General features: G+C 45.1%; 5 protein-coding genes and 1 pseudogene across 8 annotated transcripts; 3 read left to right on the top strand and 3 right to left on the bottom strand.

Moving 5' to 3' along the window:
- Window positions 1–34,639: 34,639 nt before the first annotated feature.
- On the top strand, window positions 34,640–76,400 carry Tsen2 (tRNA splicing endonuclease subunit 2). The gene is made up of 12 exons (XM_045133832.1): window positions 34,640–34,686; window positions 41,086–41,389; window positions 44,325–44,406; window positions 46,589–46,625; window positions 53,221–53,746; window positions 55,077–55,154; window positions 63,038–63,088; window positions 66,006–66,144; window positions 72,723–72,759; window positions 73,312–73,423; window positions 74,327–74,416; window positions 75,585–76,400. Exons 2-12 carry the CDS (start codon window positions 41,201–41,203, stop codon window positions 75,642–75,644), a joined length of 1,401 nt encoding a protein of 466 aa, XP_044989767.1. The 5' UTR covers window positions 34,640–34,686; window positions 41,086–41,200; the 3' UTR covers window positions 75,645–76,400.
- A 7,900-nt stretch (window positions 76,401–84,300) lies between these two features.
- Window positions 84,301–98,184, bottom strand: Mkrn2os (MKRN2 opposite strand). The gene is made up of 4 exons (XM_004651420.2): window positions 97,925–98,184; window positions 89,172–89,221; window positions 86,811–86,973; window positions 84,301–85,009 (listed from the first exon to the last, which is right to left on the bottom strand). The coding sequence occupies exons 1-4, from the start codon at window positions 98,140–98,142 to the stop codon at window positions 84,787–84,789; spliced, it is 654 nt and encodes a 217-aa protein (XP_004651477.1). The 5' UTR covers window positions 98,143–98,184; the 3' UTR covers window positions 84,301–84,786.
- LOC123454779 lies at window positions 93,493–93,962 on the top strand (annotated as a pseudogene).
- Window positions 98,185–101,703: 3,519 nt separating the features above from the next.
- Window positions 101,704–130,660, top strand: Mkrn2 (makorin ring finger protein 2). The gene is made up of 8 exons (XM_004651588.2): window positions 101,704–101,801; window positions 115,117–115,245; window positions 116,497–116,675; window positions 118,302–118,606; window positions 120,144–120,358; window positions 123,906–124,016; window positions 127,996–128,140; window positions 128,332–130,660. The coding sequence occupies exons 1-8, from the start codon at window positions 101,776–101,778 to the stop codon at window positions 128,467–128,469; spliced, it is 1,248 nt and encodes a 415-aa protein (XP_004651645.2). The 5' UTR covers window positions 101,704–101,775; the 3' UTR covers window positions 128,470–130,660.
- On the bottom strand, window positions 129,677–177,505 carry Raf1 (Raf-1 proto-oncogene, serine/threonine kinase). 4 transcript variants are annotated; one of them, XM_045133650.1, is made up of 18 exons: window positions 177,156–177,505; window positions 152,492–152,720; window positions 147,894–148,006; window positions 147,122–147,224; window positions 146,701–146,858; window positions 144,809–144,907; window positions 141,637–141,790; window positions 141,005–141,064; window positions 138,829–138,856; window positions 138,591–138,718; window positions 138,138–138,255; window positions 134,588–134,672; window positions 133,831–134,007; window positions 132,514–132,560; window positions 131,370–131,488; window positions 130,918–131,049; window positions 130,691–130,825; window positions 129,677–130,515 (listed from the first exon to the last, which is right to left on the bottom strand). In XM_045133650.1, exons 2-18 carry the CDS (start codon window positions 152,696–152,698, stop codon window positions 130,372–130,374), a joined length of 2,007 nt encoding a protein of 668 aa, XP_044989585.1. In that variant the 5' UTR covers window positions 152,699–152,720; window positions 177,156–177,505; the 3' UTR covers window positions 129,677–130,371. The 4 variants fall into 4 exon arrangements, with proteins under 4 accessions (XP_044989585.1, XP_004651643.1, XP_044989586.1 ...); XM_004651586.2 differs by lacking the exon at window positions 141,005–141,064 and having other exon boundaries at window positions 177,156–177,502; XM_045133651.1 differs by lacking the exons at window positions 147,894–148,006; window positions 177,156–177,505 and having other exon boundaries at window positions 152,492–152,568.
- A 72,757-nt stretch (window positions 177,506–250,262) lies between these two features.
- On the bottom strand, window positions 250,263–275,134 carry Tmem40 (transmembrane protein 40). Its single transcript, XM_045134334.1, has 12 exons — window positions 275,052–275,134; window positions 266,869–266,949; window positions 266,158–266,283; window positions 262,575–262,664; window positions 259,881–259,934; window positions 258,676–258,711; window positions 257,963–258,001; window positions 257,548–257,595; window positions 253,805–253,876; window positions 253,639–253,713; window positions 252,163–252,225; window positions 250,263–250,865 (listed from the first exon to the last, which is right to left on the bottom strand). The coding sequence occupies exons 1-12, from the start codon at window positions 275,068–275,070 to the stop codon at window positions 250,834–250,836; spliced, it is 735 nt and encodes a 244-aa protein (XP_044990269.1). The 5' UTR covers window positions 275,071–275,134; the 3' UTR covers window positions 250,263–250,833.
- Window positions 275,135–277,710: the final 2,576 nt, after the last annotated feature.

Here is a 277,710-nt window from a genome sequence, read left to right as displayed (position 1 = left end):
ACTTGCCCAGCATGCAGGAAGCTCTGGGTTTGATCCCCAGCACCACAAGATAAATAAATGATAAAAGTAAGGCAGGATCAACGGTGGCTTTTACAACTTAGGCTTGGAAATTAGATTTCGCCACTTTCACAAGATCTTCTTGGTCACACAAGCCAACTCTATTCACTGTGAGGGGTCTGTGCAGGGCCATAAAAAACAGGGTCCACCTTGATATGGATGCCCAACTGGTGTCTGATGACTGTGGACTAGGCCCCAGCCCCAAGAGCTTGAGTCATTTTTTAATATTTTTTTTCTTTGACTCCAAGCAGAGATAGACAGACAGAAAGAGAGAGAGAGAGAATGGGCACACCAGGGCCTCTAGCCACTGCAAACATACTCCAGATATATGCACTCCTTTTGTAGATCTGGCTTATGTGGGTACTAGAGAATCAAACCCAGGTTGTTAGGCTTTGAAGGCAAGTGCCTTAACCTCTGAGCCATCTCTCCACCTCTTGAACTATTGTTTTGAAGGTTGATATAGAGACTAAAGGAGAGGTGAGTAACGAGGTGGTAGTCAAGAGCATCATACAATGGACAGAAAGGCTCCAGTAACATGATGTGTCTGTCAGTCAAAGGCAGGGACCCAGCTTCACCCTATTGGGACCCTGCAGAGGAGATTCCTTACTGCTTGAAATTGGGGTAGGAAACCCCAGGACCCTCTGCCACGTGCCCAGAGTCTCCAGCCATGTGACCAAAGAACATTTTACTGATTCTGTACCCCTATTTGCTACCCAATGGCTGCCCAAGACTGTCCCAGTTTGAGACAGCCCAGAGACTCTGAGAGCTGGATGGCCTCAAGAGGCAATCGGGTCCCGTGTTTGAAGTGAAGAAACCAAACTCCAGAGAGAGAACACAATGGTCCAGAGTCACTCGATAGCCACATATACTCAGCACCTGCTCTGAGCAGCGTCTGGATCAAACCCTTTCCCCACGTGTCCTTGAATCTTCCCCGCAGCCATGGTCTGCAGGAATGATGCACGCAGTTCCAGCGACTAGCACCAGAGCACAGAGAAGGGAGACGTACCATCCACAGGTTCAGGGCTAAGACTTGAACTCAGGTCTCCCTAAGAAAGAAGGAGAACAAATTAAAGAGGTCACAGGTCGGACATCTGCGCCCCATCCATGAGGCGCTGAGGAATGGATATATCCCCCCACTCTGTTGAGAGCTCTCTGAATGGTGCCAGGGACACAGGCTGTGTTTAGCAATCCCCAAGCACATGGAGGTGACACTGGGCTCTTGGCTGTCTCCATACTCCCATTGCAAGAAGAGTGGCCGCCATGTGAAGCAATGATTGCCACACGCATGCAAGCCCAGCGTCTTAGGATAAGGCCATGGGGACTCAGGGGACCTAAGCTCTGGCGCAAAGGCTCATATGATCAGGACCAGCGTTGTGCAATGGTTTGGGTCAAGGGTTTGCCAGTCAGAGGCTGCGATAAACAACCCCAAGCTCCTTGGATACAAACACAACAAGGCACGTTGGGTATCCATCAACTGACAAACACAGGACAAGGCTGGACATACGGTATGTCCAGCATGCCCAGGACACACGGGGACAACGTCACTCCCTCTTACAGATGAGGAAACTGAGGCCAAGTGGAGGACATGACACTCCAGGACCCCAGGATTACAGAATTCTCAGAATCCCAGCCCTTCTCCACGGTGGCTCCCCCAGTCTAAAGACCCCGGTTGTGGGGGCATTGGGATGCCCTACTGCAGGAAATCCAGATAAGCAATACAGTCCATGGATTAAACATCAGGCAGGATTGAATATGAGATGCCGAGTAGACCTGTACTTAAGTCCTGGCCGGCCATTTGGTAGCTCTGTGGCTTTGGGCACATCCATTGACCTACCCTTGACCTGAATGAGTCTGTTTCTTCATACCTGGCAGAGAGATGAGACCCACAGGCGCAGGATTCTGAGGAATGCACCAAGCCCAACGCTGCCTCTGGGGAGCATGTTGGATGCCTCATAAGCTGCCGCTTACCTGAGGGTTGGATTTTAAACACTTTTTTTAATTCACAAATAAAACTGCATATTTATTACATACAACATGATGTTTTGGAGTATAGATATATATGCTGTGAGATCATTATCATAATGGTGATTTTACTCAACTTGGGCTTCTGTCCTGAAAACCAAGGGATCAGGGTGTCTGTATGTAGAACCTTGAGCTTCACATGAGTCTGGAACCCTTCTAGCAGTCAGCTTTCTGTCACTGTGATGAAATACCTGAGCTGATCATCATATAAGTAGCCATCACTTTGACTCTTGGTTTCAGAAGGTTTAGCCCATGTTTTGTTGTCCAATTGCCTTTGGGCCAATAGCAAGGCAGAACATCGTGGTGGGGAGTAAATACTTACCTCAAGGCAGCCAGAAAGCAGAGAGAGAAGGAAGAAAGTGCTGGGATCCCACCATCCCTTCCAAAAGCATACCCTAATGACCTAACTTCCTCTCGCTAGCCCTGCCTCTTAGACGTTCCACCATTTTCCCAACAGCAGCAACCTAGAGAGCAAGCTTTGAACCACATGGGCCTTTGAGAGGCATTCACATTCCACACTCCATCATCGGTCACTGTCCTGAAAATCCATACATCAGTTTCACATGGGGCCCAGAAAACTCCACAGATGGCCCCAGGCCCAGTGCATATGTCAGCACCTCAGAGAATCCACCCTTGATTTCGCTAGCTTCCATCACCATATTCTCACATCTGTGTCCCCCTAGACACACCTGTATCAGAATTGATCAGACTGGAGAAGAATACAGTTTCACAGCCATGTCCCCACTCTGCCAGTAACATTCTAGCCCTGTGAACTTACTCTTTGATGGTCCACATCCTTTGCTATAAGTAGCCAGGCAGGGTGATGTGGAAGTAGAATATATCTCAGCTCTGAGCTCTGGACCCAACACCCATAAACCCTTAGTGGGCCACAGCATCATCCTTCTCATGACCATGTTGTGATGACTATTACTTGAATTTTCCTTTTGGGGTTCTGCCTCTGAAGAGAGGGGACTTGTAGGAAGCCCAAGGGAGAACACAGGACTGATGTCTACTGGAAATCCATTGTGTGCCATCAGTCTCCATGCTGAGGGGCTCCACCAAAACCTTTAACACATTCACACCTAGCGACTGCTCCCTGCAGAGCCACGTTTTCATCATTCTTCCAGAGGAATAAGCTCAGACAGGTGAGGTCATTTGCTAAAGGCCACACAGCCAGGATCAGGTAGAATTGGGACACACTTGTGCCCTGTCCACCAATGCTATCACATTCTTCCCTGCATCCCATATAGCATAGCAGGGACTCAATAATGCCTGTCGAATGAAGGTTCCTGTACAGTGAACCCTGAGATGGCCCCAGCCAGTGACCAGGGGCTATGCCCCTTGCGGGTAGATAAGGGTGCTTTCTCTAAAGCTTGATGCAGGTACTCATGTCGGAGTATATGAGGGATGATGGACAAGCTTTGGAATCGAGCCCCTCTCCCTGCCAAGCCAAATGTATTGCTCAATGCAGGTACGTACGAGGACTGGCCTCAGCTCCACCCGAGACCCTGTCACCTCAAGGCCTTTGCTTAGCCTCATGTCCTTTTTTCTTCTTGCCATCCCTAGAGCTGGCTGGAAAAAGATACTCCCTACCTCTCCTTTTGAAAACATTTCATTCATCTTTTATCACTCATTTTATTACAGAAAAAAGTTATAGTCAGTAGAGAATAAGTGAATTAATTGCAACTATTCATTCCAAAAATGAGGGGGAAAAAAAAAGAAACTAGAAATGAGAGATGAGACCCACCTGCAGCTTGATCACACAGGGACAAGTGTTGTTAAAATCTCCCCAATATGAAACCAGGTATGGTGGTGCACATCTTTAGTCCCAGCATTCAGGAGGTAGGGGTAGGAGGATCACCATGAGTTCAAGGCCATCCTGAATTCCAGGTCAGCCTGGGCTAGAGTGAGACTCTACCTCGGGAAAAAAAAAAAAAAAAAAGATCTCCCCAGTGTGGGGCAAACCAACTGCTCTCCAACTGGACTGGAGGCCTGCTCCACGGGAGGGAATACATGCCTGGTACTGAAAACCCACGATGGGGGAGGTCATGAGCTCTAGGTGTATAATGCCTGCTGGTGTCTAGCTAAATGCATATATTATGCCCACCAAAATGCCCAGTAAGCCCTTTCTTAATGTTCATGCCCATATGTTAATGCTACTCCCACTTTTGGTTAGAGAAGCTTCTCTTTTCAGGTGGCAGTGACCTCTGGGATGACTCAAAAGGCAACAAAGTGTGGTGGCGCACGCCTTTAATCCCAGCACTCAGGAGGCAGATGAAGGAGGATCACTGTGAGTTTGAGGCCACCCTGAGACTACATAGTGAATCCCAGGTCAGCCTGGGCTAGAGGGAGACCCTACCTCAAAAAAAACAAAAGCAAAAAGAAAAGGCATTATAATACTGAGAAGTGACAGTGGAGTGCTCAGCACTGAGACATCTCTATCACACCTTCCAAGGCTCGGGGTCCATTGCAGAAGAGGTGGTAGAAAGAATGTAAGAGCCGAGGGAAGGGTAGGACTGCTTACAGTGCACTCTTCCAGACACAAAATGGCCTGGATACCCATGAACTTGCAGTATCTGGCACTACCTACGCAAGACCAGTACAATAGGAGGAAAAGATGATGACATCAAAATAAAAGAAAGACTGATTGAGAAGGGGAGGGGAAATGAAGGAGAATGGAGCTGTGAAGGGGAAAATGAGGGAGGCGGGGATTATCATGTTTTATTGTCTATAATTATGAAAGTTGTCAATAAAAATATTTTTTAATCTCCCTAGTTGTCTGCATAGCAGATACATACGATGACATGAGCTTTAACCAGATGTTCTTTGGAAATCTAGTTAATCCTCTGAAATTATTTTGGTTTTTGAGACTGGGTCTCACATAGTCCAGACTGGCCTCAAACTAACTATGTAGCAGAGGATGGCCTTGATATAAGACTCCTGCCTCCACCTCCCAAGTAGTGGGATTAAATGCATATACCACTACACGTGGTTTAGAAATTTTTGTGATAAAAAATAATTCCAGGGTTGGAGAGGTAGCTTAATGGGCAAGGCACTTTCCAGCAAAGCCAAAGGACTCAGATTCTATGCCCCAGTACCCACTTAAAGCCAAATGCACAACGTGACACATGCATCTAGAGTTCGTTTGCAGTGGCTGGAGGCCCTGGCATGTCCATTCTCTCTGCATGTGTCTCTTCTTTCCCTCTCTCTCTCTCTCTCTCAAATAAACAAAATATTTTGAAATTTAAATAATAATTCCAGCCAGGAATAGTGGTGTATGCCTGTTGCCCAGAACTGGGGAGGGAAAAGCAGAGAAATCACCAAAAGTTCAAACTAATAATAATAATAGTGATATTAATTATAATAATTCTTACTTATCTTAAATACAATACAGACTTGGAGAGCACAAGGCAATCACAGCTGAGAGTTGGTGAAAAAGAAAAAGAAAATATGCTACATTGTCCTGCCAAGTGCATCTGCCTATGCTGAACAAGATGCACGCGCTCTGTTTTATGGCCTGCCTTCTCCTCTCTGCACGGTATTCTCTCCACCTTAAGCTTCTCTCTCCTTTCTTCTACTTCACCTCCATGACCACACTCTCACTCACGCTGGCCTCACCCTCTTTTGAGACCTTAGACTGAAGACTTAGGCTGAAGGATCTAAGGATCCCCAGAGGTGACTCAAGCCACCACTGCCTGAGCTTGGCTTAGACAGCGCTAGGGGGTGAACGTGTCCCTGTGTTGGAAACTCCATCGCTATGCAGCAGTGTTGAGGGCCTTTAAAGAGTGGGTAAGTTGGGCTGGAGAGATGGCCTAGCAGCTAAGGCGCTTGCCTGCAAAGCCAATGGACCTGGGTTTGATTCCCCAGGACCCACATGAGCCAGCTGCACAAGGTAGCACATACATCTAGAGTTCATTTGCAGTGACTGGAAGCCCTAGCGTGTCCATTCTCTCTCTCTCTCTCTCTCTCTCTCTCTCTCTCTCTCTCTCTCTCTCTCTCTCTCTCTCTTTCTCTCTCTCATAAATATTTTTTAAAAAGTAAGTCATGAAGGCTCTCCCCTTAAATGGACTGAGGTGGATACCATGGGAATGACTTCCTAGTGTGAGGATGAGGTTAGCCCCTCCACCCCCTTCCTTCTCCATCATCATCTTTTTCTTCTCTCCACTCCCCTTTCTCCTTCTCCTCTTCCTCTTGCTCCTTCTCTGTCTCTCTTTATGTCTCTCTCCTGTCTTGTCTCTTTTTCTCTTTTCCACTCAGTGACCCAGACTGCATCGCCCTCCTTTTGTGTCCAGTGACTATGGGCCTCACTCATTTGATCGAGCACAGGAGGACGGTTACAGGGAGGGCAGACAGCGTCTGCCCCTCATGTGTATTCATCATTCATTCACTCAAGGACAAAAAAACAAAATAAAATGAGGGCTAGGTTTTGAGAATTCTGCCATTCTCCACGTTATCATTTGCCCAGTATTAGCCAGGCAGTCACCTATGAAAGCAGAACGGGGCTCTCAATTCATGTTGGCTCTCATCTTTCACTGAAGCCTAAGGAGGGGGCATATGGGAAGGTCACTGCCATTTTCCTCGTTGACCCAAGCATAACTGCTATCAGACCAGCCTCCTTAAATGGCCTTGCTCAAAAGCCTTCAGTGGCTCCCCACGCCCGCCTGGTAAAGTTAAGACACCCTACCCTTCAAGATCCTCGTGCTCTGACTTCAGCTGCCTCGCCCTTCCCACCCCTGAGCTCCAGCTCCACAAAGCCCAGCCTAGCTGTCCATACCCCATTCATTCTCCAAAGCCATAGCCCTCTGGGGCTCCTTCCTTAGTCCCTCTGTCACTGTCATGCTAATCCTCATCAAAATTGAGCCTCAGTTACTATAGAATTATGTCCCTCTGTCAACTAGAGAAGGAATGTCTTGAGGTCTAGAGTGACATGATCTCTGTATTCTCTCCCCATCCAAGTACTGAACAGGCTTAACTCTGCAGAGCTTCCAAGCTCAGATGAGATCCAGAGGATGTGGCGGCAGACTAGCTGTGCATTCATGGCCCGAGCTCCTAAGCAGCTGAGGAAGCCGGTCCCTAATCGCCATGACAACCTAGCAAACTCGCAACACTTCGGACCAAACAATTAGTAACTTACTTGCCCCAAATCAAGTGTACTGAGCTTCAATGCCAGCATGCTGGTGACATGAATACCTTCTTTGGTCAAAATGACAAAGATAGCACACACAAGGCAGGTGGCATCATGATAAGTTCCTTCCTTCCTTCCTTCCTGTGTGTGGCCTCCCTCATCAGGCAAGTCTATGATGGCTGAGAAACCCCGCCAGCCAGCCGGGAGGGCCAGCCTGCATTGCACGAGGCCCCTCTTGGCTGGGCAGGAGGGTAGGCAGTTCCCTGGGACAGTTACTGAGGAGATGTGCCTGTTGTGGCCTCTTGGGAAACCCTGCAACTGGGGAGGAGGGAGCAGCCAGCCATCAGAGGCGCCTTAAGCAAGTCTCCGGCAGTTGCTCCATCCACCAAACCTGTGACGAGGCCCCAGGGTGGGGTATTGCACCACATTCTTAGAAAGCTGCCTCTGTACCCACATTTCCATCTGGAGCCTGGGCTGGGTTTGTTTAATCACCATCTTTTTTCACTTCCAAGTTTCTGAGGGCAAATTGGGAGACAGATGTGGTAAAAATGACAGTTATTAGCCAACTCTCCCCAAGCCCTTACTCAGAACTACAATGCTGTCTCTCCTACACGTGATCTTGGGGGGCAGGGATCCACACAGCACCCTCTGCAGTAGGTACTTTGCCTCTCAACACTTGCCCACAATGAAACTGAAGATCAGAGAGGTTAAGCAACTTGCCCGTGGCCACCCAGCTTAGGCACAGTAGAGCCATAATTTGAACCCACATTTCATGAGTCCAAGACTGTTAACTGCTTCTTGGCACTGCCTCCCACAAAAAAAAAAAAAAAAAAAAGGAATCAGATTAGTATGGCATTGAATCTCAGCAATGCTATGGATTCCTGCCAGCAAGGGCTACCTTCTCCCTCTCTCCCTCTCCCTCTCCCTCTCCCTCTGTCTCTCTGTCTCTCTCTCTCTCTCTCTCTCTCTCTCGGATTTATTGACCCCCATCTGTAGAATAAGTGACTTAGAATACATAGCTGGTTTTTAAATTTTGCTTTTGTAATGTGGGCTTTTTTTTGGAGGGGGGATCTTCCCCAGGGCCTTGCTCATGCAGAGCGCATCCTCTGCACATAGCTGCAGCCTCAGACCTGCTTTGCTTTTTGAACACAAGAATGTTTCAAGCAAAAACTGTGGACATGCAGAAAGGAAGCGTGACAGGGAAGTGGGAACCTTCCAGGATGGATTATGGTAAGGGTTGCACAACTAACTCTATGTATTTTCAAGTGTATTGTATATTTACAATGGGTAAATTTTATGGTCTGTAAGTTATACCTCAATAAGGCTATAAAGAATTTTTTTAAGTGTTTTATGAAACACCAGTATTGAAACCCCGGAGCTCTAGAGGATTGTTGGAAAACCAGCGGGCCGTGTGGCTCTGGCTGGCCTCAGGCTGCCCTTCTGAAATGCTGAATTCAAGTTTAACATCCACTCTGTATACATTGCTGGGTCTCCACATAGGCGCGGCTTTCTCTCTCTTCCACGCTGCCCCCCCCCCCCACAGCCCCTGGCCTGTGGTGGGTGCTCCTGAGCACTGTGGAGAGAGGCAGTGACCCAGGACTCAAGCGGTGGCTCAGCAGCTAAAGGCACTTGCTCACAAAAGCCTGATGGTCCCAGGTTCAATTCTCCAGTACCCAAGTAAAGCCAGGTGCACAGAGTGATGCATGTGTCTGCAATTTGTTTGCAGGAGGCCCTGGTGGACCCATTCTCTCTCTCACTTTCTGTCTCCTTATCTCTTAGATAAATAAATAAGCCAGGTGTGGTGGCACATGCCTTTAATCCCAGCACTCAGCACTGGAGAGGCAGAGGTAGGAGGATGTCTGTGATAAGAAGTCAACCTGGGACTACAGAGTGAATTCCAGGTCAGCCTGGGCTACAGTGAAACCCTATCTCAGGAAACCAAAAAAAAAAAAAAAAAAAAAAAGGAGAATAAATAAATAGAGTAGATAGATGATTATAGATAGGTAATGCATAGATAGATAGATATAAGATACATGATAGGAAAAAGACAATTGTTGAAGAAGGAGCTCCTTGGGCCCTTTGTACAGGCTGTGCTAGACTGGAAACTTTGTGGCAGTCAAGTGTTTTCACGATTCACACTCCTCTCCATCCCTCGCAGAATAGACCTGACACTCAGCAGGTGTTTGACAATGGCTTGTTGAATCTATGAAGCAGCGAATGAATGAACACCTCAGTCCCTCTCCTGAGGCAAGTTGAGGACACAAGGTGCCCACATGAACCCAAACACAGTGTGAGCTCTCAGGATGCTTGGGTGGCAAGCAGCAGCCAGCTGTGAAGGGCACGGGAAGGTGACAAGAGGAGAGGACAGCCTCTTCTCCACCAGGTCATGCCCTGGGAGAGGAATGTCAAGGGCAAAGTGCAGCCCCAGGGTCTAATAGAGACCTGGCTGGGTGTGGAACCCAGGACTTTGAGCGTGTTAGGAAAGCGCTGAGCCACATCCCGAGCCCTCTCTGGCCAGTTTCATTAAGTAGCCTCCACAGGGTTACGCCGTTCTAACATTTTAGGTCTTGTGCTATCCCCTTGAGATCCATATTCCAGAAGGGCATATGACAGGCTTGGCTTGGGCCAAAACTCACTGGGCAGTGTCTCTACTGACAATCCTGTGAGGGTGGATCTAAGAACAAAACCTGGGTTCTGATTTTGGAAGAAAGAGAACACTGGACAAATCAATAGAAGCCATGTTCTCTGCCCACCAGGAAGTTCCACAGTGGCAAATGATGTTTAAAAAAAAAAAAAAAAAAGATGTGAACCAGGCGTGGTGGTGCACGTCTTTAATCCCAGCACTTGGAAGGCAGAGGTAGGAGGATCACTGTGAGTTCGAGGCCAGCTTGAGAATACATAGTGAATTCCAGGTCAACCTGGGCTAGAGTGAGGCCCTACCTCAAAAGAAAAAAAAAAAATAGGGCTGGAGGGATGGATTAGCGGTTAATGCATTTGCCTGCAAAGCCAAAGGACCCAGGTTCAATTCCCCAGGACCCACATTAGCCAGATGCACAAGGGGGTGCATGCATCTGGAGTTTGTCTGCAGTGGCTGGAGTCTCTCTCTCTCTCTCTCTCTCTCTCTCTCTCTCTTTCTCTGTCAAATAAATAAATAAATAAATAAATAAAATATTTTTAATTTTTTTAATTTATATATATGAGTAAAGATGCAGAGAGATACAAAACCAGGTAAGCACAGAGCCTGAGCCTGGGGCACCCTGGGGGCCACATTGTGGGCAGGAGGCAGACAAGGAAGTGAGCAGCAGTCAGAGGCTGAGGAGAACTGGGCAACTGTGTTTCTTCTTTCTTCCTTTAAAGCTCTTGGCTAGGCTATTGGCTACCACTAATAGGCATCTCTTAAGCACCAAGGCCATTTCCCCTTTGCTCTGGAAGCTGTAGGAGCCCAGTGGTTTTGATAAAAGATCCCCAAGGGGAGGATCTACACAAGATTACGATGATAGTTCTACAGGCAGATGGGAGACACATTTATCACATAACATCTGTCTAGAAGCCCAGTTTCCACTCCAACTAAAGAGAAAGTGGGGACGCATAAAGTCCTCAAACACCTCTGTGTGCATGCTGTGTTTGTTACAGTCTGATGAGGCTGGATTATGAGGGGAGAATTACTGACCTGCTTGGGGGTTGAAACAATCGAGGCTGAAAAGGTGACTTGCCCAGTGGTCAGTGGCACAGTCAGGATTGAACCCAAGCCTGGCTAACTCCAAAGACCCCCCCCCCCTGCCTTCCTTAGCCTCCCCACAAGTTGCCTCAGCTCAGACAGCTGTGTAGCCTATCTCTGGGCTTCCTTAACTGCAAATGACCAGATGTCGAAAGGGACAGTCCTCTACGACTCTAGGGACACTGAACAGGAACATCATGGGTGGGGCAGACAGTGTGGCCTGGGAGCACCCCCCCCACACACACACACACACACCAATGTGGCCTTCCCTTCTGGAGGTGACTGACTTAAGTGGCTTCAACAAGAAAATGGCCAGAGTCTGTGAGCTACCCTCCCTCTGCCACCAGAAGGAATGTGGGACAACCCTTGTCTGGCCTCTGGAGACCTCGCTTTCCACCCCAGGAGTGTCCTATCCACCAGGGTCCAGCAAGCTCCACGGCGACCTGGAGTACGTGCTCAGACCCATGCAGACTCGACAAACAATGCAGGGAAATAAAGTTCTCACAGGAAATATTATCATATTGACTCACGACAGACCCATCCATAAAAACAAACCCCGGGTACCTGGAGCTGGCTCAGGGTGCAGCACAGTTCTCCCACCCACCAGGAATACCACAGCCAGGCCTCTCTTCTGGGCTAAGAGGAAGCAGGTACTGCCATGGAGGGGAAGGTAAAAAGCAGCTTCCCCTGAATGCCCAGAGGCTGGCCAGGATCTGCATTATTTATCAAAACTAGAGGGGGAAAAAAATGAATACTTTTTGAAGAATGAGTCCCCAAATATTGTGGTCTCATTTCCTTGTCTCAATAGCTCTAATGCCAAAAAAAAAAAAAAAAAAAAAATCCACCCTCTTCAGACCATAGTGTTTTGTAAGTCATTTGCCGTGTCAAGGAGAGAAACATGGCCCTCTCCAGGGGCCTGTGTCTTCATCCATCGTCCTTGGCAAAGCAGACCCAGCTGTTGCCAGGGTAGAAAGAGATTTTGATCCAAGCCCCTTCTCAACAGGGGAGTCAGTGTGGCACAGCGGTGAGGCACCCAGTGGACAGTCGTGAAAGGCAGGGATCCAGTTGTTTGGGAGCGGTTATGAATAGGGAGCTAGGACACTTGTGTAAAAAGCACGTGGCCTGACACTGCTCTGGCCCTCTGTGAAAGGCATCTGGGGATGATGACTTGGGAAAGCAGACACTATCCTGTCTTAGTCCCAGGAACTTGGGCAAACCCTCCTGTCTGCCTCAGCTTCCTCTATCAGCCCTGTGCTGTCAGCCTGGAGTTTTTGTAGGGTGCCCGTAGGGAAGCAGGGCTATCCATTGGACCTAGAATACTGGCCTGGTAAGGATGGGTGCCAAGGAGATGGGCACTGCTGGAGCCATGGCACCTGCAGTTGAGGTGGTCATTTTTCTGTCCTGGAGTTAGGATGCTGCATTGTGTCTCCAGTCTTTCCTGAGAGTTAGGGAGATCGGTGTCCTGAGCCACTGGCACTGAGCAGGGGGCATTGGTAGTACAAGAGGCAGATTGACATTTCTAAAAGTGCTATCAGGTGCCTTCTAGACCCAGGTCCCTGGCACACTGCTGGCATGCCACATGCCCATAGACTACGTCCATGGTTGAGACCTTGAGTGACCATACCCAGCCTTGCCCTCTCATCCACGCCCCTTACTGAGCCTGCATCGGTCAGTTGCACCCCTTTCTAGCCTTAACCCAAACTCCTTTGCTCAGCACTCAAGGATCCTGTGGGCTGGGGGATGGGGTAGAGCATGGCCTCTACTGAGTTCATCAGCTTCCTTTCTACCATTTCTCTCATCCTCCCATCCTCTCATCCTCCAGACTCTTGTAAGCACCCCTGAAATTTCTGGAACCTACCATGGCTTCTTGTCTTGGGACCTCATGCTCTTCTCCCTGGTAGGCTGTTTCTTCTGTTCATAATCCAATTAACTTCCCCTCCTCCTCCACTGAGCTTTGTCTTTTTATTATTATTATTATCTTTGCCTTGTTGAGAATTGAACTTGGGGGCCTTGAACATGGTAGGCAAGGGCTCTACCAACTGAGCTACATCCCCATTCCCCCAAAAGTTCTTGTTCATCCCTCAAAGCCCAACATAGAGGTTCCCTTTTCTACGAAGACAGCTCTGTGCCGTCATCCGAAAAATTGTCCTCTCCTCGGTGCATCCACATACCCTGTTCATCTTCTTATCATAGGAGTCTTCGTTCCATATGTCCTGTCTCCTGCCTTAGACCGGGAGCTTCCTAGGGTAGGAATGTTAGCATAGGGAGCTGAGCAATATGCTCATTGTTGGGGTAAAGCACAGGAGGTTGTGTTTGCTGACCTTCTTCTGACCTGTCTTCACCTACAGGATGTGGCAATGACAAATGCTCTCTGGTTTCTTCTTCAAAATCTTCTTGAGCTGTTTTGTGGCTGGAATTTCCCTCAAAGCCCTGAGCAAGGCATGTGGAGCTGGGGAAAGAGCTGTACGTGCGGGTCAGGCAGTGGGCTCTGCATTACACCGCGCAGCACCCTGGATTGCCCTGAACACCAGCCCCTGGGGCCTCTGCTCCCCGTCTGTAGAGCAGGGCCAGATATTAACCTTCGAGGGTAAAACTGTGCAGGCCAAAGGGCTGTGCACACCCCGGTGTTCATTTCAATCCACTTCAAGCATTTTGCTTCCGACTTTTAAAACGTCCCCACCACCGGGCATGGTGGCACATGCCTTTAATGCCAGCACTAGGGAGGCAGAGGTAGGAGGATCGCCGTGAGTTTGATGCCACCCTGAGACTCCATAGTGAATTCCAGGTCAGCCTGGGCTAGAGTGAGACCCTACCTTAGAAAAAAAAAAAATGTCCCTGGCACCTCGAGGAAGCTGTGTCCTTTTCCTCAAGGGTGAGTGTGTGCACTTTCACTGTCAGGATCCTCGGATGGTGGCCAGGATTGTCACAGCCCAGTGTCCTGCAAGAGAGCCAGCCTTGCCTGGAAGCATCACTAACTAACTTATTTGTCCACACGGGTCTGTGGTGGCCCCTGCCCAGTGCATGCCTGCATTTTAAAAGGTTTTAATGTGTCACTGTTTAATTCTTTCCAGGGAGATGTTTTCTAGGCGATAGTGATATTTTGTAAATAATATACTCATTTAGTGTGGAGGGATAGTGGGGGATGGGGGGCGGAGTGGGGGGGCAGAGCAAGGTAAAACAGCCACAGGGAGATTTCTCTGCAGCCCCCCCCCCCCCGGGGGTCAGGCTGGGATGGAACGAGGTGTGCACCTGAGGCCTGAGCAGTGGGCTCTGTGGAATGTCAGACGAGGAGGCAGAGTGTCTGAGGCACTTCCTAAGGATCATGACCTATAGAGGCAAGCAGGGAAGAGTAATTAAAGGAAGCCAACTATGAGTAGCTAGGAGATTGTAACATGCTGACAAAACAACCTGCAGAATGCGAAGTAAGCTCACTGTCTGCCAGTCCGTTCTCCGCCCCCCCCGCACTGAGCTTTATTGATTTTATTTTCATTATAATGCTGTGCTGAGAATTGAACTCAGGGCCTTGTACATGGTAGGCAATGGCTCTACCCACTGAGCTACATCGCCAGCCCCCCAGAGCTCTTTTCTTTGCACTTCCTGATTTTCCACTATGGACACATGGAATCTGCAGAGACAGCCTTTGAAATGGAAGCAAAAGCAGAAGGCAAGGCCCCCAGACCCCAACAGAGAGAGGGTCTGTCCATGGCTGGCACTGCCCCTTCCTCATTGTGCATCCAATGCCATACTTACTGGGGTGTGATGGCTCACCGGGTGGACAGGTAAGCACAACGTGGACATGCAGATAAAAACTACTAGACGGGGCTGGAGAGATGGCTTCGCGGTTAAGGGGCTTGCCTTCAAGCCAAAGGACCCGGGTCCAATTCCCCAGGACCCATGTAAGGCAGATGCCCAAAGTGGCACATGCATCTGGAGTTTATTTGCAGTGGCTGGAGGTCTTGGCACTTGCCTGCAAAGCCAAAGGACCTTGGTTTGATTCCCCAGGACTCATGTAAGCCAGATGCACAAGGTGGTGCATGCATCTGGAGTTCGTTTGCAGTGGCTGTAGGCCCTGGCGCACCCATTCTCTCTCTGCCTCTCTCTCTCTCATAAATAAATAAATAACTTTAAAAAATAAAACCTACTAGACAACATGACATCTCCATCAGAACTAGAACAGTAAATAACACCGACCATAACAAGTGCTAAGGAGCAGCAGGTCCTCTGCTGCTGAACACAGAATGGGACAGCAGCTCAAGGAAACACTCTGGTAGTTTAATTATAAGGCTACAGATACACTTTACCATATGACCCAGCACATCACCATGGCACTTTCAAAAGCACAGTGAAAACATATATACCCACACAAAGACTTGAACATTAAATGTTTAATATCAGAGCAAAAAAAAAAAAGTAGGGCCAACCCAAATGTCCATAAGTGATGAATGAATGAGCAAAGTGAGATCTAGCTGTACAGTGGAATATTATTTAGCCACACAAAGGAGGGTTGCATGGATGGATATTGGAAATATAGTACTATGTGAAAGGACCCCTCACCAAAGACTGCGTGTTAAAGAGTCCATTTATAGGAGAGCTCTAGAATGGGCAAATCCATAGACAGAAAGTAGATTAGGGCTCCTTAAGACTGGAGGGTCAAGAACCAAGGGGTACAGATATATTTTTGTGGGGTGCTAAAATGTTCCACAGTTGATTGTGATGATGATGGTTGTAAAACTCTGAATATACAAAAAAATCCTCCTGGGCACTTTAGTCATGTGAAAAGGGTGAGGTGGTACAACAATCTCAACATTCATCAACGAATTCATCAATGAATACAGGCTGACATCCCCATAGCCACGGGAGTCCCTTGTCCCCGGCAACCATCAAACCCAGTGAATCACCTGCAGGATCCAGCTTGGATGTGGAAGTGGGGGACATCAGGTCTGTGTCTTCAGCTGGGCCTGTTTCTCCAATCTTCTCCCAGGGCATGCAGCATTTACGGATTCACACACCCCATCTGCCTTGGCATGCCTACCCTTGTGCACGGGGATAGAGGTCGAATGCCTGCCCTGGGGTGAGCTCTGGAAGCTGCTGTGGTGGGCACTTCCAGGAGTTGTGGTGAGAGAGGTGATGGTGCTGACCTCCCTGCACACCCTGGGACAGGGCCGCAGCCTGGGAGATGCCTGAAGTGCCCTGGGGCCTTTGTCACCATGGAAAGTGGAGGAGATGGCCAGAACCCTGCTGCTCAGCCCCGTATAACTCACATGAGCGGAGCAGCCTGTCTGCTGGAGATCAGACACCTGTGCCCATGCTCCAGGCAGACAGCAGCTTCTGAGGCGCAGCCAACATGCAGAAAGGAAGGAGTGAATATTAAGATGATGAGTGGTGGTACTTCTTGATGGTTGGTTGGTTGGTTGGTTTGGGGTCCATTACTATAGGTTCTGCTGCACATGTGAAATAGTTCCTGAACTTGCTTACTTAAGAGAAAATTCTGGCAGGGGATGGAGTGTGGCTCAGTGGTAGAGCACTAACCTACCATGTTAGAAGATTCTGGGTTCCACCCTCCAGCACTACATAGAAAAATAGGGAGAAGAGGAAGAGAGAGGAGTTTCCTGAACCCTTGCCTAGCCTCATTCTTCTCTGCACCCCCCACCCCCCATCTTTCTCCCACATACATAGAAAGACTTGAAATCTTGATTTTGATTTCAAATTTTTAAAATACTTTTATTTATTTATTTGAGAGTAACAGACAGAGAGAGAGAGAGAGAATGGGCGCACCAGGGCTTCCAGTCACTGCAAATGAACTCCAGATGTGTGAGCCCCCTTGTGCATCTGGCTAACGTGGGTCCTGGGGAATCAAGCCTCGAACCGGGGTCCTTAGGCTTCACAGGCAAGCGCTTAACCGCTAAGCCATCTCTCCAGCCCTTGGTTTTGATTTTAAAACAATTATCCATTTCAAAGAAACTGAGTTGTGCTCCCTCTTAGAGCTATACACAGGTCATTTGATGTTGTAAACTCCTTGTTAAAGTTCATGTCATTTGTCCACAAAAGAACTTCACACTATTGCCAAGATCACAGAGCACCTGCTGCCTGCCAGGGCCTGTGCACACTTCACACATGTGCACACAAGCTCACATACACTCATACACACTACACACACACACTCCACTTGAAGGGGACTCAGCTCTCCCCCACCTCATCATAAGCAGGCTGTGTGCCAAGGGAGGTCAGGGCCCTCGAGGGCATGTATCTCAGGCTCCTGAGGTCTCTGGGCTCCAAGAGTGTTTGCTGGTCGCAATCTGGTTCAGCCTTTGCTGATGGCTGGTGATAGGGTTCCACCATGGACTCCCCTACCTTGCTCTTCAACAAACATTCCAGGGGGCGGTTATCACCCTGTGGTTAATGGAAGGTCGTCATTCATTTAATCTGTATTTGCAGGCTAAAAACAAAACAAACAGGAAGCTGTGTTCATTTTTTTAAAAAGTGAATGGAATCATATTTAGAGGAGCTGGTTGAATTTATAAACATGCAACTGCAGATTCCCTTGTCCCATGTATTTCTTGGATGCCTGTGACATAGACATACTCTTTTCTGGTAGCGAGGCCCAGAAAACTCCCAACCAGAGGTCATATGATGCCCACACTCCTCTGGGGTCAAAAGCTCCGCAGAAGAAAGAAGCCCAGTGGGCACAGAAGTATACAGGTCCCAAGTCTGTCCTGCGGATTCCAAGGCCACCAGAGCCAGAAGACATTCTCTGTGAACAGCAGTGTGTGTGCTGGCCTGGTGTGACAGGAGCCATGGGGACTCAGGTTACACATCCTGAGAGGGTCTGGAAGGGACAGCCTTTCCACCCAGGGCAGCTCTGAGCTGAGGAATGCTAAGAACTGACTGTGAGCGGCCAGGCTGGAAGGCCTCATGTCTTCTGTCACCGCACGGTGTGCGCAGCCAGGAGCCCGGTGCTGAACTGAGCTCTGCCTCCATTCTGTCCTTTCCTTCTCAGAGCAAGTTGCCCAGGCATTCCCTCAAGTGGGCCTCCTCCTCGGCAGATTCCTCCATCCAATCACAACTCAGAAATATGCAGGGGGGAGAGCTGGGCGGCGGTGGCGCACACTTTTTTTTTAAATTTTTTATTTATTTGAGAGCGACAGAGAGAGAGAGAATGAGGCAGAGAGAAAGAGAGAGAGAGAATGGGCGCACCAGGGCCTCCAGCCACTGCAAACGAACTCCAGACGCGTGCGCCCCCTTGTGCATCTGGCTAACGTGGGTTCTGGGGAATTGAGCCTCGAACCGGGATCCTTAGTCTTCACAGGCAAGTATTTAACCGCTAAGCCATCTCTCCAGCCCCACTTTTAATCCCAGCACTTGGGAAGCAGAAGTAGGAGGATCGCCATGAGTTCGAGGCCACTCTGAGACTCCATAGTGAATTCCAGGTCAGCTTGAGCTAGAGTGAGACCCTACCTCAAAAAAAGAAAGAAAGAAAGATTCAGACAGAAATGTGGTCCAGGGGAGTAGGGACATTTTGTCTGTACTGAACACATGCAGACTTTTTCCTTCATCTCCATTCATTTAATTATTTATTAATGAGAGAGAGAGAGAGAGAGAATGGGCACACCAGGGCCTGCCTTCAGCCACTGCAAATGAATTGCAGACGCACGCACCACCTTGTGCATCTGGTGTATATGGGCCCCAGGGACCTGAACGTTTTTCCTGGGGAATTGAACATGGGTCTTTTGGCTTTGCGGGCAAGCACCTTACTTACTAAGCCATTTCTCCAGCCCTGCTTCATCTCTAAACAGCACAGTAGAATGACTATTTCCATAGCATAGGCCCCATACTGGGTATTCTACATACTCTAGAGGGATTTGAAGCACTCAAGGGAGGGTGCAGGTTCTATGCAGATACTGGGCCGCATCACCTAAAGGGGCAGAACCCATCCTCAAGATATCCAGGAACACCATGCTATCCCCATCTCTCAGATGAGCAAAATGAAGCTCCTGCTGGCTGGCCCCTTACCCAGGGTCACGGCAGGTTCTCAGCCCCACTGGTGGCAGCAGGGGGCCCAGCTCCAGTTTTCAAAGAACATCCAGCCCGTTACCCTACTTCATCTTCCTGTATGGGGGTTTCTCTATGTCTCACCAGCCTGCTGGTACAGATGAGTCACCCCGCCAACCAGTAATCATGTGAATTTTACAGGCCGTGCCCCCACCTCCACCTCTCACTCGCCCTAGTCCTTCAAGCCATCTGCACAGCCTCCACCATCTCTAGCAGGAGTCCCCAGGGTGTCCGTGTACTCTCCTCCCCCATAGCCCCACAGCTCCAACCAGTAAAAGTTCACTACCAATAAGGCCACGGGAAGCTACGCACCTTTACTCCCAGGTGGGCCCCTGGGAAACCTCTCCTGGGTTAGAGCAAAGTGGCCCCCTAGGAGTGGGGACCAAGGCTCTAGTCCCCTCAAGTGCACAACTGCACAACAGCCTTACCAACAGAGAGCTTTGGTCTTATCTCTGGCAGGACAGGGGTCAGGATGACTCTGTGTGTATCTCCCAAAGCAGCCTCAGAGTGTGACATGATGCAGTGAGTGTCCCCTCCTCCCCTGCCCGTCCCCAGGAAACAGAGAAGCAGCTCAGGACCTCCACAGGACACATAGAGGAATGACAGCCTGCATCCCCGTGTGTGGTGGGTTAAGTGCCAGAAGGAAATCAGACTGTTGTGGGAAGGGCCTTTCCTGGCTAGGAAGAGGCCCATATGGTGACCAGTCATGGAGGCCCCAACATCTGCTAGATTCTGCACTGGGGGTCTTCTCAAAGCCAGGTGGGGTAGGGACCCATTTTATTTCCCCCATGAGTGTCAGGGAAACCAATGAGGCTTAGAGAGGCAAGGTCAATAGCCAGAGGTCACATAGCTAGTAAGCAGTGGGATCCTATAAAATTAGGTTGGAGCCCCTCTCCACCCTCCACTAATCTGTGTTCTTAAACGCTGTCTGCACAGAAGGGAGGGGGGGCTGTGGTTTGTGAATCCTCACACTGAAAAATCAGCTCGGCTCTACAGTTGTTGGGATCTCACGTCCCCATCTGCACCATCAGCTAGACAAGCATTTCTGATGTTCATGGGCCACAGAAAACAATATGCTGGGGCTGGAGCTATAGTTTAGTGGCTAGGTTACTTGCCTGGCATGCATGGTGCCCTGGGTTTAGACTCCAGCACCACATAAACCAGGAATAGCCCATGCCTATAATCCCAGAACTTGGGAGGTAAAGGCAAGAGCATCATAAATTCAAGACCAACCTCAGTTACATAGGCAAGCTGAAGGGCAGCCTGGGACACATGAGACCCTGTATCAAAAAACAAAAAAAAAGGCAGGCAGATATGGTGGCCCATACCTTTAATACCAGCACCCTGGAGATAAGGTAAGAAGATGGCTGGGAGTTCAAGGTCACCCTAGACTAGTGAGAGAGACCCTTCCTCAAAAAGATAAAAATAAAACCAGGGGCAAGAGAGATGGCTTAGCAGTTAAGGCACTTGACTGCAAAGCCAAAGGACCCAGATTCAATTCCCCAGGACCCATGTTAGCCAGAAGCACAAGGGGGCACATGCATCTGGAGTTCATTTGCAGCTACTGGAGACCTGGCATGCCCATTCCCTTTCTCTCTCTCTCTCTCTCTCTCTCTCTCTCTCTCTCTCTCTCTCTGTGTGTGTGTGTGTGTGTGTGTGTGTGTGTGTGTGTGTGTGTGTGTGTGTATAAAACATTCAATAAAATAACCCCCCCAAAAAAATCTACACTGATGGTCATGGATATCTCCACTGAGCTTTCCTCCTTCATAGATTTTTGAACCCAGCACCTTTGCTCCTTCCAGATCTCATGTGTGATGTACCTGGCTGGCCAGTAATAGTTATGACAGTCTCCCAGGACAGCTGAGCACTTTTTATGTATTTCCCTTTTCTAACCCTCGCTGTGAAAACCTGTAGCAGACATTTGATCCTTAGTTTACAGAGAAAGAACCAAGGTACATTGTTAAATATGAAGGGAGCTGAAGGAGAACACTTACCTAGCATGCACAGGAGCCTGCACAAGCAAAATAAAATGTAAAATACAATGAAAATGCAACCTGCACAAGTGAAATAAAATGTAAAATACAATGAAAATGCAAAGTCCTCATCACAAAGAAAAAATAATGATGGAGAGTTCACCTTGGACCAAAACACTCCCCTTCACCCCATAAGTGCATATAAGCATTTTCTGTCCACGTAAACATTAGTAAGTTCAGGCTAGGGAGATGGATCAGTTGGTAAAAGCGCTTGTCGTGCAAGTACAAGGATGTGACTCAGACCCCCAGCAACCACATAAGAGCCAGGCATGGGGGCTGGAGAGATGGCTTGGTGGTTAAAGTGCTTGCCTGCAAAGCCTAATGACCCAAGTTCAATTCCCCAGCACCCACATAAAGCCAGATGCACAACATGGCACCCATGTATTTGGAGTTCATTTGTAGGGGCTGGAGGCCCTGGTGTGCCCATTCTCTCTCTCTCTCTCTCCCTCCCTCTCTCTTTCTCTTTCTCTCTCTCTCTCTCTCTCTCTCTCCTTGCAAATAAATAAATAAAAACTAAAAATATTTTTTAAAAGAGCCAGGCATGGAGGCACACACCTGTAACCCCACCATTATAGTGGATGAAGACAGGAAGAATCCCTGGCACTTGTTGGCTAGCTAGTCTACCCAAATCTGGTGAGCTTTAGGTTCATAAGCGACCCTGTCTCAAAAAATAAGGTGGGGGGCTGGAGAGATGGCTTAGCGGTTAAGCGCTTGCCTGTGAAGCCTAAGGACCCCAGTTCGAGGCTTGATTCCCCAGGACCCACATTAGCCAGATGCACAAGGGGGCACACGCGTCTGCAGTTCGTTTGCAGCTGCTGGAGGCCCTGGCGCGCCCATCCTCTCTCTCTCTCTCACCCTCTTTCTATCTATCTATCTATCTATCTATCTATCTATCTATCTATCTATCTATATATATATATATGCCTCTTTCTCTCTGTCTGTCTCTCAAATAAATAAATAAAAATAAGCAAAAATCTTTAATAAAAAAATAATAAGGTGGAACACAATTGAGGAAGAGACCTGCCATTGATCTTGCCTACACAGAGAGAGAGAGAGAGAGAGATGATCACATATATACACAAATTAATTTAAACAATTTTCTCAAAATGAAGGCTCAATAAGGAGGCATGTGTAGCTGAAGGAGCACAGGAAGGGAACAGGCCCCTCACTTCAGCTCTTAGGCCAGCCACGTGTGACCCTACATCCTGTCTCACCTACTGCCTTGTCTTGAGTGTCTCAATTTTCTGTTTTCTTGGTGGTCCTCCATCCAGGATGCAGTTGAAACATTGGGGTGCATTTTGAGTGCTATACGTAGACCCAAACCCCCATAACATGGGTCTTTCTATGTTGGGTCCACACTGAAGACCTTAACCCCAGGATGCTCATAGGGTTTCACCTGAGCCTCAGCTTGCCCAAGCAGAACAAGCCAGGGAACCACGCAGGGCTGGGAGAGGAGGTGACTTGTGCCAAGTTGAAGCCTTCTCCTCTCACCTTCCCTTCCATCTCTTTTCCTTCTCTGCCCCACCAGGAAATGGCCTCCAGCCTCCCTCATGGACCCAGACCGCTGATTTGAGATAAAGCTTTCTAATGTGGCCTCTTCTGCAGAATGTGTCTTGTAAGCCTGGCACACAGTAAGCAGGTGCTCAGCAAACAATGGGAACACGTCCAGAGCCATTCTTTCAGACAGAAGACACTGCATCTGCTGATTCTACACAAATTAAAAAAAACCTACATGTGGGCTGGAGAGATGGCCTGTGGTTAAGCACTTGCCTGCGAAGCCTAAGGACCGGGGTTCAAGGCTCAATTTCCCAGGACCCACGTTAGCCAGATGCATCAGCAAGCACATTACCCATTGACCCAGCTCCCTAGTCCAACAATGTGTACTAACTTCAAAAAAGACATCCTTTCCGGTTGACTAGGCGGGAAACAATCTTGCTTTGGGCTGGATTTACATTTCCTTGAACGCTGGCGAGGGTGAATCTTATGTTCCTATGCACATTAGTCATTTGTAATGCTTCTTCTGTGGATCATCTGTTCCCAATTTACTAATTTACAAGGAGAAATGTAACTGCCAGAGGGACGGGATCCACGTGTCCTGCAGCCAACACTTCAGCTCCCTGTAGGCCTGGTCCTCAGAAAGCCAAATTCACATCAGAACGATGCATGGAGAGCACAATGCATGAAAGGAGGGGACTGGTCTAGGGGACTGAAGCGTCTGAGGACATCAAGGCAAAGAGACCTACCTCTGGCTACACTTGAGCCTCGGTCATGGGCGGTCTCTCCTCTCTCTGTGTCCTCTGCCTTGCTGGATGCCTGATCTTCCTTCAGATGGACATAGTCTTTCTTTAGAAATATTACAATAGGGCTGGGGAAATAGCTTAGTGGTTAAGGCATTTGCCTGCCAAGCCTAAGGACCTCGGTTCGATTCCCCAGGACCATGTAAGCCAGATGCACAAGGGGGTGCATGCATCTGGAGTTTGTTTGCAGTGGCTGGAGGCCCTAGTGCACCCATTCTCTCTTCCTCTCTCTCTCTCTCTCTCAGTCAAATAAATAAATAAAATACTTTTTTTTAAAAAAAAAAAAAGGAATATTACAATAGCCAGACACAGTGGCACATGCCTGTAATCCCAATGCTCAGGAGGTGGAGGTAGGAGGATCAAGAGTTCAAGGCCAACCTCAGCTATATAGTTAGTTCCACAGCTACATAGTTAGTTCAAGGTCAGCTTGGGCTACCTGAGACCCTGACCAAAAATTAAGGAAGAGAAAAAGAAAAGAGAACAAAGGAAAGAGGAGAAGGAGAAAAAGAAGAAAAGTTACTGCTCCATTCAGATCTGGTCCAGTAACACTCCACTGTAGTCCTAGTTGCTTAAGAGCTGGAGCAAGAGGATTGCTGTTCGAGCCCAGGAGTTTAAGACCTGCCTGGGCAGAAAAGCAAGATCAAGAAAGGCAGGGGCTGGTGGAGGGCAGAGGGAAAAAGAAGGGAGGGATGAAAAGAATGACTAATACAATCATAGAAGGCCATCTGGCCTAGAATCACTTCTCTTCTTACTATTGTCATTTTGAGACAGAGTCACACTCTGTGGTCCAAGCCAGCCTAGTACACACTCTGTAGCCCAGGCTGGCCAGGAGCTCATGTTAGGATCCCTTCTGAACTATGCACTTGACCTCTAGAAGGGCAAACTTAGCTCCCAGTGTCTTTGCCTCCTTGGGTTCTCCACTCATTCCTCTGATATTGTTTGTATACTTGCCTTCCTGGTTGTCTGGGAATTGACTCAGTCCACAAACAAAAGCCATCTTGGGGGTCTATGAAGTTCCACATGGCTTTCTGTGCTTGGAGCATTTATATGCAGTACTTGTATATTTCCCTTTCTTTTCCCTAGGTCTCTGACCTCCAAGAGGTTAGGGAGGTGCAAAGAAAGAGGAATATGAAAGAGGGCCCCAGGGAGGGATGACCTGGGAAGGTTCCTGAGACAGAAGGCGGAGCTTGGAGGACATGACATACATCATTAAGGGAAGTAGGAAGAAACCAGATGTTAGGTGGGCAAGGCCTTGGGCTCTCCTGCCTGCAGCAGGGACAGCCTCCTCCCATAGCCCTGTGCCTCATGCTTATCCTCCACCCCAGGCCTCCACGGTGCTTTTCTTGCTGTAAACATGATTGAGTCATGACCTCCCTCGAGTCTTCCCAGTGTCTCTACCACCCTTGGAATAAAGATCCAAATTCCTGAGGAAAGCAGGCAAAGCCCACCACAGCTTGGCCCAACTTTTCTTTCGAGGCTTACATCTCTTCCATAGTAGAATGCCTTATGGTTCTAATTTTTCTTTCTTTTTTTTTTTTCTTGACCCCTGCCCACCTAGTTCTAAGGAGGATTACTACTATTGAGCTGCACCCTAGTCTGTTTAAAATTTTTACTTGGAAACAAGATCTTAGGGGCTGGGGAGATGGCTCAGTAGCTAAAGGCATGGGCTTGAAATACAATCTTGCTAAGTTGCCCATACTGGCCTTGAACTCACTTTGTAAACAGGCTGACCTAGAACTTGCAATCTTCCTGCCTCGACCTCCCAAGTGGCTGGAATTACAGGTATATGCCAGCATCCCAGCCTTTCTTTTTTTTCTTTTCTTTCTTTTCTGTTTCTCTCCTTTTCTATTTATTTACTTATTTATTTATTTGTTTGTTTATTTATTTATTTAACAGAGAGAATGAGGTAGAGAGAGAGAGAGAATGAGTGCTCCAGGGCCTCCAGCTGCTGTAAACAAACTCCAGATGTCTGAGCCACCTTGTGCATCTGGCTTACATGGGTCCTGGGAATCAAACCTGGGTCCTTTGGCTTTGCAGGCAAGCACCTTAATCACTAAGCCATCCCTCCTCCAGCCCTCTCCTTTTCTTCATTCCTTTTAGATGGGTTCTTGCTATGATGTCTAGGTTGGTCTTAAGCTTCTATGCTGAAGTGGTCCTCCTGTCTCAGCCTCTCAAGTAGCTGAAACCATGGGCATATGCCACCATGCCTGGCTTCTGCTTTATGGTTCTGTGGACTATTCCATGTGTGTTCACACCTCCAGGCCTTGGCTCAGGTAGCTGTTTCAGTCTGGAATGCCTCCCCCCAGCTGGGCCAGTACCCTCTTACTCTTTAATCCCCAGCTCAAATGCCCCTTCCTCCTTCCTGGAGTCTTTCCTGAGATTTGGAGCTTTTAGTGCACTGTGTGAGAGCTTAGACTTTCCAAAGCATTCTCTGCCACTGGGCCATGAGAACCCTGATGTCAAATACTGTGGGTGTGTGGTTTATGTAGGTCTTTAACCTCCAGCCCAGTGCTGACAGGTGGGACCTGAATGGACAGGTCACTGTGGGTGGTATGCTCACGGACAAGTGCTGTGCAGAGAGAATCTGGAAGCCTTGGATAGGTAGATTCTTGGCCTGTCTGGACTTTTGTCACCTTGTCTGTAGAAGAGGCACATCGGCTCTCCAGGTTGTTCCCTCTGTATGGGACCCAATGCTACTAGTGAGGACTTCCTCTATAAAGTAAAGGCCTATTCTAGAAATAGGCATCTATTATAATAACATACTGTGTAATGACAGTTCTTATATATTTCTGTAACATTGAAAATATAAAAGCTGGGCTGGAGAGATGGCTTAGCAGCTAAGGAGCTTGCCTGCAAAGCCTAAGGACCCAGGTCCAATTCCCCAGAACCCATGTAAGCCAGATATCTGCACATGGTGGCGCATGCGTCTGGAGTTCATTTGCAGTGGCTAGAGGCCACTGTCCTTCCCAGGCGCTAGCTCTCTCTCTCTCGATCTCTCTCTCTCTCTTTTCTATTATTTTCCTCCATTTCTAATAAATAAATAAAAATAAAATATTGAAAAAGAAGAAAATATAAAAACTGTTTGGTGACATGCAATAAGTGCAATAGCTGACGTTTAACAGGTTGCTTTGCCTTTCTGAGCCCTGAAAATTAAGGATCGTCCACCTGTCCCTGAGAGTTGCTGTGAGGACACAGTTGGGTGGAGAACTGTGAATACACAAGACTATTCCTATTAGCCCCAAGGAAACCAACCTTCATGGAAAGGGAGATTGGGCAAGGGGTGTCACCCCTCTGAGCCTCACTTTCCTCATCTGCCAAATGCCCTCACAAAAGGGGAAACTGAGGCCCCATGCAACAAACAAACCACAAGTGCCCGCATCCCTCTCAGCCTGGCAGGGCCATTGTCCCTAGCTCCATCTGTGGGCACCCAGAGGCCCTCTAGAAAGAGCTGCCTGAAACAGTCAGAGGAAGACTGGATCACGTGACTGCTTGCTTCTCCCATCAGAACAGCTCTTAAACAAACAGCACATTTCCTCCATTAATGAGTCCTGTGGAATGCACTGCAGAATTTTTTTCCCTCCTCCTTTTTTTTGCTGATTAAGTTCCCCCAAAACCCCCTTATAAAGAATTTTAATAAGAAATGCAAAAATCAACAGAAGTCCAGCAAACCCTTTCCTGTTATTAAATAAAGGGAAAGTCAATACTGCAAATTGGACATGTTTCATAAGAGGATGTTTTGTTTGGGTGAAAAAATGAGAAAGAAAAGAAAAAGCTATTTTCTTTCTGGCACAAATGCAAGTCTTTGCTGAAATCTGGTTTCAAATTTGATGACTGGGACATTATTACTGGTTTGCCTGGAATTTAGGCCTTTGACATCTGAGGTGGACACACCCAAGGTGGCAGGAAAGTTAGGCTTTGCCCTGTTGCATCTTTCCCCCTCTGTCCTGTGAGCAGAGTAGACAAGGGTTCTACTACCACCCAGGAAATTGTGATCCTCAGCTCAGAGGTAGGAACCTGCAGCGTTGAGAGACAGAGAATAAGACAGAACAGATTCTCTTTGTCACCTTTTTTTTAGGACAAGATAGATGTAAGATCTTAAAACATAGAATGGTGGAGCCGGGCATGGTGGCACACACCTTTAATCCCAGCACTTGGGAGGCAGAGGTAGGAGGATCCCCAGCCACCCTGAGACTACATCGTGAATTCCACGTAGGCCTGGGCTAGAAGTGAAACCCTACCTTGAAAAACAAACAAACACAACAACAAGAAAAATAAAACAGTGATATAGTATAAATTCAGGGAAAGGGGCTCTGCAGTTGAATGATGTGGGTTTGAATCCTGTATCTGCTACTTCTTGTCTGTGTTACCTTTAGTATAATACATAACTTCTCCAACTCTCCCTTGTGTCTTCTTTAAAATGGAGAAAATGGGGCTGGAGAGATGGCTTAGCGGTTAAGCGCTTGCCTGTGAAGCCTAAGGACCCCGGTTCGAGGCTCGGTTCCCCAGGTCCCACATTAGCCAGATGCACAAGGGGGCGCATGCGTCTGGAGTTCGTTTACAGAGGCTGGAAGCCCTGGCGCGCCCATTCTCTCTCTCCCTCTATCTGTCTTTCTCTCTGTGTCTGTCGCTCTCAAATAAATAAATAAAAAATTTTAAAAAAATAAATAAAATAAAATAAAATGGAGAAAATGAATAGTATTTACCAAGAGAGATGGCAAGAGCATGTCAGTTACTTCTCTTGCTGCTGTGACAGAAGACCTGACAGAGTAACTTAAGGGAGGAAGGATGTCTTTTGGTTCACAGTTTCGGTAAAGACAGTCCACCATGAAGGGGCCAACATGACATTTGCGGTTCAGTCTGTAGAAGTCCGAGCTGTGGCTGCCATTTCTTACGTAAGCAGAGAATTTGGGCTGGAACCAGAAGGTTCCACCCCTGCCCTCCCCTGCCACCCGCCTCCCCAGCGACTCACTTCTGCTAGTTAGGCCACAGTCCCAAAGGTTCCACATGCTACTAAAACAGCCATGAGCTGGAGATCAACTGCACAAATACCTCAGGCCGTAGGGAACGTTTCACATTCAAACCCTAATGGCAAGGAATGGAAACAGGAGCCCTTGAAAGTAATGTGCTCAGCTTGATGTGTATCCTGTACAATTTGATGTAATACAACACATAGACAGGAAAAGTGATAAAAGATCACACAGTTGTGCACCACTGAACAGTGGAATGTGTTCTGAGGACTGAGTCACTGTGCAAACATCATGTGTACACACACACACACACACACACACACACGAAGTCTAGCCTGCTGCACACTTAGGTTGTGTAGTATAGCCTGTTGCCTCTGTTGCATTTGTGGTCTGCCTTAACCAAAATATCACTATGCACTACATGATATCACTTGATTTCATATTTCTGGGGAGGGAGTGATCAATAGAACATTAGCACTTAGGCTTTTACATTATGGTCACCATAGCCCTGGAAAACAAAAAATAAAAGTGAGAGCTGGGCGTGGTGGGGCACGCCTTTAATCCCAGCACTTAGAAGGTAGAGGTAGGAGGATCGCCGTGAGTTCGAGGCCACCCTGAGACTTCTTCCTGAAATTTCTCGCGTGCTATTTTTTTGCATCTGTGTGTATGCATGTTCATGTGTGTGTGGACACATATGTATGTGCAGGTGCACGTAACCTCCTTTGAAATAGGTTCTCTCATTGGCTAATTAGGCTAGACTGTCAGACCAGCAAGCTCCAGGGATACACCCGTGCATGCCACCACACCTGTCAACTTCACATGGGTACTGGAGATAAAATCCAGATCCTCGTGAAAGACAAGCACTTTTCTCCAGCCCACAACCTGTTATTTTTAATTTATAATTTTTTATTTATTAGAGAGAGGGGGGAGAGAAATTGAGAGAGAGAGAGAGAGAGGATGGACACTCCAGGGCCTCTAACCACTGCAAATGAACTCCAGACACATGCATCACCATGTGCATCTGGCTTATATCAGTACTGGGGAATCAAACCTGGGTCCTTAGGCTTCATAGGTAACCTTAACTACTAAGCCATCTCTCCATCCCCATCCTGTTAATTTAAAATAATTTAACATGACTATGTCTGTATTCAATATGTAATCATGTTTTATGTGTGCTTTAATTTTCATAAATAGAATTAATAGTTAAACATCTTGCCTTTACCACTTTACCACTATGTGCATGGAATTGTCTAGTGGTACACGTACGTATATGTTGCTACATAGCACTCCACTACATGAATGTTTTATACCCCATTGTAGGTATGCATTCCTCTAGGGAGGAATGTGGATTTCTTTCTCTCTCAAAAAATAATTTTTTTTTTAAATGGAGCTAGAGAGATCGCTCAGACCTTAAGGCGCTGACCCTAACAACCAGAGTTCAATTCCCCAGTACCCAAGTAAAGCCAGATGCAAAAAGTGGCACATGCCTCTGGAGTTCGTTAGCAGCAGCTGGAGGCCCTGGTGTGCCCATTCTCTCCCTCTCTTTCCCTCTCTCTCTCTCTCTCTCTCTCTCTCTCTCTCTCTCTCTCTCTCTCTCTCTCTCTCTCTCCCCCTGTCTCTCCCAGGTGTGGTGGTGCATACCTTTAATCCTAGCCCTCAGGAGGCAGAGATAGGAGGATTGCTGTGAGTTCAAAGCTACCCTGAGACTACATTGTGAATCCCGGGTCAGCCTGCACTACAGCAAGACCCTACCTGGAAAAATAAATTACTATGCTTTGATAAAAAATTACTGTATCTCTTTGGGTACAGATGCCCAAGTTTTTCTAGGAAATTGATCCCAGAGAAGGATATGTGTGATTGCTAACTGGCAAGAGTGGCATTCCTAAGCTCCGTCCATGGTGCTTCTTCCCGTGTGACCTTGGACAAGTCATTTACCTCTCCGCCTCTGTTTTCTTTCCTGTAAAATGGATAGGATGGTCCTTTACCCATGGGGTTGGAGATTAAGGGAGTGTCTAAAGTTTACTTGGAACAGCTGCTATCCGCTCCTCTACTATCCTATGGATGTCAACCCCCCCCCAAGGCCTCAGCCTTGCCCAGCTTCGAGGTCCCCCCCACCCCTCATGTGGCACCCCTGTAATGTCCCCACAGGGGGTTGTGACAGCCTTCATAAAAGACAGCTGGAGGCTCCAATGCCGGGCGCTCATGACACAACTTCTGTCCTGGCCTGCAATCTGAACAGTATCTCCTTCAAAGCTGTGCACAATCTAAGGCTGGACGTTGGCCCTGAATTGACTTTTGTTTGACAGCGTTGGCATTTCAAATCTGTTGGATTTTCTGGGATGAGCATCCCGAGGCTTCCTGGGGTCAGGTTTGTTTCCTAGCGCAGACGAGGTTTAAATCCGCTGAAATACCGCCATCTGGTGGATACGCGTAAGTACCGCAGGGCCCGGCCCCTTCTCGGGGAAAACAATGGGGCGGCACTAGAGCTGCCCAGCCCTGTTCAGAAATGCCCGTGGCTCCCCATTGTCTGTGGGGCAAAGTCCAAAAGCCAAGCCTGGAATTCAAGCGCCTCCACAGTCAGCCCTGCCTTACCTATCCAGCCCTATGACCTCTTGCGGTGGCCAGGCCTAGCTCCTCCCTGGCTCCAGAACCCCAAAGCCAGGTCCAGCTTCACACGTGGGCCAGCCCTGTGCTAGCCCAGACAGCTATCTGCACCATCCCAACACTGCCAGCCACGTTGCCCTAAATGAAACCTGCCAGATCCAGCAACTCTTCCACAGGAAGCCTCCTGCACCCCCAGGCTGATAACCTTCCAAAGTCTTCCTGCCTTCCCAGCGATTCTTACTGCGGATCATGTTTCGGTTACCACTTAGAATGCTGTGTTGGGGGTGGTGGATTCAAACGAATCCAAGCCCAGCCGTCCCATGGGGTGAGGTTCTTATCTAACTTGCTCTACATGGGCAAAGGAGGTTCACCTTGGAGACAGAGGAAATGACAGCGACCTCACAGGCCTGTTAGGGCAATCACATCATGGACACAATGTGGCTGGGTCATGGTAAACGGAGCTGGGGAGGTGAGATAAAATACAGGACACCCTGGAGAACTTGAACTTCATATAAACAACTTTTTTTCTAAGCCAGGTGGGTGAAGGCCTGTATTAACACTTGGGAGGATCAGGAGTTCAAGGTCATCCTTGAGTACCGTGAGTTTGAGACCAGCCTGGGCTACCTGAGACCCTATGTCAAAATAAACACCTTTTTTAGTATATCGCCTGGCAATTCAGTTCACATGTCCCAGATAATGGTTACTATCCATTTTCAGATGTACTAAACGGTGTTGGGTCCCTATTGATATAAACAATATTTCCTAATCCCAGATTCTGTATTTGCAAATTCACCTAATCACTAGTAATTTTTGTGAATTCAAAACGTAGACCTTTTTTTTTGTTGCAACCCCTTGCAGACGTGTGCCAACATGGATGTGCCCACGAGCTTGCCCAGCTAACATGGAACAGGAATCTTCTCTGCTCTTGTACATATCTCACAAAAAAGCATGCTTCCTGGGCTCTGGTGAGGACCACAGTTTTCACTTATTTGTGCTTTTTTATTAAACTGAGGGTTCCAAATAGCTCCTAAGCAGAGCGCTAAGGCACTGTGCAGGGCTGCTGAACCAGGAAACGTGCCTGACTGAAGGAAACACGTGCTGAGAGGAGCTCTGGGCAGGCAGCAGAGTTCAATGTTAATGAATCAACAATTGATATGATAGAAGGTGACTTTAAATAGAACGGCATGTAAAACAAGGCTATGTGTTGGTCACGTGACCCAGCCCTGTGTTTCCCCTGAGAACACTCCGTCAGTGCCTTGGAGCACTAAATAGTAAGAAAAATCAAGTGCACAGTTGATTCTTGCAGGTGCATATAGACATGTGTTACATGTACGTAATAAATCGAGTCCTTGTCTATCAGAAATGAAATCTTACATGATATTTGAGTGGGGTTTTTTGTAGGGGTTCAAAGCAGGGTGTCACTCTGGCCCAGGCTAACATGGAACTCACCCTGTAGCCCCAGGCTGGCCTCAAACTCATGGTGAAAACCACCTCAGCCTCCCAAGTGCTGGGACTAAAGACATGCACCGCTGTGCTCTGCTGTTTTTGTTTGTTTGTTTGGTTGGTTGGTTGGTTTTTTTGGCCAAAGAGATGTTTTGGTTTTAGATTTTTATTTTTATCCACTTATTAGTGACGAGAGAGAGAGAATGGGTGTGCCAGGGCCTCTAGCCAGTGCAAACTAACTCCAGACACGTGTGCCACCATGTGCATCTGGCTTACATGGAGACTCAAACCTGGGTCCTTTGGCTTTGCAGGCAAGTGCCTTAACTGCTAAGCCATCTCTGCAGCCCTCAGCTAGTTTTTTGTTTTGTTTTTGTTTTTAAGAGAGAGGATCTTGCTATATTGCCCAGGCTGACCTTGAACTCTTGGGCTCAAGTCATTTTAGGGCCCTGGCCTTCACAGTAGCTGTGACTATTCTTGTGCACCACTATTCTTGGGTAGGGGTTATTTTAAAATACTCAAGCAAGGGCTGGAGAGATGGCGTAGCGGTTAAGCGCTTGCCTGTGAAGCCTAAGGACCCCGGTTCGAGGCTCGGTTCCCCAGGTCCCACGTTAGCCAGATGCACAAGGGGGCGCACGAGTCTGGAGTTCGTTTGCAGAGGCTGGAGGTCCTGGCGCGCCCATTCTCTCTCTCTCTCTACCTGTCTTTCTCTCTGTGTCTGTCGCTCTCAAATAAATAAAAAAAAAAATTTAAAAAAAAATAAATAAATAAAAATAAAATACTCAAGCAAGGAGCTGGAGAGATGATTTAGTGATTAAGACGCTTGCCTGTGAAGCCTAAGGATCCAAGTTCAATTCCTCAGTACCCATGTAAGCCTGATGCACAAGGTGGCACATGTATCTGGAGTTTGTTTGCAAGGGGCTGGAGGCCCTGGAGTGCCCATTTTCTCATCTCTCAAATAAGTAAATAAACAAATGAAATTTAAAGAAAAAATGAATAGGCATTCTATAAATATTTAGCCATGCATGGTAGCACCTGCCTTTAATTCCAAGCACTTCTGAGGCCAAAGTAGGAAGATTGCTGTGAGTTCAAGGCCACCCTGAGACTACACAGTGAATTCCAGGTCAGCCTCAAGAAAACTGCAGCAAGGAACCAAAGTTTAGGTGTTAACAGTATGAAAGAAACAAGATACCAAAGGTTGAAAGTTTGAGAATTTATTTATTTTGATTTTTTGGTGCTAAAGATGGAACTCAGGGCATCTACATTGCTAGGCAAGCATTCCACGTTTGAGCGACACCCCAGCCTGAGAAGTGATTAAACTATTTCATTGTCTCTTTCTAACTTTCCTTCATTTTCTTTTTGTTTTTTCTTCCTTTCCTTCCCTCCATCCTTTCTTTCAAGTCTTAATATGTATTCCAGGCTTACCTTGAACTTGAGATATCCTGACTTCCACCTCTAGTGCTAAAATCACAGGCATGCTCACCACACCTGGATTATTGTATTTTGTATTTTAAAAAATGACAAAAGGCTTCAGTGCACACTTGAATGAAAAGTCTTGGAGGGCTTGAGAGATGGCTTAACAGTTAAGGCGCTTGCCTGCAAAACCGAAGGACCCAGGTTCAATTCCCCAGGACCCACGTAAGCCAGATGCACAAGATGGTCAAGGTGGTGCAGGCATGTGGAGTTCATTTTCAGTGGCTGGATGCCCTGGCACGCCCATTCTCTCTCTCTCTCTTTCTCTCTCAAATAAATAAATATATTAAAGAAAAAAAGAAATTGTCATTCAGACTTTTTCTCTAGACTCTCTGAGGATAAGGGTCTGGATAAAGTCTCCTGAGGTTCCACTTTCAGTGACTCTGAGGCCTGTAATGCATTGTGCCAAGTTGGGGTTTATTAGATCCAAAACACCCCAAATTATCGCTACATTGACGTACAAAAAAAAATGACCGTATCACCAGCACGCTGCAATTTCTGTGCACCTATAACCCCACGTCACACTGAGGCCACTGAATTAGCCTGTAGGCGTCTTTCCCGAGGCATGGAATTCTTTAGATGCCCACTTCCCAAGTGAATACGTGACCCTGGACAAGAAACTTGATTATCTCATCCGTAAAACGCGATCTTGTGAGATTGCTGGGAGGACTGGGGAGACCCGCATAGAGAAAAGAAAAGGATTCCTCCTCGCACCCCCTGAAGCTGAAACACCGCTTCAGACCACGCGCAGGCGCACTGCGCTCACATGCGATGTGCGGCTGCGCATTCAGATGGACTTTTTTTTTTTTTTTTTTTGCGGCCGCGCTGCTTGACGGCAGCGGTGCCGCCCCCTCCCAGGCCGGCGTTGCTGGGTAACGGCGAGCGCGTGGCGCCGTGGAAGGTAAGGCCAGGCTAGTACGGGGAGCCGGAAGGGTCCAGAGGCGTTGTTGCGCGGCCCGGGACCGGGGACAGGATGAGGAGGCAGACTTTCTAATCCTCCTCGTCGCTGTGAGCCTCGGCTCGACGGGGAGAACTGCCACAGCGTCCACCGACGTGGTCGGTGCGCGGAGCTAATGCATGGAGGCCGCAGCTGCGCCCTCGTGAGCGCTGTCCACGCGGGCCGTCACCACGTGCTCCTCCTGCCCCGAACTCGGGTGAAAGACCCCTACCCCGCATGGTGGTTGCTCACCTGAGCTCAGGAATGACAAACATACTTTTAAATTAAGAGACTGGGGCCTGGAGAGATGGCTCGGCGGTTAAGGCGTTTGCCTGTGAAGCCTTAAGGACCCAAGTTCGATTCCCCAGTACTCACGTAATACCAAACTGTGCGAGGTGTCGCACGTGTCTGTGGTTGGTTTACAGTGGCTGGAGGCCCTGGCGCACCCTTTCTCTCCCGCGCTCTCTCTCTCTCTCTCTTTCTCTCTCAAATAATTAAATTTAAAAAAAAGAGACCCACATGTGAGCTTTGCCCCGAGAGGCTTTTTGACACTGGGTTCCAAGAGAACTAAAAAAATTAAGTGGAACCTCCTCCCTCCATTGTTTATTATTGGGTTGACATAGATTGAACATCTAACAGGTGTCAGGTTGACCAGCATGTGGGAGACTGAGGCAGGAGGATCACAAGTTTGATGCCAGCCTGAACTACATAGCAAGATTCTGTCCCAAAAGTAAATAAAGCAAAAAGATGTTAGGTGGGGCTGGAGAGATGGCTTAGCAATTAAGGCACTTGCCTACAAAGCCAAAGGACCCAAGTTTGATTCCCCAGGACCCACATAAGCCAGATGCACATGGTAGCACATACATCTGGAGTTTGTTTGCAGTGGCTGGAGGCCCTGATGTGTCCATTCAATCTGCCTCTCCTCCCCCCCCCCCACTTTCTCTTAAATAAATAAACAAAACTAGAAAGGGAAAAAAAGATACTAGTCTGATAGGTCAAGGGAAAAATAAGGACTAGGCCTTGCTTTTGGTAGAAAGTAAATACACTTTACTGGTGCTTTGGTGTCAGCTGAGCCCAGGTTTCAGAAATAAAAAGGAAAAGTCCTGCCAGTATTTCAGTCCTCTGACTCACTTTTCTCACCTGTACAGTGGAAATAAGACTAATTCTTGGGCTGAAGGTATGGAGTGGAAATAAGACTAATTCTTGGGCTGAAGGTATGGAGTGGAAATAAGACTAATTCTTGGGCTGAAGGTATGGATAGGTAGTCAGTTGCCTCACAAGGGCAAGGCCCTGGGTTCCATCTCCTGCACCAAGATAAAGCAAATGACAGTCTTCACATCCATTCTGAAGACTACTGACTCAGTCTTTCCTACACATCCTTATGTGCTTTACACAGGTGTCTCATTGGGTCAGTGTACTTTCCGCACCCTTCCTTCCTGTCTTGTATGTGTTCATTCATTCATTGGTGTTTTCTTAATATTTTTGTTTGAGACAGAGAATGGTTGTAACCAGGACTTCTTGCAAACAAGCTCCAGATGCATATGCCACTTTGTGCTTTACATGGGTCCTGGAGAATTGAGCCTTGACCAGTAGGCTTTGCAAGCACCTTTAACCACTAAGCCATCTTCCAGTCCACGTTTTCTTCTTTTTTTGTTGTTTATTTTTATTTATTTATTTGAGAGAGAAAGAGGTAGATAGAGAAAGAGTGAAAGAGAGAGAATGAGCACGCCAGGGCTTCCAGCCACTGCAAGCTGCATGCGCCACCTTGTGTATCTGGCTTGCATGGGTCCTGGGGAATGGAGCCTCAAACCAGGGTCCTTAGGCTTCATAGGCAAGTGTTTAACCGCTAAGCCATCTCTCCAGCCCCCTCTTGTTTTCTTCTTTTTTGAGACAGGGTCTTACTCTGTAACCCAGGCTGACCTAGCTGAGGCTGGCCTTGAACTTATAGTAGCCCTCCTGCTTTGGGCTCCTGAGTGTTGAGATTATAAGCATTGGCCTTACCTCTTATGTTCCCTAGTAGTGGAATTTTCAATAAATGACTGGTCCCCTCCAGGCCTCAGTTTCCTTTTTATTTTTTGTTTATTTTTTATTTTTAGTTATTTATTTGAGAGCGACAGACAGAGAGAAAAAGAGGCAAATAGATAGAGAATGGGCACACCAGGGTGTACAGCCACTGCAAACGAACTCCAGATGCATGTGCCCCCTTGTGCATCTGGTTTATGTGGGACCTGGGGAATTGAGCCTTGAACCAGGGTCCTTAGGCTTCACAGGCAAGCACTTAACCACTAAGCCATCTTTCCAGCCCAAGGCCTCAGTTTCTTTATGAAATGAGGGTAACGGTACTCACGTGTCACACATGTGCCCATGGCTTAGTCAGTGGAACCCAGGACCTACCTATGATAGCATAGTTTTATTCACATTACCCTCTCCTGTCATGCTGTTCTGCTACCATGGCATTACAGAAACATTTCTTTAAAATAATAATAAATAAAATAAAAACTATTTATTTTACAGAAAGTAAGAAAGAGGCAGAGAGAGAGAGAATGGGCATGCCAGGACCTCCAGCCACTGCAAACAAACTCCAGATACATGGGCCCCCTTGTACATCTGGCTTATGTGGGTACTAGGGAATTGAACCAGAGCCCATAGGTTTCACAGGCAAATGCCTTAACCACTAAGCCGTCTCTCCAGCCCCAGAAACATCTTGAATGCTTCTGCTGTCCTTTCTCTCCAAGTTTGCCTTCTAACTTCAGCCCAAGAGAACGCTCCTTGAAAAGTAGAGGTCACCTGGTCTATATTATTCAATTCGTTCCTCTGGGAAGTGAACTCTGTCTTGTGAGAGAATTCCTTCAGTCTTTCCAGAAGCCTCACACTGACATCTGTGAAGTCATTCTTTCCATATCTCAGTCAGATAAATAATCATTTTATTGAGCTACATAATAGATAATAAAATTTACCCTTTTAAAGACAGGTAGCCAGGCGTGGTGGTACATGCCTTTAATCTCAGCACTTGGGAGGCAGAGGTAGGAGGCTCATCATGAGTTCAAGGCCACCCTGAGACAACATAGTGAATTCCAGGTCAGCCTGAGCCACAGTGAGACCCTACCTCGAAAAAAAAAAATTACCCTTTTAAAATGTACACTAAGGGCTGGAGGGATGTCTTAGTGGTTAAGGCATTTGCCTGCAAAGCCAAAGGACCCAGGTTTGATTCCCCAGGACCCATGTTAGCCAGATGCACAAGGGGGCACACACGTCTGTAGTTCATTTGCAGTGGCTAGAGAGGCCCTGGTGTATCCATTCTCTCTCCCTGCCCCTTTCTCTGTCAAATAAATAAATAAATATAAAAGTATTTTAAAATGTACAGTAAGTAGACTTATTCACAGAATTCACAGCTTCATGTAATCTAATTTTAGAATATTTCCATCACACACACTCCTGAATAAGCCCCCTATGAGCAATCACTGCTCCTTCCGGCTGGTCCCTGGCATCTACTAATCTACTTGTCTCTAGATTTGTATATTCTGGACTTCATGCATTAATAGTGTCATACATGATCTTTTGTGTGTCTTCTTTCCAGGACAATGTGTTCAAGGTTCACCATGTTATAAAATATATTGGAATTTATTTTATGACCAAATAACATTCCATTGTATAGATCACATTTTTTTGATGGAAATATTGTCACATGGGCAGGAACGACACTAGCTTCTGGAGTATGACGGGACTGCTTTGTGAGAAGAGCCCTTGTGTTGTACACACTTTGGGTAGAGGACAGTTGTCCCTTGGTATCTGTGGGAACTGGGTGGATACCAGAATCAGATGCCGAAAGCTCTTGTATAAAATGGCATAGTGTTTGCATCTGGCCTACACCTGTCCTCCTTTAGGCTTTCAGCTGTTTCTAGACTGCGTATGACACCCAGCACAATGTGAGCGCTTCGAAAGTTGTAGCCACTGTTTTATTTGGCGAATAATGACAAGTGCATATTTAGACACGGACTTTTTGCTCCTTTTCTTTTTTCTTTTTTTTTTTTTTTTCCTGTGATTGGTTGAATCCTTGGATGTAGAACCAGCAAATATAAAGGGCCTGAGTCCTGTTGGTTCTGTTTCTAAAGAACCCTGACTGATAAGAGTTTTATTAGGAAATGAATAATCTTTGCAAAGAAAGAGTTTTGTCAAGAAATGGAAAGCTGGGCAGTGCGTGTGTTATGGCAAGGTGACTGCAAAGTACTATATGCTGGCCTGTGTTATCTCAGCTTGCTTCTAGATATATGCCTGTTTTGTTCCCTTGGGACAAGGTGAGGCTCAGAAGAAAGGTCCTGACATCAACCTCCCTTTCTCCCTGAAGGTACTATGTGCCCAGTCCATAAATCCAGAGCTGCTTGGTAACCCTGGAGCTCTGCCAGTAGTACTACAGAGTGCAGTGGACAGAGGGTACCTGAGCCTGAGCAGGCCCCACCAGAGCGCCTGGGCTTTGGAGTTCCACAGGCCCGTGGTCATGCCGTGCCACTGCTCACGGGGCCAACATCATTTCTTACCTATAAGATGGCACTGCAAATACTTCCTTCATCATAATGGTCACCAGTACCTGGGAAGGGCTCACCATGTGCCATGTACTGCCCTAGGCACTTGGAGCCTGAACTATAATCTGGTTTTATCCTTCTTTTGCAGATAAGAAAGCCTAGTAACTTCTGCCCAGAATCTCAAAGCAAAGACTCAGCAGTTTTGTTTTGTTTTATTTATTTGACAGAGAAAGAGGGAGAGAGAGTGAGAGAGAACGGGCATGCCAGGGCCTCTAGCCACTGCAAATAAACTCTAGAAGCATGTGCCCCTTGTGCATCTGGCTAATGTGGGTTCTGGGGAATCGAACCTGGGTCCTTTGGCTTTGCAAGCAAACAGTGCCTTAACTGTTAAGCCATACCTACAGCTCCTGGTCCAGTTTTAACGTATGTGTCAGCAGCAAAGATGACTCCAGCAATTCCGATCAGTCAGGCTTTAGGGTCCCTGTTCATGGCCACTAGCATTTAGTAATATGTAATAGATCCTTAAATGGCACTAAGCCTTGTCAAAATTATATTTTATTGATTTACTTTTTTTTTTTTTTTTTTCTGAACTAGGGTCTCACTCTAGCTCAGGCTGACCTGGAATTCACTGTGTAGTCTCAGGGTGGCCTTGAATGCATGGTAATCCTCCTGTCTGCCTCCCAAGTGCTAGGATTAAAGGTATGCGCCACCACGCCCAGCTTGATTTACTTTTAAAGCCAGGAATCATGTTGGGCATGGTTTCGCACACCTTTGATCCCAGCACTCAGGAGGCAGAGGTAGGAAGATTGCCTAGAGTGTGAGGCCACCCTGAGTCTACACAGTGAATTCCAGGTCAGCTCGGGTTAGAGCAAAACCCTACCTTGAAAAACCAAAGAAGAGTGGTAGTACACACATATAATCCCAGCACTCGGGAGACAGAGGTAGGAGGACAGCTGTGAGTTCAAAGCCAAACTGTAAGTACATAGTGAATTCCAAGTCAGCCTGGGTCAGAGAGCAAGACCCTACCTTGGGGGGGGGGGGGATGGATAAAAAAGCCAGAAATCAAGCATAGTAGTTCATATTTATAATTCCATCCTGGAAGGTAGAGGCTGGAGATGAGGAGTTCAAGGTCATCCTTGGCTCCTAGCAAATTCAAGTCCAACCTGGGCTATATGAGACTCTGTCTGAAAAAGTAAGAAGAAAAGAAAAGAACCCTAAGGATCTGACTAGCCAGTGTTTAGGATGTATCTTAAGGTGTTTTGGAATATTTTTTTTCTTGGTTTTTTTCGAGGTAGGGTCTTGCTCTAGCCCAGGCTGACCTGGAATTCATTCTGTAGTCTAAGGTGGCCTCAAACTCACGGTGATCCTCTACTTCAGTCTCCCAAGTGCAGGGATTAAAGGCATATGCCACCATAGCTGGCTTTTTGTTTTTATGTGTTGGTGTTTTTCTTTCTTTCTTTTTTTTGAAAATGAAGTTTTTACTAGATATAATTTGTTGAATACAATGTTTCACTTGGTTTTATCCTGATTCTAGCCTCTGTGACTAGTAGCAGTCCCTGGAGGTCCTCTGTTGGCATAGGGAAAGAAGAGAAGTCATCCTCGAAGGCAGAAACATAGTAGTGCTGTTTCTCAGGAGACCTCGTGTTGTGACTTTGGCCCCAGCATGGGCAGCATTAGCTAGATGTGACGCCACTGGCTGCTCGGGAGTTTCAGTGGCTCATATAGTCCTGATGACCCATTTGTGCTGCTCCTACATGTTCTTGCTACTTGGCCTCTTCTAGTTAAATTGTTTTATAAATAGTCTGTTCTTTGTGGTTTTTTGTTTTGTTTTTTGTCCCAACAGGTCTCGAAGTTTTCTGACCGTAGATAGAAAGGTGTGCACACTGTTGGTCAGTATAGTTATCGATTGCCTGGTTCTTTCTCCTGGTCTGTTCCCTCAAGACTGTTACCCTTCAAGAATGGCAGAGGCCGTTTTCCATGCCCCAAAGAGGAAAAGAAGAGTGTACGAAAGTTACGAGTCTCCACTGCCAATCTCATTTGGTCAGGACCCAGGTCCGAGGAAGGAACTCAGACTCTTCCGAGCTGAAATGATTAACAATAGCGTGGTGGTGAGGAGAGCGGAGGACATGGAGCAGCTTTACGGGAAGGTAAGTGCCAGCCGCCTGGAGCAGCTACTTCCAGACAGCCCTGAAGCAAGGCCCTGGCTTTTGCCTCTCCCGCTTCCCACTCCCAGCAAGACGTGAGCAGTGCACGTTCTTGCAATGTGCTCCTGTACAGTTTTAGTCACTGCCCCCCAAACCATCCCCCTATGAAGGTAATGAACACATAGACGGAGTGGCCCACCCTCAAACGCAGACAATAAAGAAAGATTAAGGGCTGGAGAGGTGACCCAGGTTCAATTCCCCAGTACCCACATAAGCCAGATAACATGGTGGCACATCTGGATTGCAGTGGCTATAGACTGGCCGTGGTGTACTTGATCTCACTCTCTATCTCTATCTCTCTCTCTCAAATAAATAAATAAAATAAAAAAATTTTAAAAGGAAGATTAAGGCTGGAGGGATGGCTTAGCAGTTAAGGCATTTGTTTGCAAAGCTGAAGGACCCAGGTTCAATTCCCCAGAACCCATGTAAGCCAGATGCACAAGGGGGCACATGCGTGTGGAATTTGTTTGCAGTGACTGGAGCCCTGGCGCACCCATTCTCTCTCTTTCTCTATGTCAAATAAATAAATAAAAATAAAATATTTTAAAAATAAAAAAGGAAGATTAAGGAATTGACCATTGTTGATTTTTTTCAGTTATAAAATCAGTGTGCATTCATTGTAAAACCAAATAGAAAACTCAGGCAATTTATGGAAATGTAATAGATAAAAAGTGAAAATTACCCCACTCCAGTTCCCTTCCCAGCAGTCTGGGCTCCTTATCTGCTCTCTCCTGGCTGAGGACAAGTTCTAGTATTACTGTTGGCTAGCTGTAATGGGCTTGGGTTAAGACTAATGAGACAAATCAGGTCGCTTTGTTATGTAGTTCAGGGTGTCTAGGCCCCTGAAAGTAAGAAGCATGTCTTTGAGCCTGCCCTTGCAGTCTCCACTTTGCTAAAGAGCAAAGGATGATCTGACTCCTTTAAGCCCAGCTCTCGGGAGGCAGAGGTGGGAGGATTGTTGTGAGTTCGAAGCCACTCTGAGACTACATAGTGAATTCCAGGTCAGCCTGAGCTAGAGCGAGACCCTACCTCCAAAAAATAGCAAACAAACAAAAAGACAACCTGGGCTCCTCCTGGGAGGGAGGTCTTTCTTAGGATTTAATCCTAACATTGTACGTGGTCAAGTTCAGCCCCCAGAACTTGGCATCATGGCTAGCCTCTTCCTGAGACAGTCTCTAGCCCAGACCATTCAGCTGTCTCTCTGGCTCACCTGAACCAGAAGGTAGAGCCCACCACCATAAGGTTATAAGTATGTTTGCAAGGAGAAGGGCTGCCTGACCGCTCACAAACCTCTAGCTGCTGGTGAGTTTCCGCTAGCCCTCTAACCCGTTTTCCACACAGCCTCTTTACCCCTCCTGCCCTCCACATGGCAGGAGCTCTTTGTACTTCGTGTCTTTTCTGACAGTTTTTTCCACATGGGTGGGCCACATGGGTAAGTTCTGTACTTCCTTAAATAAATGTAATAATTTAATAATTATCCTCAGTTTGGTTAGCCCATTTCTTTGGTTACATATAAACACAAACCCAGGGTTTGGGGTTTAAGGACTTTCCTGAACCCCTAACACCATATTTCACTAGTAGCTAGCTTACTTGCATCCTTCCTTAGTTCCTTTGTAGACTTTTCATTGCTGGAGGCATTTTAAAAAACAGCCTGGCTAGGTATAGTTTGAGTTCACCCTGGGCTAGAGTAAGACCCTACCTGGAACCCCCCCCCCCACCAAAGAAAAATAGGGTTAATTAAGGTAGAACTTATAAAGTTCACCCATCGTAGGTGTATACTTAATTCAGTGATTGTAGTGACTTCATAAACTGTTGCAGCCATCACCACAAACTTGTTTTTTTTAATATTTTATTTATTGTTTGTTTGTTTGCAAGCAGAGAAAGACAGAGAAGAGAGACAGACACTCAGAGAGAGAATGAGCATACCAGGACCTCTAGCCACTACAAATGAACTCCAGACGCATAAGCCACTTTGTGTATCTGGCTTTATATGAATACTGGGGAATCAAACTCCAGTTGTCAGGTTTTTCAGGCAGATGCCTTTGTTGCTGAGCCATCTCTCCATCCCCATACAATCCTTTTTTTTAATTAATTAATTAATTCTGGTGCTTGGGATTGGGCCTTGAACTCTGCCACCGAGCTATACCACCACCCCACAATCAAGTTTCAGAATGTTCCCATCAACACTGAAAGTTTCCTGCTTCCACTCCCAGCCCAAGGCAACTTTCCATGGGCTTCCTGCCCTGCTCTGTGCCTTCTCAAGAGATTTTACGGTAAAGTTGGCAGCCTTGACCCTGGGGCAGTAAGAATAGGCCCCACAAGGCCCTGTGTCTTCATAGCTCACTGCTGAGGCACTCACACTCATTGTGTAAAGATAAGCAAGAGGCTTTGTGAGTACCACACACATTCTTTATTGTTAGATCTATGTTGGAAAGTAAGGGCATTCATTTTATTATTATTTGATTTTTTTTTTTCCTGTGTAATGACACAGAAATCAAAAGCATGTGTTGTTTTGGGAATCTGCAGGAAGGAAAGGAACACTTTCATTGTGTAGTACAAAAGAATGCAAGAAGTACTTTGTCCCCAGTGGGCATGACTCCTGCTCCTTGGGTGCACTGATTCCAGAGACACATGTGAGAAGATACGGCCCCTGCCTGCCCTGTCCCCTCCAGTGTGCCAGGCCCTGGGTGAGATATTTATGCTGAGGTGTACTAAAAGCTTAATGTCCTCTTCAAAAGAGGGGAATGTGTGGTCACTGCAGAATCAGAGGAACCGTGTACAGTTGTGAAACGTGGATGGCCTGTGTGTTGATTCAGTTATGTTCTGCCACAGCTGAGACTGAAAACTAAGAATTGACTGTTTTCTCTCTTCCTGGAAGGGTTATTTTGGGAAAGGTATTCTTTCAAGAAGCCATCCGAACTTCACGATTTCCGATCCCAAACTGGTTGCTAAATGGAAAGGTAAACCTATGCAGCATTCACTTCTTTTGGCAAATTGTTATTTTCTTTCATTTGTGACCTTAGCTTTCATGTTAGATGGTAAACTTCCTGAGAAGTAAGAGGCACACTGGCAATACCACTGCCTTGAAGAGCAATCAAGAGAATTTTCATCAAAGTAGAGGGTTCTTTTTTTAAAATTTATTTAATTTATTTATTAGAGACAAAGGAGAGAAAGAGAATTGGCATGCCAGGGCCTCTAGCCATGCAAACAAACTCCAGATGCATATGCCATGATGTGCATCTGGGTAACATGGGATCTGGAGAATCAAATCTGGGTCCTTAGGCTTTGCAGGCAAGTGCCTTAACCACTAAGCCATCTTTCCAGCCCATTTTGTTTTAATTTTTGAGATTGGTTGACTATTGTAGCCCTGGCTGGCCTAAAATTCATGATACTCCCACTTTAGCCTCCCAAATACTGGGATTACAGGTATGGACAAAAGGATCCTTATGATTGCTAGAAATATGTCTTATACTTCTGGAATTATCAGATGCATTATCCGTGTGTACAAGACCCTGGTTTCTGTCCCTAACGCTGGATTGAGAGGGAGTGGGGAGAAAGGTGGGAAGAAGAAGAGGAGGAGGAAGAATTATTTACAGTTTTTTTTTTTCATTGTTTAGCAGAGTGCTATATGCATGTGGTAGGTTCTGGTAATTAAGTACCTGCTCAGTGTGCTATGGTCAAAATAAGTTTTGTGTTTTATTTGCAGAATTAGGACTTAGAACAATAAATAAAATGAATCTACTAGACAAGTATACCTAGTCAGTTTTATAACTTGAGAGGGAGGAGCTGTAGGGAATTGTAAAGCACACTGATTTAACTGTTCAGTCCCTAGGGAACCAGCTTGGTGTCTGTTTCTCTTACCATAATGGTGCTGCTTAATAAACCAGCCCAGAATTACACATTGCTGCCTCATCCGTGAGAGGGCTGCCAATCATGGCTTAAAGCTTAGCAGCCTGTCTTTGAACCCTCTGATGGCTGTGGACAAGGCAGAATTTGGGAAAGGAGACAAAACTTAGCCAAAAGCAGAATGCAAGGGACAAAGAGGAAAAGTGAGACCATGGATGGAGCAACCTGATAAGTACTGTAGGTAGAAAGACTCGTCTTGTTATATGCAGAGGCAGAGCTAGAGCCCCCAACTCCAGTCCCTACACCACACTATCACCAAGGTACTTCCCCTGTCTGGACAAGAGGAGCATTCAGTGCAGAGAGAGAGTGGTGAAGGGTCCAAGCCTTCACATGTCATGGAGAGCTATCTCCTCATGTGACTGTACTGTCACATGGAAAATCTGAGATCCCAGCCCAGCAGGAGGGGCCTGTGTGATGACAAACCTGGCAGGCTATGCAGGTGCAGAGAAGGGTGGCAGGCAAACCGTCGTGATTTGAGTAGCAGTCATCTTCCAGCTGTATGGCTTTGTCAGCCTTGAAATTGTGTCACTTGTATATGTATGTGTTCATGTATACAGGTGCTCACGCACGTGTAAAGGCTAGAGAACAACCTCATGTATCCTTCCTCATGCACGTGTGTGTGAATGCTTGTGTTGGGCACACAGGTATGTGTGTTTACATGTGTGGAAGCCAGAGGTTAGCATTAGGAATCTTTCTTAAGTGCTGTCTATTTTGTTTACGCAGACACAGAACAGCTGGACTAGCAGGTTTGTCCCAGGGGCCTGTCTCCTGTCTGTGTTTCAGGAGCGCTGGGATTTACAGGCAGGCTGCCATGGCCACCCAGCATTTTCATGGGTTCTGGGGTTCCAGCTTCCAGCCCGGCAAGCGCTTTATCCACTGAGCTATCTCTTCCTCGACCCACGCCGGTCCTTTTTGTTTTTTTAACATGGGTTCTGGGGATTTAGCCCAGGTCCTCATGCTTGCAAAGCAAACAGTTTGCCAACTAAGCCATCTCCCCAGCCCCTGAAGTTATCTTACTAGGTCTTTTTTTTTTTTTAGAGTCTCGCTATAGCCCAGGCAACCCTGGAATTCACTGTGGAGTCTCAGGGTGGCCTCGAACTCATGGCAATCCTCCTACCTGTGCCTCCTGAGTGCTGGGATTAAAGGCATGCACCACCACACCTGGCAATCTTGCTAGGTTTTTAGTGTGGTTTGTTTCATCTGTATGAAACTAATAGAACGTCTTTGTTATTACAGATATGAAGACAGACATGCCTATAATTACATCGGAGAAGTAAGTGACAAAAATGACCTTTGTCTTTGGTATAATTTTGACTAAGTCAGTTGGGTTCTAGTAGCCTGTCCCTGTTCTAGTGTGGCAACATTACACCCTTTTTTTGTTTGTTTTTCTGGAAATAGAAAATTCTTGAAAATGGACTCTGAATTTAATGTTGAGCAAATCATTTTTGAAATATGTTGTTTTGTGTAAGAAACCTAAGCTGAATGCTTTGCCAGTTGAATTCCTCCCAAAATATGAATAACTGCCATGTAATAGACATGTTATGAAGTCCTGAGATGCTCAGATTTGGGTTCCAATCTGGCCTCTCACCCTATGGGCAGACAGTTCTGCCTTCTTCCTTGCTGTACACATAGGGTCAGAAAACAGCTTTCACCAAGTTCCCTGTTGTCCCCCCTAGACCTTCTCAGAACACTTCTCCCTGATCCCACAGATACCACCTGCATGCACACCCACGCTGCTCACGAGTCACCTCTCTTGGAATGTCTGTGCTTGCTACGTTCCCCTCTTCAGCCCTGGCCGCTGTGCGTGTAGCCTTGCACTCTGTGTTGTCCTTGAATCCCTTGAGTTCAGACATTTTCTGAGAGAGCAGGGACCAAACATTGCTCTTCCCTGGGGCCCCATACTCACTGTTCATTAAGACTGGGGAATGGGCTGGGAGATGGCTCAGTGGTTAAAGATGTTTGCTTGCAAAGCCTGCTGGCCCAGGTTCAATTCCCCAGTACCCATGTAAGGACAGATGCACAAAGTGACACATATGTCTAGAGTTTGTTTGCAGTGGTAGGAGGCCCTGGTGTGCCCATTCTCTCCCTCCATGCCCTCCACTCTCTTCCTTCTGTCTCCATTTTGCTTTCTCTCTCAAATAAATAAAAAAAAAAAATTTAATTAATTAAAAAAAAGGCTGTGTGTTAAGTGTCCATCCAAATCCAGGCATGATGACCCACACCTGTAAGCTGAGCATTCAGGAAGCTGAGGTAGAAATATTATTGCAAGTTGGAGACCAGCTTGGGCTACATAGTGTGTTACCAGCCAATCTGGACTACACAATGAGTCCCTATCTCAGCAACAAAAGCAGCTGGACATGGTGGTGCAAACCTTTAGTCCCAACACTCAGGAAGCTGAAGAAGGCTCACCGTGAGTTCGAGGCCAGCCTGGGATAGAGTCAGTGAAACCCTGCCTTGGAAGAAAAAATAACTATCTATCATGGTACAGTTCCAACCCTAGCTCTTCTACAAAGCCCTGTAACACGATTCAAATCCACAGTGATATTTTCATTTTGCTTCTATCCCTTACTGGCAGGATCTGACAGCCTAGTAACTCCCTTTTCAGTGGAGTGGCAGAGAGACTGTGGTCCCAGGCTTGGATAACAGTAGGTTTCTGATCTTGGGAGAGGTCTTCTTACAACCTCACGGAGCCTGATGCTGAGGTTGCAGTCCAGGTGATCTGCAGTGCAGGTGGCCATAGCACCAAAACCTAGGATTCAGAAATAAGACAGGGATTCTTGTTGGGACAACTTCCCTATCATGCTTGCAGTATGGATGATATGAGAGGTTTGATTGGAGAGAGTGCCAGCTTCTGAAAGAGTGTACTCTTGTGAGCATTACAGTGTGACATTCCAGGAATAGTTCCTTGTCCTTATGTTAGTCTCCTTTACTAAAAACCCAGTGGCTTTAAAAAAAAAAAATGTATCCTGTCTGAGTTCTGAAAGCCAGAAGTGCAAAAAACAGGTGTGGTAGGGCTGGCTCCCTTGGAAGGGTGTAAATGAGGACCCTTTCCTGCCTTTCTCAGCTTCCAGTGGTGGCTGCACTCCTTAGTGTTCCTTAGCCAGACTCTGCCCCCAACTTCTCATGTTGTTCTCCCACGTGTGTGTGTGTGTGTGTGTCCATCCCTATGACCATATTTCCCTCTTCTGTGAAGGACACCAGAGTGACCTCATCTTGAATTGAAAGTCACATTGGTGAAATTGCTTTCCCATGACCAAGTGGGCTCAGCTCCAGAGTGAGAGGAATTGACATCCAGGAGAACAATAGAACAGCTGTTTGCATTGGCACTGTGTGAGTGTATTCATGTGTAAGGTACTGTGCACACAACAGGTTTATTAAGTCTTTGCACTGCCCCATGAGGACCCCTAGACCCTCTTAGTAAGTATATCCTACAGGTGGGAAAGTCAAGCTCCTCACTCAAGGTCAGTGCTTGTATCTGAGGTCTGGCTCCCAAGCATTTGCTATGAGTTTTCATACCGAATGGATATCTTTTAGTCATATAGTGAAGGATGGCCTGGCCAGGTAGGAGAGGCATGTTCAGGGCCTGAAAACCTGAGGGCATGGGTTCTCACAGCCCTGATTCTGTCCGCTTTTATCTCTGAAACCAGTACTGCTTCTAATCCTAGCTATTGCCTCTTGTTTCTGCCTCTTTCCTGTCTTTGCTTCTTGCCTCCTACTTTCTACTTTTCCCTCTGCTTCTCCAGCCACATTTGGGGCTGATAACAGCAGGATTTGGCTTTTTAAGGAATTACTAACCAACTCACACTCCATGACCCACATGCCACACATCTTGTTCATCTCCTGTCCATCTTTTTTTTTAATCCCTTGTTTTACTCAAGATTTCTTCTACACACTCCTGAACCTCTCTTGGAGGTTTCTGTCCTCTGAGATATGATGAGGCGGGGTGGAGTTGGGGGGATGACTCTGGCATGTGGCAGAGAATTGGTACAGCAGATGTGCTGAATGGCTTAGCTCAGAATCACACAGAAGTCAGGTCTAGAGTCAGACCTCCTGGTCCCAGCCTCATCTCTGGAGATTTAGGCCAGCTTAGGCTGTGTAGTGAGACCCTGCCTCCAAAAAAGGGCAAAAGAGAGCTGCCTCTCTCTCCATTATAATATTATGTGTATAATTTTGTGAGCAGTGTGTACCGAGGTAATGGATTTGTATGTCACACTACCCCTAAAGCCCTCAAAACAACACAGTAGTGAATGTGTAATTGATGGAGTGTGCTACAGACTCCATGAGTCTTGTCTCAGTTTGTTCTGGCCACAACCCCCTGAGGTTGTACCTGTGGGTTAGAGGTGAGGCCTTGAGTCTGTGAGAGGGTGAGTCAGACAGCAAATGAGAGGATTGTGGAGCAAGACTCTGACCCCACATCTGCCTCGTCAGCACCACTGTTGCTGAGTAGATTAGAGCCCTGGGAGTGCTTACTTCAGGCCTGCCCAGAGGAATGGCTGAACCTTCCACTCAGTGCTTCCTTCAGTGTGCTGTTTATTTTTGACTTTTTTCTGGGATAGGATTTCACTGTGTAGCCCAAGCTGGCCTAGAACTTGCTTTATAGCCCCAGCTGGCCTTAAGCACACAGTCTTGCAGCTTCAGCCTCCAGAATGCTAGGATTACGTGTGTGCACCACCGTGCCAGACTCTCATTTTTTTGAGTTGAGGAATTTGATGGAAGCTGTGAATCCTTGCCCAGAGTACACTTAGACCAAAAAGCCTCTAGAACTAAGGCTGTGGTTGCTAGTAGAAAGACTAGATTTCTCATGTGGAAGTTCTTTAACTACATGCACCAGTGTCCAGGTAACCATAATTAGAAAAATAATACATAGCAATGGCCCTTTCAGGCAGTAGTACTAGTAACCCCAAGTCCGTGGGTGAGGAGACTGAAAAAGGAAGTGATTTGCTCTGTCACACACCTTTAAGTGACCAAGTGAGGTCTGAACTAAAAGCCTGTACAGTCTAGTCACTGCAGCATACAATGCCACAGGTCACAGTGGCTTTGCCTTGTTTCAGTTTTTACGTCTAAGATTGAGCTGGGCCTGGGAACACAGGTAGGTAATCTCACCTAGTGGGGAGGCTGAGGCAGTAGGATTGCAAGTTCAAGGACAGCCTAGGCAACTTAGAGAGACCCTATCTCCAAAAAATGGCATGGAGGCTGGAGCTAAGGCCCAGTGGTAGAGCACTGCCTAGCTGCATGAGGCCCTAGATTCATTCCCTAGTACCACAATGAATGAATGGGTGAATGAATCCATCCATCTTGCTGAGATTTGGTTCCCAATATAGTGGTGCATGCTCACTTGCATGTAGGAAAATGAAGTGTGGACAGCTTGGGGATTCTGATGTGTCAAAATTAAGGAGCCACCAGTCTTTTTAAGTGCAACAGAAGCCAGATTTCTGTTTGACTCTGTGAGATATCATGCACCATTATATTGGAGCATTTGTACACAGGTAATATAAGGCAAGGAATGAAATTGTATCTGCCCTCTCATGGGCCAGGTGACATCCTGGATGTTTTTCCTACTGGGCCTTCTGTTGGTCTTTGGATTTGCAGTGTGTAATACCCTTTGATTTTTATTTACTTTATTTATTTTTTAAGGCAGGGTTCTCACTCGAACACAGCTGACCTGGAACTCACTTTGAAACCAAGGCCAACCTTGAACTCATAGTGGTCCTCTTACCTTAGCCTCCTGAGTGCTGGGATGAAAGACATGAGCCACCACACCCAGAATGCACTGGTTTTTGAGTCCCAGAAGCACATTCCAGTAGCGTCGTTACACACGGTTAGCTCTTTACCAGGGCCCAGTCCTATTGTCTTGCCTGGCAAATGTTCAGGTGTTAACATCGAGTTTTAAAACATGAATCTTCTCATTAAAATATATGCTGAGGGGGTTGAAGGGATTGCTCAGCAGTTAAGGCACTTGTCTGCAAAGCCTGACTACCTGAGTTCAGTTCCTCAATACCCATGTAAATCCAGATGGTCAAAGTGGCACATGCATCTAGAGTTTATTTGCAGCAGCTGGAGGCCCTGGCTTGCCCATCCTCTTTGTCTTTCCCCTCTCTCTCCCTCTCTCTCTCTCTCTCTCTCTCTCTCTCTCTCTCTTTGCTGCAAATAAATAAAAATATTAAATAGCAAGGCCCAATATAAGAAGAAAATCTTTCTTTTGAAACAAATATAAGGCTGGAGAGATGGCTTACAGTTAAGGCATTTGCCTGCAAAGCCTAAGGACCCAGGTTCAATTCTCCAGGTCTCAAATCAGCCAGATGCACAAGGTGGTGCATGTGTGCAAAGTCACACATGTGCAGAAGATGATACATGTTTCTGGAGTTCAGTTGCAGTGGCTAGAGGCCCTGCAAAGTGAAGGATCTTTATATCATGAATGGCATATCTATATCTATCAGAAAATACCAGCATGCCCAAACTGAAAATAATACAAAATCAATCCTAGTAAAAGATGGCTATTTTCTCTGTGTATTTACCTGTATCTCCCGTTGGTTTTAGTCCATGTATGTGTGTGTGTGTGTGTGTGTGTGTGTGTGTGTGTGTGTGTGTGTATGGTTTGTTCGTTTTTCTAGGTAGGGTCTCACTCTAGCTTAGGCTGACCTGGAATTCACTATGTAGTCTCGGGGTAGCCTCAAACTCACAGCGATCCTCCTACCTCTGCCTCCTGAGTGCTGGGGTTAAAGGCATGCGCCACCATGTCTGGCCAAATTTTATATTTTCATGCGTTGTTAAAAGGGGAATTTTTTCTTTCAAACTAAGAAAAAAGATAAAATTGTGCTAATAAAAACAAATGAGGGGGGCTGGAGAGATGGCTTAGCAGTTAAGTGTTTGCCTGTGAAGCCTAAGGACCCCTGTTCAAGGCTCGATTCCCCAGGACCCACATTAGCCAGATGCACAAGGGGGCGCACGCATCTGGAGTTTGTCTGCACTGGCTGGAGGCCCGGGCGCACCCATTCTCTCTCTCTATCTGCCTTTCTCTCTCTGTCTGTCACTCTCAAATAAATAAATAAAAATAATAAACAAAAAAATTTAAAAAACAAATGAGGGGCTGGAGAGATGGCTTAGTGGTTAAGGCATTTGCCTATGAAGCCAAAGGATCCAGGTTCAGTTCCCCAGGACCCACATATGCACAAGGGGCACATGTGCTGGAGTTCGTTTGCAGTGGCTCAAGGCCCGGGCTCACCTATTCTCTCTGTGTCTGTCACTCTTCTCTCTGCTTGCAAATAAATAAAATTTATTTTAAAAAGAAAGAAAGAAAAGCTGGGTGTGGTGGCACATGTCTTTAATCCCAGCACTTGGGAGGCAGAGGTAGGAGGATTGCCATGAGTTTGAGGTCACCCTGAGACTCCATAGTGAATTCCAGGTAAGCCTGGGCTAAGGTGAGACCCTACCTCGAAAAACCAAAAAAAAAAAAAAAAAAGAAAAAAAGAAAGGATGCTTTAAAAAAAAAAAAGAAAGAAAAGTGCTTATTGGGGTGGAAAGATGGCTCAGCAATTAAGTCGCCTGCCTGCAAATCCTAAGGATGCAGGTTCAATTCCCCAGTACCTACGTAAGCCAGATGCACAAGGTGACACATGCATCTGGAGTTCATTTGCAACAACTAGAGGTTCTGGTGTGTCTATTCTTTCCACTCCCCCCTCCCCCATCTGCCTCTCAATAATTTTTTTTTAACGTGCTTGTTACAGAACACTTGGAAAAATGCAGAAAAATGTGGACAAGAACAGGAAAACTATAAACCTCTTGTAGAGCACCTTGTAAGCTTTTTCTGTGTGCATTGTTGTCTTAAAGTTGAAATCCAAGTGCTATTATTAACAGTGTTTCATTGGCAGGTATCAGCGTCGCATGGAATGGGCTGCAGCTCTCATGCAAAGACAGGGACAGGAGAAGAGCACAGTGTGCAAGATCCTCAAGGACTACACAAAACCAATTGTACATTCTTGTAGAAAAGAGAAGGCAGAGGCTGAATGGCATGACATGCTTAACTCTGAGGTGGTTTCCACCCTGGATAGAACAATGGAAACTGGGGAACCTTCTGCAACCAATGGAGGCTGTGGCAAGTCAGGCGACCTACAGGATCCCAGCACATGCCCAGACTGCCAGGAGGAGTGCCCCGGGCTTGGAACACTCACTGCAGCTCACCTTGATGGACACATTGTAGAAGACATTGCAGCTGTGCCCCAGGACCATTGCCACCAACAGGACGCCCTCATGCCCCAGGGTGACCTTCAGCCTGAGGACAGCAACCACCTAGCAAGTCTCCCCTGTTCAGGAGAGAGAGAGGCTGGCCATGAGTATGTGCTCGTAGAGGAAGAGCTCTGTGATACACATGACAGGGAGAATGCCCTAGATGAGGAGGTATGTAGAAGAAAATCCCCAGATCCTCCGTATGTGTGGTTTCATGCGTGTTTCAGTTACCCACAGCCTGCAAATACTGCTATTCATCTAGACTCTTAGAGAGAGAAAGAGACAACGTTCATATCACTTTTATTGTAGCATATTGTCAGAATTGTTCTTCTTTATTAATGATTGTTTTCAATTTCTTACTGATTAGTCAACTTCATCATAGTTGTATGTGGCTAGGAAAAACCTAGTATGTATAGGGGTCAGCACAACAGAAAGTTTCAGTCATCTACCGGGATTCTTAGGATGTGTCCCATAGATATAAGGAGGAGCACAGTGAGTCACTTCTCCAAAGCCATCTGTTCCTGGCCACAGGAGGTGTTGATTCACCTGGATGTCCTTTACTTGCAGGGAATAGCAGGCCTGTTGTCCGTGCCAGGCAAGGTGAAACTCTTGAGGCCCACTTTGAGGTCTAGCTCAAGTCACACAGCAGTTGTGAGGGCTATCCTGGACTTAATGAAAAACAAAGTTAAAACAAGACAAACAATTTTCTTTCCTTTGTTTGGGAGAAAAAGAAATGCACTGGTAATTACACATGACATCAGGTATAGCTAACATGAAAGAGTGAAGTTTACAGAGACTTGTTATGAACATACACTAAATCCAAAATGATCAGTCACAGCACAGGTAAAAAGGGACAAAGAAATCAAAATATTAATGAGTAGAAAAATCAAATTTCCCCTTTCCACATAAGTTATTTCAAAATCAATTTTGAGGCTAGAAAGATGGCTTAGTGGTTAAGGTGCTTGCCTGCAAAGCGTAAGGACCCAAGTTCAATTCTCCAGTACCCACATAAGCCAGATACACATAGTAGCATGTGTCTGAGGTTCATTTGCAGTGGCTAGAGGCCCTGGCATATCCATTCTATCTACCTCCCTCTCTCTCTCAAGTAAATAAAAATAACTTTTTTTAATTTTTTTTGTTCTTTTTTTTATTTATTTATTTGAGAGCAACAGACACAGAGAGAAAGACAGATAGAGGGAGAGAGAGAGAGAATGGGCATGCCAGGGCTTCCAGCCACTGCAAACAAACTCCAGACGCGTGTGCCCCCTTGTGCATCTGGCTAACGTGGGACCTGGGGAACTGAGCCTCGAACCGGGGTCCTTAGGCTTCACAGGCGAGCGCTTAACCGCTAAGCCATCTCTCCAGGCCATAAAAATAATTTTTAGTCAGTTTTTTTCAGTGTTGAGTTTATCAGAAAATGCTCACTTTGAAATGTAGTCTGTTTTTTATAACAGGTAGTACTTATGTTTGATATGTGTTAATTATTTTTCTTTCTCTTTAGTCAGCGCATGGAAAGAGATTAGTATGCAGAAGAAATCCATATAGAATCTTTGAGTATTTGCAACTCAGCCTAGAAGAGGTATGTTTTCATCTTCCTTTCTTCCCTTCCTCATTCCCTTACTTCACTTTGTTTTTTTGAGACAGGGTCTGGCTAGCCTGGAACATAGTCCTCCTGCTTCAGCCTCCCAAGTACTGACGTTACAATCATGTACTAACACACCTATCTTTAGCACTTCTTTCCTCATGAAGATGTCATATTGGCTATTATGTCACTAATTTTCACCAGCTTTTTTAAAAGTATAATTTTATTAAGATATAATTAATATACCATACAGTTCACCAATTTAAAGTATACAACCTGGGGCTAGGGAGGTAGCTCATTGGTAGATCACTTGCTTAGTATTCACAAAGCCCTGAATTCAATCCCCAGCACTTCAAAAAAATTATAATAGCTTGTGTATGTACCTGTAGTCCCAGCCACTTGGAAGGCTGAGGCAGGAAGAACATTTGAACATAGGAATTAGAGGCCAGCTTGGGTAGCATGGCCCAATCCTGTTTCAAAAATATATACATGTTAAGCCGGCTGTGGTGGCACACAGCTTTGATCCCAGCACTCGGGAGGCAGAGGAAGGAGGATCGCCATGAGTTTGAGGCCACTCTGAAACTACATAGTGAATTCCAGGTCAGCCTGGGCTAGAGTGAGACCCTACCTCAAAAGCAAATATATATGTGTGTGTGTGTGTGTGTGTGTGTGTGTGTGTGTGTGTGTGTGTGTACACACACACGTTTTTTTAATTACAGAGCTCACTGCTTTTTAGTCTATATGTGGCATTTTGCCAGCTTTGAGTTAAGTTATAATGTAATCATATAGTGACTGCTGGTCAAGAAAGTGCACACCCTAGATATTTCCTTCTGCACAGTCACTTAGCTTATTTTACTCAGCACATCAGCTGCATTCTTACATTGGCCAGCAGTGTCCTTCCATGAGCTCTACTGTGTTGTCCCTCTAACATGGAGTTCCTCTAGCCCATGACTATACTTTGTTGAGTCCCTCCCTTGCTCCCGCTGCATCCAGAACAGCTCCTGGCACACGGGCAGGTCTCAGGAGGAGCCTGTTGGGTGTGTTTATGTTCATCTCACAGCTGTGTCCACAGGAAAATACTGTGTCTCTGTATCCCTCTGCCCAATCCACTTGTCCCTCCTTGCACAGAGGCCAGTGATACAAAGCTCAGCTCTCCCAGCAGAAAAGAGTAGTACCTTGTCTCCTTTTTTGTTGTTGTTTGGTTGGTTGGGTTTTGGTTTTTTGGAGGTAGGGTCTTGCTGTAGCCCAGGCTAGCCTGGAATTCACTATGTAGTCTCAGAGTGGCCTTAAATTCATGGCAATCCTCCTACCTCTGCCTCCCAAGTGCTGGGATTAAAGGCATGAGCCACCACACCCAGCAACCTTGTCTCTTCATTGTACATATGATCAGTCTACCATGAAATTCAGTAGCCACTAGCCATATGTGACTGTTTTAATGTAAACTAAAATTTAATAAAATCTGCAGTTTCATCATCCAGTTGCCCAAGTCACATGTCAAATACTGACCAGCACAAGTGGCCCCCAACTATTCTGTCAGACACACGCAGAAAGCAGTCCTGTCATTATAAACAGTGTTATTGGATAGTGCCATGGATACCTATTTCAGCCTCCCGTAAATTAAGTTTCAAGCTAGCATGCACAGTAAGGGTTTTAATTTTGACATTTTCATACATGTAGGTCAACTTGCTTTGCTCTGACTCTCTCCCTCCCCCACTTGCCCAGCCTCCTGTCCCTTTCTCGCTGCTCCCCTCCCACTCCCAGACTGTCCCCTTCGCTTTCACATCATTACCTTCTCCTCTTGCCCTCCCTCCTCCTCAGTATCTCTTCTTCCCGTCACGATCCCCTTTCTACTTCTGTGACCTACACATAGAGTCACACGTACATTTAAATCTAGATGTCACAGTTGAGAGAAGACATGTAGAATTTATCCTTCTGGATCTGCCTTATTTCACTTAACAAAATGATGCCAGGTTTCACCCATTTTCCTACAAATCTTATAATTTATGTTTCTTTTTTGTTTTAATTTATCATATTTGCAAGCAGAGAGAGAGAGAGAAGAGACAGAGTGTGAGAGAGAGAGAGTGGGCACACCAGGGCTTCTAGCCACTGCAAACGAACTCCAGACACATGTGCCCCTTGTGCATCCAGCTTACATGGGTCCTGGGGAATCCAACCTGAGTCCTTTGGCTTTGCAGGCAAGCGCCTTAACCACCAAACCATTTCTCCAGCCCTAATTTATGTTTCTTTACAGCTGAATAGAATTCCACATTTTTGTTACCCTGCACCAGACAGTAATTGTCCTTGGGTGATAAGAACTTCCCTGTTACCCACTCTGCAGATCAATGTCAAGGACCCCTAGTGGTACCTGTTAGGGCAGGGGAGGGATGACACATGCAGGAGTGTGTCCCTTGTCATTGTGGTCTTTTATTCAGCTGACGTTTCCTAAGGGCCTCGTGTGTGTCCTGCCTGTGTGGGTAGGCACCGGAGATGTGAGCAGGAGAAAGACCTGTTCTTGTTCTTGAGGGATTTGTCGTCAGGAGCAGAGCAGAGGAGGTACGGTTGTGTACTCTAAGACCCACTGCGTCATCATCACAGCCAGCAGGCACCCACAGCCCCAGCACAAAGTGTGACTGTGCGTCATTTCATAAACTCCAGACTCCTTGGACATGCTGCTGTAGTGGTGTTGTTTTTATTTTGTAGATGGGGGAACTGTGAGGGGTGTGTCCTTCATTGTCCCTTGATTATATGGGCTCAGCTCCACAGCCTGAGAGGAAGTGACACATAATGAGAACAATAGAATGGTTGTGTGCGTGGCCATTACGCCCTGTGCACAAGGGACTAGCTGTGACAGATTTGTGTATTATCTCCCTAAGTCCTCACATCACCCCATGAGGACCTTTAGATACTGTTGTGATCTCTCTGGCAGGTGAAGAAACGCAACCTAAGGCTGGTTGAGGTCCTTGCTCTAGGGCAGTGCTTGGACCTAAGAAATCTGATCAGAACCTGTATTCTAAAGCATTTGCAGTAAACTTCCAATGGCAAATGGGCATTGATAAGATGGTAAGCCAGGCATGGTGGCATACACCTTTAATCCCAGCACTCGAGAGGCAGAGATACGAGGATTGCCATGAGTTCAGGGCCACCCTGAGACTACTTTCTTATTTGATAATAATATAATATTCTAATCAAGTTCACAGTTCAGTATTGGTTAATATTGGATGGATAGTTAATGTATATATCATGCCCAGCACAGTTCCTGGCATATACCATAGACAACCAGTCAGTTATGCCTTTATTCCCTTCTTGGTAGCAAGATGTCCTCTGTCTGTGAACACTCATGAAGATCAAGGTGCATTAACAGTGACTAGATCATGTAAGCATTCTATTTCTTCCCTGGTAGGGCATGGAGGGTTGTGTTCAGGCATGCCAGATAGCACCTTACGTATCCACCTTCCTCCTTGTCCTGCTCCCAGACCTGTGTCCACCCACGTGGGTGACTGTGCTCTCCATTGGGGCCTTCATTTGGTGTATCATTTCATCACTGAGCCAGAGAGCCAATTTGTTCCATCATTTGGAGGCCTGACCTGGAGGTCTGTTTTCCTATGACCGCTAGTGAGCACCAACACCATTAAGCTGTAGGATTCTAGATTCATCCCTCCATTTCGGTGCTACAGAAGGGAAACTTGGTGATGTACGCCAGCTTCACAGACCTCCCTGGGCTCCAAAGGGTTTTATTCTAAATAAAACCAACTAAGTTAAGATTTGAACTTGTCTGTCAGAACGCATTTAATCTCTACTATGACACCTTGAAGCCAATGAGTTCTTCATGTTGCATCATTCTGAATCAAGAAATGCAGTTGGACAGAATGAAAGGGATTCAGCCATCTGAGGAGATAGCTTGGTCTCTCCATGATACTTTGTGGCCACTCTGTGCTGTATCTGAAAACAGCAGTATTCTGTGTTAGTAAGTAGTGAGTGGTAGGAAGAGAAAAGGCCAAGGGAAGACTAGGATGTCTGTCGGGGCTGTGGGAAGCCACTGAAAGAAGCAAGGACGTGCATGTGAGCCCCAAGGATAATGGAGCTGAGGCAGCTGCTGGTTGCTTGGGCCATAACTAAGGGCAGGGCCTGGGCTTCCTCCCTTTCATTCATTTATTCTTTCAACATAAGCATTGAGGCCTTTTTGGCTGAGAGTAGCATCAGTTTTACTCTGCCTGGGTTGACTTTCTAGTTAGAGATGAATGTGGGGGAGATCTTTCCAAGTGAAAGTAAATGCTGTGAAAAAGACAGAAGAGGAATCCCTGCATTGGGAGGCAGGCAAAGGTGGGAGGCTCACCATGCGTTCAAGGTACACTGAGACTATATAGTGAATTCTAGGTTAGCCTGGGCTAGAGTGAGACCCTACTGTGGAAAAAAGAAGAAGAAGAGGAAAGGCCTTTCTGGCAAGGGCCTTTGTGTCTGGGCCAGACTATGGCAAATTGTGGGAGGAACTATTGCAAAGGCAAGGAAAGTTGGAGCATGTTCAGAGGACAGAAGTACCCACCAGTGTGAATAACAGCAAGAATAACAGTGGAGTGAGGACCTGGAGCCAAACTGGAAGAAGCCGTTTGGACTTTACTGAAATGACTAAAGCCCCTTCAGAGTTCCAGTCAGGGTAGCACTGTGATTTCCCCTAGCTGAGGTGTGTGTGGGCGCTGCAGAGACTGGGTGGTAGAGGGCTGGGAACAGGTAGGGATGGAATGACAGTGGCCATCTCATCTCCACAGATTCACTTGGTTTGTGTTTAGGTAGAACTGAAGTGGAGGTTCACCAAGCCACTTATCACCTCCACATTACTGAGGAACATGTATGTAGTTTCTGTCACATTCAGTAGATTACCAAGTTAAATTGAAAAGTTTTGAATATTTGATTAACTCAGTAAAGACAATAATAAACTCATAATACCTTAACATAAGTAGGAATTCTTTAAAGAATTAGAGACTCTGGGCTGGGGAAATTGCTCATCGGTTAAAGGCACCTTCTTGCACAGCCTGATGGGCTGAGTTCCAGTCCCTAGTACTAAAGCCAGGTGTTCAAAGTGGCACATGTATCTAGAGTTTATACAGGCACTGTGCCCTGGCATGCCCATTTTAGTCCCCTCACCTCTGTGCTTGCAAATGAATAAAATAAATATATTTTTAAGCTTTGAAAAAATTAATAAAGGTATTTTTTAAGAATAAAAAGGGCTGGAGAGATGGCTTAGTGGTTAGGGCCTTTGCCTGTGAAGTCAAAGGACCCAGGTTTGATTCTCCAGATCCCATGTAAGCTAGATGCACATGGTGGCGCATGCATCTGTCTGGAGTTCGTTTGCAGTGGCTAAAGGCCCTGGTGTACCCATTTTCTCTCTCTTTCTCTCCCTCTGTCTGTCATAAATAAACTTTTCAAAAATATTTTTGAAAACAGAATAAAAAACTTGAGAGATGACTTAGCAGTTAATATGCATGTTTGTGAAACCTAAAGACCCAGGTTTGATTCTCCAGGTCCCACATAAGCCAGATGCACATGGCGGCACATGCATCTGAAGTTCCTTTCCAAGGGCTAGAGACCCTGTTGTGCCCATCCCCCCATCTCTAATAAATAAATAAAATAAATCTTTAAAAGAATATATTTACCAAACCAAGCCAGGCATGGTGGCGCATGCCTTAAATCCCAGCACTCGGAAGGCAGAGGTAGGAGGATCTCTGTGAATTTGAGGCCACCCTGAGGCTACATAATGAATTCCAGGTCATTAGAGTGAGACCCACTTTGACATACCAAAAAGAAAAAGAAAAAGAAAAAGAAAAAGAAAAGTCACGAATGTAAAAGCCAAAGGAAGGACAAGACTCCTTACAACATGTTCCTCCAGACACAAAATGGCCTGGATATCCATGACCTCACAGTGCCTAACACTACCTACACAAGACCATCATAATAGGTGGAAAAGATGATGACATCAAAATAGAGACTGACTGAGAAGGGAAAGAGGCATGATGGAGAATGGAATTGCAAAGGGGAAAGTGGGAGGGGGGAAAGGAGGGAATACCATGGGTTATTGTCTACAATTATGGAAGTTGTCAATAAAAAATAATTTTTTTGTCAGGCTGAGTAACTTAGGCATGCATGAGGCTCCGGGTTTAATTCTCAGCACAAAAATAAATGAGTAGAAAGAAAAATAGCCCAGTGTTGCTATGAGCTACAGCTTAACCACTACCTATCAACACCTCTTCTGAGAGCCTCTACCATGCTCAGTGTACATGTACTGTTTCTTATCCATAGACCCTGATCACCCTGCACAGGAAAAGCCTGCAACATGTGACTTTGGATGGTATCAGTGTTTGCCAGCATACATACAGCAAAATCTACACTGCCTAATACTATTCTATTTTTTTCTATATGTACGTTTCTCAGTTTAACATGGCATTTTATTTTACAGAGCACAATTAATTAAGCAAAGGGTTTATTTTACATGTGCATGTGTAGCTATGTGTGGGGTATTTGTATGCACATATGTGTACAGATATGTATGTACCAGAGAGCATCCAGTGTCCTCGTCTATCACTAACCCCCATATTTCCTTGAGACAGTCTCTCTCTGAACCTGGAGCTGGGGTTACAGGCATATCTGGCTGCTCCTAGCTGTTCACTGAGGAATGATGGTCTCAGACCCTCATGCCTGTGTGGCAAGTGCTCTTATCTGCTGGGCCATCTCCCCACCCCATAAGCAAAGGTTTCATCGGTCTAGCTATTAACATCCATCTTCATCTAAGTGTAAGTTCTTCAAGAAAAAATTACATTCTAAAAGAATTCATATAAGTAAATGTAACATTCATATTTTCTTGAAATTTGTTAAATATATTTATTTATTTGACAGAGAGAGAGGGAGAGAATGAGCACGCCAGGGCCTCCAGCCACTGCAAACGAACTCCAGACGTGTGTGCCCCCTTGTGCATCCAGCTAACGTGGGTCCTGGGGAATGAAACCTGGGTCCTTTGGCTTTGCAGGCAAATGCCTTAAATGGCTAAGCCATCCCTCCAGCCCTTTCTTGAAAGTTTTAAAAAATTATTTATTTGAGAGAGAAAGAGGTAGATAGAGACAGAGTGGGCATACCAGGGCCTCTAGCTACTGCAAACAAACTCCAGAGGATTCATTACCTTGTGCATCTGGCTTACGTCAGTATAGGAGATTCGAACCTGGGTCCTTAGGCTTCATAGGCAAGTGACTTAACCACTAAGCCATCTCTCCAGCCTTTTTTTAAAATTTTTTAAATGCTTCAAATGTGAATAAATGGCTTATGTTTAAAAGTATATCTAAGCATGGTGACACTCGTCTTGAGAGTAAACACAGAAGAATCAAATGTCGAGGTGGGCCAGCCTAGGATAAACATCAAGATTCTTATCAAAAAATTATAATAATAATGCCAGGCATGGTGTCATATGCCTTTAATCCCAGCACTTGAGAGGCAGAGGTAGGAAGATCATTGCCATGAGTTCAAGGCCACCCTGAGAATATATCGTGAATTCCAGGTCAGCCTGGGCTAGAGTGAGATCCTACCTCAAAAAACCAAAAATAAATAAATAGGAAGTCGGGTGTGGTGGTGCACACCTATTCCGGTGGGCATAATATATCCATTTAGCTAAACAACAGCAGTAGTTTCCCCATCTAGGGCTTATGACCTCCTCCACCATAGGCATTTGATTAGGTTTTCAGTACCAAGAATGAATCCCCTCCAATGGAGCAGGCCTCAGGTCCAGTAAGAGAAGTTGATTTCTCTCATAACAGACATGCCACCACTTGTCATATTTGGCCTAGCTGGCCAGAGAATATGGCAGTATTTCTAATGAGTGTTTTCTCTTGTTTTGTTTGTAGGCCTTCTTCCTAGTGTATGCTCTGGGATGTCTAAGTATTTACTATGACAAGGTAAGAGGTTCATGTGGACACAGTCTCCTTAAGGCTTCCCAGTGTCAGCTGCAGCTTGTACTGATCCCCACAGAGCTCTGATGACAACATGCTGGCTTCACTTCTCACTTCTCAGTTGGGATTATTCAGGCAAAAGCCAGCTTTGACTCTTTTAGATTGAATTTCTCAGCCTCTGGGAGAAGTGTTATTTCTTACAAAATGATTAAGAAAACTATGTCCAAGTAATGCTAAAAATCAACAAAAATAAAAGCTACAGGCAGGGAGTAGGGAGCAGTAGCTCAGGAAGAGAGCACATTCTTAAACATGGGATCCCTAAATGCCATCCCCAGCAGTGCACAAAATGAATAAAAGTTACCAGTGTTGAGTTCCTGCCATGACACAGGCTGGCCTGGAACTTACCATGTAGCCCAATCTGGCCTTGACCATAAGGCAGTCCTCCCGACTCGACCTCCCAAGTGCTGGGATTTTAGATTTTAGCTTACAGGAGCTATTTGTTGTCCTTACCTCCTCCTGGTAGGAACTGCACCAGTATAACTGAGGTTCAGGGAAAGTAGGTAACTTGGCCAAAGTCACCCAGCGAGCCTGGCTAGAATGAGATGTCTGGTAACTGCAATGCCCACAGTTCTGTACCAGTGCACAGAGGATGACCTGTGCTAGCGCCACACAGATGATGAGTGGGACACCCAGGAGGGGGAGACTTCACTGGACACTTTTTAAAAAATATTTATATTTATTTGTTAGCAGACGGAAACAGAGAGAAGCGAGAGACATACACAGAGAGAGAGAGAGAGAGAGAGAGAGAGAGAGAATGGGACTCATTATTCACCAGTACATTCCCCAAGCTAGCTAGCACACAAGCTTCCAGGCAGTTCTCCTGTCTCCACCTCTCTTATCACCCTAGGCACTCAGGCATTACAGATGCTTAGCACTGCAGCCTTTAGCTTTCCATAGGTTCTGGGGATCTGAACACAGGGATTCACACTTGCACAGCAAGCATTTTACCCAGAGACAGTTCCCCGGTACTGGGACGTTTGACACACTGCCTTTCAGCTGTGGCAGGCTTGTTTCTCTTGCACACACAGCAGTGCTGGTCTCCTCTAGAGTGTCGGCCCCCAGCTCCTCTCCTCCTTCCACAGACTCCAGCCCCTTGCCCTTGGGTACTTGCAACTCCCAAATATTAGTTTTTTCTTTTTTTTCTCTTTTTGTGCATGCTAAGCATGTGCTCTATTACTAAGCCACATCCCCAGCCTCAGACATTTCCTCTTCTGAGTCCTCCAGAGCCCTGCTGTCTAATAGAAACAGAATAAAGTCTCAGGTAGAGCCACAGAGATCATTTTAGAAGTTTCTGGTAGCTACACTAAAATATTCCAGCTGGGCATGGTGGTGCACACCTGTAATCCTAGCACATAGGAGGTAGAGGCAGGAAGGTTGACAGTTCAAGACCAGAAAACCGAAAGAAAGAAAGAAAGAAAGAAAGAAAGAAAGAAAGAAAGAAAGGAGGGAGGGAGGGAGGGAGGGAGGGAGGGAGGGAGGGAGGGAGGGAGGGAGGGAGGGAGGGAGGGAGGGAGGGAGGGAAGAAAGAGAGAAAGACAGAGAGACAGAGAGAGAGAGAGAGAGAAAGAAAGAGAGAAAGAAAAGAAAAGAAAAAAGAAAAGAAAAGAAAAGAAAAGAAAAGAAAAGAAAAGAAAAGAAAAGAAAAGAAAAGAAAAGAAAAGAAAAGAAAAGAAAGTATATATGTCCAGGGCTGGGCAGATAGTCAGTGAAGTACTTTCCTCAAAAGCGTATGGATCTGTGTTTGGTCCCCTACACCATATAACACTGCCCAACATTTAACAGTGTGAGGATGTGCACCTGTGGTCTCAGCCCCAGGGCGGTGTAGACAGGTGGCTCCCAGGGGCTCTTGAGTATATCCTAATTGATGAGCTCCAGGCCAGTGCAAGTTCCTGTCTCAAAAATGCATGCAGACCACACACGTGCACACAGAAGTTTTAAAAGGTGTGGCAGCTCATGCCAGTAATCCCAGCACTCAAGAAATGGAAGCAGGAGGGTCAGAAGTTCTAGATCATCCTCAGCTACAAAGCAGGTTCTGTGCCAGCTTAGGTTACATGAAACTCTGGCTCAACACATACATCCTTGACTAAAAGCAAAAAAGAAGATAAACTAACTTTTTTGTTTGGTTGGGTTTTTTTGTTTTGTTTTGATTTTTCGAGGTAGGGTCTCACTCTGGTCCAGGCTGACCTGGAATTAACTCTGTCATCTCAGGGTGGCCTTGAACTTATGGCAATCCTCCTACCTCTGCCTCCTGAGTGCTGGGATTAAAGGCGTGTGCCACCATGCCCAGCTGGTTTGGTTTTTCAAGGTAGGGTCTCACTCTAGTCCAGGCTGACCTGGAATTCACTGTGTAGTCTCAGGGTGGCCTCAAACTCATGGTGTTCCACCTACCTCTGCCTCCCTAAAGGCATGCACCACCACGCCCAGCAGGTAAAACCAATTTTACTAGTATGTAGCTTACTTAACCTAATATATTCAAGGCCAGAGATTAGTTCATGATAAAGCACTGGCCACAGCATACGTAGGCCCTGGACTCCTCAGAACTGCAAAGGAAAAACATACGATTAACTCAGCATTACCCAAAATCACTGAGATTTGTTTCCTTTACCCCCTCCCCCCCCCAAAATTAATTTGTATGTTAACACAGACTCAGCACCTGTGTTGGAAGGAGCCTCGCATGGCAGGCAGCTGCCACACTGACAGTGCAGTCAAGTCTCCTGGCTGAATCCCTCTGGCAGGGGTGCCCCACTTATTTCACTTGATACCCCAGCCCCACACTGGTACAGATGTGAATTTCTTGCTGAGTGATGACCAAAAATGTGATCAATAATGCTTCCTTTTTTTTTTTTTTTTTAAACAACCTTAGGAGCCTTTAACAATAGTGAAACTCTGGCAGGCCTTCACATCAATCCAGCCCACCTTCAGGACTACCTACATGGCCTACCACTACTTCCGAAGCAAGGGCTGGGTGCCCAAAGTGGGGCTCAAGTACGGCACAGATCTGTGTGAGTAACTCTTGGCCTGGCAGATATGAGGCCAGGCTTTGCCTCAGGTTTACACAGCAGGGGGCTTCAAGGAATAGCACAGAGGCAAGGGTCCAGAATGTGGAGGCCCCACAGGAGAGTCAGGCTGGGACAGAGCAGGTGGAGCCTGACAAAGGTCACAAATATTTTTGGATCAGAAATTTTGAGATTTTGTACAGATAAGTGACTTGAGTCTAATGGCACTATGTGTATGCTATCTTAACAATGACAGGGGGAGACTGGTTAGGGCAGTTGGGCATAAAAGACCCACTAAAGGAATGTGTTACAATCAGGTTCGTATTGCTGGTAGAAATCACCTGACCAAGAGCAGCTTGTGGGAAAAAAAGTTTATTTTGGAAAGATGGATTAGAGGTTAAGGCATTTGCCTCAAAGCCAAAGGACCCAGGTTTGATTCCCCAGGACCCATGTTAGCCAGATGCACAAGGGGGCACATGCATCTGGAGTTCATTTGCAGTGGCTGGAGGCCATTGCATGCCCATTCTCATTCTCTCTCTCTCTCTCTCTCTCTCTCTCTCTCTCTCTCTGTCAAATAAATAAATAAAAATTTTGTTTTAAAAAGGTTTATTTTGGCTTACAAGCTTGAGGGGAAGCTCCATGATGGCAGGGAAAATGATAAAATGATAGCATGAGCAAAGCGTGGACATCACCCCCTGGCCAACATAAGGTGGCCAATAGCAACAGGAGAGTGTGCCAAACACTGGCAAGGGGACACTTGGCTATAACACCCAAAAGCCTGCCCCCAACAATACACTCTCTCCAGGAGGCTTTAATTTCTAATTGCCATAAGCTGGGGAGACTAGCATTCAGAATACCTAAGTTTATGGGGGACACTTGAATCAAACCATCACAGAATAGATGTAGCATTTGTGGGTAGGTAGGAGTCAGGGGTGACTTCTAGCCACTGGCCCATAATTTGGGTGTGTTAAACACATCCAGTTGGGGCACAGATTGAACGTCCTTATTTGAAATACTTGGACACAGAAGCATTTCAGACTTTCGAATATTGGTACATATGTAATGGGAAGGGGAGCCAGGTCTAAACACAAAATTCATAGTGGTTCTTATACATATAGACTGAAGGTAATTTTATGTAAGTTTAATGATTTTATGAACAAAGCAAAGCTTCATGTGGAATTTTCTACTTGTGACATCATGTCAGCACTCAAAAGTTTCAGCTTGCTGGGACTGGTGGAGATGCAGCTTGATGAAAAAGCTTTGGCCTAGCATGCATGAAGCCCTGAGTGTGCTCCCCATCACCAAAGGGCACCGCGGCACCTACCCAGGGCCTGGGTACGTTGGCATTCACTAAGCTCTTGAAGAGGATCATCAGTCCAGAATGGAGGGCAGGGTGTGCCCATCCCTCAGCAATGAAAGGCTTCTTTTTGTTTCTTCCATGTTGGTTATCAGGCACGGAGAAACCAGTGGGGTGACATATGAGAGTCACTGGAGATGAACCTGCCCCGTTTCAAGATAGTTGTGCTGGCTGCAAATCATTTTAAACAAGTGATGGGCCAGCCCTTCTACTGTCTTCACTTCCCACCCCATTCTCCTTTTCACAATCCTGTGAGTATAGCCACTCAGCCTAAATGCCTGGCAGGTCTCCAGCATTCTTACTTGATGGGTGAAAGGTAGCAGTAAGAACTCAGGGGTTCACGGCCAGCTCTTCCTCTCACTACCTGTGAGACCTCAGTCCTACTGAGCATCAGCTCACACATCCTGTGATGTGGATAGCACCACCTTTACCGAACGCTTGAGAGGAAGGCAGGCGATGAGGTGGGCTGACAAGGCACTCAGCAAAAGCCCTTTCCCTGCAACTTTCTATCTTCCATGGGCAAGCCATTTTTGTACATGATGCATTGAGAGAGCACTCCTGATTTATACTTCTTTATGTGTTTGTTTGTTTTGATTTGGGTTTTGGTTCTTTTGAGGTAGGGTCTCACTAGCCCAGGCTGACCTGGAACTCACAGCCATCCCCCTACCTAGGCCTCCTAAATGCTGGAATTAAAGGCACTACCACACCTGGCAACATTCCTGATTTAAAAAGAAACTGCCTTGGGCTAGGGATATAGTTCATTGGTAGAGCACTTGTACAGAATGTACGTGGCTAGGGTTCTGTCCTCATGCATAATAAATAAGCAAATTAAAAATGAACTACTTTGTAAGGATAATTAGAAGGAAATGATGGATTTTTAAAAAAGAAAAGAGCCGGGCGTGGTGGCGCACGCCTTTAATCCCAGCACTCGGGAGGCAGAGGTAGGAGGGAGGCAGAGGTAGGAGGATCGCAGTGAGTTCAAGGCCACCCTGAGACTACAGAGGTAATTCCAGGTCAGCCTGGACCAGAGTGAGACCCTACCTCACAAAACGAAACGAAACGAAACGAAAAGAAAAGAAAAGAAAAGACAGGAAAAGAAAAGAAAAGAAAAGAAAAGAAAAGAAAAGAAAAGAAAAGAAAAGAAAAGAAAAGAAAAGAAAAGAAAGAAAACTAGGTGTGATGGTACATACATACCTTTACTCCAAGCACCTGGGAGATGGAAGCAGAACTGAGAGTTCCAGGCTCAAAAATATGAAATGAGGGCTGGAGAGATGGCTTAGCAGTTAAGCGCTCGCCTGTGAAGCCTAAGGACCCCGGTTCGAGGCTTGGTTCCCCAGGTCCCACGTTAGCCAGATGCACAAAGGGGCGCACGCATCTGGAGTTCGTTTGCAGAGGCTGGAAGCCCTGGTGCGCCCATTCTCTCTCTCTCTCCCTCTATCTGTCTTTCTCTCTGTGTCTGTCGCTCTCAAAAAAAAATTTTTTAAAAAAATATGAAATGAAGTTCGAGGTCACCCTGAGACTACATAGTGAATTCCAGGTCAGCCTGGGCTACAGTGAGACCCTACCCCAAAAGAAAAAAAAAAAAAATGAGGGCTGGAGAGATGGCATTCATCTGTAAAATAGAGCTTTCCTAGGCCTCAGACATGCCAAGCATGTGGCTCTGTCACTCAGCTACATTCCAAGGCCCATTTTTTCAGACCTTATTTTCATTATTGTCATTATTATTAATTATTGATTTTGCTTTAAACTGAGGTTTGACCCCAGTGCCTCATCCATGTTAATCACATGCTCTACCTCCAAACTATAGTTCCTCCCTTTCCCTCCCCTTTTTCTCAGTACTGAGGATTGATTAAACCTAGTCTCACACCTGCTAGGCAAGTGCTGCACTGCTCAGCTACATCTCCATCCTTTGGACTTTATTTTCAAGCCAGCATTTCTCAGACTTCTGAAACTTTTTTTTTTTTTTTGAGGTAGGGTCTTGCTCTAGCCCAGGCTGACCTGGAATTCACTCTATAGTCTCAGGGTGGCCTTGAACTCACAATGATCCTCCTACCTGTGCCTCCCAAGTGCTAGGATTAAAGGTGTGCGCCACCACACCTGGCTGACTTTTGTCTTTTTATTTGTGAAGCATTTTTTTTAAATAGTTTTAGTTTTCCTTCTGAATATACTGCTAACTGTTGTCCTCATAACCAGTTTTTTGTGCCCTTACAAAATGCCAGGTGCTATACTAATATTTCTGCCTCATTAAGCCCATTTTCCACACAAAAATTGATATTCCAAACGTCATGTGGTCTTGGCACTGCTGAGGCTTGATCTTGGATCTGTCAGATTGCACTGCTCATGTCCTTACCTTTCTAATTAGTCCTCCACCAGTCGTCAGTCATTGGAAATGGCCTGCGTGGGAACACCTTTAAAGCTACCTTTAAAGTGTCATGGATTAAGCTGGGTGTGGTGTCACATGTGTTTAATCCCAGCACTCAGGAGGCAGAGGTAGGAGGATTGCCATGAATTCAAGGCTACCCTGAGACTGCATAGTGAACTTCAGGTCAGCCTGGGTTAGAGAGAGAAAGAGAGACCCTACCTCGAAGAAGAAAAAAAAAAAGTGGGACTGGAGGATTAATGTTCAACTCTCTAGATCCCGCATAAACCAGGCCCACAAGGTGATGCAAGCATGCAAGGTCACACATGTACACAAGGTGGTACATGTGTCTTGAGTTTGATTGCAGTAACTGGAGGCCCTGGCATGCCAGTTCTCTCTCTTTCTCTCTCGCTTGCTCACTCTCACTTTCTCATTTAAAAAAAAAAAGTCATGGGTTAGAGACTAGCATGGATCTCAGGTAATGACTTCAAGTGTTAGAGAAGACCTTAATTTCCCTTGATGCTTCATTTTTTTAAGTTTTTATTTATTTATTTATTTATTGCTGGCTAGAATGCACCCTGCTTTTTGAAAATTTATTTGAGACAGAGAGAGTGAGAGAGAGAAAGAAAGAAAAAAGTGGCCTCCAGCCACTACAAACAAACTCCAGACATATGCGTCACCTTGTGTGTCTGGTTTACATGGGTACTAGGGAATTGAACCTGGATCCTTAGGCAAGCACCTTAACTGCTAAGCCATCTCTCCAGTCCCATGCTTCATTTTTGGTTTTGTTACTTGAGATGGGATCTCACTATATGCCCAGCTTGAGCAGTCAGGCCTTGTCAGCCTCGAGCACCTGGAATGATTGTGTGTGCGTGTGTGTGTGTGTGTGTGTGTGTGTGTGTGTGTGTGTGCGCGCGCGCGCGCGCACGTGCACGCATGCGCATGCATGCTGCTGTGCCCTGTGATGATGTTGTTTGAGAATTTTGGAATTAGATTCAGAGAAGTTAATAACTTGTCTGAGGTCACAGAACTTGGGGTGGCAGAGATTTAAAGTTCACATTTATCCCAGCATGAGGTTTCCTTCCACTACACCGTCTCCAAATGTGCAGAACCTTTTTGAATGTACTTGGCTATTTACTTGTATTTGAGCTGAATTGCTGAATATTTTAAATACAATTTAAGTAGGAAATTCAAATAATAAAATAGCTACATTACAGCAGGACATACAGACTAGCAAACCCAAACCAGGGTGAAAGGTTCCTACCATGTCCCTGGGAGTCCTACAGTTTGTCTCAGAGCTTCCTGAGCTAGCTACAGGATTGCTGTCCAAAAAGGAAGATTGCACTAGTTCCTCAAGGGAAACAAAACTTTTCCTTGAACTTCCCTCCATTGGGTAGCAGGAGGATAGCCAAAAGCTCAGAGGTGTTCTTGCAGTAATTCCCATGGCTGTAGTTACTTAGAAACATCAGCTCTTGGGCTCGGTCATGAATCATTCTGTGTTCGTGTGAGAGCCAACATGATCATGTCTGATTGGTGGGCAAGTGAACTCCAGAAGGGGCTTCAGGACCTCAAAGTCACTGTCACAAAGGACTGAGCCCAGGCTGTGGACCCAGGAGGGGGCTATGGGCTGACCTGCGAGTGTCAACCCAGCTTGATGTCTGGGAGACTGAGAGCTGTGATCTGGCCACTTATTAAGAGGAAGACAAAAATAGATTTTGTGGGACTGGAGAGGTGGCTTAGCAGTTAGGTGCTTGCCTATGAAGTCTAAGGACCTCGGTTTGAGGCTCGATTCCCCAGGACCCACATAAGCCAGGTGCACAAGGTGGCACATGCATCTAGAGTTTGTTTGCAGTGGCTGGAGGTCCTGCCACACCCATTCTCTCTATATCTGCCTCTTTCTCTCTTAGTCTGTCACTCTCAAATAACTAAAAATAAACAAAAAAAATTTTAATAGATTTTGTAAGCAGCTAGCCAGTTTCTGCCACAGGCTGTGGCCTCCAAAGGGTCCCCTGAAGAGTCCCATAGTGTCTGGGCCCAGGCTCTTCACTGAGCAGCTTTCTTGACCCCCAAGAGAAGGGCAAGCAGAGTGTGTAGTTATAGAGATATAGATAGAGTATGTAGTAATAACTTGTTTTGGCCTCTTGACTTGGAATTTCTTAAAAATAGGCTTGAGTCTCATTTGTTTTCAGCTGCAGCATCCATCACAGTACGGGCCAGACTGGGCACCCAGGCACTTAGAATTTGATTGATTTGGAACAAATAGCAAAATGTTGTTCTACATTACATCAACTTAACCTCTTAGTGCAATTTTACACGATTGTCTTGGACAGTGTAAAATAAAAGAAAGACAAGAGTCACTTGTGGCCGTGACAGTGTGTTTTAGACAGTGTGAGTCCCTGGGCTCAATCCCCAACAGCAGGGAAAAAATAAAATAAAGTGACTCGCACTTGATGTCAGGAGTTGCTGGTGGGAGTGAGCAGGGCAGACAAGGGCATCAGATTTCTTGGCAGCGTACTCAGCTCACTGACTGTACGGTTTTAGGGTAGAAAGAATTTGGGTTTTGTTTCTGTTTTTGTTTGTTTGGTTTTGGTTTTGGTTTTGGTTTTTTGGGGGGCAGGGTCTCACTCTGGCCCAGGCTGACCTGGAATTCACTGTGTAGTCTCAGGGCAGCCTCGAACTCGTGGCAATCCTCCTACCTCTGCCTCCCTCTGTACCACCACACCCAGCCGAGTTTGGGTTTTTAAAGCAGACAGTAGTATCCACATGCAGATAGCTGGATGTCCTACTCCCTTTGGAAAAGAAAAACATGAATAATAAAATACACTTTTGACCTTGAGTGGTTATATGCTTTCTTTCTCTTCTTTGCAGTGCTATATCGGAAAGGCCCTCCATTTTACCACGCAAGGTTTGGAAGAATTTTTAAATAAATCAATGGCTTAAAGAACACAAGGAGATTTCTAGCTTCCAGTTCAATTTTCAGAGCCATGGGGTGACTTTGTTTGGGGTTGATAAAGTCAATGGCCACTGGGTTGAGACAGCAGCTTGGTGCAAAGCCCTGGGTTCCATTCCCCACACCACGGGACAAGAACAAATCCATGCCTTCCACACTGACATCAACACAGTAAGATGGAAGAACCCCTGGGTCATGATCTTGTGTTTTTGTGTTAAGCCCCGAGTTAACCTGTGCACATTGTTGTCACAACAGTGTTGGGACAACTGTGTGAGCTTAGCTCTCCGATTTGGAAGCATATTTCCATTCCTTAAGTAGGCAAGCATTGAAATGACCCTAGAAACTTTACCTTCCCTTTTGACCTGTCATTAGTGTATTTTCAGTAGCTGTCTAGGCAGTTAAAGGCAGGCAATGAAAATTTTTTTCTGTATCTCCATTCTCGGTAAGATAAGCTGTTCTTTTTTGCTCAGGTAAGTGTCATGCTTTTGATTTTTATTTGTCTTCCAGCTATTCTGTCATCATCGAGCTGGTGGATGACCACTTTGAAGGTTCCCTCCGCAGACCATTCAGCTGGAGGTCCCTGGCCGCCTTGAGCAGAGTTTCAGTGAATGTCTCTAAGGTAACAGCACCAGCTTTGCCTGGCTGAAGCTTGAAAGATTTTCCTCCCCACCCCCACCCCCATCCCTTTTGTTTCTTCTTAAATACAGTAGAATTAAAAAAAAAAAAAATCATGGGCTGGAGAGATGGCTTAGCGGTTAAGCGCTTGCCTCTGAAGCCTAAGGACCCCAGTTCAAGGCTTGATTCCCCAGGACCCATGTTAGCCAGATGTACAAGGGGGCGCATGCGTCTGGAGTTCGTTTCCAGTGGTCTATCCCTCTCTCTCTCTCTCTCTCTCTGCCTCTCTCTGTCTGTCGCTCTCAAATAAATAAATAAAAATAAAAAATTTTTTAAAAAAAATCATGTGTATAGCCAGGTGTGGTAGCCCACATTTGCAATCTCAGTGCTCAGAAAGTAGAAGTAGAAGGATCATGAGTTTGAGGCCAGCCAGGGCTTAGTGTGGCCCACAGGAAAATAGAGCCTATACTGTAGCCAGTGTTCTTAGGCCTGACTGAGATTTAAAAAAAAAAAAAAAATTATTTGCTGAAATTTTAAAATGTTCCTGCCACTGAAGTTCAGGCATCTTTGGGGTCTCTGTGCCCCTTGCTTGTTGGTCTGCAAGTTGCCCTCTTCTGCCATCGTAGTTGGTGTCCCTTCCCCACCTGGGACAAAGCCTGATGTCTCTATGATGATGTGACTTAGATGCTGCTTTCCTTCTCGGGTGCTATTGTTCTGGGAGTGTGGCATGGCTCTAGGAGCAGGGTTGCTTTGGGAACAAGATGCGCCCTGTGAATTTGCACATCATGGTGTGTTCACGCGCACACAGAGAGGGAGTGGAGACCACCTGTATCACTGTTCTGTTCACCTGCCCTCACTGACACTGTCATCTTGTGAAATATGGAAATTGCTTTTCTCCTCTCAATAGGAGCTTATGCTGTGCTATTTGATTAAGCCCTCTACCATGACTGACAAAGAAATGGAGACCCCAGAATGTATGAAGAGAATTAAAGTTCAGGTGTGTAAGCACAGAGACAGATCTGTGCCATCCAAAGATTTGTGTGTGCCAAACTGTATTCTCTAGTCCCTAGACTGCAAATGGAAATGGCCTTGCCTCGGTGACAAAACCCATCTTTGAGTGCTGTAAACCTGCCTGTTCCCCTGTCTCCCCTGAGCTCCTTGTTCTCCCACCTTCCCGGCTGCTGTGTTCTGTGCCTCTCCATTGCCCACTGTCGATCCATACTGTCAGCCAGGCCAAGACCTGCCAGAGGCCAGAAGCCTCCCTGCCTCCTTAACTTCTCATCAGAATTCTCCCCCGTCCCCTTCAGTGCTGGGGCTGGAACCCAGGGCCTCCCACCAAGCACGCCTCTGCCACTGAGCTTCCCCCCCACCTCTCTCATCTGACTTATGCTTCTATTTGGACTAAGCCTCCTCCTGTCTTGACTGATTTTCCTCTGCCAGGGCCACCAAGTTCATTATCAACTCATGAGTGTCTGCTAATGTTTTGGTGCCCATCCCCGCTGCCTGCAGGACTTGAACAGTGTCTTCAGTGTGCCATTGTTTTCCTTCTCTCTGCATGTGGTACCCTCCTTGCTTACACTACTGTCCCACGCAGACCTTCTGGTTGGTCCCCAGAGCCACCTTCCTCCACTTTTCCTACTGTTCTCCACTAAGGTCATGTAATGCTGACTTGGAAATCAACTCCTCCTGTGTCAGTGGCTGATGCAGGGGAGCCAGTGGCATACATGTTAGACACCATCCTTCGTCACTGACATATGTCGGCAGAGCAGCACATTAAGGTCTTCTTAGTGGTGATAGTCATGAGTCACTTGTAAGGGTTGTATTCTTTTTTAAATATTTTATTTATTTACTTGAAAGAAAGAGAATGGGTATGCCAGAGCCTCTAGCAACTGCAAACAAACTCCAGACGCATGCACCACCTTGTGCATCTGGCTTATGTGGGTCCTCAAGCTTCACAGGCAAGAGCCTTAACCACTAAGCCATCTCTCCAGCCCAGGGTTGTTTGTATTCTTCACATTGAGCTTTCTCCATGTCTTCCTGTTTCAGGAGCAGAAAGGGAACCCTTGCATAGACAGTGCATTGTGAGTGTAACTATGATAGCAGTGCTTGGTGTACACTTTCATTTTGCTTTGGAAATTCAATTCTCTCCTTTTGCTCGATTGCAGGAGGTGATTGTCAGCCGATGGGTCTCTTCACGAGAGAGGAGTGAACCAGATGAGCTTTAGCCATCAACCTCGATTCCTCCACTCACTAACAACCACTACTGAGTCTCCTACCATAGCCAAGTTCAGGGCTAGGTTAAAAAAAAAAAAAGTCCTGATAAGCTGAACTTACCTAATAAAAAATTACAATCACACACACAAAAAAAGAAAAGTCCTGAGACAGGCGTGGTGGCGCACACCTTTAATCCCAGCACTCGGGAGGCCAAGGAAGGAGAATCACTGTGAGTTTGAAGCCACCCTGAGACTACATGGTAAATTCCAAGTCAGCCTGGGCTAGAGTGAGACCCTACCTCAAAAAAAAAAGTCCTTTTATTGTAATTACTCATTAATTTGACAGTTGTAATCCTAGCATGATGGTGCATGCCTTTAATCCCAGCACTTGGAGGCAGAGGTAGGAGGATCACTGTGAGTTCGAAGCCACCCTGAGATTACATAGTGAATTCCAGGTCAGCCTGGGCTAGAGTGAGACCCTACCTCGAAAAAACAAAAAAGAAAATCCATTGAACATCTGCCAAGAATTTTCTGTATCATAGAAAGTCTTTAAAGCATCAATTGCTGAATCACCTAATTCTCAGTGAACTCATCATTTGGCAACTTTGAATATAGAACTCAATATTGTACAGTATTAGCTAAAAAACTACATCATTTTATAAAATAAAAACAAGCAATGAAATAATGTTTGGAGAAACAATGATTAATTTACATTTTTCAAAATACAACAAGGAGAGCTGGGCGTAGTGGTGCACGCCTTTAATCCCAGCACTTGGGAGGCAGAAGTAGGAGTATCACCATGAGTTCGAGGCCACCCTGAGATTACATAATGAATTCCAGGTCAGCCTGGGCTACAGTGAGACCCTTCCTCGAAAAACCAAAAAAAAAAAATAATATATATATATATATACACACACACACACACACACACACACACACAACAAGGAGGACTGGAAAGATGGCTTAGTGGTTAGGGTGCTTGCCTGAAAAGCCTAAGGACCCATGTTCAACTGTCCAGGTCCCATAAGCCAAATACACAAAGTAATACAAGTACACAAGGTTGCACATGTGCACAGGGGGTGCACACGTGTGGAGTTTGATTGAGGTGGATGGAGGCCCTGGTGTGCCAATTCTCCCATGCACACATATGTTTAAAAAAAAAAAAAAAAAAAAGGCCAGTCAATTAGTTGAACTTGCCTCAAAAAAAAAAAAAAAATATATATATATATAGCCAGGCATGGGGACACACACCTTTAATCCCAGCATTCAGGAGGCAGAGGTAGGAGGATCATCATGAATCCAAGTCCACCCTGAGACTAAATAGTGAATTCGAGGTCAGCTTGGGCTAGAGTGAGAACCCTACCTTGAAAAATAAATAAATCCAAGAAAGAAAAAAAAAACTTTTTTCTTCATTGATGCAGAGCAGCAAAATATTTGCAGCAGCTGAAGGTCCTGGTATGCCCATTCTCACCCTCTCCCACTTTCTCTCTCTCAAATAAATGAATAAATAATATATAGCCATGGGCTGGAGAGATGGCCTAGCAGTTAAGGCGCTTAAGCCAAAGGACCTAGGTTCAACTCCCAAGGATCCATGTAAGCCAGATGCACAAGGGGGCGCACTCATCTGGAGTTCATTTGCAGTGGCTGGAGGCCCTGACACGCCTTTTCTCTCTCTACCTACCTACCTATTTCTGTATTTTTCTCTCCAATAAGTAAAATATTCTTTTAAAAATTTATAAAATAAAAATATATAGCCAGGCATGGTGGCACACGCTTTTAATCCCAGCACTCAGGAGGCAAAGGTAGGGGAATCGCCATGAGTTCAAGGCCACCTAAGAGTACCTAATGAATTCCAGATAGCCTGGGCTAGAGTGAGGCTACCTTGAAAAACATTTTTTTATTGACAACTTCCATAATTGTAAATAATATCCCATGGTAATTCCCTCCCTCCTCCCCTCTTTCTACTTTGAAACTCCACTCTCCATTACATCCCCTCCCCCTCTCAATCAGTATCTTTTATTTTGATGTTATGATCTTTTCCTCCTATTATGATGGTCTTGTGTAAGTAGTGTCAGGCACTGCGAGGTCATGGATATCCAGGCCATTTTGTGTCTAAAGGAGCATGTTGTATGGAGTCCTACCTTTCCTTTGGCTCTTACATTCTTTCTTTCACCTCTTCCGCAGTGGACCCTGAGCCTTGGAAGGTGTGATATAGATATTTCAGTGATAAGCACTCTTGTCACTTCTCAGCACCATGGTGCCTTCTGATTCATCCCAAGGTCACTGCCATCTGAAAAGAGAAGCTTCTCCAACCAAAAGTGAGAGTAGCATTAACATATGGGTATGAACATTAAGAGAAGTGCTTACTGGGCAGTTTGGTGAGCATAGTATATACATTAGCCAGACACCAGCAGATGTTACACCCCTAGGGCTCATGACTACCCCTGTTGTAGGTTTTCAGTGTCAGGGATGTATTCCCTCCCATGGAGTGGGCCTCCAGTCCAATTAGAGAGTGGTTGGTTTCCCTATAATAGGCATGCCACTGGTTCATTTGGCTTGGCTGGCCAAATTTAAGGCTTGTAGTGTCCACTGTTGAGTATCTTCACTGGTGATTTCTCTCTCTCCCTTTGAGCTGCATGTAGCATAGCTTTTTCCAGTTTTCTGTCAGCTGGTCTACATAGAGGAGGTTATCAGCTCAGCTCCAGCAGGATTTTTCATTGGCCTTGCAGCCCAAGTATCTGGAGTCTTCAGCAACAGGGTCTTCCCATCTATTCCTGGTGGGAAACCAAGGGCCTTGGCAATGGCCTGCAATGTTTTGGGGTTATCAGGGACCTCCCTGGCCAACAACTCACTCAAAAGTATCCCATCCCTGGCACTGAAAATTTTCTAGTAACAATGTATGGCTTCTGGAAATACTTTAAAAAAAAAAACAGTGAAACTTTCTGGAAACAATAGTGTGCACAAGCTTTATTTTGTTATCTATGGCAAAATGATATATATACAAAAGGGCCAAGATTTATGTTTTGCCCTTGAAAAATATGTATTTATAATTTTTATAATATGCCAAATTATTTCTTATGCATATAAGGCAAAGCACAGGACCATATTCAATAAGCTCCCATAGCTGTTAAGAATATAAAGAGAATGCTATCAAACTGCCCAGTAAGCACTTCTCTTAATATTTATACCCTTATATTAATGCTACTCTCACTTTGGGTGGAGAATCTTCTCTTTTCAGATGGCAGTGACCTTGGGATGACTCAGAAGGTACTGCTGGAAAGAAGTGACTGGAGTACTGAGTAACATCTTGATCACCTTCCAAGGCTCAGGGTCTAATGCAGAAGAGGTGGTGGAAAGAATGTAAGAGCCAAAGGAAGGGTAGGACTTCTTACAACATGCTCCCTCCAGACATAAAATGGCCTGGATATCCATGACCTCATAGTGCCTGACACTACCTACACAAGACCATCGTAAGAGGAGGAAAAGATCATGTCATCAAAATAAAAGAGAGACTGATTGAGATGGGGAAGGGGATATGATGGAGAATGGAATTTCAAAGGGGAAAGTGGGGGCTGGAGAGATGGCTTAGTGGTTAAGCGCTTGCCTATGAAGCCTAAGGACCCTGGTTTAAGGCTCGATTCCCCAGGGCCCATGTTAGCTAGATGCACAAGGGGGCGCACGCGTCTGGAGTTCGTTTGCAGTGGCTGGAAGCCCTGGCACGCCCATTCTCTCTCTATCTGCCTCTTTCTCTCTCTGTCTGTCATTCTCAAATAAAGAAATAAAAATGAACAAAAAAATTTTTAATAAAAAATAAATGGGAACGTGAGGGGAGGGTATTACCATGGGATATTTTTTATAATCATAGAAAATATTAATAAAAATTGAGAAAGAAAAAAAAAAGAATATAGAGAGAAAGACTATAAAGAAAGAAACTGGCCAGGCATGGTGGCACAGGCCTTTAATCCCAGCACTCAGGGGGATCACTGTGAGTTTGAGGCCAGCTTGAGACTCCATAGTAAATTCCAAGTTAGCTTGGGCTGGAGCAAGACCCTACCTCGGAAAAAAAGAAAAAGAGAAGGAAACTGGCACACAGTTATCTCTGCTTCTAATGACCTACTGGACTTTGCACACAATCTGCAGTGAGCTTCCTTAGAAACACCATGTACTTTGTTTTTGATTCAGTACAGTAGACACTTTCAAGATTCTTCCACAGTCAATTCCTGAGCAGCCAAAAACACCAAACTGTGAATTTAAAACTAAATTTTAATTACAGATTACATTTTCCCCAACCTAGGGGCATATATTTTTTTTAATTTTTTTTTATTTTTATTAGCATTTTCCATGATTATAAAAAAAAATCCCATGGTAATTCCCTCCCTCCCCAACCCCCACACTTTCCCCTTTGAAATTCCATTCTCCATCATATTACCTCCCCATCACAATCATTGAACTTACATAAATACAATATCAACCTATTAAGTACCCTCCTCCCTTCCTTTCTCTTCCTAGGGACATATATTTTAAGAAAACAATTCAAGTGACCCTTGGCTGATATTTCATCTTCATGCTTTTTTCCCAGTACGCTTGATCACATCTGACCTTTTTTCCTAATGGCTCTTGTAGGCCTCCAAAACTTACCTACATACATACTTTCCCGCATCCTTACGGGAGTGTGGTGATCCACAGCCCGTGTCAGAAGGGCTCAGGCATCAGGTAGTCAGGGAGGCTGCAGCCCCAGTACCCTCGGTTGGATCAAGCACTACTGGAATGATCTTGCTGGCAGCACTGACACACTTCCTAGCTTTGACGTGGACCGCCACTCCGCAACACTTCTCTCCAGTCACCACAGCAAATCTTCAGAGTGGGAGCTGAGATGGGTAGACACCCGCATCATCTATGCCCCCAGCAGCCCTGTGAGCACGAGGTACTGGGCAAGTCAGGAGCAGTAGTTGAGGTTCCAAGATGGTGGCTTTTGTGTGTCTCTACTAGTCAGGCAAGCACAGGCCTTGGAGGCCCTGGTCTTCTGTCAGAAACCACAAGGTCAACATGGCTGAAGTGACATTATCCTAGAAAACCATGTGAGGTCAAATGTGGAGCCAGGCATGGTGGTGTACATCTTTAATCCCAGCACTCAGGAGGCAGAGGTAGGAGGACTGCCATGAGTTCGATGCCGCCCTGAGACTACAGAGTGAATTCTAGGTCAGTCGAGCTAAAGTGATAAGACTGTACCTCAAAAAAAAAAAAACTAAAATGTATTGTGTTTGGGCTGGAGGAGTAGCTTAGCAGTCAAGGCACTTGCCTGCAAAGCCAAAAGACCCAGGTAAGATTCCCCAGGACCCATGTAAGCCAGATGCACAAGGTGACGACGCATGCATCTGGAATTGGTTTGCAATGGCTGAAGGCCCTGGCATGCCCATTATTTTTCTCTATCTGCCTCCCTCTCTCTCAAAAAAAAAAAAAAAAGGTCAGAGCCGGGCATGGTGGTGCACACCTTTAATCCCAGCACTCAGGAGGCAGAGGAGGATTGCCATGAGTTCGATGCCACCCTGAGACCACATAGTGAATTTCAGGTCAGTCTGGGCCAAGTGAGACCCTACCTCGAAAAACCAAAATAAAAAACAAAAACGTGCACCCTATTAGGTAGAGGTTCAGCCATCAAAAGAAATTGGCAGGTGTGTTGGCACACATCTATAATGCCAGCATTTGTGAGGGGGAGGCAGGAGGATCAAGAGTACACGGATATCTTTGACTAGTTAAGAAGTTCAAGGCATTGACATGAAACCCTGTGTATATAAAACATATATAAAATAAGGGGCTGGTGAGATGGCTTAGCCATGAAGGCGCATGCCTGCAAAGTCTTAAGGATGCATGCTCAACTCCAGGTCACACATAAGCCTCAAAGGTGAGACTGGCACAGGTTGCACATGCCCACTAGGTGGCGCAATCGTCTGACGTTTGATTGCAGTGGTGGTTGAGGCCCTGCTGTGCCAATTCTCTCTCGCTCACTCTGACTCACTCTAAAATAAAGACTAGCCCCGTGTGGCAGCGCACACCTTTAATCCCAGCACTTGGGAGGCAGAGATAGGAGTATTGCTGAGAGTTCAAGGCCACCCTGAGACTACATAGTGAATTCCAGGTGAGCCTGGACTAGAGTGAGACCCTACCTCAAAAAACCAAAATAATAATAATAATAAAATAAGGATTTAAAATATAGTAATGTTTTTTTTAATTTTTATTTTTTATTAAAAACATAAATAATAAACAATATCCCATGGTAATGCCCTCCCTTCCCCCACTTTCCCCTTTGAAACTCCACTCTCCATCATATCTCCTGCCCCTCTCAATCAGTCTCTTTTATTTTGATGTTATGCTCTTTTCCTCCTATTATGATGGTCTTGTGTAGGTAGTGTCAGGCACTGCGAGGGCATGGAAATCCAAACCATTTTGTGTCTGGAGGAGCACGTTGTAAGGAGTTGTACCCTTCCTTTGGTTCTTACATTCTTTCTGCCACCTCTTCCACAATGGACCCTGAGGCTTGGAAGGTATAATAGAGATATTGCAGTGCTGAGTACTCTTCTGTAACTTCTCAGCACCATGGTGCCTTCTGAGTCATCCCAAGGTCACTGCCATCTGAAAAGAGAAGCTTCTCCAACCAAAAGTGAGAGTAGCAATATATAGGTATGAACATTAAGATAAGTGCTTACTGGGCAGTTTGGTGAGCATAGTATACACATTAGCCAGACAACAGCAGATTTGACACCCCTAGTGCTCATGACTACCCCTGTTGTAGGTTGTAGGTTTTTAGTATCAGAGATGTATTCCCTCCCATGGAGTAGGCCTCCAGTTCAATTAGAGAGTGATTGGTTTCCCCATAACAGACATGCCACTATTGCATCCATTGGCTCATTTGGCCTCGGTGGACAAATTTAAGGCTTGCATTGTCCACTGTTGAGTCTCTGTAGTTCTGCTCTTAGAAGTGACCATAGTGTGGTGGCACATGCCTTTAAGCCCAGCACTTGGAAGGCAGAGGTAGGAGGATCACCATGAGTTCAGGGCCAACCTGAGCTAGAGTGAGACCCTACCTCGAAAAGAAAAAAAAAAATTATTTGGGCTAGAGAGATGACTTAGCAGTTAAGAAGCTTGCCTGCGAAGCCTAAGGACCCAGGTTCAATTTCCCAGGACCCACATAAGGTAGATGTACAATGTGGCACATATATCTGGAGTTTGTTTGCAGTGGTTAGAGGCCCTGGCATGCCTATTCTCTATCTCCCTCAAATAAATAAATAAAAAGTGCTGGGATTAAAGGTGTGCACCACCATGCCTAGTTTGCTTTTATTTATTTGGTTTTGGTTTTGGGGGGTAGTGTCTTGCTAGTCCAGGCCAACCTGGAATTCACTGTGTAGTCTGAGGGTGGCCTCGAACTCCTGGCAATCCTCCTACCTCTGCTTCCCAAGTACTGGGATTAAAGTTGTGCGCCACCACACCTGGCTTTTTTTTTTTTTAACACCTAGTTATTTTTTTATTTATTTGTATTTTTTTATTTATTTTGTTTTTTTTTTGTTGTTGTTTTGTTTTGTTTTTCGAGGTAGGGTCTCACTCTAGCCCAGGCTGACCTGGAATTCACTATGGAGTCTCAGGGTGGCCTCGACCTCCTCCTACCTCGGCCTCCTGAGTGCTGGGATTAAAGGCGCGTGCCACCACGCCCAGCGCTATTTCGGTTTTTCTGAAGTAGGGTCTCACTCTAATCCAGGCGGACCTAGAACTCTGTAGCTCTAGGCTAGCCTCAAACTCACAGCCGTACTCCTACGCAGTCTGCCTCCCAAGTGCTGGGATTAAAGGCATGCACCACCTTGCCCAGCCTTGCTTTTTATTTTTATTTTTATTTTTATTTGCAAGCAGAGAGGGAGTGGGAGGGAAGAAGGGAGAGAGAGAGAGAAAATGAGCACACCAGGACCTCTTGTCACTGCAAATGCGCTCCAGATGCATGTGCTACTTTCTTCATCTGGTTTCAGCTGAGTCATCTCTCCAGCCCTGTATCTGCTTTTTATTGTATTTTATTTGAGAGAGAGAGAGAAAAAGGGCATGCCAGGGCCTTCCAGCCACTGCAAACAAACTCCAGATGCATATGACCCCTTGTGCACCTGGCTTACGTGGGTCCTGGAGAATCGAACAGGGATCCTTTGGCTTTGCAGGCAAACGCCTTAACAACTAAGCCATCCCTCCAGCCCTCTGTATCTGCTTTTTAAATGCAAATAGTAAAAAGGTGCTCATTCCTTCATAATTTGTCTCCCTTACCTTCAATTCCTCTCGAGTCACATCAAAAGGGAAATGTGGGACTGGAGAGATGGCTTAGCAGTTAAGCGCTTGCCTGTGAAGCCTAAGGACCCCTGTTCAAGGCTTGATTCCCCAGGACCCACATAAGCCGGATGCACAAAGTAGCCCATGCATCTGGAGTTCATTTGCAGTGGCTGGAGGCCCTGATGCGCCCATTCTCTATCTTTCTGCCTCTTTCTCTCTCTGTCTGTTGCTCTCAAATAAATAAACAGAATGTCCTTTAAAAAAAAAAAGGTAAATGTGTTCATCACAAATTAATTGCTAGGAATAGTTTCCTTTGATTGATGAATAAAGGGTAACAGGTTCTCAATTAAAAACACAGCTGCTACAAAAATAATTTAGTGGTAGTGCATGTAATCTTTAAAATACAAAGCAAAGCCAGGCATGGTGGCACAGGCCTTTAATCTCAGCATTTAGAGGCAAGGGTAGGGGGATCGCCGTGAGTTCAAGGCCACTTCAGACTTCATAGTGAATTCCAGGTCAGTCAGTCTGGGCTAGAGTGAGACCTTATCCAGCAAACAGCAAACAAACAAACAAAAGTGAAAACAAAGCAATTTGTTCTTTTTGAAGTGCAGGGCACTGACAGTAGGATGTCTTGCATGCTAGGAAAGTGCTCTATCATTGAGCTATACTCTTAGCTTGCCAGTTTTATTAATTTTATTAATTTTTATACTATTCTCAAAGGAAAACCATGCACTTTTTTTTATTATTAACCACAGTTAAATGTATCTAGAAATCTGCAATACTTTTTAAGGGTGCTGACACCTGAGTGTCCAGTCCCCTCTGCCCTTACACAAAGCACTCAGCATACACTGCTTCCTTAAGAAAGACTTGTCCCTGGGTCAGAATGGTCAGTCACATGGAAGCCCCTCTCCTCAATGGAACGGTAGAGTGTGATGTACTTGGAGGCCAGCCTTGTCCTTGGGATCACGTACTTCTCTGTGAACTCCGTCTTGTCCAGCTGCTCTTTGCCCTCGGTGGCAAGGACACAGTTAATGAAGGTGAGGGTGTAGCTGTAACAGTTATGGTGGTTTTCTTCATACCTTTGGAAGAAGGATGTGGGAAAGAAAAGGATGAGCTTGTTTTTTGGTTAAAAAAAAAAGATAGGGTGTCTGTTGTCCAGGTTGGCTTTGAACCCCTGGACTCAAGTAGTCCACCTGTCTTAGTCTCCTAAATCCTCTGAGAACAGGTGTGGCCACCATGCAAGCTCCTGAGAAGGCTGAGGCAGGAGGATCATGAGTTCCAATCGAGCTTAGGCAATGGAGAAGGTATAAAAGGACTTTCAGGGCTGGAGAGATGGTTTAGCACTTAAGGCATTTGTCTGTGAAGCTGAAGGAAATGTGTTCAGCTCTCCAGATCCCATGTAAGCCAGATGCACAAGGTGATGAAAGTGCAAGCTCACACATGCCCACTAGGTGGCACAAGCATCTGGAGTTCAATTGCAGTGGCTGGAGGCCCTTACATGCCAATTCTATCTCTCTCTCTCTCTCCCAGATGCGCTTTCTCTCTCTCTCTCTCCCTCTCTCTCTCTCCCAGATACACTCTCCCTCTCTCTCATAAGGGAAATTACAAAAAGGGCTGGAGAGATAGCTTAGTAGTTAAGGCACTTGTCTGCAAAGCCAAAGGACCCAGGTTCGACCCAGGACCCACATAAAGCCAGATACACAAGCTTATACATGTATATGGAGTTCCTTTGCAGTGTCTGGAGACCCTGGTGTGCCCATTCTCTCTCTAGTTGCCTCTTTTTCCCTCTCTCCCTTTCTCAAATAAGTAAAATATTTTTTAAAATAGAAAAATTACAAAAAGAAAGGACTTTCATTGTGAAATAGGTTTCCTCAGCAAGTTGGGCCCCCTCATGTGCTGGCTCACTTGGCCATGCAGTGTCATTCTGGGGGATATCTCTTGGCTACTTCTGTATGCCCCTGAAGGAGTACAGGACTCACTCCAAACATTCAAATAAATAAATAAATAAATACTATTAGAGTATATAATATGTTGGATTTTGTTGTCTATTTGCAAAACTACCTTGTCACCGCCAGGCTTTTATCCCAGCACTTGGGAAGCTAAGGCAGGAAGATGGTGAACCTGTGGCCAGCTACATGGTGAGACCCTGTCTCAAGAAACAAAAACAAAGCACCTAGTCGTATCCCTGAAATACTAGAGCTCATGGCTCTGTTCCTTGCAGCTCTCCAAGTGGTGTGATTCTGGGGCTGACTGTGCACTCAGTGGGGAAGCATGTCCCTGGGTCAGAGCCCAGCACCAACCAAACAAAACAAAAACCTGTGGCTTTGCTGCATCAGTGTGGGCCGCTCTGCAGAAAACTTAGACTAACGCAACTTTTGAATTAGCTACTTTTCTGGTCACTGTGACCAAATATCTGGCAAGAAGCAACTTAAGGGAGGAAGGATTCACTTTGGCACATGGTGTAAGGGTACAGTCAGTCCATAGGAGGGAAAGGCATGGTGGCAGGAACAGCTCATAGAAGTGTGCAGCTGCTGCTCACAGCGCCACAGAGCAGGAAGCACAGATGGGTCGGGAAGTAGGGGAAGACCATACATCTCAAGGTCCACCCCAACAGATCCACTTTCCCCAACTAGGCTTCACCTCCCAAGGATTCCACAAACTTCCAAAACAGCACCACCAGTCAGGGAACCAAATGTTCAAAAGCACACTCTGTGGAGGGACATTTCACATCTAAACCATAAACGTCCCGACTGAACTTTCCTCACAGGTGGGCCTATCCAAATGTGGGCTCAGCTGAAACTAAACCCAGCAGTGACCACACAGGGCTGTCACTGTGTGACAAGTGAGTGGCAGTGACGCAAGGTCTTCTCAGCCACCTACCTGTGAGGCAGCCAGGCTGCCGTGGCAGAGAAGTCTTCCAGGTACTTATCCCACTGGTCCACCAGTCCAAACATGCTGGGCTGCACTAGCGGGACGCTTAGACACTGCTCCCAACCTACCTCGTCTCGCTGGACCCCGTGCATGTTGTAATTATACACGACCCCTGCAAACCAAAGCAAAGTCACACCTCTGTGAAAGGCACTTCACCGTGGGTGGTCATAGACACTGTAAATGGGGGTCACACTTTCCCATACTGTCAGAGATAGACAATGAGGAAGAGATTCTGGACTTACTCGCAGGAAGTAGCCAACCATCAAGTGAGTCAGAGAAGTTTTTGTTTATTTATTTATTTGCTAGATTCAGAGAAAGAGCATGGACACACCTGGGCCTCTGGCCATGCAAGTGAACTCCCGATGCCACACTTTTGTGTCTGGCTTTATGTGGATACTGGGGAATCCACCACAGACCTGGAGGCTATGCAAGCAAGTACTTTTAACCTCTGAGCCATCTCTCCAACAGCCTTCCCTTTTTTAAAAATATTTTTTCTGTTCTAGGGATCGAATCCAGGGCCTCATACTTGCTAGACAAACACTCTGCCATTGTACTACATCCTCAGATAAAGCTTTGTATAAAGGTAGAGAAGGTTTACATAGCTTCAGCCCTACAAAGCTAATTATACCCTACCTGCTTTGACATCTCCCAAGAAACAGGAGACAATACTAGGCCATTGGGAGTGTGGCTCAGTGAGAGTGCACTCTTTTTTTTTTTTTTTTTTTTTGGTTTTCTTGAGGTAGGGTCTCACTAGCCCAGGCTGACCTGGACCTTACTCTAGTCCTAGGCTGGCCTTGAACTCATAGCGATTCTCCTACCTCTGCCTCCTGAGTGCTGGAATTAAAGGAATATACCACCACACCTGGCTGATTTTTTTTTTTTTCCTAGGTGCTAGGAATGGAACTCAGGGTCTGGTGCAGCTAGGCAAGCTGCTCTACCATTGAGCCACACACCCCCAGTCCTTTAAAATAAAATAAAGCATGGCTGAGCATGGTGGTGCATGCCTTTAATCCCAGCACTCGGGAGGCAGAGGTAGGAGGATTGCCATGAGTTCAAGGCCACCCTGAGATTACATAGTGAATTCCAGGTCAACTTGGACTAAAATGAAACTCTACCTCAAAAAAAATAAAATAAAATAATAAAGCATGGCTGGACAGATGGCTTATTGGTTAAGGTGCTTGCCTGCAAAGCCTAAGGACCCAGGTTCTATTCCCCAGAACACATGTAAGCCAGATGCACAGGGTGGCATATGTGTCTGGAGTTCGTTTGCAGTGGCTAGAGGTCCTGACATGCCCAATTCTTTCTTTTTTTCTCTCTGTCTTGCAAATAGATAAAGGAATATGATATATATATATTAAAAGAACACAATAAGAGAACAAGGAAGGAGCTGGAAATAGCTGTCAACAGGAAGACTCTCACTGGGCATGGTGGCACATGCCTTTAATCCCAGTATTCAGGAGGCAGAGGTAGAAGGATCACTGTGAGTTTGAGGCCACCCTGAGACTATGTGGTGAATTCTAGGTCAGCCTGTGCCAGAGTGAGACTATACCTCAAAAAACCAAAATAATAATTAGGGCTGAAGAGATGGCTTAGTGGTTAAGGTGCTTGTCTGCGAAGGCTAAGGACCCCGGTTCGATTCCCCAGGACCCACATATGACAGATGCACAAGGGGCACATTTGTCTACAGTTTGTTTGCAGTGGCTAGAGGCCCTGGCATGCCCATTCTCTCTCTCTCTCGTGCTCTCACTCTCTTCTATGTCTCTGTTTGCAAATAAATAAAAATTTTAAAAATAATAATTATTAATAAAGCAAATCACCACTGCAGGTACCACCATGTCCTGTTCCTAAAGCCCCTGGAATGTTGGGACCTTGTAGCAGTAGGGTGCGTGTGAGATAAGGACTCAGAGCCCAGAGATCCCCAAATCAAATTCAGACACAAGAACTAAAGTCTTACACAATTCATCTCCTCTAGCCCCATCTGTGTCTCCTAAAATCCAACAGAAGTAAGTAGACTCATGAGGCAAGTTCCTAAGAAAACACTTAAGCCCTTTCAAGGGTTAGGGCCTGTCTCCGGGGTAGCCCTGGGTTCTGTCCCCAGCACCATTAAAATAAACAGTTGTCCAAATATGTAGAATGTGAGTAGTAATAACTTGCCATAAGGTCAAGAAATTCTGCTTCAGATAAGAGGTACAGCAGGAGAAGCGGGAGGATTCAGTGAACAACATCATGTCTTGTCTAGAAATACACTGCTCTTTTTACTGGTGTTGAGGGCTTTTCCTAAGTTAGAAAAATGTATGAAAGTGCACTTACCATTTGTGTTAGTGATCCCAACGTGAAGGTCAGACCTTCCGTCATACTCCCTGAAAGAAACAGATATTTTTTTGTTATGTATATTTCCCTCTCTCCCTCTCCCTCTCCCTCTCCCTCTCCCCCCCCCCTCCCTCTCTCGTGTGTGTGAATGAGGTATGTGTGCGTGTGCCTGTTCAGATGAGTGTGGGCACACATGTGGAAGTCACTGGGCAACCGCTAGCGTAGGTCCGAGCTTTCCCCCTTGTTGAGAAGGCGGATCTCTCGTTTGCTAGCTGGTCCACGAGCTTCTTTCTGGGCATTCTCCGCTCTCCGCCTCTCAGCCTTACTAGTGCTAGGATTGCAGACAGGCGCTACTTCATCCAGCCTCACCAGGTTCTGGGGGTCTGAACCCAACTCCCCATGCTCGCACAGCGCATGCTGTGCCCACTGAGCCATCCCCCCAGCTGCTACCGCTATTTCAGTAGGATGTCTCGCCGTGTAGCCTAGTGTGTCCTGGATCTCGCAGTCTTCCCCACCACCGCCTCCAGAAAAATCTGGGACTGCAGGTATGCCACCTTGCCAGCTAACAAGTGCTGCTTTTTTCTAATTGCACAAGTACTTCAACAAGGAGGAGGACGGTGGCCCTTCCCTGGTGGCGCACACCAGTCCTTGCCATTGGCCACAGGCTGGCTGAGTGAAGAGCACAACTGGGAGCCCATCTCACCACCCCAAACTTGGGTTTTCTTGGAACCCCACAGTCTAGCCTTTCAGAGTATGACCAGTATACCACCTGGCTCCCAGGAACCCAACTGGGAGTCATTTGGTGAAGGAAATCCTTTCATTATTCTGCTCCCCTTTGTGGAAAGTGACACTCTATCCCACGGGCTGATGTGGGTGGAAGGGTCCTGGGGGTGCCTCTGAGGCCGTCAGCTTTAAACTGCAGCAGCCCAGGACAGCCTGTGGCATTCATCTCTCCTGGGCAGCCTGTGTCTTTTTTGGTTTGGTTGGTTGGTTTTTGTTTTTTTGAGATAGGGTCTCCCTCTAGCTCAGACTGACCTGGAATTCAATATGCCGTCTCAGGGTGGCCTTGAACTCACGGCGATCCTCCTTACCTCTGCCTCCCAAGTGTTGGGATTAAAGGCGTGCGCCACCATGCCCAGCTTGGCCTGTGTCTTGAAATTGCTTTCTTTTTAAAATTTATTTATTTATTGGACAGAGAAAGATGGAGGAGGGAGGGAAGGAGAAAGAGAGAATGGGTGCACCAGGGCCTCCAGCCACTGCAGACGAACTCCAGACGTGTGTGCCCCCTTGTGCATCTGGCATACGTGGGTCCTGGGGAATAAAACCTGGGTCCTTTGGCTTTGCAGGCAAACACCTTAACTACTAAGCCATCCCCCCAGCCCTGAAATTACTTTTTAAAATAATATTTTTATTTATTTATTTGAGAGAGAAAGAGGGATGGACTGAGATAGGGAGAGAGAGAATGGGTGCCCCAGAGCCTCCAGCCACTACAAACAAACTCCAGATGTATATGCCACCTTGCACATCTGGCTTACGTGGGTCCTGGGAAATCAAACCTGGGTCCTTGGGTTTTGTAGGCAAGTGCCTCAACCACTAAACCATCTCTCTATCCCTGAAATTAATCCTTGTTTGTTTGTTTTTTGAGGTAGGGTCTTGCTATAGCCCAGGCTGACCTGGAATTCACTATGTACTCTCAGAGTAACCTTGAACTCAGAGCGATCCTCCTACCTCTGCCTCCTGAGTGCTGCTGAAGTTACTTTTTGTTGGTTGCTTGCTTGATTCGGTGAGTCAAACCCTCATTCATGCATGCTAAGTATGTGGTCTGCCACTAGTTCACACCTCTAGCCCCTAAAATCAGTCCTTTTTTTTTTTTTGGTTATTCAAGGTAGGGTCTTACTCTCGAGTCCAGGCTGATCAGTATATAGTCTCAGGGTTCCTCCTACCTCTGCCTCCTGAGTGCTGGGATTATAGGCGTGCCCAACATTCACTCCATTTTTATATATGTTTGAGACCAGGATGGACTCAGACCTGTGATCCTCCTGTCTCAGCCTCCTGAGTAGTATCATCACAGGTATGCCTCACCACCTGACTTAAAAGGTAGTTTTATACTTTCTTAACTTATAAATTTTTGTTAGTGTGTATTAGCGATACAATATAACAGGCTTCAATGTGACTTTTTTTTTTTTTTTTTTTTTTGAGGTAGAGTCTCACTCCAGCTCACTGACCTGGAATTCACTATGTAGTCTCAGGGTGGCCTCAAACTCACAGCAATCCTCCTACCTCTGCCTCCGGAGTGCTGGGATTAAAGGAATATGCTACCACACTCGGCAGAATGACGTTTTTGTACATGTATATGATAGTCTTTGATTATGTTCACCCCACTCCTCATTCAATAGGTAATTTGTTTTGTTTTGTTTTGGTTTTTTTGAGGTAGAGTTTCACTCTGTCCCAGGCTGACCTGGAATTCACTATGTAGTCTTTGAGTGGTCTTGAACTCCTGGCGATCCTCCTACCTCTGCCTCCCAAGTGCTGGAATTAAAGGCATGCTCCACCACACTCAGCTTCAATGGGTGATTTTTTTGAAAATATTTTATTTATTTGGAGGAGGCAGATAGAAAGAGAGAGAGAGAATGGGTGTAACAGGGCTTCTAGCCACTGCAAACAAACTCCAGACACAGGCACCACCTCGTGCATCTGGCTTAACCTGTTTATTGGGGAAACCAACTTGGGTCCTTAGGCTTTGCAGGCAAGTGCCTTTACTGCTGAGTCATCTCTCCAGCCCTCAATGGATAATTTTCTAATGGAATTTTGTTGTTGTTGTTTGTTTTTTATATTTGATTTTTATTTATCTATTTGAGAGAGGGAAAGAGGCAGAGAGAGAGACAGAGAGGAAGAGAAAGAGAGGGGGGCACCCCAGGGCTTCTAGCCACTGCAAATGAACTCCAGACACATGAGCCACCTTGTACATCTGGCTTATTTGGGTCCTGGAGAATCGAACTGAGGTCCTTTGGCTTTGCAAGCAAATGCATTAGCTACTAAGCTGTCTCTCCAGCCCCTCCATGGATAAATTTTTTCTTCAAATTTTTTTACTAACAACTTCCATGTTTATAGAAAATATCCCATGGTAATACCCCCCACACACACTTTCCCCTTTGAAACTCCATTCTCTATCATATCCCCTCCCCATCTCAGTCTCTCTTATTTTGATGTCATCATCTTTTCCTCCTATTATGATGGTCTTATATACGTAGTGTCAGGCACTGTGAGGTCATGGATATCCAGGCCATTTTGTGTCTGGGGGGAGCACGTTGTAAGGAGACCTATCCTTCCTTTGGCTCTTACATTCTTTCTGCCACCTCTTCTGCAATAGACCCTGAGCTTTGGAAGGTGTTACAGAGATATTGCAGTGTTGAGCACTTCTGTCACTTCTTCCCAGCACCATGATGCTTTCTGAGTCATCCCAAGGTCACTGCTATCTGAAAAAAGAATATTCTCTACCAAAAGTGAGAGTAGCATTAATATAAGGGTATGAACATTAAGAGAAGTGCTTACTGGGCAGTTTGATAAGCATAGTATATACATTTCGCCAGATAGCAGCAGACGTTACATTCCTAGGGCTCATGACTACCCCTGTTTTAAGTTTTCAGTATCAGGGATGTATTTCCTTCCAGGAGTGGACCTCCAGTCCAATTACAGGGCAGTTGGTTTCCACCATGACGGATGTGCCACTATTGACTCATTTGGCCTGGCTGGCCAAATATAAGGCTTGCAGTGTCCACTGTTGAGTATCTTCACTGGTGATTTCTCTTTCTCCTATTGAACTGCCTGCAGAATGGCTTCTTCCAGCTTTCTGTCAGCTGGTCTACATGGAGGAGGTTATCAGCTCAGTTCCAGCAGGATTTCTCAGTGGCCTTGCAGCCCAAGTATGTGGAGTCTTCAGCAATAGGGTCTTATCAATGGATAATTTTTTAAATGGTCAAAATCGTGTGTCAGAGCACAGATCCAGACACTTGGTTCCTCAATAGAGCAAATACTCCTGGGTGTAAAATGGCAAAGGGCAGAAAAAGGGCCAAACATTCCCCTTTATCAGGAAACTACACATGCAGAACAACACCAATTCATTCTGAGGGCGTGCGCCAAGAGGAAACTCAATCATTAGAAAGTTAAAGGAAGCAAGTGCGCTACCACTGCATCCAGAACTTGAGAAGTAGAGACAGAAGGACTAGGAATTCCCATCCATCCTTTGCCATATAACAAGTTTGAGGCCAGCCTGGGCTACCTGAGACCCTGTATCAAGAAAAACCAGATGTTTCTGTGCCGCATGGACATCCGCCAGGCAGAAATAGGAATAGCTCAGCCGCCCTTCGTCTCTTTTGTTGGGCTGCGGCTCCTTTAGGATCCCTCGCAGTGCTTGTGGAAGGGGAGGGTAGGCGTTGGCCTCTTTGCTCTAGCCCATGCAGCCTTTTCTGCTGCGCAGCATCGTTCTTATATGCAATCAACAGAAAAGGAAAATGAATCACTGCCAATCGATTTCTTCAGACACTTCTGGCCTTTGCAGTTACCTGTTATGGGATAGTTCACATTGCAGGGGGATTTAAAGACATGGATGCCACTTCAGAACTAAAGAATAAGACATCTGACACCTTAAGGAATCACCCATCCTTTTATGTATTTAACCACCATGGTCGAGTACTGTTCCAGCGTTCAGATGCTGCAAATTCTTCAAACCTAGATGCATTGTCCTCTAATGCATCGTTGAAGCTACGAACACTTGAATCACTATGCCGTTAAGGTTTTTACAAATTGAATAACAGGACAGAGAAGAATGAAGTACTGGAGATTGGGGTGTAAAAGACTCCCCCTCCCAACATCAGTACTTATATTATTCTTTCAGACCTAATTATAAAATTCTATGGCCCCTGTTTGTACATTGTTAATCCAATCATAAATGGTGATTAAGTTATATGTGAATGAGTCTTTGATCTTTTATATGGAGAATTTTTTTTTCATTTGAAACTAATCAGATCTTTTGCAAAACTCACTTTTTTGAACACATTTCCTTGAAAAAAAAAAAGTTACTATTTTTGTGATTATTTATTTTCTTAGATTTCTTTGGCACTACAATTTTTAGGGGTCCTTTTGGAAATGTTGTATGACTCTTGCATTTTGCAACGTGAGTTAGAGTAAGATGGTCTTCAGTTCTTATCAGACAAACTCGCCTAATGAGACCATAATGGTGACTTCTTGGCTTATTTTGGGTTCCCTAAGAAGTGGCTCTGCTCTGGCAGGTCCTTACCAGTTTTTAATTTCTCACGCCACCCCGCTCCCATACACCTTCTAACTAACATCAGCTGTCTTGCTTCATCACTTCTGCGATTCTGCACACAGTGAACAATTTTTGTCTGAAGTTCTGTCATGACAAATATTTAGCAAATTCAACTTGCTATAAAGCTACTTGTGTTCTCTTCCTTTTACTGTAAAATTTGACTGGTCATGTAATGCAAGAATAGTTGAAGATAGACCAAAATGACTATTTGTGATCTCTTTAAAGTCTTGCCTATGTAAAAGAATAGTATTCATTTAGGAAAACTGATTGTCACTAGCAGATTTCACTGATTCTAAATCTATGAATTTATTTCATACTAAACTAAGGGACTGATGAAATTAAAGGAAGCCTCTTTTAATCTAAAGGCAGATGTAGAGAAATTGGGCCAAATATGTTCTAAATATTTGGAATTAATATACTTAAATATTCTTTGAAAATAAAGGTCATTTAAGAAACTTTTGTAGCTTCTGATTTTAGCTGGCTTAGCATTTCCCATCTTCACTGTATATGATCTGATGGTGAGGATAAGGTTACAGTTGATTTTTTAAAGAAACATTTATTTTACATTTAGAAAAAGATTGGCTAGCTATTTTTCAGCTAGGAAATTGTATGGAAGTCAGCATTTTTTATAGAATTTTTGTTGAATTGTATAGGCCTAGAGGGAATAACTACACAGCTTTCAGTAGCAAGCACTTCAGGCAAGAGTTATAAGATACCCTTACAACCGGGTGTGGTGACGCACACCTTTAATCCCAGCACTCGGGAGGTAGAAGTAGGAGGATTGCTGAGAGTTCAAGGCCACCCTGAGACTACATAGTTAATTCCAGGTCAGCTTGGACCAGCATGAGACCCTACCTTGAAAAACAACAACAACAAAAAAAAGATACCCGATACCCTTATACATTTTTATTTGTTTGTTTGAGATGGATCTCACTATGATGATGCCCTTATACTTGATAGCATCTTCCCATTAGAAATGAACTGCTCCAATATTCTGCCTGGTAATGTTTAGCCCCAGAGAACAAAACCATTTTTCTCTTTGGAGTTTTTTGTTCTTTTTTTAGACAGACTGGCCTCTAACTTACTATGTAAATGAGAATGACTTTGAGTTTCTAATCCTCATGCTTCTACCTTCAGACTGCTGGGATTATGGGTATATGCTGCCACACCCAGTTTATGCAGTGCTGGTGATTGAACACAGGGCTTCATGAATTCTAGGTAAGCACTCTACCAACTGAGCTACATCCCTAGTCTCTTGTCATTAGATTTTTATTCTTTTGTCAGCTCAGTTTGTGGAACATTGACTCTGTTCTGCTTATCACCTAAAATAAATTTTAAATATGTTTAAAATATCCAAATGTGGTGAAATATGCCTATAATCTTGGCATTTAGGGCCTGGGCCACGAGGATCATGGGAGGGACTTTTGTTTTATTCCCTTTGAGGGCTATCTTCCTTTCTTAATGTTTTAAGCAATGTTACTGAGAAATAATTCACATACCTCATAATTCACTCCATTAAAGGATATTTCCAGGCATGGTGGTTCATACCTATAATCCCAAAACTTTGGGAGGAAGATCATTGTAAGATTGAGGCCAGCCTGGACTACATAGTTAGATACATGCCAGAGATACACAGTAAGACCTTGTCTCAAAAAAATTAAAAAGGGTACAATCAAGTGATTTTAATATATTGATAAAATTGTAGACACACATCACAAATTTAGGACATCTCATTACCCCCAAGGAAACCTTGTGCCCTTTAGTAGTCACCCACTTTATTTCCTTCCTGTGTGTCCCCCATCTCAGTCAACCACTAATTTACTTCCTATATGCTTATTATTAATATAACGGATTTATTAAATATCTAGTCTTGTGACCAGCTTCGTGAATATGGCTTCCTATGTAGAGTGAGCAACTCATCTTGCAAAATCTGTGCAGTTAAAGGAAGTGGTTGTAGGGGTCAAGGTGTAGCTCAGTGGTAGAGCATTGGACTACCAGGTACAAGGCTCCAGGTTCATCTGCAGCACCACAGCAGAAAGGAAAGGGTTGATTGATCAATAAATTTAAGAAGTTAATCTTTATATTTCTTTAAAACATGATAACTTTTTTGTTACTTGTTTTGGGTTTTTATTTATTTTGGTTTTCTGAGTTAGGATTTCACTCTAGCTCAGGCTGACCTGGAATTAACTATGTTATTAACTCACAGGATCCTCTTACCTCTGCCTTCTGAGTGCTGGGATTAAAGGCGTGCGCCACCAAGCCCAGCAAAAGATAGTAATTTAAACCAGGTGTGGTGGCGCACGCCTTTAATCCCAGCACTTGATAAGCAGAGGTAGGAGGATCACCATGAGTTCTAGGCCAGCCTGAGACTACATGGTGAATTCCAGGTCAGCTTGGGCTAGAGCGAGACCCTACCTCAAAAAACCAAAAAGAGAAAGGAAGAAAGAAAGAAAGAAAGAAAGAAAGAAAGAAAGAAAGAAAGAAAGAAAGAAAGACCTAGTTGTCAATTTAATTCACCTCCATATAAAACAGTCTGTAAGGGCTTATTCTCCAGGCTCACTACATTGCGCCTACTTATATAAACTACAAACTGTCAGTAGCAGGGTTTTCGGTTTTTTTGTTTGTTTGTTTGTTTTTTGTTTTTTTTTTTTTTCCGAGGTAGTGTTTCACTCTAGTTCAGGTTGACTTGGAATTCACTATGGAGTCTCAGGGTGGCCTCGAACTCACAGTGATCCTCCTACCTCTGCCTCCCGAGTGCTGGGATTAAAGGCATGTACCACCATACCTGGCACAGTATTTCTTTTTAATAATGTTAGCTACTGGGTCATTTTCCTGTTAGCCTCTTATAAAATCATCTGAGGGCTGGAGAGATGGCTTAACGGTTAAGGCACTTGCCTGCAAAGCCAAAGGACCTGGGTTCAATTCCCCAGTACCCACATAAACCAGATGTACAAGGTGGCACATGCATCTGGAGTTCATTTGCAGTGGCTGGAAGCCCTGGCACACCCATTCTCTTTCTCTCACTCTGTTTCTTTCCCTTTCTCAAATAAATGAATACAAATTAAAATAAAATTTAAAAAATAACATCACCTGAGCAAATTTGCTCTTCACACTCATGCGTACATTCTTGCCTTTCTTGTTGCAGGAGTGTGTACACACCATCCTTTTGATTTCTTTTCTGTTTGTCCTCTCTATGCCAGAGATGGACCCAAGGCCTCATATATGGTAGGCAAACTGACCACTGAACTGCATCACAGCCCACCATGATTCTGATGAACAAACAGGCTGTGTATCAGGATGTGGGACCAAGAAGACACTCCAAAAAAAACCTCACAGTGCAGAGCACATATTATTCAAAGAAAGTTTCCCGAATCAAACACAGAAGGAGCACATACACAATTCAGAGTGACCTGAAGAACCACTGTACCTGAGAAATGTCCCCTGGGTGGGCTTGAGGAGGAAGGAGCATCTTTCATGATGCCCATTGCAAAGTGGGTTTGAGATGCTGACAGGTGCGTCTTCCAGCTTGGCAGAGCCCATGTCCTGCTGGCAGAGGGGGCAGCATCGGGGTACCCTGAAGGTGTAGATGGATTTCTTACAGTGGTTGAATTTAATCAAAGGCTTCCCAACCTCTTCGAAGTGCATAACTTTCACTTCCTGGACTACCTGGGCAGGTTTCTGGAGGCTTCCTTTTCTTCCTTACACAGCTGAGTAACCTGATCAACAGTGACGTCATCCTGAACGGTGGCTTCAGAAGCCAAGCCAGGTAGATTAACCAGTAACCAGACTGCCCCCTTGGCTGGGCTCCTCAGGAGCTAGTTATCATTTGGGCTGCCTTTTCAAGTTTCACGTAAACTCTGCACACCTTTAGTTGGTGATGGCCAGATCCTATTCTAACCCTTTAAAGCCTCACTTTCCCAATATAGCCTGTCAGACACAGCCTATCATATCTTCTTCCAGCCTTTTCTTTACTTTTTTCTTTTTTGGTTTCTCAAGGTAGGGTCTCTCTTGCTCTAGCCCAGGTTGACCTGGAATTCACTATGTAGTCTCAGAGTGGCCTCGAACTCATGGCGATCCACCTACCTCTGCCTCTCAAGTACTGGGATTAAAGGCATGTGCCACCATGCCTGGGGTAATTTGTATTTTGCTTTTATTTTACTTTTTGGTTTTTCGAGGTTGGGTCTCACTCTAGCCCAGTATGATCTAGATCTCACTCTGTAGTCCAGGCTGTCTTTGAACTCATGGCAATCCTTCTACCTCTTGCCTCCCGAGTGCAAGGATTAAAGGCATGTGCCGTAAATTATATTTTTAAAGAATGAGTAGTTTATTATCTCATGGTTGCTTTTCATCCTGTGGTCAGGTAACATATCATGGCAAGAATATGTGGCACAGGAAGCTTCTAATTTTACAGTCACCAGCAAGCAAGAAGAGAGAGGAGGCCACCCTGAGACTACATAGTGAATTCCAGGTCAGCCTGGGAAAAAAAAAAAAGAAGCCAGGCATGGTGGCACATGCCTTTAAGCCCAGCACTCAGGAGGCAGAGGTAGGAGGATTGCCGTGAGTTCAAGGCCACCCTGAGACTACAGAGAGTGAATTCCAGGTGAGCCTGAGCTAGAGTGAGACCCTACCTCAAAAAAAAAAAAAGAAAGAAAGAAAGAAAGAATAGAAAAAAGAAGAGGACAAGAGGGGCTGGGATCCTAATAGCTTCTTCCAGGACATGTCCCCACCAGTGACCTAACTTCTTCCCAATACCCCACCTCTTACGCATTTCACCAACAGTGCCATAACCTGGCAACCAAGCCTTTAACCAAGGGGCTTTAGAGAATACCTATCGGGGGCTGGACAGAGATGATGCCAGCTCAGCTTTAATTTTATTATTATTATTATTCAGCTTCAATTTTTAAACTTTTTTGGGGGGTTTTCTGAGGTAGGGTCTCACTCTAGCCCAGGCTAAAATATTCTTTTAATATTTTATTTATTTATTTGCTAGCAGAGAGAGATATAAAGGATGGGTATCCCAGGGCCTCCAGCCACTCCAGATGTATGTGCCACTTTGTGCATCTGGCTTTACATAGGTATTGAAGAATAGTACTTGGGTTGTTAGGCTCTGTAGGCAAGTGCCTTAACTGTTGAGCCATCTCTCCAGCCCTTAAAAATATTTTTTAATGTATTTATTTTTGTGAGATATGGATACACCAGGGCCTCTTGCCACTGCAAACAAGCTCCAGATGCATGTTTTCACTTTGTGATTCTGGCTTTAGGTGGTTCTTGAGGTGTGGAACCCTAGCCATAAGGCTTTGCAAACTAATACCTTTTTGTGGTGGTTGTTCTTGGTCTCTAGCCCAGGCTGAGCTGGAATTCACTATGGAGTCTCAGGGTGGCCTTGAACTCATGGCAATCCTCCTACCTCTGCTTCCAAGTGCTGGGATTAAAGGCGTGTGCCACCACATCTGGCACAAACTAATACTTTAAGCACTGAGCTATGCCCCTAGCCCAGCTTCAATGTTATTTGGTTTTGTTTTTCGAGGTAGAGTGCAGGCTGACCTGGAATTCACTATGTAGTCTCTGGGTGTCCTCAAACTTACAGCGATCCTCCTACTTCTGCCTCTTGAATTCTGGGACTAAAAGCATGTGCCACCAGACCCAGCGAGCTTCAATTAAAAAAAAATACTTTTAAGCTGGGAGTGGTGGTACATGCCTTTAACCCCAGCAATCAGGAGGCAGAGGTAGGAAGGAGGATTGCTGTGAGTTCAAGGCCAGCCTGGGACTATATAGTGAATTCCAGGTCAGCCTGGCTAGAGTGAGAGTCTACCTTAAAAAAAAAAAAAATAGGGCTGGAGGGATGGCTTAGCAGTTAAAGCATTTGCCTGCAAAGCCAAAGGACCCAGGTTCATTTCCCCAGGACCCACATTAGCCAGAGCACAAGGGGGCGCACATGTCTGGAGTTCTTTTGCAGTGGCTGTAGGCCATGGCACACCCATTCTCTCTCTTTCTCTGTCAAATAAATAAATAAAAATACTTGTAAAATTTATTTATGTGTATGTATGGGTGTGCATGCCATGCATGCTTGTAAACAACATATAAATAGCTGAGTGCGGCCAAGTCTTAAACTTTAACCACAGCCCTGTGTGGAGAATCCCTTTAGCCTGCAAAAATCTGGCTAGCTTCCTGATCAGTTGGAGACATCAGTCCAAATAAGAACCAGTATAAGAGCAGGGCAATGGATGTTCTGATACTGCCGTAGGAGGCGAATGCATCCCACGGCTGGCAAGCACACCGGGTGCCACACTGGGTACATGCATGCACTGCACAAAAAGTAGATTGGCCTGGAGAAATGGCTCTGCTATTAAGGATGCTTGCTTACAAAGCCCAACAACCCAGGTTCAATTCCCCAGTACCCATGTAAAGCCAGATGCACAAAGTGGTGTATGCATTTCATTTGCAGCAGCAAAAGGCCTTGGTGTGCCTATATTCTCCCCCAACTCAAGTAAATAAATAAAACTTTTAAAAAGAGGGGCGGGGCTGGAGAGATAACTTAGCAGTTAAGGCACCTGCCTGTGAAGCCTAAGGACCCAGGTTCCATTTCCCAGTACATAGGTAAGCTAGGTGCACAAGGTTGGTACATGCGTCTGGAGTTCCTTTACAGTGGCCGGAGGCCCTGGCACGCCCATCCTCCCTCCCCCTCTCTCTCACTCTCCCTCTCTCTCTCTCTCTCTCTCTCTCTCTCTGCCAATTCCTCTCTCAAATAAATAAGTTTTTTTTTTTTTTTTTTTTTTTTTTTAATATCCCGGCATGGTGGCACACACGCCTTTAATCTCAGCACCCAGGAGGCAGAGGTAAGAGGATCTCTTGTGAGTTCGAGGCCATCCTGGGACATAGTGAGTTCCAGGCTAGCCTAAGCTAGAGTGACACCCTACCTCGAAAAACCGAAAGAAAAAAGAAAAAGAAATTGCGTTTGGAGATGAGAGCCAAATCGTAGGAACCAGCCGCCCCAGGGATAAGTCTAGGATGCTGCGCACGCTTTGCCAGGGAGGCCTAGCTGGGAGGATCCTGGAGAGCAGGAACCAGCAGCCAGTCCCACGCCCGGACGGAACCAATTGTGACGGCGGCTAAGTTTCTGGCCGGTGCTAGAGAGGTGAGGCACTGGAGGGGCGGTGCGCGCAGGCGTGACGCGGCTGCGCGAGGGGGGGGGGTTGGGCGGGGCCGGCCGAGTCTGAGGCGGCGCTGGCGGCGGAGAGGCTGAGGCGCGACGACTAAGGGCCCCGCAGCCCCGTCGCAATGAGCACCAAGCAGGTCACTTGCAGGTGAGAGTCCTGGAGCGTTAAGCCACTTCCGGCAGGGCTCCGGGCCCGCGGGTGCATTCCGGTCTTACTGGCAGGGAAACTGAGGCGGAAGTCGAGGAAAGTTACTCAGCTGTTGGTGGTGGGGTTTTTTTTTCCCCGGCGGAGCTGGCGCCGCGGCCGGGTGCGGGGCTGCCGTGCATGCTGGAGGCGGGGGTCTCCATGGGGCTGCGGGGACGCTCTGGCCGGCTGGGGGACCGACCGGACCCTGGTTACTGGGTGGCAGGCAAGACACCAGGAGGCGGGTACCACGCGGGAGGGTCCCGAGGGCCTCCGAAAGCGAGTTGGCAGAGCGCAGCCTAAACTTGCAGGGAGTTAGCAAGATTGTTGGGGACGGGGGGTGGGAGGGGGGGGCTAGGGACAGGTCGCGTTTCTGCATGTGCCGGTTTGTTTTGAGAGAGAAACTCCAGACGCGTGCGTCTGTCTTACGTGGGTCCTGGGGAGTCGAACCTGGGTCCTTTGGCTCCGCAGGCAAGCGCCTTAATCTCTAAGCCATCTTTCAAGTTCTTCATACTCCTTAGCTCTAGCCTCACAACGCTACTAAGCAGATTTTCCGTGTTAAAGTGCAGAAAACTGACAGAAAAGAGGCTGAGTTTCTTTATCTTGCGGAGATCCATTTAGAGAAATAGGGCGGCAATGGATCTGTGCTTTGCTACTTTGAAGCAGCATTAGTAGGGTTGTGTCACACCTTCACTCCTTGCTTCGTGGTATTGGGAATCTAGGCCTGTTGATGCTTGGGAAGTACACAGTGATCATCCCCAATGTGGAAATCCAAAATTGGAAATGCTTCAAAATCTAGAACTTTATTTTTTTTAAAAACCGGGCGGGGGAAGCCGGGCGTGGTGGCGCACGCCTTTAATCCCAGCACTCGGGAGGCAGAGGTAGGAGGATCACCATGAGTTCGAGGCTACCCTGAGACTACATAGTGAATTCCAGGTCAGCCTGGGCTAGAGTGAGCCCCTGCCTAAAAAAAAAAAAAAAAAAAAAAAAAAAAAAAAACCGGGCGGGGAGCACCTGCACACCTTCAATCCCAGCTATCTGGGAGGCAGGGAAGATTGCAGTGAGTTCAAGGCCAAACCTCAGACTACATAGTGAATTCCAGATCAGCCTGGGCCAGAGCGAGACCCAACCTCGAAAAAGCAAAAAAATATAAATAAAATAAACCCAGAGCTTTTTGAGCGCGGACATGATGCTAAAAGTGGAAAATGTCCTGCTAGAGAAATGGCTTAGTAGTTAAGGTGCTTGCCTGCAAAGCCTAAGGACCCAGATTCGATTCCTCAGTACCCACATAAGCCACAAGTATATATGGTGGCACATGTGTCTGAAGTTCATTTGCAGTGGCTAGAGGCCCTGGTGTGCCCATTCTATTTCGCTCTCCCCCACCGCAAATAAGTAAAAATAATTTTTTTTAAGGTGAAAAACTCCACACCATGAAATTGTGTTTCATAAAAATATTTTGTATACAGTTGTTTTCAGGGTGTGTGTAAAGGGTGTATATGAAACAGAGAGTTTCATGTGTAAACTTAGGTCCCATTCCCCAAGATATCTCATTACGTACATGTAAATATAACAAAACCTGAAAACATTCTAAAATTCAAAACTCTTCAGTTCCCAAGCCTTTTGGGCATAATACTCAGCCTATACAAATTTTAACTGGTTCCAGTAAAACCTGTGCTGGAAACATTTCTAAGAATGTTTGGTTGTGTAATTATTTGTATTATTTCTTTTCATTAGTGTGAATATTTGAAAAGTAACTGTATGAAGAGTTGCGTTAGCTTTACCTATTAAGGGTTGAGTCAGTTTACTGAAGGCCCAGGTGGGTTAAGCAGCTGTTAGAAATGGGCACTTAGCCAGGTGTGGTGGCGCATGCTTTAATCCCAGCACTTGGGAGGCAGAGGTAGGTGGATCACTGTGAGTTTGAGGCCACCCTGAGACTACATAGTGAGTTCCAGGTTAGCCTGGGCTAGAGAGCAAGAGACCCTACTTTGAACACCTCCCCCCCTCAAAAAAGTATTCTAGGTTATTTATACTAGGTCTATTGTGAAAATATGTGAGTATGTGAGTTTACTTGTTTTTCTTTGCATAAAGTTTACCCTTTTGGAGGAAGTGTGATTATACCATTTTGCACTGATCTACCTGCCGGAAAAATCATTTCCATATCTGCTACCAGGACGTGTCCACAAAACAGTGCTCATTAAACATAATGTTATATATATGACTTTTAACCAAACAGACATCTAGTTTTACAGATTAAAAAAAATGCTGAAAAAGCATTGGTAATTTCCCAGAATTTCACTTCTTGGTGCAGGAACAAGAACTCAAGTCAGGACCATCAATGTTTTTTAATTTGCCTATGAAGATGGCCTGACCCGAAAGTTTTGTTTCCCAAATCAAAGAATCCTGCAAAAGGTCGCTACATAGAAACTAGGAGTGAGTTGGAATGTTGGGAAAGGATCACTTCTCAGTTAAACATCAGAGTTCATGTTATCATAGACATTTACTCTCCAAATAAGTTGGAGAATATGGAATGAAAGATATTTTTTGTTTTTCTTGTGTGTGTTCTTGTTATTGCACATGCATCTCACTAGTATGCAAATTTGTTTTCATCTTGAATAATTGACAATGATATGTATACCAAAGACTTGTTTTTAAATAAATTTTTCATAACTTATCAGTAAATGTTTGATTTGTACACCTATGTGTAACATTATTTTCAGATAAGCTGGGGATGTAGTTCAGTAGTAAGAGTGCTTGTCTAGCACACTTAAGGCCCTTGGTTTGATCACAAGTACTGGAAAAAGAAGTGTCCCCCTCCCCTTGGATGAAAAGCAGTCATGAATAGAAAATGTTTTTTTTTTCTTTTAGTTAAAGTATCTTATTTTTATTTACTTGAGGGAGAGATACAGAAATAGGCAGGTAGAGAGAGAGTGAGAGAATGGGTGTGCCAGAGCCTGTAGCCACTGCAAACGAACTCCAGATGCTTGTGCTCCCTTGTGCATCTGCTTACGTGGGTCCTGGGGACTTGAACCTTGGTCCTTTGGCTTTGCAGGCAAGTGCTTTAACCGCTAAGCCATCCCTCCAGCCCATGAATAAAAAATGTTTAAGAAGCCTGGTTTAGTAAGAAGCCAGGTGCTCAGCTTTTTTGTCGTGGGTGATTGTTCTCAGTTTGCAAAATCTTGAGTTTGGTTGATGTTGACTGTAAGATATGGTGTGCTTGCTTATTCTGGTGGTACATAACAGAATATTCATTTTGCTTCCATTCTAATATGCATTATGTGTTTTCAAGAATGGTTGTCAAATACCAGGATGTGTAGCCCTACTGCTGACAAAGACAGTACTTGTGCACATTGCAAAAACAGCAAGAATAGCTGCTCCTGTAGACATGCTCTCAGTCAGTGCTGGTTCCTCCACATGCTACTCTGTCCAGAGTCTCAGACTCAGATTTACCCCTGTGTGAAAGTGAGTTGCTAAAGTAGTTTGCTGAAGAGAGGCACCATTGAAGGGTCTGCAAAAAACCAGACTGATGCTGTTTGGTCCAGTTTTCACTTGCATCTATAGCTGTTGCCATTTTGTGGTCCATAATGAACCTGGTATCTTCTGCATGCTGTAATAGCCATACTGTCTGAAAGCCATTTGGGGTTACCAAGAGTAACAGATTCCTTTGGAGTGTTATCCAGAAGGAATCTCCCTACTCTGAGGCTCCAGCCTCTTCAAGTCATTGTCATCCTACCTCCCCGGTCTTTTCCTTGGGTGAACTGAAGGATGGTTGCTCATCAGGAAGGCTTAGCACCTGGAATCATCACAAAGAGCAGCAGGGGTTCAGGAGGGCTCCCCAGAATTTATGAGCTCTAAATTTGGGGTTCTGTCTGACCTTTATAAAGAATACATAAAGACACTCAAGGAAAAATAATTATGAATTATTAAGTTTATTTAGGGGGAAATCACGTATTGTGGGGTTTAAAGGAGACTTGAGTAAATCACCACATGGAGTCAGGAAGTTGGCATTATTTTTGTGCATCAAAGCTACTTGTAGAAAATGGCATTTGTGTTGGGCTTCTAGGCGGAGCCAGCTGAAATTTTCTCCTCAATGCCTGGGTCATTACAGGAGTCAGGCTCATTTCTGTTTGCATATTTCCTTTATTGGTAAACGGGGTTCTATCTGGGCTTTTCTCTACATTGACTTTCCTAAGTAGTGTTTACAGATCAATCAGATTGTTACCTGGAGTCATTAAGATATTTGTCACTCGTGTTGGTAACGCTTTGGAGTTTGTTTCAGAGTAATATGCTGTAGTTCAGAGACAGTAACTAGTGGATTTAATTCATTTGGTGATAGTACAAGCATTTTTTCACTGTTTTTCTTTGTTTTTGTTTTTTGAGGTAGGGTCTTGCTGTAGCCCAGGATGACCTGGAATTCACTGAACAGTCTCAGGGTGGCCTCAAACTCACAATTATCCTCCACTCTGTCTCCTGAGTGCTAGAATTCCATGCCCAGTTTGGATCCATCTTTTTTTTTTTTTTTTTTAAGTGGTCCAGCCTGAAGTGCATTGGTGGGATTGGATTTTTCTGATCAGCAAAGGTGCTGGTGGTATAGTTGAAGAGGGAGGAAGAACAGGTGGTGGTAGGGGTAGATGTTGTAGTCTTGAGTCATATAGCTGAAAAAGAATTATCAAGCCTACTGTGATGGTAGCCCTGTAGTCTCAGCCTCCTAGGAGTCTGAGGCAAGGGGGTAAGTAGGATTGATAAGCCCAGGAGTTCGAGCCTGTCTCAAAAAAAAAAAGAAACAAAAGAATCTAACAGTTTAGATGTATTTTTTTTTTTTGTCTGATAGGTTCCCAAGACTACCCCTATGCTCACAGATTGGCTAGAAAGATTTCTGCAATTATTTGGTTGCATTCAAAGTCAGGGTTGTTATACATCTTAACAAGGAGACCAGCTAGGTAGGGAAGGAGGAGACACAGTGCCCTGAAGTGGAGCACAAAGTACTCTCTCCTCCCAGCAATGCAAATGGGGCATCATGTATCCAGGGAAGCCCATCAAAGGTGTAGTGCCTTGGGGCTGCCTCTGCCTAGGGTAAGAAGATCCAGCTGTTCTACAGCTGTTCTATAGCTGAAACACAGTGAACTACTCATCATTAGGGAAACGGGAAACATTTATATGATTGTAAGGACCGTGTCCATACCAGCAGTTTCCAGAAACCAGACAAGGGGCCAGCCCAAGGATAGTTTCAGACGTGCTATGCTAAGTCCTTCCTGTGCATTTATCTGCCCTGCAACTTCGGTTCACCTTACAGCCAACTGAATCACCTGCCTTCTATCAAGTTCTAGTCTAGTGGTCGATTCCCAGGAGCTGTTTTCTGGGATTAGTCTGTGGTTCTGTTTCTGGTCTCATGACTCACATTTTGATTCTGTTAGTAAATGTTCCTTTTATCATCCCATGGGAAGAAAAGCAACCGTCAGGTGAGCTGGTAAGCGCTTCTGCTTTCGCAGAGTGACAGGTGAAGAAAGAAGCTTGCTCCATAAGCAGGAAAAGATGGAAGATCTTTAGTTGTCATGGTGTCCTGCTGAGGCAGCATTCCAGACCCATTCAGGGGCAGATGTCCAGCATGAATTAGATCAGTGACTTGCATTCACTAGTCCACTTTGGGAGCACTGGAAGACCAAGCCTTGGTCTTCCTGGTATTTTTTAGAAGCCATTCCCTTCCTTCTGTTGTCTTATTCTGTTCTCTTCTCTAGTTCTAGACAATTGTTGCAGTCAGGTTCACATTGCTGGCAGAAATCACCTGACCAAGAGCAGCTTGTGTGGGGGAAAAAAAAGTTTATTTTGGCTTACAGACTTGAGGGAAGAAGCTCCATGATGGCAGGGGAAAATGACAGTATTAGCAGAGGGCAGACATCTCCTGACCAACATAAGGTGGACAACATCCACAGAGAGTGTGCCACACACTGGCATGGGGAAACTGGCTATAACACTCGTAAGCGTGCCCCCAACAATACACTACCTCCAGGAGGTGTTAATTTCCAAATCTCCGTCAGCTGGGAACCTAGCATTCAGAACACCTGAGTTTATTGGGGGGAACACCTGAATCAAACCACCACAGTTGTATACAAGGCTAGGTAGGTATTGGGCTTTCTGCATTCATTTGCATTTACCTGTGCTCCAAGTGTGTCTTTCTGAACTTATTCTCATTCATTCATGGAAGGCCAGGTGTGCCAGCTGCATATTCCAAAGCACTGGCTCTTAGGAAATGTGGGCTTTTTCATGATAGCTCTGTCCCACATGGATGTGTTTGGTGAGTGAGACTGTGAGTAGCAGGGGTGTGATGAGGCTTTTGGGTCACCAGGACGGTTCTTGAAGGCAGGTGGATTCTAGGTGTGGTACTTTAGACAGGCTATAGTGTGAACCAGACAAGGTGATAGGGAAATGGATTTTGGTAGGGAAAGGTCAAGGCAGTAGGATCTCTCAGATCTGACAACACCCATTTATATTGTAGGGTTGTAGTAATATTTTTCTAATGTTGTTAGGTTAAATGAGGTATAAGTGAAAGTACTAAACTGGATTGATTGCTGTTCATCTCATTTTCCTCCTCTCAGATGTTCTTCCTAATGTCCTTTGTGGGCAGGGGAGGCTCTTTACAAAAGGTGGGCGTAGATGAAACCAGGCAGGGTGGATCTAGTGCATCTCAAGACTGCATCTGCTAGTCTGCTTTTATGAGTGGAAAAAAAATTTTTTTCAAAGTAGGGTCTCTCTCTAGCTCAGGCTGACCTGGAGTTCATATGAGTGAAATTTCTTTTTTTTTTTTCTGTTTTTTTCAAATATTTTTCATTAACAACTTTCATGATTATAAAATACATCCCATAGTAATACCCTCCCCCCCACACTTTCCCTTTTGAAACTCCATTCTTCATATTCCATCCCCTTCTCAATCAGTCTCTTTTATTTTGATGTCATCATCTTTTCCTCCTATTATGATGGTCTTGTGTAGGTAGTGTTGGACACTTGTGAGGTCATAGATATCCAGACCATTTTGTTTCTGGGGGGAGCAAATTGTAAGGAGTTCTACCCTTCCTTTGGCTCTTACTGTCTTTCTGCCACCTCTTCCTCAATAGACCCTGAGCCTTGGTAGGTGTGATAGAGATATTGTAGTGCTGAGTACTCCTGTCACTTCTTTCCAGCACCATGGTGCCTTCTGAGTCATCCCAAGGTCACTGGCCATCTGAAAAGAGAAACTTCTCTACCAGAAGTGAGAGTAGCATTAACATATGGGTGTGAACATTAAGAGAAGTGCTTACTGGGCAGTTTGATAAGCTAGTATATACATTTAGCCAGACAGCAGTAGATGTTACACCCGTAGGGCTCATGACTACCCCTGTTGTAGGTTTTCAGTATCAGGGATGTATTCCCTCCCATGGAGTGGGCCTCCAGTCAAATTCGAGGGCAGTTGGTTTCCACCATGACAGACATGCCACTATTGTACCTGTTGGCTCATTTGGTCTGTTTGGCCAAATATAAGGCTTGCAGTGTCCACTGTTGAGTATCTTCACTGGTGATTTCTCTCTCCCATTGAGCTGCATGCAGTGTGGCCTTTTCCAGCTTTCTGTCAGCGGTCTACATGGAGGAGGTTTTCAGCTCAGCTCCAGCAGGATTTCCAGTGACCTTGCAGCCCAAGTATGTGCAGTATTCAGCAATAGAGTCTTACCATTTATTCCTGGTGGTAAACCAAGGGCCTCGGAAATGGCCTATAATGTTTGGGGGGCATCAGGGACTTCCCTGGCCAAGAACTCACTGGAAGGTATCCCATCCCTGGCACTGAAAATTTTCTAGCACCAATCTATGGCTCCTGAGTGTTCTATTGTCCAGAAAAGCAGGTTTACATATGATTTATTTATATCCTCTTGGATTTTGATTAGCCCTCCCTCCACCTTTCCTTTACTTAATCTCTTCCCCTTGACCTCATTTGGGCCTTTTCACCCCCATTAATCTATTCTTCTACTTACAAATATACAATACCATCCTATGAAGTACTCCCTCCCTTTCTTTCTCTTCCCTTTATATCTCTTTTCTAGCTTACTGGCCTTTGCTGCTGAGTTTTTTTCCTACTCACACAGAAGTCCAATCATCTGTAGCTAGGATCCACATATGAGAGAGAACATGCAGCACTTGGCTTTCTGGGCCTGGGTTACCTCACTTAGTATAATCCTTTCCAGATCCGACCATTTTCATGCAAATTTCATAACTTCATTTTTCTCTACTGCTGAGTAGAACTGCATTGTATAAATGTGCCATATCTTCATTATTCACTCATCAGTTCAGAGACATCTAGGCTGGTTCCATTTCCCAGCTATTGTGAATTCAGTGACAATAAACAGGGTTGAACAAGTATCTTCTATGTGTGTGTGAATGTGGGGTGCAGATGCCACAATATATACGTGGAGGTCAGAAGATAACTTCAGGTGTTGGTCCGCATCTTCCACCTCATTTGAGGTGATGTTCATTGCTGGTTTGCCAAGCTAGTAAGTCCCGAACTTTCCAGAAATTCTCCTGTCTGCCTCCCTTCTCTCTTGTAGATGCACTGTCATTACAGATGCCTGCATTAATGTCTATACTTTTATGTGGGTGCTGGGGATGGGAGTTCAGGTCTTCCTGCTTGCATGACAAATGCTGTATCCATTGAGCCATCTCCCCAGCCCTGTTGTTTTCTTTTGAAGACGAGGTTTCACTATGTAGCCTAGCAGGCTGGTCTCCAGCTTCTTCCTGCCTCATCCTCCCTAGTGCTGGGATTCCAGGTGTGTGCTGATATATGCAGTCTATACTGTGCTGTGGGTTGAGCCCAGGACTTCATGTCAGGCACGCAGTTTTGTAACTCGGTTCCATTCCCATGGATGTTCTTAAGTAAGTTTAAAAAACAAACATTTCCTAGATAAAGGTCCTTCATAGAAAAGTGTTTCCTGCCCATATTTCTTTTGCCTTTAGTGAAGGGACAGTTTTGCTGTGTCTTCTTCAACCCTGCCGGTAAGGAGCAACTTTGTGGTCTCCCCTAAGTTTCTGCCTCTCCAGGTTATCTGCTGCCGCCTCATGTGGGGGTGTTCTGGGAGCCCTGTGTTCAGTTGGAGTCTGTTGTAAACCTTTCAGAAAAGCCTGGCCCTAGCAGCTTCTTCAGTTTCCTGGGTGTCTTGTTTTAAGGCATGTGCAGTGTCACAGCTGACACTGAATGACCCAGGTCTTGTTTCACATCAAGCCTGCCTATCCCTCACCACGCCTCTATGACAATGGGGGCAAAGTCAGAGCCAGTAGAGTCCAAGGCTCCCAGGCCAACTAGTCTGACCTTCATTTGTAGTCTGGCAGTTTTACAGTGTCCAAAGACCCTGTCTCAAAGAAAGTGGAGCCCAGATAGTCTAAGTTGGCCTCTGACCTCCAATTCCATGCCCATAGTCTTCTCTGTTTACCTGGCTGCTTCCTCATAATGTCTTATAACTTGCTGCCAGCTGCCTGTATTTCCTATAAGATGGGAGTTAGATTTTTTTTTTTTTTTTGTGAGATTCAAGTTAAATGTTTCTGCTAAAATCCATCACTGGTTATGCATGTTGTGTGCTTTATATGGAGTCATGTCAGCAAACAATGCTCACCAGCACTTGGGAGGTAGGAGGATCTCCATGTGTTCAAGGTTACCCTGAGACTAAATAGTGAATTCCAGGTCAGCGTGGGCTACAGCAAGACTCTACCTAGGAAAACCAGAAAAAAAGTTAATTATCACTGGGCATGGTAGCACATGCCTTTAATTCTAGCACCTGGGAGGCAGAGATAGGATCACCTAAGTTGGAGGTCACCCTGAGACTACCTAGTGAATTCCAGATCAGCCTGGACTAGAGCAAAACCCTACCTCAAAAAAACAAAACAAAACAAAACATTATCACACACAGACACACAAAGTTAATTATGGGGGCTGGAGAGATGGCTTAGAGGTTAAGGTGTGTGCCTGGGAAACCTAAGGACCCAGGTTTGATTCCTCAGTACCTACATAAGCCAGATGCACAAGGTGATACATGTGTCTGGAGTTCGTTTGCAGTGACTAGAGGCCCTGGTGTACCTATTCTCTCTCTCTCAAATAAATATTTTAAAATATACAAAAGGTTAATCATCACAAACGTGTTGCTCTGCTTAGGAGAGTGGCCTTCAGCCTCTAAACTCTGATCCCCAGCGAAAGGACTGTGTATGGCCTGGATCCTCCTTCTGCACCAAGGTCCACAATATGTCCCTGGGTAGAAAGCAGGCTGAACTCCTCCCAGACATCACTCATCCCTTCTCTCAAGGACCAGCTTGTGTGCCTTTTGTCCATTGTCTGAAAGCAGCAGTTCACATATTTTGTTTCATACTGGAGTTTTCTGAGTGGGAAGTCAAGTCCCACACTCAAGGAACTTCAGTCTCCCTGTCCTGCTTCAGTTTGCTGGTTTCTGCTGTGCATCTGTCAGTTTTCTCATATACTCCTTTGTAGTGTCGAACCTGCTAAGTTCTGCCAATGTAGTTTTCATTTTATATATCACATTTTTCTTTCCTAGAAGTTCTGTTTGACTCTTTTTTTAAAAAAAAAATTATTAATTAGTTTTGTACTCAGCAAATACAGTCAGTTTGGTACCCTTATTAGGCTCATCAATGGCCTACTCCCTCCCCTTGGCCCCTCCTTGTTGAGGTATATGGGTCATGCATTCTAGAGTTAGCCCACAGTTATGGGTAGGATAAATGTCTCTGCCATTTGCCTCTTTTTATGTCTTTCATTTCTCTTCATAGTGTATTGTTTCCCCTTAGTCTGTTGAACATATTTGCAATACCTTTTTTAGTCCTTGAATACTAATTCCATCATATTATTTCTGGCTGCTGGTGCTGCTCCTGGTTATGGGTCATACACGTTCCTATATTTGAGCATATCTAGTATTTTTTTTTTATTGGTTGCTAAACATGGTGTTTCTGAGCACTTAGGTTTATTATCTTCCATTAAAAAGTGTTGAAGTTTTGTTTTAGTAACAAAAACTTATTACCAGCCTGATCCCTGTAAAGCTTATTTCTAAGCTCAGTTAAGATTAGTCTTAAATATTCTTCTATTTATTCTGGGACTGATCTAGCCTTAATACCAAGGGTGGTTTTTTTTGTTGTTGTTTTTTTTTTTTTGTTTTTTTGAGGTAGGGTCTCACTCTGGTCCAGGCTGACCTGGAATTAACTCTGTAGTCTCAGGGTGGCCTTGAACTCACGGCGATCCTCCTACCTCTGCCTCCCGAGTGCTGGGATTAAAGGCGTGCGCCACCACACCCGGCTCTGTTTGTTTGTTTTTTGAGGTAGGGTCTCACTCTGACCCTGGGTGGCTTTGAACTCATGGTAATCCTACTACCTCTGCCTCCCTAGTGCTGGGATTAAAAGTGTGTGCCTCCACACCTGGTACAGAATACCAAAGGATTTTTTTTTTTCAAGGGAGGGTCTTACTCTAGCCCAGGCTAACCTGGAATTCACTCTGTATTCTTAGGGTAGCCTTGAACTCACGGAGATCCTCCTACCTCTGCCTCCGAGAGCTGGGATTAAAGGCATGCACCACCACGCCTGGCCCACAGGATTTTTGTCAAGTGTGTGTCTATTACTTGCTCTGAGTATTTGGCCAGTTCTCTCTCTATTCCAGCAGACAGGTATTGAACCATGTCCCAGCCCTCCCATACCAGTTTTTTTTTTTTTTTTTTTAGCCCAGGCTGACCTGGAATTCACTCTGTAGTCTTAGGATGCCCTCGAACTGACGGCATTCTCCTACTCTGCCTCCCGAGTGCTGGGATTCAAGGCATGCACTGGCTCTTTTTCCTTTTTGTATACAATGTCTTATTTATCCCAGGCTGGCCTCAAACTCACTGTATAGCAAAGGATGACCTTGAACTTCTGATCTTCCTGCCTCTACCTCCCAAGTGCTCAGATGACAGATGCGTGCTACCACTCCCAGTTCCATGCTGAGGATCTGAACTCAGAGATTCATGCATGCTAGGCAAGCGTTCTCCAGCTGCGCTATTCCCCTTTAAGAGTGCTGGGATTATAGGTGTATACCATCACACCCAGCTCACAGATATATTTTTTAAAAAATTATTTTTATTTATTTGTTTGCAAACAGAGAGTGATGCTAGAGAGAAAGAATATGAATGGGCACACCAGGGCCTCAAGCCACTGCAAACAAACTCCAGATACATGCACCACTGTGCATCTGGCTTTACATAGGTACTGGGGAATCAAACCTACATCATTAGGCTTTGAATACAAGCACCTTAACCATTGAACCATCTCTCCAGGCCCATCACAGATATCTTTTTTTTTTTTTTGATTTATTTTTATTTATTTATTTGAGAGCGACAGAGAAAGAGGCAGAGAGAGAGAATGGGCATGCCAGGGCTTCCAGCCACTGCAGATGAATTCCAGATGTGTGTGCCCCCTTGTGCATCTGGCTAACGTGGGTCCTGGGGAATTGAGCCTTGAACCAGGGTCCTTAGGCTTCACAGGCAAGCGCTTAACTGCTAAGCCATCTCTCCAGCCCCACAGATATCTTTTGATGCCATACTATCTTATTTGATTTCACCACAACAACTTAGCAAAGTAGTAATAGGCATTGTAATCTTCACTTTATTGATAAGATAAAGGTGGTAAGGGCTTGGAAGCATGTCTTGGCTTGGATCCTGGTCTTTCTGATTCTACTACATATGTACTCTTTAACAACTCCCAAGAAAATTGGGGGGTCAGTTTTTCCTAATTTCTCAGTTGTGAGACTCATACCTCACATATTTAACATATCTCAAACCAAGAAGCTACTCAAAAGTAGAAACTTTTTTTTTCTTGGTTTTTCAAGGTATGGTGTCACTGTAGCCCAGGCTGACATGGAATTCACTATGTAGTCTCAGAGTGGTCTCTAACTCACAGCGTTCCTCCTACCTCTGTCTCCTGAATGCTGGAATTAAAGGCGTGCACTACCACACCTGGCTCTTGAAACTTTTGAGATCATTTAATTTTTCTTCCAGAAAAGCTGTTATTGAGTCATTGTGTTGTATCTAATAGTCAGTTTGTTTTAGAATCAAGGAAAATATATATCTCCAGTATATATACATATATATACATATATACGTAGTTTATGCTTAGTAAACATTTGTGTGCTGAGTTTAAAAAATATGCTGATGTGCTCGCTTCGGCAGCACATATACAAAAAAAAAATACGCTGATGTTATAAAGCAAAGTGTGATCTAAATGTTGTATGCTCTGTTTATCTCCTCAGGTATTTTATGCACGGTGTGTGTCGCGAAGGTAGCCAGTGCCTGTTCTCACATGACTTGGCAAACAGCAAGCCGTCTACCATCTGCAAGTACTACCAGAAGGGCTATTGCGCCTATGGCACACGGTGCAGGCAAGGAATCCGTGGTTGTGGTTACTGGATTTGAACTACATGTGGGGAATGGGTGTTTTTGTTTTGTTTTTTTAAATATTTTATTTATTTATTTATTTGAGAGCAACAGACACAGAGAGAAAGACAGATAGAGGGAGAGGGAGAGAATGGGTGCGCCAGGGCTTCCAGCCCCAGCAAACAAACTCCAGACATGTGCGCCCCTTGTGCATCTGGCTAACGTGGGACCTGGGGAACCGAGCCTTGAACCGGGGTCCTTAGGCTTCACAGGCAAGCGCTTAACCGCTAAGCCATCTCTCCAGCCCAGTGTTTTTGTTTTTTGATACAGGATCTCATGTCACTCGGGCTGGCCTCAAACTTACTTTGTAGCCAAAGCTGGCTTTCAGCTTCTGACCCTCCTGCCTCCATCTTCCAAGTGATGAGAATATGGGCTTGTATCACCATGCCTGGCTGAGGATGGGTCTTGGTGAGGTGAAAGTAAGATTAAAATTTAAATTATTATTATTTTTTTGTTTTTGTTTTTGAGGTAGGATCTCACTCTGGTCCAGGCTGACTTGGAATTAACTATGTAGTCTCAGGGTGGCCTTGAACTCATGGTGATACTCCTACCTCTGCCTCCTGAGTGCTGAGATTAAAGGCGTGCACTACCATGCCTGGCTATCTTGCTTTTTATGAAGTCTCACATCCCCCTAAACATTTCCTCTGGCATCTCCTTACTGTGATGTTGCAGTATTTATAATGATAGTATGTATGCTCTCATTTTAAAATATTTCTGTGTCTTCTAGTTTTGTGGTACAAGAAGCCAGGCAGTGAGCATTTATGCACACATAGTCTCCCTTTGTAAGTCTTGTAACTTCCAGACTGGAAAACATTGTAAGAACTTCCACATGCTTTGGTTGGTCAGAGCCAATCTGCTCCTTGGTAAACAGCAGAGCTCTGGCTCCTTAGCCAGCATGTGGGCCAGTAGAGTTGCCTGCCCAAAGAGCACTGGTGGTGTAGGCATTAGTGGCTGTCAGCTCTCACTGGTAGTCAGGACAATGAATCAATCTTTGGTCCCATAAGGCTCTTAGGTGTGAGTGTATGTAGCAAATTACTGATCCTTCCAATAACCTTTTCTATTTGAAAGTACTGGAAAAGATGGGCCATTGTCCACTTCAGTGGGTAGAACAAAGACAGCTGGCTGTTGGTATCTTGGAGTATAGGCAGTGTGTATAGGCCATGTGCCCATGACACATCTGTGTGTGTTTTATGCAGATATGATCACACAAGGCCCTCAGCTGCAGCAAGTGGAGCTGTGGGCCCTGCACCCCAGTGCAGGTCCTCTCCAGGCTTGCACAGTCCTCACCCTTCTGACATTGCCACGTCTGTCATGAGAACACACCTGCATGAACCAGGGAAGCGGGAGAAGAAGACGCTGGTGCTCAGAGATCGCAGTGAGTGAACTACAGCCTTTGCTGCCTCTCTGAGAAAAGCCATACTTGGCCTGGGAACTGCTTTCTGACTCCAACCTGTCAAGAAGCTCCTATTTAACATCCCATGCTGAGCCTAGAGCTTGGTCTGAGAATGGTCTTCAAGGGTGCAGAGAGCAGTGCTCAGATGGCAGGTCCCCCAGTGGGCTCCATGGTTGCCTAGCAGAATATCAAAGTGACCTTTTGTTGCCATACTATTGCCACCTTTGTGGGGTTGTCCACTTGGTGAGAAGCATCAGGACTCTCATTTCAAAGCTGGCCATTTTTTTTAAAATTATTTTTTTTATTTATTTGAGAGATGGAGGATGAGAGAGGCAGATAGAAAGAGAATGGGTGTACCAGGGCTTCCAGCCACTGCAAATGAACTCCAGACACATATGCTACCTTGTGCATATGGCTATATGTGTGATCATATCTGTTCATATGGGTACTGGGGAGTCAAACTTGGGTCCTTTGGCTTCCTAGGCAAGTGCCTTAACCACTAAGCCATTTCTCTAGCCCATCAAAGCTGGCTGTTTTTTGTTTTTTACTTTATTTTTTATTTATTTATTTGAGAGGGAGAAAGAGAATGGGCATGCCAGGGCCTCCAGCCACTGCAAACGAACTCCAGACACGTGTGCCCTCTTGTGTATCTGGCTTATGTGAGTCCTGGGGAGTCGGACCTAGGTCCTTTGGCTTTGTAGGCAAACACTTTAACTGCTAAGCCATTTCTCCAGCCCAAAGCTAGCTGTTTTGAAGGAGAACCTGTGACACCGTCCGTGACCCAGTTAGTGACTACATTTGGAGTTTTAAGCAACAGGGAAGTGGTTTATGCGGAAACAGGGTTTGAAAGGAAGAAGGTGCCAAGTTGTAATAGTTGTTTGTATCACCTGGTCCTCACCAGGAGCTATATTTGGCTCTTGAGATTTTACACTTCAGTAAATGAGTAGTCAGCCCAGTGCAGTGTGTTGCCTCTGATGGTCTCAACAGTCTCAGGTGAGGCTCCTACTGGAAAGAGGTGAATAGAATGACTTTCCCTTGGCTTCAGAACCCCAAGACATACACTAGACTCTGACTCAGTATAAAGGAACCACTTAATTCTATTGGCCTCATTCTAAATTTTGTTTGGGAGTGATAATGGTTTTAGCATTACTTGGACATGTTGAGATTTTTTTTTTTTTCCCAAGCAGAGAGAGAAGAGAGACAGAATGGGCATGCCAGGTTCTCTAGCCACTGCAAACGAACTCCAGATGCAAGTGCCCCTTATGCATCTGGTTTACATGGGTCCTGGGGAATCAAACCTGGGTCCTTTGGCTTTGCAGATAAATGCCTTAACTGCTAAGCCATCTCTCCAGCCCACATGTTAAGATCTTTATGTCAGCAACATGAGTGATCATTTGTATGACTTAGAGCATGCTCTCTTTTGTTCTTTTCTCTGTCTTACCACTTATGGATTTTGTTTTTCTCCTTATTAAAACTGTTTCTTTCATTTTTCGCTTTGGCCTACCTTTTGCTACCTCTTCCTTCAGTCAGAGGTTTTGGCTAGTGGCTCACCACCTGAAAGATTGAGCCAATTCTTATTTGTGTGTGTGCTGTGCATTTTGTATTAAGATCTCTCTGGCCTGGCAGAAGAGAAGACTTCCCCAAGCATGGTGAATAATCCAGGTGGATGCAGTGACTCCCAGACTAGCCCAGAGATGAAGCCCCATTCCTACCTAGATGCCATCAGGAGTGGCCTGGATGATCTGGAGGCCAGCAGCTCCTATGGCAATGAGCAGCAGCTGTGCCCCTATGCCGCTGCTGGGGAGTGCCGGTTTGGGGATGCCTGTGTCTATCTGCATGGAGAGGTGTGTGAAATCTGCAGGCTGCAAGTCCTCCACCCCTTCGACTCAGAACAAAGGAAAGCTCATGAGAAGGTAATTTTAGAAACGTTGGCATGAACTCACTTTAAGAAATCTGAAATGTGCCATGTGACAGGATTATTGGTATTTGTGTAGTCAGTTTTTCATAATTTAGAGCAAAAAGAGGCATTAGAAATGCAAAGATGGTGCTTACCTGCGAAGCCTAAAGACCCATGTTCAACTCTCCATGCCCCACATAACCCAGACACACAGGTAACACAAGCATGCAAGATGGCATATGCGCATAAGGTGACACACACATTTGGAGTTTATTTGCAGTGGCTGGAGGCCCTAGCATGCCAATTCTCTTTCTCTGTCTCTCTCTAACATAAAAAACAAAAAGGGCCAGTCTGTTGGGCTTGCCTCAGAAATAAAGAAAGAAATGAAAAGTTCAGAGAACAGGGATAACAGGAGCATTGTGTATACACACAGGAATACCTGTGTGCCTTCTTCCCTCACCTCATGCACACATATAATCAAAGCATCCTCCCTCCCTAGATTTACATGTCACTGTGGCTAGGAAGTAGGTAGGCAACATTTTAGGAACTTTTAAAAGCCTTTATCATAGACTCTTAGGAGTCAAGTTTTGAGGAGCCTTTTAGATTAGGAGTGTCCCTGGTGTCTGGATGCTCTACTTCACCTGAGACTGTGTGCTTAGCCCAGGAAACATGAAGATGGATTAAAGATGTGGGGAGAAGCCCAGGGTTACAGTGTTAAAAACCAGGTTACCTCAGGTTGAGAACTTGGTACTCATGAAGCACCAAATGGTGGTGGCCACATGCAGTAGAGAAGGTATCTGTCCCCAGGAGAGCTGCTGGTACGTTTGCTTACACACAATGCAGCCACCGTGGGTCCATGGGTCAGGAGGCTGTGGAACACTAGGTTTGGAGGTCCTACCTGAGCACAAAGACTGCGAATGCTGAGGCAGGGCCTGAGTTTCCATGATCCTTGGAGTCACTAAAATGCCAGCACAGAGGAACTCATACCTTAATGAGGGAATGGATGCCTGGCCTCTTTGTGCTGCTGGCCTCAGCTCAGGGTCATGGTTATTCAGTATTTCCACTGCTGCCCAGGGTAGGGGTAGTATCCAGAAGAGCTAGGTGGCCTGGGTTTCAGTGTTTATGAGCTCTGACCTCATTGCAGTCCTTTCAGCCATTCTAGGTCTCTGTAGTTCTGCTCTTAGAAGTGACCATAGTGTGGTGGCACATTCCTTTAATCCCAGCACTTGGGAGGCTGAGGTAGGAGGATCACTGTGAGTTCAAGGCCATCCTGAGACTGCATAATGAATTCCAGGGTCAGCCTGGGCTAAAGGGAGTCCCTACATCTGGAGAGAGGGGGAGGGAAAAACCAAGTGACCATGGCCTACTGGAGAGCACAGAGCAGGAACAGGATGGCTTGAAATCTGCCTTGTGATCAGAGTCCTGAATCCCTGGGCTGTAGGTACTGCTCACGGTAGCCACTGTGGTTGTGGAGCTGCAGTGATTGCCTTGGCTCTCTGCACTTGGCATGCCCCTGTCCTAGAACATAAGGTTTCTCATCCTTTCTGCTGCAGATGTGTATGTTGACATTTGAACACGAGATGGAAAAGGCCTTTGCCTTCCAGGCAAGTCAGGATAAAGTGTGTAGCATCTGCATGGAAGTAATCCTTGAAAAGGCATCTGCTTCTGAGAGGAGGTTTGGAATTCTCTCCAACTGCAACCACACCTACTGCCTGTCCTGCATCCGCCAGTGGAGATGTGCCAAGCAGTTTGAAAACCCGATCATCAAGTGAGTATAGCTAAAGTTTCACTCTCAGAGCTGGGGATAGTGCAGGATTTAGGCCTTTCTTCAATCTACTTTGAAGCTTTTCCTTGGCCTCAGAGGTGTTTTAGTATAGAATAACTGAGGAGTCTGGGACCCAAACTGTGTAAATTTGGGCAAATCACTTACCCTTCCTGAGTCCAAATGACTTTTCTTAGGTGTCAGTTCCTCCTAAGCCCTCAGGGTGATGAGGGGCTCAGCAAAGATGAAGAGTGTGAAGGTGTTAGTTGTTATTGGCTCAGTTCTATTTTGTGAACCTGAATGTGGATAGTGCTAATAGTACCTCACATCTGCCCTTAGACCAGTTGCCTAGTAACTTTGGCATTCATTTTTTCACCTTATAAAGGAGTTACGGGCTGGGTGTGGTGACACACACCTTTAATCCCAGCACTCAGGAGGCAGAGGTAGGAGGATTGCTGTGAGTTTGAGGGTAGCCTGAGACTAATTCCAGGCCAGCCTGGGCTAGAGCAAGCCCCTACCTTGAAGAAAAAAGAAAAGAAAGGGTTAGTGGGGGCTGGAAAAATGGCTCTGTGGTTAAAGATGCTTGTATGTAAAGCTTGACTGCCTGGGTTTGATTCCCCAGTAGTACTTTCATACAGCCATATGCACCAAAGTGGTCCTGGAATTTCCAGCGGCAGAAGACCCAGGTGTGCCCATACTCACTCTTTATTCGCCTGTTTCTCTCTGTGTCTCTCTCAAGTAAGTAAGTAAATCAAAGGAGTTAGAGGCCAGGCATGGTGGCTTATGCCTATAACCGGTCCTCTGGAAGCAGGAAGAATGTCATAGCTTACATGGTGAGTTCTATACCAGCCAGGACTATATAGTGAGAACTAGTCTCAAAAAAAAAAAAAAAATTTAAAAATAGAACAAAAAATGTTATTCTGAAAAAGGTATTTTAAAGCCCGGCTTGCTGGCGCATGCCTTTAATCCCAGCACTTGGGAGACAGAGGTAGGAGGATCACGGTGAGTTTAAGGCCACCCTGAGATTACATTGTGAATTTCAGGTCAGCCTGGGCTAGAGTGAAGCCCTACCTAAAAAAAACAAAAACCAAAAAAAAGTCATTTAAGGATTACATGTAATAATGCATGTGAACATTTCCCATACTGCCTAGAACCTGGAGTGTGTTTCATACAACCAACACAGAACACAGGGTTCTTGCATGTTGCAGCAGGACATGTGGAATAGGCACTGCAGTGCATGTTTTGTACTGATTGTAGCACTTCATATCCATTAACTCCTGGAACTCTTTCAGGGCTCCCATGGTCACTCTCATTTTGCAGAGAAGGAAACTGAGGGATGTGAGATCAGGTAGCTAGCATGGTGTCATAAAGTTTTGTAGTTAAGCAACAGCTTTATTGAGAGAGACGAGCATAATTTGGTGGTGTCATTTTTCAGAGTTAAACAGCTGTCACTCAGTCTAATTTTAGAACATTTCAGCATTCCCAAAAGATACCTCCACTTGTAATCACTGCCCATTCCTGTTGCCTTCATCACAGGCAGCCACCAGTCTTGTTTCTTTCTCTAAAATTTGCTTATTCTGGACATTTCACATAGAATCATGCGATACATGGCCTTTTGTCAGTGTTTTGTATCCCTTAGCAAATGTTTTCAAGACCATCCCTGCTGCAGCCTGTGTCAGCACTTTATTCCTTTCATGAGTGGACACAATGCCAGTGAGTGGACAGAGCACAGTTTGTTCATCACTAATGAGCATTTAGGTTGTTTCTGCCTAGCTGTTATGGGTGGTAATGCTATAAATACTCATGTACAGTCGTCGTGTGGATGCATTTTCATTTTTCTTGGGTATGTTCCCACAGGTGGGATCGCTGGGTCACAGGCTAGTTCTTCACCCTAAATGAAGTAACAACATATTTTTTTTTTTTTCCCCAAAGTGGTGATACCATTTCCTGTTCCTACTAATAGATTATAATGATTCTAATCTCTTTTTCTTTAAAGAGAAAAATACATTTTATTTATTTCTGGGTGGGGAGGGAGAGAAGTGGTCCCAGCCAGTGCAAATGAACTCCAGATGCATGCCTTAACCACTGAGCCATCTCTCCAGCCCACTTTCTTTTTGTGTTCTTTCTTTCTTTAGCATGTGAGTGTGTGTGTGCACATGCACGTGGAGGCCAGAGGTCAACATCAATGTGTCTTTCTCAATTACTCTCCACCTTGTTTTTTTGTTTTTATATGATGTGTGTAAGGGTGCATGTGCACTATCGTGGGGGGGGGGGGTCTGAGGACAGCATCGTTCCTCTACTTCCATCCTGCCTGAGACAGGGTCTCCCTTCACTCGCTCCCTCCCCCAACACCCCCCCCCCTCCCGGTGAGCCAGTCTAACTGGCCATGGGTTTCTAGATTTTCCTGGCTTTGCCTCCCATTGACCCAGGTATGTTTGTATTACAGATGCATATGCCACTATGTCTGCCTTTACGCGGTTGCTGGGGAATCAAACTCAAGCTGACAAACTTGCGGGGGGGAAAAAGCCTTTAAACAGCTAGACCATTTTCCTAGCCCTCCCACCTATATTTTTGAGCTAGGTTCTCTCACTTAACTGGAACCCACTGATTTGGTTAGACTAGCTGGCTGTGGGGAATCTACTTGTCTCTACCTCTCCAGTGCCAGGATTGTAGGCATGTGCCTTCCATACCCTGTTTTTACTGGGTGCTGGGGAGCCAAGTTCAGGCCCTCATGCTTGCATGGCAAGCACTTTATTTGCTGAGCCCTCTCCCCAGCCCAGATTCCAATTTCTTTACTTTTTTTGGCTTTTTGAGGTAGGGTCTCACTCTAGCCCATGCTGACCTAGAATTCATTATGTAGTCTTAGGGTGGCCTTGAACTCACAGCAATCCTACCACCTCTGCCTCCCGATAGCTGGGGTTAAAGGCGTGTGCCACCATGCCCAGCTTCTTTACATTTTTTTCCTAACACCTTTCATTTCTGATTCAAGTAATCCTAGTGAGTAAAGTGATATCTTACTTGATTTGCATTCCCCTGATAGCTAATGATAATGAGCATTATTTTGTGCTCTCATTGGCTATGTGGAATTAAATATTAGAATCCTATGCTCATTTTTAAATTGAGCTGTTTTAATGTTGAGACAAACTTTTTTTATTCTTATTTTCAAGCAGAGATAGAGATAGAAAAGAAATAGACAGATAGAATGGGCACACTAGGGCCTCCAGCCACTGTAAACAAACTCCAGATGCATGCTCCTATTTGTGCATCTGGCTTTACGTGGATACTGGGGGATTGAACCTGAGTCATTAGGCATTGCAGACAAGTGCCTTAGCCACTGAGCAATCTCTCCAGCCCAGTATGAACCTATTTTTAAATCTTCTGGAGGAACATGTTATAAGGAGTCCTACCTTTCCTTTGGCTCTTAGATGATGATTACATCTCTGAGGATTTCAGGTGAAAGAAATGGTCATGTGTTTGAGCAAGGGGTTTTTGGGTGGAGTGTGCACAAAATTCATAATGTATTTTCTTCCATTTAACCTGATTCGTATTCCAGGTCTTGTCCAGAATGCCGTGTGATATCTGAGTTTGTAATTCCAAGCGTATATTGGGTAGAAGATCAGAATAAGAAGAATGAGTTGATTGAAGCTTTCAAACAGGGTATGGGGTAAGTGCCTTGAGTTCACATAGGATCCTGGTGCATGCTTGGGTATGGTTTTAGAATCTATCCTCATCCTCAGGCCTCGCAAGAATATAGTCCATAGGCCTCTCAGCCTCTGTCTTCTGTCAGATACTTGGCTGGGCTCTTGGCTATAGAGGTGAGCAAGGTGAAACAGAAGAGTTTCTAAGCTGAGCAAAAGACACTAGAGTTCCTAAGTGCAAAGGTTGACTTGGCATCTGTGATTTTTGTTCCTTTAATAAGTACCTATTGAGGATCTGCCATTTACTAACCTTACACAGTGCAGGGGAGACCGCACAAAGAAAGCAAACAAGATGGGCATGGTGGCGCACGCCTTTAATCCCAGCATTCGGGAGGTAGAGGTAAGAGGATTGTCATGAGTTCCAGGCCACCCTGAGACTACATAGTGAATTCCAGGTCAGCCTGAACTAGAGTGAAACCCTACCTCGAAAAACCAGGAAAAAAAAAAAAGCTAGCTAGGCGTGGTGGTGCACACCTTTAATCCCAGCACTCGGGAGGCAGAGGTAGGAGGATCACTGAGTTCAAGTCCACCCTAAGGCTCCATAGTGAATTCCAGGTCAGCCGGGGCTAGAGACCCTACCTCGAAAAACCAAAAAAAAAAAAAAAAAAAAGCTAACAAAAATCTCAGCCTGGAGTCCCGAGCAAGGTGCCACTGGCAGCGACAAATGCCAGTGGTGGTTGTTGATCAGACCAAATGTTGTGTGGTAACTATGGTGGACTCATGCTGGACTTCTCTTGAAGGGACAAGCTTCTACATGAAGAATCTCTCTTTTTGTGCAGCTGCTGTTTTTTTGTTTTTTTGTGGGTTTTTTTTTTGGGGGGGGGGGTTTCTGAGGTAAGGTCTCACTCTAGCTCAGGCTGACCTGGAATTCACTATGTAGTCTCAGGTTGGCCTCAAACTCACAGCAATCCTCCTACCGCCGCCTCCTGGGTGCTGAAATTAAAGGTGTGTGCCACCATGTCCAGCTTTGTGCAGTTTTTAATGTCTCAGATTCTTGGAAAACTTTTGTTTTGTTGTTGTTGATGTTTTCAAGGTGGGGTCTCACTTTAGCCCAGGCTGACTTGGCGTACTCTGTGTAGACCCAGGCTGGCACAAACTCCAGTAATCCTCCTACCTCGGTGCTGGGATTAAAGATGTGTGCCACCATGTTTTTTTTTAATTAAAAAAATTTTTTTTATTAACAACTTCCATTATTATAAACAATATCCCATGGTAGTGCCCTCCCTCCCCCCACTTTCTTCCCCTTTGAAACTTCATTCTCCCATCATATCTCCCTCCCCCTCTCAATCAGTCTTTTATTTTGATGTCATCATCTTTTCTTCCTATTATGATGGCCTTGTGTAGGTAGTGTCAGGCACTGTGAGGTCATGGATATCCAGGCCATTTTGTGGCTGGAGGAGCATGTTGTAAGGAGTCCTATCCTTCCTTTGGTTCTTACATTCTTTCCACCACCTCTTCCTTGGACTCTGAGTCTTGGAAGTCGTGATAAAGATACACAGTACTGAGCACCCCTCCGTCACTTCTTCCCAGCACCATGATGTCTTCTAAGTCATCCCAAGGTCACTGCCATCTGAAAAGAGAAGATTCTCTAACAAAAGTGAGAGTAGCATTAATATATGGGTATGAACATTAAAAGAAGTGCTTATTGGGCAGTTTGATGGTGTGCCAGTATTTTTTAGGAAGCAAAATTTTGTAATTTGTTGAACTTCAGCTATACTTAAGGAGATTTACACATATATGAATCAAATATTTTTCAATTTTTTTATTTTTAAATTTTGTGTATACATATTCTGTATGTTTTATAACTTAAAATGCATCATTTGCCAAGTTATTTTTCCCACAAAGCTGATGCAAGTTACCAGAAAAAAAAAAGGAAAGAAAACAACCCTTTGATTCTGTAGGTTATTGAAAATAAGTAAGCAGATGGTTTTAGTGGATTGACAATATTGTTGGATTGTTGGGAGAAGCAGTTTACAAGATAACTTGAATTTGCTAAATCTATGCTTTTTTGAAAATTTCATCGTGGGGATATGAAACTGTTTTCTGTGCCTTCCTTCAAGATTTCCACATGAAAGTACTTTAGGGCACTGGATTTTAAGATATTTTTGCAACCTCAGTGCATCTAGGCTTCTAAAATATTTCATGGAGCTGGAGAGATGACTTAGTGGTTAAGCCACTTGCCTGTGAAGCCTATGGACCCAGGTTCAATTCCCCAGTACTCATGTAAGGCAGATGCACAAGGTGCCCTATGTAGCTGGATGGAGTTCGTATGCAGTGGCTAAGAGGCCCTAGTACACCCATTCTTTTTGCCTCTTTCTCTATCTCTTAATTTTATTTTATTTTTTTTTTTGTTTTTTAATCTCAGGGTGGCCTCGAACTCTCAGCAACCCTCCTACCTCTGCCTCACAAGTGCTGGGATTAAAAGGCATGTACCACCACACCCGGCTAAATTTTTTATTTTTAATATTTGCAAAAGAGAGAAAGGGAATGGGCATGCCAGGTCATCTTGCCACTGCAAACAACTCCAGATGCATGCACCACTTTGTGCATCCAACTTTATGTGGGCACTGGGGAAGTGAACCCAGGTCATTAGGCTTTGCAGGCAAATAAATGCCTTAACTGCTGAGCCATCTCTCCAGCCTCTCTCTCTTTTTTAAAGTACTGTATTTATTTATTTATTGGTGAAGCAGGCAGTTAGAGAAAGAGAGTACCAGGGCCTCCAGCTACTGCAAAGTAACTTCCAGATACATGCGCCACCTTGTGCATCTGGCTTTACATGGGTACTAGGGAATCAAACCTTGGTCCCTTGGACTCACTGGCAAGCGCCTTAACCACTAAGTCATCTCTCCAGCCCTATAACAGGTTTTCTGATGACAAATTTCTCCATTACTGGCACAGGCCAGAACAGAGGAAGCACTTGGGTCTGCCTGGGGTTTAATGTTAAGGAGGCCATATGGATACCCTGAGCTCCTCTGTGGTCCTGTGAGGGCTGGAAACTGGTGGGGGTGGTGGAAGAGGTTAAGGAGGAAATGGCAGCAGGCAGCAGAGGGTGCAACCCCAGAGGTGGGAGATGGTGGGCAGTGGGTGGTCAGGTGGGTGTAAGAGGCATTTTGCGAATACAAGTAGCTTACTTGGATATAAGAGCTGAGAACTGAGTGTGAGGAAGGTTGAAATGGAGCTTCTGGCTTTGTTGAGCAGATAAAGCTGAAAGGAGAAAAAGAACAGGCCTAGAAAGGGCAGATTTTTGTTGAATGTTCTGAGGCAGGATTTTGCTTTGTAGTCATGGCTGGCCTCATGGTGAATTTCCTGCCTCTGCCTCCAAAGTGCTAGGATTATAGGTTATGTACCACCATACCCAGTAAGGAGGCAGCTTTGGAGCTGGTTAAGTTTACCAAACATGATACTCCGGGACACCTGAGAGTTCCCTGATTAGTCCTTAGAACACAACACACACACTTGCGAAGAGCCCAGAAGAGCACATGAAGACTTAAGAATCCTGCTTGAGAAGGTGGAATAAAGGAAAGGCCATAGCCTGTACTTTTGGTAGCTTCCAAGATCTGCTTTCCCAGGGTCACTGACAGAATTTCTAACTTGGAGGAAGGGGAACTCACTTGCTTTGGAGACCTTAGCAGTGCAAGTAGCCCATCTTCAGATATTGACAAGCAGAGGGGTGGGCAGGCCTTGCCCAGCTCTCTGTGGCTGTGGCTGGGAGGGCTTACTGAACAGAGCACTGGATTCCACGCAGTGCACTCCAGCCACTTTAGGTTCTATGAGACCACTAGCTTGTAAATCAGAATCCCAGCTGTTACTTCTCCCATCCTCAGTTTCTCCATTATAAAAGGAGGTTGATGGCTCTGGAATCATAGGCAGGGCTAGAGGAATACAAGACCTACTGCACTCATTTTCTCTCCAGTGTATAGACTCTTCCTTTTTTCTGCTTTTCAGAAAAAAAGCTTGTAAATACTTTGAACAAGGCAGGGGGACCTGTCCGTTTGGAAACAAATGCCTTTACCGCCATGCTTACCCTGATGGGCGGCTGGCAGAGCCAGAGAAACCCCGGAAGCAGCTCAGCTCTGAAGGCACTGTGAGGGTAAGGTTTGACTGGCTCTGGTTGGGGATACTTGGTTATGGGCCCTTCTGGGTACTGTCCCTAGCTGTCCCTAGCTGCTTCTAAGAGCTTTGGCAGCAGAGCAGCTGGGCCAGAAAAGCACAGCAAGAACCATCCCCACAGCCTTCTGTTGCCTTTGCTGCTGACCTAGGCATGTTTGGCTGTTTTTGCAGTTCTTTAATTCAGTGAGGCTCTGGGATTTCATTGAGAACCGGGAGACTCGACAAGTCCCCAGCACTGAAGATGTCGACGTGGCAGAGCTTGGGGACCTCTTCATGCACCTTTCTGGAGTGGAGTCACCGGAACCCTAGAACCCATGGTAGTGTCTGCATTTGGGCGCTCTAGCCCCATGTATGCCAAGCCAGGGTGGACGAGCATCTGTCCGTGACCCACAGCAGCGTGGTACTTGGATGTGAGGGCGGTGGTACTTTGTCTCTTCCACCCTGCTGTTACAGCCATGGCAAGAGTGCAGGGTATAAAATAACCTGCTAGTACATGGAATCACTGCTTTTATAGTTGATCTCTTAGTTGTACCTTCAGCTCCACGGTGAGGACCAACTAAGTGGTCCAGCAGCTTTGAGTGATTGCTTTTAAAAGAAACCTGGCTCCTGTGGTTTGTGACTTTTTCTCATCAGCAACAGTAAACCTGCAGCTGCTCATAAAGCAGTAAATCCATTTTCCTCCCTTACGGAGTCTAATGTTCCTAATGTAGTGTTGTCAACATTGGTTTATGCCATACCCTGTAAGAACACATGTGGGCAAGTAAGCATTGACTCTTTAAGGCTCATCTGTAAGAATGGTTGGGCATGAGTTCCCTCCAGTGTCTCAGGTCAGCAGCTTGTCTTGCTGTATGTTCAGCACAGTTAAAGGGCAGGTCTTTGTTCAGCTTGGAAGGCTGACTCTTGCAGTACCAAGGAAGTACTGAGTGGGGAAATGCTTAAGAGCTACTAGCCCAGAGCCCTCTCCAAGCAGGGGCCTCCAAGGAATCTGTCCCAACCCTCTCCTGTGGGCTTTTTATCTCCAAGAGCTCAGGACACTTGCTGGTCATACTCACGCCATCTGTTCTTACCTGTAAAGTCTGGCTTTGCTCTGCTACTTTGTAAAAACACTCATTGCACCTAAGACAGTGTCTGGTTCTACCTGGGGGGAACTGAGGAAAGTGTATAGTCTTGCAAGGCAGAGCAAGCTGCCTCTAAACCTCAACTTATTTTTATAAAAAGCTGTAGATTACCAGATATTTTATAAAAATGCAACACTTTCCAGTGTGGGTAGTTTTTATGTAACTCCCTTCAGTTAGGACACACAGGTGCAGATCACAAGCAATCCATGCCCAGACCCTTCAATTCTGTTCCAGAAGGAAGCAAGTAGAGAATGCATGCTGTGGTCCTGGTATGCCTTTCAAAGGACTCAATAGCCATTGAACCTAAATTTAATTTATTTTATTAAAATAACATAATTGAGGAACCATCAGATAACTGTATCTTGTCAGACGCAATAAAAACAAAATTAAAACCCAAAATCATTAAGAAAACCTGTATTTCTGGCTTTCTTACAGACACAAGGATGTGACTAAAGACAGGGCTGGCCCTGTGGCCCGCCCCATAGGGGCAGCTCCTGGAAGACAAATTCAGCATTTTTTTGGGGGGGTACTCCAGGAGGGTGAAGCGCCTCACTTGGAAAACCTTCCCACACTGGACACTTCAGAGGCAGTGTCCCCAAAGTCAAGTTCCATAGTACCAAAGCAGGCTCCTCCAGGTGACCGGGATCTCGGCAGTCCTGGGCTGTTTGGTGCATTGTGTGCAAAACTGGCGCAGCACCACCATCTCTGAGGAGCAGTCCCTCCTGCAATCGGTATGCCTCAAAGAAGCTCACTTCCATGGGTCCCTATATCAGGGCTGGACGGCCAGCTACCTTTACTTCCCTCCAAGGCCTTTTTCTTGCCCTAAAAATACTCAGCTGAGGCCCAACTTATAAGCATCTGGAGTAGGCTAGGCTCTGGAGCAGACCAGGCTAGCATTAGTGGATGGCTTCTTTCTCCAGGACCAGGAGGGGTAGAAAAGAAGGCAACATGAAGTTAAGGCCCCGTGAGTAGTCTAGAAGGTCCTTAGCAGCAGCTTCTCTGAAAACATGCATTCTAACCCCAAAGGGAACAGAAAAGTGGTGCCTGCTGACGCTTTCCTCTGCCAGTGGTCTGAGCACAGGAATCACATCAGCTAGAAGACCGGCAGCCTAGGGGATGTGGTCAGTGTGCAAGCATTGATGTCTTCAGTGTGTGCTGCCCGATGCAGAGATGGCTCAGAGGCGCTCCGGTTGATTTTCGGCAGAGAATGTTGGAGAAGCTCAATGGAAGACAGTATCTGAAATAGGCCCCATGGTAACTCATTAGTTAGGGCTTGGCATCTCTTCAGCCATAACTTTCAACAAGGGGTCCAAACACACAGGCTGTTGTTTGCCCTCCCAAGTTCTTGACATAAAACTAGCCGGCCTTAATTTCTCATGTAATCCAGTTTGAATCTGTTGGCTCCATCTTACCTGGGGAAAGAGAGGTCTTTCTTCTTTCACTTTCTTCACACAGTCAGCCACCAACCTCTTCATTGCTTTCGGGCAGTTTTTGTACAGCCTGCTAAGATCTGGGGAGGCATACCCACGACCTACCATGAAGATGATCTTGGGAAGAAAACAGTGGAGCCAATGAACAGGTGAAAAATACAAAGCAAAGACTAGCCCTGTGCTGCTTCAGTGGACCCCATGCAAGTTACCTGATCACGGTTATTGATGTGGGAGTAGGGAAGCTCCCCTGTCATTAGCTCATATAGCACAATGCCATAGGAGTAGACATCCGACTGGAAGCTGAATGGATTATCATCTTGCATTCGGATCACCTCTGGGGCCTACAGAGACAAAATACATTTGTTTCCCTGGTGATGGGCCCCACAAACATCCAGGGTCCAGGTTGCTTCACTAGTTAGGAGAGTCTAGCCCTTATTCCTAGGTAGCTTTCCCCCAAAGAACTCAACCCTCAGATATGACCTAAGGAAGCTCCAGGGTTCTGGGTCTCTGCCCTTGCTCAACAGCCTCTTCCATGAGATCCTTGGACCTTGTACACTAGAGGTCATAAGGACTTAAGAGATGCACAAAAATGCTATAGGTTTGCAAACCTCTCTGGGAATGCTTACACCCTGTCTAAGAAGTGGGGACTCAAGTTTCTCACCATCCACAGTACAGAGCCAGTGGGCTGTTCAACCTGCTGAGAACCACTCCAGCGGGACTTCACTGTTGCCAAACCAAAATCTCCAATTTTCACCGTTAAGCCTTCGTGGAGAAATATGTCTCAATGCTTGTTAAGAACTGTGGTTTCAAAGGAATGGTCCAATACATCTGGAAAAACTGCTGCAAGTGACTTTTTACAGTGATCTCTACACCTCTCTCCAGCCCAGCCTCCTCTGTGCTTAATTAGCTAGGTTTCTTAGGCTTGTAAGAGTTCTAAAATTACCCTTCTTCCAGGAGGCAGGGATTGCTTCGTGTGGCCAGACAAAAACAGCCTACAGCTCCCTCTGCTATTTTTCACATCTAGGTGCAACATGGCTGAAACACCTATGTTCTAATGATTAACTGCTACGTATGTGCTCAAAAGCAAATCCCTTACTGCTAACAGGTCTACTTGGTAACTTCAAATTCAGCTTGTATCTGGATAACAGAGTTTCAGTCTGACCTGCTGCTCCCCGGAAATTCACACCTCAAATCTGCTATCTGGTATGTTTGGCTGACCACAAACACCCACCATGGTGTGGGTGTTCTGGACATCAGACAAGTGCCTACTTGTTGGGCTGTAATGCCATCACACTTTCAGAGGAATGGGCCAAATGTCATGCCTTATCACATGAAAAATGCCTTTACTCATTTCATAAAATCAAAGTCTTAAAAGAAGAGTTTTTTCCCTGTTATACATTCAGGAACAATATTTAGTAATTTTAGAAATGCCTAAAAAATCTTGAGTCACTTGGGTGGTGGTTGCTTTCTCACCTGTACATGCACCCACACTGTCCATAAACTGCAGCTGAACGTGGAAGCTCAATCCCCCACCTTCCCCCAAACCAATTAAGTTTAGCAAACTATAGAAAAGCAAGCTTATTGGAACACCTTCCAGATCACTGTTGGTGAATATAGTCACCACAGTACAGGTGAGGCAGACACGGCTGAGGTCATGCCAATCCTTGTGGGGCCTTTGATTTGTTTTCTCAAAGAAACAACCCCTTGTCTTTTGCCTCTTCTAAAAAGCACCAAGAACCACTTGTGATGAAAAAGGTACTCTTTGGCTCCCTCCCTAAACCGAGAATTCAAGCACCAAAGGATACTGTTGGATTTCATGTCCCTGTGGATGATATTCTTTGCATGCAAATAGCTGTGAAGGGAAAACACATCTATTAAAAACTATTCCAAACTACAACTAAAAAGTAAAGTCACTCATACAGGCTTGTCTGTGATAAGGTGTTACAAACAGGCACTGTCCCTGTCCCCAGACTACTACAGAGAGGCTACAGCACAAATGGGCTGATACTTTAAACATCAATTTTACTCAGAAGTAAATTTGATAATAACCACTGGCTAGTGAAGAATGTGGCCTGTTCACATGCTGTTTAGATTTACTGTGTAAGCATGAAGCCAAGTAAAAGAAGCTAGGCACAAAAGACCAATCTTCAATTTTATGTCAATACTCTGTTTATATGAAATATACAAGGTCAGAGATGGGAGGAAGACTATTAGGACCTGGGGATGACTGTTAGTAAGTACAATCTTCTAGGGTGGTAAAAATGCCCTAAAACTCATCAGTAACAGTGGCAACTATTCTGAATATACTAAGAAAACCACTAAGCTTCTCTTATACTAAAGGGCTGGGTTTTTTTGAAAGTTGGCTTTTACTCTAGTCCAGGCTGGCCTCAAGCACACAGTAATCCTCCTACCTCAGACCTGAGTGCTGGAGTTAAAGGCATATACCACCACACCTGACAGAAAGGCTGGATTTTTATGGTGAGTTATATTCAGTATGTTTCCCTAAAATGTGACCAACTTACATTTCTTAAAATTAAGAATTCTATGTATAAATTCAACTTCAATAGGAATTAAGAAATTAAAAAACAGGAGATTAGGTGGCCAACAGACACTGGAGGATCTGAGGAATTCTTGCATTTTCACCATTAAAGGTGCTTGTGAGGCAAAGCTCACAAACCACTGAGGGCATGACCAGGGTGGAACCCTGGCACTGAGCACCACATCCATCCAGCACAGATTCAGGGTAGGATTTAGCAGAAGAGCCTGAGTATAGTCTTCCAAAGGACAACTCATGAAGTAAAAAGTAGCAAAGCCTTCAGTAAGAAAAGCACTGGTGGCCATGCACTGCTGTGCTGCCCAGGAGCACAGTTCTGTTCACTCTGTTCTTGGGCATCTGGATGAATGAAGATAATGTCTGGAGCCTGGACCTGAGTGGGAATGGGTAGCCTGGCTAATGAGGAATGCTCTAAGAGTGGCTCATTCCCTATAAATGACTATCCAGTTGTGCAAAGATCTCACCAACCACCACTCTGTGCACTAAGGCAGCTTTCCCTGATCCTGGTTCCCACACAGGGGCAACCTGGGGCTTGGGCCACAAAGGAGTCATCAGACCATCTACTCACTCCATTCCCTGAGCTGTCTGCCGGGCAATGTCAATTAACTGGAACATCTGGAATTTGGTCTCCTGGACATGTAAGTGTTTGTAGAGACTGCTGCCCTCACACCACTGGGTCACAATCGCCAAGTTGTCCTTCGTCATGTACCCCATGAACAGCAGGATGTTTACATGTCGTGTTTTGCTGAGGGAAGAAAAAGCAGAGAGAACACTTAAGAATGTCTACTCAGCTTTCCCAGGGACAACCCGTGCCCCTAACATGGAGTGGGGATGGTAAAGCAAAATCAAGACCCCCCAGCTGTCATCAGCAGGGCTTGTAGGCAAACCAAGAAGCCACCCATGCTGGCCCTGTTTACAACAAGGTCCCTCATCTGTGGACCCCCCCTCCCCCACTATTCAACTTATTCCTATGAGTCTGAATAAATGGCTACTCAGTGACTAGGCAGGTGAGGGTTTTGAAACCGAGAGTACAGCACGTTGGCCATGAAAAGGTTCTTGGAAACACAGGTAAAAATTGAACCTATTTCTCCCTACCACCAACCAAATGCCAGAGACAAAGCCAGTCTATTGAATGCTATGTGCCTTTAAGAGGGGTACACATAAAAAGCCTCTTCTAGACACTTGACAACATGGGTATTAAAAGAAAGCCACCTTTCCCTCTGAGGGAACCCATTCCTCATACAACAGTGCATTACAGTATGTCTTAACTCCTCTGCAGCTCTCAATCATTGCCCCACCCCCACTGCTCCAGGGGCTAGACTCACCGCAGGACAGCAACCTCATTCCTGAAGGCCTGAAACTGCTCTGGGGTTGGGTCAACAACCTTTAGGATCTTTACTGCAACATCTCCTGCAAGTTAATTTGTAAACAGTGTGTTCAGTTAAATAGTCTTTATTTTTCAAATATCCTAGTTTTTTGCTGGAGAGATGGCTTAGCAGTTAAGCACTTGCCTGTGAAGCCTAAGGACCCCAGTTCGAGGCTCGATTCCCCAGGACCCATGTTACCCAGATGCACAAGGGGGCGGGCGCACGTGTCTGGAGTTCATTTGCAGTGGCTGGAAGCCCTGGTGTGCCCATTCTCTCTCTCTCAAATAAATAAATAAAAATGAGTAAAATACTTTTTTAAAAACTCCTAGTTTTCAGAACAAGGCACTGAACCTTGTTAAAGAATCTGCTCAAATGGAACAAATCTGTAGACTTTTTAACAATTGGCTATAAGGTTACTAAGTAGTTTTACTACTATTCTTAGCCATTCTAGGTCTAGTTAGGCCACAGGCCTTTGATAGGCTTCCTATCTATACCAACCTTGGGAGCTCCAGAGGTGAGATCCAAACTAATACTGAATGCTTATTATATTATCCTGGCACTATGTGTATGCTTGCCTCCTGTAAGCCTTTAACCACCTTCTGATGTAAATAAACACTTTATTATCCTCATTTTACATACACAAATCATAGATTAATCATATGTCCAAGGTCATATAATCAAAAATGCTGGAATCGGACAGGACGGAAAGCCTAAGTGGGTTTGAACTTCTGTTCTGCTTGCAATACTGACAACCAGCCATTAAGCAATAACTAAAGCAGCTTTTCCACAACGTCAAAATAGAGAAGTCAGTTCTGTTTTATACGGGCTACAGTTAGAAGTCACTTTCAGGGAGATGGATCAGTGGTTAAAAGTGCTTGCAAAGCCTGCCCATCCAAACTGAAATCCCAGCACCAGTGAAGCAATACAAGCCCTATCATGTTCATATGCAAAAAGATCACTTTCAAAACATGTTTTTACTACAGTTAAAACAGTAATTATAATAAAGTATTTGAAGCCCTGCAAAGATGTCTAATTTCCTATGAATTTATTAAAACAAAACCTTCCACATGGGATACTGTGGCAGGAGGCCAGCCTGTGGTACACAGTAAGACCATGTCTCAAAAGAAAAGGCAAACCAGCTAAGGTCAAAATAATTGCGGAGCACCTTGGAGGTGACTCAGTCTTTCCACATGACCTGTGCAGCCCTTGCAGCAGACTCTGTTGGCACACTTCTCAGTAGCATAAACTGGCAAAAGCATGGTTCTTGTGGCAAGTCCCAAACTGTCTCCCTATGAGCTGTTACTTATCTTACTTATAAGAGTAGTTGAGTCCCTGCTCAACAGCAGCCTTGAAACTGACTCTCATCCAGCGCCTGTGCATATGGTCAAGGGCACAGACTGCTTATAAAGGCACTGCTGACTGAGAGGAGATGTACAGTGCTTGGAAGTGCCTTCTGTGTACGAAAAGTGATTGTAGTAGGCCATGTGGGATATATGTTCCCAACCCTGAGCTCAGGTTCCACATAGTTGAGTATCAAGGCAGGATTCTTGAATGGCTGTGCAGACCAAATCAGGAACTGGGCTCAGAGACTGGTGATAGGTAAATGGGAGCTCATGGAAAGGTTTACTGCAGGTGGTAAGCAATAAGCTATCAAAAGGATTTCAGTAAACAGAGGGTTCAAGATAGAATGCATCAGAAACAAAGGATGGGCATTGACTGGGCACCTGTAGAATAGATGGGTAAAGAGCTGTCCAGCGTAGGGGCAGGCAGAGGGTGACAGTGACAGTGGGAAGTGAAAGGAGGGGACAAGTAACCTGAGTGGCAGGGCCAGGAAGACACATAGTGGCCCAAGCTCCTGGCTGGGGGCTGGAGAGATGGCTTAGCTATTAAGGCGATGGCCTACAAAGCCAAAGGACCCAGGTTTTATTTTCCAGTGTCCACAGAAGCCAGATGCACAAGGTGGCGCATGCATCTGGAGTTTGTTTGCAGTAGCTAGAAGACCCTGGTGAGCCTATTCTCTCTCTCTAATAAAGAAGAGGGTGGCAAGCCAGGGCCATGAGTAATAGAAGGGAGGCTAGAGATAATGTTAGACAGTACTTCAGGAGGAGCAGTTTCTGGGAACCTACTGCAGCCCTAAAAATAGTCTGCAATGGTACCACTCGTCTATAACCCAATGAGCAGACCAATAGTGTATTACTTTTAAGTTTTCAAGGGAAAAGGAATCATCCTACAGGTCATTTACCAATTTTCTGTTCTGTGCCTTTAAGGAATCAAACACTTCTCTGATGACTGTTTAGAAATGGCAAAAACTCATTCCAAGCTGAGCGTGGTGGTGTACACCTTTAATCCCAGCCTTCAGGAGGCAGAGGTAGGAGAACAACTACGAGTTCAAGGCCACCCTGAGACTACATAGTGAATTGCAGGTCAGCTTGGACTAGAAGTGAGACCCTACGGGTGAGGGGTGGGGGGGAAAGACACTCATTCCAAAAAGAAAGAGTTGCTGCTCCATTCTTCACCACTGAGAAGTTTAACACTCCATACATTTGTTACTTGTAACTTCTCTTAATCTTACAATTAGCATGGTATCTTAATATAACAGATGATCTTTGGAGAGTGTGTGGCATTTTCAATAAGATACTGCCTAAAGCCAGAGGCATGAGGAACCCAGTTAGAAATGTTAAGTACGCTGTCAAACTATTCAAGCTGTAGCTACAAAAGTTACCCTAGAATCTTCCAAGTGGTAGCTTTTCCATGAATATTACACAGCCCATATAATAATACCATTTGACAGGAATACCCACAACTGACCTTGGGATGAGCAGAGAAACTATTTCAGGATGTTTCTGGCTTCCCTATGCTCAATTGATCAGGGGTGAAATAACCACCCCACCCCCACCCCTGGACTTCAGTTTTCTCACAAGCAGAATCCGTAAGATTCTTTCCAGCTTAAGTTTCTAAGATACTTGCTCCCCCATAGCAGCAGTCAAAGCCTGTCCTGTGAGAAAAATTATGCTTATTTTAAAGAGAAGCACTTTTTTTTTTTTTTTAATTTGATAGCGACAGACACAGAGAGAAAGACAGATAGAGGGAGAGAGAGAGAATGGGCGCGCCAGGGCTTCCAGCCTCTGCAAACGAACTCCAGACGCGTGCGCCCCCTTGTGCATCTGGCTAACGTGGGACCTGGGGAACCGAGCCTTGAACTGGGGTCCTTAGGCTTCACAGGCGAGCGCTTAACCGCTAAGCCATCTCTCCAGCCCAAGAGAAGCACTTTTAACATTTGATTATAGGTTCAAATTTTGTTCATTAATCTAAGTATCTCAAGAACTTAATTACACAAACTAAAAAGCACTTAACTACAAAGAATGCAGACACATTTCAAATTCCATTCCCAGGTGTGACTGATTATCCATGGTAGAGCCTACAATGAGCCAAGGGCATGCACAAGTCCTTCAACCTTCTCAGTGCTGAAACCACCAGAGCCCTGCTAGAAGGAAGGTGCCAAGCTTACCGTGCCACTTGCCCTTATAAACAGTGCCAAAAGAGCCTGACCCAATCCGAGTGGAGAGCATCACTTCACTGGCTTCGATTTCCCAGTAATAGCTGGAATCTCTCTGTCCACGAGGCCTCTGAAGCAAGTGGGAGATCATTTATAAACTTCATGTAATGGCAATAGTCTATTAGCAAGAAGATCTATTCCCATGTTCTTTAAAGAAACATCATGACTTTAATTCCATTTTTCTTACTCTGCCTCCCCCTGTAACCCAAATTTTGACTTTTAGGAAATGACAGTTTTGTTGAAGCAAACTGCCAACTGTCTAATACAAGCATGCAAAATGGCACTGGCATTTATCATGTACTTAACTTCTAGTCCCATCCCAGAAAGTTACACATATTCTAACTTCCAAGTAGGTTTTTCTTAAGTTTTTCCTAAGGAGCAGGAGATACTATTGAATATACTCACAATTTTGTTCTTCTCCTGGGTCCCAGTTCCTGGCGCCCGCTCTCTTTGTGCTGGCACAGGGGTTTTGGGTTGTGACCAGCCTGTTGGACTCAGGTTATTAGGGCTGCTGGACAGGGCTGAAGGTGAGGCTTAATAGACAAGACAACAGAATCCACACGTAGATAAGCCAACAGAATATACACAGCATAAAGAGAAAAAACCCATTACTACTGTTTGCTAGATGACCAGAGAAAGGTACCTGATTCGCTGTGACTTCGAATTGCATCCTGAAACAGAAAAGGAAAGCTAGTCAAATTACATACCAGGAAAGATTTGTTCAGGGAAGGAAGAAAGGAGGGGACTTTATGGGAACAAGGTGGATTATTAAACCTCTAGAAATCTAATTCCACACATTAATCAGATTTCCTAATTAAATCCACTAACTGTCCAAGGCCAGTTTCTCTAAGATTGGCTTTTAATTAAGCATTAAGTGGAATAATACTAATTTTTCAAGGAAGCCACACGGTTTCTCTGACAAGTACAATGTACACAAGCTAGGTCTTTCAAGAAATTTACTATGAGCTCAGGTCTTTCAGAATACAGAATCTTGCTCTACAGATGGGGAGAGAGAAGGGAGAAAGAAAGAAAGGAATTAGAGAAAGAAAAAGATGGGATTTCAGTAGCAAGTTCATTTTGACTCCACTAGGGAAAATTGACCAAAACATTGGGCTTGACACAAATGTAAGCACTACAACTGAAACCTGAAGCCTGAAAATCATAGACCATGGCCCTATGATCTAAAACTTGTACTGTACATTTAAAAACTATATGAGTTCAAGGCCACCCTCAGACTGCATAGTGAATTCCAGATTAGCCTGGGTTAGAGTGAGACCCTACCTCAGGAGAAAAAACAAAAAATAACCTGCATGTAGCCAGGTAAAGAGACTTGTCACATAGCAGTCAGAGGTAGAAATGGAGCCAGGAACCATCACACACAGACCTGATTCAGTTCATTTCTCTCAAAATGCTGCCTCCTGCCTGAGGAGTATAGTCTAAAGTTAGCTACATTCTCTAATGTGACATAATTTATTAAAGCTATTTTGAAAGCAGTTCAAGTTATAGGGGCTTCCTTAAGATCTAAATCCTAACTTAAAAAATCTTCCCTTCAGAATTAAACTTGTAAGGAATAATAACATAAAACCACTTGGCTCCCTTTATTTTCAAAGGGGCCCCCAAAGGTGTCTGCTCTTCTGTTTGTGTAACCACAGTTTGAACAACATATTTATTCCACACAGCTATTAACAGAAAGTTCCCACTCTATGACTTTTATATGTTTCATTTGTTTTTGATGCAGGATATCAGTGTACAGCTCGCACTGGCCTTGAACTCACAATTCTGCCTCAGCCTCTAGAGTACTGTGATTACAGGTTGTGAGCCACCCAGCCTGGCATTCAATGACATCTTTACAAGAGCAAAGGACTCAAAGCAAGCCATTCCCACCAGTACCTACTCCCCAATAATGTTGGCTGCTCTACCCAAGTATCTTCAAAGTTTATCTTAGTAAAGCTTAGTTCTGATTCCCAAAGCTTGCCAGTCTTCACAGATCACCTGCAGAAGTGTGTAAGAATGCAATCCTCTTCTCTTACACACACACACACACACAAGGTTGATTATTTATGGCTACAAGGGAAAAGTGGAAAGCCTGGAGACCTGTTTTTTTTTTTTTTAAGTATGACATAATGACAGACACATGGGCTAAATAAACATTGGCCAAAAATAACCTGCAACAGGTCAGCAGCTATAGCTTCATTATCCAACTAATCTGTTCTTTGTTTTTAGTCAAAGCCCAGCATAATGTATTACAATTATACTTTTGTGTATACAGAATATTTTCTTAATGTTATTTTTTTTTCCCCTATGCCTCATATTTTAGGTAAGCAGTTCAGGGGCACAACAACTAAACTGATGGAAATGTTTGGTCTCTAATGTCTAAACAATATAGATGCTGTCAATCTACCATTAACCTTTTGTTGGAACTGATTTTTTAAAAATAATTTTGCTGGGTATAGTGACACACATCTTTAATCCCAGCACTAGGGAGGCAGAGGTTGGACAATCGCCATGAGTTCAAGGCCACCCTAAGATTACAGAGTGAATTCCAGGTCAGCCTTGGCTAGAGTGAGACCCTACCTTGAAAAACCAAAAAATAATTGCAAGTTCCAGGTTAGCCTAAGGTACAGGAGATTCTGTCTCCAAAGGGAAAAATATCACACATAGTATTTGTTTACTTATACAAATTATACTGACAATGAAAACAAGACTAATTAGAAATACAAACTTAACATCAATTGCTTCACTTTTGATAATCTATCACCTGATAGTCTGAGTAATCCTGTTAACTACAAGAAAGCAAAGGCATGAAGAAAAATACCTACTCTTCCCCTCAAACAAAATCGTCTGGACCACGCCCTGGGAGAAGCATTCAGGCTGTTATTCTAGTCCAAAGCAATGAGAAATAAAGAAGAATAAAGAACAAAGGAAGTATTTTAAGTGTATTCAGTTGTTATTAAAGATGAGCTAGAAAGCAAACCAAACAAACAGAACATACCAGAAAACCAAGAACAGAAAAAGCAGTTGAAAAACACTGGTTTGGGGCACATTCACATCTGATTAAGTAGATAAGATTTCTCCCTTTCATTTCTAAATAAAATCACTTAAAGTTTTTTAGAGCATTTGTAGTTCTCCATCATATTTTCTTTCCCACTCCAAGATGACAGGACTCTTCATCTAGCTACTAGAAATACTCTTTCAGTGAAATTCTATTTGGAATCTGAGATACCATGAGCAAACTCAATTGTTACCATTTCTTCAGGAAGCCTTAGTTCTCCACATGAATGGCATGCAAGTCTATAGATTTTATGGATGAAAAAGAAAATCTAAATCTGAGGGAGTGGAAAAAAACATTATGTTCTTTATCAGCTTTGAAACCCAAAACTCTGTCCCATACCAAGCAGCCTCCCCATATTAACTACTAGTACTTGTCACCACCCCCAAGGGGCCCTATTACCTCAATCATCCTGCTGTCCACAGGCAGGGTGGTGCTGACCATGTGAACATTAGGTGTGGATGTTGACCTCTGCCTCTGGGAGAGGGAGCCTTCAGAGGAAGGGCTGGAGGTGTTGAAAGTGAAGGCATGAGGTGTGGAGTATCTGTGCTGGGAGCTAGGCAAGGAGAAAGAAGGGTCCATGATAGGGATTTGGGCTTCTGCACTGGCCAAGTCTCTAAGCTACTCATGTCTTTAAAATACTTGGGCAAACTCAACCTATATAATCTTTGATAAAATGTTTCATTCTCTCAGTATTCACTACTTCTCTCTTCTGTCTACATGCTTTTGCATGCAAATTTTGGAAAAGGAAAATAAGTTATGTGCTTGTAATCCATATGAAGACAGTACAACATAAATTTTCTTTTTTTAATAAATCACCCCTACATAATACTTTAAATTTTTACAACATCTCTGAGAAATAACATTATCAGTGTTTGTCCAACACTATCACCTATTAAGCTACTTAGAACTTAATCCAATTTCATTTAAAGACTCAATTAGAGCCGGGCGTGGTGGCGCACGTCTTTAATCCCAGTACTCGGGAGGCAGAGGTAGGAGGATCGCCATGAGTTCGAGGCCACCCTGAGATTACATAGTGAATTCCAGGTCAGCCTGGGCCAGAGTGAGACCCTACCTCGAAAAACCAAAAAAAAACAAAAACAAAAAAAAGACTCAATTAGAGAATTTTAAAGAAAAGTTTAAACAGATCCTCAGACCTGCTAAGTACATCTATACAAAAGAAGTAAAAATTTAACCGCTGTATCCTCTCTACTCCTACAGCCAGCATATGATGGGAAGTTTGAGTACAGGCAGCACCTGCTTCCAAAATTAACCATTGGCTGGGTGTGGTGGTACACGCCTTTAATCCCAGCACTTGGGAGGCAGAGGTAGGAGGATTACAGTGAGTTCAAGGCCACCCTGAGACTCCATAGTGAATTCCAGGTCAGCCTGGGCTACACTAGACCCTATCTTTAAAAAAAAAAAAAAAAAAAATTGGCTTCTTTTGGCCAACACCATTCTCCAACAACTAAACTGGGAGCATACACTAGAAAGCATGCATATGGGGCTAGGGTATGGCTCAGTGGTAGAACACTCACCTAATCTGCGTGAGGCCCTGGGTCTAATCTACAATACCACAAAACAAAACTTGAGGCTGAGAGTATAATTAGTATAGCACTAGACTAGCCTAGGCAAGGCCAAAAAAAAAAAAAAAAAAAGCATAATATATTTGCTCTAAAGATTTAACTTTAAAAAAAAAAGATTTAACTTTATTCAAGTTCAGGTAACAACCATGAATGAACCAAGGAATAAAAGACAGGCTTTTTCTAAGGGATATTTTTCTATTGCCTTGAAAAAGCACTGTGGTAGCTTGAATGGATGTCCCCCAATACATTCAAGAGTTTATTAAAGCCTGTGGTTTAGATCTCCAGCTGCCTGGCTGAAAGGATGTGTCACTGTGGGTGGATCCTAGGGCCCAGCCCTAAGGTGTGTTTGGGGGCAGATCTGAATCCCAGCTAAAGACATGAAGAGTGCTGGAGTTTTCCAATAAAAGGTTCCTGGAATAGGCTTGCTTGTGTATTGGTGGTGGTGACTACTTTTTTTCTTACTGCGCAGACCTATGAAAGTGGGCCCGCTTCTTCTGCCCTTAGGGAACTTTCCTTCTATCTGCAAGTTTCAATAAATCCTGTCTGGTCTGAAATTCACCTGCAGCAACCTGAGGCTGATTACAACCACCACTTTCTAGTAATCCTATAGTGTCTTTAGAAGCCATTAGTTTTTTTTGTTGTTGTTGTATTAAAATACACATTTCAGTATAAGCTCCTTGTAAGATGCTGCCTTTAGTTCCACAGTAGCTTTACAAGGGCCAGTAAGTGATAATTGATTATATATATATATTGAAAGTTAGATATTGTTGAAAAAGGTTTATATTTTATTTTAGGTTCTCAACTTTTAGATAACACTGAGCAAGATGTAACAGAATAAATAGCAAGTAATATACAAACTCAAAGGCATCTCAGAAAGGAATATGTATTGACAATCTAACAAAAATTTTAATTTTCATTATTATTATTTTATTTATTTATTTATTTTTGGTTTTTTGAGGTAGGGTTAACACTAGTCCAGGCTGACCTAGAATTCACTATGCAGTCTCAGGGTTGCCTCAAACTCAACAGTGATCCTCCTACCTCTGCCTCCCAAGTGCTGGGATTAAAGGCGTGGGTCACCATGCCTGGCTCTAACTGGATTTTTTTTTAAAGACAGCAGTCTTGGCTGGAGAGATGGCTTAGTGGTTAAGGTGCTTGCCCACAAAGCCTAAGGACCTATGTTCAATTCTGCAGGACCCATGTAAGCCAGATGCACAAAGTGGTGCATGCATCTGGAATTCATGTGCAGTGGCTAGAAGCCCTGGCACACCCATTCTCATTCGTTCTCTCTCCCTCTCTCTCTCTCTGTCTCTCTCTCTCTCTCCCTCTTTCTCTTTCTCTCAAGTAAGTAACTAAATAAGTAAAATATTTTTAAGAGATTTGAAAAAAAGACAGCAGTCTTAAAAACCAAGGTTGTCACAATGCAAGGCCATAAGCTTTTAAAAGATGAAGTTCTGTTTATATCAGTATGTTCAGTTTGAAGGCCTTTTTCATTACATTCAAAGGAATGCAGGGCCTCAATTTTTGAAAATGGAGAGAGAGATTCTAATGGAGGGACCTATGGTCAAAATCACTTTCCAGAATGTAAGAATAAGAGGACCACAAAGAGAAACTTTGATACTTTGCTGTAACAGAGTTTCCAAGCAGCAGCAAAAGGTTTGCAGAGACAGGAAGGGGAGAAGAAGATTCCAGTCTTTGGTAATTCAGGCTTCAAACTAGTCCACCTACCCCAATATAATTTACAAAAAGGGGGGGAGGGGCTCAGAAGAAATTGCTCAGTGGTTAAAGGTGCTAACTAGCAAAGCCTGACAGCCAGGGTTTGATTCCCAAGTACCCACATAATGCCAGATGCACAAAGTGGCACATACATCTGGAGTGAGTTTGCAGTGGCAAGGGGCCCTAGCATGCCCATTTCCCCTCTCTCCCTGCAAATAAATAAATAAAATTAAAATGTTTTAAAAAAAAAAAAGCTATAGGTAAAAATTTACCTAGCAGGCATCCGGGAAACAGACTCTCGCATCCGACGCATTGTCAAAGAAGGTAGTGCTGGTACCCCACTATCACCAATAGTGGAATTTGGAAACAACCTAAATGAAAGCAGGGAAAGACTTATTTCCAGCCTCGACTACTTTTACAGAGAACCAGCCTGCCTACCTTATAAACCCCACAGCTACATGACTAATGTCCTGGTCTCATTTTCTTCAAGTGCTTTAGATGCCTTCATTAAAAGGATACCCAGGGCTGAAGGTGATGACTCAGTGGTTAAGGCGCTTGCCTGCAAAGCATTACTGCCCAGATTTGATTCCCCAGTACCCATGTAAAGTCAGATGCACAAAGTGGTACATGCACCTGGAATTCATTTGCAGTGGCTGGAGGCCCTGACATGCTCATTCATTTTTTCTCTCCTGGCAAAAAAAAAAAAAAAACCAGGTGTATGGTGCAAGTCTTTAATGCCAGCACTTGGGAGGCAGAGGTAAGTGGATCACTGTGAGCACTCAAGCCATGCTGAGACTACATAGTGAATTCCAGGCCAGCCTGGGTTAAGGAGTGAGACCCTACCTCAAAAAACCAAAATAAATAAATACATAAAAGGACTCCCAACCCAAATGACTGGTGACTATTACAGACTGAGTGACAGAGACCTACCAATGAATACACATTCTGCCAGGATGCATTTCTAGGAAACACGGATCCTGTCCAGCTAAATCAAAATAGTATTTTTTTAAGCCATAATACAGCATTTACAACCTATTGCATATACATCTTTTCTAGAAACACTGTCTTACAAAGATGAGATTAAAATATGAAGAATAAATTATAGTTGAGCACAAGTAGTTATAAAGCAAAAGGAGTATTACCATCAGTTGGGCCCCTTCATCCTACAAGCTGAACACTGGTGCTCAGCAATGTCTATCTCAGCTAACCCTCATGAGACCACTACAAGCAAAGCCAACATTTTTAGTTGTAAGTGTTGGGGCTTAAAGGCCTATAATTACTTAATGACAGCATGGAGATTTTGACATTTCTGCTGGGATCCAAAGCATGCACCTTTTATGCTACTCAAACTGTGCAAAGCAGCATGTGACTACTCTGAGAGCTAAAGGTATTCCCACTGTTGTTTAATAATGCTCTGTTTCCTTTGTACTGCTGGTGCCTTTCATGCTAAGTAAGTACACCAGCCTAGTTGGCCCACAAACTTCCAGATTCTCCTGGCTTTACTTCCTGTTGCTATAGGTACGTTGGGACTTAAGTCCCACATGCCCTTTTGCCTCCAGCTATTATATGGGTAGTAGGAAGGATCAAACTCCGGCTAGCAGGTTTTCAAGCAAGCACCTCGAACTGCTGGGCCACCCCAACCCTTAACACAAGTCTTTGAAAGGCTCTTTAGAATGTGTACTTGTAAGTAAAATTAGCAGCTATTTAAGAAAACAGCAAATTTTTTGTCTCTCTGAAAACCTATAGATTTTAGTAACTGATTTATCTTCTGATAGACATAAGAATCTCAAAATTCAGGCCTGGAGAGATGACTTGGTGATTAAGGCACTTGCCCACAAAGCCTAATGACCTGGGTTCAATTCCTTAGTACTGTCTACAAGAAACCTAGTTGTTAAAGAACAAGCCAGACCTCTTCAGTTTTCATATCCCTTTGTTCTTTTCCTTACTGAACCACAATATTTCACAGAGTTGAACACCACCTAAAACTAGCTAGTTTCAGAACTGCTGTGTATATAAAGCAGTTTCTGGATCACAACAATCACTTATCAAGCCTTATTATAAAGACAGACTTACCATCCCAAAATATACTTAATAAGACCCTAAAAAGTGCTTCTACCCCACTCCTACATTCTTTGGGAGGGGAAAAAACAAAACAGTATCTTACAAGAGTTGTCTGATATTACTCCAGTCCACACACATAGTAGGAACTTTGGTACTACAGTGCTCATGGAATTTGTAGCCACAAGTTTGACATCGAAATCCATTTAGTAGGAATTTCTGACAGATGTCACAGAAAGCAAGCTTCAGGAACGTTTTCCGAGCCTATAACAAGAACACACAAGTAAAATTATGCTAAATAAGTAAAAGATGGCCAGCAACAAAGTAATTTCCTTATTTATCCCCAAAATACTTTACAGAGTGAGGAATCACACTTCTAATATTTGTAAAATTTACAAACAGAAATGAGTTATCTCTGGCTAATGAAATCCCAATTTCATAGTGTAAACAATGGCATAATTATAACATTAAATTCCTATCCTGGAGTACAGAGAACCCAAAATGCCACAAATAGATCTGAAACTTACAAAATTATGAGTTGTAAGAGGAACATGATCCAGGAAATCTACTTGTAGTTCTTCTCCAATCAAAGAGGCAGCATCAGTATTCCAATCTAAGCGTGCTTTTTTACTAAAAATTTCCAAAGCAAAGTACAAAAGAGAAACATTGAACAAAGTTCAATACCAAGAACAATAGCTATTAATTAATGAATGCTGTCTAAGCACAACTCTTTAAATCCGTAACAAACCAATGAAGTTGGTCTCTATGGAGACATTATGCTTAGATCTGTGTTTAGACTCCAGCCTGTCAGACTCTGAAATTTGTATTCTTAGGATAAAGTTCCCTTTAAACAATAAAATACAATAATCTCAGCTGGGTGTGGTGGCACACACCTCTAATCCCAGCACTCGGGAGGTAGAAGGATTGCTTTGAATTTGAGACCAGCCTGAGACTACATAGTAAATTCCAGGTCAGGGTGGGCTAGAGCAAGACCCTACCTCAGGAAAACAGAGAGAGAGAGAGAGAGAGAAATCTCATACCTACTGCCACTCAAGGAAATACTATCAACATCTACTATGCATTATATTTTTCAAGAGAATGTCCAAGTAATAATTTCAAGTTCTCGGCACCATATTTTTATATTATTTTTTCATCTTGGGCTAGAGTGGGGTCCTACCTTGGGAAAAAAATACACACTATTCCACAGGAAGCTAAGACAACTGTTTTTAACACAACAGGTGATTTGAAGTGAGGAAACTGTTGGTGTTCTGAAAGGAGCTGATTGATTTGAGTTCTTACCCTTTATGTTCATGAAGAAGTCTGAACACTGCACAGCACTCTGGTTGTAGGCCCCTCACTTTGAGAGCTTTCATAAGGCAGTCATGCAAGCTCATTCCATTCCGCACATTGACCTACAAATAAAAAACCACCTTCAGACCAACACAGGGTATAGCACCCCTTAGAAAAAGGAACACTGGAACTGGGCATGATGGCATATGACTTTAATCCCAGCACTTGGGAGGCAGAGGTAGGAGGATCGCTATGAGTTCAAGGCCACCCTGAGACAACATAGCAAATTCCAATGTCAGTCTGAGTTAAAGCAAGACCCTACCTTGAGGGGGGAAAAAAAAAAAAAGAAAGAAAGAAAGAAAAAAGAACACTGAAATAAATGCACCGATCTGTAAAGTCATATATAGATTTATACCAGAATTGCTTGCAGCAGTGCACATGCAAAGGAAACACCTGAATGCCCAGCAGTAAGTAAGCATTTGAATGGAATACGAGTACCATATAACAGTACTCATATCTTTTTCTTTTCTGGTTTTGTGAGGTAGGGTCTCACTCTAGCCTAGAAATTCACTACGTAATCTCAGGGTGGCCTCCAACTCCCAACAATTCTCTCCTACCTCTGTCTCCCTATGTGCTGCCACCACCACACCCAGCTTTCTCATATCTTTCTTATATTACTTATACCTACCTAAAGGGAGAGGAGTCCATGATATCTCAATTGAAGGAAAGTATTTTTCAGAACAATGGAAAGTAAGATTATTTAAAAGGTAGGGAAAACTATGTTTATATGTTGCATGAGTGTGAAAGAATACACCTTGTTAAGTAAACATCAGATATGGTGTTTGGAAGGGATAAAATGATACTTTCCCCTTTCATACCTCTAGTTTGCTGGATGCACAATACATGAGCATGAACATTCACCAGAAGGGAAAATAAGTCAATGTGATTGACAAACATTGAGATGAGCCTTTATGATAAAAATTTGCCTACTTTGAGGGGATGTGAGATGGCTCAGCAGTTAAAGGTGCTTGCTTGCAAAGCCTGTCAGCCTGGGTTCAGTTCTCCAGCACTCATGTAAAGTCAGATAAACAAAGCGGTACACGTCTCTGGAGTTCACTTGCAGCAAGAGGCCCTGGCACATCCATAATCATTTTCTCTCCTGCTCCTTGCTCTCGCAAATGAATTTTTTTTTTTTTAACTTTGTCTACTTTAAACAAAGTGGCTACCTACCACATGTACTTCAAAGTAGTGAGGGCAAAGAGAAGCTAGGACAGAGCTCCTTCCCTACTCTAGATAGGAAAAATAGTGATGTCGGTATACACACATGTGCCTGGGCAATTTGGGACCTTCCCCCCAGCCCCCAGACACATCCCCTGTACCCCATCTCAAAAGCAAAGAGGGATTTATCTACGCCCATGGTATGAAAATGTCAAGAAAGTCCTCCATATTTGGGGTTAAAATCAAGGAAATGAATAAAAATTAGCAAAACCAGCAAGGGACAATGGAATGCAGAATTGCAGTGCCTGTGAACCGTCTGCGGTAGAGTTAGTTCCTCCATTGGCTGCCAGAGACCATCAAAGTCCCTTCCAGTTCATCTTTCTCTGGCTGGCTTAGAACAGAGAAAAGTCTTCAGAAGCAGGACAGAATTATCTGGGTTCAAAACAACCCACAGTATTTGTATACAAAATGGAAATTAACCTAGAAGGAAAAGGAAGTAATATTAAACCATCAGTGTTCTTTTTTTTGGGGGGGGGGATATGAGGTAGGGTCTCACTGTAACCCAAGCTGACCTGGAACTCACTATGTAGCTCCAGGCTGGCCCGAAATTAACAGTGTTCCTCTTCAGCCTGCAGAGTGCTGGGATTAAAGCTGTGCACTACCACACTTGGCAATCAATGTTAGGTTTTTCACACAGCTTTATTCTCTTATCAATGCCATTAATAGGGACTTATTTGCCCAGTAATTAACTTCTAAAGAAGCAAGACAAATTCCACATTAAATGAGAACAGGGGCTGGAAAGAAAACTCAGCTAGTAAAGTACTTGTTTGCAAGAATGAGGACCTGAGTTCAAACTAAGAAGTGACAGTGGAGTGTTCAACACTAAATCAGACATCTCTGTCACACCCTCCTAGACTCAGGGACCACTGTGGAAGAGGTAGTGGAAAGAATGTAAAAGCCAAAGAAAGGGGACGAGTGTTTACAATACTGTCTTCCAGACACAAAGTGGCCTTGACATTCATGACCGCTCAGTAGCTGACACTACCTACATAAGACATGCATAATAGTGAAGGAGGATAGGAAAAAATAACTTTTCTTAGGCAGTTTTTGTTAGAGATTGAGGCCCAAAGAAAACCAGGATATACCACTCCATATGCCATCTTGCCCTGACACAAGAACAGAACCAGCAGATCTCTCTGATCAGCCCACCAAACCTACCAACCAATGGGGTCGTCCCCTTGCCTATACAGGTTCCTGTCTTCTTCCCGACACTGACTCTGCCCTGCTTCATTCAGCTCAGCTCTGCTTTTCTGCCTCTGCTCAACCTGCCTACCTCCCTTTGTTCAGGCCACAGTGATGCACAAGTCAGTCTTGCCCCTCACTTGGGTGAGAGGGAAGAGCAAAAAACTATTTCATGGTCTGGATGGCTTTTCTGCTTGTCTCTGCTTTATAGTTTGGGGTAATTTCTCACTTTGATTACATGCATGGTTTTCCTCTGATTTCTAAATCTACCATATGCATATTTTTCTTACACTCCAGATCTAGCACATGGGTGTTCTTACCAACTCTAAGTTTGCTACCTGTGTAATTTCTTTAAACTTGGGGTAACCATGAGTGTAACTCTCTTTATTACTCATTTCTCCTCTGAATCTCTTTGTCTCTGCTTTGATATCTGTCCTCTCATTTTTCCCTTGAGCACCACCATTTGTCCTCTCTTAACTTCTCTAAAAGCACATGGCAGATGCCATGCCGGTTTCTCCTAAACTTCCCTACACAGGCTTCCTACTTCCTACTGTTCTAGCTTTCCTTCCTAGATCCCAATCTCCCTTAAATAAATCCCGCAAACAAACGTAAGCCAGATGCACATGGTAGCACATGTGTTGGAGTTTGTTTGCAGTGTCTAGAGGCCCTGGGTTGCCCGCTCTTTCTTTCCCTCCATACCTCCCCCTTACCTCTGTCTCAAATAAATTTTAAAACTAAAAACTTTAAAAACCTCCTTTTGGGTGATGGAGAGATGGCTCAACAGTTAAAGCGCTTGCATACACAGTGTAAGGACCCAAGTTCAATTTCCCAGCACCCATATAATGCCAGATGTACAAGGCTGCACATGTATCCAGAGTTCATTTGCAGTGGCTGGAGGCCCTGGCATGCCCATCCTCTCTGTATCTGTTCTATCTCTCTCTGCTTGCAAATAAATAAATAAATAAATAAAAATTTAAAATATTTTACAGGGGCTGGAGATATGGCTTAGTGCTTAAGGCGTTTGCCTGCGAAGCCAAAGGACCCCGGTTCAATTCCCCCAGGACCCATGTAAGCCAGATGCACAACAGGCACATGCATCTGGAGTTCATTTGCAGTGGCTAGAAGCCCTAGTGTGCCCATTTTCTGTCTGCCTCTCTTCTATCTCTACCCCTCTCTCTCTCACTGCTGGCAAATAAATTTTTAAAATATTTTATAAAAAGATAATAGCACCTAAGGGAAGACACTCAAGGTTGACTTCTCACCTCCACACACACATGCATACACCTACATGCACAATGGTACACACACACATAAAAGGCCAAGGAGGGAGGGAAAAGTCTATCTTAGACACCAAATAAGACACTCATTCAAGCCCAGGCTGATCTGGAATTCACTATATAGTCTCAGGCTGGCCTTGAACTCAGTGACCTTACTACCTCTGCCTCCCAAGTGCTGGGATTAAAGGCATGTGCCACCTCACCCAGCAAACAATAATTTTTTTTGAACCGTCCTATTTGAGACTGGCTGCAGAGATGGCACAGTGGTTAAAGGTACTTGCTTGCAAACTTGATGGTCTGGGTTCAATTCCCCAGTACTCACATAAAGCCAAATACAGTAAGTGACACATGTCTGGAGTTTGTTTACAATGGGAGGAGGCCCTGGTATGCTTATTCTTTCATTCATATTCTCTCTCTCTCTCAAATAAATAAAAATATTTTTAAATGTCCTATTTGTTTGGATGAAGAGGAAGAAAGCCATTCTTGTGCTCAGTGTTAACAGAAGGAAGGTAGAGAGGTGAGACAGAGTGGGGATGTGGAAGGAATAATAGTAAAATGAAATAAAATCTGCACTTAGAAAAATCAACTCACAAAGACCCTAAGGGACAACAAAATTTGGCCAGACTATAAAATAAACAAACCAAATCATGCTTTTTTTTTTCTTTTTTTCCCCAAGGTAGGGTTTCACTGTAGCTCAGGCTGACCTAGAATTCACTATGTATCTTAGGGTGGCCTTGAACTCATGTTGATCCTCCTACCTCTGCCTCCCAAGTGCTGGGATTAAAGACGTGAACCACCACACCCGGCCACAAATCATGCTTTCTACAGACAGAAGAGCAGGTCCATTTCCTAAGAGGAAGGTTCACATACCACCGTTCTCTGCTTATTTGGCAAGAAAACACGAATAGTGTTGTTTGTCTTGGAGGAATCTGTGAGTTTGCCATCATCTGAGGCCCGGCGCTGGTAACCAAACTGCTGAACAATTGTTGGGGAGATGCAGCTGGAACCATCAAACACCGTGTCTTTGAGCCCAAAACCATTGCTGATCGTCTTCCAAGCTCCCTGTATGTGCTCCATTGATGCAGTTTAAACAATAAACCTGGAAAACAAAAAATTATAATTCTAGAACAAAAGCACTTAATCCAGAAACACAATATAAAGAGCAGTAGTGACAATAATGGTGTTAATAATTTATGAACAGGAAAAAAGAACTGTTTTAGCGTATTTCCATGACTATACTCACTCTCCATTCATAGACAAATCAAAAAAGGGAAACTGAGACCATAAGTCTGAAGAGTTATCAGGGGTAATAGCACCAGTTTATAAGCCAACCTAGAATATTGGCCCAGTCTTCTCTTGACTTCTTATCTAACACTTTTGTTGTTTATTTTTATTTATTTATTTGAGAGCGCCAGACAGAGAGAGAAGGAGGCAGAGAGAGAATGGGCGCACCAGGGCCTCCAGCCACTGCAGACACCAGACGCATGCACCCCCACCTTGTGCATCTGGCTAACGTGGGTCCTGGGGAATCGAGCCTCAAGCTGGGCTCCCTAGGCTTCACAGGCAAGCGCTTAACCACTAAGCTATCTCTGCAGCCCATCTAATACTGTTTTAAGTATTTCTCTTACTGAGTATTGTATATTAAGTATGTTAACCTCTGGTTGTGTACAATGCATTTTTGGACTATGAGAATTACATTGAGGGAGAAATCTGCCTCCAAGAGAAAAAGAAGAAAACTTTTATTTCTAGAATGAGTCGTAGATATATATGTATGTATATCTATTTAATATATATTATATATAAAATCTCATTTAAATTATATAAGGACCCCAAAAGTTTTTAATCCTTTTCCAAATCTACTCTTTCTCTTTAAATCAGAAAAATCATCCTACTTGCCCAAGAACCCCAGGGAATATGGAAAATAACTAAATTCCACATCTGTTCAAAGTCTATGAATTCTCCACTATAACATTCAGAGTTTGAGTGCAAAAACAAAGCTAATAACCATAAGCAAAAAGAGACAGTCACTAAACCCAACAAAATAACTGCTATGAGTGTCCACAGCTAGTCACACAATGACAGTGAGTCAGAGACTGTCTTAGACTTAAAAACTTAGCAATGCCCAGAGACAATGGTCCTTAAGTCAGCTACCATACATGCCACACACATACATACATGCAAGAAAAAAAGAAAAGTAGCAGAAGACAAACTGTAGTAAAGTATGTAATGATGCTAAAAGATGGGTACATCTTAAAAGCACTATACACTGGGCATGGTAGTGCCTACCTTTAATCCCAGCCCTCGGGAGGCAGAGGTAGGATTGCTGTGAGTTTGAGGCCACTCTGAGAATACATAGTGAATTCCAGGTCAGCCTGAACCAGAGTGAGACCTTACCTCAAAAACAAAAAAAACAAAAAAACCTGTACTATGAGAAAGTTTGCATATTATATGATTCCCTTCATATAAAAGCCCAAAAGCATGCAAATTGGTAGAGACAGGAAGATTTTTATGCCTATAGTAACTACTACTCAGGAAGCTGAGGCAAGAGGACAATTTGAGGCTATTAAGTGTGAGGCCATCCAGATCCTGTAAGAAAAGGAAAAGAGAAGGTTTTGAAAAAAGCCAGGTGTGGTGGCACATGCCTTTAATCCCAGCACTCAGGAGGCAGAGGTAGGAGGATCGCCATGGGTCCAAGGCCATCATGAGAATACATAGTGAATATCAGGTCAGCCTGAGCTAGAGCAAGATCCTATCTCAAAGGGGAGAAAAAAAAATAAGAGGAATATTAGTGATTACCTAGTTCTGGAGGTAGGGTGGGAAGCTAAGGAGTTTCATTCCTTGTATGTGTTACGCACCTGTGTGCACACAAGCAGAAGACAGAAGAATATATCAAGGATACCTCTCTATCGTTCTTCCACCCTATTTCTGCAACAGAATCTGTCATTGAACCTGAAGCTCCCCATTTTTTGGTTAGACTGGCTTACTAGGGAACACCAGTGATCTTCCTGGTCTCTGGTCCTCTTAGTGCTGGCTTATAAGAAAACACAGCCATATCAGCTTTGTTTGTTTGTTTTTCAAGGTAGGGTCTTACTCTAGCCCAGGCTGACCTGGAATCACTATGTAGTCTCAGGCTGGCCTCGAACTCACACAGTCCTCTTACCTCTGCCTCCTACATGCTGGGACTGAAACTCAGATCCTCATGCTTGGTCAGCAAGCTCTCTTACCTGCTAAGCCATCTCCTCAGCCCCAGGAGTTTCTTTTTGGAGAAATAAAAATATGTTAAAATTCACTGTAGTTATGGCAGACTAAAATCCCAAACCCCCATATCCCTAGTGGCTACTTAGAAAGATATGGAGCCTTAGGTGGTAGAGCTTGGACAGTAGAAGTAGGTCACTAAAGGAGGGCCTTTGAAGGCCCTGTTCCAGCCTGCTGTCTCTGCTTCCTGATCCACCATTATGTGAACATATACTCACTGTCATGAATTCCATTATCCTTCCCTCCCATGATGGTTTTAAGACTCTCTGAAACTTTCAGGCAGTATAAACCTTTTCTCAATCTTGCTCTGTCAGTTATTTTGTCAAAGCCATAATAAAAAATGCATATGATATATGAATTTATAGCACAATGAATCTATTGTAAGACCAAGCAAGGAGCTGCTACCAGGGCAGAAGGACTGAACAGTGATCAGGTCACCCCATGCTATATAGTGAGACTTTGTCTCAAAACAGAAAAAAAAAAAGTCAGATCTTCAGTAACTGCATGCAGGCTATTTCTGAACTTTAGTTTTAGGTCCCATCCCTCCTCATAAACCCTTCAATCTCCTACCCCAAGCCCTATGGTCCAACCTAAAGGCTCACTATCATAGTTAAGCTAGTTTAAAACATAATCTAGCAGGGCCAGGTGGCACACATCTTTAACCCCAGCTCAGAAGGCAGAGGTAGAAGGATTGCTGTGATTTTGAGGCCAACCTTAGACTACATAGTAGATTCCACGTAAGCCTGAGCTACAGTGGAACCCTACTTCAAAACCCACCCTAACCCCCAAAAAACCAGAATCTGTTCCTTCCATATAAAGGTTTTAAGGGAGCACATAAACTATCATTAAGACCTAAAGAGGAAGACTAGGGGGATGTCTCAGTGGTTAAAAGCACTTGCTTACAAAACCTGTAGGCCCAGGTTCGATTCCCCAGAACCCATGGAAAGCCAGATGTACAAATGGCACATGCATCTAGAGTTCATTTGCCATAGCAAGAGGCCCTGGTGCATCCATTCTCTCTCTCCTTGCTTGCAAATAATACAAATATATATATTAAATATTTTTATTTATTTGCAAACAGAAAGAGAGACAAACCAAGAGAATGGGCATGCCAGGGCCTCCAGCCACTGCAAAAGAACACCAGATCTCTTTGTGCATCTGCCCTTACATGGCTATTGGAGAAATCAAACCTGGGTGATTAGGCTTTGCCTGCAAGCGCCTTAATCACTGAGCCATCTATCTGGCCCCCAAATATATATATATTTAAAGACCTAAAAAGGTGACGCAAGGTCGCACATGAGCACAAGGTGGCACACATGTCTTGGAGTTCAACTGCAGTGGCTGAAGGCTCTGCAGGGCCAGCCCTCCCTTCTTCCCTCCCTCCCTCCCTCTCCCAAATAGGGGAGGGGCAGTCTGTTAGGCTTGCCTCAAAAAAATAAAATAAAATAAAATAAACAGAAGCCATGGTGACTTCTGTATGGCAAGAGAATCCAGAGAAAGTGTTAATTGGCTACAGCAAGAACCTACCTTGAAAAAACAACAACAAAACTGCTAAGCAGATAGTTAAGTTCCTAAAATCTATTTCCTGAATAATAAATGGAGTCATTAGGACAAGTTCTAAGAAAAACCATCAGTGCCACTAGTCATTTATAAACCACAACAGTATACTACAAAGCTACACCCAGCCCTAAAAGACTAACAACAATCGAGAAACTGCAGAACTGGCCCAGAATAACTGTTGACAGGCAGTCGACTAAAGTCATATAACAGTTTATCAAACAAATAAGGGCTGGCAAGGTGGTCCAGCTGGTAAAGTGATTATACCCAGCAAGCATAGACCCCTGGTTTCAGTACCCAGCACTGCATAAAACTGGTTGTGGGGGTATATTTCAGTAATCACAATCCTTGGGAGCCATAGGCAAGAGGATTAGAAGTTCAAGGTTATCCTCGGCTACAAGTTTGAGGCTACCTAGCATGGACTACATGAGACCATGACTCAAACCACCAAAAAAAAAAAAAAAGTCATTTTTAAAAAAGTGGTAGTTTGGACCGGGCATAGTGGCACAAGCCTTTTTAATCCCAGCACTCGGGAGGCAGAGGTAGGAGGATCGCTGTGAGTTCAAGGCCACCCTGAGACTACATAGTGAATTTCAGGTCAGCCTGGGCTAGAGTGAGACCCTACTTCAAACAAACCAAAAAAAAAAAAAAAAAAAAAAAGTGTTAGGTGCCCTCCCCACAATAGCTGACTGCTGCTATCACAACTCAACCCACAACTCCATGGTGCGTATCAGCAATCCCACTAAGAAGGACCCTCAATGGAATGGGGGTGGGGATAGGAATGTCAACACTTGATGCATCCATAGTTTAAACTTAATTTTAAAATGTAAGGGCTGGAGAGATGACTTAGCCGTTAAGATGATTGCCTGCGAAGCCTAAGGACCCAGGTTCGATTCTCCAGGTACCACATAAGCCAGATGCACATGGTGGTGCATGAGTCTGGAGTTCATTTGTAGTGGCTAGAAGTTCTGGCACACCCATTCTCACTCTCCCTCCCCCTCTAATAAAAATAAATCAGGAAAAAAAAATTTAGAATAAGTGTTAGGGATACAGCTCAAGGGCAGAGCACTTGCCTAGCATACAAGTACCCCAAGTATAATCTAGTACAAAAGAAAAGGGCGGGGGGGGGTGAAGGTAGGGGGCGGGAGAAATAGCTTAAAAAGAACACTTTCTACATAGGCATGAGGTGCCTGGTACTACTTGGGTTTGATTCCTCAGCATACTCATAAATAGCTAAGCACAGCCCAAAAACATACAGAAATTACAATAATTAAAGAATCAGATTTTTTTTATTTTTTGGTTTTTCAAAGTAGGGTCTCACACTAGTCCAGGCTGACCTGGAATTACCTCTGTATTCTCAGGGTGGCCGCAACTCACAGCAATCCTCCTACCTCTGCCTTCCAAGTGCTGGGATTAAAGGCGTGCACCACCATGCCCAGCTGAAATTATTCTTATCTCCTTTTTTTCCTTTTTGTTTTTTCAGGTAAGGTGTCTCACTCTAGCCCCAGGCTGACCAGGAACTCATTCTAGTTTGAGGCTGACCTCGAACTCACAGTAATCCTACCTCTGCCTCCTGAGGGCTGGGATTAAAGATATGTACCACCACAAATCTTCTCTTTTCAGATGGCAGTAACCTTGGGATGACTCAGAAGGCATCATGGTACTGGAAAGAAGTGACCGTAGTGCTCAGTACTGTAACATCTCTATCACACCTTCCAAGGCTCAGGGTCTAATGAGGAAGAGGTGGCGTAAAGAATGTAAGAGCCAAAGGAAGGGTAAGACTCCTTACAATGGGCTCCCCCCAGACACAAAATGGCCTGGATATCCATGACCTCACATTGCCAGACACTACCTAGGCAAGAACATCATAAGAGGAAAAGATCATGACATTAAAAAAAGAGAGAGACTGATTGAGATGGGGAACGAGATATGATGGAGGATGGAGTTTCAAAGGGGAAAGTGGGGGGAGGGAGGGTATGACCATGGGATATTTTTTATAATCATGGAAGTTGTTAATAATTTTTTTTAAAAAAAAAGATATATACCACCACAACCTACTATTTACCTTCTTCTTAGATGAAGAAAAAATGAAGTTCAAAATCAAGCAGAGTATGGAGGTGCATGTCTTCAGTACTAGCACTTGGGAGGAGGCAGGAGAATCACGGGATTCACGGTCATCCTCAGCTATATAACAGGTTTGAGTACAGTGGCAGCTACAAAAAGGGGGTGGGGGAAATTGGAGACATGGCTTTGTGGTTAAGGAGCTTGCCTGCAAAGCCAAAGGATCCAAGGTAGTTTCCTCTAGACCTACATAAGCCAAATGCACAAGGTGGCACACGTGTCTGGAGTTTGTTTGCAGCAATTAGAGGTTCTGGTGTACCCATTCTCTCCTCCCCCCGCCTCTCAGATAAATAAATAAATAAATAAATAAATAAATAAATAAATAAGTAGTTTTTTGTTATTACTATTGTTTAATCCCAGTACTCAGAGGCAGAAGGATCCCTGTGAGTTCAAGGACAACCTGGGGACTACAAAGTGAGTACCTAAAAAACTTTAAAAATAAAATAAAGCCTGGGCTGGAGAGATGGCTTAGCGGTTAAGCGATTGCCTGTGAAGCCTAAGGACCCCGGTTCAAGGCTCAATTCCCCAGGACCCACGTTAGCCAGATGCGCAAGGGGGCACACGCGTCTGGAGTTCGTTTGCAGTGGCTGGAAGCCTTGGCGCACCCATTCTCTCTCTATCTGTCTGTCTCTCTCTCTCCCTCTCTCTCTGTCAATCTCAAATAAATAAATAAAAATGAACAAAAAATATTAAAAAAAAAAAAAAAGTAAAGCCAGGCATGGTACACACGCCTTTAATCCCAATACTTGGGAGGCAGAAGTAGGTGGATCACTGTGAGTTCCAGGCCACCCTGAGATTACACAGTAAATTCCAGGTCAGCCTGGGCTAGAGTGGGACCCTACCTCAAAAAAACCAAAAAAATAAAAATAAAAATTCAGCTTGAGAGATGGCTTAGTGGTTAAGGTGCTTGCCTACAAAACCAAAGGACCTAGGTTCAATTCCTCAGTACTCACGTAAACCAGATGCACAAGTTGGCACATGCCTTTGGAGTTCATTTGCAGTGGCTAGAGGCCCTGGTGTGCCCTTTCTCTATCTGCCTCTTTCTATCTCAAATAGATAAATAAAAACAATTTATTAAGCAAAATAAAGCCAGGCGTGGTGGTGCACACCTTTAATCCCAACACTTGGGAGGCAGAGGTAGGATTGTCGCGAGTTTGAGGCCACTCTGCGACTACATAGTGAATTCCAGGTCAACCTGGACCATATATATAAGCATATATATTTTTTATGTGGTGGTGCAAGCTTTTAATCCCAGCACTGAGGAGGCAGAGGCAGGAGGATCACCAAGAGTTCAAAGTCAGCCTGAACTAGAGCGAAACCTTGCCTCAAAACAAACAAAAGAAATTTAAAATTTTTTTTAAATTAAGAATAAAATTTAAAAATTTTTAAATAAAAACAAAAAAATGTCTAAGGTCTGTATGTGAGCTCAGCGTAGTGGCGCACCCCTTTAATCCCAGCACTTGGAAGGCAGAGATAGGATGACCACCATGAGTTCAAGGCCACCCTAAGACTACATAGTGAATTCCAGGTCGGCCTGGACTAGAGAGAGACTTCACCTTGAAAAAACAACAAACAAAAAGATCTGTATGTGAAGGAAATATATAACATACCTTATATATCAATAGCCATTTGAATTTTTAAATTTACTGTCTTACAGAGATCTTTTTCCGAATGCATCTTCTAACTTGGCCCTTTTTATCCATTCATTAAATGATACAGAGGACATATCAAATATAAAGTTTTATTCATGCAGCTAACATAATCATCAGCAAATGGACAATGAAGATTCTGCATCTCTGCTAGGTCATCATGGGTGTTCATGTGCAAACATCATGCATTGTCATTGTTTTTATCTTCCTCATTCTCAAATTTTTTTCTGCGGAGGTGGTAGTAAATATAGGTTATGTAAAATGAAATCCCCATGTAATTAGAGGAATGCTGAACTATAAACCATGACTCATTAACTCTAAAAGTTAGTCAAGACAAAAGAATTCCTATACATCAAAATAACTGGGTGCTGCCCTAGAGTTAGAATTCACTATAATATTATCTGGTTGTCTAGAGTTCTCCTTAGTTTGAAAGCAGGAAGAAAATGAATAACTGGTAACAAGAATTTAAAAGTCTACATCTAGCATGGTTTAAATACAGCCACTGTATTTCCAGCTGCTAGAGACCTTGGCATGCCCTTCCTTCCTTCCTTCCTTTCCTTTCTTTTCTTTCTTTCTTTCTTTCTCTCTCTCTCTCTCTCTCTCTCTCTCCCTTTTGCAAATAAATAAATAAATAAAATATTTTTTTTAATTTAGATGTCATGAACTCTAGGCAAATGCAATTTATTTGAAAGAGAAAGTGTGGAGGCAGATATATAGAGGGAATAAGCGCAGAAGGCCAACATCTAAATTTAAAATTTGTGTGCAAATCCAGTCTTGGTGGGGCACACCTATAATCCCAGCACTTGGAAAATAAAGGAGAACCATAATTTGAAGGTCATCTTTGGCTAAAGTAGCAACTTGGAGGCCAACCTGGAATACATGAGACCCTATCTGAAGAAGAAATAATAATACATAAAAACACCCAGAAGCCATAGACTGTTAGTAGAAAAATTTCAGTGCCAGGGATGGGATCCTTCCAGTGAGTTGTTGACTAGGGAGATCCCTGACACCCCCAAAATATTACAGGCTATTGCCAAGGCTCTTGACTTCCCATCAGAAATAAATGGTAACATCCTATTGCTGAAGACTCCACATGCCTGGGCTGCAACGTTACTGAGAAATCAAGCTGGAGCTGAGCTGAAAACCTCCTCCCTGTAGAGAAAGAAAGCTGGAAAAAGCTGTATGTACTGCACGAAGCCCTATGGGAGACAGAAGTCATCAATGGTGAAAACAGTGGACACTGCAAGCCTCATGTTTGGCCAACCAGGCCAAAAGACCAAACGGGTGAGCTGAAAACTCCTCCCTGATAGCCATCAGGATATTGGAAAGACCTAGGCAGCCTTTGGGGTGGGGGATGGGGGGGAATCATCAATGGTGTTATCCAGTAATGGTTATATCTTGATAGCCAGGCCAAATTGCCAACTTGTACAATGGTGGCATGTCTGTTATACGGGAAACCAAACTGTCTCAACTCAAGACTCTCATTAGACTTGAGGCCTTGTCCACAGAATTCCTGTCTGGCGCTGAAAACCCTATGAAATGTCTATGGCTTGGGAGGTCACAAGCCCTAAGAGTCTACTACTATTGTCTGGCTAAATGGATATATTAAACCCACCAAACTGCACTCTAAATACTTATGGTTATGCCCATATAATAATGCTACTCTCATTTTTGGTTAGAGAAGCTTCTTTTTTCAGATGGTAGTGACCACTGGGGTGACTCAAAACTGAAAGTGCCAGTTGGGCCTAGTGGGTACATGTCTTTAATCCCAGCACTGGAAAGGCTGAGGTAGGAGTCACACCGTAAATTCCAGGCCAGCCTGAGACTACATAGTGAATTCCAGGTCAGCCTGGACTAGAATGAGACCTTACCTCAAAAAAATAAAATAAAAATAAAAATAAAAATGAAAGTGCTGAGAAGTGTTCAGCACTAAAAGAGACATCTCTATCACACCCTCCAACACTCAGAGACCATTGCAGAAGAGGTGGTGGAAAGACTATCTTCCAGATACAAAGTGGCCTAGATGTTCATAATCTCACAGTGGCTGACACTTTGGAGGAAGGAATTGGTGGTTTTTTTTGTTGTAGTTGCTGCTTTTGGTTTCTCGAGGTAGGCTCAGGATGATCTGGAATTCTCTCTGTAGTCTCAGGGTGGCCTCGAACTCAAGCAATCCTCTACTTTAGCCTCCAGAGTGCTGGGATTAAAGGCGTGAGCCATCAAGTCTAGCCCTCGTTTTTTGTTTAGTTTTGTTTGGTTTTAGGACAGGGTCTGTTTCACTATGAGTCCTAGGTCTGGCCTTGAACTCACAATACTCTAGCCTCAGCTTCCTGAGTACCAATACATGAAACCTGTACCTACAGTATATGAGTTTAGTTTACCAATTAATCACCCAAAATATACTAGCTAGGCATGCTGTTATCTTTGTGTGTAAGTGTGTGTGGGGGGGGGGGTATTTGAGGTAAGGTCTCACTCTAACCCAGGCTGACCTGGAACTCACTATGTAGTCTCGGGGTGGCCTTGAACTCACATCGATCCTCCTTCCTCTGTTTCTAGCACTCGCTAGATTTAAAGTCACACACCACCATACCCGGCTGGTGATTCACACTATAATTTCAAGAACACTGGAAGGCAGAGGTAGAAAGATCTAGAGTTCAAAACCATCCAGGGCTACATAAAAAGACTCTCTCTATAGAAAAGAGAGGGGAGAAAGAAAGTAAGTAGAAAGGAAAGTGTAGGAGAAATGAAGGGGAAGAAATTTCCTAATACTTAAGTATCTTTTTGACAAATCAAATGATTAAAAAGTAGACTGAAGCCAGGCATGGTGGCACATGCCCTTAATCCCAGCACTCAGGAAGCAGAGGGAGAAGGATTGCTGTGAGTTCGAAGCCACCCTGAGACACATAGTGAATTCCAGGTCAGCCTAGGCTAGAGCAAAACTCTATGTTGAAAACTTAGAAAAAAACAAAACAACATGCCTCTAGTTTGCAAAAGGGTTATGCTACAATTTCCCAAGCAGTGGAAAAGGGCTTTCTCATGCACTACAAGGTAGTATGTGTCAATCTTTTGTTTCCTTATTGCTCCATTTCTGGTAACTTCATCAGATGACTGGCCAGTATGCACTCACAGGAAGAATGTGCCACTTACCCTTCTAAAAAAAGTTAGCAAGCAGGGACTGCCCAAGTTTTGAAATCAGATTTTAGTGTTTCATAAATATTAACAAATTTTAAAATTCAAGTTTAAAATGAGTTGTTAGAAATAATTATGATACAGCAATCATTTCTGCAGTAAATCATCTAGACCAATTTCATTTTTTTAAATTTTTATTTATTTATTTGAGAGCTACAGAGAGAAATAGAGGCAGAGAGAAAGAGAGAGAATGGGCGTGCCAGGGCTTCCAGCCACTGCAAACTCCAGATGCATCTGGCTTACATGGGTCCTAGGGAATCGAGCCTCAAACCAGGGTCCTTAGGCTTCACAGGCAAGTGCTTATCCACTAAGCCATCTCTCCAGCCCTTTTTTTTTTTTAAAGTTTTTCGAGGTAGGATCTCACTGTAGCCCAGGCTGACCTGGAATTCACTATGTAGTCTTAGGGTGGCCTTGAACTCAGAGCAATCCTCCTACCTCTGCTGGTATTAAAGGTATGCGCCACCACGCCCAGCTACCAATTTCATTTTTAATTCTTACCACAAAATTAAGTTTTTCATGATTTTCATTTTAAATCTTTTGAAAAAAAATTTAATTGGTTGAAACAGGGTCTTACTATATAAGCCAGGTTGGGCTTGAACTCATGATCCTTCTGCCTTAGTGCTGGGACAGACACAACATTAGGGTTAAAGAATGGAAAATGATATTGCAAACAAATTGGCCTAGGAAACAAGCGGGTATTGCTATTCTAATATGTGACAGAATAAACTTCAAACCATTAGAGAGAAAGAATAAAGGTCATTTTACAGTCCCTGGGGATATTCAACACCTACCGAAGCAAAGATCCAGGGGCTCGTAAGAGCTCATCACTGAAGTAGACTTAAAACATATCCAACATGGCTCAGGGAATTTTGTGGAAGATAGGGTGGAAAGATTCTAAGAGCCACAGGTTGAGACATCATGCCCAGAGGCATTCCCTCCCCCCAAAAAATAACTGACTGCTGATCCCACAATGCATAACCCACAACCCCAAAGGGAATACTTGTAACCCCACTGAGAAGGGTCCCCAGCAGAATGGGAACAAGGACAAGGGAAAAGATGGTACCAACACATGATGTATCCATACAAAATATGTTGTTACTACTACTAATAATAATAATAAATAAACAAAAGATCACTTTATATTGACTAAAGGAACAATCCAACAAGAGGACATTACAATTCTAAATATGTATGCACCAAACATGGCTGTTCCCAATTTCATTAAACAAACACTATTAGACATAAGGTCACAGATAACCCCAAGCACAATTTTAGTGGGTGACTCCAAGACCCTGCTCTCACCAAATGAAAGGTCATCTCAGCAAAAAATAAACAAGAAACATCTAGATTAAATGACATCATAGAGCAAATGGACATCTACAGAACATCCTATCTAAATGCTGCAGAATACAGCTCTTCTCAGCAGCAGTAGGGCTTTCTCTACAATAGATCATATATTAGAACACAAAGCAAATCTTAACAAATACAGGAAAATTGAAATAATTCCTTGTACTCTATCTAATCACAATGGGATGAGACTACAAATCAACAGCAAGAAAGACTACAGATCATACTCAAACTCAAGGAAACTGAACAATATACTAAAATGGGTCATGGTGTAAATCAAAAAAACATACAGACTCAAATGTCAGTGAACACACAACATACCAAAATCTATGGGAAATTTATAGCTTGAAGTGTTTATACTAAGAAATCAAGCTGGGTGTGATGACCCAATATTAAGAAAGAAAAGAAGGAAAAGGGAAAGTAAATGAAGTAAAAGAAATCAGAGGGCTAAAGAGTTGGTTTAGCAGTTAGGGCACTTGCCTGCAAAGCCTGAGAATCCAGGTTCAACTCCCCAGAACCCACATAAGCCAGATGTACAAGGTGACGCATGTGCACAAGGTGGCGCACGAGTTCAACTGCAGTAGCTGGAGGCCCAGATAGACCAATTCGCTCTCTCTTATTTAAAAAAAAAGAGAGGGGGGGGGGTTGGAGAGATGGCTTAGCAATTAAGGCATCTGCCTACAAAGTCAAATGACTCAGGTTCATCTCCCCAGGACCCACGTAAGCCAGATGCTCAAGGGGACGCATGCATCTGAAGTTGTTTGCAGTGGCTGGAGGCCCTGACATGCACATTCTCTATATGCTGCTTCCTCTCTCCTCTCTCTCTCTAATAAATAAATGAAAAATAAATAAATAGATAAGATAGATAGATAGCCAGGTGGCTACAAATGTTTAGATTTGTATGTGAGCTGCAGTAAAAGTCAGTAGTAGAAGCCAGGAAGCTACAAAGAGGCTTTGAGAAAGGGAGGAGAAGGCAGGGTTAAGGAGAGGGAATGCATGCACACAGATATGTAGGTCACTGAGAAATCAAGCTGGAACAGAGCTGGAAATCTCCTCCCTGTTGACTAGCTATCAGAACACTGGAAAAAGCTAAGCAGCACAGGAAAGACAGGTCATCAACAGAGTTAAACTGCAGTAGATCCTGCAAGCCTTAAGGCTAGCCAGCCCAGGCCAAATGTGCCAACTGGTACAATAGTGTCACGTCTGTTATGGGGGAAACCAACTGCTCTGATTGGACTGGAGGCCTGCTCCACAGGAGGGAATACCTGGTACTAGAAATCTAGTCAAAAATGTGCCCAATGTTGAATAGTGGCATGAACGTTATAAGGATAACCAACTGCTCTCTGATGAGATCTGAGGTACACTCTGCAGAATTCATACCTGGTACTAAAAACTTTGTCAAGGGGTGGAAAGTTGGTTCAGCAGTTCAAGGTACTTACATGCAATGCCTGACTAGTTCTCACCAGTGCCCACATAAAGCCAGATACAAAATGGCACATACATCTGGAGTTCATTTGCAGTGGCAAAAGGCTGTGGCGTACCCATTCCTTGTCATTCTCTCTCTCCTCTCTCTGCTTGTAAGTAAATAAATACAAACATTTAAAAAAAAAAAAAAAACTACTCAATGAAACTACATAATTAACTCCAAGTCATCCTGGGTCAGAGTGAGACCCTACCTTGAAAAACCAAAAAAGAAAACCTAGTCAAAACCTAGGCTGGGGCTGGAGAGATGGCTTAGAGGTTAAGCGCTTGCCTGTGAAGCCTAAGGACCCTGGTTCGAGGCTCAATTCCCCAGGACCCACGTAAGCCAGATGCACAAGGTGGTACATGTATCTGGTGTTCGTTTGCAGTGGCTGGAGGCCCTGGTGTGCCCATTCTCTCTCTCTTGTCTTCCGCTCTCAAATAAATAAATAAAAACAAACAAACAAACAAAAAACCTAGACTGGAGAGCTGGATCAGTGGTTAAGGTACTTGCATGTGAAGCCTAAGGACCCAGGTTCAGGTCCCCAGTACCCACATAAAAGCACATGCACAAGTTGGTGTATTCATCTGGAGTTCATTTGCAGTGGTTAGAGGCCCTGGTGTGCCCATTCTCTCCCTCAAATAAACAAATAAAAATGTCTTTTTAAAAACCTGGGAATGAAGCCAGGCATGGTGGCACACACCTTTAATCCCAGTACTCAGGAAGCAGAGGTAGGAGGATCACAGTGAGTTCAAGGCCACCCTGAGACTACAAAGTGAATTCCAGGTCAGCCTGAACTAGAATGAAACCCTACCTCAAAAAAACAAAAAATTCACGCCTTTAATCCCAGCACTTGGGAGGCAGAGGTAGGCCACCCTGAGACTATATAGTGAGTTCCAGGTCAGCCTGGACTAGAGCAAGACCTTACCTCAAAAAGCAAATACAAAAAAAAAAAAAAAAAAACACCTGGGAATTTCATAGGTCCTCAGTGTGGAAGCTACAAGCGTTTCCATCAAATTAACCTCTAAATAAACCCACAGGTCATTGCTGTTCTCACCTATGGTGAAATAAGCTTCTTTGTGAAGTTGGCAGTGATACAGTGAGATTCACAACTCATCAAAATAGTGAGAAGAAGCTGAAGAGATGGCTTAGCGGTTAAGGTGTTTACCTGCAAAGCCAAAGGATCCCGGTTCAATTCTTCAGGACCCACATAAGCCAGATGCACAAGGGGGTGCATACATCTGGAGTTCGTTTGCAGAGGCCAGAGGCCCTGGCATGCCCATTCTCTCCTTCTCTTTCTCTCTCTGCCTCTTTCTCTCTTTCAAATAAATAAGTAAAGTGTATTTAAAAAAAATAGTGAGAAGGCCAGGTGTGGTGGTGCCTGCCTTTACTCTCAGTACTCTCGTGAGGCAGAAGAAAGAGGATGCTGTGAGTTAAAGGCCAGCCTGGAAGTACAGAGTGAGATCCAGGTCAGCCTGGGCTAAAGTGAGCCCTACCTCAAAAAATCAAAAAAATAAAATAAAATTATTGTGGAGTGGTTGTTCAGCGTTCAGCACTAAATAGGACATCTCTACATCACTCAAGGCCCAGAAAACACTGCAAAAGAGGGAGCAAAAAGAATTTAAGAGCCAGAGGATGGGGAAGAATACTTTGAAATACTGCCTTCTGGAAATGAAGAGGAGGTGTATTCATGACCTCACAGTGGCTGTAGTCTGAGACTACATAGCAAATTTCAGGTCCGCCTGGGCTAGAGCAAGAACCTACTTCAAAAAAACAAAAACAAAAAAGCTTAGAGCAAAAAATGGCCAGATGTAGTGGCATACACCTGGAATCTCAGCACGTGGGGTCTGAAGGCAAGAGGATTGCTATGAACTGGAAGACAGTCTATGATACAAAGTGAGCTTTGTCTTAAAAACAGTAACAATTCCCTCCAGAAACAAAAAGCAAGCAGGGTGTGGTGGCGCACACCTTTAATGCCAGCACTCAGGAGGCAGAGGTAGGAGGATCACCATGAGTTCGAGGCCACCCTGAGACTACATAGTGAACTGCAGGTCAGCTCTGGGCTAAAGTGAGACCATACCTCGAAAAACCAAAAAGAAAAAGAAAAAAAGAAGATAAAATTTTAAAAAGGGCGGGGAGGGAAAGAGAAAGAGGGGGAAGGAAAGGGAAGCGCCAGGCATGGTGTTGCATGCCTTTAATCCCAGCACTCAAGGGGCTGAGGTAGGACAAGCGCTGTGAGTTCAAGCCACCCTGAGACTACATAGTCATAGCTAGAGTGAGACCCTACCTCAAAGGAGGAGGGGGAAAAAAGGCACACCTACTGTGGTGATTTGATTCAGGTATCCCCTATAAACTTTGATGTTCTGAATGCTAGGTCCCCAGCTGATGGCAATTTGGGAATTAAAGCCTCCTGAAGGCAGTGTTATTGCTGGGAGCAGGTTTATGGGTGTCATAGCCAGTTTCCCCTTGCCAGTTTCTGTTGTCCATCTGATGTTGGCCAGGAGATGAGGTCCACCCTCTGTTCATGCCATCGTTTTCCCCTGCCATCACGGAGTTTCCCCTGAAGTCTATAAGCCAAAATAAACCCTTTCCCCCCCACCACAAGCTGTTCTTGGACAGGTGTTTTCTGCCAGCAATGAGAACCTGACTGCAACACCTGTTTTAGATCATTTCAGAAACTCTGCGAAATTTTGCTCTAATCCAAAACCAAAATTCATTAACAATTTCTTTTATTGGGAGGAGGAGATAGAGAGAATGGACACACCAGGGACTTTAGCCACTGCAAACAAACTCCAGTCACATGAGCCACCTTGTGCATCTGGCTTTATATAGGTACTGGAGAATCAAACCTGGGTCCTTTGGCTTTGCTAGCATGCACTTAACTGCTAAGCTACTTCTTCAGCTCTTATCAACAATTTCTCATGAAGCTTGTTAGCAGCTCATACAGCAATTCATTGTTCCCCACTTTAATTTTTTTTTTTTTTGAGATAGGGTCTCCCACTGATGATCCTGAAGCTTGGTAACTTAGCTAGACTAGTCAGCCAGATAACCATAAGGATCCTCCAGCCTGTCTCTCAAGTACTGGAATTATAGGCATGCACTGGCTTTTATATGCATGCTGAGGATCTGAACTTAGTATCCTCATACTAGTGCAACATATGAACCATCTCCCAGCCACATTACAGCTAGATTTAAATCTAACATTCTATTAAAAAAAAAAAAAATCTAACATTCTAACACAATCAATCCAAAGATACACTAATTTGATACTTTCATGTTGAGGACTAATTTGATACTTACATGATGATAGGAAAATATTAAAACTCTTTTGGTTTCCACTGTTATGTTTCTGTAAGAGCAGAGAACTGTATGTACAGCAAAAACACTGCAGTGCACAACATACAATATAGCTTCCAGTATGAGCTGAGGTGTTTCAGGCAGCATGTATTGTTGTATGACCTGATAGCATGTACAGTGAAATCACATAGTGCATCATGGACAGTCATTGCCAGAAACACCTGTGATTATCAGATTTATTAATTTTTGGACATTGTGGGTTCAGAAGCCCTTTACTGTTGCCAAATTTTTCACAACCCCCATATTCAGTTACACAACACTATGGAATCACAGCCCACAGTGTAAGAAGCTGTGCCTTTTTATACAGAAGAAAGACAAATACAGGAGGGAGGGGAATTGGGGGGAAATGGTCAGGGTATAGGAAGAAGGATAGGAATTAAAACGACAAATAATAGTAGCTGGGCATAATATCACATGCCTTTAATCCCAGCACTTGGGAGGCAGAAGTAGGAGGAGAAGCACTGTGAGTTCGAGGCCATTCTGAGACTCCAGAGTTACCAGTCAGCCTGGACTAGAGTGAGACCCTACCTCAAAAAAGAAAGAAAGAACGAGCCGAGCATGGCAGTGTACGCCTTTAATCTCAGCACTTGGGAGGCAGAGGTAGGAGGATCTCAGTTAGTTCAAGGCCACCCTGAGACTACATAGTAAATTCCAGGTCAGCCTGAGCTAGAGTGAGACCCTACTTCAAAAACAAAACCAAAAAAAAAGGTCTCTTCCATGACAGAAGAGTGCTCACCACTGATATCTCTATCACACCTTCCAAGGCTCAGGGTCCACTGCAGAAGAAGTGGTGGAAAGAATGTAAGAGCCAAAGGAAAGGTAGGACTTCTTACAACAGGCTCCTCCAGACCCAAAATGACCTGGATATCCATGACCTCACAGTGCCTGACACTACCTACACAAGACCATCATAATAGGAGGAAAAGATGATGACATCAAAATAAAAAAGAGACTGAATGAGAGGGGGAGGGAGGGTATTACCATGGGATATTCTTTACAATTATGGAAGTTGTCAATAATTTTTTTTTTTAAAAAAAGGTCACTCCCAACTGGATGTGGTGGCACACACCTTTAATCCCACCACAGGTCTCCAGTTAAAATCTTCCTCCATGTCTAAAATGCAGTAGGAAATAATTAGCATGGCAAGCACTGCACAAGCCAACCTTCAGGAGCCAGTGACTTCAAAGAACTAGAAAAGAGAAGCCAAAGCACTCTACAGATAATGACCAACAGGAAGGGAAGCAAAAGGTAGCTCCTACCACAAGTTTTAAGTTGCAAAGTTCTGAATGTTTATCCTCTTTACCGTAACCACTGCATGTGTATATAAGAGGAAGTTAGAGGGTAAGGGCTGTGGTAAGAAATAAACTCCAAGCCAAGTGTGGTAGAGCACACCTCTAAATCCCTGCACTCAAGTGGAAGAATTCTTCAAGTTCAAGGCCTACCAAAAGCTCTAGATCATCCAGGGCTACATAGCAAGTCCCTAGTCTCCAAAAAAAAAAAAAAAAAAAAACAACAACAACAACAAAAAAAAAAACTAAAGCAAATACACAAGTGATTAACCTATGAATCTGTATTCATTCAGCTAAAGTTTGTAGAAGCAAACAAAGTTTTAAAAACTGGAGATACTGGGGAGAAGACCCTTGAAGACACATGACTAGTTTTCCTGGACTTTATCCATGTGGATTTCCCCCTTTCTTAGTATCTTTTTGCTATAATTAAATCATAACCTTGACAATGGAGATGTAGAAACACGGGTAAAACACACCATACCTTTAAAAGAACTTATTCCCATCAAAATGTAAAATGACTATACAAAAAAATTTCAGCCTGGTGTAAAGCCCAGCACTTGGGAGGCAGAGGTAGGAGGATTGCTATGAATCCAGGTCAGCCTGGGCTAGAGCCCTACCTTGAGAAAAAAAAATTCAATACCATAATTATTTAACACTTTATATTCAGCAAGGCACTGTGCTGTCAAAAAAGTGACTAAGAAAGCAGGCGTGGTGGAGCATGCCTTTAATCCCAGTACTCGGGAGGCAGAGGTAGAGTCCAAGGCCACCCTGAGACTACAGAGTGAATTCTAGGTCAGCCTGAGCTAGAGTGAGACCCTACCTTGAAAAAATCTGAAAGCCTGGGTTCGATTCCCTTTGTATCCACATAAGCCAGAAGCACAAAGTGGTGCACGCATCTGTTAATCCACATTGGCAAGAAGCCCTGGCAAGCCTTTCCTCATACCCTGTTACTCATAAATAAATGTGTTTTATAAAAACTGCAAGAAGGCTAGAGGGATGGATTAGCGGTTAAGGTGTTTGCCTGCAAAGCTAAAGGATCCAGATTTGATTCCCTAGGACCCACGTTAGCCAGATGCACAAGGTGGCGCATGTGTCTAGAGTTCATTTGCAGATGCTGGAGGCCCTGGCAAACCCATTCTCTCTCTCTTTCTGTCAAATAAATAAAAAAAAATATTTGGGGGAAAAAAGCTGCAAGAAGGGCTGGAGAGATGGCTCTCAAAAGGTAAGGCATTTGCCTGCAAAGCCTAACAACCCAGCTTCAATTCCCCAGTACCCATGTAAAGCCAGACTCACAAAGTAGTATATGCATCTGGAGATCTTTTGCAATGACTAGAGGCCCTGGTGCACCCATTCTGTCTCATATTCTCTCTGTCCTTGCAAATGGATGAATAAAAATATTAAAAAAAAAAAAAGCCAGGTGTGGTGGTGCATGCCTTTAATCTCAGTGCTCAGAGGACAGAGGAAGGAGAATCGCCATGAGTTCAAGGCCACCCTGAGAATACAGAGTGAATTCCATGTCAGCCTGAGCTTGTGAGACCCTATTTCAAAAGACCAAAAGTAAGTAAGTAAGTAAGTAAATAAATAAAGCTAAGAAGTGCTTCTCCTGCATTTAAATCCAACAGTCAGAAAAAGAACAGTGTGGTGGCACACTCCTTTAATCCCAACACTTACTATGGAGGCAGAGGTAGGAGGATCACCAAGAGTTTGAGGCCACCCTGAGACTACATAGTGAATTCCAGGTCAGCCTGGACTAGAGACCCTACCTCAGAAAAACCAAAAACAAAGAAAAGAAAGAAAAAGAAGTCAGTACAGGAACCACAGGGTTCCCTTCACCTGCTGCTTCTTATTCATTAACCAAATATGTAAACAATCTCTAAATCATAAGGATTTTACAAATTCTAAAATAGCTTTAGGATTGTTAATCTCCAACCAGTAAAATCCTTTAGCATCTGGTCTAAAATTAATCTTATGTATCAAGTAGTTTAATGCTATAGACACTAACTGGGATGTAATGCCAATTAACATACTTTGTGAGAAATTTACCAAGGAAACTTCAAATACGTAAGCCAAACAAATAACAAAGAAACAACACTCACTTGACTGTTTCCTTGGTTAAACTGAGATTCTGGGAGTAATTTCAAGAGGCAAACAGACCTGAAGTTAACCACTAAAATGTTCAGTGTAATGGTAGAGCTCACTTGTAATTCCAAATTCGAGGCTACATACTGAAACCCGGACTTAAAAATTTAACGAAATAAAATCACTGAGAACTATATAAGTAATCCTGGAAGAAAAGGAGTACCAGAATAACTAAAAAATTGTAAAACTGAAAAGTGAAAAACTTTAATATGTAATTAAGGAGCCTTTACACACAACTTTTAAGGCGAGAATAAAATATCTAAACATTATCATCATGAGACTTACAGACAAAAAGTTCTATATCAGAAGTATCAGCTGAATTATGACACAAATATCTAGTATTCTGTCAGATGAACAATTATAACATTCATACGCACATACTAAAAACTAAAAGACCTAAACAACCTCTAAAACAACCCAATACTTGAGCTGGAGAGATGACTTAGCAGTTAAGGTGCTTGCCAGCAAAGCCAAAGGACCCAGGTTCAACTGGTACATGCATATGGAGTTCATTTGCAGTGCTTGGAAGCCCTGATGGGCCCATTCTCTCCTTCTCCCTCCCCCCTCCCTCTCTCTCTCTCTCTCTCTCTCTCTCTCTCTCTCTGCTTGCAAATAAATGAATATAAAAGAACCTCATTTTCCTGATTGTTCAATTAATTTAATCAAGGTGAGCAACTTTCTAATAGCGGTTTTGGAAAAAAAAAATACTTTCATGATCAGCACAACCTTTTTAAAAAAGGCTTTTGCAGGGCATGGGGGCACATACCTTCAATCCCAGCACTCAGGAGGCAGAGGTAGGAGGATCGCCATGAGCTCGAGGCCACCCTGAAACTACATAGTGAATTCCAGGTCAGCCTGGGATAGAGCAAGACCCCTACCTTGAAAAAAAAAAAAAAAAAGTCTTTTCAAGTCAAAGCTTGATTTTGTGGTTTCATACCCCCCCCACACACAACCGTCACTGTTACATTAGTTCACTGTCTGTCTTTAAAGACCATATTTAAAATTCTCTTCTGCAAGTCAACATTAAAGTATGCTGACAAGCTCCTCCCAAGATCAGGATTATTACATATGACCTATTATGTTTCTAACATGCAAACAAAAGTATTCCCTCATGTACTATTTTTGTATTTTTAGGCAGTAGGTTACTAACGAAATTTTATCTGAAATTTAAATGTAGAAGAATCATATATTTACTAACATTTCCTAAAATAGCAATTTGAAATTACTAGTAACACTTTTCATTTTAAAAATACATCTGTGCTTCTGCAAATGTTAATTTTAACCTCTAAAAGGTATGATGTTGTTGTTTAATCTTTACAGCAAACAAGACAGCATATTTTAAGCTAAAAAGCAGTTGTAATACAATACCATTCTTCATTTTTGACTTTTTTGTCATAATTGGACAGCTTAATATGCTTCTCAGTTTTTCTGGTAAGCCTAATAATTCCTTACAGTATGTTCAAATGCCTTTCAGTGGAGCCTTCTTCTTCAAAAGCAGACACACATCTTTTTAACTACTGACATGACCTTAACAAAACTAAGCAATCCTACTTCAGTTCATAATCACAAACACCACATAACTAAAAGATAAGCTTTTAAAACAGAAACAGTAACAGGTTTATTTTTCCAAGTATCCAGTGTTAAACTGGGTCCAATGTTTCTGTTGGATCTTAAACAGCTTACTTAGGCCTTGAAGTGATAAAGGGTAAAAACAAAGTCAAAGGAATCTAAATGGTCTTCAGTGGTATACAATCACAATCTAAATGATTTAGGAACTGCCAAATGAAGTCTTTAAATCCTTGTAATCACTTTAGTATAAGCATTCATCACAATAGCCGTTTTAGAAAAATGCTTGTAGGGCTACACTTTATAACAGACTTGAAATCTGGCGAATCAATTCAAAGAAACAGTGTACAAAAAATAAAATGTTCACTTAAATTCTACACTTTTTCAAATATTTTATATAACCTACCAATTTCTATATGCCTAGGAAACATGGTTTAAATTGTCAAAAAAAATTTAAATTCAAAATAAGTAGAGGGTACTGTATTTATTTTTTTTTAAATGAATATTTGGGCTGGAGAGTTGGCTTAGTGGTTAAGGTGCTTGCCAGCAAAGCCTATGGATCCAGGTTCGATTCCCCAGTACCCACATAAGGCCAGCTGCACAAGGTGGCACATACGCCTGTAGCTCATTTGCAGTGACTAGAGGCCCTGGCACAAACATTCTCTCTCTCTCTCTCAAATAAATATTTTTTTAAAATCAACATTTTTGTGAACAGGTTTAACTTTATAAGAATCATTTGTGAGATGATTCTAGAAATATGGGTTGAGTTCATTCACTATTAAGTAAGCACAAAGTATTTTATATGAAACACTTGTCTCAAAAAAAAAGTTAGCTACGTTTAACAATCTTCAATTCTACCAGCTTCAATAGTATAAGGGGAAACAAAAACCAAAAAAAAAAAAAAAAAACAGTTAAGAGCCAAGAGTGGTAGCACACGCCTTTAATCCCAGCACTCAGAAGGCAAAGGTAGGAGGATTGCTGTGAGTTCGAGGCCTCCCTGAGACTACACAGTGAATTCCAGGTCAGCCTGCACTAGAGTGAGACCCTACCTTGGAAAAAATAGTTAAGAATCAGCAAGACTTAAGCAGGGTGTGGTGGCACCCGCCTTTAGCCCTTAAAACCAGCATTCAAGAGGCTGAGGTAGAAAGATGACAGTGGAATGGAAGCCAGCCTGGGCTACAAGAGTGAGTTCCTGGTTACTATGGGCTAAAGTGAGACTCTGCCTCAGTCATAATAAATCCAAATTAAATCAACTATCGACTTTTCTCTTTTCATATCTCACGGTTTCCTTCCTGCACCCCAAAATACCAGTTGCTCCCCAAATTCATTCCAACTGTGCACGCTGCTCCAACGTGGAAATGCCTTCTCCTGTGTTTTGCCTCAACACTTTACCATCTTTCCAAACCGGCCAGAAACAAGCCGAAGAACCTCGAGAGGGGAGCGGGGGGGGGGGGGGGGGGGGAGGGCTGTGCCCGGTCCAATGTACAAGCTTGTCAACTGGGTCCGAGCAAACCTTGCTAGCTGTTCTGAATTCCCAGAACACTTGCTAAGTCAACCCTTATCGCAAAGCATTGTTTTCACAAGCCTGCAAGGCGAGCACACCGAGGGTAGACTCTTCCACTGAGCCCACAGGGCGCCAGCCAGCCAGAAAGGCTCAGCGAACGTGCCCGAGAACCCGGTGACATGTCAAGGAGACAGGCAAGAGCCTATCGTAGCTCCCACCGGAGAATGAAAACCCGGAGGCACACCCCGGGCGCCCTGGAAAGAGAACAATGAATGAATACAGCTGCCTCGCCTCCCGAGACGTCCACAGACACCTCTCTATGGGCATCGGCTGGTGCTGCAGAGCCTCGGGCAGCTGCAGAAGCACCGAGGCGTCCAGGCGGCTTCTCCCACGTCACACAAAAGCCAGCTTGGCGCTGGATTCCAAAGCATCCCGAGGCCAAGTGCTCCAGTTTCAAGCATCCTTAGGAAACGCAGTCCCCAAAACCAAAAGGCGAGGGATTCCTCCGTGTATTGTTAACGGGGTACTGACCCCGTTTCTTTCTCCATCCTTCTCCTCTCCCATTAAAAATAAATAAATAAATAAAAGTGTCACTGGCCCAGGAACCCAGAGGACGACGACGAAAGAGGTGCAAGCCCGGGTCCCCCCACTCTGCAACCACAGCGGGGGGAAGGAATGAGCCCATTCCGGTGACAACACAGGCGCGGGGCAGTTCTGGGCAAATTTTTTATTTTAAAATTTTTCCCCATTAACCCCCACCACCACCAAAAGGAAAGGAGGAATGCGCACTAGGCACCGGAGTGGCGCTGGCACGTTTCCGCGAAAACACAAGGAAATTCGAGTAGGTATGTAGGAAAAACTGGCTGGCCGGCCATGACACCGGGGACCCAGGAGAGAAGCCGTCCCGCCCGCCCGCCGCCCGCCGCCCGCCGCCGCGGGTGACAGCGGCCTGGCCGCGGAGGGGAGGACCCTCCGCCCGGCAGCCGCGGGGCCGCTCGGTCGGCACCGCCGCGAACAACAACAACAAAAAAAAAAGAAGCCAGTCGTGCACTCGGCCGCCCGGTTTTCCGGGCATCCACCTCCCGGGGCCTGTGAGCCTGACCTGAGGGCGCCGGGCGGCCTCCGCGTCCCGTCGTGCTGCGAACGGCGTCGACTCCGCGAGGGAAGCGGAGGCGGTCACATTCGGCGCGTCCCCAGCCCAGGGGACCGGGCCTCAGGGAGACCCCGCATCGCTGCACTAGAGCTCCGCGCCCCAGGGCACACGCCCCAAAGCCCGGCCAGCTGGGCCCGTCCTGGCTGGGGGTGGGGGAGGAGGGAAGGAGGGAGGGAGGAGGGGAGGGGAAGGCCCCGGGGAGGGCGGCACGGAAGCCTTCCCGCCGCCTCAAGCTCGCTCTCCTGTGACTCCCGCCATCTAAGATGGCGGCCCCAGCGCCCGTGAAGAGAAGAACGCTCTCGGGCGGCCCCCGACGAGCGAGCCCTCCCACTCGGCGCTCCTCCTCCCGACCTGCGGCGCCGCTGGCTCCCGGCTCGGGCGACAGCTCTTACGGACTAGGCACACACGGCTTCCAAAGCTCGGCTCAGGAATCCATCGCTCTTGCCTGGAGACAGGCCCCGCCCCCTAGGGTGGGCGTGGCCTCGCGGCCGCCATTTTACAACCCCCCCCCCAAAAAAAAAACCTAAGTGGAGACCGAGCGGGCGGAGGCTGGGACTGCACGGAATGACAGGCTCCGCGGAGAGGCGAACGGTAATTTGATAAGAACCGCAGTCCGGCCGCCCCCGAGGGGCCTTGAGTCCTAAAAGGAAAAGGGACTGTCTGCCGCCAGCCTCGCAAGACTTCAGATGACCTGACGGGCAGTGGACCCAAGGCACGGGGTCCTGCATCGGGCGCGTCCTCCTCGGAGCTGACCTTCGGCGGGAATCCCTGCGCTCTGGGGTTTGACAGTCATGTGAAAAAGCTCTTACACCTTATCGAGCCTCAATTTCCTCAACTGTTGTTAGAGGATGCGTTTTCTTCCCTCAGAGTAGCAAGTCAGTCCAGCGTGGTGGGGCGCGCCTGCAATCCCAGCACGTGAGAGATGGAGGGCAGGAGGGTCAGAAGTTCAAGGTCAACCTCAGCCACTAAGCGAATTCGAGGCCAACCCGCACTACCTGAGAACTGTGGAGGTGGGAGATGGGGAGATGGATCCGCGGCTAAGGATTGCAAAAGCCTGCAGACCTAGGCTCAGTTCCCCAACCATCCACATAAAGACAGACACCCTAGCGAGCCCGTGTACCTATGTCTGCGCGCACGTGCGCGCGCGCGCGCACACACACACACAAATATAAAAAGATCCAAAAGCCGGGCACGGTGGCGCATGCTTTTAATCCCAGCATTTAGGAGGCAGAGATAGGACTGCCATGAGTTCGAAGCCACTCTGCGACTACATAGTGAATTCTAGGTCAGCTCGGGCTAGGTGAGACCCTAGCTTGAAAACCCAAAAATAATAAGAAGATACAAACATAAAAACAAAAAAGATTGGTTAAAAGGTTAACAATTGAGGTCTGGAGAGATCCCTTAGTGATGAAGGCACTTGCCTGCAAAGCTTAAGGACCCATGTTCCCCTCTCCAGATCCCACAAAAGCCAGACCCACAAAAGATGAGGCAAGCAGCAAGGTGGGACATGCCCTGTAGGTGGCACAAGTGTCTGGAATTCTATTGCAATGGCAGAGGTCCTACTGCACCAATTCTCTCTAAAAAGTTAACAATTGAGCCAGGCGTGGTTGCTCACATCTTTAATCCCAACACTCAGGAGGCAGAGGTAGGAGGATCACCATGAGTTCAAGGCCACCCTGAAACTACAGTTAATTCCAGGTTAGCCTGGGCCAGAGTGAGACCCTGCCTCAAAAACAAAACAAAACAAAAAGTTAGCAATTGAGAGGCTGGAGAGATGGCTCCACAGGTAAAGGTGCTTGTTTGCAAAGCCTGCTGACTAGGGTTTAATTACCTAACACACATCAATGACAAAGACAAAGTAGCATTAGTGTCTGGAATTTGTTTGTGGTGGCATGAGATCTTGGCACGTCCACATGTATGAAAGCAAATAATTCTTTTAAAAAAATTTAAGAAAAAGTTAACAATTCATAAACCCATGTAATCCAAAGTGTTGTGAAGCCTGTTGTATGCCTTCAAACAGTGTTGACAGAATAGATACCTGGAGGGCAATGTGACATTAGCAACTTTTCCTTTGAGACAAGGATTCACTATATTTGCCATTTACCTGCTGCTGTGTAAACATTTTAAAAACCATTTTCAGGGGCTGGGGAAATGGGTTAGTGGTTAAGGCGTTTGCCTGTAAAGCCTAAGGACCCCGGTTCAATTCCCCAAAACTCACATAAGCACAAGGGGGCACGTGTGTCTGCAGTTCATTTGCAGTGGCTGGAGGCCCTGGCATGCCCATTCTCTTTCTCTCTTCCCCTTTTTCTTTCTCTCAAATAAACAAATAAAATAAAAGCATGAGCCACCATTCCTGCTATCTTCAGGCTGCGGACATTTCTCAGTGGCTAAAGGCATTTGCTAGCAAAGCATGGAAGCCTGTGTTCCATTTCCCAGTCTCATGTAAAGCCCAATGCACAAAGTAGTGTATACATCTGGAGTTGTTTTGCAGTGGCCAGAGGCCCTGGCATGCCCACTCGCACTCTTTCACTATGGGGAGATGGTTCAGTGGTTAAAGACACTTGCACAGCCTGCCAGTCCAGGTTTTATTCCTGAACCCGGATCATTAGGCTTTGCAGGCAAGCACTTTAATTGCTGAGCCATCTCTCCGGCTGTTTTTTGGTTTTGGTTTTGGTTTTGGTTTTGGTTTTGGTTTTTTTGCTTTTTGTTTTTTAGGCAGACAGAGAGAATGTGGGTGTGCCAGGGCCTCCAGCCACTGCAAACAAAACCAGATGCATGTGCCACCATGTGCATCTGGGTTACGTGAGTCCTGGGGAATTGAACCTGAGTCCTTAACACTTCACAGGCAAGTGCCTTAACTGCTAAGTCATCACTCCAGCACTGTTTTTGTTTGTTTGGTTGCTTGATTGCTTTTTTGAGGTAGGGTCTCACTCTAGGCTGACCTGTAATTCACAATCTCAGAGTGCCCTCAAACCCACAGTGATTCTCCTACCTCTGCCTCCCAAGTGCTGGGATTAAAGGCATGTGCTACCATGCCCTGCTGTTTTTGTTTCTTTCTTTTTTTTAATTATTTATTTATTTATTTGAGAGTGACAGACACAGAGAGAAAGACAGGTAGAGGGAGGGAGAGAGAGAGAATGGGTGCACCAGGGCTTCCAGCCTCTGCAAACGAACTCCAGACGCGTGTGCCCCCTTGTGCATCTGGCTAACGTGGGACCTGGGGAACCGAGCCTCGCACCGGGGTCCTTAGGCTTCACAGGCAAGCGCTTAACCGCTACGCCATCTCTCCAGTCCTGTTTTTGTTTCTTAATACAGGATCTCATGTATCCCACCAAGCCTGAACTCAAATTCTTTGTAGCCAAAGATGAGGATGAACTTCTGATCCTCCTACTTCAACCTTGGAAGAGTGAGAGACAAATGTATGCAATGCACCACTTTGTGCATCTGTTTTTATATATGGGTGCTAGAGAATTGAACCCAAGCTGGCAGACCTTACAAGCAAGCACATTCAAATGCTGAATGATCTCCTGGGCCCCACCATGCCTAGTTTTATGCAGTACTATGGGTCCAACACAGGGCGTCCTACATGTTAGATAAACACTCTACCAACTCATAGCATGTTTCCAAGGTTCATCTATAGTATAGTGTATGTCAATACTTCATTTCCTCTTCAGGGATAAACAATAGCCCATCGTAAATTTAGACCATATTTTTTGTATCCAGACATTTATGCTGTTTCCATCCTTTGGCCATTGTGAATCATGATGCTAGGAGCAAGTGCATTAAAAGTGTTTGAGCCCATGTTTTTAATTCGTTTAGGTTTCTATCTAGGAGTGGAATTTTGGAGATCATCTTACACCCTACTTAGCTTAGCTGCATGACCCCACTTTGGATATCTGGTTTGTGGGTAAAAGGGTTAGAGTTCATTGTGAAAGGTGCCCTAAGAGGACTAACTTCAATACATTGAGAAATGGATAGGTAATGTCAGATCAAGAAGGAAAGAATGGGCTGGGCTTGGTGGCTCACGGCTTTAATCCCAGCTCTTAAGAGGCAGAGGTAGAAAGATTACTGTGAGTTTGAAGCCAGCCTTAGACAACACAGTGAGTTCCAGGTCAGCCTGGGCTAAAATGAGAACCTACCTCAAAAAAAAAAAAAAAAAAATTATGTGTGTGTGTGTGTGTGCGTGTGTGTGTGTGCGCACGCACACGCGCGCACATGCAACAGGGCCTTGTGCCCCTGCAAACAAACACCAGATGCTTGTACCACTTTTTACATCTGGTTTATGTGGGTGGCTTGGGAATTTAACCTTGGCCAGCAGGCTTTGCAATTAAACACTTTTAATAAATAGCTGAGCCATCTTTCCAGGCCCCATGCTTTTTATTTTACTTATTTTTTTTAAATTTGTGTGTGTTCATGCATGTGTATATGTGAGTGCAGGCAAGCACATGCCTTAGCACACATATGGTCAGAAAACAACTGAAAAAGTTTCTCTAGATCTTACACTCCTGCAGACTACAAAATCAGCCAGCCAGACAAGAAGTACACACTTGCGCAATAGTGGCACAAAGCCTTTGTGGTAACCAGCTGTTCTCTGATTGGAAATGAGGCCCCCACTCAGTGGGAGAGAACTCATATCTGGTACTGGGAACCAAATAAGAACCCCATCGTCAGAATACTCGCAGACTTCAGATAGAAGGCCCCACTGCTCTCTGGAGAAGATTGAGCTTGTGCACTAAAAAATCTCAGATAACTATGCATATCATCCCAAGCTGCTCTCACTCTTGGTTGGAGAATCTGTTTTATTTTATGGGTAACAGAGAAAACAGAGATCCAAAATCTATTATTATGACAGGAAGATAGCTGACTGTCCACCACAAGATGTGCCACCTCTATCACATCTGCCAGGGACCAGGAAAAAATGAAGAGGAAATGTTAACATGAATATTTCTGTTATTACTAGCCTGACAACCAGCTCCAGGGCAATTGTGACAGACATGTAATCAACCAAAACAGAAATCCAGAGGCTACAGAGAACTCAACACAAAATTAGACTAACAGGCCTACCATAGCTCAAAGAACATTGCAGAAGGAGTCAGGAAGATTGTAAGAGCCACAAAGTGGGTAGGAATACCCTAAGACACTGTCCCTGCCCCCCACACACACACCCACCTCATTACCCTGTAGGGACTGTCTGAGGCCTTCATAACCCTATAGTGAATACCATAACCCACTGAGAAGGGCCCAGACAGAAATAGGAGCAGGGCCAAGGAGATAAAATCATTATAATCGCTCGAGGCTAGCCTGAGACTACATAGTGAATTCCAGGTCAGCCTGGGCTCAAGTGAGATCCTACCTTGAAAAAAAAATATATATATAATCATGATGTATCCATTAAAAAATATGTTGTTAGTAACAATAGTGAAAAGTATTGACAGAAAAAAAGTGTTATAATAAAGAAAAAATTTAAAAGGTGTGGGGGAGCCAGGCATGATGGTATACACCTTTAATCCCAGCACTCAGGAGGCAGAGGTAGGAGGATTGCTGTGAGTTCAAGGCCATCCTGAGACTATAGAATGAATTCCAGGTCAGCCTGAGCTAGAGTGAGACTACCTTGAAAAAAAAACAAAAAGGTATGGGGGGAATGACTCAGTAGATAAAGCTTAGTCCTCCAATACCTGAGTTTGGATTCCCAGACCCCCAAACAAAAGCCAGAAGCCATAGCAGGCTTCTTTAATCCCAGCACACTGAATGGAGATGGGAGACAGAAGTAGGCTTTCCCAGAAGCTCACAGCTAGCCTGGCGAAGGTAGCAGTGAAGAACAATAAGAATGAGAAGCCTGCCTCAAAGAAGGTGGAAAGTGAAGACCGACCCACATCTGAAAGTTGTTCTCTGACTTCCATGAGTGTGCACGCACACACACATCACACACACATGCCAAAAACGAAATACTATGTAGGCATGGTATATACCAGGCCCTGTTAGCCCGGAGCCCATAGCACTGAACAAGCCACTGTCACTGTCCTCTGGGACTTCAAAATCTACAGGAGACACACCCATTAGGTGTGTAAATCCATGAAGAAGACTGGAGAAGGGAAGCATGGGAACAGCGCATGCCTTGAGATTCAGGAGTCAGGAAGGCCTCTCTGAGATGATGGTTAAGCTGGGCACTGAGGGGTGAGAAAAGGCCAGGTGAAGAGAGCTGTAAGCATGTGGGACGAGACGGGAGGCCAGTGTGACAGCGAAGAGCCAAGAGGAGATGAGGCTGGCCAGGTGGGAAGAGGGCTGAAGAGAGTCTGAGGTCTGACACCCACACCCTGGCCCTTCTGTGCCATCCTGCCTCTGCAGTGAGTTTAATTTTAGTCACAGATGAGTTTGGAGTGTAGGCCTGGCCTGGGCTGGGTACTGAGGGAGAGCCTTGTAAATAAACAGTTACCCAACCAGGTGAGTGGGAGGGCACCAGAGGAGGGCGGGAGGGGCTTACCCTTCCACAGTGGGTCAGGAAAGCCTACATGGGGCGAGGCTCATCAGAGGCTGAGTTGGAATTTTCCACAGAAGGGAAGGCAGGCGCGCAGGGCAGGAGGCGGGAGCGGTATGGGCAGGAGTGCAGAGGTGTGACTAGCTTGGTATGTTGGGGAACAGCAAGCTTCTTGAATTGGAGATTGCCTCCCTGGGGCAGAGACAAGAGAAGTGAAGGGGACGCCTGAAGGGACAGATGTCCGACCAAGTGTCAGGACACAATGTACAGTCCTGACAGTCTGTGGGTGTCACTTGTAGGACAGCCTGGTGCAGTCGTGTGGGAGAGCAGAGCTCCAGCACCCAGTGCCGAAGCAGCATGGTCCTTTATGAATGAGGCACCTACTGTCAGTGGACTGGATGGCCACATGCCCACCCAAAATCAAAAGGAGGAAACACAAACCCCACCTTTCCATAAGGACCTCTGAGGCTAATGAAATTCCTATGGGGCAGGAACTAATGCTGCAGCCATCTTTGAAAAATAGTCACACCCATGAACTACATTTTAAAATAAATCCTTTAATTATCTTGTAAGGAGCATCACAAATTGATATTATGTTTGTAAGGGGGGATTATGGATTTAAAGGTATTAGTCTGTTGAAATACATCATCTCTAGGCTGGGGTCATAGCTCAGTAACAGTGTGCCAGTCTGGCATACATGATCCCAGCACTCGGGAGGCAGAGGTGGGAGGATTGCTGTGAGTTTGAGGCCAGCCTGAGACTACATAGTGAATTCTAGGTCAACCTGGGCTAAAGCAAGACCCTACCTCAAAAAGAAAAAGAAAAAGAGGGCTAGAGATTGATTAGTGGTTAAGGAGCTTGGCTGCAAAGCCTGAGGACCCAGGTTTGATTCCTCAGGATCCATGTAAGTCAGATGCACAAGGTGGTGCATGAATCTGAAGTTCCTTTGCAGAAGCTGGAGGCCCTGCCATGCCCATTCTCTCTGTCTACCTATTCCTCTCTCTCTTTTTCTGCCCCCCCCCCTTAAATAAATAAGTAAATGAATTTAAAAAAAAAAAAAGGTTTCTCTGGGAGTGCCCTGAAGCTCTTGGGCCTGGGTGCCAGGTGCAAAGTTGTGGCCGCACACTGTGTGACCCCAAGGCTTCATCAGGAGCTGCACGGTACTGTACAATTCTAGGTGGGCCACTTCAGAGTCCAGTGTGTTGTCACACATTAAAAACTTAGGGGGGCCAAAGGCAGAATGTGGTGGTTTGATTCAAGTGTCCCCCCATAAACTTAGGTGTTCTGGATGCTAGGTTCCCCAGCTGATGGCAATTGGAAATTAAAGGTTCCTGGAGACGGTGTATGGTTGGGGGCCGGCTTATGGGTGTTATAGCCAGTGTCCCCATGACAGTGTTTGGCACACTTTCCTGTTCCTTTTGCTCACCTGATGTTGGCCTGGGGGTGATGCCATCATTTTCCATGCCATCATGAAGCTTCTCCCTTGAGTTTGTAAGCCAAAATAAACTTTTTTCCCAAAAAAAAGAAAAACAAAAGCAAAAACTTTAGAGTGCAGTTCCTTGTTAGTATAGTGATGAGTATTACCGCCTGTCATGCACTAGACTGGGGGTCGATTCCCTGATGGGGAGGCACGGAATATTTTAGCCAGGCATGGTGGCACAGTCCCTTTAATCCCAGCACTCGGGAGGCAGAGGTAGGAGGATCGCCATGAGTTCAATCCACCCTGAAACTACATGGTGAATTCCAGGTCAGCCTGGGGTAGAGCAAGAGCCTACATCAAAAAAAAAAAAAAAAAAAAAAAAAAAAAAAAAAAAGAAAAGAAAAGAAAAGAAAAAGAAAAAACAAAAACAAAAAACACGTTAGAACTGCCAGGTGTGACACATGCCTGTAATCTCAGCACTGGGAACGCAGAGATAGGAAGATCACTGTGAGTTTGAGGCCAGCCTGAGACAACATAGTGAATTCCAGGTCAGTTTGGGCTAGAGAGAGACCTTACCTCGGAAAACCAGAAAAAATAAATAAATAAATAAAAGAGGCCCTTGGTTTCATCTTCACCATCACAAAGAAAAACTAATTAATGTGTCATCATTATTTCATTTATATTTAAAATATTATACCAAAAGTTTCAAAAAATGGAAATGTCTTATGCCTTTCAGAGCCTCTAGGCTTTTTTCTTATTTTTTAAAATTTTTTATTACTTTTTTCTAATTTATTTTTTTTTCTATTTTATTTTATTTATTCATTTCACAGAGAGAGAGAGAGAGAGAGAGAGAGAGAGAGAGAGAGAATGAGTGTGCCAGGGCCTCCAGCCGCTGCAAACGAACTCCAGACACATGCGCCCATTTGTGCATCTGGCTAACGTGGGATCTGGGGAATGAATCCTGGGTCCTTTGGCTTTGCAGGCAAATGCCTTAACCGCTAAGCCATCCCTCCAGCCTCCTAATTTAACTTTTTTTAGAGAGAGAAAGAAAGAGACAGAGAGAGAGTGAGAATTGGCATGGCAGGGCTTCACAGAGACAGTTGAATATAGGTGCACCAGGGCCTCCTGCCATTGCAAACTCCAGACCCATGTGCCACTTCGTGCATTTGGCTTTACATGGGTACTGGGAAATTAAACCCATGCCATCAGGCTTTGTAAGCACATGCCTTTAACTGCTGAGCCATCTCTCCCACCCTATGTTCTTTTTTTTTTTTTCTTCGAGGTAGGCTCTCACTCTAGCTCAGGCTAACCTGGAATTCACTATGGAGTCTCAGGGTGGCCTCAAACGCATGGCAATCCTCCTACCTCTGCCTTCTGAGTCCTGGAATTAAAGGCGTGCGCCACCACTCCTGGCTCTTTTATTTGTTTGTTTGTTTTTTTAACTCTAGCTCAGGCTGACCTGGAATTCACTATGTAGTCTCAGGCTGGCCTTGAACTCATGGCGATCCTCCTACCTCTGCCTTCCGAGTGCTGAGATTAAAGGTGTGTGCCACTTCCCTTGTTCATTTTAGTTCTTTTCTACAACCCTGATTTCTCAGTATGTGGCACTGAGCGTACACTTGGTGCCTAATGTACACTGATTTGTATTAGGTAAAGCAGAGGAAAACTTACTTTAGCTTAAAGACAAATCCTAATAGAACAAGTCTTATTGGATGAGTAAACCTGTAATTTCAGGTTCTTTCTTTGTCATTGCTATTCAGAGTCTGAACTGGGTCATTTTCTTCACTGGTTCATTCCCAGGGGAAGATGAAAGCCAGATAATGATAATCAGGGCCCAGGACACAACTGCATTGCATATGAGCAATCTATTTTGTTTGTTTTGTTTTATTTTTGAGACAGGGGCTCATGTATCCCAGTATCCCGATATCCCAGGCTAACCGGGAGCCCTCTAGGTAGCTCAGGATGAACTTGAACTTTTTTAAATTTTTATTTATTTATTTATTTGGGAGAGAGAAAAAGGCAGATAAGGAGAGAAAGAGAGAAGTGCCTTTAGCCACTGCAAACAGACGCATGTGTCACCTTGTGCATCTGGCTTACGTGGGTCCTGGGGAATCAAACCTGGGTCTTTTGGCTTCACCAGCAAGCGCCTTAACTGCTAAGCCATCTCTCCAACCAAGCCTTGAACTTTTGATCCTCCTGCTTCCACCTTCTGAGTACTAGAATTCCAGGGATGACCACCACCACCAATTTTATGTGGTGCTAGGGTTTGAACTCAAGGTCTCATGCAAGCCAGGCAAGCACTACCAACAGAGTTACCTCCCAGCCCGATTTTTTAAATTTATTTGGAGGGTTTGTGTGGTCTGAGTTTTTTTGAGGGTGTTGCTGTTTTATGTGTGTGTGTGTGGGTTCATACATGCTACGTCACACATGTGGAGGTCAAAGGACAACACAACCTCAAGGTGTCATTCTGCATTCCACCTTGGTTTTTGTGTGTGTATATATATATATATGTATATATATATATGTATATATATATATATAATTTATTTTAAGAATATTATTTATTTATTTGAGAGAGAGAGAGAGAGAGAATGGGCATGCCAGGGCCTCCAGCCACTGCAAATGAGCTCCAGAGGCGTGTGCCACCTTGTGCATCTGGCTCATGTGGATCCTGGGGAATTGAACCTTCGTCCTTTAGTTTTGTAGGCTAGCACCTTGACCACTAAGCCAACTCTCCAACCCTGCTCTGTTCTTTTAAATGGTTTGTTTCTCTGAAGGGAGCCTCGTCAGAAGCAGCCCTCTGAAGAAGCCATGTGATAAGGAAGTGAGCCTCCCTACCACGTGAGTGATTATGGAAGGAGTTTCTCCAATCATGTCTTCAGATGAGCCTAGTCCTGCTGACCTGAGCCAGAATCACCAGCTAAGCCTAGATTTCTGACCCTAATCAAATGTGGGATCCTAAATGCTTATCAAGTTATTTCAGCTGCTAAGTTTTATCAGGCATCAGCAGACAACTAATACAGTGTAGAAGGAAACATGTGGCTGGTCTGTTGAGGGTACCTGTCTGGCTGCTGGAAGGAGCTAATGTTATCGACTTTCTGGATCAGAGTTGAATTTGTTGTCTTACCATAATGACCACAGACAGAAGGGCAAGCAACCCAAGTTTTATTGAAAGTAAAAGGAAAGCTCCAGCCCCATAAAGGAGAGGGGTCCCAGAAAAATGATGGCCAATGTAGCACTCTGGACCATGCACTGAGGATGAGTCTGCCCTTGGCCCAAATAGAAACTAGGCATCAAGTTTGGATGAACTTTATTGGGGAAGTGTAAATGTATATAGAGGACTTTGGCTGTTGGGTCGGGGAGAACACAGACTCAGAGAAAGCCCACTAAAAAGTTCCAAGAAGAGGCTGGAGAGATGGCTCAGGAGTTAAGACACTTGCCTGCAAAGCCTAAGGACCTAGGCTCAATTCCCTAGTACCTATGTAAACCAGATGCACAAAGTGGCATATATGTCTAAGTTTGTTTGCAGTGGCTAGAACCCTGGCATGTCCATTCTCTCTTTCTCTCTCTCTCTCTCTCTCTCTCTCTCTTTCTCTCGCTCTCTCTCTCAAATGAATAAATAATTTTTTTAAAGTTTCACTGGACATGGTAGTTGATGTACACCTTTAATTCCAGCACTTGGGAGGTAGAGGTAGAGGAATCGCCATGAGTTCAAGGCCACCCTGAGACTACATAGTGAATTCCAGGTCAGCCTGAACTAGAGAGAGAGACCATGCCTCTGGGGAAAAAAAAAAAAAAAAAGTTCCAAGAAGAGGCTGGAGAGATGGCTCAGCCATTAAGGCACTTGCCTGCAAAGCCTAACAACCTGGGTGTGATTCCCTAATACCTGCATAAAGCCAGAAGCACAGAGCAGCACATGCATCTAGAGTTCATGTGCAGCATCTGGAGTTTGTTTGCAGAGGCTGAAGGCCCTGACACTGGCTCGCACTCGCTCGCGCCCTCTCTCTCTCTCTCTCTCTCTCTCTCTCTCTCTCTCTCTCTCCCCCTCCCTCTCTCTTTCTCTGCTTGTAAATAAAGAAACAAAGTGTGTTATTTGAAAAAGAATTCTAGGGCTAGAGAGATGGCTCAGTGGTTAAGTGTCTGACTATGAAGCCTAAGGACCCCGGTTCAAGGTTCGATCCCCCAGGACCCACGTTAGCCAGATGCCCAAGGGGGCACACGCGTCTGGAGTTCCTTTGCAGTGGCTGGGGGCCCTGGCGCGCCCATTCTCTCTCTCTCTCTCTCTCTCTCTCTCTCTCTCTCTCTCTCTCTCTCTCTGCCTTTCTCTCTGTGTCTATCGCTCTCAAATAAATAAATAAAAGTGAATAAAAAAGAGTTCTAGCTGGATGTTGTGGTGCATGCCTTTAATCCCAGCACTCAGGTGGCAGAGGTAAGATCACAGTAAGTTCAAGGCCAGCCTGAGCCTGAGACTACATAGTGAATCCTAGGGGTCAGCCTGGGCTAGACAGCAAGACCTTATCTAAAAACAAACAAACAAACATATATACACACACACACACACACAAGATAGAAGAACAACCAGGAAATAAAGAGAACAGAACAGGGCTGAGGAAATGGTTTAGTGGTTAAGGCATTTGCCTGTGAAACCTAAGGACCCCCGTTCAATTCCCCAGGACCCACCTAAGCCAGATGTACAAGGTGGGGTGCATGTGTCTGGAGTTCATTTCTAGTGGCTGGAGGCCCTGGCATGCCCATTCTCTCTTTCTCTGTACCTCTTCCTCTCTCTCTCAAATACATAAAATATTTTAAAAAAGAATAAATCCACTTTGATTAAACCATTAAAAAAGGAGAGAGAGGACTGGAGAGATGGCTTAGTGGTTATACGCTTGCCTGTGAAGCCTAAGAACCCCTGTTCAAGGCTCGATTCCCCAGGACCCACGTTAGCCAGATGCACAAGGAGGCACAAGTGTCTGGAGTTGCAGTGGCTGGAGGCTCTGGAGTTCCCATTCTCTCTCTCTATCTGCCTCTTTCTCTCTCTGTCGCTCTCAAATAAATAAAGATGAAAAAAAAAGAGAGAGAGAGAGAGAACAGGGAACAGAGGGCTGCTCCTGATGGCCATCTGATGAGTCAGCAGTAGTTTCCAACTGGAGTTGGCTTCTAGTCTCACCAGGGCAGGTTGGGGTTTTTATTCTTTTGAGTCTGTGTCACAAAAACGTTACTTACAAAATGAAGCTACCTCGATCCTAGCCTCTGTGCTATCCTTTACCTCATCTCTCTGCCTTATTTGAAGTAATTAGTTCCAGAAGACCTTCCCATTGACCTTCCCTTCCCATAACAGATGTTTAGGGCCCACCCTCTGCCTGCTCTCAGCCTGAATTTTCTTTTTTCTTTTTTGGTTTTTTTGAGGTAGGGTTTCACTGTAGCTCAGGCTGACCTGGAATTCACTATGTAGTCTCAGGGTGGCCTCGAAACTCACAGTGATCCTCCTACCTCTGCCTCCCGAGTGCTGGGATTAAAGGCTTGTGCCACCATGACCGGTTTTCAGCCTGACTTTTGCCTGGACCTCTCCTAGTTACCAGGAATACAGCCTGAGACTCAGTGTGCTCTTGGTTACTGACTGGTTTGGGGATGGGCACATGACCCTACAGTCCTAGTCAGAGTGAGATCAGAATTCTGGAGGGAAGGGCTAGAGAGATGGCTTCATGGTTAAGGCACTTGCCTGAAAAGCCAAAGGACCTAGGTTCAATCCCCCAGTACCCATGTAAACCAGATGCACAAGGAGGCGCATGCATCTGGAGTTTGTTTGCAGTAGCAGGAGGCCCTGGCGTGCCCATTCTCTCCCTCCCTCCTTCTCTCTCTCTCTCTCTCTCTCTCTCTCTCTCTCTCTCTCTCTGTCTCTCTCTCTCCCTGCCTCTCTCTCTCAAATAAATAAAGAAAAATAAAATATTTTTAATTGGGGGAGGGGCTGGAGAGATGGCTTGGGGTTATGTTGTTTGTCTGCAAAGCCAAAGGATTCTGGTTTGACTCTCCAGAACCCATGTAAGCCAGATGCACAAGGGGGTACTTGCATCTGGAGTTCATTTACAGGCCCTGGTGCACCCATTCTCTCTCTCTCTCTCTCTCTCTGTCTCTCTCTCCTGGGCTTTCACCTTCAGTAGACCTTAAGGGAAAGGAAGGCTGGAGCTGCCTAGGTCACCTTTACTACAAATTCACAGGGCCTGAGAACAAGCCCCACCCTCCAGATCCCACTGGCACCAGTTATACACTGGAACCAGTCTGACATGAAACCTACCAGACCTGGGCTTTTCATTCCACACAGCATTACTTTTCCTTTTGGGGGACTTAAAAGTCCTGCGTTAGTTTTTGTGTCACTTGGAAGAGTGCTGTCATTTCAGTCATTTCTTGCCTCCCACCCCTCCCCTCCACAGGTAGGGTCTCACTCTATCTAGCCCAGGCTGACCTGGAATTCACTATGTAGTGTCAGGGTGGCCTCAAACTCACAACGATCCTCCCTCCTACCTCAGTCTCCAAGTACTGGGATTCAAAGCAAGCACCACCACGCCTGGCAAAGAGAAAGAATGGGCACACCAAGGTCTCCAGCCACCGCAAACTCCAGATATATGTGCCACTTTGTACATCTGCCTTCCGTAGGTACTGGGGAATCAAACTCAGGTCGTTAGGCTTTGTGGGCAAGCGTCTTAACTCTGCCTAGCCATCCCTCCAGCACTTTTTTTTTTTTAATATCCTTGGATTCTCTATCTGTGCTTTCAACCAACCAATTATTGGAAATACACAGGGGGGGGGGGATTGCACCTGTACTGAGCATAGCATCTTCACTATATCAAGTACTAGAAGGAATTCAGGAAGATGAATCCTAGGTTACATGCAAATACCACATCATTTTGTACCTAGGGTTTGAGCATTTCCCACTTTTGATATGGAAAAGCGTCTAAAGGACAGATGTTGCCTTTTCTCTCTGAAACTGAACACTGATGGTCAGTGAAGATCATTTGTCCTCTGCAGAGTGTTTTCCAAGCACACATGGAAATAGTGGGGGGGGGGGGTGGAGAGTTGGCCTGTGACTCTTCCAAAAAGAGAGCATCTTGAATGGAAAGAGCGCTCCAGGCCCCAACAACCAGCACCTGCTAACCTTCTTTGATGTTCTGTGCCCTGGATGGCTTGCTTCACCCCACTAGCTTCTGAGACTTTCAGATTCACACAGCGAGCAGGGACCAGCTTTACCAGCCAAAGGTCACTACATGGAACTCGAGTACTATTTCTATTATGAGCAATATTTCCATACCTAATGTTGGCCTCGTAACTTTGGGTCAGTGAGAAGTGAGCTTTGTTTCATAGCTATAGATGTGATCTTCTGATATTTCAGACTCAACTTGTGCCCCTTCCCCTACTTCTTTAGAAGGAAAGGAGAGAAATGATACAGGAGTCCAACCTTAGCACCTGCTGTCAGACTGATAGAAATTGAGGAGCTGCAGATATAGCTCAGTGGTAGAGGCCATACCTAGCATCATACACATGCCCTGAATTTAATCCCTAGCACTGCCACAAAAAAAGGAAGAGGGAAGAAAGGGAAAGGAGGAAAGGAAAGGATGAGAAAGAGAAGGGGAAGGGGAAAGAAAGGAAAAGAGAAGGGAACAGAGGGGAGGAAAGGAGAGGAAAGAAGGAGAGGAGAGCCAGGCATGGTGGCACATGCCTGTAATCTCACCACTTGGGTGGTTTAGTCAGGAGCATCATGATCCTGAGCTACTAAGTAAAACCCTGCTTTAAAAAAGGGAATGGTAGCCGGGCGTGGTGGCGCACGCCTTTAATCCCAGCACTCAGGAGGCAGAGGTAGGAGGATCGCCATGAGTTCAAGGCCACCCTGAGATGACAGAGTTAATTCCAGGTCAGCCTGAACCAGAGTGAGACCCTACCTTGAAAAACCAAAAAAAAAAAAAAAAGGGGGAATGGTGGTACAACCTTTAATCCCAGCATTTGGGAGGCAGAGGTAAGAGGATCACTGTGAGTTCGAGGCCAGCTTGAGACTACATAGTGAATTACAGGTCAGCCTGGGTAATACTGAGACTGTACCTGGGGTTGGGGGGAAGCAGGCTGGGGAGATGGCTCAGAGGTTAAGGTGTTTGCCTGCAAAGCCTAACAACCTGGACGTGATTCCCCTGCACCCATGTAAAGCTGGATGCACAAAGTGATGCATGCATCTGGAGCTCATTTGCAGTGGTAGTATACCCTGATGCACCCATTCTCTCCATCCCTCTCTCTCTCTCTGCTTGCAAAAAACATATTTTTTTAAAAAAATTGGAAAAAGCCGGGCGTAGTGGCATACGCCTTTAATCCCAGCACTTGGGAGGCAGAGGTAGGAGGATCGCCATGAGTTTGAGGCCACCCTGAGACTCCATAGTGAATTCCAGGTCAGCCTGGGCTAGAGTGAGACTGTACCTCGAAAAACCAAAACAAAAAAAAAAAAAGAAAGAAAGAAAATAAAAATTGGGAAAAAAAAGAACAAAGAGAGGAAAGGACAGAGGAGGGAGGGAGAAACTGAGTTTGTTTATACAACTCTTTTCTGGGCGTTAAGTATGGTTTTCACATTTACATTTCTGCACATTGCCATCTTTTAGTTCATTTTCTCACTATAGATCCGGGCAACCGTGGTTTCATGTTCCTCTTCAGATTTTCTTCTCACAATGTTAGTGTCTAATAGATATTTGCTCTATCAGGAAAGCAGTGTTCTCATTTAGAAACAAAATTTCAGGAGCCATATAACACAAGACAGAAAAATCATTGACACCAACATCCAACAGTGACAGAATACCAGCTATGTGTCAGGCATAATGCCATAAGGCATATGGCCCTTTAACATATGATTAACTCTATCCATCTATTTATTTATTTTATTTTTTTGGTTTTTCAAGGTAGGGTTTCACTGAAGCTCAGGCTGACCTGGAATTCACTATGTAGTCTCAGGGTGGCCTCAAACTCATGGCGATCCTCCTACCTCTGTCTCCCGAGTGCTGGGATTAAAGGTGTGCACCACCACACCTAGCCATATATTTTTTATTTGAGAGAGAGAAAGAAAGAGGTAGAGAGAGAGAGAGAAAGAGAGAGAGAATGGGTATGCCAGGACCTCTAGCCACTGCAAACAGCTCCAGATGCATGCACCACTTTGTGTGTATGGCTTATGTGCATCCTGGGGAATTGAGGCTGGGTCCTTTGGCTTTGCAGGCAAGAACCTTAATTGCTAAGCCATCTCTCCAGCCCTGATTAGATCTTATAACTACCCTTTGAAAGATGCACTAGCATTAACCCATCATACATATGAGAAAACTGAGGCAAGGACACAAAGTTTACAGTGTGTGATCTACAGAACCCAGTCCAAACTTTTAGCTCTTTACTCTCCCTGTTTTAAAAAAATAACTAAAGTTCATGCTGGAGAGATGGCTTAGAGGTTAGGCACTTGCCTGTGAAGCCTAAGGACCCCAGTTTGAGGTTCAATTTCTCAGGACCCACATAACCCAGGTGCACAAGGTGGTGCATGCATCTGGAGTTTGTTTGCAGTGGCTGGAGGCCCTAGCACACCCATTCTCTCTCTATCCGCCTCTTTGTCTGTCTGTCACTCTCAAATAAATAATTAAAAATAAACAAAGAAAAATAAAAAAAAAAAAACCTAAAGTTGGACTGGAGAAATAGCTTAGCAGTTATGGTACTTGCCTGCAAAGCCAAAGTACCCAGTACCCACGTAAGCCAGATGCACAAAGTGGTGCATGCATCTTGCATGCCCATTCTCTCTCTCATTTTCTCTATCTGCCTCTTTCTCACTCTCTCAAATAAATATAGAAAAATTTTTTTAAATATTTTTTGTTCATTTTTTATTTATTTATTTGAGAGCGACAGACACAGAGAGAAAGACAGGTAGAGGGAGAGAGAGAGAATGGGCGCGCCAGGGCTTCCAAGCCTCTGCAAACGAACTCCAGACGCGTGCGCCCCCTTGTGCATCTGGCTAACGTGGGACCTGGGGAACCGAGCCTCGAACCAGGGTCCTTAGGCTTCACATGCAAGCGCTTAACCACTAAGCCATCTCTCCAGCCCTAGAAAATATTTTAAAGTCAGGTGTGGTGGCACATGCCTTCAATCCCAGCACTTGGGAGGCAGAAGTAAGAGGATCGCTGTGAGTTAGAGGCCACCCTCAGAGTATGTAGTGAAGTCCAGGTCAGTCTGGGCTAGAGCAAGACCCTACCTCGAAAAAACAACAACAACAAAAATCTAAAGTCTACATGCAGCCATACCTCCCTGAATGTATTTGATCTCACCTAAAATAGCAACTTGTTTGTATAGAACTTCAAACTAGGACAAAATTTGCAAGGAACTCCTATATATAGAACCTGTACTTTTAATCACTACAATATATTTGTTCAATAAATAAATAGGCACTCAAAAATAGTAAGTAGCTGATTTTAATTAAGAAACCACCAATATACTCAAAATAAATCCAGAACAAAAATTACTCTTGGCTCAAAGTCCCAAGGCTAAGGGGAAAATGAAGTGTGTCCATTATTTTCTGCACATTCCTTACTCATTTCTGGGTTTGTCCTTCCTGAGGTTCAAATACAACAAAAGAGTCAGAGAAGCTCAGACATGGGGTGGTCTTGGAGGCCCTTCAGTGCAAACCGTGCCAGCCCCCACATCTGGCTGAGATACAGGCACTCGGCTTTACATTCAGTCATGGGAGACAAGAGCCCAGTGCTGCCCAACTAACTGGACCATCTTGGATCAAAGCCCAGCTCTGTCATTTATAAGCCCTGTGACCTTGACTGAGGAGGCCTAACCTCACAGAGCTCTAGTTTTCTTATCTGTAAATGGAGCAATGAATACAAACTTGGGGAGTTATTGAGAGAATTAAATGAGATAAGATATGTAAAGAGGTTGACATCTAGCTAGGATCGCACAAAACCTTCTTCCCCGCCTTCTCAAATAGCTTGTTTGAGAGGTTTTTATTTTTGTTTGTTTGTTTTTTGTTTTTTCCTGTAGAATAGGGTCCCGAAGCTGAATAACTAGATTGATGGAAGTAAACCCTTCTACGGCCTTTGATCTACATTGCCAAACCAATTTGTTTTCCTTAAGGAGACCAACTGAAGGGGCCACCAGCAGCAATGTGAGATTGCCAGTTTCACCACACTTCTGCCAGCACAAAATATTACGATTGTTCCTGTTGGTGATTAGAAAGAGGAAAGTACTTTATCGCTGTTTTAAGTTATACTTCTTCAGTTGATCATGGGAGTGAATATTTTCCCACACATACCTTCTCTATTTGTGATTTATCTGTTCATGGCCTTTGCCCATTGGGGTGTTGGTGGTTTTTCTTATCAATATGTGTGAATTATTTTTATGATAACAAAGTCAATTTTTTATGATCTATATTTGCAGCAAATATTTATCCCTGGTCTTTTGATTGCCTTTTTATTTTGAAGGTGTTTTGTTCTTAGTGACTCTGTTGGGGCAGTTATTGTATGATGGTGGTTTTGAAGTTTGTTTTTTTTTCCCTCTGGTGTTGGGAATTAAATCCAGGACCTTGTGTAGATTAAACACTCAACTACCACTAAGTAACACTCCAGCCCTGGAGAATTTTAAACTATAGAAATTTGCATCTCCATTGTATTCTTTTCTTTTTTATGACTTATTTATTTATTTTTAAATATTATATTTTTACTTATTTGTTTATTTGACAGAGAAAGAGGGAGGAAGAGAGAGAAACAGAGGGAGAGAGAAGAGAGAGAATGGGAACATCAGGGTCTCCAGCCACTGCAGACAAACTCCAGACATGTGTGCCCCCTTGTGCACCTGGCTAATGTGGGTCCTGGGGTATTGAACCTGGGTCCTTTGGCTTTACAGGCAAAAGCCTTAACCACTAGACCATCCCTCCAGCCTTCTTTATGACTTATTTTATGGCTCTTTATTTTTGTTTGGTTTTGTTTCTTGAGACAGGTGCTCATGTAGGCCAGGTTGACTTCCAACTCTTAGTCCTATGCCTCAATCTTCTGAGTGTTGAAATTATAGCCACCACATTTGGCTTTCTTTTTTCTTTCCTTGTGGTGGTTCTGGGAATCAAACCCTGGACTTCATGCATGTTAGGCAAATTCTATGCTAATGAGCCATTCTATGGCTTTTAAGTCACACCCTGTGAAGACTAGATAATTCTGGAAAGCCAACATTATAGGTTGAATTGTGTTTCTTCAAAAGGTATGCTGGCCGGGTGTGGTGGCACCAGCCTTTAATCCCAGCACTAGGGAGGCAGAGGGAAGAGGATTGCCATGAATTCAAGGCCACTCTGAGACTCCATAGTGAATTCCAGGTCAGCCTGAGCTAGAGTGAAACCCTACCTCAGAAAAAAAAAAAAAAAAAAAAAAAGATACATCCCAAATCTCAATCTGTGAACCTTATTTGTAAATTGGGTCTCTGCACACATGAAGAATGAAGCTAGGAAGAAGTCATAGCGCTGAAGGGTGATCAGTAACCCTATAGGACCTATCATTTAAATTTAAATTTTATTTTTATACACTTTAAAAAATGTATTTATTTGGCCTGGCATGGTGGTGTATGCCTTTAATCCTAGCACTAGGGAGGCAGAGGTAGGGGGATCACTGTGAATTTGAGGCCACCCTGAGACTACGTAGAGAATTCCAGGTCAGACTGGACTAGACTGAGACCCTATGTAAAAAAAAAAAAAAAAAAAAAAAAAAAGTATTTATTTGCAAGGAGAGAAGAAATAGGCATCAGGGCCTCTTGCCACTGCACACGAACTCCAGATGCACGTGCCACTTTGTGCATCTGGCTTTACATGAGTACTGGAGCCGTGCATGGTGGCTCACACGTTTAATCCCAGCACTTGGAGGCCGAGGATAGGAAGATTGCTATGAGTTCAAGGCCACCCTGACACTACAAATTGAATTCCAGGTCAGCTTGGGCTAGAGTGGGACCGAACCTTGAAAAACAACAAAGACGTTACAGGTACTGGGGAATTGAACCTGGGCCAGCAAGTTTTGCAAGTAAACACCTTTAACCACCAAGCCTTCTCCACGGCCCCAGGACCCATCTCTTATAAGAGGAGAAGTCCCTACACAGAGGGAGAAGAATACCACTAAACAACTGTGGCATGGATTGGGATAATGTAGCAACAACTCAAGGAATGCCAAGACTTGTTGGTCTTCTAGAAACTGAGACAGGCAAGGAAGGAGTCTTCTCAGAATGTCAGGGGAGCCCAGTTCTGCTGATACCTCCACCTCTGGCTTCTGGCCTCCAAAATCTGCTTGTTTGTTTGCTTATTTATTTTTACAGTGCTAGGGATTAAAGTCAAGACCTTGTGTATGCTGGGCGAGTGCTCTACTATTGAACTAAATCTCAGTGTGTGTGAGAGAGAAAGAGACTGGGGAATTGAATTTAGGGTTTTGTGCATGTTATATAAGTGTTCTACCACTGAATTATATCTACAGCCCTTTTTATACTTTTTTGTTTTGTTTTGATTTTTGTTTTTCAAGGTAGGGTCTCACTCTAGTCCAAGCTGACCTGGAATTCACAATGTAGTCTCAGAGTGGCCTTGATCTCATGGCAATCCTCCCACCTCTGCCTCCTGAGTGCTGGGATTAAAGGCATGCACCACTATGCCTGGCTGGGCTCCTTTTTATTCTTTTTATTTTGGGACTGGGTTTCACTAAGTTGTCTAGGCTGGTCTTGAACTTGAGATATCCAACCTCTTTTTAAATTTTTTTTGTATTTTATTTTTATTTATTTGAGAATGGGAAAGAAGCTGAGAGACAGAAAATGGACTTTTATTTTAATTTTTTAAAAATATGTATTTATTTTGGGCTAGAGAGATGGCTTAGCTGTTAAGGCACTTGCTTGAAAAACCAGAGGAACCAGGTTTGATTCCTCAGGACCCATGAAAGCCAGATGCACAAGGTGGCACATGGGTCTGGAGTTCATTTGTAGGGCTAGAAGCCCTGGCACACCCATTCTCTATCTGCTATTTCTCTCTCTCTCTCAAATAAATAAATAAAATAAAAAATATATTTACAAAATATTTATTTAAGCTGGGCATGGTGGCGCACACCTTTAATCCCAGCACTCAAGAGGCAGAGGTAGGAGGATCGCCATGAGTTCAAGGCCACCCTGAGACTATTAATTCCAGGTCAGCCTGGACCAGAGTGAGATCCTACCTCAAAAAACCAAAATATATTTATTTATTTATTTATTTGCAAGCAGAGAGAGAAAGAATCAGAGACAGAATCAGAGAAAGGATAGGCACACCAGGGCCTCTTGCCACTGCAAATTAACTCCAGATACACTTTGTGCATCTGGTTTATGTGAATACGGGGGAATCAAACCTGGGTCCTTAGGCTTCACAAGCAAATGCCTTAACTGCTAAGCCATCTCTCCAACCCCTAAAAAAATATTTATTTTAATTTGAGAGAGGGAACTAAATGTATATGTATATACACACATATTAATTTAATTAATTTTTTTTGTGTTTTTTTTAAAATATTTTTTGTTCATTATTTATTTATTTATTTGAGAGCGACAGACACAGAGAGAAAGACAGAGGGAGAGAGAGAGAATGGGCGCACCAGGGCTCCCAGCCACTGCAAACGAACTCCAGACGCGTGCGCCCCCTTGTGCATCTGGCTAACGTGGGACCTGGGGAACCGAGCCTTGAACCGGGGTCCTTAGGCTTCACAGGCAAGCGCTTAACCGCTAAGCCATCTCTCCAGCCCAATTTTTTTGTTTTTTTGAGGTAGGGTCTCACACTACTAGCTCAGGGTCGCCTTGAATTCTCAGTGATCTTCCTACCTCTGCCTCCTGAGTGCTGGGATTAGAGGCGTGCACCACCACGTCCAGCAAAAAAACACCATTTTTAATATTTATTTATTTATTTGCAAGGAGAGATGGAATGAGAGCGAATGGATGTGCCAGGGCCTCCTACCACTGCAAACTCCAGACACATGAACCACCTTTTGCATCTGGCTTGATGTGGGTACTGGGGAATTGAACTCAGGCTGCAGGCTCTGCAAGTAAGTGCCTCAACTGCTGAGCCTCTCTCCGGCCCTCCTCCTCCCCCTCATGTAGCTGGGATGACAGGGTTAGCTATGCCTGTTGTGTTGAACCACTAAAGTTGTGTTAGCCCTGGACACAAATATGCCAAACTAAGGCCAGATTTTCCAGTTAAAACTGTAATCAAGGGGAAGTAGACAGAAATGATACCATGCGGGACATGAAAGTATAAACACAGAAGAATGAGACCAAAAATACCACTTTCCTAATATCTTTTTTTTTTTTTTTTTTATTTGAGAGTGACAGACACAGAGAGAAAGACAGAGAGAGGGAGAGAGAGAGAATGGGCATGCCAGGGCTTCCAGCCTCTGCAAATGAACTGCAGACGTGTGCACCCCCTTATGCATCTGGCTAACGTGGGACCTGGGGAACCGAGCCTCGAACCGGGGTCCTTAGGCTTCACAGGCAAGCGCTTAACCGCTAATCCATCTCTCCAGCCCCACTTTCCTAATATCTTGAAAAGCTGCAGAGTAGTCTCTAGCTTGGTAAAACCCAAATGACTAGAAAAGACTGAAATGTAGATGTTCAGGGCCAGGGTATGGCAGCGCTCACCTTTAATCTCAGCTCTTAGGTGGCAGAGGCAGGAGGACCATGATAAATTTGCAGCCACCCTGTGACTGCACAGTGAATTCTAGGTCAGCCTGTGCTGGAGCCAGACCCTACCTCGAAAAACCAAAAAATAAAAAGTTAGGGCTGGAGAGACGGCTTAGTGGTTAAGCACTTGCCTGTGGAGCCTAAGGACCCTGGTTCAAGGCTCGATTCCCCAGGACCCACGTTAGCCAGATGCACAAGAGGGCGCACGCATCTGGAGTTCGTTTGCAGTGGCTGGAGGCTCTGGCGTGCCCATTCTCTCTCTCTCTCTCTGTCTGCCTCTTTTCTCTCTCTGTCCCTCTCAAATAAATAAATAAAACAAAAAATTAATTAATTAATTAAAGGTTAACTTTCAGAGCTGGGCATGATGTCGCATGCCTTTAATCCCAGGACTCGGGAGGCAGAGGTAGGAGGATCACCGTAAATTCAAGGCCACCCTGAGACTACATAGTGAATTCCAGGTCATCCTGGACCAGAGTGAGACCCTACCTCAAAAAAAAAAAAAAAAAGAAAAATTAACTTTCAAAATACCTTGAGCCCACAACTTTAATCCCAGCACTAAGGAGGCAGAAGTAGGAGGATCGCCATGCGTTCGAGGCCAGCCTGAGATTACATAGTGAATTCCAGGTCAGTCTGAGCTAGAGGGAGACCTTACTTCGAAAAACCAATAATAATAATAATAATAATAATAATAATTATTATTATTATTATTATTTTAAAAAATACCTTAAGACGATGTTCATCCTCATCACCAGTCAAGCCACGATGGAGTGAAACCTTTCAGCAGGCCTGTTCCTTTTCCTTGCTTCAGAACACATTTGGTTATTTCTTAAAGCAAGAGGCTTCCAGCTGTCCTGCATGCTATTTCCCCATGTAAGAAGTGAACCTTCAGGGGAGTCAGCAGATAGCCCTGCCTGTGAAGGAAATTGTTCCCGGCATGGCACGGACATTCCCGAGTCTGGCTCTGTCTCCAGTTCTTTGGGTTATTGGATTTGGCTTGGCCTACACCCGTGGAGTTCATGTCACTTTTTATCAACTATATCTGACTGAACTCATTGGCACGAGGATTTGGAAGAAGTGCTTCCTTTGACCTTCATCCTACAAGCCTTGAGGTGTCCACGCAAGCTCTGCCTGGCCTGGGCGCACTGGAGAGAAAGGAACCCCCCCTCCCCACGACCCCGGCTGGACATGACTTTGCATAGCCACATGAAGGTGGTCCCCTGCGCACTCGGTGGGGACTCTCGGTCAGCTGCTGCACGGGGTGGCAGTCTTGACATTGACTTGGAGTATGAAGTTCAGAGTGATCCCTTAGGTCTCCACGACCGGGGAAACCTGCACGACTCCTTCCCTCTGCATGTACAGGGGCACTCACAACCTTGGGGCCGGGGAGCCCGTCCTCATCCCCGAACTGATTTCTGTGGGATCTGGGCCAAGGTCCTGGGTCCCAGACAGCTCTGGGATGCCAGATGCGGTTGCTTCTTGGGGGTGGGGAAGGGAGGCTCCTGTCGTCGCTGCCAACCCAGCTTGAGTGAAGGCAGTTACCGGAGGCCTTTGGTGACACTGTGGCCAAAATCCATACACTGGACTCCTAACGGCCACATTCCAGATTGTAACTGTGGGTAACGATGAGGCCTTAAAGGGATGACTAAATTAACGTGAAGCTGTCCATTCTCACTGATGTCATAAAGTGTTAGGACCCTCCACACCCAGTGGGGACACAGTGAGGAAGTGGTTATCTGCAAGCTTAGCAGGAGGGGGTCATGTGGAAGCGTTTGTGAAGTGACTTGGGCTCTGCCTTCAAAGATCGACCAATCAATTCATGAGACCAGTAGATGAATGGGAACTCACAAGTGGGTCTGCTGCAAAAGCCAGTTTGGATTGCTTGTGTTGTGATGCCCAACAACTGACTACCGATTCTGCCAGCAAGATTTTGCCCAATGCTGACCCTTGACCATGGACCAGATCTATGGGTCAGAAGAAAAGAATGACATTATAACTTACTCAAACTGTGGTCTTAATTTGTTTTCCTTTTTTTAAAATTATGTTTTCTGATTTTTATTTATTTATTTATTTGATTCAGAGAGAGGGAAGGGGAGAGAGTGTGTGTGTGAGAGAATGGGCACACTAGGGCCGCTAGCCACTGCCAACGAACTCCAGGCGTGTGCCACCACGTGCACATGGCTTACATGGGACCTGGAAATTTGAACCTAGGTCTTTAGGCTTCACAGGCAAGCGCCTTAACCGCTAAGCCATCTCTCCAGACTTCTTTTTGGTTTTTTGAGGTGGGGTCTCACTCTAGCCCGGGCTGACCTGGAATTCACTATGTAGTCTCAGAGTGGCCTCGAACGCACAGTGACCTTCCTGTATATGAACAGACACATCACAAAAGAACATACAGAGATCAAACATAGGAAAAGACAAGTGTCATCACAATAGGAGAGGCCACACTGTGAAACCACATCCATTCCTCCCATTCCTCCCCTGCCTACTAGATCGGACAAAGTGAGAAAAAAAGGTTGATTTTGATGCCAAGGATGGAACCCAGAACTTCCCCAGCTGGGCAAACTATCGCTGAGCCTCAGCCCCAGGTCTTATGTTGTATTTTTTTGTTTGTTTGATTGTTTCATTTGAGCCACGGTCTTGTGTAGCCCAGGTCTCCATCCAACTCAATACATAACTGAGGATGACCTCACACTCCCAGTGCTTTAGCCTTCATTTTGGAAATGTTGGGATTACAGACATGCATCACCACACCCAGCTTTCTTTTTCTTTTCTTTCTTTTCTTTTCTCTCTCTCTCTCTCACTCTTTTTTTTTTTTTTTGTTTTTGCAAGCAAGTGCCTTTGAACTCCAGCCCCCCCCCCCGCGCGCGCTTTCCCTTTTTAAATTTATTTATTGTTATTTGAGACAGAAAGAAAGGAGAGAGAGAGAATGGGTGCGCCAGGGAGATAGCATCCGCAAAGGAACTCCATGGGAAAATTAAACCTGGGATCTTAGGCTTCCAAGGCAAGCGCCTTAACAGCTAAGCCACATCTCTCCAGCACCTCTAGCCCCTTTTTTAGTTAATTAATTTTTTTTTCCAAGTTAAGGTCTCACTCTAGCTCAGGTTAACCTGGATTTAATATATAGTCCCAAACTAGCCTAGAACTCACAGGAATCCTCCCACCTCTGCCTTCCAAGGACTGGGATCAAAGGTGTGCGCCACCACACCTGGCTCTCCTAGTTTTTGAGATGGAGTATCACGTAGCACAAATTGACCTGAATTCACAAGATGACCTTAAAACTCCTGATCCTCCTACCTCTACTTCTAGAGTGCTGGGATCACAGGCATTTTCCACCACACCCAGCTAAGTGTTTAATCTCTCAATCTGTTTCCTCAGCCATAAGAAGGGGGATAATGCTGCATTTACGTCATCAAGTTGCTATGGAAATTGGTGAATTTATATATGAAAGTAGCTTTTTTGTTTTATATATTAAAAAAGGAAAGCCTATGCAAGGAGTTTTAGAGGAGTCCTTCAGTGGGGGAGGTAACAGGTAGGTAGGACAGGATCTTTTGAAATGGGAAGGACTGGGGAGAGGAGGCTGCTTGACCAGGGAATTGCCCATGCTGCCTGGCTTCCCTGCATCGTCTTTTCCCTAGTATCTTGTCAGATCCTTCAGTGTACTGATTTTCCTCCTTGTGTTAACCATACCAATGTTTTGTTTTTTTTTTTTAGCAATTGAATGCACTTTTTTTATTTCAACTCAATCATAATTTTAAGTATAAAAATTTACAGATTTTTTTTTTTCCCAAGACAGGGTCTCGCTCTAGCTCAGGCTGACCTGGAATTCACTATGTAGTCTCAGGGTGGCCTCGAACTCATGGCAATCCTCCTACCTCTGCCTCCCGAGTGCTGGGATTAAAGGCATGCGCCACCACGCCCAGCAATTTACAGATTTTTAAAAACTACTTTTGTGTATTTTTTAATTTTATTTTGTTTATTTATTGAGAGCAACAGAGCAAAGAGAAAGAGGCAAATAGAGAGAGAGAATGGGCACACCAGGGCTTCCAGCCACTGCAAAAGAACTCCAGACGTGTGCGCCCCTGTGCATCTGGCTAACGTGGGTCCTGGGGGGAGTCGAGCCTCAAACCAGGGTCCCTAGGCTTCACGGGCAAGCACTTAACCGCTAACCCATCCTCCAGCCCCCACCTTTGTGTATTTTTAAGCACTTAATGTAGCACTGCATATTTTATTCTTGTGAGACTCCCCAACACCCCCCTGGAGAGATGGCTTAGCGGTTAAGCGCTTGCCCGTGAAGCCTAAGGACCCCGGTTCGAGGCTTGGTTCCCCAGGTCCCACGTTAGCCAGATGCACAAGGGGGCGCACGCGTCTGGAGTTCGTTTGCAGTGGCTGGAAGCCCTGGCACGCCCATTCTCTGTAACCACCCCCTCTCTCTGCCTCTTTCTCTGTCATTCTCAAATAAATAAATAAAAGTGAACAAAAAAAGGAAAGACTAAAAATAAATAAATATGAAAATATCTTTCATGTGTGTGTATGATGTGTGTGGGGGGGGGCGTGTGTGTAGTCAGAGTACAACCCCAAAGTGTGGGTCTTTGTCTTCTACTTTGTTTGATACAAGGTCTGTCTTTTTAGCTGCTTCAACACCAGAGTAGCTGGAGCTGGTCCATGGGCTTAGTGATTCTCCTGACTGACTGCCATCCATCGCACCCTGTTTACGTGGTTTCTGGGGATCCGAACTCCTGTGGCAAGGCTTGTGCAGAGCAGGCACTCTTTTTTGGTTTTTCCAGGAAGGTTCTCACTCTAGCCCAGGCTGACCTGGAATTCACTATGGAGTCACAGGGTGGCCTTGAGTTCCTGGCGATCCTCCTACCTCTGCCTCCCGAGGGATGGGATTAAAGGCGTGCGCCACCACGCCCGGTTGAGCAGGCACTCTTAAGCCACTGGCCATCTCCCTCTCCTCCCCCCCTCCCCACTCCTGGAAAGCATTTGAATGCTCCCTGGCTCATAGTACCACAGAAGGGCTAGCAATTATTAAAGTCTGGCTATAGAAGGAACCTTAGTGTGTATAATCAATAACCATTTAGACCTGAAAAGTTCTGTGTTTCCAGGCGTGGTAACTGCTCTATATACTAGGAACTTAAAAATACATCGTCTTTAATTCTTTTTTCCCCCCCCCAAGTAGAGAGCAAGAAGAGACAGAGAGAGAACGGGCACGCCAGGGCCTCCAGCCACTGCAAACGAATTCCAGACGCATGTGCCCCTTGTGCATCTGGCTTACCTGGGTTCTGGGGAATTGAACCTGGGTCCTTTGGCTTTGCAGACAAACACCTTAAACGCTAAGCCCTATCTCTAGCCCCCATCATCTTTAATTCTATCGTCACGCCTCTAAACTTGGCTTTATCATCCCCAATTTATTACAATTTAAAGAAAAAGCTGGGTGTGGTGGCGCATGCCTTTAATCACAACACTCGGGAGGCAGAGGTAGGAGGATCACTGTGAGTTCGAGGCCACCCTGAGACTACATAGTGAATTCCAGGTCAGCCTGAGCTAGAATGAAACCCTGTCTCGAGGGAAAATAAAAAATAAAAAAGCATCAGCGAGGTGAAGCTACCTTCCTAACATCACAAAGGTAGTGAAGCCAAGGGCCAAGATTCAAGCCTAAGTAAGCCTGGTTAGATTCTTTCCACATGTACATTAGGCCAGTCAAAGCACCTTTGGGTCCACTGAGGTTGGAAAACTCCAAGCCCAGAATCCTATGCTGGGCCCCAACTGGAGCGCCTGACAGGCTGCGGTGATTTATGGAGAAGTCGGGGAACATTCCTGCACCCCAGTCCCACCCGGAGGCGGGATTCCAGCGCCCGGGAGAGCGGCGGGGCGGGGCGGGGCGGAGCGGGGAGCGGCGGGGCCGCACGTGCGCGCCCAGGGCGCCCTGACCTGCTCCGGAGCCGGTCTCACCCCCGCCGAGACTCGGGAAGAGAGCCAAAGGTCCAACCGAAAATAGGCAGCTTACTGCCCTGTTATTTTCATGGCTTAAAAAAAAAAAAAAAATCCTCCAAAGCAAAGCAAGTATTTTTATCCCAGGGCTTGCTTAGAATAGCAACACCTATTTACTTGGAGGGCGGAGACTGCGGGCGGGGATGGATAGGGCACCAGGCACTCCTCCTTCCCAGAGGGCCAGGGCAGGCACCCTGGCCGGGCCTGGAGGTGAGCACCCTCTTTCTGAACTGCCTCCAAATGTGCCCTAATCCCGTGCTCAGTGTCTCGGCCCCCAATACCATTCGTATTTATTATTCCCTTCTGTTTTTTTTTTTTTTTTAATTATTTTTGTTAAACTGGGCGTGGTGGCGCACGCCTTTAATCCCAGCACTCGGGAGGCACAGGTAGAAGGATCGCCGTGAGTTCGAGACTCCATAGTGAATTCCAGGTCAGCCTGGGCTGGAGTGAGACCCTACTTTGAAAAACAAACATACATACATACATACATACATACATACATACATACATATATATATATATATATATATTATATATATTCATTTATTTCAGAGAGAATGAGAGAGCAAGGCGAATGGGCGCATAGGTCCTCCAGCCACTGCAAACGAACTCCAGACGCATGCATCACCTTGTGAAGTTGGTTTACCTGGGTCCTTGGGAATCGAACCTGGGTCCTTTGGCTTTGCAGGCAAGGGATTTAACCGTTAAACTGTCTCTCTGGCCCATGTTTGCTATTTTTGATAGTCTTATGTGGTCCAGGTGGCCCTCCAACTTGATATAAGCTGAGGCTGACCTTGAACCTCTGATACTCCTGTTCCCACCTCCCAAACTTTGGGATTACTGGTGTCCACAACCACACCTCTTAGCCCTTTTTTCTCTATGTTTTTTCTGAACATGTTATTTTTGTTTTGTTTGTATTTACTGTTTTTTTTTTTTGTTTTGTTTTTCACTCTAGCTCAGGCTGACCTGGAATTCACTGTGTAGTAGTAGTCTCAGGGGGGCCTCAAACTCCCGGCGATCCTCCTACCTCTGCCTCCTGAGTGCTGGGATTAAAGGCGTGCACCACCACACCCAGCTTTAAATTATATATATATATTATATATAATATATATTATAAATATATATTATATTACATATTATGTACTATATATTATATATAATATATATTATAAATATTATATATATATATAAAATATTTATTTATTTGAGAGCAAGAGAGATACAGAAATAGGCAGGTAGAGAGAGAGAGAGAGATCTGGAAGCGTCCATACCCTCCTCACAGGGGCAAGCAGAGAAAGACATAGGCAATGCCAGTGAGCTGATGATTTCTGGGAAGGAGGGGCAGCTGCAGGAGTACAGATGCTGCTGAGTGCAGTCAATGTGGTCTTGGCTGGGGTCAGCCTCCATCTCCTTTCCTCCCTTGGTGGGTGAGATTCTGAGTTTCCTTGCATTTGTTGTTGGCATCCAAAGAGGCATTATTTGGAGTGGAGTGGAGTGTAACTCCTTCACGCTCGCATGGATGCCAGGGAGGCTCAAAGACATTAGTTCACTTGACCAAGGTCACACAGCTTGGCACTAGTGATTTCATACTTGGGTTTTTTATTTTTATTTAGCTATTTGAGAGTGACAGAGAGAGAGAGAGAGAGAGAGATAATGGGCGTGCCAGGGCCTTCAGCCACTGGAAACAAACACCAGACATGTGCGCCCCCTTGTACATCTGGCTAACGTGGGTCCTGGGGAATAGAGCCTTGAACTGGGGTGCTTAGGCTTCAAAGGCAAGCGCTTAACCGCTAAGCCTTCTCTTTAGCTAGTGATTTCAAAGAAGCTACTACACACTACCCTCAAGACAGGAATGTATGTGTTAAAGGAATTACAGAGACTAGAAGGTAGAGGAGCGGAGACTGGAAAGGAGCCTGGTCCAGCTTCATGTTGATCCAGACAGTTGCTGCATGGGTACAGAGATCACTAAGTTGTGCCCTACTGTATGTGTGCCATCCCTGAGAATCCAGGGGTGCTTTCATTGACAGTGGCCTTGCCCAAGCATTTATTAACAGGCCCCAAAGTTCTGGTTGAACAGTGGACTGAACAGGGCAGACTGTGGAGTCAGATGGACTTGGATTACAGTCAAGCTCTGTGCTTATCTACCCCATGACCTTGGGCACGTCTTTGCATATTTCCCAGCTTTTGCTTCCTCACTTACAACAGGGGAACAATACCCACCTGTCTGGGTTCATCTTGAGTTCAGGAGAGAACATGCAGGGCTGGGATGGGATGGGGGCTTGGTGGTAAATTAGTGTGTGCCTAACATCACAAAGTCTTGGGTTTGCTCCCTTGCACTGCAAAAGGACATACAGAAAATTTCCAGTAAAGCTGAGCACCGTGATTCACACTTCTAGTCCCAGTATTTGGAAGCCGAGGCAGAAGGATCACCGTGAGTTTGAAGCCAGCCTGGACTCCATAGCAAGACTCTGTCTCAAAAAATAAAAATAAACTGGGCATGGTGACACATGCCTTTAGTCCCAGCACTCGGGAGGCAGAGGTAGGAGGGATCACCATAAGCTTGAGGCCATTCTGAGACTGCATAGTGAATTCCAGGTCAGCCTGGGCTAGAGTGAGACCCTATCTCGAAAAACAACAACAATAAAAAAGGAATTCCTGGTAGGGATTTTACTCTGGTTCAGGTAGAATTAAACCATCATATCTCCTGGTCTTTGTTGAGGGCTTTACACATCATTCTTGCTCACATCATTTATCTCCATCTCTATCTTTCTGTTCCATTATTGTCAAAGAAAAGAAGATGAACTTTTCCTCAGGCCTGCTTTTGGAGGAGAACTGATATCCACTGTAATCTACAGCATCACAGAGCTTCAGAAGATGTGTTCCTATCTAAGTAAAACATTTGAGGGCTGGAGAGATGGCTTAGCGGTTAAGCGCTTGCCTGTGAAGCCTAAGGACCCCGGTTCGAGGGTCGGTTCCCCAGGTCCCACATTAGCCATATGCACAAGGGGGCGCACGTGTCTGGAGTTCGTTTGCAGAGGCTGGAAGCCCTGGTGCGCCCATTCTCTCTCTCTCCCTCTATCTGTCTTTCTCTCTGTGTCTGTTGCTCTCAAATAAATAAATAAAAAATTAAAAAAAAAAAACATTTGAGTAGATGGAAGTATACTGTAACATATTTACTGTGGTTGGCTAGGAACAATAAATTTGTATGAACTGCTAAAAAATGCCAGTAAGAGGGCTGGAGGGATGGCTTAGTGGTTAAGGCATTTGCCTATAAACCCAAAGGACACAGGTTCGATTTCCCAGGACCCACATTAGCCAGATGCACAAGGGGGTGCACATGTCTGGAGATTTTTGCAGTGGCTGGAGGCCCTGGCACACCCATTCTCTGTCTGTCTCTCTGTCAAATAAATAAATTAATTAAATACAATTTTTTTTTAAATGTTGACAACAGTGGACACTGCAAGCCTTATATTTGGCCAAACAGACCAAATGAGCCAACAGATGCTATAGTGGCACATCTGACATGGTGGAAACCAACTGCCCTCGAATTTGACTGGAGGCCCGCTCCATGGGAGGGAACACATCCCTGATACTGAAAACTTAAAACAGGGGTAGTCATGAGCCCTAGGGGTACAACGTCTGCTGCTGTCTGGCTAAATGTATATACTATGCTTATCAAACTGCCCAGTAAGCACTTCTCTTAATGTTCATACCCTTATATTAATGCTACTCTCACTTTTTTTTAAATTATTTATTTATTTATTTGAGAGCGACAGACACAGAGAGAAAGACAGATAGGGAGGGAGAGAGAATGGGCGCGCCAGGGCTTCCAGCCTCTGCAAACGAACTCCAGACGCATGCGCCCCCTTGTGCATCTGGCTAATGTGGGACCTGGGGAACTGAGCCTTGAACCGGCGTCCTTAGGCATCACAGGCAAGCACTTAACCGCTAAGCCATCTCTCCAGCCCTACTCTCACTTTTGGTAGAGAATCTTCTCTTTTCATATGGCAGTGATCTTGGGATGACTCAGAAGGTATCATGGTGCTAGAAAGAAGTGACAGGAGTGCTCAGCACTGTAATATCTCTATCACACCTTCCAAGGCTCAGGGTCTATTGCAGAAGAGGTGGTGGAAAGAATATAAGAGCCAAAGGACGGATAGTACTCCTTACAACATGCTCCCCCCCAGACACAAAATGGCCTGGATATCCATGACCTCACAGTGCCTGACACTACCTACAGAAGACCATCATAATAGGAGGAAAAGATCCTGACATCAAAACAAAAGAGAGACTGATTGAGAGGGGGAGGAGATATGATGGAGAATGGAGTTTCAAAGGGGAAAGTAGGGGGAGGGAGGGCATTACCATGGGATTTTTTTTTTTTATGATCATGGAAGTTATTAATAAAAAACAATATGAAAAGAAAAAAAAATGTTGAAAAACTGCTGGTAAGAGCTGGGCATGGTGGCGCATGCCTTTAATCCAAGAACTCAGTAGCCACAGGTAGGAGGATCCTCGTGAATTTGAGGCCACCCAGAGACTACATAGTGAATTCCAGATCAGCCTGGGCTAGAGTGAGACCCTACCTCGAAAAACCAAAAATAAAAATAAAAAATAAAAGCCAGTTAGGAGAGAAAGCATATGTCAAGTTCCTTGCATAGGGCTCAGCACTGAACAGAAGAGAAGAGAGATGAGAGACTGGAGGCGTATCACAGCTGGTAGAGTGCTTGTCTAATATGTAAGAAACCTTGGGTTCAATTCCTCAGCACTGCGTAAACCACGCAAAGTAACACATGCTGGTAATTCTAGGACTTGGGAAGTAGAGGCAAGAGAATCAGAAGTTCTAGGTCATTCTAAGCTATGTAATAAGTTTGAGGCCAGCCTAAGATATATGAGAGAAAAACAAAAAGTCAAGGAAAGAGGCCCCATATCCTGTTACCTCAAACTGTGCTCCCACTTTGAAGTGTCCTTATCAAGGTGCCAGCATGTATGTAAGCCATCTTGGGCACTAAAGCCCAGTTGAGGAATAAGTGCCCACTTCCATGCCAGCATCATGGGGAACTGAGTCCAGTCAACCTGCAGAACCTCCAGTGATCATCCACAGAAGGCCATTAAGACATTAAGCTATGGGAGTGGCTGCTATTCAGCAGAAGAGAACCAAAACAGCAATGGTTACCAGAGTGGAGGCTTCCAAGACTGATATTGAAAACACAGGACCTGGGCTCAGGAGCAGCGCAACGGGCAGAGGCCAGACAGCCTTAAGGAGATTATTAATGGAACCTGGAAGAACTTAGCAAATTGTCTTTTAAAAAAAAATTATTTATTTATTTATTTGAGAGTGACAGACAGAGAAAGAGGCAGAGCAAGCAAGCAAGAGAGAGAGAAAGAGAGAGAGAGAGAGAGAGAATGGGCGCACCAGGGCCTCCAGCCAGTGCAAACCAACTCCAGATGAATGTACCACTTTGTGCATCTGGCTTACGTGGGTACTGGGGAATCCAGCCTCAAACTGGGGTCCTTAGGCTTCACAGGCAAGAGTTTAACTGCTAAGCCATCTCTCCAGCCCAAGAAATTGTCTTTTTAGCAGTTGAATCAAGCAAAAAAAAAAAGCATAGGAAACATAAAACCAACCTCCTGAGGGCTAGGGAAATGGCTCAGCACACAAGCAGGAGGGCCTGAGAAGGCCTAAATCTGATTCCCAGCACCCACTTAAAATCTGGATGTAGCCACCACATGCTGCTGGGGGAGGGCCGAGAAAGGAGAGTCACTGGGGCTCACAGATCAGCTGGTCTGACTGACAAAACAGTAGGTCCAGAATCAGGGAGAGAGTCCATCTCAAGGACACAGCATGAAAGAGCAATAGAGGACATCTGAGCTCCTCTGGCCTCCACATATATGCTCATGGGGCATGTGCATCTGTACACACATGTTCAAAAGCCACACACACACACATAGCACATACACCACACTACACGTACACAAATACACACACACACACACACACACACACACACACACAACCTCATGAACTTGTTTGTTTGGGTAAAGCAGAAATGAGCTAAAGAGAGAAGTACTTGGTCTTCAAGCAGATACTAAAGGTCAATTATGTAACTTCAGATTTGCCTGGAAAACAAGCTTCTTGTTCCCTATTGCGACAGGCATTAAGAGTCTCAAAGGAGACAATAAGGGGAGGGAACCTGGTCACAAAGATCAAATTCAGTGTCCAAATCAGATCACCTCCTCCATCTTACCTAGACAACAAGGCCCCTGAGATCTTCAGGACATTGTCCTTTAAGAGCTCAGAGCAAACAAGACCCCAGCTCATAAAGTAATGCAAGTGCTGTTTTTTGTTTTGTTTTGTTTTATTTTGTTTTGTTTTGTTGTGTTTTAAAGATAAGGTTTCATAACAGAGCCCTGGCTTTAAAAACAACAGCAATCTTTGTGCCCTTAGCCTCTCAAACCCTGGGATTATAGATGTGAGCCATCACACCTGGCTAAGCATGGCTCTTATCTCTTGGAGTCTATTATAATACGAAACATAGGAAATTCACACAGTTTTTCTAATTGTACTAACTAGGGCTACAGGGATCAGAGATCTTTTAAGCAAAACACAATTGGGGCTCCAACTCGATAGGAGCAGGAAGAAAGCAAATGCTAAGCACTTCTTAAGGAAAAGAAAGATGATTCAGAGGGCAGAGGTAAGAGCCAACTAGAATCATTCCCAAGAAGCAGATCTGGGCTTGAATCAACATGTGTTTCCTATGCCTGAAGCTGTCTGTAACCAGTGGAATTTCAGAATTGCTGTGGATCTGTGAAAGCACAGATCCCTTTTACTTTTTTATATGTATATACTTGCCTATCCAATTTTTTTTTTTTTTTTTTTTTTTTTTTGCATTGTTGGAGATAAAACCTAGAGTCTCAGGTTGGGGATATAGCTCAGTTGGTAGGTGCTTGTTTTAGCATGCATGAAGTCCTGGGTTTGATCCTCAGTACTCCTTAAACAGAGCATGGTGGCATATGCCTGTAATCCCAGCACTCGGAAGGCAGAAGTACGAGGATCAATGTGAGTTCAACTCTAGCCTGAGACTACATAGTGAATCCCGGGTCAGCCTGGGCTAGAGTGAGACCCTACCTCGAAAAAAACCCAACAAAATAAATAATAATAATAATTAATAATAATAATAGTAAAAGCCAGGTGTGGTGGCTCACACCTTTAATCTAGTAGTTGGGAGGCAGAGGTAGGAGGATCTCCATGAGTTCAAGGCCAACTTCAGACTATATAGTAAATTCCAGGTCAGCCTAGGCTAGAGTGAAACTCTACCTAGAAAAACCAAAAAAAAAAAAAACAAAAAAAAGAGAGAGGGATCCTCCTATTATGATGGTCTTGTGTAGGTAGTGTCAGGCACTGCAAGGTCATGTATATCCAGGTCATTTTGGGTCTGAAAGAGTGCATTGTAAGCAGTCCTACCCTTCCTTTGGCTCTTACATTCTTTCCGCCACCTCTTCTATAATGGACCCTGAGTCTTGGAAAGTGTGATAGAGACATTTCAGTGCTGAGCACTCCTCCGTGAAGGGACTGATTTTGAGGGCTGTGGTGCTCATGTGACTGATTAACATCTTTTCTAAAGTATTTGTAAGAAATCGATACTGGTCTTGAGTCTCGGGGAGGTACTCTTCAGGCGCGGGCACTCTGCCTGGCTGTGGACCGAGCCCACAACGAAGCAGGGTCCCCCTCAGTCCTCTAGAACTAGAACTAGTCCTCTGTAGCTAGAACGGCATGCGGGCGGAGAACTTGTGTGGTTTCAGATGACAGTAATTTGTATAAAATACCTTGCTCCACTGAGAACCATGGTAATATATATATGTGTGTGTGTGTGTGTGTGTGTGTGTGTGTGTGTGTGTATGTATGCATGTATGTATGTTCTGGCTGACCTGGGGAATTCACTATGCAATCTCAGGGTGGCCTCAAACTCATCTCGAACCTCCTACCTCTGCCTCCTGAGTGCTGGGATTAAAGGCGTGCGCCACCATACCAAGCTTAAATGATATTTTTGAATTAGCAGTAACATATATATGACTCCAACAAAACATTATTCTGTTGTATTAAAGAGTATGGTATTGATTTGCCAAAGTTTCGAAACTTAGTAAAATTCTCACCTTCCTTGGGAAAATAAAAAAGGAAAAGAAAGATTTAGAAATAAACAAAAGCCTCACACTCACTAGGCAGTTCTACCAATAGTCTACACTCCCAGCCTGCCCCCGCCCCGCCCTTTCTGGCTCCTGTTTGATCATTGCATGTTGGGATGAGGGGGCAGAGAACTTCTCTTCAGCTCACAGGGCTTTTTTGTTTTGTTTTGTTTTTTTTGAGGTAGAGTCTCACTCTAGCCCCGGGTGACCTGGCATTCACTATGCAGTTTCAGGGTGGCCTCAAACTCATGGCAATCCTCCTACCTCTGTTTTCTGAGTGCTGGGATTAAAGGCATGTGCCACCATACCCAGCCCTTCTAGCTCACAGGTCTTTTAACTGAGAGCAGCCACATCCCAAGGCTTATCAATAGTTGAATGGGGTTTCCTTGATGAGAAACTTGATTTTAGGCCTAGGCCTGAGGCTGACATGAGCTGAGACTCTGGAGGTTACAGGAGGTAGTAGGAAAGCTAGTTTTCTAAGTGAGAGGGGATTTGGGGACCACAAAGTAGACCGTGGTAACTAGTCTCCAAAGATATTCTCTGGTGAGTCATGCCTCCCAGAGCTTGTGCCTTCCTGAAGTCCCTCCCACAAGGTGCCCGGGTGGTTGGTCCTATGACCTACTTTAGCCAACAGCAGATGTGGACATGAGACTATGTGAGCTTGAGAACTAAGTGAAGAAGACTTGGGGGCTAGAGAGATGGCTTAGCGATTAAGGTGCTGCCTGAGAAGCCTAAGGACCCAGGTTCGATTCTCCAGGTCCCACATAAGCCAGATGTACAAGGTGGCACATGCGTCTGGAGTTTATTTTCAGTGGCTAGAGGCCCTGGTGTGTCCCATCTCTCTCTCTCTCTCCCCGTCTCTCTAATAAATAAATAAAAGTAATTAAAAAAAATAAAGAGGATCTGGGGCTGGAGAGATGGCTTAGTGGTTAAGGCACTTGCTTGCAAAGCCTAAAGGCCCATGTTCGACTCTCTAGATCCCACGTAAGCCAGGCACATAAAGGTGAGGCAAGCTCAATGTCGCAATGCTCACTAGGTGGCGCAAGCATCTGTAGTTCCATTGCAGTGGCTGAGGTCCTGGTGCACCTATTCTCTCTCTCTCTCTCTTTTGGTTTTTCTTTTCTTTTTTTTTTTCCTTTCTTTTTTTGGTTTATCGAGGTAGGGTCTCACTCTAGCCCAAGCTGACCTGGAATTCACTATTGAGTCTCAGGGTGGCCTTGAACTCATGGCAATCCTCCCACCTCTGAGTGCTGGGATTAAAGGCATGTGCCACCATGCCTGGCTCTCTTTCTTTCTAAAATAAAAAAATAAAATAAAAATAAAAGAGGATCTGATAGGTCAGCTTTTGCCACTTGGAAACCCTTGGTCACATTGTGCTGGACAGACCACATAGAAAGGCCTTAGGAGGGTAGAGGAAGGCTGAAACTGCTTGGGAAAGGGAGCTTCAGCCTCTCCAGGCCATCTGAATCCATACATCCCTCCCTACACAAGCTGCCAGATGCAAGGGGGCTGTTGCAGTCAGGTTCACATTGCTGGCAGAAATCACCTGACCAAGAGCGGGTTGTGGGGGGTAGGTGGGGGGAGAAAAGGGTTTATTTTGGCTTACAGACTCGAGGGGAAGCTCCATGATGGCAGGGGAAACAATGGCATGAGCAGAGGGTGGACATCACTCCCTGGCCAACATAAAGTGAACAATAGCAACAGGGCAGTGTGCCAAACACTGACAAGAGGAAACTGGCTATAATACTCATGAGCTCGCCCCCAATAATACACTGCCTCTTGGATGTGTTAATTCCCAAATCTTTGTCAGTTGGGAGCCTAGCATTCAGAACGTCTAAGTTTATGGGGGAACTGACTCAAACCACCACAGGGGCCATCTTGCATGAACTCACAGATAACTGTCACCCCAGGTGCCATCAACCTACAGAGTCCTGAGAAACAATAAAACACTGAGGCATGTGTGTGTGTTTTTCAAGGCAGGGTCTCACTCTAACCCAGGCTGACCTGGAATTCACTATGGAATCTCAGGGTGGCCTCGAACTCACAGCGATCCTCCTACCTCTGCCTCCCGAGTGCTGGGATTAAAGGTGTGTGCCACCACACCCAGCTACCTCTCTCCTGTTTCTCCCTTACACACACACACACACACACACACACACACACACACACACGAAGAAAAACCAGCAGGGAAGCATCAAGTGCAAGCCCCTGCTAATCATAGGACAGACCTGGCCTCAGGCCTGCCTGGACCCCTCACTGAGCACAAAACCACACAAGTCACATAAATGCCTTCTTCCAGTCAGACACATCGACCTACAGAGTCCTGAGAAACAATAAAACACTGAGGCGTGTGTGTGTGTGTGTGTGTGTGTGTGTGTGTGTGTGTGTGTGTTTCAAGGTAGAGTTTCACTCTAACCCAGGCTGACCTGGAATTTACTATGGAATCTCAGGGTGGCCTCGAACTCACAGCGATCCTTGTACCTCTGCCTCCCAAGTGCTCAGCTTCCACTGAGGCTTTTTATGTTTGCTTGCTGGCTGGCTTGTTTTTGGCTTTTGAGCCTGTAACTCCAGCTGGCCTTGAACTCCTGATCCTCCTGCCTACACCTCAGGCACGTACCACCACACCTGGTTTAAATGCTGGTGGTTTGTTCTTTTCTTTTTATTTATTGGACAGGGAGAGGGAGAGAAAGGGAGAATGGGCACACCAGGGCCTCCAGCCACTGCAAAGGAACTCCAGATGAATGTGCCACCTGATGCAGCTGACTTACATGGGTCCTGGGGTGTCGAACCTGGGTCCTTTGGCTTTGCAGGCAAGCACCTTAATCACTAAGCCATCCCTTCAGCCCTAAATGCCGGTGTTTTAAAGCCACTAAATTGTGGGAGTTTTATTATACAGCAATAATTAGCTGAAACACCACTAGACAAACTCAGAGTACCAAGAACAAAGTGTCTATGTATCTATCTGTCTGCTGCACAGACTGTGCAGGTGAGAAGTTGGGGAGAGTTCTGCAGGGTGATCACCGTCCTGATCTTTGGGTAAAGGGTGAGGGAAAGGAATTTCTGCAAGTTTTTTTTTTTAGTTTTTTGGTTGTTCAAGGTAGGGTCTTACGCTAGCCCAGGCTGACCTGGAATTCACTATGAAGTCTCAGGGTGGCTTCAAACTCACGGCGATCCTCCTACCTCTGCCTCCCCGAGTGCTGGGATTAAAGGCGTGCGCCACCACGCCTGGCAAAAAAAGATAAGCTTTGTTTGTAACTTAAGCTTTTTGCTTATAATAATGTTATCCATGTGCTAAAGCCAGGGAACCTGTTACGATGCAATTCCTCAGAGCTGAACGACCACTGTGAGGTTGGAGATTTAGCTTGTCCCAGATCTGAAACCAAATCATCGTGGGCTATCTTTGGTCCCCTTGGGACCCATTCATTGCCCATCCCTGTGTCTGACCTACCATCCTCTTAACTATCTGGTGGCATTTTGGCTTTTGGGTTGGTAAAAATTGATTTTAACCTGATAGTTAAAACCCCACAGAAACATGTGCTGTAACCTGCCTCCCTGCTGTCCCGCCGGTGTATGTGGCAAATGCCTTGATTTGTGACTTGTAATGAATAAAAGCTTACATAACCAGAAAAAAAAAAAAAAAAAAAAGTTCCCATGTCATTACTTTGCCACCAAGTGGTTGTGAGAGCCTCAAAGGATGGCTGCCATGTTGAGAGAGCTCCCTTGATCTTTGTCACTGGAAAACTGGGATATTCCCAGCTGACGTAAGGTAACCAATCCTAGTGGATGCAGAACCGCTAACTCTGCTACGTGGCTCCTCTATTTGTGAGCTCGTTGTGCAAATGGGGGTAAGCCAGTGCCAGAGGCTGACCACTTCTGCTGTGCAGGTCAAGTCACCCACCCCGCTTGGGTGTGAAGCACCTTTCTGGAATGTACGCTTTCTGCTAGACACAACATGGGATGCCAAGATGTTCACACTTGTTGCAGTCAGGATCGCATTGCTGGCAGAAAACTCCTGACCAAGAGCAGCTTGTGGGAAAGCGAGTTTATTTTGGCTTACAGGCTGCAGGGGAAAATGACGGCATGAGCAGAGGGTAGCTGGTCAACATCAGATGGACAACATCAGCAGGAGAGTGTGCCAAACACTGCCAAGGAGAAGCTGGTTATAATACCCATCAGCCCTTCCCCAACAACACACAGCCTCCAGGAGGCTTTAATTCCCCACTTGCCATCAGCTGGGGACCCAGCACTCAGAACACCTAAGCTTATGGGGGACACCTGAATCAAACTACCACAGTATGTCTTAGAACTGTAAAAATCGTTATTTATTTATTTTGGTTTTTCACGGTAGGATCTCACTCTAGTCCAGGCTGACCTGGAATCCACTACGGAGTCTCAAAGTGGCCTCGAACTCAGCAATCTTCCTACCTCTGCCTCCTGAGTGCTGTGATTAAAGGCGTGTGCCACTATGCCCAGCTAGTCCTTTTTATTGTTATTATTATTGCTATGACAGAATACCACAGATTAGGCAATTTATAAAGAAAAGGAGGGGCTGGAGAAGTTGCCTAGTGGTTAAGGTGCTTGCTTACAAAACCAAAGGACCCAGATTTTATTCCTTGGGACCCATATAAGCCAGATGCACAGGGTGGCACATGCTTCTGGAGTTTGCAGTGGCTGGAGGCCTTGCACACCCATTCTCTCTCTGCCTCTTTATATCTCTCAAATATATATATATATATATATATATATATATATATATATATATATATGTATTTTTTTTTAAGTAAAAAAATGGGGGGTGTGATGGTGCATGCCTTTAGTTTCAGCACTCAGAAGGCAGAGGTAGAAGGATTGCTGTGAGTTCGAGGCCACTCAGACTACATACTGAATCCAGGTCAGCCTGGGCTAGAGTGAGACTGTATCTCAAAAAAAAAAAAAAAATTATTAAAAGAAAAGGAGATGGTGGTGACCTCTGGGATGACTCAAAAGGCACCATAGTGCTGAGAAGTGACAGAGGAGTGTTTAGCACTGAAACATCTCTATCACATCTTCCAAGACTCAGGGTCCATTGTGGAAGAAGTGGCAGAAAAAATGTAAAGAACAGAGAGTTGGCTTAGCAGTTAAGGCACTTGCCTGCAAAGCCAAAGAACCCTGGTTCAAATCCCCAGGATCCACGTAAGGCAGATCCACAGGTGGTGCATGCATCTGGAGTTCATTTACAGCAGCTGGAAGCCCTAGTGTGCCCATTCTCTTTCTCTCTATCTGCCTATTTCTCTCTCTCTCTCGCTTTCAAACAAACAAATAAAAATGTTAAATTAAAAAAAAAAAAAGAATGTAAGAGCCAAAGGAAGGGTAGGACTACTTACAATGCAGTCTTCCAGACACAAAATGGTCTGGATATCCATGACCTCACAATGCCTGGCACTACCTACACTGGACCCTCAGAATAGGAGGAAAAGATGACGGCATCAAAATAAAAGAGAGACTGATTGAGGGGGAGGGGATATGATGGAGAGTGGATTTGTGAAGGAGAAAGTGGGGGAGAGGTGGGAATTATCATGGTTTATTGTCTATAATTATGAAGCTGTCAGTAAAAAGTTTTGTTTTGTTTTTAAAAAAGAAAAGAAAAGAAGTTCACTAGGCTCACAATGATGGAGGCTGGGAAGCCCAAGGGGCATGTCACTGGCACTGGCACCTGATGCGTTGCATCGTAGCACGGCAGAAGGTAAAAGATGAAAGTGAGCCAGGAAGAAAGGGCAGGGCAAGAGCTGGACACTTTTATAACAACCTACCCTTGCAATAACCAGCCCATCCCAGACAACAACATTAATCCACTCACGAGAATCCACCCTCACAAAAAGATCACCTCCTAACTGCCAAATGAGATCAAGCTTCCAACACACAGATGAAGTTGGAGGACACACCCAAACTAAAGCAATAGTCATTCATGCCCCCCGCCACACCCCTCTTTATCCCGACCTCCTCCATGATGTTCTTACATTTCTTCTTTGCGGTTTTTTTTTTCCTTTTTGTTTATTTACTATTTATTTGCAAACACACAGAGAGAGATAGAGAGAAGAGAGACAGAGAGAATGGGTGTGCCAGGGCCTCTAGCTGCTGCAAATGAACTCCAGATGCATGGGCCACTTTATGCATCTGGCTTTATGCGGGAAATTGAACCTGGGTCCTTAAGCTTTAAAGGAAAGGACCTTAACTGCTAAGTCATCTCTCTAGGCCTATATTTATTTTTTTCTTTTAAAAAAACATTTTATGTTTATTTAATTAAGAGAGAGTGTGAGAGAGGAAAAAGCCAGATGAAGAAAAAGAGAATGAGCACACCAGGGCCTCCAGCCACTGTAAACAAACTTCAGACAGATGTGCCGTCTTGTGCATCTGACTTACATGGGTTCTGGGGAATTGAACCAGGGTCCGTTAGCTTAGCAGGCAAGAGTCCTAACCACTAAGCCATCGCTCCAGCCCCTATTTTTTAAAATTATTTTTATTTATATTTTCTTATTTGGGGGAGAGAGAGAGACAGAAAGAAGCAGAGAGAGGGAGAGAGAGGAAGAAGGAGAGGGAATGGACATGCCAGGGTATACACCCACTGCAAACTCCAGATGCAAAGCCACCTTGTGCATCTGGTTTACATGGGTCCTGGAGAATCGAACCTTCATCCTTTGGCTTTGCAGGCAAGTACCTTAACTGCTAAGCCATCTCTCCAGTTGCTTTTTCTTATTTTTTAAAGTTTTTTTTTTTTTTTCAAAGTAGGGTCTAGCTCTAGCCCAAGCTGACTTGGAATTGGGTGGCCTCAAACTCATGGTGATCCTCCTACCACTGCCTCTCCTATGCTGGATTAAAGGCATGTATCACCATGACTGGCCTTCTATTTTTATTTTTGAAACAGGGTCTTTCTATGCATTCTAGGGGGACTCAAACTCATAAGCATCCTACCTCAGCCTCCCAAGCACAGCAATTATTATAGGTGTGTTCCATACCTGGAATTTTTTTTTTTTTTTTTTTAGGTAGGGTCTCATTCTAGCCCAGGCTGACCTGGAATTCACTATGGAGTCTCAGGGTGGCCTCGAACTCACTAAGCTCCTCCTACCTCTGCCTCCCGAGTGCTGGGATTAAAGGCGTGCGCCACCATGCTTTGGAAATCCTATTTTCATCACTGCCTATATGTCTGTATTGTGACTCAAAGTGGATGAACAGATACATAGTCTCATGCTGTGCCCATTGGGTAAAGTCCTCCTTGAAGGGTCACCTTGGATGCAGGGTGTAGTATACCTCACCTGGTCGGCTTCCAGCTTGCACCAGATTCCGCCTAACCTCACCTGTGAATCAAGCACGGCTTTTCCCTTCTTTGCCAGCCAGTGTGAAGGAAACCCCCTGCTGACACAGGGGAGCTGAAGGCACTTTGGCTGCCTCAAGGGTCTTGGGCAGCTTACCTGTGCCCTGAGACTCTGCTTGTGGCCTAGTCCCAACGGACCCTGATGCTTCCTAGGTCTGTGATGTGCAGGTGGCTGCAAGGCCAGTTAAGGCCCGTGGCCAGATATTTTATCACTGTGAGGACCCATCCTAGGGAGAGTATTTCACGTGGCAATAATTCGAGCTGCAGACTGAATGGTCTTGTTGCAGAACTCTAGGGGTTTAGATGGTGATTTTCACAACATGGATCCCACTGTGGCTTACTTTTGTGTTCTGTGACGAAGTACTCAACTGAAAGAACTTAAGGAAGGAAAGATTTTTCGTGGCTCACTGTTTTAAAAGGAATTAGTCCATCATGGGGAGAAGGCATGGGTGGGGCAAGTTCATCCTTGGTGGTGGGAGGAGTATGGGAGTCTGGGTCTAAGGCTGCTCACATCACAGTGGAGTATTAAGGAGCTTGCCTGTGCCAAAGGACCCAGGTTCGAGTCCCCAGGACCCACGTAAGCCAGATGCACAAGGTAACGCACAGGTTTGGAGTTCGTTTACAGTGGCTGAAGGCCCTGGTGCACTCATTCTCTCCTTCTCTGTCTCTGTATGCCTCTTTCTCCCAAATAAATAAAATAAAATAGCACCACCAACTGAGGAACTTATACACAAAACATGAGCCTATGGACATTTTGGATTCACATCTGACAGTCTGGTTCAGTCAGGTCTTCCAGGTCAGAAGGCCTGAGAGGTAGAGCAGCTTCTTGCCCTACAGACTGAGACCTGCTCCAAGTCCCTGTCACTCAGTGAATGAGTTGGAGTCGTCAATCATCCCTCCATATCCATGACAAACTGCTCCCAAGACTCAGATCCTCAGATGCTCAAGAGCTTTATCCTGAATGCATAGAATTTGCATATTACCCATGCTCATATTCCCATGTGCTTTAGATGACTTGTAATACCTCACCCAATGTAAATGCTATGCAAATCATTTGTTTTTTTTTACTTTTTACCTAGTTGAGACAGAGGGAGGAGAGAGACAGAGAGGAAGAGAGAGAGAGAGAGAGAGAGAATGAGGATGGGCATGCCAGGGCCTCTAGCCACCGCATACAAACTCCAGATGCATGCACTACCTTGTGCAGCTAGCTTACGTGGGGCTTGAAGAATCAAACCTGAGTCCTTAGGCTTCACAGGCAAGTGCCTTCCTTAACTGCTAAGCTATCTCTCCAGCCCACAAATTATTATTTTTTTTTTTTTGAGACAGACAGACACAGAGAGAAAGACAGATAGAGGGAGAGAGAGAGAATGGGCGCGCCAGGGCTTCCAGCCTCTGCAAACGAACTCCAGACGCGTGCGCCCCCTTGTGCATCTGGCTAACGTGGGACTTGGGGAACCGAGCCTCGAACCGGGGTCCTTAGGCTTCACAGGCAAGCACTTAACCGCTACGCCATCTCTCCAGCCCCTACAAATTATTTTTATAGTGGATAAGGCATAAGGACAAGGAAAAATATGTATATATCCAATACAGATGCAAAAATGTTTTTTTTAAGTTGGGCATGGTGGCACACACCTTTAATCCCAGCACTCAGGAGGCAGAGGTAGGAGGATCACTGTGAGTTCGAGGCCAGCCTGAAACTACATAGTGAATTCCAGGTCAGTTTGAGCTAGAGGGAGACCCTACCTCGAAAAAACAAAAAAGGCTGGAGAAATGGCTTAGCAGTTAAGGCACTTGCCTGCAAAGGACACATGTTTGATATCTCTTCAGATCCCACATCAGCCAGATACACAAAGGTGACTCAAGTGTAAGGTTGCACATGTGCACCAGGTGGCCCAAGCTTCTAGAGTTGGATTGCAGCCTCTAGCTGTTGCAAACAAACTCCAGACACATGTGCCACCTTGTGCATCTGCCTTATGTAGGGACTGGGGAATCAAACCTGGGTCCTTTGGCTTTGTGGGCAAGTGCTTTAACTGTTAAGCCATCTCTCCAGCCCCCATATTCTCTCTCTCTGCCTCTTTCTCTCTCTTACTCTCTCTCAAATAAATTTTTTTTTAAAGTTAAAGAAATTATTAAGAAATCTATGAAGGAAGGCCTTTTAGTCCCATTTTGTACATGAGGAATCTATGTTCCTTCCTTGTACCCTGTGCCTGACCCCAGCTGAAGCACTTACAATTCCCGGGCCTGTCGGTGGGCAGATGGCTGAGAGGAAACTGAAACTGAGAGGACTTAGAAAAATATTAACTGTAGGGCTATGGAAGTGGCTTAATGGATGCAGCACATGCTGCTCAAGGTGGAGTACCTGAGGGTAAGCCCCAGACCCCATGTAAAAAGTCAGAAGCTGTGGTGGGTTTCTGTAGTCCCATCACAATGGACACAAAATAGGAGGCAGAAACACGAGAATTTCCTGGAGGTTCCCAGAAGCCCTGGAAAGAACAACAGCAGAGCAAGACCCAGAGCGAGAAATCTGCTTCAAAATGAGGTGCAGAGGCCCAGGACCACACCTGTGCTGTGACTTACACGTGCATGCAACGCACGCACGCACACACGCACACACACATCTCTGACTGTAAAACTTTGTTCAATTAGGGCTGGAGAGATGGCTTAGCGGTTAAGTGCTTGCCTGTGAAGCCTAAGGACCCCGGTTCGAGGCTCGGTTCCCCAGGTCCCATGTTATCCAGATGCACAAGGGGGCGCACGCGTCTGGAGTTCGTTTGCAGAGGCTGGAAGCCCTGGCGCGCCCATTCTCTCTCTCTCCCTCTACCTGTCTTTCTCTCTGTGTCTGTCGCTCTCAAATAAATAAATAAATAATTTTTAAAAAAAAACTTTGTTCAATTAATTCATGAGCTTTCTGAGTTAACCATTAGCAACCCAGCCAATAACTGCAGTCAGAGTTGGTTTAGGAAAGTGAAAAACAAGAATTGACCAACCTACTACTTGTCCACACACATCTTGCTGTGCTTTTTATTAGAAGTTTTACTAACAAGTCTAATTTTGGAGTCAAAAGGGGCTGATTCTGCCTTTTTGGGACTGAGCCCAGGGCCTCGCACATGCTAAGCCCTCCCTGTGCGGCTCAGAGACACCCGCCACTCTGCCTAAGTTCTTAAACACGGGAAATCAAATTCAATGGAGAAAGTGTTGCTAGTTTTCATTCCTGGCAGCTTTGTATGAGCTTTATTTCCTAAGCTATATGCCAGGACATTTCAACATTTGATTTTTTCCAGGGTCGTAATGGAAAAGAGAAAAAAAAAAAAAAAAAACAAGAGGAAAACAAGTTTCCACCCTAAATTAAAACATAAAATGGTCCCTTCCATATGGAACAATACACACTGCTGGGAGCCAGCCAAATGCAGAGATTAATTAAAAAACAAAAACAGGGCTACAGAGATGGCTTAGCAGTTAAGGCGCTTGCCTGCAAAGCCTCAGGACCCAGGTTTGATTCTCCAGGTCCCACGTAAGCCAGGTGCACATGGTGGCACATGCATCTGGAGATTTTTTGTAATGGCTAGAGGCCGTGGCACGCCCATTCTCACTTACTCTCTATTTCTCTCTCTCTCCCTCTCTCTGACTCTAATAAATAAATAAAAATTTTAAAAACTAGTAAGCTAGAAAGGAGATATAAAGGGAATAGAAAGGAAGGGAGAGGAGGACTTAATAGGATGGTATTGTATATATCTAAGTAGAAGAATAGATTAATCGAGGTGAAAAGGCCTAAGTGAGGTCAGGGGAAGAGATTGAGTAAAGAAAAGGTGGACGGAGGGCTAATCAAAATCTAAGAGGATATAAATAAATCATATGGAAACCTACGTTTTTGGACAATGGAATACACAGGAGCCATAAATTGTTACTAGAATATTTTCAGTGCCAGGGATGGGATATCTTCCTGTGAGTTGCTGGCCAGGGAGGTCCCTGATGCCCCCAAAACATTATAGGCCATTGCTAAGGCTTTTGGTTTCCTAACAGGAATAGGTGTTAAGACCCTGTTACTGAAGACTCCACATACTTGGGCTACAAAATCACTGAGAAATCCTGTAGGAGCTGAGCTGAAAACCTCCTCCATGTAGACCAGCTGACAGAAAGCTAGAAAAAGCCACACTGTATGCAGCTCAATGGGAGAGAGCAAAATCACCAGTGAAGATACTCAATAGTAGACACTGCAAGCCTTATATTTGGCCAAACAGGACAAATGAGCCAATGGGTGCAATAGTGGCACGTCTGTCATGGTGGAAACCAACTGCCCTCTAATTGGATTGGAGGCCCACTCCATGGGGGGAAACACATCCCTGATACTGAGAACCTACAACAGAAGTAGTCATGAGCTCTAGGGGTGTAACATCTGCTGGTGTCTGGCTAAATGTATATACTATGCTTATCAAACTGTCCAGTAAGCACTTCTCTTAATGTTCATACCCATACATTAATGCTACTCTCACTTGTGGTTGGAGAAGCTTCTCTTTTCAGACGGCAGTGACCTTGGGATGACTCAGAAGGCATCATGGTGCTGAGAAGTGACAGAGGAGTGTTCAGCACTGCAATATCTCTATCACACCTTCCAAGACTCAAGGTCCATTGTGGAAGAAGTGATGGAGACAATGTAAGAGCCAAAGGAAGGGTAGGACTCCTTACAATGTGCTCCTCCAGACACAAAATGGCCCAGATATCCATGACCTCACAGTGCCTGACACTATCTACACAAGACCATCATAATAGGAGGAAAAGATGATGACATCAAAATGAAAGAGAGACTGATTGAGATATGATGGAGAATGGGGTTTCAAAGGGGAAAGTGGAGGGATGGAGGGAATTACCATGAGATATTGTTTACCACCATGGAAGTTGTTAATTATAAAAAATTTAAAAATTAAATAAATAAATAACCTTCCCCATCACGAAAAAAAAGTGTCTATTTATAATATACAGCCAAGCTGGCCTGAAACTCACTATATTGCCTAAGGTAGGATTGAACTCAAAATCATCCTACCTAGATTTCCCAAATACTGAGATTACAGGTGAGCACCACAGAGCTGAGCTCAGAGACAGACAAAAGAAGAAATGATGGAGCAGGCCAAGGAGCAGCTGCTGGTAGCATGTTCTCAGGCAAGTTAGCTCAGGGGGCTCAGCGTCCTTATCTGTGCAAAAGAAATAGTAATAGTATCTACATTCCTCATGTCTTGTTCATTTTTTTTGTTTTGTTTTGTTTTTGTTTTTGTTTTTTCAAGGCAGGGTCTCACTCTAGCCCAGGCTGACCTGGAATTCACTCTGTGGTCTCAGGGTGGCCTCAAACTCACAGCGATCCTACTACCTCTGCCTCTCGAGTGCTGGGATTAAAGGCATGCGCCACCACGCCCGGCACCATATATTTTTGAATAATACTTTGTGCCAAGTATTTTGAGGATTCAAAATTGAACAAGACAGCTGGGCGTGGTGGTGCATGCCTTTAATCCCAGCATTTGAGATGCAGAGGTAGGAGAATTGCCATGAATTTGAGGCCACCCTGAGACTATATAGTGAATTCCAGGTCAACCTGGGCCAAAGTGAGACACTATCTTGAAAAACAACCAAACAAAAATATGTATATATGGTGAAGGGCTGAAGATATGGCTTGGTAGTGAAGGCATTTGTCTACAAAACCTAAGGAACCTGGTTTGGTTTCCCAGTTCCCACATAAGCCAGATGCACAAGGTGGTGCATGCATCTGGAGTTCATTTGCAGTGGCTGGATGCTCTGATGCACCCATCCTTTCTCTCTCTCTCTCTCAAATAAAAAAATAAAAAATAAATATATTTTTTTAAAGTATGGTGAATTAATGACTGTTGAGGCTTGGTATCTCAGGCCAATCTGTAACTCATTATGTAGCCCAGGCCAGCCTCAAACTCTCACCAATGCTCCTACGTTAGCCTCTCAAGTGCTAGATTACAGGTGTGTGCCACCACACCCCGTTCATGCATATCTTCTGGAATTAGAAACAATACTAATAATTTTGGCAATTAAGGGAATAAATAAACAATTATGATAATCAGATGATTAGTAATTAAAGACACACCAACAATTTGGCACAAGAATACTCCTAGGAAAACAAATGTCTATCTTCTGAGGAGTAAGGAACCTCTGTGGCCTGGAGACCAGCAGCACCAATGTCACTTGGAAACATGTTAAAAAAATAAATACTGAAGCCAGGTGTGGTGGCACACACCTTTAATCCAGCACTTGGGAGGCAGAGGTAGGAGGATTGCTGTGAGTTCGAGGCCATCCTGAGAATACAGAGTTAATTCCAGGTCAACCAGAACTAGAGTGAGACCCTACCTTGAAAAACCAAAATAATAATAATAATAATAATAATAATTTTAAAAATAAATTCTGGGGCTAGAGAGATAGCTTAGTCATTAAGACACTTGCCTATGAAGCCTAAGAACCCAGGTTAGATTCCCCAATACCCACATAAGGCAGACGCATAGTGTGGCGCATGTATGTGGAGTTCATTTGCAGTGGCTGGAGGCCCTGAAGCGCCCATTCTCAGTCTCATTCTGCTTCTCTCTCTCAAATATATAAATAAAGAATTAATTAAATTAAAAATAAATTCTGCCAGGTGTGGTAGCACACGCCTTTAATCCCAGCACTCAGGAGGCAGAGGTAGGAGGATCACAGTGAGTTCGAGGCCACCCTGAGAATACAGAGTGAATTCCAGGTCAGCCTGAGCTAGAGTGAGACCTTACCTCGAAAAACTAAAATTAAAAAAATAAATAAATAAATAAATTCTGCCTAGTCGTGATGGCTTATACCTATAATCCCTGCACTGGGGAGGCTGAGGTGGGAGGATTAATATGAGTTCAAGACCAGCCTGGACTATAGTCAGTTTCAGGTCAGCCTGAGATAGAGTGAGATCCTGACTTAAAAAAACAAATAAATTCTGGGGTTGGGAAAATGGCTCAGCAGTTAAAGGTGCTTGCTTGCAAAGCTTGTCAGTGATGTACGCGTCTGGAGTTTGTAGTGGCAAGAGGCCCTGTTGCACCCATACACACACTCTCAAGGAAATAAATAAAAAAAATTACAATAAAATATGGGCTGGAGAGATGGCTTAGCACTTAAGGCATTTCCGAAGGACCCAGGTTTGATTCCTCAGGACCCATGCAGCCAGATGTACAAGGTGGTGCATGCATCTGGAGTTCATTTACAGTGGCTAAAGGCCCCGGAGCACCCATTCTCTCCCTCCCTCTCTATCTATCTGCCTCTTTCCCTCTCTCAAATAAATAAAATAAAACAAATCCTTACCAAGAGTGGTGGGTACTGCTCATAATCCCAGCACTTGGGAGGCTGAAGCAGAAGGATCACTGAGTTCCAGGCCAGCCTGGGCTAGAGTTGAGAACCTGCATCAGAACAAAAAGTAAGGGCTAGAGAGATAGCTTAGTGGTTAAGGTGCTTGCCTGCAAAGTCAAAGGACCTAGGTTCGATTCCCTAGTACCTACATAAGCCAGATGTACAAGGGGGCACATGTATCTGGAGTTCAACTGCAATGGCTAGAAGCCCTGGTGCGCCCATTCGCTCTCTCTCTCTCTCCCTCCCTCCCACCCTCTCTCAAATAAATATTTTTAAAAAAGCAAATTCTCATATATATATGTATGTGTGTGTGTATGCATATATATATATATGTGTATATATATATATGAAATTTGTTTTTTGTGGGGATGTCAGAATCTCACTACCTCACTATCCCAGGCTGGCCTGGAAGTCAGTAAATAGGGTAAGATGTTGTTGCAGTCAGCCTCACGTTGCTGGGATGAACTTCCAAACCTGACACAGTTATGGAGGAAGGGATTTAGTGAAGCTTACAGATCCAGGGGAAGTTCCATAATGGCAGAAGCTGGCCCACAGGTCCCTGCAGAGGAGGAAAAAAGACCCACCACCACCCGCACAAGCAAGCACACTCCAGGCAAAGCTCCAGCACTTTGCATATCTTTAGACGACTGGAATTCAGACATACCTTAGGGCTGAACCCTAGGATCTGCCCACAATGACACCTCCTGAGAGGTACAAGTTTTAATGAACTCCTGAATGTGTTGGGGGACATCCAGTCAAACTGCTACAGATGTCCTCTTACTTAAAGCCGTCCTCCTATCTCAGCCTCACAAGTGCTGGGGCTACAGGCTTGAGCCATCACACCCCAAATTGTCCTTCCTTTTAACAAGGTGATTCCCACCCTCCCTCTCCCGAGGTAAGGTGTCACTCTAGCCCAGGCTGACCTGGAATTCACTAAGTAGTCTCCACCTGGCCTCTGGCCTCAAACTCACCGCAATCCTCCTACCTCTCCCTCCTGAGTGCTGAGATTAAAGTAGTGCATCACGGGGCTGGAGAGATGGCTTAGCGGTTAAGCGCTTGCCTGTGAAGACTAAGGAACCCGGTTCGAGGCTCGGTTCCCCAGGTCCCACGTTAGCCAGATGCACAAGGGGGCGCACGCGTCTGGAGTTCGTTTGCAGAGGCTGGAAGCCCTGGCGCGCCCATTCTCTCTCTCTCCCTCTGCCTGTCTTTCTCTCTGTGTCTGTCGCTCTCAAATAAATAAATAAAAAATTAAAAAAAAAAAAGTAGTGCATCACGAGTACTAGCCACAAGGTGATTTGTTTAAATTTTTCTTTGTTTATTTTTTATTTATTTATTTATTTGAGAGACAGACGGACAGAGAAAGAGGCGCGGAAAGAATGGGCTCACCAGGGCCTCCAGCCACTGCAAACGAACACCAGATACATGCGCCCCCTTGTGCATCTGGCTAACGTGGGTCCTGGGGAGTCAAGCCTCAAATCGGGGTCCTTAGGCTTCACAGGCAAGCGCTTAACCGCTAAGCCATCTCTACAGCCCAAGGTGACTTTTTTTTTTAATTTTTTTTTTTGTTTATCTTTACTTATTTATTTGAGAGCGACAGACAGAGAGAGAAAGAGGCAGATATATATAGAGAGAGAATGGGCGCGCCAGGGCTTCCAGCCACTGCAAAAGAACTCCAGACGCGTGCGCCCCCTTGTGCATCTGGCTAATGTGGGTCCTGGGGAACCGAGCCTCGAACCCAGGTCCTTAAGCTTCACAGGCAAGCGCTTAACTGCTAAGCCATCTCTCCAGCCCAAGGTGACTTTTTAAACTTCTTTTTATTGACAACTTCCATAATTATAGATAATAAATCTATTTCTCTCCATCTCTCCAGCCCAAGGTGACTTTTTAAACTTCTTTTTATTGACAACTTCCATAATTATAGATAATAAATCTATTTCCCTACCCCTTTCCCTTACACAAATCATTCCCCATCATATCCCCTCCTCCTTTCAAATAGTCTCTTTTATTTTATTATAATTTTATTTATTTATTTCAGACAGAGAAAGAGAGGGAGAATGGGCATGCCAGGGCAGGTCTCTAGCCACTGCAAATGAGCTCCAGATGCATGTGCCACCTTGTGAATATGGATTATGTGGGTCCTGGGGAATTGAACCTGGGTCCTTTAGCTTTCTAGATAAGTACCTTAACCACTAAGCCATCCCTCCAGCCCCTAGTCTCTCTTTTATTTATTTATTTTTCTTTTAAAAAAATTTTTATTAACAATTTACATGATTATAAAAAAAATCCCATGGTAATACCCTCCCTCCCCCCATTTTCCCCTTTGAAATTCCATTCTCCCCCTCTCAATCAGTCTCTCTTTTATTTTGATGTCATCATCTTTTCCTCCTATTACGAGGGTCCTGTGTAGGTAGTACCAGGCATTGCAAGGTTATGGATATCCAGACCATTTTGTGTCTAGAAGATTGCATTGAAAGCAGTCCTACCCTTCCTTTGGCTCTTACAGTCTTTCCACCACCTCTTCCACAATAGACCCTGAGCCTTGGAAGGTGTGATAGAGATGTTTCAGTGCTGAACACTCCAACTTGGGCTGGAGAGATAGTTTAGCGGTTAGGGTGCTTGCCTGCAAAGCCTAAGGGCCCATGTTCAACTCTCCAGGTCCCACATAAGCCAGACACACAAGGTGATGCAAGTACGCAAGGTCACACATGCGCACCAGGTGGCACACATGTCTGGAGTCAGTTACAGTGGCTGGAAGTCCTGGCATGCAAATTCTCTTTCTATCTGGCTCTTATTCTCACTCTCCCTCATTTAAGAAAAAAGGGAGGCTGGAGAAGTTGGTTTAGCTGTTAAGGCATTTGCCTGTGAAACCTAAGGACTCAGGTTTGAATCCCCAGCACCCACGTAAGCCAGATGCACATGGTGGCACATGCATCTGGAGTTCATTTGCAGTGGCCCTAGAGGCCCTGGCATACCCATTCTCTCTCTCTCTCTCTCTCTCTCTCTCTCTCTCTCTCATAAATAAATAAATATAAATATAAATATTTTTTTTAAAAGGCCAATCTGGGGCTGGAGAGATGGCTTAGTGGTTAAGCACTTGCCTGTGAAGCCTAAGGACCCTGGTTCAAGGCTTGATTCCCCAAGACCCACGTTAGCCAAATGCATAAGGGGGCAGATGCATCTGGAGTTTGCAGTGGCTAGAAGCCCTGGCTTGCCCATTCTCTACCTTTTTCTCTCTTTGTCTGTTGCTCTCAAATAAATAAATTAAAAAAAAAAAAAAAGGCCAGTCTGTTGGGCTTGCCTTTTTTTTTTTTTTTTTGGTTTTTCTTTTTTTAAAAATTTTTTTGTTCGTTTTTATTTATTTATTTGAGAGCAACAGACAGAGAGAGAAATAGGCAGATAGAGAGAGAGAATGGGCGCGCCAGGGCCTCCAGCCACTGCAAACGAACTCCAGACACATGCGCCCCCTTGTAGGTCCTGGGGAATCAAGCCTTGAACCAGGGTCCTTAGGCTTCACAGGCAAGCACTTTACCGCTAAGCCATCTACCTCTCCAGCCCTTTTTTGGTTTTTCAAGGTAATGTTTCACTCTAGCCCAGGCTGACCTGGAATTCACTATGTAGTTTCAGGCTGGCCTCGAATTCACAGTGATCCTCCTATCTCAGTCCCCCAAGTGCCAGGATTAAAGACGTGAGCCACCACAGCTAGCCAATTTTTTTTTTTTTTTATTAACTTGAGAGAGAAACAAAGTATGTTTGCACCAGGGCCTTCTGCTGCTGCAAATGAACTTCAGATGTCACTTTAAAATGTTATTTCTATGCCTTTAATCCCAGCCCTTGAGAAGCAGAGGTAGGAAGATCACTGTGAGTTTGAGGCCACCATGAGACTACATAGTTAATTCCAGGTCAGCCTGTATCAGAGTGAGACCCTACCTCGAAAATTGAAAAAAAAAAATTCCATTTATTTACTTGAGAGAGAAAAAGAGAGGCAGAGAAAGAGAGAGAGAGAAAATGGGCGCGCCAGGGCCTCCAGCTGCTGCAAATGAACTCCAGTTGCGTGTGCTGCCTTGTGTATCTTGTTTACGTGGGTCCTGGGAATCAAGCCAGGGTCCTTTGGCTTTGCAGGCAAATGCCTAAATCTCTAAGCCATCTCTCCAGCCCAAGATGCCACTTTTAAAAAATTATTTATTAAAGGGAAAAGAGAGAAAGAGAGAACTGGAGAGATGGCTTGGTGGTTAAGGCACTTGCCTGCAAAGCCTAAAGACGCAGGTTCAATTCCCTAGGACCCACATAAGCCAGATGCATAAGGTGGCACATACATCTGTAGTTCATTTGCAGTGGCTGGAGGCGCTGGTGCATCCATTCTCTCTCTCTATCTTCCTCTCTCTTCCTCTCTCCCTCTGTCTCCCAAATAAATAAAAAAACCAAAAGAAAATTAAAGAAGAGAAAAACAATGTTTATTTCCTGGTGTGATGGTGCATGCCTTTAATCCCAGCAGAGGTAGAGGTAGGAGGATCACTTTGAGTTCGAGGCTAGGCAGAGACTACATAGTGAGTTCCAGGTCAGCCTGAACTAGAGTGAGACCCTAGCTCAAAAAACAAACAAACAAACAAAAATAACCCCTTTACTTAAATACTTGTGAAAAGAGAGGGAGGGTATGGACATAACAGAGCCTTTTGCCACTTCAAATGAACTGCATATACATACACATTACCTTGTGCATCTGACTTTATATGGATACTGGTGAATTGAACCCAGGCCAGCTGACTTTGCAAACAAATGTCTTTAATTACTCAACCATCTTCCCAACTCCATGCATATGACACTTTTTGTATCTGGCTTTATGTAGGTACTGGAGAATTAAACCTGGGCCACCAGACTTTGCAAACAAGGAACTTTAACCACTGGTCCATCTCCCCAGTGCCCCAAGATCATTTCTTTTTTCTTTTCTCCCAAGGTAGGGTCTTAATCTAGCCCAGGCTGACCTGGAACTTACTCTGTTGTCCCAGGCTGGCTTCACACTCTCAGCAAGTCTCCTACCTCTGCCTCCTGAGTGCTGGCATTAAAGGTATGTGCCACCATGCCCAGCCCCAGGCTCATTTCTTTTTTATAATTTTTATTTATTTGAGAGAGAGAAAGGGAGGGAGAAAATGGGTTTGCCAGGGCCTCCAACCGCTGCTAATGAACTCCAAACACATGTGCCACCTTGTACATCTGGCTTACATAGGTCGTGGGGAATCAAACCTGGGTCCTTTGGCTTTGCACACAAGTGCCTTAACTGCTAAGCCATCTCTTCAGCCCTTACTTATTTATTTGACAGAGAGAAAAAAAAAAAGAGAATGGGGGTATAAGGGACTCTAGTCACTGCAAATGAACTCCAGAAATATATGCCACCTTGTGCATATGGTTTATGTGAATACTGGGCAATTGAACTTGGATCCTTAGTCTTTGCAGGCAGGTGCCTTTAACCACTGAACAATCTCTCCCGCTCTTATTTTATTTTATTTTATTTTATTGGTTTTTGGAGGTAGGGTCTTGCTCTACCCCAGGCTGACCTGGAATTCACTAAGTAGTCTCAGGATAGCCTTGAATTTTCAGCAATCCCGCCTCTACCTCCAGAGTGCTAGGATTAAAGGCATGCACCACCACACTTGGTTTTATTTTTTTTTAATTATATTTATTGGTCTGGAGGGATGGTTTAGAGGATAAAGCGCTTGCCTGCAAAGCCAAAGGACCCAGATTCAATTCCCCAGGACCCAGGTAAGCCAGATGCACAAGGTGACGCATGCTTCTGGAGTTTCTTTGCAGCGGCTGAATGCCCTGGCATGCCCATTCTCTCTATTTTCATCTCTCTCTTAAATTAAAAAAATATATGTACACACACACACACACACACACACACACACACACATATATATGTATATACATATATATATGTATGTATGTATATACATATTTGCAAGCACAAAGAAATAGAGAGAAGAGAGAGAGAGAATGGGTACACCAGGGCCTCCAGCACTGCAAATGAACTCTGGATGCACGTGCCACTGTGCATCTTGCTTTACATGGGTACCGAGGAATGGAACCTGGGACATTAGACTTTGTAGGCAAATGCCTTAACCATTGGGCAATCTCTCCAGCCCTCTTTTCACCTTTAAAAATAAGATAGTTTAGCTGGGTGTGGAGGCACACATCTTTAATCCCAAATCCCAACACTTGGGAGGCTGAGGTAGGAGGATCACCATGAGTTCGAGGCCACCTTGAGACTACATAGTGGATTCCAGGTCAGCCTGAGCTACAGTGAGAACCAACCTCGAAAAAAAAAAAAAAAGATAGTTAATATTTCCTCTGTATAAATTGGGCTGGGGAGGAAATCCCTGTGCTTCTTGTTGTTTAATCTCTCTCAGCTTCATGGTCTTTTTTCTTTTTCTTTCTTTTTTCTTTTTTTAGCCACTTTCCATCACCTTGATAAATCCTGCAAAGAATCAACTTAAAAGAAAGAAAGGTTCACGTTGGCTCACAGTTTCAGGGATTTCTGTCCATGGCCACATGGCCTTTGGGATCCTGTGATGAGGTAGCAACTCCACTCACAGTGGCAAGACAGCAAAAGAGACATGTGAAGTGGTTTGGGTCTCTCCCCTTCAAGAGCATGCCCTCCATGCCCTAACTTTCTTCCAACAAGGCCCTGCCTCATAAAGGTCTCACCACCTCTGGACAGTGCCACAGGCTGGTACATGGACCTTTGAGGGACCAGCTATGTAACTGAAGATGGCCTTAAACTTCCGATCCTCCTGCCTCTACCCTCCTAATCACTACCACATCTGGTACAAATGGTGCTGAAAATGCAGGAACTTTAGCCATGAGCTACATCCCCAGCCCCAGAACAGCTCTTAATTGCTTTCTTTACTTTTTACTTTTTGTTTTTTCAAGGTAGGGTTTCACTCTAGCCTAGGCTGACCTGGAATTCACTATGTAGTCTCAAACTGGCCTCAAATTCACAGTGATCCTCCTATCGTGGCCTCTTGAGTGCTGGGATTAAAGGCGTGTGCCACCACGCCCAGCTAGAAGAGCTCATTTTAACACTGTTCTCCCTACTCCTGCATTGTAAGCAAGCACTCTACCACTCAGCTGTGTCCTAGCCTCTTAGCACTGTGTTCTTTGATATTTGTTATTACTACTCTATTTGACCTCAAATTTCTCTAATACCTACCTATTAAATCCTATTTTGCCAGCAGCAATCCAGAGAACCTCCACTTACCCTAAATCTTGAAGGGCAATTGTTTTTTGTTTTTGTTTTTTTCAAGGTAGGGTCTCACTCTAGCCCAGGCTGACATGGAATTCACTATGTAGTCTCAGGGCGGCCTTGAACTCACGAAGATCCTCCTACCTCTCTCTGCCTTCCGAGTGCTGGGATTAAAGTCATGTGCCACCATGTCCAGCAAGAGCAACTGCATTAGTAACCTGATGTATCAGAATGCTGAAGCCAAAGTCCCTCCTCTCCATGCCTCAGTTTCCACCGCTTTGGAAGGAAACACTACAGTATTTTGGAGTCTTGTAAAGAACCTCCTCCCTCCTCCCCACGCCCACCCATCAAGGCCCAGGGTGGTCTCATCTAACTAACCTTAGCAAGGGAAGAAAGCGAGGCAAGGACGCAGCCTCCCAGCCCTGCAGATCCACTTCCCCCCACTAAAGGTCAAGAATGCCCCTCACCCAACACAGATGCTTTGGGTGCCAGAGCCAGAATCCACCAGTTAACAACTCTCAGAAACTTTCCGCCTCAATTGCTAGGAAACTTTGTTTCACCATTGCTCATTGGTTACGGCTCCCTCTAGTGTCCATGAACAATAATAACACCTGCGTTGTGCAAGGCTGTCTGAGTGTCTGTCTCTCTCCCTGCTTTGTACTTGTAGTCTCTTTCTGCCAGGATCCTTCCTCCTCTTCCTCTCTCTACGTCTTTCCTCTCCTCTCATTGATTCCTTCCTTTTCTTTCTTTCTTTCTTTCTTTCTTTCTTTCTTTCTTTCTTTCTTTCTTTCTTTCTTTCTTTCTTTCTTTCTTTCTTTCTTTCTTCCTTCCTTCCTTCCTTCCTTCCTTCCTTCCTTTCTTTCTTTCTTTCTTTCTTTCTTTCTTTCTTTCTTTCTTTCTTTCTTTCTTCCTTTAACTGTCTCTCTCTCTCTTTCTCTATCTCTCTCTCTCTTTCTCTATCTCTCTCTCTCTCTCTCTTTTTTTTTTTTTTGGTTTTTTTTGAGGTAGGATCTCACTCTAGCCCAGGCTGACCTGGAATTCACTATGGAGTCTCAGGCTGGCCTCAAACTCTCCTTGATCCTCCTACCTCCTCCTCCCCAGTGCTGGGATTAAAAGTGTGCACCACTACACCCGGCTTTCTTTCTTTCTCTCTCTCTCTCTCTTCTTTGATTTTTGAGGTACGGTATCGGTCTAGCCCAAGCTGACCTGGAATTCACTATGTAGTCTTAGGATGGCCTCGAACTCTCAGTGATCCTCCTTCCTCTGCCTCCTGAGTGCTGAGATCACAAGACCATGTTGCAAATTCAATGGCCCTCTCTTTCCTGCATTTCTTATACTCCATAATACCAGCTAGGGTGCCAACTTGTTAATCCAGGGGGGAATAAAGCAGACTTTGAAGAACAGGACACTCCTTGAGCACTCAGGCCTCTTCAAAAGACTGCATTTTTCATGGTTCCAGTGCAGGTCAGATGGCCCGATCTCAATGGTTGTAATCTCAATTGCAGCTGAACAGGCAGCAGTTTCACCCAAAGATTTTTGTTTTTTTCTGTGCCATATCCCTCTGCTCACACCAGTCCAGTTCTATGCAAAGCAGTCCTGTACAACTTCTTAGGACACGGCTATAACAGCAAACCTCTCACACAAACTGCTTCTAGCCCAGTTCAGACAAAGCTCTTTCTCACCCTCATAAGCCAAATCTCACAATCCATAGTTCTTACTGCATTCAGGTCTTTCAACTCTGACCAGAATAGTCCATCAAGCTGTACTTACAGCACTGCAAGGTGTCTATTAGTCCAAAGTTTCAAGTCCTTCCACAATCCTCTTGAAAATCAGCTCCAAAAGGTCAAAGCCACACAGTCAGATGTCTAGCAGCAATCCCACTCCTCGGTACCAACATTACAATATTACAACCAACATTGTAGTCAGGTTCTCATTGCTAATAAAAATCACTCAACCAAGAGCAGCTTGTAGGAAACAGAGTTTCTTTTGGCTTACAGGCTCAAGGGGATGCTCTATCATGGCAGGGGAAATGATGGCATGAGCAGAGGGTGGACATCACCTTCTGGCCAAAATAAGGTGGACAATAGCAACAGGAGAGTGTGCCAAACCCTGGCAAGGGTCACTGGGCATAATACCCATAAGCCTGCCCCCAACAATACACTGTCTCCAGGAGGCATTAAATTTTAATTGCCATCAGCTGGGGAGACTAGCATTCAGAACACATACATTTATGGATGTTGCAGTCAGGTTCACAGTACTGGTAGAAATCACCCAACCAAGAGCAGCTTGTGGGAAAAAGAGGTTTATTTTGGCTTATACCCTCAAGGAGAAGCTTCACAATGGCAGGGTAAAATGATGGCATGAGCAGAGAGTGGACATCACCCCTGGCCAACATAAGGTGGACCATAGCAACAGGACAGTGTGCCAAACACTGGCATGGGGAAACTGGCTATAACACCCATAAGCCCACCCCCAACAATACACTCCCTCCAGGAGGCAATAATTCCCAAATCTCCATCAGCTGGGAACCTAGCATTCAGAACACCTTAGTTGATGGGGGACACCTGAATCAAACCACTATATTCTGCCCTCATAAACTGATAACCATACATGATTTAAAAAGCATTGTATTCAGTCCACCTTTAAAAGTCCCCATAGTTTTTAATTAATCCCAATGATGTTAAAACATCCTCATAATCCAAGGTCTTTTAATTAAGCCATTATACCAAAAAATCCCCCCCCAAAACATAATGGCACATAATAAACATTCACACTGCAAAAGATGGCATTGGGCATAGCAAAGAAACATTCAGCCAATACAAGATTTAAAACAACCAGGACAAACATCAAACTCTGTAGCTTCAAATCCAACAACTCTAGCCAGTAACAAATTTCCAAGTCCAATAATTCTAACCAGCAACAAGTCTCTGGTTATTCCAATTCTGCCCCTCCAGCTAGGCTACTCACAGACCTGGGAAACTTCATCGGGGCCGGCAGCTTTCCTTAGCAGCCATCTCATGGTCCCGGCATCTCCACTGCAACCCACGGTTCATCTTTGTAACTTCATCCAGTCTCCATGCAGGCATCCAGCAATCCTGCTTCACACTTGTGTTCCCAAACACAAGATCACGTTGCAAACTCAATGACCCTCTCTTTCCTGCATTTCTTATACTCCACAATACCAGGTAGAGTGTCAATTTGTTGATCCAGGGGGGAATAATGCAGACTTTGAAGAACAGGACACTCCTTGAGCACTCAGTCCCCTCCAAAAGAGTCTACATTCTTCCTGTTGCCCCAGTGCAGATCAGCTGGCCCAATCTCAATGGTTGTAAGCTCTCAATTGCAGCTGAATGGGCAGCAGTTCACCCACAGATTTTTCTTTCTGTGCCATATCCCTCTTCTCACACCAGTTCATTTCTACACAAAGCAACCCTGCACAACTTCTCAGGTCATGGGCATAACAGCAAACTTCTCACACAACTTGCCTCTAGCCCAGTCCAAAGCAAAGCTCTTTCTCACCCTCATAAGCCAAACCTCACAGTCCATAGTTCTTCCTGAATTCAGGTCGTTCAACTCTGACCAGAATAGTCCATCAAGCCGTACTTACAGCACTGCAAGAGGTCTTTTAGGCCACAATCCTCTCGAAACAGCTCCAAAAGGCTAAAGCCACACAGTCAGGTGTCTAGCAGCAATGCCACTTCTGGTACGACTTCACTGTTGCAGTCAGGTTCACATTGCTGGTAGAAATCACCCACCTAAGAGCAGCTTTTGGGAAAAAAGAGGTTTATTTTGGCCTACAAGCTTGAGGGGAAGCGCTACAATGGCAGGGGAAAACGATGGCATGAGCAGAGGGTGGACATCACTCCCTGGCCAACATCAGGTGGACAATAGTAACAGGAGAGTGTGCCAAACACTGGCAAGGGGAAACTGGCTACAACACCCATAAGCCCGCCCCCAACAACACACCGCCTCCAGGAGGCGTTAATTCCCAAATCTCCATCAGCTGGGAACATAGAATTCAGTACACCTAAGTTTATGGGGGACACCTGAATCAAATCACCACAGGCTCTATCTCAAAAAAAAGGCAGGGCGTGGTGGCGCACACCTTTAATCCCAGCACTCTGGGAGGCAGAGGTAGGAGGATTGCTGTGAGTTCAAGGCCACCCTGAGACTCCATAGTGAATTCCAGGTCAGCCTGGGCTACAGTGAGACCCTACCTTGAATAAACCAGAAAAGTAAAAAGTAGGAGGGGCTGGGGAGATGGCCCAGTAGGTACTTCCTGTGCAAGCATGAGGGCACCTGAGACCATCTGAGTAAGATTGGCCAGCACCCGTGTGAACAGGTGGGTGTGGCCACACATGTTTTTAGCCTCTGTCCCTGGGTGACAGGAGTCTAGAAGTTGCTAAGGTCATGAAAACTGCAGCTCTGGGTCAGAGAGAAACTCAGTCTCAAGGAGATACACAGATGAGCAATAGAGGACAGCATCAGATGTTCTCCTGTGGCCTCTCCACATGCATGTACGTGCATGTACAGCTGTGCACACATGTGCATTATACCACCTACACCCACCACCACATACGACACATGCACGTGAAAGACATGTCGATAAAAATAGTTACAGTGCTGGAGACATGGCTTCGTGGCTAAGGTGCTTGCCTGTGAAGTCTAAGGATCTAGGTTTGATTCCCCAAGACCTACATAAGCCAGATACACAAGGTGGCACATGCATCTGGAGATCATTTGCAGTGGCTAGATGCCCTGGTGTGCCCATTCTCTCTCTCTCTCTCTCTTTCTCCATATATGCCTCTTTCTTTCACTCTCTGTAAAATAAATAAATAAGATACTTTAAAAAAAAATAGTTATAAACTGAACCTGTCCCATACTCACCATAAGTATGGTGGCGAAGGCCTGAAACCCCAGCACTTGGGATGCTGAGGCAGGAAAGAAGCACCATGTCCAGCTTCTTCTTCTGTGACAAGGTTTCACTGCAGCCCAGGCAGGCCTTGAACTTGCAATCTTGCCACCTCAGCCTCCCTAATTCGCTAGAATTGGATGTATATACCACTACACCTAGACAGCTTTTCTTTAGCTGTTATTGATCTGCAGTAGCTCCTCTGTCCTGCATAACACTGACATGTTTCTTCATGCATGCTGGTCGAGTGTATTCCCAGAAGAGGAAAGCCAAATAGATATTAAATAAAAACATAGCTGGGCATGGTGGCGCACACCTTTAATGCCAGCACTTGGGAGGGAGAGGTTGGAGGATCACCGAGAGTTCAAGGCCACCCTGAGACTACACAGTGAATTCCAGGTCAGCCTGGGCTAGAGTGGGACCCTACCTTGAAATACCTAAAAGGCGTTCATCTTCATTAGTAGGGAAATGTAAATTCAAATACAAGACAACAGTTGGCCCATGATGCAAAGCCTTCACATACGGTGAACACTGTTTGCAAAGCCAAAGGACCTTGGTTCAATTCCCCAGTGCCCACATAAGTCAGACGCACAAAGTGGCGCATGCGTCTGGAGTTCATTTGCAGTGGCTGGATGCCCTGGTATTACCATTCTCTCTCTTTCTCTCTCTCAAATAAATTTTTAAAAAAATTTTTTTAAGAAAGTCAAAGCTGTCCACACCAAGCATTGTTGGAGTGATAGTGCTACTGGTATGTGACATTGAGTTTGAGGCTAGCCTGGGCTACATGAGACCCTGTCTAAAACCAGAGAAGTAAAAAAGGAAAAAAAAAAAAAAAAAAAAAAACAAGCTGGGCGTGGTGATGCATACCTTTAATCCCGGCGCTCAGGAGGCAGAGGTAGGAGGATTGCCACGAGTTCAAGACCACCCTGAGACAACATAGCAAATTCCAGGTCAGACTGAGCTACAGCCAGACTCTATCTCAGAAAACAAAAATCAAATCAAAACAAAACAAACAAACAAGAAAAAAAAAAAACCCACCAGATGGCACATATGTCTGGAGCTCATTTGCAGTGGCTAGAGGCTCTGGAATGTCATTCTCTCGCTCTCTCTCAAATAAATAAATGAAATATTAAAAAGAAAAAAGAAAGAAAAACAGAGAAGTCTGTGTCTCCAGGAATGGGCCAGCCTCAGTATCCCTTCTGTAGACAGCCATCACTGGAAGTGTGCCAGGAAAGTGTGGCCTTGGCCAGTCACAGTCCTGATTGTGGGAGGTTTGTAGGCTCATTCATTCCCACAGAGTGATCATTCTAAGCTGCCACCTGGCCGTGTGACATTCCTCTGCTCAAACCCCTTCCCTGGCTCCCCACTCTCTTCAGGCTAAAGTCCCAGCTCCTTTGCGCAAGCCTCCAGGCCTGCTGGAGGAGACAGCCAGTTGGTTTGTGTGCTCCAGGGTTCACTGTGCTGCTTCCTGTGATGCCATAAAAGCCGAAGACCATCAGCTTTATTTGTCTTCCCGTTTGGGAGGCTCGTGCATGACCAAATGGCTCCTGTTACCGTGGGCAGGGGATGAGGGAGCACACAATGGCAGGAGAGTGACTGAGAGTGAAACTCCTGTCTCACTGTCAAGGGAGATGGCTTAGTGGTTAAGGTGCTTGCCTGCAAAGCCTAAGAACGTTTGTCCGAGACTCCAGGTCCCACGTATAGCAAGATGCAAAGTGACACAAGCGTGCAATGTCACACATGTGCACAAGGGAGGCATGTGTCTTGAGTTCGTTCACAGCAGCTGAAAGGCCCTGGAGCACCCATTCTCTCTTTCTCTGCCTCCTTCTCCCTGCCTCTCTCTCAAAAATAAATAATTTGCAAAAATAAAACAAGGTTTCTTTGCCTTAAATCTTTCTTTCTTTTTTTTTTTTTTTCTTAGTGAGAAAGGGGTTGGAGTGAGGTCTCAGTGGTTAAGATGTTTGCCTGCAAAGCCTAACAACCTAGGTTTGATTCCCCAGTAGCCACGTAAAGCCAGATACACAAGGTGGCCCATGCATCTAAAGTTTGTTTGCAGTGGCTGGAGGCCCTGGCATACCTATTCTGTTTCTCTTCTTTCTATCTCTTTCTGCTTGCAAATAAAAATATTAGTTTTAAAAAATATTTTTATTGTTATTTATCTGAGAGAGAGGTAGATAAAGGATGAGCATGCCAGGGCTTCCAACCACTGCAAACAAACTCCAGATGCATGTACCACTTGGTGCATCTGGCTTACATGGATCCTAGGGAATCAAATCTGGGTCCTTAGACTTTGCAAGCAAGTGCCTTAAATGCTAAGCCATCTCTCCAGATTAATAAAAATATTTTAGAATTTTTTTTTCTAAAAATTTTTTTTTTGAGGCAAGCCTAACAGACTGGCCTTTTTTAGTGAGAGAGTGAGAGAGCAAGAGAGAGAATTGGTACACCAGGGCGTCCAGCCATTGTAGTAGAACTCCAGACATGTGCACCACCTTGTGTGCATATGCAACCTTGTTCATGAGTCACCTTGTACATCTGGCTTATGTGGGATCTAGGGAGTCAAACATGGGCCCTTAGGCTTCACAAGCATGTTAACCACTAAGCAATCTCTCCAGCCCTAAAATAATTTTTTTTGAGGTAAGGTCTCACTCTAGCCCAGGCTGACCTGGAATTCAGTCTCAGGCTGGCCTTGAACCCACCAGGGTCCTCATATCTCTGCCTCCCAAGTGCTGGAATTAAAGGCATGTGCCACCACACCCCGCTCTAAATTTTTTTTTTCCTTACTCTTTTTGTTTGTTTGTTTTTCAAGGTAGAGTCTCACTCTGGCTCAGGCTGGCCTGGAATTCACTACATAGTCTCAGGTGGCCTTGTCTCTGCCTCCCAAGTACTGGGATTAAAGGCATGCACCACCATGCTAAAAATGCTTTAAAATATTTTATTTATTTATTTGACAGAGGAAGAGAGAGAGAGAATGGGTGCATTAGGGCTTCCAGCCATGGTAAACAAACTCCAGACACGTGCGTCCCCTTGTGCATCTGGCTAACATGAGTCCTGGGGAATTGTACCTGGTTCCTTTGGCTTTGCAAAGGCCTTAACTGCCAAGCCATTCCTCTAGCCCTAAAAATGTTTTTAAAGAGGTGGGAAGATTCTCGTGAGTTGGAGGCCACCCTGAGATTACATGAATTCCAGGTCAGCCTGGGCTAGAGTGAGACTCTATCTCACAAAACCAAAAATAAATAAATAAATAAATAAATAGTTGTTTTTTTTTTTTTTAATTTTTTTTGTTTATTTATTTGAGAGCAACAGACACAGAGAGAAAGACAGATAGAGGGAGAGCAAGAGAATGGGCTTCCAGCCTCTGCAAACGAACTCCAGACGCGTGAGCCCCCTTGTGCATCTGGCTAACGTGGGACCTGGGGAACCAAGCCTCGAACCGTGGTCCTTAGGCTTCACAGGCAAGCGCTTAACCGCTAAGCCATCTCTCCAGCCCCCCCTTTTTTTTTTAATTGAGAAAAGGCTGGGTGTGGTGATGCAGGCTTTTAATCCCAGCATTCTGGAGGAATACTGTGGTAAGACAATCACCATGAATTCAATGCATGCCAGTGTGGGCTACAGTGAAACCCTGCCTTGAAAAAATGAAAACCAAACAGAGAGAGAAAGAGGAAGGGGCTAGGGCGGCACCGTTTCCTTCAAAGGCACAGCCCTCAATGACTCAAGAACTTTTCACTGGACCCCACCTCTTGAAGGTTTCACTACCTCCTAAAAATATCACTGTAGGGATCAAGGCTTCAGCATCCTGTTTTTGGGGAGCCAGAATGTCAGAATTCTCCCATGTCCCTGCCTTCACCCCATGGACCACCCGGATTACTGCAGCTGCTCCCTGTCAAGCACCCTGCTTCTATTCCCCCGCCGTGCTCCGCTATGTCCTCTTCCAGAACAGCGTGGAGGCTCAGCTCCCATGCCATGTGCGCTGCCTGGCTTCCCAGATTCGGTGAACACCCTTCCCCTGCTCCAGCTCTGGTCCCTGCTCAGATCCTTCAGAGCAGACAGGGGATCTCTGAGAGGTCCACTTAGGAGACTGGCTCCAACAGCTACCACTGCTCGCTTGCATGTCCCTTCCCTCCTCTCAGCGAAAGCCAGGTTCTACAGCCTTGGGATGATTTCACCGCCTGTCCTCCCTGTGGGGGGGTCGCAGAAGTCCAGTGCTCAGGGTCCGGATCGGTTGTTGATAGACAACTCATCCCTCCAGTTCCTCTCCCCTTTCCCCCCAATTTCCTAGTCCTGCTTGCCTGGGCTAGGGATTCCATGTTTTATTTTTAGAGACACGTTGACTGGGGCTTCTGGAATCCATGGGCGCATGAATGTAACCAGAGCCCAGGCCGTCGCTAGCTTTGAGCTCCAGCTGGACAGAGGAATCGTGAGAACATCCAAGGTCAATGATGGGCACCCACTCTCTCTCTTTCTCTGTGCTTGTAAATAAATAAAAATATTTTTAAGGCCAGGCGTGGTGGCTCACACCTTTAATTCCAGCACTCGGGAGGGAGAGGTAGGAGGATTGCCATGAGTTCAAAACTACCCTGAGACTACATAGTGGACTCCAGGTTAGACCCTACCTTCAACGAAAAAAAAAATATATATATATACATATATATATATATATATATATATACACACACACACACATATATATATGTATATATATATATGAAACTCCACTTCACTTCTGATGCTAATTTTGCTGCTGTTTTGGTGCAGAACCTATGCTTCTTTTATCTTTATTTTCTTTTTGAGAGAGAGAAAGTGGCAGAGAGAGAATGGGCACACCGAGGGCCTTTCAGCCACTGTGCATGAACTCTAGACACATGTGCCCCCTTGTGCATATGTGTGACATTGCACGCTTGCGTCACTTTTGCATCTGGCTATGTGGGTCCTAGAGATTTGAACATGTCTTAGCCTTAACTACTAAGCCATCTCTCCAGTCCAACCTGTGCTTTTTATGTTTTTGTGGGGTTTTAAAAATATTTTATTTTTGGGCTGGAGAGATGGCTTAGCGGTTAAGCGCTTGCCTGTGAAGCCTAAGGACCCCGGTTCGAGGCTCGGTTCCCCAGGTCCCACGTTAGCCAGATGCACAAGGGGGCGCACGCGTCTGGAGTTCGTTTGCAGAGGCTGGAAGCCCTGGCGCGCCCATTCTCTCTCTCTCCCTCTACCTGTCTTTCTCTCTGTGTCTATCGCTCTCAAATTAATAAATAAAAAAAAAATTAAAAAAAAATATTTTATTTTTATTTACTTTTTAGAGACAGAGAGAGAGAGAGAGGGAGGGAGAATGGGCGTGCCAGGGCCTCTAGCCACTGTAAACAATCTCCAGATGCATGGGACCTGGAGAATCGAACTGGGGTCCTTAGGCTTCACAGGCATGCGCCTTAATCGCAAAGCCATATCTCCAGCCCCCCCACACACACCTTTTTGTTGAGGTTGGGTCTTGCTCTAGCCTGGGCTGACCTTGAATTCACCATATAGGCTTAGGGTGACCTCAAACATGCAGCAATCCTCCTACCTCTGCCTCCCAAGTGCTGGGATTAAAGGCATACGCCACCACGCCCGGCAACCTGTGCTTCTTTTTCTAAGATGATGTTATCACTGATGGGCTTTCTTTTTGTTTTGTAGCCCGATCTGGCCTAGAACTGAGGAGTGATCCTTCTATCTCAGCCCACTGAGTGCTGGAATTGTAGGTGTGAACCACCATGCCTGGCTTCCATTATTCTTTGTGTGTGTGTGTGTGTGTGTGTGTGGTATCATGTGGTATATGATATGTAGTGAATGCACGTGGGTGTGGATGTGCATGTGCACCATGTATTTGTGCAGAGGCCAGAGGAGAACATCAGGTGTCCTTGTCTTATTGCTCACCCACGATTTCTTTCCTTTAGACTCGGTCTCCCTCTCAACCCAGAGCTGCTGTCATTCGTCTAGCCCCAGAAATTTTAAGGTCCTTACTCTCTAGTTCCCTGCCCCATGGACTGGGGTTACAGGTGTGCATGGGTACTCCTGGTTTTGTTTTTCCTTGTCTTGAGACAAGCCCAACAGACTGGCCTTTTGTTTTGGTTTGGTTTGGTTTTTCAAGGTAGGGTCTCACTCTAGCTCAGGCTGATCTGGAATTCACTGTGGAGTCTCAGGCTGGCCTCGAACTCACAGTGATCCTCCTACCTCTGCCTCCTGAGTGCTGGGATTAAAGGCGTGCGCCACCACGCCCCACTCTTTTTTTTTTTTTTTTTTTTAAATGAGAGAGAGCATGCACAAGAGAGGGAGAATGAGAAAGAAAGAATTGGTGCACCAGGGCCTCTAGCAACTGCAATCGAACTCCAGACACTTGTGCCCCCTTGTGCACATGTTCAACTTTGCACATGCATCACTTTGTGTGTCTGGCCTATGTGGGGTCTGGGGGAGTCGAACATTGGTCCTTAGGCTTTGCAGGCAAGTGCCTTAACCACTAAGCCAACTCTCCAGCCCTGGCTTTTTTTGTGTGTGTGTGGGGGGGGGTTCAATTTACTATGTAGTCTCAAGGTGGCACAGAACTCATGGTGATCCTCCTACCTCTGCCTCCCAAGGGCTGGGATTAAAGGTGTGTGCCACCATGCATTAGTTCCTGGCTTTCTTTTTATTGACAACTTCCATAATTATAGACAATAAACCAAGGTAATTCCCTTCATGGATTTTTTTAAATTTAAATTTTTATTATTTTATTTTATTTATTTATTTATTTATTTGAGAGAGGGGGAGGGAGAGAGAGAGAGAGAGGCAGCCACTGCAAATGAACTCCAGACACATGCACTACCTTGCGCATCTGGCTTACATGGGTCCTGGGAAGTTGAACCTGGGTCCTTTGGCTTTGCTGGCAAATACCTTAACTGCTAAGCTATCTCTCCAGCTCCCTGGCTTTAGTTTTTAATGAGGGTTCTGCTGAATTGAACTCAGTGGTCTCTGGCACCAAGAGAGCCTTATGCTTAAGTGACAAGTGCTCTTCACCACTGAGTCATCTCCCCAGCTCACAATCACTCTTTTTTCTCAATATTTTTAAAATTTTTATTTTTGAGAGAAAGAGAGGGGTGGGGGGAGAAAGAAAGAGAGAGAGAGAGAATGGGCACACCAGGGCCTTCAGCTGCTGTGAATGAACACATTCACATGAACATTGTGCACTTGTGTCACTGTATGTGTGGCTATGTGGGGCCTGGAGGTTGGAACATGAGTTTTTAGGCTTTCACAGGCAAGTGCCTTAGCCAGTAAGCTAACTCTCCAGCCCTCAATCATTGTTTATAGCCCCACACTGGTAACTTTTTCTTCTGTTTTGTTGCTCTTGAGACAGGATCTTGCTATGCTGCTATGGCCAACCTGGAACTTACCACATAGCCTGGGCTGACCTCAAACTTACAGTGAGTCTACTGCCTTTCCCTCCCAAGAGTTGGGATTGTAGGTGTGTCCCACCATGCCAGATCTCTTCTGTGTGTTCTCTCATTATTGCCCTTGATATAGAGGTGTAGGATTGCACATGCCCTGGCTAGTGTAAAGTAGGATGTCTACTGTGTACTTCAATCTAGATTGTGTATCTGTATTAAGGTAATGGAAATTGCAATAGATTTAGTTTTGAGTCCTGGCCTCACTCTTGGCATTTGTTGAGCTGAGAATACCAACAGCTCCAAGCCTTTCTTATATGAATGTTGGCAAAAGCTGGGCATGGTGGTGCACGCTTTTAACCCCAGCACTGAGGGACAAGGGTGGGGTGGGCAGAGGTAGGAGGATTGCCACGAATTCAAGGCCACCCTGAGACTACATAGTGAATTCCAGGTCAGCCTGGGCTAGAGTGAGATCCTCAAAAAGAAAACATGTTGGCAAAGCACTTCTTCCCATCCCCCACCTGGACTGAAGTCCTGGATTTGATGTGAGAAACTGTACGCTCGAGCCAGGTGTGGTGGTGCACACCTTTAATCCCAGCACTGATTCAGAGGTAGGAGGATCGCCATGAGCTCGAGCCTCACCCCCCAAGACTACATAGTGAATTCCAGGTCAGCCTGAGATAGAGTGAGACCCTACCTCGAAAAACCAAAAGTTAAAAAGGAACTATACACTCATCTTCTTTTATACTTTACACATTAAGGTAAGTGTTCACTTTGTGTAGACGGGTACACAAATGGATTCTTATCCTCAAGCAACCTAAAGGACTATTTTGCTGACTTACTTGTATGGGGAACAGAATGTTTATTTGAATCTTTTTTTTTTAAAGATTTTATTTTCATTTATTTATTTATTAGAGATGGACAGAGGGAGAGAAAGAGAGAGTGAGTGAGTGAGAATGGGCATGCCAGGGCCTCTAGCCACTGCAAATGAATTCCAGATGCATGTGCCACCATATGCATCTGGCTTACATGGGACCTGGAGCATCGAACCTGGGTCCTTAGGCTTCAAAGGTATGAGCCTTAACCGCTAAGCCATCTCTCCAGGCCCCTGTTTATTTGAATCTTGAAGGAGTCCAGGGCAACAGGGCTGTCATTTGTGATGGGGCTGTGGTTTCAGTCCCCAGTGTCTTACCTGCAACAAGTTCACTGGGGACCCACACTTGTGGCTCCCTGCCTCAGGGTAATAGGCTGTCTGCCAATCCCAGGTTGGTTCTGTTGGACCTGTGAGCTTTGCAGGCCTATCCTGAGGCTGTGAGAGAGAGCCTGGAGCCCAGGCAGACTACAGACCCAGGTGCTCCTGATGCTCAAGAACAATGGTGTCTAGCACCTTCTTGCTGGCCCAGGTCTCCCTCCTTCCAACCTCCCTCCTGGCAGCTGGACTGTGTGTCAGGCTGCTGAGTAATGTTCTGCTGGTGCCAAGGTTCAGGTCACGTGGAAGAAAAAGGCTTTTTATTGCTCTCGCTTGTCCTCCGGGTGGTTCCCAGCACCCTGCTCTCAGAGGTGCGGCAGTGGTCAGATGGGGGCCCAGCTCAGCTGCCATCAGCCAGTAGTCTCAGCTGGTCTTCCTGAACCTTGGAAGGCAAAACCAGTAGGATGGCACAGGATTCTACGGGCATCCAGGTCCCATTGCCCCATCCACCCTGCAGAGCTGGCATCATGTGGTAATTCCCAAAGCCACTGGTGGTCTCCATGGCCCACAGCCACAGTGACTTGTTCACACTTAGTAATTAAACATTCAAAGAGATAGATATTCCCCCCAGCACACAGACACACAGACCTGGCTTTGCTGCTTTGAGGCTTGTGCTGGGTGTAAAGCTGATGGTCAAGAAAGATGATCTGGTCCAGGAGTGGGGCTCAGCACTGTCTGAGCATCTTTGAGCTCCATCTCAGCATTGCCACACCCCCTACACACACACATACACACACACACACACACACACACACACACACACACACACACACCACGGGATCTACTTTAGCCCAGTCTGGCCATTTCAGCTACATGACCCTGGGAAAACCACTCCACCTCTCCAAATCTTCATTTCCCCATCAGACAAGGTTACTAAATACAACCAGGGAGGAGGTAGTGTTTGACAAGTGTGGTGTTCCTTGCTTTCTTCAGAGCTTTACATTTGATGCATTCTGCATCCATGCCTCACTTGATTCTATACCGCCCTGCACAGTTGTAATTCTACTGATTTTCTATTTAATAAAACTGAGATTCAGCTGGGTGTGGTGGCACATGCCTTTAATCACAGCACTTGGTAGGCAGAGGTAGGATGATCGCCATGAGTTCGAGGCCCCACCTGAGACAACATAGTGAGTTCCAGGTCAGCCTGGGCTAGAGCAAAACCCTGCCTTTAAAAAGAAAGACAGGGGGCTGGAGAGATGGCTTAGCAGTTAAGTGCTTGCCTGTGAAGCCTATGGACCCCAGTTCAAGGCTCGATTCTCCAGGTGGCACACGCATCTGGGGTTTGTTTGCACTGGCTGGAGGCCCTGGTGCACCCATTCTCTCTCTCTCTCTCACTTTGCTTCTTTCTCTTCCTGTCATTCTCAAATAAATAAATAAAAATAAACGAAGGAAAAAAGAGAAAGAAGAAAGAAGGAAGGAGAAAGAAAGAATAAAGAAAGAAAGGAAGGAAGGGAGGGAGGGAGGAAGGGAGGAAGGAAGGAAAGAAAACTGACATTCAAAGAGGCTATGGAAGGACTTGGAGTGTGGCTCTGTAGTAGAATATTTGGCTTCTGGCCATCTAGGGTTTCACAGAGCAGAAGTAAGACTTGAACCCCAGCCCCAATCCTCTATGATCTTCCCCAGATGCTAAACCTGTTTTCAAACAGAAGAACCTGATGGGGAGAGAACAAGCTTACCTAAGAGCCTGAGCTTCTGAAAGAGGGGGACGAAGGCATGCAGCGCGCTGTGGATCCGGTATACTGCTCAGAAACAAAGGAATGGCCAGTCAGCTTTGCGCCCCCTCAAGGGGCCCAGGTCAGGCCCACCCCCTGCCATTCAGGACGAGCGCTCCAATGCAGGTTAACAAAACCCTCACAATTTCAGGCTAACTTCAATAACAGCACCAGGCTTATGATGGTGAAAAACAAGTTACGGACAGCAATAACAGGGACAGGAAAACCGGGTGAACTCAGTACTTTTCAGTTCTGATTAGTTCCATTTGTTTGCCACTCTAAACTGTTTTTGTTGCATTTTTATGAAGCTGCCCATTTTTTTCCATGAGGTTCTGCCAATGAACTCACATTGACCTTAAACCTGGTCACGGAGAAAACATGAACATGAGGAAATTCTTAAAAAAAAAAAAAAAGTTTAGGGAAAAAAAAAAACTTTAGGGGCTGGGAAGAAAACTGAGATTCAAAGTTAAAGAAAGAGTCGGGTTGAGTGTGGTGGTGCACGCCTTTAATCCCAACACTTTGGAAGGCAGAGGGAGGAGGATTGCTGTGAATTTGAAACCAGCCTGAGACTACATAGTGAATTCCAGGTTGGCCTAGGCTAGAGTGAGACCTTGACTAAAAAAAAAAAAAAAAAAAAAGTTCAATGGTTGAAGGTGTTTGATTGCAAAGCCTGCCAGGACAGAGTTCAATTCCCCAGCCATGGGCTAGATGTGCATTAACTTGCAACAACAAAATACCCTGGCATGCTTGTGCATGTACACACACACACACACACACACACAAACATATATATATTAAGTTTAGGTTGTGGGGGCTGGAGAGATGGCTTATCAGTTAAGGCATTTGCCTGCGAAGCCTAAGGACCAGTTTTGATTCTCCAAAACCCATGTAAGCCAGATGCACAAGGGAGCTCATGCATCTGGAGTTCATTTGCACTGGCTAGAAGCCCATTATCTCTCTCTATCTATCTGTCCTTCTCAAATAAAAAAACAGCCGGGCGTGGTGGCACACGCCTTTAATCCTAGCACTCGGGAGGCAGAGGTAGGAGGATCGCCATGAGTTCAAGGCCACCCTGAGACTACAGAGTTAATTCCAGGTCAGCCTGGACCAGAGTGAGACCCTACCTCGAAAAACCAAAAAAAAAAACCAAACCAATAAATAAAAAAAAAATTAAAGTTTAGGTTGTGACTTTTTCTTTTGGAGGGGGGAGTTTCAAGGTAGGGTCTCACTCTAGCCCAGGCTGACCTGGAATTCACTATGGAGTCTCAGGGTGGCCTTGAACTCACAGCGATACTCCTACCTCTGCCTCCCGAGCGCTGGGATTAAAGGTCTGCGCCACCACGTCACCCAGCTTAGGTTGTGACTCTTGGCAAGTATGATGGCCAGTTCAGCTGTCACCCATTCCAGAAGCCTGTGGGATTTTTCACTGGGGCAGCTTACCCAGCCCAAAGTAGATGCCAACAGTCTCCAGGGAGGCGAAAGTGAGCAGGCCAACACCAAGGGACATGAACCAGTCTGTGGGCAGTGAAGGGCAGAGGATCAGCCCGCAGGCAGGGATGCCCCGCCCTCCCATTCAGCCCCCTCTCAGGTCCTCAGGGGTCCTCACCCGCAGAGTAGTGATAACACACAAGCAAGGCACCAATGGCAAAGCAGAGGAGGACGAAGTGAAAGAATTCATCTGCAAAGAAGAGGTGGGGAGTTAGGCTTGTCTTTTTGTTGTTGCTGTTGTTCTGATTTTTGAAGTAGGGTCTCACTCTAGCCCAGGCTGACCTGGGATTCACTATGTAGTCTCAGGGTGGCCTTTGTTTTTTGAGAGAGAGAGAGAGACAGATACAGAGAATTGGCACACACCAGGGCCTCAATCACTACAACTGAACTCCAGACACTTGTGCCACCTAGTGGGCATGTGTCATATTGCACTTGTCTCACGTTTTGGAGTCTGGTTTATATGGGATCTGGAGAGTCGAATATGGGTCCTTAGGCTCCGCAGGCAAGCGCTTTAACTGCAAAGCCATCTCTCCAGACTTAAGAGTCTTGTCTTTCTTCTGCTCTCCTTCCCTTCCCTTTTTTCCTTTTTGTCCTCTTTATTTTTGCAACTCAGGATATCAAGTATTCTGGGCAAGTGCTCTGCCACTGAGCTACATCACAACCCTTCTCCTGTTTTGTTTATTTATTTTTTAATATTTTGAGGGGGACAAGGTTTCTATGTAGCCCAGGCTGACCTTCAATTTATGATCCTCCTGCCTCAGCCTCCAGAGTGCTGGGACTACAGATGTTGAGCCACCATTCCTGTCTTCTCCTGTTTTTATTTATTTATTTTTGGTTTTTCAAGGTAGGGTCTCACTCTAGCTCAGGCTGACCTGGAATTCACTATGTAGTCTCAGGCTGGCTTCAAACTCATGGCGATCCTCCTACCTCTGCTGGGATTAAAGGCATGCGACACCATGCCCAGCCTGTTTTATTTATTTATTTATTTATTTATATTTATTTATTTATTGGTTTTTCGAGGTAGGGTTTTGCTCTAGCCCAGGCTGAACTGGAATTCACTTGGTAGTCTCAGGGTGGCCTTAAGTGCATGGTGGCCTCAAACTCATGGGGATCCTCCTATTTCTGCCTCCTGAGTGCTGGGGTAAAAGATGTGGGCCACCATACCTGGCTTATTTTTTTTTATTATTATTATTTTGGTTTTTGAAGGTAGGGTCTCACTCTAACTCAGGCTGTCCTAGAATTCACTATATAGTCTCAGGGTGGCCTCAAACTCATGGTGATCCTCCTATTTCTGCTTCCTGAGTGCTGGGATTAAAGGTGTACACCACCACACCTGGCTTCTCCTGTTTTAATTTTTATTTATTGATTGATTTACTTGACTGAGAAAGAGGGAGAGAGAATGGGCATGCCAGAGACTCCAGCCACTGCAAACGAACTCCAGATGCATGTGGGGAATTGAACCTGGGTCCTTTGGCTTTGCAAGCAAATGCCTTAACCACTAAGCCATCCCTCCAGCCCTTCTGTGTTTTTTTATTTTTTTAATGAAATTGACACTGACTGCTTGCTAGTCAATGTAAAATAGCACCCCAGGGGACCCCTTTCCCGTGCTTATCTCATTTCATTATTTTTGGAATGCATGGGCCATGCAGCTTGTATTTTACTTCTGTTCATCATTTCCCTTCCCCTGCCCTCCCCTGTTCCCAGTCTCTGAGAAAGGCAGGATGTGTTAGCCTGCCTGCAGCCCTGTGCTCAGTACTTTAATAGTTGAATGAGTGCTAAAAACAGTTGTGCAAAATACAAAAGCAGCAAGTTTAAAGTTACAAACATAACAGAGGTGTGGAGGCCAGAGCTCCAGGTAGTGTATAAAAAAGGTCCCTATACTTGGCCAGACATTGATGACCAGGAAAGATAACACACTTTCCCTGCTCTCTTACAGGAAAAGGAGAATGTGAAAATTTTTAAAGAAACTGGACATGGTGGCACACATCTATCATCCCAGCACTCAGGAGGCTGAGGCAGGAGGATCTCAAGTTTTGAGGCCAGCCTGGGATGTGTAGTAAGACCACCCCCAAAAAACAAACAAACAAACAAACAAACAAAATAACTACATCAGCCAGGCCTGGCAACGCACACCTTTAATCCCAGAACTTGGGAGGCAGAGGTACGAGAATTGCCATGAGTTTAAGGCCGCCCTGAGAATATGTAGTGAATTCTAGGACAGCCTGGGCTAGGTAGGGCAAGATCCTACCTCGAAAAACCAAATAAATAAATAAATAAGTAAATGGGGCTGGAGAGATGGTTTAGCAGTTAAGCGCTTGCCTGTGAAGCCTAAGGACCCCAGTTTGAGGCTCGGTTCCCCAGGTCCCACGTTAGCCAGATGCACAAGGGGGCGCACGCGTCTGGAGTTCGTTTGCAGAGGCTGGAAGCCCTGGCGCGCCCATTCTCTCTCTCTCTCTCTGTCTTTCTCTCTGTGTCTGTCACTCTCAAATAAATAAATAAATAAATAAATTATTAAAATAAATAAATAAACCTACAGAAAATAAAAATCCATGTAAGACAAAGCAAGCAAGCCATGCTGCTTGTGGAAGGCTCTGTCCCCAAGGGTGAAGAGCAAGGCCAGCGCACCTCACAGGCTCAGAGACTCCCTGCAGAGAGCAGCAGCAGGCAGCCAACTTCTCCCTTAGGAAACATCATGCCTGGGAGCAATTTGAACATGGTGTGCGCTTTGAGACTTGGGGTTTAGTCCAAAGAGCCCTACTTCATTGCTTGTGGAAGTCACATGCCATGCCTTAAATCACACACAAAGCAAAGGGCCCAGGCTCAGGTCTCCCACTCCCTGAAAGGGGCGGGCTTTTGCAGCAACCCAAGATATTTCTAGAATGACTGCTGTTCGTCTCATCTAAAACCTTGTTGTCCCCTCCTATTCTCACCTTCACTGTGGAAGTCTCCATGGAATCCAGGCCTCGGAGCAGAGCAAGTTCCTGTGGTTCTCATCCTCCCTTCTCTTGAGTGTGGACTTATGAATACCTGATGACTCTCATTGCCTGACCACATCTGGTCACAGGCCTGAGTGGCCTTTATCACCCTGTGACTTCATGTATAGCAGAAGGAGCCCAGGTCCAGTCCCTTCACTAGCTTTAGAGCCGTCCTTGAGCCTCTGCTTCTACTTTTGTTTGTGTGTGTGTGTGAGAGAGAGAGAGAAAGACAGCAAGAGAGAGAGAGAGAGAAGGAGGGAGGGAGGGAGAGGGAGAGAATTAGCATGTGAGGGCCTCTAGCCAGTGCAATTGAACTCCAGATGCATGCGCAAGCGTGACCTTGTGTATCTGGGTTACAGGGGTCCTGGGGAGTTGAACTTGGGTCCTTAGTTTTTGCAGGCAAGTGGATTAACCACTAAGCCATCTTTCCAGCCTTGTTTCTACTTTTAAAAATGTGTATGTATGTGTATGTGTATGTGTGTGTATGTGTATTTGAGAGAGAGAGAGAGAACGAGGCAGACACAGAGAGAGTGAGAGAATGGGTGCACCAGGGCCTCCAGCCACTCCAAATGAACTCCAGATGCATGTGCCTCCTGGTGCATCTGGCTTATGTAGGTACTGGGGAACCAAGCCTTGAACTGGGGTCCTTAGGCTTCACAGGCAATCACCTAACCACTAAGCCATCTCTCCAGCCCTTGTTTCTACTTTTGAAAAGATGGGCATCAGGGTCTGTCCTTCTTCTGAGGTGACCACAGCTAAGGAGTTTGCAAAAAGGGGACACAACAGGGGCAGCAAGGATTATTGCTGTTCTAGGCCATCAGCTGCCTGGCACCCATCGACATCTGCACCAGCCAGGAGGGCACAGCACTCAACGCGGCTTCCTTACCATCCTTCTTTATGTTCAGCCTTCTTAACTGAGCAGCCTCCACTTCTCCTTAGGAACAAGAGAGGGATGAGTGTTTAACTGGGATCTCCCCCGTCCACCCACTGAAAGTTATCTCTGGACGCTTGTCCGTGAGTCAGAAGGCACTCACAGCAGACACAGCCAAGCAGGTCCCTGAAGATGGGATGGCTGTCCTGAGGCCCCTGCTGACTCTTGCCTTCCTCCCTCCCTCCACAGCCTGACTCTGTTCTTCCCTCCACTTCCTTCGCTATGATGTTTCCTTTCCCGGGTCACATGCCACTGGCTGGTCTTGGCATCCCTGTTAGGACTGACCAAGCCTCGAAGACCTTCTGTAGTGCCCTCTAGCCCCCTTGGCATCCAGGCAGCCTTCTGCTGTCCTCTGAGCTTGCATATTTACCACTTGCTGAGCCAGAGCCAGAACCTCTTAGTCGGAGTCCTAGAAAAGAGAAACAGGACGTTAGCTCCCAGGCCCGCCACGGATCTTCCATTCCGGGGAAGGCCTGAAAAACACCCGAATTGAACTCTCTAGCCACCATTGGATCTTTCTGTCCATCTAGCTGGTTTAAATCTATTTGCCTCAAAAGTCGGGCAGGGTAGCACATGCCTTTAATCCCAGCACTCTGGAGGCAAAGGTAGGAGGATCCATGAGTTCGAGGCCACCCTGAGACTACATAGTGAATTCCAGGTCAGCTGGGGCTAGAGAGAGACCCTACCTTGGGAAATAAAAACAAACAAACAAACAAACAAAATAAAATCTGTTTGCAAGCCAGGTATGGTGGTGCACACCTTTAATCCCAGCACTCAGGAGGCAGAGGTTGGAGAATCACCGTGAGAACCACCCTGAGACTAAATAGTGAATTCCAGGTCAGCCTGGGCTACAGTGAGACCCTGCCTCGAAAAACAAACAAACAAACAAAAATCTGTTGGCCTCTAGCCTGGACTCCCCCATTCCAATCTTTGTGCCTGAGTATAATACCCAGTTTGGTCCCCAGGTGGCCTTGGAATTCCTATCTCTCACAGCCATGCCTTGAAAGTCTTGCAGCAGAAAGACGATGCCCAGATCTCACTCAACCTCAGCATCCATGACTCCATCTCCTGTTGGGAACTTACCCGACTCTCCAACAGGTACCACTTCCCTGGAAGCACCTACACAGAAGGAGAACCTGTGAGCCTGTATTGCAACATTCTCCTGGGGAGAAGCTCTTTGGTGTGAAGTAGGTCCTGCTCAGAGATGCATGATCTGGTGTGGGCTGGGTGGATCAGGAGCAGGCTGGAGGGTTCCTGCTCTATCTATAGACCAACTACCCACCCATCCCCCAAACTGCTCTCTGAGTACCTGCTCAATCTTACAGTTCTTCCATTACCCCATGAAGTTCAATTTAAAAAAATTTTTTTATTCTTATTTTTATATTTGAGAGAGAGAGGTAGATAGAGAAAGAGAGAGTGAGAATGGGCACTCAAGAGCCTCTAACTTAACTCTACCACTGAGCTATAGCCACCAAACCAACAACAACAATTAAAAACCCATCCAGGGGGCTGGAGAGATGACTTAGCGGTTAAGGTGTTTGCCTGAGAAGTCAAAGGACCCAGCTTTGATTCCTCAGCAGGACCCATGTAAGCCAGATGCACAAGGTTGCCCATGCATCTGGGGTTTGTTTACAGTGGCTGAAGACCCTGGCACACCCATTCTCTCTATCTGCCTCTCTCTCTCTCAAATAAATAAAATAAAAACCCCAAGCCGGGCATGGTGGCACATGCCTGGCTTTAGAAAGTTTTTTTTTAAAATATATTTTACTTTTATTTATATATTTGGCAGAGAGAAAGAGGGAGAGAGAGAGAATGTATGTACCACTCCAGCTGCTGCAAACAAACTCCAGATGCTTGAGCTACCTTGTGCATCTGGTTTACGTTGGTCCTGGGGAACAGAACCTGAGTCCTTTGGCTTTGCAGACAAACGCCTCAACCGCTAAGCCATCCCTCCAGACCTATTCTAGTTTCTTTCTCTCTTTTTTTTTTTTTTTTTGAGTTAGGGTCTCACTTTAGCCCAGGCTGACCTGGAATTCACTCTGTATTCTCAGGGTGGCCTTGAACTCACAGTGATCCTCCTACCTATGCTTCCAGAGTGCTGGGATTAAAGGTTGTGGGCCACCACCACATCCAGCTCCTATTCTAGTTTCTTGATGACCTTTCTCCTAGCCTGTCACCCTCCTCCCACAGGGAAGGGCAGCAGGCTCCTGGGGAATCCCACCAACCACCAACTCAAATCCCATGCAGTTCCTGATTCTCTTCTCCAAAGCCACTAGAAAAGCCGTTACCTGCATACTGCTGAAGCTCGTCCAACAGCACATCTGGTCCCTGGTTGTGAGCATCTGGGTGGAGACAAACGCCGTGGTCAGCTTTCTTGCAGACAGTGTCCCATGGCAACCCATGGGTCTGAAACCCTCAAAAAGTATCACATAGTCCTTGGCCTAGGGAGCCCTTCCGGAGGCAAGTCACGTCTATGCGTGCTTCGCCCTGGCCCCTCCAGATGTGGTCATGTTCCACTGACTAAGAAGGGACTGCAGGCCCAGCATGACCTGGGCCTCGCTCAGAGCCAATAACTGAGCTCTTATCATGGGCCGACAGTGTGCTAATTCAAATCAAATACTTCATTTCACTTGGTCCCCATGGAACGAATATGGAGAAGGTATTAGGAATCTCTACTCGCTATGCAGATAAGGCATTTGGGGCTCAAAAAGTTTAGTTGGGACTCAGAGAATAGCTTAGTGGCAGAGTGCTTGCCTGGCATGTATGAAGTACTAGGTTCAATCCTCAGCACAAGGAAAAAAAAAGAAAGAAAAAAAGAGAGAAAGAAAGAAAGAAAGACAGACAGAAAGAAAGAAAGGAAGAAAGAAAGAAAGAAAGAAAGAAAGAAAGAAAGAAAGAAAGAAAGGAAAGAAAAGAAAAAAAATTAAGTTATTCTCCCTAACCACATTGTAAGTGGTAACTACTCTACCAGATCTGTCATGAATCTTGCATTCTTGATTCTCTTTCTTTCCCTTCCCTCCCTCCCTCCCCTCCTTCCTTTTGATGTTGATTGAACCCAGGACTTCTTCATGCTAAGCATATATGCTACACTGAGCTACATCCCAGCCTCACTTTGTACATCTAGAAATAGAACCCAGGGCTCGGTTCCAGCTTTGCAGGGAGCATTTATAGGATAGTACATAAAAAGAGAAAACAGCTGCTGGGTGTGGTGGCGCACGCCTTTAATCACAGCACTCAGGAGGCAGAGGTAGGAGGACTGTTGTGAGTTCAAGGCCACCCTGGACTACATATTGAATTCCAGATCTGTCTGGACTAGAATGAGACCCTACCTCAAAAAAATAAAACTAAATAAAAACAAAAGAGGGCTGGAGAGATGGCTTAGCAATTAAGGCGTTTGCGTGCAAAGCCAAAAGACCCAGTTTCAATTCCTCAGGACCCACGTTAGCCAGCTGCACAAGGGAGCACACGCATCTGGAGTTTGTTTGCAGTGGCTGGAGGCCCTGGCACACCCATTCTCATTCTTATTCTTTCCCCCTCTTTCTCTGTCAAATAAATAAAATAAAATATTTTTTAAGTAAATAAAAATAAAGGAATTTTTCTAAAAATTTTTTAAAAGCCTGAAGAAATGGCTCAGTGGTTAAGGCACTTGCCTGCAAAACCTAAGGACCCTGGTTCTATTCCCCAGTGCCCATGTAAGCCAGATGCCCAAGGTGGCACATTCATCTGGAGGCCCTGTGTGCCCATTTCTCTCTCACTCTCAAATAAATAAATAAATAAAATATTTAAAGAGAGAGAGAAAAAAATAACAAAGCTAAGCATGGTGATGCACACCATTAGTCCCAGCACTTGGGAACCTGGGGTAGGAGGCTCCTCATGAGTTCAAGGCCAGCCTGGGCTAGAGTAAGACCTTACCTCAAAAAAAAAAAAAAAAAAAAAAAGGGCTGGAGAAATGGCTTAGCAGTTAAGGTGCTAGCTTGAAAAGTCTAAGGACACAGGTTTGGTTCCCAAGTACCCACGTAAGCCAGATAAGCCAGATGCACATCGTGGTACATTGTCTGGAGTTCCTCTGCAGTGGCCAGAGGCCCTAGAATGCCCATTCTTTCCCTTTAAAATAAATAAAAATACTAGAACAAAAAAGAAAATATGCCAGCTATGGAGGCGTATGCCTGTAATCTCAATAATTGGGAGGCTGAAGCAACCTTGAGGCTGGCTTAGGCTACATAGTGAGACCGCCTCAAAAAAAAAAAAAAAAAAAAAAAAAAGGCTAGAGAGATGGCTCAGCAGTTAAGGCGCTTGCCTGCAAAGCTTAAGGACTCATGTTTGACTCTCTAGGTCCCACATAGGACAGAGGCACAGTGACGCAAGTGCACATTTGTGCAACGGGGCACAGTCATCTGTAGTGTCATTGCAATGGCTGGAAACCCTGGTGCACCAATTCTCTCTCTTTCTCTCTCTCACTCTCGCATAAAAATTTTTTTTTTTTTAATTTAAAGAAAAAGGCATTCTGTTAGGCTTGCCTCAAAAACTAAATAAATAAATAAATAAATAAAGAAGTTTTGAGATGTAGCTCAGTTGCTTAGCATGCATGAGCTCTAGACTCAAACCCCATTCGTGGGGGGAAAGAATGACTCACAATTTTACCATCCAGAAATAACCACTAACATCTTTATATTTTTTCCCCCTTTTGTCTTATTCATGACTATCTGTGTGAGTGAGAATTTTTACAAATATATATGAGACCAATTACGACTGGGCATCTTTTCACTTCAGAGAGATGAAGAGCAGAGTGATGGCCAGGGCACAGAGCAGCTTCGCTTTTGTTTGGCTGAGTAGGGTGTTAGGCTGTTCCCAATGCTTATCCCATTACAAACATGCTGTGAGGACGTCTTCACACAGCCAGGCTCAGGCCCCACCGAGAAGCTCAACAGTGAGCCGAGAGAGCAAAGGGAAGATGGCAGGTGGGTAAGGCCTTCACTGCCTACCGGGAGAGCTGTCCCCGTGGGGGCGCGCAGCCCCCAGGCTCCGTGGGCGTTTCCTAGGAGGTCTGGGGTGTTGGTCCTCATCACTGCTCTCTGCAGGGAACAAACACAAGCTGTAGAAGAACCTTGATGAAACCATGCTCACTCTGGTGGTCTTGTCAGCACTTCCTTTTATTCTTTTCTTTTCACTCCAGAAGCATGCGCCACCTTGTGCATCTGGCTTATGTGGGTACTGAGAGATCGGAGCTGGGTCCTTAGGCTTTACAGGCAAACGCCTTAACCGCAAAGCCATCCCTCCAGCCCCAGCACTTCCTTCTGGTGGAGGCAGGAGCTCTGCTTGGGAGGGGGTCAAGAGGCTACAAGACTTGCCCCTAACCTTCTTTCTCATGTAATCTGTATCATTTCTGTGGGTCTCGTGTCTACGTCTCATTTCTGCTGTTGCCTCATTCACTTCACAAGGTTTTCAAGAAGAAGCAAAAACGAGGCTCTGTAAACTATCATCTTAGGAAGATGGTTTCCATCCCACCAAGCTCAGGTCTTTGTCATCTTCTATATCCCGATGACATCATGTAGTCTCTGGGTGTCTCCTATGTCTCATAACTACCTGGAATGCCTTTCCTTATTGTAAACCTAAGCTGATATCACATGTTCTCTAGAAAACCTTTTCCTAGCTGGGCGTGGTGACGCACGCTTTTAACCCCAGCAAGTAAGAGGCAGAGGTAGGAGGATCACCATGAGTTCGAGGCCACCCTAAGACTACATAGTGAATTCCAGGTCAGCCTGGACTAGAGCAAGACCCTACCTTGAAAAAACTAAAAATAAAAAGGGAAAAGAAAACCTTTTCTTATTTCTTGGACTCAGGCTGGCCTTGCCCTGCCCACTGGGGTTTCTGTGATACCAACTGTCCATTCCTTGCCTGATTCAGTGAACATGAGGACTATGGGATGCTTGTCTCACTGACCAACCGTCATGGATACTCAAGTTCCCTTTGTAAAATGATGTGGTATTTGTATAGAACCTGTACAAATCCTCTTCTGTTATTTAAGTCACCTCTAGATTCGTTACAGCAGTTAATGCAATGCAAATTCTTTGTAACTTTTTTGTTTTGTTTTGCTTTTTGAGGTAGTTTTCACTCTAGCCCAGGCTGACCTAGAATTGACTATGTGGTCTCAGGGTGGCCTCCCACTCATGGTGATCCTCCTACCTCTGCCTCCCGAGTGCTGGGATAAAAGCTGTATGCCACTCTCTCTCTCTCTCTCTCAAATGAATAAAGTAACAGTAGTGTGTTTATCTCAGGGAAGAATATTTTTAGTGACTTTATTTTTTTCAGGGTCTCACTATGTAGTTCTGGCTGGCCTGGACCTATGTAGAAACAGGTTGGCCTCAAACTTGCAGTGATCCCCCTGCCTCTGCCTCTTGAGTGGACCGCCATGCCAAACTGTTTCCTTCTCTCTGTTTCAAAAATATACATGAATGCTGGGCGTGGCGGCACACACCTTTAATCCCAGCATTTGGGAGGCAGAGGTAGGGGGATTGCCTTGAGTTCGAGGCCATGCTGAGACTCCATAGTGAATTCCAGGTCAGTCTGAGCTAGAGTGAAACCCTACCTCAAAAAAAAAAAAAAGTATAAGCCAGGTGTGGTGGCGCACACCTTTAATCCCAGCACTCGGGAGGCAGAGGTAGGAGGATTGCTGTGAGTTCAAGGCCACCCTGAAACTCCATAGTGAATTCCAGGTCAGCCTGGGCTACAGTGAGACCCTACCTCAAAAAACCAAAAAACAAACAAACAAACAAAAAAGTATATATGAATGCCAAAAAAAAGACTTTCATTGCAACAAAGGCAGTGGATTTGAAAAATTGCAAACTTGGGGGCTGGAGAGATGGCTTAGCGGTTACCCACTTGCCTGTGAAGCCTAAGGACCCCGGTTCGAGGCTTGGTTCCCCAGGCCCCATGTTAGCCAGATGCACAAGGGGGCACACGCATCTGGAGTTCGTTTGCAGAGGCTGGAGGCCCTGGCGCGCCCATTCTCTCTCTCTCTCTCCCTCTGTCTTTCTCTCTGTGTCTGTCGCTCTCAAATAAATAAATAAAATTAAAAAAAAATTGCAAACTATATAGAAATAAATATGGGGCTGGAGAAGATGGCTTAGCTGTTAAGGCATTTGCCTGCAAAGCCAAAGGACCACGGTTTGAGTCCCCAGGACCCACGTAAGCCAGATGCACAAGGAGGCACACACATCTGGAGTTCATTTGCAGTAGCAGGAGGCCCTGACATGACCATTCTCTCTCTCAAATAAATAAATAATGCCTTTAAAAAAAAAAAAAGATAGAAATAAATATGGAAAATGAAAAAAGCTACCACAAATTTGTGGCTCATCCTTTTATATTGTCCAGTCTCAGAAAGACTTCAAAGGGCTCTCAAACTGATTACTGAGCCATCTTACATCAGGTCACTTGGCTTCAGTTTGGTCACATGTAAAATGGAACTAATAATAGTACCTTCTTCAGCGGGCTCCTGTGACAGCTTAGTTATTATATGTCAAGTGCTTGGAACACAGCCTGGCCCACAGTGAGCACGCAGTGAATGCTGGCTATGCTGTTGCTGCTGCGATAACACAGCACTGAGTTTTCAATTTAGAAAAAAAAAAAGAAAAGAAAAGAAAATATATTGTGTTACTTCTTAGTGGATAATTTGGTAATTCAGAATTCAGATCCTACTGGAGGGACTGGGGATACAGCGTGGTTGGTAGAGAGCTCACCTAGCATCCATGAAACCTTGGGTTCCATCCCCAGCTCTTTATAAAACTGACATGGGGCTCACACCTGTAATTCCAGCACTAAGGAGGTAGAGGCAGGAGGATCAGCAGCTCAAGAGCATTGTTGGCTATGTAGCGAGCTTCTGGACTGTATGAAACTGTGTGTACGTTTTGGTTTTTCTTTTTCTTTTTCTTTTATGAGGTAGGGTCTCCCTTTAGCCCAAGCTGACCTGTACATTCACCATTTAGTTTCAGGCTAGCCTCAAACCCACAGTGATTCTCAGCCATTAAAGACTGTGCCACCATGCCCGGCCTGAGGCTGTCGTAAAACACAATAAAACAAAACAAGACCCTATAGGAGATAGCATTGTTTTAAGGTACTAGAGCACTTGTAAGGAACTGATATTTATCAATATTTGTATGATTTATACAAATAACTCAAAAGATAAAACCTGTTGCACAAAGCTGTTCACAAGCATGATAAATCTGGAAATGGGGAGATCCTAACAGTAGCATTTACTTTTAGAGCTTCTATTATATACTGGGTGCTAACATTTTTAACATGTATTTTAAAAAATGCATTGTGCCAGGCATGGTGGTGCACGCCTTTAATCCCAGCACTCGGGAGGCAGAGGTAGGAGGATCACCGTGAGAGTGCTGGGATTAAAGGTGTCAGCCTTGGCTAGATAGAGTGAGACCTTACCTCAAAAAACCAAAAAATAAAAATAATAAAATGCATGTGTATTTCTGGTGATGCAACCAGGGCTTTGCATGTGTTAAGCAAGCATTCTACCACTGAGCCACACCCCAGCCCTAAAAATGTTTGCTATACCTGAGGAAGAGGAAGAGGAAGATGACGAAGAGGAAGAGGAGGAGGATGAAGAGGAGGAGGAAGACTTGTCTCTCTTATACTGCTCTCGAGGTTGCCCATCTTGCTTGTGGAATTCTGTCTTTCCATCTGAGAGGCACACACAGGCAAGGTGATGAGTGTTTCTTGCCCCTTTCACCCCAGGTGCCCACAACAGCTTCCCCATGGAGAACTCAGGGAGACAGGAGGGAAGACCGCTTCCCTGAATATCCAAGATCAATGGAAGGTGCCCGAGGTCAAGGTTCTCAGACATTCTGGGCTTCTAGGATGGCACAAGGCAGAAATTTCCCAGAACATGGGCCCTGGAAAGGGAGCTTTTAAGCCCACTTGACCTGCCTTTCAAGGACCACCAGACTCAAAGAAAGTTCTAGGTAAGGATTATCTGTATATTACAGGGAAGGTGGGATGTGATCAAACCCTAAAACTTTCCCATCCTCCATGCAGGGGCCACATGAGACCCTTCCCTACTAATGTGGACTCTCCCTACCTCCAGGTTAAGTCTCTGGAGACCCGGGATACAAATGAGGGTTAGCTCACTAGAGTGTGCTAGGAAACAGACTGGACCAAACACATCTCTATGTGTGTGCATGGGCGCAAAATCACGCCTGCCCTGGCACAGCTGTGAGGTGAGCCATTGTGCCCCATGAGCTGAAGCCTTTGAGAAGGCAAACATACACTCTAGATCTTCTGCTTCTCTGAGGACTTTGCTGCTGTCTTGAGGCTGAGAGGAGGATCCTGAAATCTCCATGGCTTTCCCTGCAGGAATAACAAGTGTGCATTATTAACTTCACTTCAGTTAATATCTTTAATATAAAAAGAGTTTGGCAAAAAAAAAAAAAGGAAAGAACATAACCCAATATTTGAAGTTATAAGAAAAACAATTTATATATAAAGAAATAGGGTGGCTGGAGAGATGGCTTAGTAGTTAAAGGCTGTTGCTTGCAAAGTCTGACAGCCTGGGTTTGATTCCCTGATATATACATAAGGCCAGATGCACAAAGTGATACATGCATCTGGAATTCATTTGCAGTGGCAGGATGCCCTGGTGTGCCCATTCTCTCTCTCTCTCTCTCTCTCTCTCTCTCTCTCTCTTCTCTTTCAAATACAAACATAAATAAAGAAATATATTTAAAAAATGTTTTGAGGCAAGCCCAAAAGAGTGGCCTTTTTTTTTTTATGAGAGAGGGAAGGTGGGGGGGGGAGACAACGGGTGTACCAGGGCCACTGCAATCGAACCCCATCCAGGTGTGTGTGCCTCCTTGAGTGAATGTGTGACAATGCACACTTATGTCACTGTGGATCTGACTTAGGTGGGACCTGGAAAGTCAAACAGGAGTCCTTAGGCATTGCAGGCAAGTGCCTTAACCGCTAAGCCATTTCTCCAGCCCATAAATAAATATTTTTAATAAAGAAATAGGGGCTGGGCATTATGGTTCATGCCTTTAATTCCAGCACTTGGGAGGCAGAAGTAAGAGGATCACTGTGAGTTCGAGGCTACCCTGAGACTACAGAGTGACTTCCAGGTCAGCATGGGCTAGAGCAAGACCCTACCTTGAAAAAAAAAAAATCACCAGAATTAGATGTGGTGGAACACAGCCGTATTTCCATCATTTGGGAGATAGAGGCCATAGGATCAGGAAGTTTAGGTCATGCTCAGTCACATAACATGTTTGAAGCCAGGCTAAGATACAAGACTTTGTCTCGAAAAATGAATCGCGGGCTGGAGAGATGGCTTAGCAGTTTAGTGCTTGCCTGTGAAGCCTAAGGACCCCAGTTCAAAGCTCAATTCCCCAGGACCCACGTAAGCCAGATGCACAAGGTGGCACATGCATCTGGAGTTTGTTTGCAGTGGTTAGAAGCCCTGGCGTACCCATTCTCTCTCTCTCTCTCTCTCTCTCTCTCTCTCTCTCTCTTTCTCTCTCTCTGCCTCTTTCTTACTCTGCCTGTTGCTCTCAAATAAATAAATAAATAAAAATAAACAAAAAAAATTTTTTAATGAATCGCCTTGAGTTCGAGGCCACTCTGAGCATACATAGTAAATTCCAGGTCAGCCTGGGCTAGAGTGAGACCCTACCTCGCTTACAAAAAAAAAAAGAGTCAATGAATGAATGAATAAATGTATATATATTTACAATTAAAGACAAATCCTGAACTATAAGTGATAAAATTATATAATGTCTGGGATTTACTTCAAAACAGCCTTGTTGGAAAGTTCAGAGAAATAAGGTTCAAAAAACAAATTAGCCTGGCATGGTCTTACATGCCTTTAATCCCAGCACTCAGGAAACTGAGGTAGGAGGATCACAGTGAGTTCAAGGCCAGCCAGAGAGTATGCAGTGAATTTCCAGGTCAATCTTGGCTACAGTGAGACCCTACCTCAAAAAGCAAACAAACAACTCCCCCCCCCCCGCACCGCTTAATTTTGTTCTTCCACTTCCAGGTTAGATACTGTTTTTCCTGTCTCTTTAAAAGCAGGAGGTGGCCTTGTGACCAATGAAAAGCGAGTGGCAGCCAGCCAGGGTTCTGGAAGAGTTTGGTTTCTCCTCTGTCCTTCTTTGAACATGAATTTGATGACAAAAACTATAGTGGCCATCTTTGTGCCATTAGGGGAAAAAAAATATGAAAGCAAATGCAGACAGAGTATTGACAAGCTTTTAAGTCATTGCTCAAACCTTTCTGTTTTCTTGTTATTTGATAAAAATAACCCCCATTTTAATTTAACCCTCTATAGTCAGGATTTTTTGTTGTTTTGTTTTTCGAGGTAGGGTCTCACTGTAGCCCAGACTGACCTGGAATTCACTATGGAGTCTCAGGGTGGCCTCGAGCTCACAACGATCCATCCGGGTGCTGGGATTAAAGGCGTGCACCACCATGCCCAGCTATAGTCAGGATTTTTGTAGCAAAATACAATTCTAAGATACCTCCCCTCTCGTACATTCATACATTGAATACCTACTATATGCTGCCACTGTGTTAAACAAATTGCAGGTGTGTTTTCAAAAAATTTTCAGGTAGACCAAAAGCTGTGGGAGCCCAGGGCCTGAGTCAGACCAGGATAAGACAAGAAAAGTTCCAGAAAGAGCAGAGTGAGGTAAGTTTGAAAAGCCCATAGGGAGCCGGGCATGGTGATGCACACCTTTAATCCCAGCACTTGGGAGTCACAGGTAGGAGGCTTGTCATGAGCTTAAGGCCACCCTGAGACTCTATAGTGAATGCCAGGTCAGCCTGGGCTAGAATGAAACCCTATCTTGAAAAAACAAACAAATAACAACAAAAAAAGGCCATAGGGAACAGTATGTGGGAAGGCACAGAGGCCAGAGCCATGCTATCAAAGCTAACAGTGTCAGCAGCAGCTAGGGAGAAAGAGGACTTGGGGAGGCCCAGAGGGTACCCTCTCACTGCCCCTGCACACTGCTGTCCTGAACCTCAGTCACCTCTCACGCAAATCACAGTCTTCCTCGAGGCTGAACATTTACAGCTCTCAGCCTGGGCTTGGTACAGGACCTGGCATGCCTGGGGTTGGGCCAGTGATGAACCTAGTCACCGGCAGGGACTCACGCTGATTCATGTCTATGTCACCTGTATCCCGAACAGGGCTGACACAGAGCAAAGATGATGACTAACAAAGAATTCTAAGGATTTACTATGTGCCAGGCAATGTCCTAACAATTGCTACAGCCCAGTGGGGGCTCACTATGGTCTCATCTATTTCATAGGTAAGGATCCCCAGGCACAGAGATGCAAAAACGCTTGCCAGGCACACACACATCTTGTAAGTAGTTGAGCAAGGCCATTGCTCAGTCCGGGTGGGGAGACTGAAGGATGACGCCAGCAGTTCCTCCTAGGCCTGGTCATTAGCAACAGGAAAGTGCCACCAACAGTCCCCAGCATGTAAGGAAATACTGACTTGGCGTAGAATTAACCACTCAGAGCACCTGGAGTAAGGATCCTCAACTAAGGAGGGAACTTTTGCAGGCCTGCTTTTTTTTTTTTTTCCTCCAGTCTTTCTATATTGTCTAGGCTTACATTTCACTCCTGTGCTTAAGCTATCTTCTTGCCTCAGCCTCCAAGTGGCTAGGATTACAGATGTACCACTACATCCCCATACCTAGCGTTTCTGAGGAGGGAGAGGTGGAAACATCACAGCTGTAGTGCCTAATATAGCCCTTCTTTCTCTTCCTTCTTTCCTTCCCTCCTTCCTTCCTATCCTCTTTCCTTCTTTCTTTCTTCCTTCCTTTCTTTCTTTCTTTCTTTCTTTCTTTCTTTCTTTCTTTCTTTCTTTCTTTCTTTCTTTCTTTCTTTCTTTTTTCAGGCCAGCCTGACAGACTGGTCTTTCTTTTATGCAAGAGAGCAAGAGCAACAGTAAGAGCAAGGGAGAAATAGAGAGAGAAGGAGGGAGAGAATTGGCCCGGTAGGGCCTCCAGCCACTGGAATCGAACTCCAGGCCTTGTGAACATGTGCAACCTTGTGTGCCTGCGTCACTTGGTGCGTCTGGTTTGCCCAGTGCAAATCCTATTTTACACAGGAGGAAACTAAGGCTTAGATGAAGTGATTTGTCCAAAGTCTCCAGGTGATAGATGGAGTTGGATACCCCCTGGCTAGAGGCCTCCGGCAGGCTAAGCCTACAAGGAAATGGCACATCTGACTTTCTGGCACTTTTCTTCAAGCCCAGCCCTGTTGAACCACAGTGATGCTTGGGCCTCTACATCCACAGGGCTTTCTGAACCAGATGTCCGCTCCATACAGTGTATGTCTTTGGGCTTGCCTCAAAAAAAAAAAAAAAAAATGAAATGATTATACAAAATAGGGACCGCTTGTAATTCATAAATCTGTGTGTACGTGGTATGTGTGGGGTGGCATACATGTTTGTGTGCAGCTGCACATACATCGTGCACACATGTGGAGGCCAGAGAAGAATGCGAATGTCTCTCCTTTTCACTTATCTGCTTGTTTCTTTGAGACAGCGTCTTACCATACCTGGAGCTACTGTTTCTCTAGTCTCAGCCTCCCATGAGACTGGGATCACGGGTTTGGGTGTCTATGCCCAGCTGTTTATGTGGGTGATGTGGAATCCAGCTCAAAGCAAATTAGGCCTTCTTGGGCCCTCGGGATTGTGGGACAAGTGCTCTTACTCCAAGCAGACATCACCCCAGACCTCTCTCCTTTTTTTTTTTTTTTTTTTTTTTTTGAGGTAGGGTCTCACTCTAGCCCAGGCTGACCTGGAATTCACTATGTAGTCTCAGGGTGGCCTCGAACTCATGGCGATCCTCCTACCTCTGCCTCCTGAGTGCTGGGATTAAAGGTGTGCACCACCACACCCAGGTACCTCTCTCCTTCTGTTTCTCCCTTACACACACATATACCAAGAAAACCCAGCAGGGAAACATCAAGTGCAAGGCCCTGCTAATCATAGGACAGACCTGGCCTCAGGCCCACCTGGACCCCTCACTGAGCACAAAACCACACTCAAGTCACATACATGCCTTCTTCCAGTCTCTGAATCCTCACCTTGGACAAGTGGGCATCCTGACCATTCAATAAAATGACCACCAGCCCAAAGAGGGCAAAGAGGACTGGAGACATGGCTTAACAGTTAAGACACTTGCTGAAGAAGCCTAAGTTTGACTCTTCAGAACCCACATAAGCCAGATGCACAAGGTGGCACATGTGTCTGGAGTTCATCTGCAGTGGCTAGAGGCCATGTTACACTCATTCTCTCTCCCTCTCTCTCTTTATTTGCCTCTTTCTCTCCCCACTCATATATATATATATATATATATATATATATTAATATATATATATTATATATATATTAATATATATATATATTTATATATATATATATATAAATCAGAAAAGTATCTGGGTGTGGGGGTACACACCTTTAATCCCAGCACTTGGGAGGCAGAGGAAGGAGGGTGGCTGTGAGTTTGAGGCCAGCCTGAGACAACATAGTGAATTCCAGGTCAGCCTGGGGTAGAGTAAGAGACCCTACCTCAAAAACACACACACACACACACCAAAAAAAAAAAAACACCAAAACGTGGCAAGAAGAAAAATGCACATTACCTGGTGAATGAATATACAAAATGTGACGTGAGCATACAGTGCGATAGGGGCTGGGAAGATGGTTCAGCAGTTAAAGGCACTTGCTTTGCAAAGCCTGCCAGTCAGAGTTCAATTTCCCAACCACCCATGTAAAGACAGATACAAAAAGTGGCCCAAGTGTCTGGCATTTTGTTTGTAGCAGCCCGGGCACACACACACACACACACACACACACACACACACACACACACACAGAGAGAGAGAGAGAAAGAGAGAGAGATAAAAATAAGAAAATTCATTGTATCATCAGCCGTATAACTGGGAAGGAAGCATGGATCCACACTACAGGATGAATGAGCCTTGACATTTCACTGAGTGGAGGAAGGGACAGCATACTGTAAGGTTCCACACATAGGAAATGCCTAGAACAGCCCCATCCATAAAGACAAGGTCATTGTGTTTTTTTGGGGGGGGGAGTGCGGAGAGCTAGCTGGAGGGCCAGGACTTTATCCAGCCAGACCAGTAAGTATTGTAAACTAGAGTCACCAATTGTGTAGCTCAGTGAATACAATAAAAACCACTGAATTGCACCCATTGAACACTGAACGTTGGGCTGGAGAGAGGGCCATTTCTCCACCTACTGGATCAGTAACCCCAGTGCTTGGCACAGATGAGGTCCTGCAACTGTTTCATCCCTGAGCCCGTCATGTTCCTGGGACCCCAAGTTCCAAGGTCAGAAAGTGCCAAGGGCTAGACAAAGCCTAGTTGGCCCTATCCCTTCCCAGAAGGCTTGGTCCTCTGCTGCTTCCCATGAGGCCCTGGAGAGGGACCTGGCTTAGGAGTAGTCATTGCTGGGTTCTTATCCCTGCCTCTGCTGCTAGGCTCTGCTCAGCCTCAGTTTCCTCACCTGTACAATGAGAGGTTAATATCTATCCACCAGAGAACTTTGGGAATGAAAGGATAAAAGCCCAGGGCTGGAGAGATGGCTTAGTGGTTAAGGCACTTGCCTGAGAAGCCTAAGGACCCAGGACCCAGGTTCGTTTCCCCCAGTGCCCAGGTAAGCCAGATGCACAAGGTGGCATGTGTGTCTGGAGTTCGTTTGCAGTGGCTAGAGACCCTGACACGCCTGTTCTCTCTCTATCTGCCTCTCTCTCTCTCTTTCCTCAAAAGTGAACAAATAAATATTTTTTTAAAAGACTGAATGTGAGCCAGGTGTGGTGGCGCACGCCTTTAATCCCAGCACTAGGGAGGCAGAGGTAGGAGGATCACCATGAGTTCCAGGCTACCCTGAGACTCCATAGTAAATTTCAGGTCTGCCTGGAGCTAGAGTGAGACCCTACCTCGAAAAACCAAAAATAAATAAATAATAATAACAATTTTTAAAAAACTGAATGTTTATGACATGTAAACTTTGTCTCTCAATAAAGCTTTTTTTTTTTTCAAGGGGTGGGGAGGAGCAGGGCAGTGAGACAATGTCATGTGGCTCAGGCTAGCCTTGATCCTGTTATGTAGCTCATAATGATCTGAAATCCTGCTCCTCCTGCCTCCACCTCCACAGTGCTAGGATTACAGATGTGCAGAGCCATGCCTGACTTAATAAAGGCACCTTTTTTGTTGTTTTGTCTCCTTGGAGAGAGAGAAAAGAACCAATGCGGGGGTTGCTGTGAAGATGAGCTAAGGCAGTGGAGGCAGGGCACTGCCAGAGCACCCCCCCCCCGACACCCCCTCCCCCCCGCCGGGCGCAGCCAGTCCTAGAAAGAAGTTGCTGAGAAGGCAGCTCTTTTTGAGAGCTTCAGAGCCTGAATCAATGAGAGTAAAGGAGGCCCTTGCCAGCCTCCGTTCTAGGACTTTCAGAGCATGGGAGAATCTTATTATGGACAGATCTGTTTCGTTCAGACCCTAAAACAGGACATTACACAGAGTTGCTCCTTTAACGCACACTCCTGACCTCTATCTAGTAAGGACTCTGAAGTCTGGATGGTGGGGGAGGCAGTTTCTAAACAACAAGAAAATTATAAGCACTGCTGACCATAACTCTTCTTAGCTTCCTTCAAGGCTGGCTGGAGGTTGGAGTCCAGGAAGCTCTGAGCAGAGGTTAACAGGGTGAGGATGGACAATGGAGAGGGCAGGGGTGTCCCAGGAGGGTTCCTTGGGATGTATTTGGTGAGTAGCCTCTCTCCTGGAGCCACATACCCCCCTTGGAGTGAACCTCCACCTGACAGAAGGATCTGCCCAAGGGCGTCTTTGGGCATTTACCATTTCCTCCACCTGGGTCCTTGAGCCTGACTAGGGCTCAGGGTGACTTCCTCCTCTAGGAAGTAGACAGCAGTGCCTTCACCCTGATCTGGACAGGGCAGAATCTGGGGACCTCTAGGGAGAAACCCCTTCACCCTCCTAAGCTGTTGGGACCCATTATCAGCAAGGAGAAAGACAGTCTCTTGAGATTTAGTCATCTTGCAAATGGGGAAACTGAGGCTCAGTAAGGTGAAAGGGTTTTCTGAAAGCCCCATGGCCAAGCCACTGCTAGAGCTGGTTATGGACCCCAGTCAGGCTCAGACTGGTAGAAGCCTAAAAACAACCACGGGAGGTAAATTCTTGTCATCCTCCCCAATTTTTCACCAAGTCATGAGGTCACCTAGCCAGAGAGGAAGGTCCAGGACTGGGGTGCCAACCAAGGGCCATCGAGGAAGTACACAGTGCCAAGCAGGAGGAGGACCATTGTCCTGATCCCCCTGAAAGCAACCCTCCACATCAACCCCCCCCCCCCGCCCCCTGCCCTGTCCGGTTCACCTGGCCCCACGTTCTCTTACCTGGGGTCTCCCGGCTCATGTGAACAGCAAGGCGAGCTGTGTGCAGACTGCGTGGATTTGCCTGGGCACGGGAAGGAGAAGCCACAGCCCGGGTGACAGCAGAGGGCGGGGCGGCAGTGACGTTGCCCCAGGGCCCCATTGCCTCCCCCCACCCCCCAGGGGCGGTGCGGTGGCATTCCTTCCCGCACAGTGCTATCATCGCCCAGGCTTTCCTGTCTGACTTGCCTCTTCCCACAGCACCCCAAGGTGGGGGGGGGGGCAGATGGCAGCAGCCCCCAGCGTCACATTCGGCTGTTCCAAGTGAGAGGAAGGGTGGAGCTGGGGGTGTGTCCTAGGTGCCCCCAACACACACACACACACACACACACACACACACACACACACACACACACACACACACACACACGCACACACACCAGTCCTGTTGGGGAGGCTGATTCAGGCACCAGCCATGTGTCCCAACCCGCCCTACAGGTTGCAAGACTCTGTGCCATGCTCGCTGCTCCTGGAGGCTGAGGCTGGACAAGGTTTGGTAGGAGCCAAGGGGTGCCTGGGACCTGGAGGGACAATGGCAAGCTGGGGCAGTGCTTAACCTGGGGGAGGCTAAAGCTAGAGGCAGGTCAGGAGAGCATCCACAGATGGGAAAACCGGGGGTCCCCGCAGGCTGGGGAGGGGTGACTTCACAGCTGCTGGTGACCTAGGCCTTCCACTCTCGTCAGTGAACCTGGAGGCAGGACAGGAAGTGAGTGCTGCCCCACCCCCACCCCGGGACTATCAGCCAGTGGGGACAGGAGGGCTTCTTGGCACAGAGGCACCTAGACAGACTTCCTCATTATGCATTTGCTCCAGGATCTAGGACAGGGTCTGCCACAGAATGATGGGGGGGGGTGGGGGGAAGTCTAACGGCAGTCCAAGGGCGCTGCGGACAAGAGGTAAGACGCCCCACTGTGTTGAGGATCCACCGATCATTCCTTATGGTATAGCGCGATTGGAGACCTTTGGGGACTGGAAGGCCTGGGAGGGAAAGCCGCATCAAGGAGCCAGATAGTCAAGTCCACCGCTCAGATATCCCTTGGTTGCCACGCTGTGCATTGGTGAGGACACCGGTGAGGGTCAGACATTCAGTGAGAATGATCAGGGAGACCAGGGATGGGGTTATAGGAAGTTCTGGAGTGTGCAGAGGAAAAACTGCCATCAGTCACAAGTGGCTGACAGCCGTGCGCTGGGAATGTAAAATGCACACTGGATTTCAAAGATTTGGATGAAAAATATGGAAAGAATAACGTGATTTTTTTTTTAAGGTACGGTCTCACTCTAACTCAAACTGGCCTGGAATATGTAGTCTCAGTGTGGCTTCGAGCTCATGGTGACCCTCCTACCTCTGTCTCCCAAGGGCTGATTAAAGGAGTATGCCATCACGCCCAGCTTAGAAAGTTTAAAATTTTTCATTTATTTATTTATTTAGACACAGAGAGAGAATTGGCCACCAGGGCCTCAACCACTGAAACCGAACTCCAGACGCTTGTGCCACCTAGTGGGCATGTGCAGCCTTGCGCTTGCCTCAACTTCTGCTTCTGGCTTATGTGGGATCTGAAGAGTCGAACGTAGGTCCTTAGGCTTCGCAGGCAAGTGCCTTAACTGCTAAGCCATCTCTCCAGCCCAAAAGTTTCAAGTTTTTAATAACTACAGAATTTCCAAGAGCAGCATACAATGTATTTTAACTAGACAAGGCCAATGGGCCTTGGTGGTTAATGGATATAAGGGTGATGGAGACTCTTGGACTATTTCTTCTCTCTTCTCCAATTGCTCCTTTCTTTCTCTCTTTCCTTCTTTCTTTCTTTCAAGGTAGGATCTCACTCTAACCTAAGCTGACCTGGGTCTCACTCTGTACTCTCAGGGTGGCCTTGAACTCACAGCAATCCTCCTACCTCTGCCTCCCAAGTGCTGGGATTAAAGGTGTGCAACACCACACCCAGCAATAAAAAAAATTTTTTTTAACAGAAACAAAAATCAATTGTTCTCCTAACACACTAGACTAGCAAATACAAAACCACCTAGAAAGCTAGTCCTGGCCCAAAGCACCTCCCACCTCAAGCCTCTGTTTTCCTATCTGCCCCTCTTGCAAGCAGCACCTGCTTAGCTACTTACCTGATGCAGGATGCATGCGTCACCTCAGGGCATTTCCTGCCTCCCCATGTGCTCAGATGTCATGGGTCAGGATCCACCTGCCCAAGGTGTCAAGGAGGCCCCAGTCAACTTCATCCTGGGTGACTTCACTGCCTTGTGTGTAGCTGATTCATGGGCCATCCTCCCACCAAACTGGAACACAGCTGATGGCCCTGGGGAACCAGCTCAGCAGCTCAACATGGCTTCCGGCTTCACTACATTCCAAAACTGCCAGCCAGGCCCCTGACTCAGCAGGCACATGTGCTCTGCAGCAAACACATGAACAGCTCAGCCTCAGTTTACCCATGTGTAAAAATGGCGAGGCTGTTTGTATAGTGGATAGTCAGCCTTTGTTTCATGCTTTAGCGATCTTATGGTGAGATCATGGGATCCCTAATGGCTTGTCAGAAGCCCAGTGGCTTCTTGGGTCTGATACACATGCCCTGTAGGTGTGGAGGGGAAAGCAGTTTCATCTACTGTGAGCATCCAGAAG

This window comes from Jaculus jaculus, chromosome 14, assembly GCF_020740685.1.
Source record: "Jaculus jaculus isolate mJacJac1 chromosome 14, mJacJac1.mat.Y.cur, whole genome shotgun sequence".
NCBI classification, from domain to species: Eukaryota; Metazoa; Chordata; class Mammalia; order Rodentia; family Dipodidae; genus Jaculus; species Jaculus jaculus.
The sequence above is the reverse complement of the archived record's forward strand: the minus strand, read 5'-3'. Positions and strand labels throughout refer to the sequence as shown.

Coding starts and splice junctions, on each gene's coding strand:
- Tsen2 (XM_045133832.1), top strand. CDS start 41,201: ATGGCAGAGGCCGTTTTCCATGCCCCAAAGAGGAAAAGAAGAGTGTAC. Junction 63,089..66,005: donor TAAGTATTTACTATGACAAG/GTAAGAGGTTCA, acceptor AAACAACCTTAG/GAGCCTTTAACAATAGTGAA. Junction 66,145..72,722: donor CAAGTACGGCACAGATCTGT/GTGAGTAACTCT, acceptor TCTTCTTTGCAG/TGCTATATCGGAAAGGCCCT.
- Mkrn2os (XM_004651420.2), bottom strand. CDS start 98,142: ATGCACTTCGAAGAGGTTGGGAAGCCTTTGATTAAATTCAACCACTGT. Junction 89,222..97,924: donor ACCCAGGGGACATTTCTCAG/GTACAGTGGTTC, acceptor TGTTTCTTTCAG/GGAGTATGACGGAAGGTCTG. Junction 85,010..86,810: donor GCAGCCTGGCTGCCTCACAG/GTAGGTGGCTGA, acceptor CTTCTTCCAAAG/GTATGAAGAAAACCACCATA.
- Mkrn2 (XM_004651588.2), top strand. CDS start 101,776: ATGAGCACCAAGCAGGTCACTTGCAG. Junction 101,802..115,116: donor ACCAAGCAGGTCACTTGCAG/GTGAGAGTCCTG, acceptor TTATCTCCTCAG/GTATTTTATGCACGGTGTGT. Junction 118,607..120,143: donor AAAGGAAAGCTCATGAGAAG/GTAATTTTAGAA, acceptor TTTCTGCTGCAG/ATGTGTATGTTGACATTTGA.
- Raf1 (XM_045133650.1), bottom strand. CDS start 152,698: ATGGAGCACATACAGGGAGCTTGGAAGACGATCAGCAATGGTTTTGGG. Junction 134,673..138,137: donor TTATAAGGGCAAGTGGCACG/GTAAGCTTGGCA, acceptor ATTAACTTGCAG/GAGATGTTGCAGTAAAGATC. Junction 132,561..133,830: donor CAGACAGCTCAGGGAATGGA/GTGAGTAGATGG, acceptor TTCCCTTCACAG/CTATTTGCATGCAAAGAATA.
- Tmem40 (XM_045134334.1), bottom strand. Junction 253,714..253,804: donor GTGTTATCACTACTCTGCGG/GTGAGGACCCCT, acceptor CACTGCCCACAG/ACTGGTTCATGTCCCTTGGT. Junction 252,226..253,638: donor TGGCATCTACTTTGGGCTGG/GTAAGCTGCCCC, acceptor GTTTCTGAGCAG/TATACCGGATCCACAGCGCG.